Below are 252,746 nucleotides of genomic sequence, written 5' to 3' on the forward strand. Positions count from 1 at the left end.
TCAAGCTGTACAGCAAAAACAAAAAAGAATAATAAAAAATGACAATAGGTTAGGGGGATTCAGAGACACCATCAAGTGTAATAACATTCACATTATAGGGGTCCCAGAAAGAGAAGAGAGAGAAAAGGGGGCAGAAAATTTATTTTTAAGAAATAATAGCTAAAAATTTCCCAACAAAATCAACCCAAGGAGATCCACACCAAGACAGGTAATAATGAAAATGGCAAAAAGCAGTGATTAGGAGAAAAATTTTAAAGCAGGAAGAAAAAAGAAAACAGTTACATACAAGAGGAACCCCATAAGGCTATCAGCCGATTTTTCAGCAGAAATTTTGCAGGACAGAAGGGAGTGGCATGACATATTCAAAGTGCCTAGCATTGATAGCAAGCTTATTCAGAATAGAAGGAGAGATAAAGAGTTTCCCAGACAAATAAAAGTTAAAGGAATTCATCACCACTAAACCAATCTTACAAGAAACATTAAACAGAATTATTTTATTTATTTTGAGAGAGAGAGTGAGAGCAAGGGAGGAGCAGAGAGAGAGAGAGGGAGAGAGACCACAGAGCCTAACATGGGGCTCGAACTCACAAACCATGACATCATGATCTAAGCCAAAACCAAGAGTAGATGCTTAACTGCCTGAGCCACCCAGGCACCCCTAAATGGATTTTTTTTTAATTCCTTAAGTAATCACTATACTCAACATGGGGCTCTAACTCACTACCCTGAGATCAAGAGTTGCATGCCACCAGGCACCCCCAAATGGATTCTTTGAGTGGAAAGAAAAGGCCATAATGAGGAATAAGAAAATTATGAAATGAAAACATTTCACAGGAAACTACATACATAATAAAAGTAGCAGATCAATCACATATAAAACCACTACAGAGGTAAAAGGACAAAAACAGTAAAATCAATTATATCTATAAAAATTAGTCAAGGGATTCACAAAATAAAAGGATGTAAAGTGTGGTATCATACACATAAAATGGGTGAGGGGAGTAAAAATACAGTGCTTTTAGAATATGTTCAAATTTAAGTGACCATCAACTTAATATAGACTGCTATATACATAAGATGTTATATATGATCCTAATGATAACCACAAAGCAAAGAAATAAAGGGAAAGAAATCCAAGCACATCACTAAAGAAAGCCATCAAACCACAAGTGAAGAGAGCAAGAGAAGAAAGGAACAGAGAAGAACTGCAAAAATGACCACAAGACAAGTAACAAAATGGCAACAAGTACATATCTATTAATAACTACTTTGAATATAAATGGACTAAATGCTCCAATCAAAAGACATAGGGTGATGGAATGGATAAAAAAGCAAGGCTTATCTATATCTTGCCTATAAGAGACTTGCTTCACACCTAAAAAGACATGCAGATTGAAAGTGAGGGGATGGAGAGGTGCCTGGGTGGCTCAGTCGGTTAAGCATCCAACTTCGGCTCAGGTCATCATCTCACGATTGGTGGGTTTGAGCCCCATGTCAAGCTCTGCACTGGCAGAGCCTGCTTGGGATTCTGTCTCCCTCTCTCTCTGCCCCTCCCTGCTCTCTCTCAATCTCTCTCTCTCTCTCCCTCCCCCTCTCCCTCTCTACCCAAAATAAATAAATAAACTAAACATTTAGAAAAAAAAAGAAAGTGAAGGAATGGCAAAATATTTACCATGCAGATGGAGGTGAAAAGAAAGCTTGGTTAGTAATGCTTACATTGGACAAAACAAAAACTGTAACAAGAGACAAAGAAGGAGTGATGAAGGGAACAATCCAACAAAAGAATATAACAATTGTAAATATTTATGCACTCAATATGAAAGCACCTAAATACATAAAGCAACTATTAGCAGACATAAAGGAAGCAGACATAAAGGAAGAAATTGACAGTAATCCAATAATAGTTAGGGACTTTAACACCCCACTTACAGCAAGAGATAGGTCATCCAGATAGAGAATTAACAAGGAAACAGTGACTTTGAATGACATTTTGGACCACATGTACCTAACAGATACATTCAGAACATTCCATCCCAATACAGCAGAATACACATTCTTTTCAAGTGCACATGAAACATTCTTCAGAATAGATCACTTTTTAGGCCACAAAACAAATCTCAATAAATTTAAAAAGATTGAAATCATATCATGCATCTTTTCTGACCACAGTGATATTTAACTAGAAATCAATCACAAGAGGGGCACCTGAGTGGCTCATTTGGTTAAGCATCTGACTCTTGATCATAGCTCAGGTCTTGATCTCAGGATCATGAACGAACTCTGTGTTAGGCTCCACAGTGCACATGGAGCCTACTAAAAAAAAAAAAAAAAAAAAGCAATCCAAGAAAAAATCTGGAAAGAACACAAATACATGAAGACTAAATAACATGCTACTAAACAGTGAATGGGTCAATCAAGAAATCAAAGAGGAAATCAAGTCATGGAGACAAATGAAAGTAAAACCACAATTGTCCAAAATCTTTGAGATGCAGCAAAAGCTAAGAGGGAAGATTATAGCAATACAGGCGTACCTCAAGAAGCAAGGAAAATCTCAAATAAACAACCTAACCATATACCTAAAAGAGCTAGAAGAATAAGAATAAACAAAGTCCAAGGCCATTAAAATGAAGGATATAATAAAGATGAGAGCAGAAATAAATGAAATAAAGATTAAAAAAATAGAACAGGGGTGCCTGGGTGGCGCAGTTGGTTAAGCGTCCAACTTCAGCCAGGTCACGATCTCGCGGTCCGTGAGTTCGAGCCCCGCGTCGGGCTCTGGGCTGATGGCTCAGAGCCTGGAGCCTGTTTTGGATTCTGTGTCTCCCTCTCTCTCTGCCCCTCCCCCATTCATGCTCTGTCTCTCTCTGTCCCAAAAATAAATAAACGTTGAAAAAAAAAAAATAGAACAGACAAATGAAACCAGGAGCTGGTTCTTTGTTTGTTTGTTCGTTTTTAAGTAAGCTCTAGGCCCAATGTGGGGTTTAAACACATGACCTTGAGATCAAGAGTCACATGTTCTACTGACTGAGCCAGCTAGGCATCCCAGGAACTGGTTCTTTAAAAGATCAACAAAATTGATAAACCTTTAGCCAGACTCATCAAAAAGAAGAAAGAGGACTCAAATAAATAAAATCAGAAATAAAGGAGGAGAAATAACAACCAACACCACAGAATTATATTTATTATTTATAATATTCTCTTACAAAGTATTATAAGAGAATATTATAAAAAATTATATGCCAATAAATTGGACAACCTAGAAGAAATGGATAAATTCCTAGAAACATATAACCTCCCAAAACTGATTCAGGAGGAAATAGAAGATTTGAACAGATCAATTATTAGTATTGAAATTGAGTCAGTAATAAAAAAAAAACTCCCAAAACACAAAAGTCCAGGACCAGGTGGCTTCTCAGTTGAATTCTACCAAATCTTTAAAGAAGAGTTAATACCAATTATTCTCAAACTGTTCCAAAACATAGAGGAGGAAGGAAAGCTCCCATATTCATTTTATAAGGTCAGCATTACCCCCAATCATAAAACCACATAAAGATATTGCAAAAAAAGAAAATTACAGACCAATACCTCTAACGAACACAGGTGCAAAAATCCTCAACAAAATATTAGCAAATGGAATCCAAGAATACATTTAAAAAATCATTTGCCATGATCAAGTAGGATTTCTTCCAGGGATGTAGGGCTAGCTTGATATTCACAAATTAATAGATGTGATACATCACATTAACAAGAGAAAGGATAAAAAAATATGATCATCTCAGTAGATGCAGAAAAAGCATTTGGCACAGTAAAATATCCATTCGTGATGAAAACTCTCAACAAAGTAGGGTTAGAGGGAATGTATCTCAAGCTAATAAAGGCCATATATGAAAATCCCACTGCTAACATCACATTCAAAGGTGAAAAACTGAGAATTTTTCTCTAACATCAGGAACAAGACAAGGATGTCCAGTCTCACCACTTTTATTAAGCTTAGAAATGGAAATCCAAGCCACAGCAATCAGATAGGAAAAAGAAATTAAAAGGCATCCAAATTCATGAGGAAGAAGTAAAACTTTCACTATCTACAAATAGCATAATACCATATATACAGAAAACCCCAAAGACTCCACTAAAAAACTATTCAAATTAATAAATGGATTCAGCAAAGTTGCGGGACACAAAATATATGCAGACATTGGCTGCATTTCTATACCCTGATAATGAAGCAGCAGAAGTGAAATTAAGAAAGTATTCCCAATTACAAATGCACCAAAATGACAAGAAGAATAAACCTAACCAAAGAGGTGAAAGAATTATACTCTGAAAACTATAAAACATCGATGAAAGAAAGTGAAGATGACACTTCAACAAATGGTATTGGGAAAACTGGACAGCTACATGCAAAAGAATGAAACTGGATGATTCTCTCATCATACACAAAAATAAAGTCAAATGGATTAAAGACCTGAATGTGAGACCTGAAGCCATAAAAGTCCTAGAAGACAGCACAGGTAGTAATCTCTCTGCCATCAGCCATAACAACATTTTTTTAGATATGTCTCCTGAGGCAAGGGAAATAAAAGCAAAAATAAACTATTGGGACTACATCAAAATAAAAAGTTTCTGCACAGTGAAGGAAACAATCAACAAAACTTAAAGGCAACCTATTGAATGGGAGAAGAAAGACATATCCAATAATGTGTTAGTATCCAAAATATATAAAGAACTGATACAACTCAACACCCCCCAAACTCAAATAATCCAATTTAAAAAATGGACGGAAGGTATGAACAGACATTTCTCCGAAGAAGACATACAGACACATGAAAAGATGCTCAACATCACTCATCATCAGGGAAATGCAAATCAAAACCACAATGAGATATTACCTCACACCTGTCAGAATGGCTAAAATCAACAACATCAGAAACAACAGGTGCTGGTGAGAATGTGGAGAAAAAGGTACCCTACTACACTGTTGGTGGGAATGCAAACTGGAGCAGCCATTGTGGAAAACAGTATGAAGATTCCTCAAAAAGTTAAAAATAGACGGACCCTATGATCCAGCAATCACACTACTGGGTAGGTACCCAAAGAATACAAAAGCATTAATTCAAAGGGTTACATGCAAACCCTGTGCTTATTAAGCATTATTTATAATAGCCAAGATATGGAAGTAGCCCAAGTGTCCATCGATGGATGAATGGATAAAGAAGATGTGGTACATATATACAATGAATATTATTCAGCCATAAAAAAGAATGAAACTTTGCCATTTGCAACAACATGGATGTTGTTAAGTGAAATAAATCAGAAAGACAAATACCATATGATTTCCCTCGTATGTGAAATTTATGAAACAAAACAAATGAGCAAGAGGAAAAGAGAGAGAGAGCTAAACCAAGAAACAGACCCTTAACTATAGAGAACAAACTGATGGTTATTAGAGGGGAAGTTGGAGGAGGGGAGATGGATTAAATAGGTGATGGGGATTAAGAAGTGCACATGTGATGAGCACCAGGTGATGTATGACATTTTTGAATCGTTATATTGTACACCTGAAACTAATATAACACTGTATATTAACTAACTGGAATTAAAACATAAGCTTTGGGGTGGCTGGGTGTTCAGTCGGTTAAGTGTCTGACTTTGGCTCAGGTCATGATCTCATGATTCATGAGTTCAAGTCCTGTGATGGAGCATGGAGCCTGCTTCGGATTCTCTGTCTCCTTCTCTGTCTGTCCCTCCCCTGTTCATACATTCTCTCTGAAAAATAAATAAATACACATTAAAAAATAAACAAAAGCTAAAAAAAAAAAAAAAGAAAACAATCAAGGTCACCTGGGTGGCTCAATCAGTTAAGCATCTGACTCTTGATTTTGGTTCAGGTCATGATCTCATGGTTTGTGAGATCAATCTCCACATCAGGCTCTGTGCTGATAGTATGGAGCCTGCTTGGGATTCTCTCTGCCCCTCCCTGCTCTCTCTTTCTCTCTCAAAATAAATAAACATTAAAAAGAAAAGAAAAGAAAACAATCCCATTTCCAATTGCACCCAAAGGAATGAAATACCATAGAAAAAACATAACCCAAGGAGGTGAAATATTGTACTCCAAAAACTATAAAACACTGATGAAAGAAATTGAAGATGACCCAAACAAATGGAAATATATTCCATGCTCATGGACTGAAAGAATAAACATCATTAAAGTGTCCATCCTACCCAAAGCAATCTACAGACTTAATGCATTCCCTACCAAAGTACTAACAGCATTTTTCACAGAAGTAGAATAAATAATTCTAAAATTTGTATGGAACCACAAAAGATCATGAATAGCCAAAGCAATCTTGAAAAGGAGGAACAAAACTGAAGGTATCATGATCCCAGATTTCAAAGTATACTACAAAGTTGTAGTAGTCAAAACAGTATGGTATGGCACAAAAATAGACACATGGATCCATGGAACAGAATAGAAAACCCAGAAATAAACCCACATTTCTATCATCAATTCCTCTCTAGAGTGGGAATACAATAGGAAAGATATTATCTTCAACAAATGGCGTTGGGGAAACTGGACAGCTATATGCAAAAGAATGAAACTGGACCACTTTCTTACACCATATGCAAAAATAAACTCAAAATGGATTAAAGACCTAGATATAAGACCCAACACCATAAAATTCCTAGAAGATAACATAGGCAGTCATTCCTTCGTCACTGGCTATTGAAACGTTTTTCTAAATATTTCTCCTCAGGCAAATGAAACGAAAACAAAATTAAACTACTGGGACTAAACCAAAATAAAAAGCTTTTGCACAGTAAAAAGCAAGACAAAAAGCAACCTACTGAATGGTAGAACATATTTGCAAATGATCTACCTAATAAGGAGTTAATTTTCAAAACATATAAAGAACTGATACAACCCTGGGTGGCTCAGTCGGTTAAGCATCCAACTTTGGCTCAGGTCATGATCTCACAGTTCGTGAGTTAGAGCCCTGTGTTGGGCTCTGTGCTGACCTCTCAGAGCCTGGAGCCTGCTTCAGATTCTGTGTTTCCCTCTCTCTCTCTCTCTGCTCCTCTCCTACTTGCACTCTATCTCTCTCTCTCTCTCTCTCTCTCTCTCTCTCTCTCTCAAAAGTAAATAAATGTTAAAAAATTTTTTAAAAATAAATGCAATCATCTATACATTTAAAAAAAAGAAAGAACTGATACAACTCAACACTAAAGAAATAAATAACCTGATTAAAAAATAAGCAAAGGACAGCAAGAGACATTTTTCCAAAGAAGACAATGGCCAAGAGACACATCAAAAGATGCTCAACATCACTAATCATTAGGGAAATAGAAATCAAAACCACAATGAGATAAAACTTCACAACTGTCAGAATGGCTAGAATCACAAAGATGAGAAATAATAAGTGTTGGCGAGGATGTGGAGAAAAGGGAACCTTTGTGCACTGTTGGTGAGAACACAAATTGGTGCAGCCACTGTGGAAAACAGTATGGAGGTTCCTCAAAAAATTAACAACAGAATTATCATATGACCTAGTAATTCCACTACCTGGTATTTATGCAAAGAAAACAAAAATACTAATTCAAAAAGGTATATGCACCTTTAGCATTACTTACGATAGCCAAGATAGATACCAATATATATATATATATGTAATACAATGGAATATTATTCTTTGGTTTTAGTACCAGGGTAATACTAGTTTCAGAAAATGAATTGGTGAGGGTTACTATAATGCCCCCTGTCTCTGATAATTTTCTTTGCTTCAAAATCTACTTTATCTGATATTAATATAGCCACTCATTCTTTCTTTTTATTAACGTTTGTAGCATATATATCTTTCCATCCCTTTACTTTCAAACTGCTTATATTGTTAGTGAAGTGAGTTTCTTGTAGACAGCATAAGGCTGGATCATATTTTTAATCCACTCTGCCAATTTATGTGTTTTAAATGGTGTATTGAGATTTATTGAATTTAATTATTGATATGTTAGGGTTTAAGTGTGCCATCTTATTCTTTTTTCTATTTGGTTCTATTTTGTTTTGTTTTCATTTCTGTTTTCTCTTCTATGACTTTCTGTAGGTTGCTTGAACATTTTTTTTGAATTCCATTAAAATTTTTTTTAATGTCTATTTATTTTGAGAGAGAGAGTGTGTGTGTGTGTGTGTGTGTGTGTGTGTGTGTGTGTGTGTGTGTATGCTCACAAGCAGGGAAGGGTCAGAGAGGAGAGACAAAATCCCAAGCAGGCTCCATGTCATCTGCACAGAGCTTGATGTGGGGCTTGAACTCCCAAACCATGAGATCATGACCTGAGCCAAGATCAAGTCAGACACTTAACCGACTGTGCAACCCAGGGACCCCATTGAATTCCATTCTTATTTATCTATAGTGTTTTTTTTTTTATTTTTTTAAACGTTTACTTATTTTTGAGACAGAGAGAGACAGAGCATGAATGGGGGAGGGGCAGAGAGAGAGGGAGACACAGAATCTGAAACAGGCTCCAGGCTCTGAGCCATTAGCCCAGAGCCCGATGAGGGGCTGGAACTCACGGACCGTGAGATCGTGACCTGAGCTGAAGTCGGACCCTTAACCGACTGAGCCACCCAGGCGCCCCTATAGTGTTTTTAAGTGTATCAGTTTGTATAACTTGTTTTAGCTATTTCTCTAGCTATTACTACATATATATATATATTTTTTTTTCAGTCTACTAGTGTCATTTTACCAGTTCAAATGAAGTATAGAAACCTTACTTCCCTTTACTTTCCTCCTATTTTAAATATTACTTCTACATATATTTAGAACATTATAATTTTTGCTTCAACCACTATTTCAGAAACTCAAGAGAAGTCTATTGTTTTTACTCATATTTTCACTTACCATGTTACTTTTTCCCTTTCTGATGTTTCAGTTCCTTTTTAAAATGTCTTCCTTTCTGCTTAGAAAACTTTCTTCAGCTATTGTTTTAGGGTAGGTCTGCTAGCAACAAATGTTTCTAGTTTTCCTTCATCTGAGAATGTCTTAATTTTCTCTTAACGTCTCCTTAATTTTCTCTTAATAACTCTCACAAGCTATTTTCACTGGATTCTGATTTGACAGTTTTCTTTCAGCACTTGCAAAATGTGCGACTTCCTTTTGGCTTTCACAGTTTCTGATGAGAAATCTGGTGTCATTTGAATGGTTTCTTCTGCCAGTGAGGTGTCCTCTCTCATTCACTGCCCTCAAGAATTTTTGTAGTTTTTACAAGTTTGACTATAAAGTGTCTGGTGTGGATTTCTTTGGGCTTGTTGGGGTTCATTCAGTTCCTCCTTCACCTCCTTCTAATGTTAACTACTGCTTACTAAGCAAAGGCTGTATATCAGACATTGTGCTGGACATTTTATGTACACTCTTGCTAATTCCACCCACAAACTTGGGAGTTAGGTGTGTTAGATTAAACCACATGAAACTGTTATGGCTTCACTCAGCTTCTCGAATCTATAGGTTTATGTCTTCCGCCAAATTTAGTACATTTAAGATGTTATTTCTGTGGGTACTTTTTCAGCCTTCCCTTTCTCCGGTCCTTTTTTTTTTCTCCTCTCCTTCTGAGAGTCCCATGACATGAATGTTAAATCATCTATTATAGCCCCATAGGTCCTTGAGGCTGTTAATTTTTTTCTCGGTTAGATAGTACAGTTTCTATTGTTCTCTCTTCCAGTTCACTGCTTCTTTCCTCTAACATAACATAATTGTTTTGACATCTACCAATGATCTTTTCTCAGTTTAAGATCTTCCTGGCTCTTGGAATTGATTTTCAATTAAAACCTGGACATTCTGGAAATTATAAGGCTCTGCATCTTATTAGGATCTACTTTAGTTAGTTTAACCTGAAACCACTCCAGTAGAAGGCAAGGGTCATTGCCTTGATATTGCTAAATGGAGGCTGAAGTTCAGGTTCCCACTTAGCTACTGTTGTCACCCAAGGGTGTATCTTGTTACTGCTGAGTGCAAGTGGAAGTTCCAACTCCCCAGTAAGCCTCCACTGGTCCTTCCCCAGCTCCTAGGAGTGGCAATGTCTTATTACTGCCCACTACATGGCCTTCACTAATATAACAGGGAAGGGTGGCGTTTTTACCACTGGGTGGTGATGAAAGTCCTGACCTACCACTTGGCCTCTGACACCACCCCAGCGGAGAGGGAGGCACCTTGTTACTGCCAGATGGGCAGTTGGAAGTCCAGGCTCCCTGCATGGTCTCTGCTAACACAACGGTGAGTGGGGGAAGAGGGAAGGCCTGTTATGGCTGGGTGGCTTCCTACTCAGCCTTTTCTGACACTACCCTGGTAGTTGTGGTAGGGGACAATGTTAGGGTGCCCCATTACAGCCTGGCGAGGGTGTTAAGTCTAGGCTCCCCTCCTGACTTTTCCTGGCATGTGTAGAGATGGGGGGGGGGACCCACAATTTTTCTTTGTGGTATTTGGCTGGAGAGCATTTTTATTCTCTGAAAGTTTCATTTTGCTAGATTGTCTATTTCCTATTCCTTTGACTACAGAGTAGGTTTTTCTTGTTTTTCTTGTCTGAACTCATTGGTACTTTCAGATTGCTGGCTTCTTCAGCTACAAGCCTGAGACAACCCAGTACCATGTTGTCTTGGGTCCTGAGGTCCCTGGCTAGTCTTCCTCTCCCTCTTTTAGTCTTGTTTATTAGTTGTACTTAACTAAAGGAGTAAGAAAGAGTATGTCTACTCCATCTTTTCAGAAGTCAGTCTATATACTTACACTGTTTTTGATCAGTATCTCAAAACCTTAGGGATCTAGATGATTTTTCTGTTCTCACTTATATCATTTTCCTTATCTTAAAATTTTTTAGGTGGAGATTCTGAGGACCTAAATTAGAATTGCCTTCTTCAGAGAGAATTTGCATTTGCCTCTGCTGGAAGCCACTAATCTTACTAATTTAGGGATTTTAGTTGTCTTGAAGCATCCTAGTTTCATACAGAATTCTCAGGCTGTTTTCCTGTCCTGCAGCAGGATTGCTCAAGGGTTAGTAGTCAAACTCCAGGGCTATAATTGGCATTTGTATGCAAAGATGTCAGGTACAGTGCTAGAAAACAGTTTATCTTCTTTCTTTTTGTGGGAAAGGGATTGGTATGCCTTGAAGATTTTCCTTATTTTCTTGCAAGCCCAGAAATGCTTTTCAAAAACTGTTAATAGTTTATCCAGGAGTTGGTTGTATTGTAGATGGAGGGCCAAAATCACTGGTAGAAATGCAAATCCCTTGTTTACGACATTTGGTAGTACTTCTTTGAAAATGACTGGAAAAGCAATATTCCTCATGATTATCAGATTTTTGTCAAAAGGCCAGACATGAAGGTTTTATTGAGTTTCAAATTCCTTAATTAAAATTGCCATTTTAGGTGGGTGAAATAGATTACTAGAATAATCTATTTTTACATCAAAACTGACCCTTGCTCACTATATTACCATAACTGAGTTCCAGGTACTGACAAACTTGGTCTTCCTGGGAGGAGTTAAGAACTGGAGAAAACTAGAATATTGGAGGGTGTACTTGAAAGCAGTGAGGTGTAACAGCTATAAAACATGATCTAACCTGAAGTCTATGGTTCAGTTCCACTACAGCAGCTGTAGCTGAAAAGTTATTTTTTCTAAGAGAACAAACCAAATCTTGATGTTCCTGCAGCTAGCTCACTTCATTCCAATAACCTGTTTCAGAAGTCCAGCTCGCTGCATTCCAGAGATCTGATTTTTTAATAACCAGTGCTGTTTTATTCATGACTCTTCTTTCCTCCATTTGTTCAGTAAATAAATTTAAGAAGCCAAGAGTCAAACTGGAGCTTCCATAAAACGTGTTCCCTCATCATCTTGACTCTTCTACTTTAAAATACTGTTCCAAGGATGGCTCTGTATAAACTTAATTCTTTAATAAGAACATTAGTGATTTCTAATACTTATTATGCGTCAGCCTCTGTTTGAAGCTCATTACATATATTTACTTCTCAAAACAATCCTAAGACATAGGTGTTTCACCTGCCCTCACTCTATAGATGAGGAAACTGAGGCACAAAGTAAGAAAACCCAGTCTCCCAGCTAGAACGTGGTGGAACTGATAACTGATCCTAGGCTGTGTGGTTCTAGAGTCTATGCAATAATCCTCTAGTACGGACTGTGTAGAGCCAACGCCAGACCCAGTATGTGTGATGATATGAGTCTCTTAAAGTGAAATCTAGTACTTTAGTAGGGAATACAGGTTCAACCACAAATACATTTATTTCTCTAAGAACAGTATGCCACTTTTAAATTAAAAAAAAAAATTATCATCAGCTGTCTCTGCAGTTTGCTCGCTCTTTATTAAGCTGATAAAAAAAATCCCAGAGCAGAGCAATTCACCAGCACGATCATTAAATTGCAAATCTCTCCTTTGTCACAGAGCAAGGATACACTCAAATGCAGAAAATAACTTTGTTCATAGGAGTACCTGCATCCATTTGTCATGCATTCCAGTGCCTCCCGGCCCCCTTTTCAATCATCTAATTCCTAACCTAGTTTCTTTTTATAGTCTGAAAACAAGGAATCACCTTAGTAAGATATCCTTTCAGAGCACTGTTGAACACAGAGATACCTCAGATTCCTGTTCTAAACGTTAAAAATATATTAGCACATACAGAAAATATCTGTAGATCTATTCTGTTATGTTCTAGTGAGTTTTTGTTTCTCCCTTTTTGATAATGTCTTCAATTTCTTCTGAGACTTCTCCTTTGTAGTCATTTGGTTCTATTGCATTTAACTTCTTTTGATACTCCAGTGGCAAACCATTTTCTTTTGCACCTAGGCAAATGACCTAGAAATGGTTAAACAAAAAACCTTTTAGTTAGGAACATAATTTAATATACCACAGCTTCATGTGCTGTATCAAGTGTGAAATATTAGCTTTCAGATAACTCTAGAATAAATAATTATGGGACAAAATACAGACACAGAGTCATTCCCCTCAAAGTAAGCATGAATGTGCTGGGAGTTTTCAAAGTCACATGACACATCCTCATTGAATTTCAATTTTACTCAGTAACATGATTTAAAATGTTTTTAAAAGCTGAAGTATAATTAACATACAATGTTGTATTAGTTTCAGATACACAATATAATGATTCAATAGTTCTTTACATTACTTGGTGTTCATCATGATAAGTGTGCTCTTAATTCCCTTCACCTATTTCACCCATCACCTCATCCACCTCCATTCTGGCAAGCACCAGTTTGTTCTCTGTGTTTAAGAGTCTGGGTATTTTTTGTTTGTTCATTTGTTTTATTTCACAAATTCCACATATGAATGAAATCATGTGGTATTTGTCTTTCTGTCTGACTTATTTCACTTAGCATTATACCTTCTAGGTCCATCCATGCTGTTACAAATAGCAAGATCTTTTTTGCGGCCGAGTAATATTCCATTGTATATATATTGTGTACACATACATGTACACACACACACACACACACACACACACACACAATCTTATTTATCCATATTATTGACTATTGATGGACACCTGGGTAGCATCCATAATTTGGCTATTGTAAATAAATGCTGTGATAAACATAGGGGTGCATATATCTTTTCAAATTAATGTTTTCGTTTTCTTTGGGTAAAAACCCAGTAGTGGAATTCCTGGATCATATGATAGTTCTATTTAATTTTTTGAGGAACCTCCACACTGGTTTCCACAGTGGCTGCACCAATTTGCATTCCTGCAAGCAGTGCATCAGGGTTTCTTTTTCTCCACACCCTCACTAACATTTGTTATTTCTTATGTTTTTGATTCTAGTCATTCCAACGAATTTAAAATATTTTTATATTAAGACAAAAAATTATTGTATGAAGTTGGCATGATCTATTAAGAAAAAACATGATTCTTCAAAAAAAGTTATAGTTTGGGGCGCCTGGGTGGCTCAGTTGGTTGAATGTCTGACTTCAGCTCAGGTCATGATCCCATGGTTTGTGAGTTCGAGCCCCGCATCAGGCTCTGTGCAGACAGCTTGGAGCCTGGAACCTGCTTTGGATTCTGTGTCTCCCTCTCTCTCTGCCCCTCCCCTGCTCGTGCTCTGTTTCTCTCTCTCTCTCTCTCTCAAAAATAAACATTAAAAAAAAATTTTTAATTTATGGCTTATAGGGAGCAGTTTTAGTTTAATCCTGGAGCCTACTCTACCTCTAAATTACACATGAGGGAATAAATAGCAACTATGTTCAGTTGTACTTCCCAGATCCATACCAGGCTAATTCTAGACAATTCCAGATTAGGCCCAGGAACTGGGTCATCCACTCCAGGTTCTATGTCCTGATTAGGCCTTCCAATAGTACCTAAGTTTGGGTTTCTAAAAAGGGATGGTGGGGTTTCTATCCCACATTCTTTTTCTATGCTTGTGGGAGTGGTTTCTCTGATTTTGAAAGACAGTGTGACTTTTTTCCCTCCATCCAGGGATGGAAACATTTCAGTAGTAGGAAATATATTTTTTTCTCCATAAAAATAAATCTTGGTGCTATGAAATACTGGTTTGTGGAAGAAAAAAATGATTACAAAAGCCTATGTATAGAATAAATCTACCAAAAATTTACATATATGTGTTATTTTCTACTTTAGGAAAGAAAATACATGTCTAGAATTATGGCTCATGTATATTTCCAAAAGTTTTTTATTTTATTTATTTATTTATTTATTTATTTATTTATTTATTTATTTATTTATTTATTTAACGTTTTTATTTATTTTTGAGACAGAGAGAGACAGAGCATGAACGGGGGAGGGTCAGAGAGAGAGGGAGAGACAGAATCTGAAACAGGCTCCAGGCTCTGAGCGGTCAGCATAGAGCCCGACGCGGGGCTCGAACTCACGGACCGCGAGATCGTGACCTGAGCCGAAGTCGGCCGCTTAACCGACTGAGCCACCCAGGCGCCCCCTAAAAGTTTTTTAAAATAAATACATGTTAGGAACATGGTTCTATCGTTACAAATAAATCTGAACACTTTCGATTTGCATTTGATGTTAGGTAAATATCATATTTGCATTAAAAACATTTTGATTAAAATGAAGTGTTCATGTAGAATTTAACATACACAAAGTCTTATTAAAACAAGATATTTTTTAGCTTAGCTCAGTGAAAATTAAAGAGCAATCACCAAAAGTCTTTGTAAGTAGCTTACCTTTTTATACTGGGGAGATGGGGGAGCACTCTCATAATTTTTCATCTGATAACTTCGACAAGTTATTTCTTTTCCTTCTTGAGTATAAACATTAACTTCTATTGGGACATAGGTTCCACTTTTAACTCCTTCTTGCCTGAAACCAGAACAGCCAAATTTTAACATACATGACTTAGCCAAGTTAGTTTACTGAATTAAAAATTTAACTGTATATGGATATATGTCCTCCCTATGTATTTGGGGATATAGTAGAACATATTATAAAATTACCATATCAAAAGTAAACTTAGCATTCCAAGTAGAAAGCCTCAGCCTTACTATTACTTGGTATACTTCTAACAGATCTCTATATTTATTCTATTGGAAAACATGCTTGAATGTAGTTATTTCAATCTTTGTACCCCTAAACATTGTTCTCTAGGCTACTAAGCAAGAGAATATCCACTCAGAGAAAAGTAGAGAATGGTTCACTCTCATTCACCAGTGACATAAAGTATGAAGCATGTCAGATAATCTGTTCTTATCAAGTCCTACTCTATTCTGCCAGCTTTCTTTGTATACATGCTCTACCATAGAACTCTTGAGTCCTAGTTATAAAAAGTATCAAAGCATTTCTGATATGTTATCAAAGTTTTTACAAATTATTACTTTTTTACTGATTCAACTGCTACCTTAAAGAATTGTTTTTTAAAAACTGACTCTAATAAAAATTGAACTGCTTTGAAACCAATTAAGAAAATGCAATAATTACAAACATCTTTGTGACTTTTCACAATACGAAACTGCAAAGAGATTTTTTTATAAAAGATAAAAAGAACAAAAAAAATAAGGGCTTCCATTTTTTGCAGAAGAGATTATAAACATCCTCCCCAAATCTTAATCAGAACATGTGACCTCTGGGTGCCTGGATGGCTCAGTTGGTTAAGTGTTCAACTCTTGTTGATCTCAGCTCAGGTCTTGATCTCAGGGTTGTGAGTTCAAGCCCCCCATTGGGCTCTAGGCTGGGCATGAACCCTACTTAAAAACAAAAGAGTAGGGGCGCCTGGGTGGCTCAGTCGGTTAAGTGTCTGACTTCGACTCAGATCATGATCTCACTCACGGTCTGTGGGTTTGAGCCCCGCATCCGACTCTGCTGACAGCTCAGAGCCTGGAGCCTGTTTCAGATTCTGTGTCTCCCTCTCTCTCTGACCCTCCCCTGTTCATGCTCTCTCTCTGTCTCAAAAATAAATACACGTTAAAAAAAAAAAAAAAAAAAAGAGTGACCCTTCTAGGCCTTTTTTTTTTTTTTTTTTTTTAAATGTAAGCTCTATGCCCAACATGGGGCTTTAACTCACAATACTGAGATCAAGAACTGCACGCTCTATGGGCTGAGCCAGCCAGGCACCCCTAGCTTTTCTTTTTAGGAAATGCATAATATACCTTTATATTAACCCTAAAGTATAAAGAATATAGTATATGGTTTGAAAAACCAATACACATATACACATCTTTGCATATGATCCACTTTCTGAATTAGTTATTATTTAACTTATAATTAGAAGCCACCTACTCATCCAGAGAACTTAAATTGCTTTTGTTCATTTTCCATACTACTCCCCATACTTCATCGCCAGGACTTTGAAAAATGGTGGCTATACCTCCATGCCAAGTTTCACTTGTTTTGCCTTGGGAATTGCCAAAGTCAAGCTTAAAATCCTACAAAGGAAACCAAAAAGACAGGATCAATATCCACTGGAACCAAAATTTCCCTCCTCAAAATAAAAAAAAAATTTACCTTGAACTCCATGCAATTAAAACATAAACTTTGAGTTCCTTCTCTGCGTAAGAAACTGTAAAAAATACAAAGATAAACAAGGACCCAGATCTCGACTTTATTTTTTCATATTCTTCTTTAAAAATGAAACATACACTAAATATATTAGATGTATACATATCTTACCATAAACAGGTTTGAAGGTTTAAAAAAAAAACATAATCCCAATGCCTTAACACAACTATTTTCATTTTTGAAAATTACTTCCCAGTCTACCTACATACTCATAGATTTTAATTTAGAGGCAACCATAGTACACATAATTGTTGAAGATGAGTAGCTGTGTAGGGGTTATAACCTTTTCTCTACTTTTACGTATGTAGAGAGTATCCTAACAGCATATATCACTACGTCCTCAAGGAGCTGGCATTTTGAAGGTAATTTGGATACTTATTCATCTAACATTCATGAATTGTACTATTATAATAATCATAAGAGCAGTTAGCACTAGAACTTTACTAGGTTATATACACTGTGCTATGAGCTTTACATGGACTCTCATTTTTATCCTGCCAACAACTTTATTTTACTCATTCAACAGCAAAAAAACCCCTGTAGTTTATAAAGATCCAGTAACTTGTCCAAGATCTCACAACTAATAAGTAATGGAGCCAGGTTGCTAGTTTTGCTTATTCCCTGTTAGGGATGGGTAATCAGAGGAGATAATCCTGAGGAAGATTAAAAACCCTTCCTTGGTTGTTTGGTGTAGGAAAATTTCTTTCCATCTTTCCAGAGCTTAGTTTCCTTCATAATAAAATTAAAAAGGTTGGACTCGATATTAAATCTAAGGTTAATAATTAATCTTTATCACCTTATTTTCTTAAAAATGTCAGACATTCAGGAAAAAGGCTGCTTTGAGTGACCAGTACCTTTAGTTGGTATACTGGATGTTCTAGAACCAAGTAGCCCTGGCAGGACATCAGGAGAGCTGTTAACAAGTTACAACCACACTAGGTACTGGCTGTCTATTACTAAATCCAAGTTCCACTTTTCTGCTGCTTTTGACATAGTTAACCATCCTGTCTTGATCAGCCTCTTCCTGACTTTCAAACTGTTTCCTGCTCTCAATTCCCTTTGCTAATTCCTCCTCCATACCAGGTCTTTAAATGTTAGAGTTTCTAGGGCTCAGTTTAGGCCCCTTTCTCTGTTCATCAGCAATTTGCTCAAGATGATCTATCCCCTCCAATGACTTCAAATACCATCCAGTATTCCAATTCTCTTTTATTTTTTTTTTAATTTTTTTTTAACGTTTATTTATTTTTGAGACAGAGAGAGACAGAGCATGAACAGGGGAGGGGCAGAGAGAGAGAGAGAGAGAGACACAGAATCTGAAACAGGCTCCAGGCTCCGAGCTGTCAGCACAGAGCCCGACATGGGGCTCGAACTCACGGACCTCGAGATCATGACCTGAGCCAAAGTCGGACGCTTAACCGACCAAGCCACCCAGGCGCCCCTCGCTTTCCAATTCTCTTTTAATCCAGCCCAGATCTCTCTTCTAAACTTCAAGAGTGCTTAGAACAGGGCCTCCCAGACAGTGAATACTTAATCAATGATCACTAATATTTTTCTGCTCATTTGGATGTATAACCAGCATCTCAAACTCAGTATGTTCAAACTGAGCTTAACTTTCCCGCCAAAACTGATGCTCCTCTTCTCTTTACAAGCATCACCATCATCCACGCTATTGCAGCAAAAACCTTAGTCACCCGTTGCCTCCTCCTCCCTTCACAATCAGTCACCAAGGCTTAACAACTGTTATCTCCTAAATATCTCCCAAACCCATCTACCCTCGACTGCTACCACTCCAGTTCAAGGTGCCATTATCTTTAGCATGAATTGCTTCAGAGTCTTTCTAACCGGGCTTCCCACGTTCACTGTTGTCTCCCTCTTCCAATCCATTTCCCACTGCAACCAGAAAGGGCTTTCAAAGTTGTGAATCTGATCTCTCATTTGCTGAAATTCTGCAATAGGGCTTTTCATTGCTCTCAAGATAAAAACCAAAGTCTTCTGTGGTCCTATAACATGCGGCCCCTTTCCTACCTCTCTAGTCATCATTCTTTATCCTCCTCACACACTGAACTCCAGCCATAGTAGCTGGATGATCTAGCTTCTTCTTTCCTGAGGACATTTGTACATGCTGTCCCTTCTATTTTCTTTGCCTCCCCCTGCCCAACCATTCAGGTCTCAGGTTAAAAGTCGTATTTTCAGGAAGAGCTTTACTGAGCTCTTAGGTCGGGACTCCAAGTCATACATACACTTCCATAGCACCTAGTACATCCACCCTCCCCTGCCCTTTTTTAAAGCCTTCATTTTTTCTTTTTTCTTTTTTTTTAAAGATCGGTTTTAGGGGCGCCTGGGTGGCTTGGTCGGTTAAGCGTCCGACTTCGGCTCAGGTCATGATCTCGCGGTCCGTGAGTTCGAGCCCTGCGTGGGGCTCTGTGCTGACCGCTCAGAGCCTGGAGCCTGTTTCAGATTCAGTGTCTCCCTCTCTCTGACCCTCCCCCATTCATGCTCTGTCTCTCTCTGTCTCAAAAATAAATAAATGTTAAAAAAAAAATTGGTTTTAGGAAGGTAAAACTGAGAGGAAGGTACAACATGTCTCCTTTTTAAACTCACCGTATCTGTAAATGAATAATCATTTGCTTGATAGCTCTTCCATTGGTCCCAACTATAAGCATCTGAACTTCTTTTCCACATCTCGGCAATTCCCTACCTTCTGAGTCTGGGAGATGGGTAGAAAGTTCTATAGCCCACCTCCCATTTTTGAAGCTTCAAATGCCAACAGTTGGTTCTCCCAGCTTTGCTGGTAGTCAGGGCATACGCACTAGCCAAGAGTTAACCGGTCAGGACACCCATGTGGGGCTTTGAATCAGAAGCTGGTGCTAGTGCCCAAGGACGGCAGAAACTACACCCTGGAGGTGGTGGCCACATTTAGGTTTCAGGAACTGCAGGGGTGTAGTGGTGGCAACCCAGGCAAGGTCCAGAGCAGGTGGTGTCAGTGAAGCACGTTGCAGCGTCCATGTTTACCAAGGTCAGCAGTGCTGCACCAGCGGCCTCCTGGGCTGGGTCTGTCTGTGATACTGACTGTGTTATGGTGGCTGTGGTTTCCTTTATGCCTGCCTCTGTGTGTGTGTGTGTGTGTGTGTGTGTGTGTGTGTGTGTGTGTTTCTAAGTAGGCTCCACAACCCAAAGTGGGGCTTGAACTCACCACCCTGGGATCAAGAGTTGCATGCTCCACCTACCAGCCAGGCACCCCTATGCCTGCTTGTTTTCTCAGCTCTGTAGTCCTACCTTCCTGGTCATTCATGAGCCCTCCAACAGCCTTTCAACACATTCTTTTTTCTGCTGAAATCAGCCACTTTCTGTTGTTTGCAAATAAGAACCCCGACAACAACAGCAGAGACCATGCCTAATTCAACAATGTCTAAAGGTTTTGCACAATTTCCCTTCTTTCATTTCTTTCTTTTCTTTTCTTTCTTTTTTGCGTGTTACCTCCTATAGACCTAGAGGTCCTCAAAGTAGCCAACTTTACTCAATCACCTTTGTATCTGCAGGGAAGAACATCTACCAAATGAAGGAATGGACTGTAGTGAAGAGCAATGATTTTTACCAAGGTGGGTTATGGTTCATCCAGACACTGGACTTAGCTGAGCTCAGCACTCACTACGGATGAGACTCCCTCCCAGCTTTCAGAGCCTCTCCAATCAGGAGCAAAAGGCGGGTGAATGGAGTTTTACAACAGGTGACAAGTCCTGCAGCGAAGGTGTGGGAGGGAACAGAAAGGAACCGATTCTCTGCCCTGGGGTCGCAGAAGGCGTCTCAGGCACCAAGCGAATGGATACTGTGAGCGTGCCCATTCAGCGGGTGGGCACGAGAGGGGTGGCCGGACCTGGGCAGAACGAGCAGCCTAGGGAAAGTTAGGAGGGGACTCTAGGAGACCCAGACGGGCTTGCTCAGGAGGGCAGAACCCAGACGGCGAAGAGAGCCCCGACGTACTCTCATCAGCGAGAGGTGGATTCCCGGCCCTGAGGAAGCGACTTCTGGAAATCCTGCTCCCTCGTCCGAGGGGTGGGCACGACGCTGCAAGGGCCGCGGGCAGCACTGACCTGCAGGCGGGCCACGCAGCAGAACACGGCTGACGGGTTTCGGAGGTGGATCCGCTCGGTCAGCAGATTGCTACCGTAGGCGAAGTACAGAAAACTCTCCCCCTCCTGGCCCCGGAGGTCCTCACAGCCCGAATTCGCCATGCTCCACCCAGACACCTGCACCGCAGCGGAGTCGGCGGCAAGACAGTGAGAAGAGGACTGCGAGCGTCCCAACTTCAGTGGCAAACCGGCCGGCGACTCTAGGGTTAGGGGAAACGCGGGAAGCGTGGGCGCGGCGAGTCGGATGCGACCGCTCTTGCGATTGGCTGCCGGTCACAAATGTTGAGTCACCCCATCTGATTGGCCAAGCCCATCACCTCCTCTCAATTCTCCAGTAAGGATTCTGAAACACTCAGACCTGAGGCGACCGGGAGCCGACTCCTCATTGGACATGATCCTCTTGTTGTCCCGCCCCGGTGTTCAAGCCTCCCTCTGATTGGTGAGTGGGCCGGCACTACGCGAAGGTGGGTCAGGTCTGGAGGGTTCGGTTTAGGGGGCCGCTCGGCGAGCGTCCCAGCCTTGTTTTTTCAGCTTCAGGTGGCGCAAGCGTGCTTCCCTGGCTGTGGGTGCATTTTAGGTAGCTCTGGGCACCCCTGAAGCGAAACAGCTGCCCTGGCCGCGCCCCCGACGGTTCACTCACCTGGCAGCTCACTCCCGTACCGCCCTCCCGGTTTGGAGCAGTCGGTCACTACGGGTCTCTTCCCCCCACAGGCTGGTTCCGGCTTCCCCAGCCCTGATCATCTGCGTGGAGAAGCCCCTCCGAATGTCTGGGATTCCCTTCCCCAACGGAAGTAGCGAGTCGGGTTCAAATCCCGATGATGCCATTTACTGGCCACGTACGCTTGGGCAGCTCTCATCTGTTTCCTCCTTTTAAAATAGAGATTTTAATATAAATTATGATCACAGTTACATAACTTATGATCCCTTATCTCACAGGGTTGGTGTAAGTACTTAAAGAATAGTTTTGTTAATGTGATTAGGAGCAAAAACTCCAGTGTAAAATAAGATATAAAAGCCTAAGAACAATGAAATAAAACCTTGTATCCTTAAACTTTGAAATGAAAGTATTAATTTAAACTCAGGGGAATGGCTGGCTATCCTTGGTACCCAGATTTTGATTTCTAAATACCACTCTCCACCAAAAGGTATGAGGGATCGTCGGAGAAATTGTTTATGCCAGGTCAAAAGCTAGGAATGAGTAGGATCGGTTGGAACATCTTGTGACAGAAAGTCTGGAAGTATCCAAGAAAAATGAGGTCCTTTCAGAAGGACATGGGAGCCAGCTTGAAGGAATGCCCACTGGCCAAAAGTAGAACAATTTGAGTACCAAAAATAATGACTGCAATTGATTGAAAATGTCAGACAGAAAAGTCCCACCAAAAGAGTAAACCAAATATAAAAAGCAATTTTTAAAAACCTAATTTGCCATGGTGACTATTACAGCAAGTCTTTACTCTGAAAAGTGGTAATTTAAGAAAATTTAAACATTTATCCTGCCCTTCTACTTGCGGCTGTATTTCAGGGGTAACCAAATAGTCTCAGTTAATGAGGAAGCAGTTCTCTTTACAAAAGTGTGCCAGCTAAATAATGCAAAATGAATGATACAATGAGAAAATCACCATTTTGTAGCCCCTAATGAAATAATTGATTTATGCCAGGATCATCAATGAAACCATTTGGTGAAAGGGTGATGGGGAACAGAATACTCGTATCGGGCCAAATTATCCCCCAAGGATTACTCGCTGTAGTCAGAAGGAAAACATAACGACAATGAAGAAATCTGTTCCCTCCCACCGTGACCTAGATCAAACTTATAATCACGAAAAACGTACCAACCTGACATTACGTCTCTCCTGATGTGATACAATGGGAGGCTCCAGTATGGTCTATGAAGTATTGTTTCCCAAACTCTTTCACTTCTATACAATCAAGCATAAGCAGGAACTACAAGGATAGAAGAATAGAAATGACACCAAGAGGAAACAATCAGAAAAATCATGAACAAATGGTGGGGCATCCTGCAGAATAAATGAACAAATGGCTGTCTCTTAAATTAAGTCAGTGTAATTTAAAAAAAAAAAAAAAAGGCAGGACTGAGCACAGGCTGTTCTAGGTTAAAAGAAACTAAGAGACATGATAACTGCATGCAATGGCTTGTCCTTGGTTGTAGTTCAATAAACCAGATATAAAAGATATTTTGGAGACAATTAAATCTGAATACAAAGTAGGGGATGAGATGATATTAAAAACTGCTTTCTCTATTAGGTATGATAATAGCATTATGTTATGTGGAAAGATATCTCTATTTTTAGATATACATATTCATGTATTTAGGGGCAAAATGTTTGCTATCTATATTTATTTGAAAATAATTCAGAAAAATTGAAATGTGGAAAGTGTTAAATGTTCAATCAACTGATGTGGATACGGATGTTCATTTTATTATTCTAGCTATTCTTTTCTATATAGTTGAACATTTTCATGTTAAAAAGTCAAAAAGGGAAAATGGTGATATTTGTAAAGCACTGGGCAGACAGCACTCAGTAAGCAGTAACACTGTTGTTAGATAATCGGAAAATAGGAAGGTCGGTCCCCGTCCCCTCCCCCTCCCCCAAACATCAAGGTGGAACTTGAAATGCAGACTTGGGAACTTGCTGGCAAGATAGTGCTCTATTGCATCAGAATTCTCAAGGCCTCTGCTTCGGAGCATCCCCACTTAAAATGTCCTTCTGCATTTTAAATTGCTTTTAGACATTCTAAATGTATTTATTATTTAATGATTTTCTAAGTCTTTGACTTTTTTTCTCACCCTACATTTCTCACTAATTGCTTAATTTTATGGTTATTGATTTTTCTTAATACCCTTTTACAAAAATTTTCTGAAGCACCGCTGTTTCCTCAAACACTGAAAAATCTTTTAAGCCCAGGAAGCATTTTATTTAGCTTCCCCATGTAGATTGCTGTGTGCTGACCCCTGTTGGCCAAGGCAGTAGATAGCAAGCTTTTTTTGTTTTTCCAAATTTAACCAAAGCTTGGTTAATACTCGTTAACATTCATTGAACACTTATCAAATGCCAGGCACCAACCTAAATTCATATATATTAGCTGATTTAATCCTGAAAATAGCCCTATGCAGGAAGTGCTAATACTATTCTCATGTTACAGTGGAGGAAGCTGAGGTAAGTTAACTAATTTGCCCCAGGCTGTAGCTAGCAATGACTGACCAAGCACTCTGATTCTAGAGGCATTACAGGGTACTGCTTCCCAAATTTCTCAAGCTGAAAAGCCCTGGTGGTCTAGAAAAAACTGGTTATTAATAACCCTCTTTCAAGTACAATCTCTACCTTACCCATAAGGATATTATAAAATAATAATTCTAGCTTTCAATCACTTGATAATGGGTTAATGAGGTCAAATTTCTTTCAAGGGCCATTATTCAGTATAGTGGTGTTTAAAGTTTTTTTATTATTAAAGTTTTTTTATTGTATTATTAAGATTTTTGAACACACACACACAATGTATATGGTATACTACTTACAAAATGACAATTTAAAAATAACTATTTAATTGTCATGTTAATGCAAAACATACATTTAGGGTCAAGTTAATTACAAATAATAGTGGATAGAAATCCATATTTCAAATAGTCCTCTTGCAAAATTTTTTGGCTGACCGTGTCAGATCTTATCAGATCATCATTGTTTTTATACCATAATGTAGGTGATAAAGAGCTTGTACCAGAAGTCAAGAACGTGAGCTTGGTACCTTTCTTTTTTTACTTGTGCTTGCAATTTCAGTAAGAGCTTTAGTCCAGTTTTTTACAGAAATTGTTTTTTGTGTGAGAATTAGTTAGTTCTCTGTGAGTCCACTTAAGCAAACACCAGTGAGTTGCAGCAGGTCACAAGACACAGCAAGTGAATGAATGAGGGCCATGCCACCATTACCCCTCCTCGGGAAGACATTCCCACCTGTCCTCTAGGATACCGCACCTCTTATTAGATATAATAACTATCTGACTGACTCTGGGGTCTAGTGTCAGAGTAAAGCTAAATTCTTATATTAGGATATAAGCGTATATACTACATATAGTAAAATACAGTAAATCGAAATTATACTATTTTAGCTCACAAAATAGAACTTTGTTTTCACACCCAGTAGATCAACTTGCTCACCCACTTTGAATAATTGTTATCTTATTTATTTATTTTTGAGACAGAAAATGTGAGTGTGAGCAGGGGAGGGGCAGAGAGAGAGGGAGAGAGAGAGAATCTCAAACAGGCTCCACAAGATGTGGGGCTCGATCTCATGACCCAAGCCAAAATTAAGAGTTGGACGCTCAACTGACTGAGCCACCCAGGTGTCCCTAACATTTTATATATTTATTTACTTATTTATTTTAGAGAGAGAGTGTGAGCAGGGGAGAGGGGCAGAGGGAGAAAGAAAGAGAATCTTAAAGCAGGCTCCACTCTCTGTGTGGAGTCTGACCCGGAGCTAATCCCTCGATCCTGGGATCATGACAGGCACTCAACCGACTGAGCCACCCGGGCGCCCTTAGCATTATCATTTTAAAAAGAACACTTCAATGTCAAATATTTGCACATTATGGCAAGTTTGAAGAGTTGTATAGTAAGAAGACTATGTGTCTCCTGAGTAAGGCCAAGCTGGCTGCTTAGGCAAGGTCATTCAGGGCAGTTGTACTATAGTGGGACAGATAGGACTGGTTCTCATGAATCTGTTTCTTAGCTCTGTGGATTGGAAAATTCAGTCTTGGCTCTGGGAGCAGATGCACACTAACTAGACTTATAAGAGATAGATGTACACATCAGAATGCCAATTAGTTGAAATGTGATGAGAGCTGTAACAAATAAACCAGATTCGTGTGTTCACTGATCAATGCATTTTCTTCCATTAGGAAAATAAATAACACGAGAAGTCTCCAGACATGAGTTTAGCATGTTTTAGGAACTACAGGTCAGGTGGTTAAAGAGGAAGGAATACGAGGAGTGACAGGAGATGAGGCTGAGAGACAGGCAAGGGCAAGCTCACGTAACGCCTCGAAGGCCATGTTAAGGAATCTGGATTTTATTCTAAGAAATGAAAAGCTGTTTGGGCAGAGATACGATCTGACTTACTTTCCAATAGGATAATTCTAGATGCTGAGTGGAGAATCAATTCCAAGGGGATAAAGAGGATATTTAAGAGACACATAAAGAAGCTGTTGCAGAAGTTTTGACAAGAGTGGATGGTGGCCTTGGACTCCCTAAGGTAGTGGGAGGGAAGCGAGAGAAGAGGACTGATCTAGGGTGCCGTTTATGGTAGAGAAGATTAGACTTGCTGAAGACTGGAGGTGTGATTCCATGTCTACCAAACAACTTTCCAATTCTAGTCTGTGTCCTTAGTAGATTCTCCTTCTAGAAGGAAGCCTTGATCAGAGATCACAGGGACGTGATTTTCCTGCTAATTCCAATTTTCTTTCCTGAGAATTTGAACTTGAGTCTGGGAAGGGTTAGGTTACTTGCTGGGCGCTGAGACTGTAGCTTGTGATGCTCTGAGCTGGTGTCAGCCACATTTGCACAGATGGAATGGGAAGAGGAAGAAGGTGACCTAAGTGACAGAAAAGAAAGCAGACCGCACCTAAGGAGAGAATGGGGCCAGAGAAATCCAAGTCCTGAGCTCACTGAAGTGTCTGGATCCGGCTGTTGCCAGACCCAGCTGAGTTTCTCACTTTGTTTTTCCCAAGATAGTCTCATAAGCCTTATTCTCCACACTGGTAATTAAATGATTCTATTAAATGCACATAGATTATGAGGAATACAGCATATTTAATCCTGCCACAATTTTATTTTATTTTATTCTATTTTATTTTGAGAGAGAGAGAGAGAGAGAGAGAGAGAGAGAGAGAGAGATGAGAGCAGGAGAGAGGGGCAGAGGGAAAGACAGAATCCCAAGCAGGCTCCATGCTTAGCGTAGAGCCTGACATGGGGCTCGATCCCATGACTCCAGAATCATGACCTGAGCTGAAATCAAGAGTGGGATGCTTAATCAACTGAGCCACCCAGGCGCGCCCCCCCACAACAATTTTTTAGAGTGCATTTTGATGATTTCTAGCTCCCAAAGTATTTTGCTATGCCTGTATTATTTTAAATATATATTAGTGATCTAAAGTATAGAGAAATCATTATCATATGTGGTCCCAGGCTACACAGGCAGTATGAAATAAACATGAACCTCCAAAACTGCAAGGATGTGGAATAAACAGGTATGGAGAGAGAATTGCATTTGCTGCCTAAAACCTAAAATGAGTTACCTTTGACTCATCCCTTCCTTTCAAACCCTATATCCTATCAGTCAGTAAGATCTGCTGCCATCAGCTGTCCTCTGCATTCTCATACTTACCACCCTCTCCCTGGTGGCATCATCTCACACCTGGATTATGGCAACAGCTGCCTAGCTGTTCCTCCTGACTCTGCTTTTCTCTGGAGATGGGGTAAGGTTGGGGATCACGTGAGGGCAGCCCGGAAGGGGTTTGGAGAATGGTAAGTTGTTCAATTTCAGTAGAGCAAATAGGTTCATATCAGGGAGTGGGAGACAAGTCTGGAAGGAGACTAGCATAATTTGTGGGAGGGTCTTGAATTTTGAACTAAAAAGCTCAGACTATTTGGTGGTCAAAGGGGAGATCTTTTTGACTTTTGAGCAGACAGTAACCCTCCTGCACCTTTGGAAACTCATTTTTGTGGCTGTGTGTAGGATGGCCTGGGAGGGAGTAGGATGGGGAGATGGTTGAGTACTGGACACAAGTTCATTGCAATAGGCCAGGTCATAAAAGTCAGAGCTAGGGCAGTGATTACAGAATGGAAATGAAGGGATGGGAAGGAGTGAAGACCTATTCTTTTAATTTGCTTTTATGATATCACTCCTTTGTGTGGAAACCTTGTGAGGCTGTCTGTTGTCTATTACTTTATCAAGTTCAAGCTCTTGTGCAAGCTTTTTGTTATCTGATTCCATTCTGCCTGACCGGTCTGATTTCTCAGCTGATGGTAAAACCCTTTGGAGGCAAAGACCACACCTTATATTTCTGTACACCTACAGCGCTTATTACCACAGCATAGATGAATAATAAATATGTGCTGATTAATCAAGCCAGGGCCAAAATCTCCCCTAGCCTTTACACAGGCTCCCAAAGCCTTTTTTCTCTATGATTTTTTTTCCCCCCAGCTTTCCTTGACTTACTGGGAGGCATTTGTCCTTTACCTCTGATTTAAGATTTAAAAATTTATACTGATGCTTTAGCGTACAGGATTCTGCATACATTTTATTAGCCATAGTGGTATTTATATCTCCTCCCAGCTTATGGCCACATGACTGGGAAGCATGCCAGAATAGATGAAACCAGAAATGTTCTGGAGGATAAAAAGAGTAAAACTCGGGTAGGCAGTAATTTCTCAGGATGTCTGACAGATAATCTGTATTCTTGTTTTGAGATTAGCCCTGGGAAGTAGTTCCAATACAGTTTTTTAGTGCTCAGTAAATGGTCTCCTTTGTTATCTCTCTATTTATATGTATTTATGTCTATAACCATACACTGTGGAAAGGCACACACAAAACTGCTGACAGTGTTTACCCGTGGGAAGGGAAATGGAGTTGGAAGGGTGGGGAGTAGGGGAGAGGGTTGGACAAAAAGCTTTCATTGTTTCCATTCTGTATTCTTCAGTATTTTTTGCATCTTTGAGCATGTATTCTTATATTACTTTTATTATTTAAAAATACCTTATTGAGTTCATATCCTATGGAATTTTAAGTCCAGATCTAGAGATCTAGTGTCGGGAGGGTAGAAAGAGGGTGATGACTAAATTAGTTGTTCAAAATAAAAACAGATGCAGCAAACACATTTCCAGGTAGGTCTGCCTTTCGACACATCAGTTAATTAGGCCAGAGTAGGTCGGTCTTGCTCTGCGGAAGGAGGCCTCTGGGAGGCCCGCAGCTGCAGGAGCTCAGTGCGTCTACCGGGACGAGCGCTCTTGGCCTTGTGAGGTGCCAGTGGACACAAGACCCTGTATATTTCCCCAGTCTGGTTTAGGAGAAGGCCACACATATAGTCTAGGACAATGGCCTGCTATATCCTACTGCCAACCTTAAGTCACTTCCAGAAGGTTCTGGAAATATAGCAATTCAGCTATCTCCATGTCATTTACCACAGCTACATTAGATCGAGACATACCAATTCCAAGATTTACTACCATTAATGTTAAAGTCTGACAAACTGCTTCATAATTAATATGTACACCTCCTCATTGTATATGTCCACGTTATTTGTAACATCTTAAGTTCAACTGAAATTAAAATGTAAAGCAAGAATATTGCTGCATGTTTCTACTGCCAAGAATAGAGGGAATATAAGCAATAACACTTTAGAATGTAGATTTACTTAAGTGAGAATCCCAATGTTTCCCTTGGCGATAGACCTCATTCTTTTCTCCTAGAAGTTTATACTCAGTAAATTCTAACTATCATGTATAATAATTAGATAAGAGCCGAGGTTTTCTCAATGTCCCCATAGGAAGCATGGCTTTGGAATGAGGCCTAGTTTAAGCATTTGGAAGCATTTATGGAAAGTGAGAACTGTGCTTGAATTCTCTGCTTAATTAATGTGCTTGGATTTCATGTTTTCAGTCTACTCAACAATATTTAATCAACAATTAACACTTCTCAGACACATACACTCAAATGAAGCATTTTACTTGACTATAAAACAACTCTGGATGTTTGGAAATCTTTCCAGAATAGCTGATCTAGTGCTGGTGTCAACCTTTTTTCTTCTGCATTATTTTCTGCTTTCACACGAATACAACACATCCCAATAATAGAGCTCCCAAAAGGCATCTCTACTTATTGTCTTTGTTAAATGCTTATTGGCTGAGAAGACAACAGAAACTCTAGATAGCTGAGTAACAGAAACTCAGATAGCTCGCTGAAAATGACAGTCATTCATGGGAGAAATAGGTAGGTTTTGTGTGTGGAGAAGAAACTTCCTTCTGTAAGTCATTCTCTAAGGTTCCCGAGGGTAGTGCATTTTTTTAGGTGCCTTAAAAACTATGTCTCAAGCTAGCCAAATCATCTGAATTTTATTAGCATTCGTATATTTTAGAATTTTATTTCCATGATCCAACAATTCCACTCTTAGCTACATACCCAAACAAACTGAAAACAGGTACTCAAACAAATACTTGTGCATGAATATTCACAGCAGCACTATTCACAGCAGCTAAGAGGTGGAAATAGCCCAAAGTTCATCAGCTGATGAATGGATAAATAGAAGGTAGGATAACCGTACAATGGAATATTATTCAGCCATAAAAAAGAATGAAGGACTGATACTTGCTACATCATGGATAAACCTAAAAAAAAAAACCCACACACACTATGGAAACTGAAAGAAGCCAGACATAAAAGGTCACAGATAGTATGACTCCATCTATATGAAATATCCAGAACCAATAAACCTATAGAAACAGAAAATTGATGGGTGGTTACCAGGGGCTGGGGGAGGAGGAGTAAGTACTTCATGGGTACAGAGTTTTATTTTGGGGTGATGAAAAGATCTTGGAACTAGAAAAAGGTGGTGATTGCACAACATTGTGAATGTACTACACGATGCTTGGTTGTTCACTTTGACGTGGTTAATTTTAGGTTATGCGAATTTCACCTTAATAATTAAAAAAAAAAAAAAGCCAAAAAGCCCTTGTTTCCCAGGGATATCAAGTTCCTCTGATTTGAAGCGAGGGTGAGGAGTTTTACTGATTGGACATGTCTCCCTGAAGGTCACTCCCGTTCCTTATATACTACACTGGAGGAATGTGATGCCCTTACTATTTTTCAAGGGATGATGGCAGAACCTTTGCCTCCGGTAGGTGTTTGGTAGATGCTGTGGGAAGGGAAAATCAATCGTTACTAATATGCTGCTCCTTCTCTGGTGTGTCCCTATAGTGTTCGGTGCTCCATTAACAGGAGGGGGATGTTCAAGAATAGCAATTCTACTTGAACAGCAATATTTCTCAAGGTATGATTCTTGGGAGACATTGGCCCCACTAGATGGTCCTCCATCCAAAATCAGCTCTGTGGTCAAATGAACTGGAAAACAGTATATTCTGTATTTCCTCTTAGAGATTCACCATATCTATTACCACCGGAAGGAACTGAAGAATGCCTGTAGTGAAGAAAACTGGTGAGCTGTTTGTCCTGACTCTCCCAAACCTTTTTGGTTGTAGCACCCCTTTGATGTGGAAAGCATATTACTCAGAGTGTGGAAAATGCTGCTCTGTATTGATAGGCTAACCTTGACTTGTTTAGAATGACTGTTTAGTTCTTGAAGAATCCTATTAAATAAAACCCTAAATTATCTAGAAAATGGCAGACAAGCAATGGTGTGTTAGCTAGAAAGGGAGGATTCTAAATCTTTGTATTGTTCTGGTTTCCCGCTGCTTGACTTGGTGGGTGATAACCTTTTATCATGGATTGACCCATTGAAATGTTCCATGGCTTGGTTGGCTAAATACCTGATAACCAGAAACTGCAGAGTTATGTGTGAAAATAGCCATCAGCCATCAACTTCTATTAAATTGAATAATGGATGCTGGGGCGCCTGGGGGGCTCCGCCGGTTAAGTGGCGGACTTCAGCTCAGGTCATGATCTCACGGTCCGTGGGTTCGAGCCCCGCAATGGGCTCTGTGCTGACAGCTCAGAGCCTGGAGCCTGCTTCGGATTCTGTGTCTCCCTCTCTCTCTCTGCCCCTCCCCTGCTCATGCTCTGTCTCTCTGTGTCTCAAAAATAAATAAAAACATTAAAAAGATTAAAAAAATAAATTCAATAATGGATGCAAGCTGGTGAAAATAAGAATGTGATTGCAAGGCTGCAAGTCAAAGTGATAGAGTCCAAAATTATCAAACTGGGAAAGGATTTGGTTCCTTGGCTCAATTTCCTACCCTTCTCATTTTGCTCTTTCTCAGTTCCTTTAAGATTGTCAAAGAAGTTTACAGGCTTAATAAAACAGGTTAGACAACTTCATGGAAATGTACCTAATTACTATTGGTAACAGTGGCAGATCTTGTTAGGCCAGTAGCTTCTTGAAACAAAATGCTTGAGCTTACTCATTAAAACATTTTAGTAAGTGTCAGTATTGATTCATGTTTCCTGCTGCAAATTAGAGTTCTTTCTAAATTCCCATTTGGAGGAATCTGTGGGCTTAGCAAGTTCTACTCCCTAGTGTAATACGATTTTCCAAGCTGTCACGCAATTAAGAATTTTCTCAATATGTATAATCACTAATGAATTGATAATGACAAATTAGATTAACTGCATTTGGCTGTTGCAAGTCCTGCCAATCTGGTTTAGTGTGTTCAATATCTGATGTTCTTCAAAGTGAGCAAATAACAGTAAACAGGGGTGTGGCATGGAACAGGGGTGTTCCGTGGGTTCTCAGCCAGGTGTCAGGAAGGTTTTTGGAAGCAACAGGGAGACCATTTTTAAGAAGAATATCTTCCCTCTGGCTTAGAAATGAAGATATTTCTCAGGAAGAAACTTAGAATACATCCTTTTTTTCCTTGAATTAATTTCATCCACTCTGTCAAAATTAATCTCTTTTGTAGAACTGTTTTGAATCTTACTTTGCCAAGCTATCCTGCCTAGGGAACAAAAGCAAAAATAAACTCGAATGACTGAAACCCAGCAGAATATTGGTTAATATTTACATTAGCAAAGTAGGACTGGACTGGAGTGAAAGAATCCTGCTAAAAATAGGCCCTGCGGCACCTGGGTGGCTCATTGGCTTAAGCATCCAACTCTTGACTTCAGTTGAGGTCACGATCTCACGGTTCGTGGGTTCGAGGCCTGCATCAGGCTCTGTGCTGACAGTGCACATTTTCTCTCTCTCTGCCTTTCCCCAAATCTTGCTTCCTCTCTCTCTCTCTCTCTCTCTCTCTCAAAATAAATAAATAAACTTAAAAAAAAAATTCTGTGCACATAATTTCATCCTGCTTGCAAAGACTTGTCCTACTTTCCTGGAAAACTCTTATTTGTTCTTCAAGATCAAACTAATGTTGCCTCCTGTATCACACCATCCCTAACTTCTAGATAGATACAGTCTTCAATATTTATAATACTTGATTGATTCCTTTACTCTTGCATTAAAACCGTTTTAATTATTTGTTGACATGCTTCCTTCCCCTTCTAGACTAGATGCCCACAGAGGGCAAGAATCATTACTCGTTCAGCATACATTTATAGAGTGCTTAGTATGGGCCAGCAGGCCATTTTGCTATTCTTTAAAACCACAATAGTCATCTTTATTCCCAACACTTAATACATGCCTGTCTCATTATTGAGTAGGCACTCAGCAATGAGTTGCTAAATAATTAAATAACTGAGTGAGTGAAAGGATGAATGAATGAATGAATGAATGGACTCAATTATATAAGGTAGAAAAGGCACAATTTTTGCCAGGAAGTTTTAGTTTCCCAATTTGCAAACAGAATCAGTGCAGAGCGAAGTTAAGCTTCCAAGAAGAGCAGGACCTATCATTCTGCAAGGAGACCATGGACTCAATGCCTAGTGGACCTCAGAGGTTTAAAGACACCAGGGATATCAAGAGGTATGACTTTAGGAGGAAGCAGTCCTAGCCAGGTGTCTTCTACGTGCTATATCATTTCTGAGATAAGATGGAAGGCTGGCTAAATCAGCAGAATTCCTAGGGCTCCCCTGCAAATAGCCAGAATTGAGAGAAAGAGAAAGGCAGGGGCACTGGACTAAGGAGGAAAGAATAAGCACACACGACATTTAAAAGACTGTGAGTTTCTCCCCTTACTGCAACATGCTTGCTGCAGAATATGTAACGCTTGTTGATTTTTCTCTTACAATACTTCCTCTGATATTCTCTCTCTCTTCATAAATAATGTGCTTGGCCCTATATAGCTGCTGCAAATCATTTTTGACAGCAGGGAGTACTTTTCCAAGATGAGCCTGAGCGATTCTGAGCCTTGAACTTGCTCATCAGCAGCTTGCCCACATGGCAGTCTCTGGGGCTGGCCCAGACAGGCTACAATGCCTCTGAATTTCCCACTTGAGATGAAAGGTCATTACGTGGAGTCTGACCTAGTTGCAGTAGCCAGTGTGATTTCTGTGGCTGGGTTTGGCATAAAGGAAGACAAGCACAAAAGAAAACCATCAATCTTACGTGTGTTCCTAGTTAATTTCCTTTCTGGTTTTCTGCGTGGCTTTCAGCCTCCTGCCAGTCTTGTCAAGCCACTGTATGCTCAGGAAGTAGCACCCCTCATATTTTAATTTACAGAGAAAAAATAGACCATCAGCCATCTAGTTTCTTTCCTTTTCTGTGTCAGGCATGTCTTCACCTGTCATTCTCCAATTTCCTTCGGACTCAAAAAAAGAGGTGATAACAAACTTCTGTGTAACAATGACTGCGTAGAGCTTAAAAGAACAAAAATTATCTCATAGTTTCCACGAGTCAGGAATTTAGAAGCAGCTTAGTGGGGAGGCTCTGGCTTAGGTCTTTCACGAGGTTGCAGTCGCAATATCAGCTGTGGCTGCATTCATCTGAAAGCTTGACTGGGGCCGGAGGACCCACTTCCCAGATGAATCATTCACATGGCTGTTAGCAGGAGACCTCAGTCCCTGGCCACATGGGCCACATGCTTGCTTGCATGTTTTCATAAAATTTCAGCTGGATTCCCCCAGATTGAATGATCCAAGATAATGAGCATGGAAAATGCAGCAATGCCTTTTAAAACTTCTCAAAAGTTGCACATTTCCACTTCTACCTCATTTTATTAAGGTCATTAAGTACCACCTACATTCAAGAGGAGGAGGAATTAGCCTCCATCTTTTGAAGGAAGGAGTATCAAAGAATTTGTGGCCATCTTTTAGAAGCACCTCTTATCGAAGAGTGATTCCTATTCCTTTTCAGGGCTAATTCATCCACCTGTGAGCTTGATTCTATCATTTCCCATCTGGACTTGGCTAATCAATTATGCTCTCTCTCAATTTCTTAATAGTAGATCCCATTTATGGAGCATGTGATATGTCCTGGCTACTGTGCCAAGCACTTTATGTGGATAATCTCAATACATACAACCACGTGAGGTTGGGAACTGATTACCCCTCTTTATATGCATAAAAAAAGATTCATTTAATTATTTATTTATATATAGAGAAAAAGTATGCACAAGTGGGGAATGCACCGAGAGAAAGGGAGAGAGAAACAATCCCAAGCAGACTCCACACTGTCACTACAGAGCCCGATATGGGGCTCGAACTCACCAACCATGAGATCATGACCTGAGCTGTAGTTGGACACTTAACCGACTGAGCTACCCAGGTGCCCCTGATTACCCCACTTTTTACAAATGAGGAGATCCAAGCTCAGAAGGATTCAGTGAGATGTCCAATGTCAGATGGCTAGTAAGTAGAAAAGTTACCATTTAAACCCAGTCTGGACTGTCTCCATAGCTGTGCTTCCCTCCACTAATCTATTCTACACTGTCTTTCGTGGACTTCATTATTATTATTATTTATTTGTTTGCTTGTTTGTTTGTTTGTTCTTAGAGAGAGAGAATGAGCAGGAGAGGGACAGAGAGAGAGACAGAATCATAAGCAGGCCTATGCTCAGCACAGAACCTGACACAATGTTCAATCCCATGGCTCTGGGATCATGACCTGAGCCAAAATCAAGAGTTGGACACTCAACTAACTGAGCCACCCAGGTGCCCTTGCATGGATCTTTAATCTCTACTGCTCTGTCAGCTTCTCCTTAGTTTTTTTTTTTTAATTAAAAAAAAATATTTTACTTATTTTTGAGAGAGAGAGAGAGAGAGAAAGCTAGGAAGGGGCACAGAGAGAGGGAGTCACAGAATCTGAAGCAGGCTCCAGGCTCTGAGCTGTCAGCACAGAGCCTGACGTGGGGCTTGAACTCACAAACCGTGAGATCATGACTGACTGAGCCACCCAGGCGCCCCTTCTCCTTAGTTTTCCAACAGGCTCCATTCTTCTTCATACAAACATTGCCTTCCTTTAAACCCTGCCACATCTCCAGTCTCATCACATCTTCCCATCACCACAAATTTCTCAAAATAGTGGTCGGCATCCTGTCCCTACTTCCACAGCTCCCATTTGCCCCAGCTCATGGCCATCAGTTCTGCACTTACCAATTTCATGAAAGGGGTTTCTCTAAGTAAGGCCAATGCCTCCCTAATTTCCAAACCCAGTGCGCTCCTCTCAGCTCACATTCTGCTGTATTTCATCAATTCTACCCCACACAATTTTATTTCTGAAATCAGGATGTCTTAAAATCAATGGTACTTTGTATTTGGTAAATTCAATTTCTTTACGCTTCTATACATTTTATAGCATGCCTGTTCCCTTCTCCTGGAATTCTCTGCTCCTGTGCCATAGACATCCCTGTGAACAGGCTTCCCTCCTTCCCCTCTGATAGCTCTATGCAGTTTTCCTCATTGATTCCTCTTCCTCAGACAAACCCTTAGATGATGGTGTAGATAATTTGGTAGTGATCCACTCTTTTTCCTTCTGCATTGTGGGTAATCTACTTTAAAATATCTTCCATGCCACTTTTGTGTTACTAACTCCTAATTTCTGCTCCAACCTCCATCTTTCCCTTTAATTAATTACTTATTTCCTGTAGGTCTTACAAGTACTACAAACTCTGCATGTGCTAATCCTTAACCCCTTTCCAGACTATCTGCCCTGCTCTTTTTTTTTTTTTTTAATTTTTCAATTTGCATCCAAGTTAGTTAGCATATAGTGCAACAATGATTTCAGGAGTAGATTCCTTAGTGCCCCTTACCCATTTAGCCCATCCCTCCTCCCTCAACCCCTCCAGGAACCCTCTGTTTGTTCTCCATATTTAAGAGTCTTTTCTGTTTTGTCCCCCTCCCTGTTTTTATATTATTTTTGCTTCCCTTCCCTTCCCTTATGTTCATCTGTTTTGTCTCTTAAAGTCCTCATATGAGTGAAGTCATATGATATTTGTCTTTCTCCAAATGGCTAATTTCGCTTAGCATAATACCCTCTAGTTCTATCCACGTAGTTGCAAATGGCAAGATTTCATTCTTTTTGATTGCCGAGTAATACTCCATTGTATATATATACACCACATCTTTACCCATTCATCCATCGATGGACATTTAGTATCTGCCCTGCTCTTATTGCCTATCTTGGATGTTGACATCACCACTGTCAAAGCATATCTCACAGACATTTAGTTTGAAGCACAGCTGATGTTTACTCATATATAGGGGAGGTATAGTCATATATAGATTGTCACCAAAGAGGCAAAACAGGAACCCTTAGTTGGTGGGACAAGGACAAAGCTTTTTGTTTTGTTTTGAACTTCAGCACGCTAATCGGCTGAAAACTATCAAGGGAGCAATTTGTACCCAAGCAGACTGCATTATTGCCAATATAGACAATTTCAGTTATTTGTGAATTTTTCCCCCCAATTCCTATGATTTCAGCTGTGGAACAGATAGGAAGTATATTTATTTTTGGTATTGGCTGCTGATGTCCTGCCTTTGGTATCTATGTCATAGTTAATCTAGGACTGCCCCATTTCTCTCATTATAATTACTCACTCCCTTTTTGGGGTCAAACTCAGACCTAGGACTGTGGTTGACCGTGAAGACTTTAGTATCTTCCTGATGCAGTATCATCCACTAGATGTTGCCTTGAGATAATAGGTCATAGTAATATTTAAGTAGCTGGATAATCAGACAGTGGAAGAACTCACAAAGTATGAGAACAATCATAAATATAATAAAAAAACATTTGGAACCCCATTTGTCACCAAGTTTCCTAGTTGGCCTAGACCAAACCAGGAGAATAAGTCTTATATCTTTTTTTTTTTTTTTCCTATCCCTCATATTCCTTGAATTCCTTTGAGGCTTAGGTAGGTTTCAGTCAGAGCAGCTAGTGATTAAGAGGCCAAGGGTACAGTTAAGACATATAGATATATTAGGGAGTCTTATTAAAGGGGTCGAAAGCCATTGGCAAATCCATCCATTGGAAAAATTGGCAGCCATTGCAGTTGTCTGAGATCGGTGATTTAGGAAGTTCAAACCGTTTATGGGAAAGAAGGCAGCTGAGAGAAAGGCAAACAGGACTATGGCAGTCATTTTTACAATCTCATCCTTTGACTCACACAAAGAAAAATATATAAGTAATAAAAGGAAGAGACAAATCACAAAATATAAATCCTAACCACAGATCTTAATCTGAAAGTCTTAGGTAGAAATTGTTTACACCTGATAGCATCATTTTGATTCATACATCTTGGAGTAGCTCTCAATTTCCAGAGCTGCATGCTTCTAAAAGCTTTTTACTAAGCCTCAAGGTTGTATATCTCTGGTGGAACTGGATGTTCAGGTTGTAGAGCCCTTAGCATGCTTGCACTGGGAATCATGAATCCATGAGTACATCCCTAGAGTTTAACAGCAATATTGGCGGTTCAAAGTCTGTGATGTGACCTTTCCAAAGCTGATGTTTTCATGTCCTTCTTGGTATACCCAGTTTCCTGGTTTTATATCATGTAGGAATGTGTTTGATGTCACTTTCAAAGTGCAGCTTGCACCTGTTGGGCTTGTGACTGAGTACATGATATTAGTTTTGACAATACTTGACAAGATTGGAACGTAATAAGGTAAGGTCTGTTGGAGAAGGAGTTAATCTGAGCCTCATCAGTCTTCTCCTTTGTCATCTTTTTTTTTTTTTTTTAAGTGAACTATGCCCAACATAGGGCTCAAACTCACAACCAATCAAGAGTCACATGCTCTACTGAGCCATCCAGGTGCCCCCTCATTGGTTTTCTTATATGGATTTTCTGTGGTTAGAGTTTCAGATTTTGCGGTGTAAATCACATTATAATTGGGGCAAAGGGTAGACCATTAAGCCAAGAAAGGTTAGGCTCTTCTAGAAATTTGGACAGTTTCCATTTAAAAAAATTATTAGTTAGTTTTACCCTTCTAGAACTTTAGGGGAAAAATGGACCATAAAGTTTCTATTTTATGTGAAGATTCTACATAATTCCTTAACAATAGAAACTGAGCTCCTCCTTCCAGGTAGAGAAAACAAAACCCCAAGTTTGTTTTCTTAAATCATGTAAAGCATTATCCTTTTAGCAGAAGAAAGCTTTTGTTCCAATAAGAAAAACTGCAAAAAAAAAAAAAAAAAGTCTATTACTGAAACGCCTTTACAATTTTATCATTTAGGGGTGCCTGGGTGGCTCAGTCAGTTAAGTGACTGACTTTGGCTCAGGTCATGATCTCACAGTTCGTGGGTTCAAGCCCCTCACTGGGCTCTGTCAGAGCCTGAAGCCTGTTTCGGATTCTGTGTCTCCCTCTTCCTCTGTCCCTCCCCAACTTGCAGTCTGCCTCTCTCTCTCTCCCTCTCTCTCAAAAATAAACATTAAAAAAAAATTAAACTTTTATCATTTGGGCAATAGAATGAATCCACTTGTAAATGTTTAAATGAATCTTGAGGTGGGATTCTGAGCTTTGCCCTTTATAGTTTTTCCTGGATTTTGATACTTATACATAAAGGAAGTTTTAGTCACCAATTGGGCCTCAGGTAAAACTTCCCAACCATATTTTTGTATTTTGGATCTTTTCATCCTGGGCATCGCAGATGCTGGCCCGTAGCTAATGTAATAGAGGTTTGCAGGTGTACTTGGGAGCCGCCAGGTGGCCATCACGGGAAGTCCGAAACCCAATGCTCTGCATGAGAGTTTAGATACATGTATTTACTATCTTTTTCCCTCCTGTAGCGACAGATCATTATATTCAAATAAATCCTTCTAGATTGATGAAATCCTACTAAGTAACTCTCCTTATAATAACAGTTGTGGGAAGATCAGTAAGGACTGTGTGTTTTACACAGTAGATGTCTATAGCACTTCCTTTAGCTTCAAAAGTATTATTTGTATGCATTTATAGTAGTATTTAAGTAGTATTTTTGATAGCATTTAAAAAATATTTCTTTCAGGTGTTGTCTTGTCTCTAGTTAGGTTTTTATTTTTTTAATTTAGTTTTTAGAGAGAGGGTGTATGGGTGGGAAGGGCGTAGAGAGAGAGAGAGAGAGAGAGAGAGAGAGAGAGAGAATCTTAATCAGTCTCCATGTTTAGTGCAGACCCCAATGCAGGGCTTGATCCCATGACCCTGGGATCATGACCTGAACTGAAATGAAGAGTTGGATGCTTACCTGACTGAACCACCCAGGCACCCTTCTAGTTAGTCATTAATTCATTTTCCATTTTTGATTCAGGTACCCAAGGAATTTAGAAAACCCATTTGCTTTCAAAACATGCCAACATCTTGAATGATCCAAAAAAGCATATCTACTATCAGGGTGGGGATTTGAATTCTTACATCTTTAAAAAGACGGCATGTTCTTGTTAAGAGTCAGAGAGTTCTGAAGTTACAGTTTATGCAGCACAGAATGTACACTGATTATTTTTAAAATAAGAACCGTGAAAAGATAACACATCGGCGCTGGCCAAGGGAGTAACAGGACAGGAAATGCTGAGACTTTGAAGAGCTGTTCAGAAGTCATGGGGTTCACTTTTATCAAGAGGGGAAGTTGTTAGATTGGTTTCTTAGGTCGGATGACTGAGGTTAGAGTGGTGTTTGACAATTACATGGGAAATGGACAGTGAAAAAAAGTCACATGTGAAATGCAAATAACTATTGTGCATTGTTTGAAGCAATTAGGTTTGAACAACAAAATTTATGAGGGCAGTGGGTAAGAAGTGGAGCCAGAATAATTCCTGCTGTGGTTTAACTGTCTCAGCTACAGCAAGAAACATGGTACCGAAACCTATCCAAGGTAGGCCATAGGCTTGTGATGCGTTGTTAGCTTTTGCATAGCACTTTAATTTTTTTTTTTTTTAATGTTTATTTATTTTTGAGAGAGACAGAGACAGAATGGGAGTAGGTTGGGGCAGAGAGAGAGGGGGGCACAGAATCTGAAGGAGGCTCCAGGCTCCGAGCTGTCAGCACAGAGCCTGATGCGGGGCTCAAACCCACGAGCTGTGAGATCATGACCTGAGCCGAAGTCGGATACTCAACCGACTGAGCCACCCAGGCGCCCCTGCATAGCACTTTAAAAGCACAACTTACAGGGGCGCTCAGGTGGCTCAGTTGGTTAAGTGTAGATTCTTGGTTTCGCCTCAAGTCATGATCTCATGGTTCATGAGTTCAAGCCCCACATTGGGCTCTGACCTGATGGTGCAGAACCTGCCTGGGATTCTGTCTCTGTCTCTGTCTCTCTCTCTCTGTCCCTCTTGCTGTCTTTCTCTCTCTCTCAAAATAAATAAATAAACTTAAAAAAAAAAAAGCACAACTTGCCTTTTCAGTAGAAACAATGCAAAGCGTTTAGCATGATCAAGTTGCCTAAAGTCAGGAGTTGCTCTAATGTGGGCTCAGGAAAGGAAAAGGCCTATTTAACGTCTGACTCCCAGGAGAGGGGCTCTGGAACATTTAGGTAGCTCTTGTAGTGATTCAGCTAAGAGAAATATGGAAAAGCCAAACACGTCTAGTTATCTCTAGTATCTCTCCTTGAAAAGGTGAAGAGACGAAAGACGGTGCAACCCAGTAGCCACCTGAAGAGTGTCAAAGTCGCAAAAGGCATCTTAATGGTTTTGCTGTCTTGAGTTACAGCTTGAATATGGGAAATGACATAAAGGAATTATCAGATCAGATATGAACACACACAAGGAAAAGAGCATAAATAATAGGTGCCTAAAAGTAGGGAAAGTTATGACAATCTTTGTCAGATGGACAATTTAAAAGAAAAACAGTAAAAAGCAACAATAATTCCTAAGTATCCTAACTTTCTCAGAAGTGTTTTTGTTTAAAAGTGGTTCCAAAGCATGTCAAAAGCAAAATAAAGGATATTCAAAGATCATCCTTTTCAGAACTATTTTTCATCATTCACAAACTTTTTTTATTAATTCACAGGACTTGATATGTATGTGTTTAGACCTACACTTAAGTGATAAATTTATAGCTTTAGAAGATAAAACATATACCATATTGAATTTACCATCTTTGTTTTCTTAAATTTTTTTTTAATGTTTATTTATTTTTGAGAGAGAAAGAGAGACAGAGCATGTGCAGGGGAGGGGCAGAGAGAGAGGGAGACACAGAATCCGAAGCAGGTTCCTGGCTCTGAGCTGTCAGCACAGAGCCCAACGCGGGGCTCAAACCCACGAAGCATGAGACCATGACCTGAGCTGCTCAGCTGCTGTTAACAGACTGAGCCACCCAGATGCCCCTGAATTTACCATCTTAATAAAACTACAGCAATTTCCTTGAAAACCCAATAAAACATATCCACCACCTTACACATTTGTATCTCTTTGCAAATACTATTTAAGCACTCATTTTATTACAGCTTTTAACCAAAGAAACTAACTTTTGTTCCCTCTCAGTTGCAGAGAAAACTGGGAGGGGAAGTAACTGAACACTTTCTGCCCCACTTAAGTACCTTAGCCTACCAGCACTCCTCAAGGACGCCTGATTGTGTACTGTAAACACACATTCCACATTCATTCGTTCTGTATGTCTTTAGTGTGGAAAATGGTATCACGCATGTTAATATGACTCAAGTGCATTACTTACTAATCTACTAACTGATAGTCACTCTCTAAAGAATAAAAGTAGGAGGCAGATATAACTATGTTAGCTTGTTTTTATATTCTTGACCTTTTGGAATTTTAATCTGGTAAGAAATTGGGCATCCAAAAGTTATTTATTAATTAACTCAATTAGCCCAAGGTCTCAAAGTCAATTTAGGATCTTGGATTATGATTTAAGCTGAGACTATACAATAATGCAATCACTGTTGACATCAAAAATATTGTCAGGGAAGTGATATTATAAATTTTATGTAGAAGTGGAGTAACTGAGTCTAAATAGGTTTTAACACTGTTTTGAAATTCTTAAAGGTAAATCTTTTAAAAAGATATAATTATAACTCAGTGTAGTTGGACATATACATTTCTTAACATTTTTATGTTATTAAATAATTAGTAATGTAAGCTTATCTGAAGAGCAAGACTAGATTTAGGAACTTCAAAGATTTAGGAACTTCAGATTAGTAAGACTTTCAATGAATAAATAAATCCAAGTATTGCAAAAGCTAGGATATTAGTTACCATTATTTTTTTTCCTTGTTAAAAACAGAGAAAACATACTACTATTTTAATTTTTTTAATGTTTATTTATTTATTTTGAGACAGGGAGAGAGAGCATGTGTGTGTGAGTGGGAGAGGGGCAGAGAGAGAGGGGGAGAAAGAATCCCAAGCTGACAGGGCAAAGCCAGACGTGGGGTCAATCTCACAAACTGTAAGATCATGACCTGAGCTGAAGTCAAGAGTTGGATGCTTTGGGAATGCAAGCTGGTGCAGCCACTCTGGAAAACAGTATGGAGGTTCCTCAAAAATCTAAAAGTAGAACTACCCTACGACCCAGCAATTGCACTACTAGGCATTTATCCAAGGGATACAGGTGTGCTGTTTTGAAGGGACACATGCACCCCAATGTTTATAGCAGCACTATTGACAATAGCCAAAGTATGGAAAGAGCCCATGTGTCCATTCATGGATGAATGGATAAAGAAGTGGTATATATATACAATGGAGTATCACTTGGCAATCAAAAAGAATGAAATCTTGCCATTTGCAACTACATGGATGGAACTGGAGGGTATTACACTAAGCGAAATTAGTCAGAGAAAGACAAATATCATATGACTTCACTCATATGAGGACTTTAAGAGAGAAAACAGATGAACATAAGGGAAGGGAAACAAAAATAATATAAAAACAGGGAGGGGGACAAAACATAAGAGACACATAAATATGGAGAACAAAGAGAGGCTTACTGGAGGGGTTGTGGGAGGGGGGATGGGCTAAATGGGTAAGGGACACTAATGGGTAATCTACTCCTGAAATCATTGATGCACTATATGCTAACTAATTTGGATGTAAACTAAAAAAAAAATTAAATTAAAAAAAAAGCCTAGAAAGTAAAAAAAAAAAAAAAAAAAAAGTGCCTGAGCCACCCAGGCACCCCATATTACTGTTTTTAAATCAAAACAATCCAACCAGTAGATCTAAAGCATATAGAATTAAATATTTTTATTTTCTTGAATTCTTCTAAATTTACATGAAAAATTATCAGTTTCTGGTTCTATGCTTATAGAATGGAAGAACTGATAATGTTAAAATGTCTATACTACACAAAGCAATCTATACATTTAATGCAATCACTATCAAAATACCAACAGCATTTTTCACAGAACTAAAACAAGTAATCCTAACATTGGTATGGAATCACAAAAGACCCAAATGGCTAAAATAATCTTGAGAGAGAAGAACAAAACTGAAGGTATCACAAACCCAGATTTCAAGTTATACTACAAAGCCGTAGTAATCAAAACAGTATGGTACTGGCATAGAAATAGACACACAGATCAGTGGAACAGAATAGAGTCCAAAAATAAACCCACACTCATATGGTCAATTATCTATGACAAAGGAGGCAAGAACATACAATGGAGAAAAGACAGTGTCTTCAATAAATGATGCTGGGAAAACTTAACAGCTACATGCAAAATAATGAAACTGGAGCACTTCCTTATACCATAAACAAAGGTAAACTCAAAATGGATTAAAGACCTAAATGCTACAAGGAATCCCATAAAACTCCTACAAGAAAATATAGGCAGTAATTTCTCTGACATTGGCTATAGAAACATTTTTCTGGTTATGTCTCCTCAGGCAAGGGAAACAAGAGCAAAATTAAACTATTGGGACTACACCACAATAAGAAGCTTTTGCACAGCGCAGGAAACCATCAACAAATAAGAAGGCAACCTACTGAATGGGAGAAGACATTTGCAAATGAGATATCCAATAAGGGGTTAATATCCAAAATACATCAAGAACTTATAAATTTACCACCAAGAAAATAATCTGATATAAAAATGGGAAGAGGATCTAAATAGATGTACAAAGAAGACATACAAATAGGCAGCAGACCCATGAAAAGATGCTCAACATCACTGATCACCAGGGAAATATAAATCAAAACTTCAATGAGGTATCCCCTCACACCTGTCAGAATGGCTAGAATAAAAAGGACAAGAGATAACAAGCATTGGTGAGGATGTAGAGAAAAAGGAACCCTCTCACACTGTTGGTGGGACTGTAAGTTGGTGCGGCCACTGTGGAAAACAGTATGGAGGTTCCTCAAAAAATTAAAAATGGAGTTACCGTATGATGCAGTAATTCCGCTACTGGATATTTATTCAGAGAAAATCGAAATATTAATTTGAAAAGATATATGCACCCCTGTGTTTACTGCAGCATTTACAACAGTCAAGATATGGAAGCAACCCAAGTGTCCAATAGGGGAACAGATAAAGATGTGGTATATATATACAATGGAATATTACTCAGCCATAAAAAAAGAACGACATCTTGCCATTTGCAAAAATATGGATAGATCTGAAGGGTATTTTGCTAAATGAAATAGCTCAGACAGAGAAAGGCAAATACCATATGCTTCTCACATGTAGAACTTATGAAACAAAACAAAGAAAAAAAAGACAAACAAAAAAATCAGACTGTTAAATACAGAGAACAAACTGATGATTGCCAGAAGGGAGGTTGGTGGGGAGATGGGTGAACTAGATAAAGGGGATTAAGAGCATAATTATCAAAAGTGATGAACAATGAGTAATGTACAGAATTGCTGAATCATTATATTGCATACCTGAAACTAATATAACATGGTATATCAATTATACTTCAATAAAAAAAGATCATTAGTTTCTATAAGTCAATCAAAATAGAGGCATCTTCAATTTTAAGGTGTTTTATAATGAAATTTATAAATTTCTCTGGAGGCAGGCAAAAATACACCAATCCATTTGTTTAGAAATTATTTATACCCTGTATTCATTAGAGTTCTCCAGAGAAACAAACCAATGGGATGCATACATATAGAGAGAGACTTATTATAAGGAATTGGCTTACAATATTATGGAGGTTGGCAAGTCCAGATCTTCAGTGTGGACCAGAAGGCTTGATACCCAGGAGAGTCGATGTGCAGGTGAAATCCAAACACAGTCTGCAGGTGAATTCCTTCTTGCTCAGGGAGGTTGTTGGTGTTTTTGTCCTATTTGGTTCTTCAACTGAATGGAAAAGGCCCACCCACATTTGGGAGAGTAATCCAGATTTAAATATTAATTTCATCCCCAAATACCCTGTAAACTGATACGTGATGAACCATCACATACCCATACATTGAAAATACCTTATCAGATTGTTAGGAAAGCTAGGTAACACTATGGAGGAGTTTAGAGATGCATTTCTCTCTATTTTATTAGATGCTATTTTCTCTATACTTGCTGAGTTAGATTGAGTTGAACTAAGGGTTCAGCTTTAAGATTAACACCTTGCTGTTGGCTCAAAAGACTTCCCTTCTATCTTGACACTGCTCATTTGGATATATTTCTACTGAACTTCCCTATTTCTTTTAGTAGAGAATGGAAAAAGAAAAAGCCTTGTACGCAGAATCTTTATGATTTCTCAGGATGTCATGAAGTCTGACAAGCCAGAAGCAATCATTCCTACTCCATCTCCATTCCCCAAACACACATTCAGATATATTTAATTTGCTATCAATTAGAGTTCTTTATTTTTCAAGTCACGAAAAACCAGTTTCCATTGTTTCTTTTTTCTTTGTATACATTTCCCTCTCCTTTGATAGAAGGTATGCCTGTTTGAATTAGATATAACCTATGGGGTTCACAAATGACAAGAAAATCTTGTGGCTAATTAATTTCCAAAAATTAACAACAAAAAGAAAGCTGTCTGATGGAACTTCCGGAATGCTGGTGTGAGTGGCCAAAACAATTTGGAAAAAAAAAAAAAGAATAAAATTGGAAGATTCACACATCCTAACTTCAGAACTTACTACAAAGCAGTAAGACGGTGTGGTCGTGGCATAAAGAAAAACATACAGTTCAATAAATTGAGAGTCTGGAAACAAACCCTTGCATTTATAGTTAATTGATTTTCAACAAGGGTACAAGATAATTCAGGGAGGAAAAGAACAGGCTTTTCAGCAAATGGTGCTGGGACAACTTGATATCCACATGCAAAAGAATGAAGTTGGGCTCTTTTCTCATATCATACACAAAAAACACTCCAAAATGGTCATATACCTAAACATAAGGCCTAAAACTATAAAATTCTTAGATAGAAACATAGGAGTAAGTCTGTATTACCTTGGGGTAGGCAAAGTCTTGTGAAATGTGACATCCAACACACAAGTGAAAAAGAAAAAAAATAATAAATGGATTGCATCAAAACTAAAAACTTCTGTGTTTCAAAGGGCACCATCAGTGAAAAGTGAAAAGAAAATCCAGTGTTGCATCCACACGACTCCTGAAACAGAATGCTATGGGCACTGGTGACAGTCACAACAAAGTTTATTACAATGAGAGGCAAGGTCGACCAATCGGGACCAACATTCTTGATAGGTGTGTGGCCCCCGAACAGCCGGGGTACAGAGTTTTTATAGCTGATCACATTGTTGTTGTTTTTTTTTAATTTTTTTTCAATGTTTTTATTTATTTTTGGGACAGAGAGAGACAGAGCATGAACGGGGGAGGGGCAGAGAGAGAGGGAGACACAGAATTGGAAACAGGCTCCAGGCTCCGAGCCATCAGCCCAGAGCCTGACGCGGGGCTCGAACTCACGGACCGCGAGATCGTGACCTGGCTGAAGTCGGACGCTTAACCGACTGCGTCACCCAGGTGCCCCGATCACATTGTTTTATTATCAACTGGGAACAGAACAAAGAAATAGTTCCCAGATGAGTTAGACACAGTTTCCGGATGGGGTGATTATTTTAGACTTTCTGCCGTTAAGTTGCAACCAGTGGATCTCCTTGACCCTGCCTCTGAAGCTCTTTTCTTTGAACTTTTGTTTCCTTAATTGGTGAAGCCTAATTTCCTAATTTACAAGAGTATGAAGCGTAATTTACAAGAGTAAAGCAAGGCAGTTATCTCTTAACCTTCAGTGTCAGAACAAAGCTGTTACTTTACAAGCTAAGCGTTAGCCCTATACTACAATTTAACCCTTACAACAGAATGGGAGAAACTGCTTGCTAATCATATACCTGATCAACATAGATAGTCATCAGAGAAATGTCAAATACAATGAGATATCACTTCATACCACTTGGATATTATAATCAAAAAAAGATAGGGGCGCCTGGGTGGCGCAGTCGGTTAAGCGTCCGACTTCAGCCAGGTCACGATCTCGCGGTCCGTGAGTTCGAGCCCCGCGTCAGGCTCTGGGCTGATGGCTCAGAGCCTGGAGCCTGTTTCCCATTCTGTGTCTCCCTCTCTCTCTGCCCCTCCCCCGTTCATGCTCTGTCTCTCTCTGTCCCAAAAATAAATAAACGTTGAAAAAAAAATTAAAAAAAGACAGTAATAGGTGTTGGGGAGGATATGCAGAAATCGGAACCCTCATGTATTGCAGATGGAAATGCGAATGGTGCAGCCACTTTGGAAAACAGTCTGGCAGTTCCTCAAAAAAGTTAAACACAGAGTTAACCACATGACCCAGCAATTCCACTCCTTGGCATCTTCCCAAGAGAAATGAGAACATATGTCCACACAAAAATTTGTATACAAATGTTCATAGCGTTGTTATTCATGACAGCCCCAATGTGGAAAGCACCCAAATGTGTAGCAACTGATGAATGAGTAAACAAAATGTGGTATATCCATACAATGGAATACCATTTGGTTATAAAAAGAAATAAAGTACTGATAGGTGTTACAGTATGAATGAAGCCTGAAAACATTGTTAAGTGAAAGAAGTCAGGCACGAAATACCACATATTATATGATTCCATTTATATGAAATGTCCAGAATAGGTAAATCTCTCTATAGAGAAAGTAACGGTTGCCTAGGACTTGGGGTGGCGGTGGGGGCACAGCTACTGGGGAAAAAAGGGACTGGCTGCAAATGAGTCTGGGTTTTCTCTTTGGGGTGATCAACACATTCAAAAACTGTCATAGCTGCACAATTCCGTGGCTATACTAAAACCTACGATATTTTATGCTTTAAATGGATGAATTTCATTATATGTGGATTACCTCTCAATAAAGCTGCTTAAAAAGATTTCCACAAATATGGGGCCCCTGGGTGACTCAGGTGGTTAAGCGTCCAACTCCTGATCTCTGGATCTCAGCTTAGGTCTTGATCTCGGGGTCATGAGTTCAAGCTCTGTGTTGGGCTCTAGGCTGGGTATGAAGCCTAATTAAAAAAAAAGATTTCCTGGCACAAAAACAGACACATAGACCAATGGAATAGAATAGAAACCCCAGAACTAGACCCACAAACGTATGGCCAACTCATCTTTGACAAAGCAGGAAAGAACATCCAATGGAAAAAAGACAGCCTCTTTAACAAATGGTGCTGGGAGAACTGGACAGCAACATGCAGAAGGTTGAAACTAGACCACTTTCTCACACCATTCACAAAAATAAACTCCAAATGGATAAAGGACCTAAATGTGAGACAGGAAACCATCAAAACCTTAGAGGAGAAAGCAGGAAAAGACCTCTCTGACCTCAGCCGTAGCAATCTCTTACTCGACACATCCCCAAAAGCAAGGGAATTAAAAGCAAAAGTGAATTACTGGGACCTTATGAAGATAAAAAGCTTCTGCACAGCAAAGGAAACAACCAACAAAACTAAAAGGCAACCAACGGAATGGGAAAAGATATTCGCAAATGACATATCGGACAAAGGGCTAGTATCCAAAATCTATAAAGAGCTCACCAAACTCCACACCCGAAAAACAAATAACCCAGTGAAGAAATGGGCAGAAAACATGAATAGACACTTCTCTAAAGAAGACATCCGGATGGCCAACAGGCACATGAAAAGATGTTCAGCGTCGCTCCTTATCAGGGAAATACAAATCAAAACCACACTCAGGTATCACCTCACGCCAGTCAGAGTGGCCAAAATGAACAAATCAGGAGACTCTAGATGCTGGAGAGGATGTGGAGAAACGGGAACCCTCTTGCACTGTTGGTGGGAATGCAAATTGGTGCAGCCGCTCTGGAAAGCAGTGTGGAGGTTCCTCAGAAAATTAAAAATAGACCTACCCTATGACCCAGCAATAGCACTGCTAGGAATTTATCCAAGGGATACAGGAGTACTGATGCATAGGGCCACTTGTACCCCAATGTTCACAGCAGCACTCTCAACAATAGCCAAATTATGGAAAGAGCCTAAATGTCCATCAATTGATGAATGGATAAAGAAATTGTGGTTTATATACACAATGGAATATTACGTGGCAATGAGAAAAAATGAAATATGGCCTTTTGTAGCAACGTGGATGGAACTGGAGAGTGTGATGCTAAGTGAAATAAGCCATACAGAGAAAGACAGATACCATATGGTTTCACTCTTATGTGGACCCTGAGAAATTAACAGGAACCCATGGGGTAGGGGAAGGAAAAAAAAAACAGGTTAGAGTGGGAGAGAGCCAAAGCATAAGAGACTCTTAAAAACTGAGAACAAACTGAGGGTTGATGGGGGGTGGGAGGGAGAGGGTGGGTGATGGGTATTGAGGAGGGCACCTTTTGGGATGAGCACTGGGTGTTGTATGGAAACCAATTTGTCAACAAATTTCATATAAAAAAAAATAGAAAAGAAAAAAAAATTAAAAAAAAGATTTCCACAAATACAAAAGAAATATAATTATTAACAAACTGCTTAAAAGAGAAAATATTTTCTTAGTACTTCCTTCCTTTGCAAGGAGAGGCAAGGCTTTTTTCACTTATAGACCCTCAGAGAACTGGCAAAGGTAAATATAGAGCATAAGACAAAGAACACAAAGGATTCTATCAATACTTGAAAAATACAATAAATCAGCACTGTTAGATATGACATAACAATTTTTTTTAATGTTTTATTTATTTTTGAGACAGAGAGAGACAGAGCATGAGCAGCGGAGGGTCAGAGAGAGAGGGAGACACAGAATCGGAAACAGGCTCCAGGCTCTGAGCTGTCAGCACAGAGCCCGACGTGGGGCTTGAACTCACGAACTGTGAGATCATGACCTGAGCTGAAGTCGGACGCTTAACCGACTGAGCCACCCAGGTGCCCCGACATAACAATTCTCAATGTTACAGTTGAGGGTGGCGAGTTCCTGATTAAATCATTGTATTGTGATCTCAAGGCATACATACCGGCTTCCCAAATAGTAGAAGCTTAAAGAAAAGCAGGAACAAAAAAAAAAGACAGAGACACTAAGCTCCCAGTCTTTGCCACTTAACAGAGATCAGATAATCAAGGCCTAACAACCACCTTTTTCTCCACCAATGGAAAAAAAAAAAAAAAGGCTGCTGTTGAGACAAAACTGTTCAGGAGCCGGTTTCAGCATGCAAGAGTAACAATTTTTTTTTTTAAGTTTATTTATTTTTGAAAGAGAGAGGGAAAGGGAGAGAGGGAGAGAGAATCCCAAGCAGGCTGTCAGCACAGAACCCGATGTGGGGCTCAAACCGACAAACCATGAGATCATGACTTGAGCCAAAATCAAAAGCCAACTGACTGAGCCACTCAGGTGCCCCGAGTCACAAATCTTAATGGCCACTGAAAGAGTCCCACCAGAGGGGCCGAGGGAAGACGATTCAGAATTCAAGGTGTCCAGAAGAGATGCCACATATAAGCTCCAATGAGGGAACTAAGGTGCGCTGATCTCGATGGAGAGTCCAGAAATAACTATCGAAGAACAATTTTGAGACATTTATCACGGCTGATATTTACTCATATATGCGGGAGACCAATCAAGCACAGACTGTGGTAGAATAAAGGCAGGGCAAGGATTATAAATGCAAACACCACACAGTGTGTGAAACAGTGAGACTTCCCTTTTGTCTTTTGGCAAGCTGACTTCTTGAAAACCACCAAGGAGAGTGGTTTGCCCCAGGGAAGCAGAAGGGACTTTCGGTGATTTACAGATTTTTGGAGAAACCTTGTGATTTTGTCTATGGAGTGTATATAGTGTGCTCTCCTCTGTGTAATGGCCCCTGGTGCCCTTCCTTGGGCATTTCCATCGTAACCCAGGACTAAACCTGTCAATTATAATTCCTTACTGCAAATCCAGTTGTCTAAGCTAAAAGCCTAGCACCCCCAATTCTTCTGTTTCACTCCCTCCTGACATATGAGGTTCCCAAGTCCCACTAACTCTGCTTTCTTAATACCTCTTAAGCCCATCCTCTCCCTCCCAACCCACGACCCCCACCATTTGTCTAGTTCAGGTCCTTACAATCTGTGGTCTCTTAAACCGGGCGTCCCCATCCATCTGCCACATCGATGCCAAAATTATGATACAACACAGACGTTTGACATTCCTGTGCTTAGCAGCCTGCGTAGACTCCATGTTGCGACTAGAATGAAATCCAAATGCCTTATAAAAATGGCAAACAAGGCTTTTCACAATCTGGTCCCGGTGGACAGTGGCAGCTGCCTGTCCACCAGCCCTCCTCCACCCACCTGCGCTCCCCTAGATGCCATCACCTGGGCTACTGTGCATTCTGTCACATTCCGTCTGCCTGGATGTTTTACTCCTTCTCTGCAGACCTCCTTTCATCCTTCAAAACTTAACCTCTTTGGTGAAGCCAGATTTGCCAGTCAAAGCAAGTTACTTCCTTATTTGTGTTCCCAAGGCACTTTGTACTTACTTCCATTCCTTTACTTTGTATGTAAATGTATGTATGCATTTACTCGGCCGCTTTTCTCATACCCTGAGGCCAGCAGGCAGTCACAGCCACAACTTTGTGTCCTCCAGCACCCATCTTCTGCTTTGTCAGGAAAGCTCTTCTCAGTAAGTACTGGGGAGAACGAACGTGTCACCCTTCACAGAGATGCAGATCAGCCAGTGTTGTTTCATTGCCAGTACCTGCCCTGCAGGTGATAAAAAAAAGTCTGTTGGAGGTTAAGAGAAGTCAGTATGAATACAATAAACTCTACAGCAATTTAAAAGCCATAGGAGAATCATAAACCAAAGGTATGGGCTCAGGTGGGGGAGAATGATTCTCAGAGACCATTTTAAAGATTTCTAGTTAAAACTGATGGTAGGAGAAGGGCAGCAAAGAAGCTGTTTACAAATGTGATGCTAGGACATGTTGACTGACATCATTTTCAAGGCAAACTCTACTTCTGAAATAAATACTCAGGGATATTGGGGATTTCATCAAAGGGCTGTGCTCTCGGGGAATTCCTTATCTTACACAGTGTAACTGGAGCGCTTCCTTCAGCCATCAAGATAACCCTCCTCTTAAATATTTGGAAAAGGGGTTCTCACTGTGACTACTGAGCGGGTCCATACTGCGGCAGTGGCTTCCCTGTTGTTATCTGCCTCTCCTCATTTTCAGCTTTGGTAGTGGCTGTTATGCCCAGAATTCGTGATCCCCAAATACCGCCAGGGAGCCGAGTCCGATGCAAAAGCAAAAGAGCCTTTATTCAAGTTAGCTCGAGCTCAATCCCCTACCTGCACCGACTCGGTGGTGAGATACTAGGGAGAGAGAGCGAGTTTCAAAAGGACAAAGGTTTTATTGGGGCCCAGGGGCAGTTGGTGAGGTAATGGCTATGGCCTCAGCCGATTGGCTGGGGAAGGGTCCTAGTCCTGTTAGGCAGGTTGGGGGGGGAGGTTACTCAAGTGGAGGAGGTGTGGTCAAGGTGAAGGGCACAGAACAAAGATGGAGTCAGCCGGCATAGGCCCGCCCTTTCAGTGGCCTCATCTGGAACTTCTGGACCATTGTCCCCCTTGATCTGACATTGCTATTGCCACACAGGCCTGAGCAGAGGGGGAGCAAAGAAAGCTGACCTTCCCTTGGATGCGCATCTTTTTAGACTCCTGCAATCCACCCTCTCTAGACTTTCAGGCTGAAACACTTCAAGGTTTGGTAGTGAGAGACTAACTACACAAATGGACAATGACCAGACCACATATACACACTGAACTCTAGCCTACACTCTGACGCAACCACGGGAGCCGATCTACTCTCTGTTAGAAGTGTAGGAAGTTGGACCTCCATCTCTACCCATCAGTCCAGGAAGTCAAGCAATAACTCGTGTAACAGTCAGACCCCAATGGTCAGCCCTTTATTAATAACTGACCATCTCCCTAACTCTTGCCCCTATTTTTTCCATAGAAAGGAAATATGCACTCCTCATCAACCCCGTACAATACCCCACTTCTAGTTGGCCAGCCTACAGTTTACACACGCCAACAGCCTCCAATCAGGGCAAGGCCACAGCCTTCCCTTCTTTCCATGGTGAAGCTTTTCCACTCCTCTGCCTGCTTCTGAGACTCTGCCAAAATGTGTGTTGGTGGCTGACTCCTTTGCTATAGCAAACCCTGAATAAATGATCTCATTTGGTTGATCTTTGTTGATTTTCACAGCAGAAAACGTTTCTTAAAACTGGATGCTAAATATGGTTCCTGGAGTCAAAAGGAGAAAATGTTAAATACTGTATAAGAGTCCTCTTGTGGGCATAATGAGTTCTTGCCTCACTTTGGGTTTCTTAAATTTAACCCTCCTCTTGGATTCTGTAGGCTGTACAGGGAAGCATACAGAGCCTGGGATCTGTACCACTACCCTGAACAGTGCAGTGGAACACAGTAAACCCCAGAAATCCCTTTCCTTGAGGGTGAGTTTTGTTTAGAATCCTGTCACCAAAGAGCTGCTACAGAGGAGCCCAATGGGCACTGCTCCCCATTTCCCAGACTGCGAGCTCTCTCCCCCAGGGCAAGGTGATGTCACCTTCTCCCTTTCCCCTGTGATTCTCCAGCTCCCCGGAGGGTGACTCTTGGACAGAAGCCCACAAAGCAGCTCACATGATAGACACTCCTCAGAGACAGCACAGTGGGGATCCATGTCAACGAAGAACATTCTCCTACAGCAGTATAAATGGAAATCACATCCTCTTCCTTCTACCTTACTCGGCAGAGAAGTTTTACTTCCACCGTTTTCTTCTTCCTCTGTGGGGCCCCGCCCCAGGTTGTCCCAACTGTAACGGAGTCCTTGCTGGCTTCCTTCTGGACAGCTGAGTCCCTCACTCCGGACACCTGCACTGACCACACGGAGAATTAGCAGGAGCTTGCCAAGTTTTTCTTTTCCAGTTAGTTCATGTTCTTAGGCCCAGTGGGGTCTTCCCACCAGGCCAGATTAAGAAGAAAGGAAGATGATAAGATTTGCTCTCCCAGTATCCACAGCAAGCCCCAGGGCTGGGGCAGGAGGAAGTCTGAGGGGGGACTTTTTCTTGTCAAATGTGTGTACAAAGGTATACTTTGAACTATTTTACTTAAATATTCCTGCTTTAGAAATGTTTTTAAACTGCGGTTAACGTACAAATAAAATTTACCATCCTAACCATTTTTAAGTGTACAGTTCAGTGATCTATTTTTTAATTTATTATCTTTTAATGTTTATTTATTATTTTCGAGAGACAGAGACAGAGCGCCAGTGGGGGAAGGGCAGAGAGAGAGGGAGACACAGAGTCCGAAGCAGGCTCCGGGCTCTGAGCTGTCAGCACAGAGCCTCATGTGGGGCTCAAACTCATGAACTGTGAGATCATGGCCTGAGCCAAAGTTGGACACTTAACCAACTGAGCCACCCAGGCGCCTCCAGTTCAGTGGTGTTCAACATGTTGTTGTGCGACTAACCTTCAGAACTCTTTTCGTCTTACAAAACTGAAACCCCAAGCCCGTTGAACAATTCCCCACTCTCTCCTCCCTCCAGCCTACTTTCTGTCCCTATGAATTTGGCTACCCTAAGTCCCTCGTGTAATTGTGGAGTCGTATAGCATGTGTCCTTTTGTGGTTGGCTTTTTTCACTTAGCATGGTTTCCTCAAGGTTCATCCATGTTGTAGCATGTGTCAATTTCCTTCCTTTTTAAGGCTGAGCAGTATTCTATCAATGTACACATCACATTCTGCTTATCCATTCACCTGTCAGCGGACGCTTAGGTTGTTTCCACCTTTTGGTTACTGTGAATAATGCTGCTCTGAAATACAGATGTTGCTTTTCTCTATTCCCTTGTTAGTGGCTCTGGTCTAGCCGGAGATGCTGACAAAACCAGAGTAGGGTTACTAGTGTGAAATTAATCGACGCTAAGGAATTAAATGGAATTATTTTACTCTGAATTATTCCAAATTAATTATTCTGACATTCACTTTGAGAGGAAGGTCTGAAGACAGCAGATCCCCAAGTTTATGCTAAAACAACAGATTTTGATAGAAAACAGGACAGAACTTCTTGGCTCGGGCTGTCCTGGGGAACATCGAAAAAGTACCCAGTCCTACACCCTTCAGAGTCTGAAATAATTGATCTGGGCCTGCTGGAGTCACCTGCAAGCTTTTAGTTTAGTTTAATTTTTTTTTTTTTTTAAGTAGGCTTCATGCCCAGCACGGGGCTTGCAGCCATGACCCCTGAGATCAAGACCTGAGCTGAGATCAAGAGTCAGACACTGAACTGACTGAGCCACACAGGCACCTCTCACTTGAGAATTTTTAAAGAGGAGCAATGCCAATAGCACCAAGCTTCACCCGAGACCCATTAAATTAGAACTTCTAGGGGTGAGGCCCAGACACTGATGTATTTCAAAGGTTCCCCAGGTGAGTTTATTGCTAGCTGGGACTCTGAACCATCGGCATAGCTCACAACTCCACCCCCAGAGGGACTAAAGATGGGTCACCTGAACTGGAGAGGAGTAGGGAGATGGCTGGGGCATAAGCCTACATAAAGGGGGTCACCTTGATGGGGTCCAGGTGGAGGGAAGCCATACCCTGAACCTGTTCACACTTTTTTTTTTAATTTTTTTAAACGTTTATTTATTTTTGAGACAGAGAGAGACAGAGCATGAATGGGGGAGGGTCAGAGAGAGGGAGACACAGAATCTGAAACAGGCTCCAGGCTCTGAGCTGTCAGCACATAGCCCGATGCGGGGCTCGAACTCACGGAGTGCGAGATCATGACCTGAGCCGAAGTCGGCCGCTTAACCGACTGAGCCACCCAGGCGCCCCTGTTCACACTTCTATAAATGGTCCTTTCGTTAAATTCTCCTCAGTTACCTTGTTTGAGTGAGTCACTTTCCTGCCAGATCCTGACCTACGTAGCTGTCCTCACCTAGATAAGGTTGCTAGGTTAAGCACCTGGTTGCAGAAATCAGAGATGTTTGGTTTGCCCCGAGCAGATGCCATAAGGCTACATCAGAACAAGACCTTTTTTGAGACTGGCTTATTTCACTTGGCATGATGTCCTTAAGGCTCATTCTCATTATAGCAAGTGACGGGACTTTCTTTTTTTTTTAAGGCTGAATAATATTCCACTGTATTCAAATTTTTTAAATGTGAAATTTAAATTCAATGAAATGAAAAAAAATCTTAAGTGCATATCCACTAAGTTTTGACAAATGTATCACCCCCAAGTCACCCCCAAATGTTGATTCTTTCCCAGAAAATCCCCACCCTCACCCCTTTCTCCCAAGGGCAACCATTCTTCTGATTTTCTGGTGTAGATTAAATTTGCTTTTTTCTAGGACTTCATTTAAACCCAATAATCCTTAAGTGGTTTTTTTTTTTTTTTCATTAGATGTATGGGAGTTTGGAAAGCAAAAAAATGAAAAATGCTAAATGAGAAGTGTCTGCTAATTGCTTATCAATCAGAAATTCAGTTGGAAAGGAAAGACACAGGGGCTCCTAATTTTAGATTTAATTTAAATCAACAGGAAATCTTAGTAGGTCATCCAGGTTCATTTTAAACACAACTTTCTGGCAAAATCCTCTTTAAGGATATTAGTTACCTTTTCACATATCAATTCAATGATTCACAGGATTATACAGAGACAGTAATTTTCAAACTGAGCTCCTTGGAGCCCCTAGGGCTTTCAAATTTAAATCAAATGGTTGGAGTGGCCCAAGGGAATCTTCAGAAACCTAGGAGGGGGTTTAAAGCTAAAAAAGTTTGAAAGCCATTCTCCTAAATCACTGAATTTTAATAATGCAAAAGAGCTTAAACATTATACCATCAAATGCTTTTACTACTCAGATAAGGAAAATAAGAAGCTGGGCCATTAAGTACCCAAAGCCACCAAGCTTTTATGGGCAGAGCCAAACTCAAGGGGGCCCCCTTATTATTGCCCAGGGCCTTTTTACACAGACTCTAGTTAGCTTTAGCTTGGTCTGCAGGTCTATAGGAGAGAAGGATGAAAGTCCCCCTGATCAGCATCATCACTTATTTATTTAAAGCTAATAATTTTCATAATAATTCCTAACGGTAACATTTTCAGACAAATCCCATTTTGCTGACTATTCCAGGGGGTATGTAGACTCCTAGAAGTCTGGCCCTGAACTGGAGATTAAGTGCTCGTGTTCAATGGCATATATCTAGCCCCATAAACATCCTGCACAGGACTCTTCATCTGTCTTTTTTTAAGTAGGCTTCGCCCAGTGCGGAGCCTGATACGGAGCTTGAACTCAACGACCCCAAGATCATGACCTTAGCGGAGATCAAGAGTCTGATGCTCAACCTACTGAGTCACCCAGGCTCCCCTTCATCTGTCTTTGCCAGAGGATCAAGATAGCCAAAACTTTTTGGGTTTGGACATACATCTCTTTATTTCAAACTTATTTTGTCTAGTGAACAGAGATGTACAACAATGATCATAACCTTCCAAGTTATGCTAGAAAAGGGAATAAAAGGACAAGTGAGTCAGGTAGTCAATACAAATGGGTGCTTGGGCAGGAGGGTGTTTTGCTGCCTTTAGTACCGCAATGATTGACAGCCTCTCATCCTAGGCAGAGTGAAACAGACAAACCCAACAGATGGCACTTGTTTTGTTTTTTTTTAATTTTAAACGTTTTATTTTTATGTTTTTATTTTGGAGTAAGAGAGAGGGAGAGAGCGAGCAGGGGAGAGGGGCAGAGGGAGAGAGAAAGAATGCTATGCAGGCTCCATGCTCAGCACAGAGCCTGACTCAGGGCTCAATCCCATGGCGCTGGGATCACAATCTGAGCTGAAATCAAGAGTTGCATGCTCCACTGACCCAGCCACCCAGGAGCCCCTGTTTTTTTGTTTTACCAAACATGGGGCTCAAATTCACACCCTAGATCAAGAGTCACATGCTCTACCTACCAAATGAGCCAGCCAGGCATCCCTACATGGCATTTTTTGATCATTTACTCTGTGCCCTGTTCATTAGATACCAAACAACCCCTGAAAATGACCTAGGAGATCTACTAAGTATTTAAGGTGTGTGAACATCAGAAGTAATTTCATTATAATAAAGTAAGAAAAAACCATTTTTTTATGATTATAGGAAAATATACATAATCTGAATTTCTTCAAGCCTTATCAGGATACGGGGAGAGTTGAGGGTGACATCGGCAGTTATAACTCTTGTCCCTACCCGCTAATGCAGAACTCCAACATGTAAATTTCTTTCCAAATATTTCTTTTGCCAGGGAGGGAGTGTTTCAGAGCCCGTCTTATGTTCTGTACAACCAATTCCACCAGGTGGCAGCATTTCATTTGCAGACACAGCCATTTCGATTCATGGCGCTCTCCTCCCAGAGTGTGACAAAGAATTCTTTTCTGCTCCTTACATTATTACTAAAGAGTTCCCAAAGAGACTTTGTTTTGCTTTATTTTCATTTTTAGAGAGTACAGCTAGTTCAGCCCTTGTCTCTTCATAGGAACTGGGCATTAGTCCCCTGAAAGTTCCATCTGAGTTGCAGCCATGGGGCTGTATTCAGAATTGCCTTGCCCCTCTGATGACAAACGCTTGACTGGTGCATCCATCTGGTCCCTGGGCTGCTTGAGAGCTTGAGAATAAGACAAGTGAGTCTTGGATTATTTCTACTTCTGCCAATTCCTAGCCATGAAAATTTGAGCAGATTAACTTCAAAACCTGTTTCCTCATTAGTAAAATGATGGTACCCACTTCATAGGGCCAATGATGAAATGAGATTCCAACATATGGAATGCATTTAATCAATGTCAGTGATTATAAGCACACATAGCTACAAAAACATTAACTGATTATTGCTGCTGGCAGCATCACAGAAAAATTTTAATTTCTTCTTTGTTTTCCCAATTCTCTTTAATAAGCATGCATTGTTTTTATAATCAGGGGGAAAAAGGCAATTTAAATATAATAGATTGTTGATCCCAGTTCCTGATGATTCCTGCAGAAACATTCAAATACTTTTACTGCTCGATGAGCTCTGGAGGGCTGGGCGTAGGTCTTACCTATTTTAGTACCATTAGCATGAAATACGTCATTTGGCACCCAGTAGGTAGTCGATACTCATTTCCCGAACCAAAAACCTCAGTGGTAATTGCTTCAGGTTTTAATTTCTCTGTGTAATCAAATAGCTTTTTCTTTTCCATGAATTCCTTTTTCTTACGTAGGTCCAATTTCTAAACCTTTTATCAATTTAATTGAATCTTCCCCAAATTGAGTCCCCTTCAAATTCTCCCCATCAGAATTCCTCTTAGATTGTGAAGTTGGCTTTAGGCAGGTTTTCAGAAAGCATTTCACCTGACCTCCACACGACTCATGCCAATAGGGGATATGGATGGGACTGAGTTGAGGTAGAATCTTTTTAGCAGCGAAATGAAGATGGACCCCGGTAACATAGATTACATAAAGATTGTAAAAGGAAACAGACATTTCCAAAGAGGTGTCATATTTTAAGTTGAAACCCATAGTGAAGAGAGTGGTTGGTTGGTTTTTTACCGATGGTAAAGGGGACAGGGTTATTGATGATTAAGTCTGCCTGTTGCTATTCCCTTGGTTCCTTTGATCTTAAATGAATAAATGAAATGGTCAGGAGGATCTCTAGGGAGGACAGGCTCAAGCAGGATACTGCGCTGGTGTTTCTTCTATAAAAGCAAAAGCAAAAAATACATTAATCCTTGGCAGCTGATCTATTTTAGTTCTTTTCTCACATTATCGATACACATAAAACTCTCTGTCCGGGAATTTGAATCTGAAGGGAAGTCCAAAGTTGATTACAGCTGAGCCACCTGAGGCAGGGCCCCTGACAGGCATGGGAACTCCAGAGGGCCCCATCTATACAGAAGCTGATATTTAATTCCTCCTTTGATCTTTCAATCTTTAATAGATTCTTCTTTGATTAAGATGTCCAGACATTTAGACTCCTAACTGGGTCTTAAAAGGTTCTAGGCCAAGCTTGGGTCCAGAGCCAGGAGGTGGCCAGGGGGGCAAGATGTGGGGAAGGTGGTCCTACCGTTGATGGTGGCACTGGGCACAGAAGGTGGAAGTAGGTGGAAGGAGAATGGAAAGCTGGCTGCTTGCACACATTGTTTGGGCTGGCTTCTGTCCTCTGTAACCTAAGGTTTCAGTTGACGTGATGCCAAAGCAGGGCTGTGTTCCTCTTGGCCCCTGCTCCTGGCAGGAGTGGGGAGAAGCTCTTGCCCTTTCTGTCATGCTGTGGTCTCTGATGTGAGCGTCAGGGCCCGAAGAAGAGCTCTGTCTTCTCCAAACTGCTCAAACCTGGTCCTTGTGAGGCTGACTGCAGACACTGTCTTTCTACCTTCTCTCTGCCCCCAGGCACTGGGACATAAGCTTCCAATCTCATCATTCAGGCAACAAATGAATAAATAAATGAAAATCAAATCATGTAAGTCTCCTTGGCAGAGGCCAGGAGAAAGAAATTGGACGTAGGTCCAATTTCTTACATGGGTTGTCACACTTGCCCAGATTTGCCTAAGCTGAGAAGTGAAGGTTGATCAGGCTCACGTGTAAACCCTGGGTCATCAGGAAAATTCCGGCCAACAGGGAACATTGTTTTGAAGCCTCCCACATGACACTCCCAAAAAGAGTTGGTCCAGGAAAAACTCCACCTGTTCAAAGATGAATCATCAAAGAGGAAAAGGCAAAGGATCTCTCCATGCATAGGAAAGGGACAGGAAAAGCAAGTGGCAGATGTGGAACCCTTACCAGGAAAATGCTGCCATAGAGCAGACAAAAGCTATAACCAGTTGTCAGGCGTTTAGAAAACTTAATGAAGGGACTGCCTCTAAGAAGAAAGAGTGCAGGGATAAGATGGTAAGACATCAGGGGGCAAAACAGGAGCTCAGGAAAAAAGTGGAAAAAGAAAATAAAGGAAAACAGAAAAGAGTCCAAGGGAGAAAACAAACAAACAAACCACAAACCCAACACTACTGAAAATATTAAGGACACAGGAGGCAGGAATGACAAAAACTCAGCAAAATAAAATAGAAGTAAAAGAGTTTAAAAGAATTAGACAGGCCAAGAAGTCCAGTGACTATAAATTTATTGAGCACCTGTGATGTGCCAGGCACTGTTGTAGGCACTAGGACTTACAGCAGCTCCATAGCCAACATGCACCCTATGGCCCTGGAAACAAAACTGCATTTTTCTTCAGCTTCCCATACCACCTACAGTGGACGATGCAAAGGCCACCGAAGAAAGGGCCCCTTGTCAAGGTCTATCATGGACTTGACATGTTCTCCACCTGCAGGCAAGTGGCATTATCCAGCAGTGGAATCGTCTCCTCCAAACTTAACCTATAAGACATCTACGTTTATCTCTGTCACCTCCTCCTTAGCTGGGTTACTGTTATGGGCTGAATTGTGTACCCCACCCCCCAACTCATAGGTTGAAACCCTAACCGCCAAGTGACTGCATTAGGGGATAGGCCTTTAGGGGTAATTAAGGTTAAATGAGGTCATTTGTGTGGGGCCCTGATCCAACAGAACTGGTATCCTTAAAAGAAGAGGAAGAGACTCTAGGCCATGGATAATACCAAAGGCTGTGTGAGCACATGGTGAGAGGGTGGTCCCCTCTAAGCCAGGAAGAGGGCTCTTATCAGAGCATGAATTTGCCAGCATCTTGATCGTGGGCTTCTAGCCTCCAGAAGGGTGAGGAAGTGAATGTCTATTGGCATTTACTTGACCCAGGGTTTATACGTTTAAGGCACTCGGCCTGTGGTATTTTGTTATGTTGGCTCTAGGTGACTAACACAGTCAATGAATGTGCCATGCCTAGCATGGGGTCATCTCTCCTTGGTGCTTCCTGAGTAATGATCAGGACAAAAGGGATGACGAGCTATATAAGCCTATTTTGAAAATTCGGGATTTACCCCGACCATTCCTGGCCATGATGCTCTTTTCTTTCTCCTACAAGCAAAAAAGTGACCCAAACATGGGCCTAAAATGGTTTGTGCCGATTTTGTGCTGGTAGAGAGAGAGCAATAACTCCAGCATCTCTGGAGGACAGGGGAGAGACAAACCCTGGAGGTGCTGAACTGTGAGGGCAAGTGTACAATTATTGCATTCCTTGTCCATTGAAGCTCAGTGCAGTCATGGTCTGCTGGCTTGGGTGACAGCTATTTCTACAACTTTCCCTTCTATGGGGTTTGTCATCCTTTCCTACATACTATGGAAATAAGAAAACTCATGAGCTCATGGCCATTTCTGAAGTACGCCTCTGTGCCTGATGCTCCAATAGTACCCCCAAACGTGCCTCCGAACATCCCCTCACACCGTTCAAACACCCGACCGGTTCAACCTTGTTTCTACCACCTGACTGATACAATTTCACCTGCTTCTCCCGGTGCCCAAGTGGTCTTGGGTGAGGCTATGTATGGCAATCGGAGATCTGTTCATGTTCCCTAAGCAAACTGACATAACGGTGATCCAAATCCAAGTCAACAACAAAGCCCAAACTCGAGTGACCCGTGCCCCTTTAAACTGTACCTTTGTGTGTGAGGGAGAAAGGACACAGAATGTCTCTCCAGCGAGTTCTGAATCTCAGTGGTGGGAAGGCCTTTCCCAGGTTGGTTTCTTCCGTGGGTATTCTGTTTCAGTGCTAGGGTTAGTGTCAGCTACTAAATCCACTATGCCTGTATACTTTTTAAAATTGGGGTAAAATCTACATAAATAAAATTTATCTTTTAAACCATTTTTAAGTGTATAATTCAGTGGCATTAAGTACACTCACAATGTTGGATAACCATCACCACTATCTACTTCTAGAACTTCTCTATCATCCCAAACTGAAACTCCATGCCCATTAAACAGTAAGTCCCCATTCCCTGTCCCCAGCTCCGGGTAACCTCTATTCTATTTTCTGTCTCCATGAACTTGCCCTTCCCAAGTACCTCATGTAAGTGAGGGCTACAGTATTTGTCCCTTTGTATCTTTCTTATTTCACTTAGCATACTGTTTTCAAAGTTCATCCATGTCACGGCATTTCAGAATTTCCTTCCTTTTATGGTGGAATAACATTCTGCAGTATGTCTATACCACATTTTGTTCATCCATTCATTTGTTCCTGTATTTTGGGGGGCTTTCTTTATCCTTGTGTGGTTAAGCCTCTGTTATCATTAATAATCATTTATATTCAACTCTATCAACACCGTGTAGTTTCTGTCTCCTGGCTGGAGCCCTAACTGCCTTTGAAAGCTGCCTTTCTCTCTACGGGGCGCCTGGGTGGCGCAGTCGGTTAAGCGTCCGACTTCAGCCAGGTCACGATCTCGCGGTCCGTGAGTTCGAGCCCCGCGTCGGGCTCTGGGCTGATGGCTCAGAGCCTGGAGCCTGTTTCCGATTCTGTGTCTCCCTCTCTCTCTGCCCCTCCCCCGTTCATGCTCTGTCTCTCTCTGTCCCAAAAATAAATAAACGTTGAAAAAAAAAAAAGAAAGCTGCCTTTCTCTCATTCCATGTGACTTTGATGGGGCCAAGCACTGAACCTCATTTCCCTCATCATAAGCCATACTGCCATACTATTATACTGATAATACTATCATTATAGTGATGGGTCCTAGGGCAGGCAAGTGATGCAACCAATGCCAATCAGAGTCATTCTCCAGCATCAATAGATGGAATGGGGGAAATGCCTTTCCATGGGGTTTGCCACACTGGGGTTCTTGCAGACACATTGCAGACACGTATAAAAAGCTAATCTTGTGGTAGGAGAAACTGAGACCAACATGCAAAAAGAAAGAGAGATGGAAAGGAGAGATTTCTAAAATATCCAGAGGTAGCGTAACCTGAGAAGGTCAGAATTTAAGGAAGTGAGGGAAGAAATAAGAAGAGTGAGAAAGGGCAGCCAGAACCGCAGAAGAAACATCAGGAGAAGGTGGTGTCATGCTTTCGTGATCATTGTGATATCAAGAGGATTGCTTTTCATTTTTTCAATGCTTTATTCATTTTCTGAGAGAGAGAGAGAGAGAGAGAGAGAGAGGCAGAGAGAGAGTGAGAGGCAGAGAGAGAGGCAGAGAGAGAGAGAGAGAGAGAGAGAGAGAGAGAGAGAATACGAAGCAGGCTCCACGGCCAGGAGCCTGATGTGGGGCTCAAACTCAGGAACCGTGAGATCATGACCTGAGCTATAGTCAGACATTTAACTGACTGAGCCACCCAGGCGCCCCAAGAGAGGATTGTTTTTAAGTTAATATTTATTTTTGAGAGAGACAGAGAGAGTAGGGGAGGGGCAGAGAAACAGAGAGAATCCCAAGCAGGCTCTGTGCTGTCAGCATGGAGCCTGATGCGGGCTTGGAACTCACGAACTGTGAGATCATGACCTGAACCCAAATCAAGAGTTGGATGCTTAACCGACTGAGCCACCCAGGTGCCCCAAGAGAGGCTTTTTCTTTTTAAAGTTTATTTATTTATTTGGGGGAGGGGGACAGCGGGGGAGGGATAGAGCGAGGGGGACAGAGGATCCAAGTGGGCTCTGTGCTCACAGGAGTTGTTGGGCTCAAACTCATGAACCGTGAGATCATTATCTGAGCCGAAGTCGGACACCTAACCAACTGAGCCACCCAGGTACAGCCCAAGAGAGGAGATCTTAAAAGAAGGGAGGAGGTAGGAAGATAATGGGCTGGAAAATGGCCCTGGATTGGGCACTGGATTGTGGCTGACCGGAGTGAGAGCGATGGCAGCAGAGTGCTCTGCTTTAGCACCTGTGCGCCTCTCCTGGTCCGTCTCCCGCACCCTCAAGAGCCCTGGGCTCAGGCCATGCTTGCCGTTCCTCAAAGGTGCCACAGCTGGCAAGCTGCCCCAGCTCATGCTCTTGAACAACTCTGACTTGACTCTGCAAAACTCAAGGCAAGCTCAGCTCTTCAGAGAAGCCCAGCAGGTCAGTTCCTGGATCCCAGGGAGGAGCAGCCACTCCCGTAGCACTTGCTGTGTCCTTTCCTCGCATTACTTTAGTAGCTGCTGGCTGTGCACATCTGTCTCCCTGCCAGCCTGTGGAGCCCCTTTCAAGCAGGGGCTTCGGTTTATGCATCTTTGCATTCCAACCTCTCAGCCCAGGGCCTGGCCTTGAAAGGAGCTTACCGCACGATAATAAGGGATCAGTGCCTGCAGGGATGCACTTGCCAATTCTCCTGCTACAGGGCAACGGAATCTGGTTGCCATGGTGCTGAGAGAGTGATTCCTCCACCTGCTGTTTTCAGGAGGAACAAATCACAGTGAGCTGAATGCATGTTGGCATCTGGCCAGCAGGACGGATGCTGGGCCAACCCTGACATGGCAGAGACACCTTTCCAGCAAAACAGACCTTTTCACCCTTTTCTTCCAGGCAGCTAAGGCTGTTGAGTAACATCAGGGTTTCCTTGCTTCTGTCGCTGGGAGATTTAAAGGGCTCCTCTTTTGCCAGTATCCTCCTCTGCTCTCATGCTAGTTTTCTCTCCTCCTCTCCTGCCTCCCAACGCTGTACTTTCTATCTCCTTGTCTGAAGCTAAGACAGGTTCCCAAACTAAAGCCTGTTGGCCAAATGCTCAGAGGACCTCAGTCTTTTTCTAAAGGCCTTTAATGGATTGGGTGAGCTGTACCCACATTATGGAGGTTTGCTTTACTGATCTACTGACTGCAATGTTAATCTCATCCAAAAACTCCCTTTACAGCAACATCCAGATGTGTTTGACCAAGTATCTGAATACTGTGGCCTAGCCAAGGTGACACATAAAATGAGCCCATCAGAGTGTATTGTAATGCCCGAAGTTCCGAAACCTCCCACAAAAGTCCACCAGAGTTGTAAGTCAAAGCCAAGCGGCAAGGGTCGTTTATTGCAGGTTCGAACCTGGTCCTCTGCGCACTCGTCGCCGGTGACGCAAGAGGCCACGATCAGGGTGGGTACAGCGTTTTTATAGACAGAGACAAATAGCACAGGGGAGGTTTCAAATTATGAGGGGCCTGATTAGTTGATTTTAAAGTAAGGACATTTGTTGTTCTCTGATTGGGCGTCCTTTGTCTGTCCTTTGGCGGGAAGGCTTTGTCCATTACTTGTGGCGAGAGGAAAAAGGGGGAAGGGGGTAGGGTAGGTGAGGAATGTGCTAAGCAAGCAGGTTTACAGAAGCGAGAAATGCCGGTTAGTTTATGTACAATCACTCATTCCATTACATATCAGACTACATTTAGGAAGGTTTACAACCCATTCTACTACACAGCGGGTTACATTCAGGAAAGGCCTCACAATGCTCGTAGCAAACAGCAAGCAAAACAGACTTCTCAGCAATTGTATTTCTTATCAAAGATCCATAATAAGCAGAAAAGAGAACCTAGCTTTAAACTAAGGCAGGGCTGTCATTTGGATTGTTCCTTTCAGTATGACCCAGTTCTTGTCAATGAGATGTCACAAGTTGTTGCGTGTGGCTTCTGGAAGGGCTCCTAAGGAGAGAGACAGCTGTGCTGGCCCACGTCTTGGTCCCTCTTCCTTATCCTTTCTGCCTAAGAGGTGGGCCTAATGCTGGACACTTCATCAACCGTCAGAGAAGTCAGCTGCAACATCTTCAAGCCTTGAGCCTGCCCTGGGCTTCTCATCTTTGTGCTTCTTTTTAGATGGCAGAAAAATAGAGTGCTGTTGTGCAGTTCTACATCTGTTTTTTCACGTCTCTGTGAATTGCAGTTAAATGCAACTCCTAATACACCAGCCTCTGCTTCTTGGCCATTCAAAGCTGTTTCATTTCTGAGCCTGCCCTCGAGGCCCCTGCTGACCCTGTGAGCCATCTTGCTGTCCCTTAATACATGTTTTATCATTTGGGCTAGCCTGAATGGGATCTTATTTATAACCAAGAACCCTCCCCAGTGTAAGGCATATGCTAGGTGGGAGGGACTGAGGAAATTAGGGGTGTGAGGCCAAAGGCAAATGACTACTCTTCTTGAAAAGTTAGTAAGGCTGGATCACAGAGCGCGTGTGGAGTGAGGGTGGGAGGCAGGCCTTGGTGAGACTGGACTTTATCATGAAAACAGGGGGGTTGGTGGGTAGGCTTTGTGTAGGTCACATGATCACACTTTCAAATCAGGAATCTCACTGTAAGTGTAGCAAGGAGAAAAGATTGCTGGGAGTTAGTATGGAGACAGGGGAACTTGGTGTAGGGATCCAGATAAGAGATGATGGGGCAGTGGAGGAAGAAGAAACAGACTTTAGAAAGACTGAGAGATAAATAAAAGGCAAGAACTGTATTTGACAAGTAACGGGGAGAAAGAGGTCAAGTTCAGAAGCAAGAATTCTGGCTTGAGCGCCTGGATGGACACCATCCTTTCCTCTGGCAGGCAGTTTATCATCCTCGCACCATAACCCCATACCTGTAGAAGTGTTGGTGGACACAGAACCTGTCATCTCTCATCCCCCTCCTGAAATCATAATAGCTACAGTCTTTCAGGTGGTCTTAGGCTGCATCATCAAAGGTACTGAGTTCAGAACCAGGGAGGTGATGCTCTTGTCCCCTTGACTCTGGTTAGAACATACACCAGGTAGATCATGTCTAATCTTAGTCCCTAAACTACAAGGTGGAGTTTAACAACTAGAACTGCCTAGGTAAGAGGGTCATCAGGAAACCACACCAATGAGGAAGTCCTAAGGGATCTGGGACTGGACCATTTTTAAGGGTATAATGCTCCTGTGTGCAAAAGTTTAAAGGCAGAGGGTACAGAGTGCTCCTTGTGGCCCTAGAGTACACAACAAGAACTGATGGACTGAAGCTATAGGGAGGCATATTTTTGTCCAACATAAAGAACCTTCTCTGGATCAGGGTTGCCCTGTGTCGATAGGAAGCCCAGGGAGGGAAGGAACAGCCCATCTGAGAGGTACGTGGGAGGAGGCTGAGGGGTTCTTCCTCCCAATCCACCCCAAGGAAAGATGGAGTAGGGACCACAGCTCAAGTAGCCACAGGAGTCAGGTGAGGCATTAGTGGGAGCAGTCCAGCTAACGGTGCACAAACTCGAAATTAAAACCAACAGCAGCAACAAATGGTGTGCAGTCCAACAAATCCTGCTGCAGACGTGGGGTGGGGTCAGTGCACAACTTCTGCCATGGAAGGTGGGGAGCGGAGTGTGCTGGTTGGCCGGGGCTGGTCTAACAAAGTACCCCAAACTGGGTGACTTAACAGAAATTTATTGTCTCACAAGTGTTCGCAGGGCCGAGCTCCTTCTGAAACTTCTAGGGGAGATTCTTCCGGCTTCTGGCGGCTCTCGGTGTTACCCGGCTGCTGGCAGCATGATTCCCATCTCTGCTTCCATCCTCACGTGGCCATCTCCCCTCTGTGTCTGTGTCCAGGTTTCCCTCATTTTATGAGGACACCAGTCATGTTGGATTAAGGGTCCACTCTCCTCCTATACGAACTCAACTGATTCTATCTGCACGGACCCCAGTCCAAATAAGGGCACATCGTGAGGTGGCCTGATCTTTTGCAGGGGCACAATTCGAACCACACCCCCAAGTCTGAAGTCCCATTCACCTGGAGGCTTGTCAATCCAGGAGTCACACGTAGCTTGGGTGAGCCTTTTGTCTGTTTATGCCTGTCTTGTCTTTCTAGCTTAGGGAAGGAAGCTTCTTCCTTCCCATCAAACTGGCAAAGCCAGAGCCCCACGAATGTTCAGTGACTGACCCACCCTCTCTCTGCAGGAGAGGCATAGCGGATGCCTCTCACGGCATAGCTGGATGACTTCTCATGGGGCTGAGAAGGGCTTGGAGAGCTTCCGTGTGCTCACAGTCTTGGGGCAGGGTCTCTAGTGGTCTCAGCTCCGGTGCAGAGGCTACTTTCTGCTCTGACAACCTCGGAAGGCCAAGCCTGCATGTGCCTGACACAGCCCGCTCTCTGCCTAGGTGCTGGTTTGTGGGGAACTGCTCCCCTCTGCTGGACAGAGGGAAACCTGCTCTCCTTCCGTTTCTCAGGATTTGTTCCCCTAAGTCACAAGTTCATAAATCCATAGTAAGAATGGGAAGGGGCCAGAGGTCAGCAGGGCCAGTCTCCTTCACCGTTCAGAGAGGGAGACCGAGGCCAGAAAGGGGAAAGGCCTTGTTGAAGGCCACAGAGAGAGTTAGAGGAGGGGCTGGGATTAGACATGAACCCCCTCCCTCCACACCCCAGTCTGGGAAGCATCCCTGAGGATCCTAGCGGCATGGGCTGGAAGAAAACCAAGGGGCTCTTGGGAATCCTGCACATACATTAGACTGGAGGACAAATGGTAGAAGAAGGCAAAAGAGAAGGAGGGGGTAGTTCACCTCAAGTAGGGGCATCAGAAAGCTGGAGAGATACTGGCCCAAGGAAGTGTACCAGGACCATCAGTCCATCAGTCCACTTACTCCAGATAATTCCCCATCATCAGCCTGTGTGAGTGATCTGAGCACAGCCTAACTCCATACTCCTAAAAAGTCACGTATCCACACAACTTCTGTCAATCAAATGCTCTTTTACTCTCTCCCTCCTTCTCCTGTGTCCCGATATCCTTTCCATCTTTCTCATACCTGGCCCACCTAGAACTTGCTATTGCAAGCTTACCGCGCTCATAAGTACACCAGAAGGTATCACCACTCAAATGCAACAGAAATTTACATTTTGCTCATGTCAACAGTTCAAAGAGCTTATCAGAAAAAGGTGGAGCAACAGGCTCTGTTCACACAGTCACTCAGGGACCAGGCTCTGCCATAACGCATGGACATCAACAGCCAGCCAGCAGAAAGGGAAGGGCACAGAGGATGGCACACGGGAGTTCGAGGCTGGGCTGGGAAGTAGTGTGCAGCAAATTCAATTACGTTCCATCGGCTGGAACTCAAAGGATCCAGAAGGGACGAGACAAAACTAAACCTAAAGCTGGGTTAAATGTTGATCGGATGGGAGGTGCAGCACCATGAGAACATGCCTCAAAGAGCTCCTACACCACGCCCAGGACCCCAGCTGCTGCCCCTTGAAATTCATGACAGCGCTGGTGCTGAGGCACGCCTCCTGCAGGCTGCTCCCTGCCACTGAATGAGTGTAGTCCACACACTATGGCAGATGGTTCCTCTGAGTACTGGGGACTCTTGTGTTGTCAGCTTTGGTTCCAGAACTCCCCAATGGCTTTACTGAACCTTCCTGAGACTATGTGGCAGGCTAGGAGGCTTCACCCAGCTGTTGCTTGCTCTCCTTCACTCGGTGGTCAGACTTGCATCGTGGGCTGGTGGTTCTCCTGGCCTCCCTGCTTCTTCTCAACTTCCTTTCACATAGGTGTTTCTCCTAATAATAAACTTGCACACATAGTCCTGACTGGTGTCTCCATCTTGGAGGACCCAGTCTAACACAGGAGCCAACTCCCTGGTATTAACTACTCCAATTCCATTGGGGTCATTTAGTGCAGGTGGTGAAGACAGACAAGACTTGCTGAACAAATGATGCTCTGGGTACACCTAGAACTTGCTAGCTGCATAAAGAGGTACCAGGGTGTTAAGATCACAACATGCTTTTTTATGGGGCCATGATTTGACCCATAAAATTCTCCAGGCTCAGCTGGGTGACCCCTTTCCACATTTCCCCAGCGGTATTGCTCTTTAGTTCTTCACAAGGGTTTTATAACCCTCCCCAACATCACAGCCATGCAATGTTTCCCCTCACATTCAACAAATGGCTGTCCCCCCTTCACAGAAAACCAAACCCTGACAGAAGGGAAGTCCCTTAAGTGCATGCAGCATCTGCCTCTGCTTTATCCACCTTCTTCTCCTGCCCTCCATCATCATATTCTTCCTTGAGTCTAATCTATATCCTGTTTAAGGGTCCCTTTGCTCTGATACAGGGATCCTGCCTCTCCCCAGTTTTCTCCATTCCAGGAAGTGACACCACGATCTACTGATTTGCTCAGGCTAACAATATCCACAAGTCCATCTTTATGCTTTTCTCTTCCTGACTCTCCTTCTTCCTTTTACAGGACCAATCCATCGGCATGTCTGATCTGCTTTACTTTCAAAGTATTTTCCTAAACCAGCCCATCTCAGCATCTCTACTGTTACTCCTCTGATCCAGGAAATCTAAGTGGCAGTTACAAAAACCTCTTAACTGGTTTCCCCATATCCATTCTTGTTTCATTCCAGCCCATTCTCCAAACACAGCCAGAATGATCATCTTAAAACAGACGTCAGACCATTTACTCCCCTGCTTAAAATGCTTCAGCAACTCCCCATTGCAGATGAAAATAAACAACATTTTTTTTATCATGGCCTACAAGATCTATATGACCTGGACTTTGCTGACCTCTGTGATCTTATTTCATATCCCTCTCCTTTTCATTTACAACATTCTAGACACGTGGATTTTCTTACTATTCTTTACAAAGGCCAAGTAGGTTGCTACCCCAGAGCCTTTGCATATGCTATTACTCAGAACTTCTCTTGGTTGATTCCTTGTCATCTCTATATCCTAGATCAAATGTTGCCTCCTTGGAGAGGCCTGACCACCTGTCTAAAGATGACCCTCATCCCATAAGCACATTCTATCAAAATTTCCTGCTTTGTTAATTTTAGAGTTTTTATCGTTATCTGAAGCTATTTATTAACCAACTTATTTTTATGTTGCACACATGGTCCCAAATAATATAAGCTCCTGGGGCACATGGGTGGCTCAGTTGGTTAAGCATCTGACTTGATTTTGGCTCAGGTAATGATCTCATTGTTCATGAGTTAGAGCCCTGAGTCAGGCTCTGCACTGACAGTACGGAGCTGCTTGGGATTTTCTCTCTCCCTTTCTCTCTGGCCCTTCCCCACCAGTCCCTAGAACAATGCTTGACACATGGTATGTGCTTGGTAAATGCTTACTGGATGGCTGTGTGACAGGTGCCAGGGCCCTTAGGCAGCACAGAAGTTCCAGAGAGGACACTATCTCACCACTGTGACATTCCCAAATCCTAAAAGGGGTCTTGAAGGCCAAAGGTTTGGTCACCTGTGTGCCAAGCTGGAACACAGGAATCCTTTCAAAGGCTAGGAGTCCTAGCACTTGGATCCAGCCTCCCTAGGGTGCTGCATTAACCACCTCTCAATGAGACCCTGGCACTGTGACCAGATGGTGTTTGGGGACAGTTGCTGGTCTCCATTTCTTTCTTTCTTTCTTTTTTTTTTAATTTTTTTAACATTTGTTCATTTTCAAGAGACAGAGAAACAAAGCACAAGCTGGGGAGGGGCAGAGAGAGACAGAGACACAGAATCAGAAACAGGCTCCAGGCTCTGAGCTGTCAGCACAGAGTCCGACGCGGGGCTCGAACTCACAAACTGGGAGATCATGACCTGAGCCGAAGTCAGATACTCAACCGACTGAGCCACCCAGGTACCCCCTGGTCTCCGTTTCTTCTGGATCCATAGACCTCTATTCCTCATCTTAGAGAATATCTTGCTACTCTAGCCACTTGTGCTTCTCGCTTTACAAGCCCCTGAGTAGGGATCTCCCCCTGACTCTTAATTTAAGTTTTAGACGATAAAATCTTTTGTTACCTATGCTGTGGGAATCAAGGAGGGAAGGGAAGAGAAGCAGTTCTCTTTCTTCTTGATGCTTCTACACCAGTAAAATCAAAACAGAAATTAATCTTACATTAAATTACCCTGCCTCAGCCACTGATATTATCGTTAAGGTTTCAAGGGACCTTACCTTGTTGTTTTTGGAGGACGGAGTCTGAAACAAATATTTGCTAAGGGAGGCTGGAAATTGAGGCAAAATGTTGTTAATGGTTCAGGGGCCAGAAAGGAAAGTCACTGAGAGAAAATTAGGGAAGCCAGATCATCCGGACCACAGGCCAGGTTCATGCACCCTGTATTCACAAGCTTCTTCAGGGCACCTCTCTGCTTTAGCCTCTGCTGTAGCTGCCTGCACCCAAGGGGAAAAGAAGCTCAAAATCAAGCCTTGGAATTTTCTGCTTCTTAAGTAAAGGGCTAAAGGTTTATTGAATATGACAGGTAGCTGGCGTTTCTGTAGTAAGGAGATCCAGGGAGGACATTTTTTTCACTGCAGTGACAATCACAAAGGTCTCTTGAGGGCCAATAGTTTGGTCACTCGCATCTCAAGAAAAGGGATTGTACAGCCAGTTCAGGGAAGAATCCATCACTGTGTACCAAATTACCCTCAAACCTAGGAGCTTAAAAGGCCACAAAAATTTATTATCTCATTGCTTCTGTAGTTCAGAAATCTGGGAGCAGCCCAGGAGGTGGATCTGGATTGGCACCTTCCATCAAGTTAGATGCAAGAAGTTTTGACTAGGCCTGTAGTCATCTGAGGGTGGACTGCGGCTGGAAGGCATGACTCCTAGATGATGCGCTCACGGGGCTTATGGCAGGAGGACTCAGCTTCTCATTGGCTGTTGGCACTGATCATAAAAAAGCTTGAGTGGCTATATTAATATGAGACTAAGAAGATTTAAGATGAAGATGAATATGAATATGAATATTGCATAAAATAACAAAAGCGTCATTCAGCCAAAAGATGTAACAATTATAAATGTGTCTATGCCTAATAAAGTCAAAATGCATGAAGCAAACATGACAGAATGAAGGGAGAAATAGACAAATTCACAATCACAGAGATTTTTTTAAAAAAAATTTAATGTTTATTAATTCTTTGAGAGATCAGAGAGACAGAGTGCGAGCAAGGGAGGAGCAGAGAGAGAGAGAGGGAGACGGAATCTGAAGCAGGCTCCAGGCTCTGAGCTGTCAGCACAGAGCCCGGTGAGCAGCTTCAACCCACAAAAACCATGAGATCATGACCTGAGCCGAAGTCAGATACTCAACTGACTGAGCCACCCAGGCACCCCACACAGTTAGAGACTTTTTCAAAAATTTATTTATTTTGAGAGAGAGAGAGAGAGAGTGTGAGTGAGTGGGGGAGAAGCAGAGCAAGAAGGAGAGAGAACATTCCAAGCAGGCTTCACACTCAGTGCAGAGCCCAATGTGGTGCTTGATTCCACGACCACGAGATCACAACCTGAACCGATATCAAGAGTCAGACGCTTAACCAACTGAGCCACTCAGGCACCCCAGTTAGAGATTTTAATATCCTCTCTCAGTTATTGATAGAACAACAACAACAACAACAACAAAAAGTAGTAATGACACAGAAGATCTGAACACTATCAACCACCCTGTCTAACTGACCTTTATAAAACACTACTCACAACGACTACAAAATGCACCTTTTTTTTTTTAAGTGTACATGGAGCATTCACCATGGTATTGCCATATGCTGGGTCACAAAATGTACTGAAGTTGATAAACTTCAAATGTTTTTCTCACACCATGTGGGAATTAAAGTAGAAAACAACAATAAAAATAATAGTATATGTTTAAAAGCCTCAAATATTTGGAAGTTAAACAACACTCTTCTTGATAACTAATGGGTCAAAGAAGACATCATAAGGGAAATTAGAAAGCATTTTAAACTAAATGAAAATGAAAACGCAATGTATCAAAAACTTTGGGATTCAACTAAAGCAGTACTTAGAGGCAAATCTGTAATTTTAAATGTTTATTTAAGAAAAGAAAAAAGGCTTACAATAAATTAAGCTGCTACCTTGAGGAGCTAGAAAAAGAAGAGCAATTTAAACCCAAATTAAGTAAAAGAAAATAATTATAAAGTAGAAATCAATGGAATAGGACATGTACAAAACAATAAAGAATGTTAACAAACCCAAAGGTTAGATGTTTGAAAAATTGATAAATTGGTAAACATTTAGCAAGACTGATCGAGAAAAAAAATAGAAGAAGAAAAAAAACCCTAATTACTTATATCAGGAATGAAATAGGGGATGGGGTTTTACTCTAGACCTTACATGAATTTAAAGGATAATATTGGAATGTTATGAGCAACTTTATGCCAATAAACCTGACAACTTGTATGAAACAGATAGATTTCCTGAAAAACAAAATTTACCAAAAAAAGACAAAAGAGGAAATAGAAGATACGGATAACTTTCATTTCTATCAAAGGACCTATTCACAAATTCACTGGTAAACTCTACCAAACAGCTATGGGAGAAATAATACCAATCCTACAAAGATGGGTATTTTAGAAAGAGGAGAAACTCTTCCCAAGTCATTTTATAAAGCCAGCATAACCTTGATAGAAAGACTTCACAAAAATATTGCAAGAAAAGAAAATTATAGGCTAAATTTGCTCATGAACATAGAGGCAAACATCCTTATCAACATATCAAATCCAAAAAATGTAAGAAGGATAAAACCAAGTGGGGTTCCTTCCAGCAATGCAAAGTTGATAGAACATTTGAAAAATTCAACAATGTAGTTTAATTATATTAAGAGAATCAAGGAGAAACATCCTCTCAGTAGAAGCATAAAGAGCATTTTACAGAATTCAGCACCTATCCATGACAAAATCTTAAGCAAAGTAGGAATAGGCATGAACTTCATTAAAATGATAAAGGCATCTACTAAAAATTCTACATCTAACATGATACTCAAAGAAACAATGAACATTTTGCCTCTAAGATCAGAGGCACATTTTTCCCTTTAAGCACTTTGAATATATCATGCCACTCTCTTCTGGCCTGCAGAATTTCTGCTAAAAAATCCGCTGATAGCCTTATGGGGTTTTCCTTATAAATAACTGCCTTTTCTCTTGCTACTTAAAAATTTTTTTCTTTATCACTAGTTTTTGCCATTTTTACTATGTGTCTTGGTGTGGACCTCCTTGGGTTGAATTTTGGGAAGATCTCTCTCTGTCTCCTAGATCTGGATATCTGTTTCCTTCCCCAGATACAAGGAAGGATGTTCCCCTAGCAAGGCAATATGTTCATCCTCACCACTTCTTTTCAATACTGTACAAGATGACCTAGATATACAACCAGGCAAGTATAAAAAAAAAAAAAAAAGCATAAAGATCAGAAAGAAGTAAATCTGATTCTATATATAAATGACATGATTATTAATGTAGAAAATCCCTAGAAACCTATAAAAAACGCTAAAAAACAAAAAACCCCATTACTGAAATTAGTAAATGAAAGATCACTATATAAAATCCATTACGTTTTTATACATTAGCGACAAACCATTGGAAAACAAAATCATGCTCAGCATGACCTAGTAAAACACTTAAAAATAAATTTAACAAAAGACATCCAAAGCCTGTATTGCTAAGCTGTCAATTCTCCCGAAATTGACCTATGGATTCACAATCCCAGCAAGTATTTATTTTTTTTAATTGACAAGTCAATTCTAAAATTTATATGGAAATGGAAAGGATGTGGAATAGTCAAAAAATATTTTGAAAAGGAAGGAAAGGTGGAAAATGTACACTATTTGACTTCAAGACTTACTAGAAAGCAACAGTAATCAAGAAAGTGTGATATTGGCATAAAGGTTGATAGACAGATGGAACACTAGAACAGAATAGGAATCACAGAAATAGACTCACACTTATATAGTCAATTTATTTTTGACAAAGACACCATATCTGATCAGTGGTGTAATAAATTTTGTGAGCTTTTTTTTCTTTTAACAATTGGTGTTTGGAAAGATGGTGGAGTAGGAGGACCCTAAGCTTGCCTTGTCCCAGGGATCTAACTAGGTAACACTCACAGCACCGTAAATAACCCAGAAAATAATGTGAAAACTGGCAGAACAAATTCCACCATTAAAGACTGAGAAGAGGCCACATCGAAGAAGGTAGGAAGGCTGGAGATGCAGTCTGGGAACAAAATAGACCATGGCCATCTGTGGTGGGGAGGGAACCGGTGGCATGGAAAAGGGCAGAAAACAGACTGTCACACCAGAAAGCCCACAAATGGGGAGGATGAATCCCCATCATACTTCCCTTTGAAAGCCAAAGGGGCCAATTTCATGAGTTCTTATGAGGAGCAGGATTTAAAGCCTGAAATATTAAAAATCTGTGGGCTCAGTTCTGGGAGAGTCTGGGTTAGGAAGTGGAGTCCTTGTCCTTAGATAGCATGACAAACAGCCTATGCAGATATGGCACAGAACCGAAAGGTTTGAAAAATGCCAGGGGCAGAAGAGAGGGAGAGTGACTTGCTTATCTCAGAGTGACTGGGATCATGGGGAGACCCCTCTAGGAACAAAGGAGCTGGCAGGCACCATTTCCCTCCCCCAGCCCCAGCATAAACAATGGCTACCTGTAGGAAGCAGCACTTCAGTAAAACTCATTACCTAACTTGCTTGCACCAAGCCCTGCTCCCTACTTTGCAGATCCAGCCTTTCCAGTCATGCTCAACTTAGTGCTGCTGCTGGGGGACCCTCCCCCCGCCCCCGCAAGAAGACATGTGCAAATCCTGCCAGCACCACATTTCTTGCACTTGTGCATTTTACAGGACCTCAGTTCCAGCACCATTGGGGCAGGTCTCATTTCAGAAGCTGACCACTGCACACCTTGTTAAAATGTACCCCACCCCTGCTGGGGATCAAACACAGCCCACAATAGGTAAAGAGAGCCTCTACAAACAACCGGACTGAAGGAAAATGAAGACTCAACAGCAGAGCACATGCAACACTCATAGGAGACACTCTCTGAAGCACCAGGCCCTGGAGAAAAGGGAACACTGCACTTCAGGGTGCTATAGGACTTCTTCTTCATAAGGCTGTATTGTTAAGAGCAAGAGAAGTAGCTGAATTTCCCAACACACAGAAACAGACACAGAAGGTCAGACAAAATGAGGAGACAGAGAAATATCTCCCACATGAAAGAACAGGACCAAACCACAGCAAGAGACCAAAGCTAAATGGATATAAGTAATATGACTGATAGAGATTTTACATTTTTTTTTTAACGTTTATTTATTTTTGAGACAGAGAGAGACAGAGCATGAATGGGGGAGGGTCAGAGAGAGAGGGAGACACAGAATCTGAAACAGGCCGCGGGCTCTGAGCTGTCAGTGCAGAGCCTGATGCGGGGCTCGAACTCACAGACTGTGAGATCATGACCCGAGCTGAAGTTGGACATTCAACCGACTGAGCCACCCAGGCGTCCCTGACTGATAGAGATTTTAAAGCAATGATCATAATAAAGATAATCACTGGACTTGAGAAAAAAGTGAGAGACATCAGCGAGACCCTTAACACAGAGATAAAACAAGAACCAACCAGAGATCAAGAACACAATAAGTGAAATTAAAAAGACACTTGATGGAATAAATAGCAGGCTAGATGAAACAGAGGAACGAATTAATGAACTGGAAAACAGAGTAATGGAAAGTAACCAAGCTGAGCAAAGGAAAGAAAATCATGCAAATTGGGAATAGTCTTAGGGAACTTGGTGATTCCATCAAGACTAATAACATTCACATTACAGGGATCTCAGAAGAAGACAAGAGAGAAAAGGGGCAGAAAATGTATTTGAAGAAATAATGTCTGAAAACGTTCCTAATCTGGGGAAGGAAATAGATATCCAGATCCAGGAGACACAGAGATCCTCCCAAAATTCAACCCAAGGAGGTCCACACCAAGACATATAGTAAAAATGGCAAAAAGTAGTAATAAAGAAAAAAAATTAAAAGCAGCAAGAGAAAAGGCAATTACTTATAAGGAAAACCCCATAAGGCTATCAGTGGATTTTTTAGCAGAAACTCTGTAGGTCAGAAGGGAGTGGCATGATATATTCAAAGTGCTGAAAGGGAAAGATGTCCAGTCAAGAATACTCTACCCAGCAAGGCTATCATCCAGAATAGAAGGAGAGATAAAGAGTTTCTCAGACAAACAAAAACTAAAAGAGTTCATGACCATTAAACCAGCCCTACAAGAAATATTAAAGGGATTCTTTGAGTGGAAAGGAAAGAGCATACGTGAGAGTATGAAAAGTAAGAAACACAAAAGCAGTAAAAATAAATATTTTTGTAAAAATCAGTCAAGGGAATCATAAAATAAAAGGATGTAAAATATGACACCTTATACCTAAAACATAGGGAGCAGAGGAGTAAAGAATGGGTTTAAACTTAAGCAACCATCCACTTAATATCGATTGCTATAAGCAGAAGATGTTATATACAAACCTAATGGTAACCGCAAATCAAAAACCAGTAATAGATATGCAAAGACTAAGGAGAAAGAAACCCAAATATATCACTAAAGAAAGCCAAGAAACCATGAAGTAGAGCAACAGAAGAAAGGATCAGAGAAAATCTATAGCAACAACAACAAAACAAATTATAATATGGCAATAAATACATATCTGTTGACAATTACTTTGGATGTAAATGGACTACACATTCCAATCAAAAGACATAGGGTGACAGAATAGATAAAAAAATCAAGACCCATCCATGTGTTACCTATAAGAGACTCATTTCAGACAAGACACCTGCAGATTGAAAGTGAGGGGATGGACAAACATCATAAAAATGGATGTCAAAAGAAAGCCAGGGTAGCAATACTTCTATCAGACAAAGTAGACTTTACCTTTTTTTTTTTTTAAGTTTATTTATTTATTTTGAGAGAGAGAGGGAAAGAGAGAGAGGGAGGGGTAGAGAGAGAGATGGGGAGAAAGAGAATCCCAAGCAGACTCCATGCTGTTAGCACAGAGCCTGACATGGGCCTCGAACCCACAAATTGTGAGATCATGACCTGAGCTGAAGTCAAAAGTCAGGTGCTTAACTGACTGAGCCACCCAGGTGCCCAGACAAAATAGACTTTAAAACAAAGACTATAACAAAGACTGTAACAAGAGACAAAGAAGAACACTATATAGTAATAAAGGGGACTATACAAGAGGATATAACAGTAAATATTTATGCACCCAAGATGGAAGCACCTAAATACATAAAACATTTAAAAACAAACATAAGGAAATAATCGACAGTAATACAACAGTAGGGAACATTAACACCCCTCTTACCTCAAGGGACAGGTCATCCAAACAGAAAATCAAGGAAACGGTGGCTTTGAATGACACACTGGACTAGATGGATTTAACAGACATGTTCAGAACATTCTATACTAAAACAGTAGAATACACATTCTTTTTAAATGCACATGGAACATTATCCAGGATAGATCACATATGAGGCCACAAAAAAAGTTCTCAACAAATTTAAAAAAATTGAAGTCTACCACACATCTTTTCTGATCACAGTGCTATCAAACTAGAAATCAACAACAAGAAAAAATCTGGAAAGAGCAGAAATACATGGAAGTTAAATAACATGCTACTAAACAATGAATGGGTCAACCGGGAAATCAAGGAAGATATCAAAATTACATGGAAACAGATGAAAACACAGTGGTCCAAAATCTTTGGGATAAAGCAAAAGTTCTAACAGGGAAGTTTATAGCAATACAGACCTGCCTCGAGAAGCAAGAAAAATCTCAAATAAACAACCTAATTTTACACCCAAAAGGAGCTAGAAAAAGAAGAACGAAACCTAAACCCAGCAAAAAGAAGGAAATAATAAAGATCAGAACAAAAATAAGTGACAAAGAAACTTAAAAAATAATAGAACAGATCAATGAGACAAGGGGCTGGTTCTTTGAAAAGATCAACAAAATTGATAAATCTCTACCAAGACTCATAAGAAAAAAAAAGAGCAGACCCAAATAAACATAATCACTAATGAAAGAGAAATAACAACTGATACCACAAAAATACAGTTACAGACAGTTGTAACAGAGTACTATGAAAACCTACATGCCAAAAAATTGGATAACCTAGAAGAAATGGATAAATTCCTAGATACAAATAACCAACCAAAACGAAAGCAGGAATTAATAGAAAATTTGAATAGACCAATTACCAGCAATGAAATTGAATCAGTAATAAAAAAAAACTCCCAATAAACAAAAGTCCAAGACCAGATGGTTTCACAGGTGAATTCTACCAAACATTTAAAGAAGAGTTAATACCTATTCTTCTCAAACTATTCCAAGCAATACAAATTAATTCTATGAGGCCAGTATCACTCTTATGCCCAAACTAGATAAAGACACCACAAAAAAGAGAACTAGAGGCCAATATCTCTCATGAATATGGATGCAAAAATCCTCAACAAAATATTAGCAAACTAAATCTAACAATACATTAAAAAATCATACATCATAATCAAGTGGGATTTATTCCTGGGATGCAAGCGTGGTTTAATATTTGCAAAACAACGTGACACATTACATCAATAAAGAAAGAATAAAAACTATATAATCATTTCAATGGATGCAGAGAGAGCATTTGACAAAGTACAACATCCATTTGTGATAAAAATCCTTTGCAAATTAGGTCTGGAGGGAACATATCTCAACATAATAAATTCTTACATGAAAAACCCACAGCGAACATCATATTTAATAGTGAAAAACTAAGAGCTTTTCCCTTAAGGTCAGGTCAGGAACAAGACAACGATGTCCACTCTTACCACTTTGATTTAACATGGCATTGGAAGTCCTAGCCACAGCAATAAGACAACATAAATAAAAGGGATCCAATAAAGAAGAAGTAAAATTCTCAGTTGCAGATGAGATGATACTGTATATAGGAAACCTAAAGACTCTACAGAAAAACTACTAAAACTGATAAATTAATTCAGTAAAGTTGCAGAATATAAAATCAATGTACAGATATCTGTTGCGTTCCTATACACTAATAATGAAACAGCAGAAAGTGAAATCAAGACAACAATCTCATTTACAACTTCACCAAAACCAAGAAAATATCTAGGAGTAAACTTAACCAAAGAGGTGAAAGAACTGTACACTGAAAACTATAAAACACTGATTGATAAAAGAAATTCAAGACAATGCAAAGTGGAAAGATAGTCCATGCTAATGGGTTGGAAGAACAAATACTGTGAAAATGTCCACAATGCCCAGAGCAATATACACATTTAATGCAATCCTTTCAAAATACCAACAGCGTTTTTCACATAACTAGAATAAACAATCCTAAAATTTGTATGGAACCAAAAAACAAACAAACAAAAAAAACAAAAAAAAAACCCCAAAACCCAAAACCCAAAACAACAACAAAAAGAAACCAAACCCAAATAGCCAAAACAATCTTGAAAAAGAAAAGCAAAGCTGGAGGCATCATAATTTTGGACTTCAAATTATATTATAAAGTGGTGGTAATCAAAACAGTATGGTACTGGCATAAAAATAAACATATAAATCAATGGAGTAGAATAGAAAACCCAGACATAAACCCACAATTGTATTGGTCAATTAATCTTTGACAAAGTAGAAATGAATATACAATGGGAAAAAGATAGTCTTTTCAACAAATGGTATTAGGAAAACTGGACAGCTACAGGCAAAAGAATGAAACTGGACCACTTTGTTCCACAATACACAAAAATAAACTCAAAATAGATTTCAATGTGAGACCTGAAACCATAAAAATCCTAGAAGAGAGCACAGGCAGTAATCTCTTATTGCTCATTGGCATATTGCTCATTGGCATCGGCCGTAGCAACCTCTTTGTAGATGTATCTCCTCAGGCAAGGGAAATAAATGCAAGAAATAAAGTATTGGGACTACATCAAAATAAAAAGTTTCTGCACAGTGAAGGAAACAATCAGCAAAACTAAAAGGCAACCTACTGAATGGGAAAAGATATTTGCAAATGACATATCCAATAAAAGGTTAGTATCCAAAATATATAAAGAATTGATATAACTTAGTACCTAAAGCCCAAATAATCCAATTTAAGAAATGAGCAAAAGACAAACAGACATTTCTCCAAAGAACACATACAGATGGCCAACAGACACATGAAAAGATGCTCAACATCATCACTCATCATCAGGGAAATGCAAATCAAAACCATAATGAGATATATCACCTCGTACCAGCCAGGATGGCTAAAATAAAAAACACAAGAAACTACAGGTGTTGGCAAAAAGAAAAAGAAACCGTCTTGCACTGTTGGTGGGGATGCAAATTGGTGCAACCACTGTGGAATAGGGTATAGAAATTCCTCAAAAAGTTAAAAACAGAACTACCCTATGATTCAGTAATCACGCTATTGGGTATTTACCCAAAAAACACAAAAACACTAATTCAAAGGTGTACGTGCACCCCTGTGTTTATTGCATTATTTACAAAAGCTAAATCATGGAAGCAGCCCAAGTGTCCATCAATAGATGAATGGATAAGGAAGAGGTGATATATATATACACAATGGAACGTTATTTAGCCACAAAAAAGAATGAAATCTTGCCATTTGCAGCAACATGGATGGAACTAGAGAATACAATGCTAAGTAAAATAAGCCAATCAGAGAAAGACAAATACCATTTAATCTCACCTGTATTTGTAAGTTAAGAAACAATACAAATGAGCAAAGGAAAAAAAGGGACAAACCGAGCTTCATTAAGTTATGTGGTAAAACTGCCTCTCCTCCTAACTCACATTCTGGCCCTCCACTCAGTAGTGTGACCAGAGACAAGTTGTTTATATCTTAGTGTCCTGAACCCTGAACCCATAAAATGGGAATTATTATGGAGTCCATCTCACTGGGCCGTGAATAAAATGCAGGAGATACTTAAAATGCTAACTGGTATGTAGTAAGCCTTCAATGAATATAATCTATTATTATTGTCTTGTAGATACAGTTTTTTAAGGGAAACCCTTAGGAAATTCTACTAAGGGCCATGTGGACCTATTGAAGATGCACAGTTTTGCCTTTTAGGGATAATTACTGAGGCAGCAGTGGGGAGGATGAACCAGAGTGGGGAAAAAGGGATTTGGAGACTAAAGCTGAGATTGTCAATGAGACATTATTCATCTAAAGAATTAAAGATATACATATATATATATATATATATATATATATATATTCTGTATACTTTGGAAACAATTATATATATATATATAATTGTTTCCAAAGTATACAGAATTTGAACTTTTCATAAAAATTCAAATAAAAATATATGTAAAAATTAGAATTGTTTTTCATTACAAATATTAAGCTAAATCCAAAATTACCTATTAAAGGGAAGCCAACTACAACTGTAATTAATGAGTGTCAAATCTTGAAATAAAAGTTTTTAAAACACAAATTGCTTAATATTGCAGAAGCTTCTTCTGCACTTGACCTGCTTATGCTAAACTGTCAGTACTTTTCCAGAACCACGTATTGGAACGGGAAGAAGAGAATATGGATTTCCATAGTAGTGGGAAAGGCAACTTCATTTTGGTGAGTCTGTCTACTCTCCTAAACTCCTGGGGTGGAACTGTGGGTCACAGGGAAGGTGTGTGTGGCTGGCTTTAGCAGGAAACCCCAGACAGTTCTTTAACGTGGCTGAACCAGTTGACACTCCTCTCAGCAGTGTGGGACAGTCCCAGAGCCTTAGTTGGCATTTTCCATAATTTTCATTTGGACATTCTGGTGGGTGTGCCCAATGCTTTTTCTATAACCAACACTTTTATCTTTAACGCAATATAATTAATATCCATTCTCTCTGGAAAGGGAATCCAGCTTTGCCAGCCCACCCACCTTTGGGGCAGAGGGGAGGGAGGGAGTCATCTCCAGAAGGTCCTCAGCGGGGGCCCAAGCACAAGAGGGCAGATGGGCTGCGGCAAGGCCATGCAGAGGGATTCTCAGCTCCACTCCCCTGCATTACCTTGTTTCCTAGTCTTTCCTCCTCTCTCTGCTTCTCGCTTTTCCACATCTCTGCTGGGTCAAACCCTGCTCGCTCTGCAAAGGTTGCTCAGAACTGACCTTCTCCAAATAGCCCCTCACCTCTCCGCAGCTATTTTCTTGAGGTCGACAAGGCAAGGGCGTGGTAAAACGGGCAAATCATTAACCAAGTCTTTTGTTTCCTCGTGTGAGGAACAGGAGAGCCTGAGCAACATTGAGTCTGCGTCCTAGAGTCGATGTTTTATGAACCTTTAAGGCACTGGGAGCGCAAGAACACAAACAGAACTGTGTATTCCCGTGGGTGAGCCCCAGTGCGGTGCCCAAAGCCTATGCTTTGAAGGTCCTCGGGCGTCTCTGTCTGCAGGTCTCGGATGCGTCTGCGTCTTGGACTGTCCACTCTATTGGGGGGTGGCCTGACGCATCTTTGTGCAAGTCTGTTGGCGGGGTGTTACCTGAGATCCCGCAGCCCTCCCAGGCGCCGGAGGTGGAACGAGCCCTCTCCAGGCTCCGAAGGATTGCGGGTTCTGTGTCGAATCTGCTGGCGGTCGCCCACCCGGCGCGGCGTCACGGGGTTGGGAAATGTGCGCCTGCGCGCGCGCCGCGGCGTTTACGCGGCGATTTCATCATGCTCCGGGCCGGGCCGCGCGCGCCGCTTCCGCCGCCGCCCGCCCCGGACCGCCCAGGCCCGCCGGCTCATGCCCTCTCTGCGCCCAGCGCTGCTTAGAGCCGCTCGCGCCGTGCTGCTGCTGTCGCTGCCGTCCCGGCTCCCGGCCCAGCCTCTGCTCCGGCCCTGCCGGCGCCTCAGCACGCCCGCCCGCGCCCCGACCTCATTCCCCGCCGCAGCCTCCCGGAGCAGCATGGACGGCACCGGGGCTGAGGAGGTGCTCGCCCCTCTCAGGCTCGCAGTGCGCCAGCAGGTACCGGCATTCTGCGTCTCCCCTCGGCCCCGGGCTCTTCTCCCTCTGGTCTGCTCCGCGTCATCCTCTGTCCCCCTCGGGCACCCGTCCACCTCGCGAGTTGCTCCTCTCCTTCATCCGCTGGAAGCCCTTGGTTTCCTGGCATCTTCCTCGTCTCCCCCGATTCGGACTCAAGTCCCCGCGTGCGTCGGCCACCTTCCGTGTCGTGGACACGCGTCCTAGCCTCTGCTTGGGTGCCTCCCTCGGATCCCCTTCGACATCCTGAGTCCCTCTGCTCGCGATCTGCTCTCCTTCCCCAATCCTTGTTAATGTCTGCGCCTTTCCTCTCTCCCATGGGGCTGGGATCTGTGACCTTTGGTACTTCTCCTGGCCTAGCTCAATAACCTCAACTTCAGTTTTCCAATCTCTGCGGTGTTCTTTGTGCCACCCGGGTGGTGAGGTTCCCAGTTCTTTCCCGGTCAGAGGAGAAGCTGTCTGTTTTGTCTTAAGACCGGGCTCTTTTTTTTTTTTTTTTTTTTTTTTTTGTAAATCTTCAGGATGCTTTGAACAATGTTTCCTCCTTGACACCTTCCTTCATTTAGTGCTTGATTTTGCCGGATGATCGGCTGAGAAATAAGTTGAAGCGTGGATGTGAGGAGGTGTTGAACTTCTTTTTCTAATCATGATGTGAGTTCATCATCCTTAGCTCATCGTCCTTCGCTCCTGTCATCTTCTCTGGGTTCTTAATAGTCTTTTAGACTACTCGGAGTGAGTGAGCTTTCAGATCGTAAACCTGGGAAACTAAATATTGTTGGGTTCCTGGGTGAAGTCAGCCATCCTCTGTATGGAACACTGAAATTTGATTTTGCGGAAAGGAGGGAAGTTTCATGGACTGGAGTGCTTGGTAATTTAATACAGGCCTCCTTTTCCTAGGGTACTGCATGAATATTAGAATTTAGAAAGGACAAGGAAAAGATTAGTTCAAGTGGATTCCTACATCAAGTCAGGCAGAGCCAAAAGCTTGGAATAGGACCCCAGAATTGATGACCTAGGAGTAAATACCAAATAGGTTTCTCCTGCACGGGTGCCTGATGCAATAACTTCCCTTAGCTACGGAGGGTGGAACCCTCTGTCTCTCGGAAATAATTCATTGGGGCACAGTTGCCAAAAATTCAGCAAATTTTGCCACTTTGTAATGTCCGCTTCTCTCTAGTTTGAGGGTGACTGATTCAATAGTATTTTGTTTTGAAATTTCACTATAGGCTTAATTTCTTCTTATTCTTGGGGTCAGAAGGCTGTGTATGCTTATTCTCCATCTCCCTCCACCCACCCTACCCAAATAAATTAGGTGTGGTTCCTTTGTCTTTCCTGTAAGTCACAATTTTTTTTCCATATCTTTTACTTGAAGAAGGAGAATACATCTAATTTGGGAAAACACACCCCCAAACCCCTCCCTCTGCCACGTTTGCCTGAAACTGCTGTGCAGATTATCCATGTGTAGTAAGACTATGGGACTAGTGTAACAGAAGTCAACTTTGATCATGGAACAACTTTCCGATGCAGTTACTATTAGTGTATTGTTTATGTTAGCTTGGGGTTTTGTTTTGTTTTGTTTTTCTGTTTTTGTTTTTGGGACTTTAAGATTTTTTTCTGAAGATGTAAGTTAGTTGATGTCAGTTAGTTCGAGTTCTTTTTCCATTTCTCTAGGACCACACATGTATCAGTTAGCTACCTGGAACTTTGAATCACACAGATTCCAGTGTCAGCTGGAAGGGAATTTAAAGATCACTTACTTAAAGCCTTTTTTTTTTTTTTTTTTTTTTTTTTTTTTTTTTTTTTTTGCTTATGAGGAGATGAGACACTATCACATCTATCCATTTGACATACTTCCATTGGGAAGTTTGTGCAGTTGAAGACATTCTTGGAGTGGGATTTTTAAGGCACTTAACAACTGGTCTTGTTAGTGGCATGTGTTTGTTTTTTTTTTTTTTAATTTTTGAAAAAATTTATTTATTTTTGATAGAGACAGAGCACAAGAGGGGGAGGGGCAGAGAGAGAAGGAGACACAGAATCCAAAGCAGGCTCCAGGCTCTGAGCTATCAGCACAGAACCCGCCCTGGGGCTTGAACTCACAGACAGTGAGATCATGACCTGTCTTTGAGATCATGACCTGAGGTGAAGTTAGCCGACCGAGCCACCCAGGTGCCCGTCATGTGTTTTATATAAATTTGCTAATCTTCTAGACTACATGGATGCTGCTGCTTTTTCATTTGTTGATTGACTGAAATGTATTTTCCTATGGCATATTCTTAGTCATTTCCTGGAGAATTAGTTATGGAACTTGTTGGAGGGCTTCAGAGTATCTAGAAAACGCATTAGTTGTTTGATCAAGGGCACCCTAAGGCAGTTGAAGTTTATTAGTATTATTATTTTTAGTAATCTCTACTCCCAAGTTTGGGCTCAAATTCACATGCTCCCTGAGCTGAGCCAGCCAGGCAGCCCAGGGCAATTGAGTTTTAAAAAAAGGTGGGTATAAGCACAGTATGGCCAACCTTCGTTTTGCCAAATAAGAGTAATTAAAAAATTTGTGTAATCCTCAGACCACCATCTGCTTTTCCCTTTCATTTTATAAAAGAAAGTATATTTTAATACAGAAAAGCACATTATAACTAAAAGAACAGTCTTTTTTTTTTTTTTTAAGGCTTTATTTTTTAAGTAATCTCTATACTCAGGGTGGGGCTCGAACTCACAACCTGGAGATCAAAAGTCATATGATCTACCAACAGAGTCAGTCAGGCACCCCGTTTTAAAAATTTAATTATTTATTTGTTTTTAATATTTTAGTTAGTTAATATACAGTGCAATATTGGTTTCAGAAGTAGAATTCAGTGATTCATCCCTTACATACAACACCCCCATCACAACAGGTGCTCTTTCTTAGTTACCCCTCACCCATCACCCATCCAGCCCATCTCCCACCCATGTCCCTCCATCAACCCTCAGTGTTTTCTTTATTGTTAAGAGTCTCTTGTAGTTTGTTTCCCTTTATTCTTTACCCCCCTCCCCGTATGTTCATCTGTTTTATATCTGAAATTCCACATATGAGTGAAATCATATATTTGTCTTTTTCTGATTGACTTATTTAGCTTAGCATAATACACTCTAGTTCCATCCACGTTGCAGATAGCAAGATTTTGTTCTTTTTGATGGCTGAGTAGTATCCCATTGTGTGTATATATACTACATCTGTATCCATTCATCAGTTGGTGGACATTTGGGCTCTCTCCATAGTTTGGCTATTGTTGATAATGCTGCTATAAACATGGGGGTGCATGTACCCCTTCAAATCTGTATTTTTGTATCCTCTGGGTAAATACCTAATAGTGCAATTGCTGGATTGTAGGGTAGTTCTATTTTTAGTTTTTTGAGGAACCTCCATACTGTTCTCTAGAGTGGCTGCACCAGTTTGCATTCCCACCAGCAGTGCAAGAGGGCTCCCCTTTCTCTGTATCCCCGTTTTTAAGCAGCCTTTTATATTTATTATTTATTAATTAATTTTTTTTTATATTTAATAGGTTTAGGTTTGAAAAAAAGATCTAATGCATTGTCCCTTTTAATTTTTTTTTCCTTTTTACTGTGTGTTGGAAAAACCTCTGTCTTGGAGTGTCTTGTTTGGGAACTATTGCTCTATGGCAGTGGTTCTCTGCTCTGCAAACCCTTGGTGGTCCTTAAGGTCAAAGTCAGTTTCATAATAAAACTGAGATGTTATTTTCGTTTTTTACTGTGTTGTTATTTGCACTGAAAACGCAAAAGCAGTGGTGAATATAACTGCCTGCCCTTACTGCTAATCAAATGAGGACACCAAACCAAGTCCTATTGTCTGTCATACTCTGACAGTTAAAAAAAAAAAAAAAAAAAGAAGTCAGTTTTGCTTTAGAGTGTCCTTGATGGAGCAGTAAAAATTATTAATTTTATTAAATCCAGGCCTTTGTTCGTACATCTTCTTAATGTTCTGTATGACAAAATGGGAAATACACATAAAGCATACTGAAATACGATAATTGTCTCAGGAAGAACACTCGTGTGATTGAGTTGCAAGCTGACCTATCTGCTTATTTTCACAGAACACTATTTGTAAAATTCAGTTTGAGCATTCATTTCCTGGAAAATGAGTGACGTGAGTCTGTCATTTCAAGGAAACAACTGATGGTATATGTAGCCAATAATAACATCAGGTTTTCGGTTAATTTTAGAGTTTTGGAAAACTTACCTGCTGCATAAGCTTGACAGACTTTTCTGATGGGATGAGTGGTGATATTAACAAATGTACTTGTTTTGATACAGTGTGATAAACAGGTCAGTATTTAGAAGTTCTACATAACTGGGTTAACATTTTCCAAATGACCAATACATGTTGTTATGGAATCAAATATTGGTAAGAGATTTATTCAGAGTCTAAGATACATTAATGAATTTAATGTAACAGAGTATAAAAAGTTCCTTGTTATAGTTTCCAATTCCACATTGCTACTAACCTTTAAGAAACTACGACTTGTCAGAATTTTGGCATAGTCTAAAGAAGAATATTCACAATTATTTGAAAAGACTTTTAAAATTCTCCCTTATGATATTCTTTGTATACTTTACCATTAAATGTTATTTTGCAAGATGGGCAGATACACACATCTAACTGTCTTCTATTAAGCTAGAAATTAAGGGATTTGCAAAATTACAAAACTGTCACTGTTTTTCATTTTGTTTTGGCAAATACAGTCATTTTTACAAAAATGTTATTTTTATTCACATTAGCACATATTGAGCTTTTATTTTTACTTTAAAAGAATTAATAAATATTTTTAAATTTGCATTAAAAATTTTTTTTTGAATCGAGCCCCGCTCAGCTTTTGAGTTTTTTTTTTTTTTAATTTTATTTAAATCCAAGTTAGTTAACATGTAGCGTAATAATGGTTTTAGGAGTAGAATTTAGTGATTCACCACTTCCGTGTAACACCCAGTGCTCATCCCAACAAGTGCCCTCCTTAATGCCCATCACCCATTTAGCCCATCATGCATTTTAATTTCTAATATAGCACAAATAGGTAGAAATAACCCACAATAACAAAAGCTGTTTGGGATCCTCGGTATTTTTTTTTTAAGTTTATTGATTTATTTTGCGAGGGGGGGTGGGGAGAGAGAGAGAGAGAGAGAGAGAGAGAGAGAGAGAGAGAGAGAATGAGAATCACAAGTAGGCTCTGCACTATCAGTGCAGAACCCGATGTAGGGCTCGAACTCATGAACTGTGAGATGGTGACTTGAGCTGAAACCAAGAGCTGGTTGCTTAACCGTGTCACCCAGGCACCCTGGGATCCTCAGTAATTTTTAACAGTAGAAAGGGGTTCTAAGACCAAGAAGGTGTAGAACTGATGTGTTAGGGGAATGTAAAGGGCTCAGAATGCTGCCCACAGTGCCTAGTATACTCTTGGTAAATGTTAAGTATTGTTCTGAAAGGATTGTGGCTTGTTAGAGCACTAGTGTTACCAAACAAACCATTGCTGGCATGGAGCTCACATTTTCTTGGGGTTGCCAGTTTGGTAACATTTTGCACCTTTACAAGAGGATTGATGTCTTCTGAATTTGGTGAGATAGGATGATAGAGGAACCTTTTTAGTGCTTACTTGGGAGGTCTTTAATAATGATTTACTGTCTGAACCTCTTACATGTCTAATGGTGGGAATAGACATGTGAATAACATTACTTGTGTTTCAGTATTTCACATTTTCTTTTGCTGTGATGGGGAAGATACAGGTGAAACTCTCATCTTGGTAGCAGTAAGAAGTCTTAGGGTTAAGAGCCCTGGATTTTTCTCTGCTTTGATTTTTCTGGACTGTGAGTGTACATTAAAGCTCTTGCTTAATCCAAAGGGCAAGTGAAAAGTTTATGAAGTTTTGTCAAGGATTATAATACACTTGGGAATCTGAGATGAACTCAACAAGAGTCCTCTACCCACGTATGTGTAAAGGCAGCATCTTACAAGGCCAGAAAATGTTTTCTTGTTGGGTTTTCTTGGCCAACTGAATATGCACCATGATATATATGAAGGATCCATTAAGAAGATCCCTTGGAATGATTTCTCATCTAATAGCTACCCTGCTTTATAATCAGAGGCTTTTAGTTATTAATATATGTCTTAATGGTAGGAATTTACCCAGGAACTAAGCTTCTCAAGGATAATTTAGAGATGTTGATGATATTTCATGTCAGTTTCATTCAGTACACACATAACATGCACGGAAGCACAACCCAAAATATAATTGATTGGTGAACAAAGAAGAAAGAAAAATAGTTAGAAGTTAGGACTTCTTAAGTACCTTCATTCCATGTTTAGATCACCTCCAGTTCTTTTGTTTTCAGGATTGGATCATTATAAATCACGGTTTAATTATTCTATTATTCAGAATAAACACGATTATTTCCTTTCTTCACTGCATTCTACAGATGACTAACCCAGTGGGGGAATCCTCACTCACATACTGCTTCTTTTTAATAGCTGCACTTTCTTTGATGTATGTATTCTATGCCTGAACCTTAAAAGACCAAAAAAAAGTGCTTCAAGGGAATTTATTTTAAGTTCTTCCTGTGTCTACCTTTACGTGTGGCTTTGCTTGCTAGTGTTCTATGAGAAGCTCCAAAAGAAAAAGTGTATGAAATATGTGGGAGTGCTAATACTTGACATATAGGGGATAGGTATTCAGAAGAACTACTTGCTTACTTACTCAGTCATTCATGAAGAACCACCATTTGCCAACCTCTTTTCAAAACAGAGGTTTTCACAGAGTTCTTATCCTCATCAAAAAGCAGTTAGTGAACATTTATGAGATAGGTGCTCTTGGTAGGTAGAGGAAAGGAAAAGAACCACTGAGTAAAGAATAAGTCAGTAGATATTGACTGAACACTAAGTGCTTTGTACTGTGCTAGGTTTAGTTTGTGATATCAATCAACAAATATTTGAGTGCCGGAATTGACATGCCAGAATGCCCATCTTAAAAGGGCCTACTTTATACTGACAGGGACAAATAAAATGTGTGTAAATAAGCAAGGCCCTGGATTGATAGGGTGACTTCAGTTATTGTAAGTGAAATGAAGAAGCTAAAGTTAGAAGATGACTGAGGAAGTTGCTTTAGCTGGAGAGGCCAGTACAACAGTATAAAGACTGCTAGTGTATAATCATACCAGACTCATTTGCATATGATAAAATAAGAGGAATAACTAATTCAGTGGCTCTCAACTTTCAGACCCAGTGTCCCTTTTTACACCAGGTATTTTGGAATCCCCCATTACGATCTGATAATGAAATTCATAGAAAATATCTATAAAATCTAATTAAAGTATGTGTACACATTATGTTTTAAGTGTAATACAAAGAAATAATCTATAATAAAATAATTTGTATTTCTTTTTTTAAATGTTTGTTTATTTTGAGAGAGCATGCGGCGTCCTGGGGAGGGCCGGAGAGGTAGGGGGAGAGAGAATCCCAAGCAGGCTCTGTGCTGTCAGCGCAGAGCCCTATTTGGAGCTCAGTCCCACGAATCGTGGGGTCATGACCTGGGCCAAAATCAAGAGTCGGATACTTAACCGATTGAGCCACCCAGGTGCCCTTAAAATAACGTGTATTTCATTGTGTAAATTCTTGGGTATGAATCCACTGGAAGTTATGCAGAAGTAAGCGAATGCTTATACCTGTACATGGATTTACAGTGAGTGTGGTTGTAATGGATACACATTGATAAAGGTGTATCCTATTGGTTGCCCAGATACCACGACAACATTGCCATTGGTTACATGTTGTTGTTTGTTTCAAATAATAACTCTTTGTAAAATTGTGAACAAAACGGTGTATAGTTTAGTCTTCTTTTAAATTATATTTTCCTGGCATTCCTGGAAAACTCAGTGGATGTTAAAACTGGGAGAATACTTCTTATTATATGTAAGCAGAGTTAGGTTCTAGGTTCAGGTAATTATAAACATCTTTGTCACCTCCTGACCAGGACATTCTAAAGTAGAGTGAATTGCAGAGAGGGAAACTGTCACTGAAAGAGGGGAGGAAGTAAGTGGGAGCTTAGAAGATGTCAGCAACAAGAGGAAAGGGTAATGATGGGCACTTCAAAGGAGCTTGTGTTTTAGAAGGAGGAAAGAGAAATCAGTTTGAAAGTGCAGAGAGGAGTAAGGAAGACATGATCCCATTTCCAGCCTCTGAGGATCAAAGGGCTGGGATAGAAAACTCACCCTGTAGTTGAAACAGCGTCAAGAGGGGGAACTATTGTAATGCTGGAGTATTTGGGAAATGAGTTTCATTAAGTGAAGGAAGATGCTTTTGGATAAGAGGATGAACATTATTGAAAGCATGGGGGTAGGAACAGTCACCAAACTAAGAATGCTATGTGTTTGTGAGAAGTTTACAAAGGTGGGAGAGAAATGACATGAATTAGGGTGGTTTGGGGTGAGTGTATCTCAGTGCAGACACCTTTGGATGAGAACCAAACTGGTCATCTCTTCTAGCAATCTAGTTTGTGAGGTGTGAAAGGGGGAGTGTAGATTGAAATTTGAAACTGACCACATATTGGAGGTAAAGAAGGATAACTTGATGTTTCTTGTTTGGAAAGTGGTAGATGTTGTTAACAAATAGCAATACATAGGAGAAGGAACAAGTTTAGGACAGAGAACAATAATAATTCAGTCATAAACAAGTTGTGTTTGAAGTATTTGAAAATAACTCAGCCACAACCAAGTGCGGGTGTTTTATAGCATGATAACAGCTATCAGTTTTTGTGTGTCTGATGTTTGTTAGGTACTGTTGAAAATATTCTACTTAAATTGTTTCATTTACTCTTTATAGCAATTCAGTGAGGTATTATCATCCTGATTTTATAGTTGAGGAAACGAGCTCAAAGAGGTTTCAGCTTGTTCAAGGTTTCACAGTTACCTGATCAGGGATGAAAAATCCACGTCTTTAATCCCTCATAAATACCATATTTTACAGACTTGTCTAGATGTGGATTTTTGTTTTGCATGTTGTTTGAATTTCATTGTGCTTCCTAAATCTGAGAATTCCTGTCTTTGAGCAATTATAGAAAAATTCATAGTCATTATCTTTTCTTTTTTTTTTTTTAATTTTTTTTTTTAACATTTATTTATTTTTGAGAGACAGAGTATGAGCAGGGGAGGGGCAGAGAGAGAGGGAGACACAGAATTCGAAGCAGGCTTCGGGCTCCGAGCTGTCAGCACAGAGCCCGACGCGGGGCCCGAACCCACACACTGCGAGATCATGACCCGAGCCGAAGTCGGACACTCAACCGACTGAGCCACCCAGGCGCCCTAGTCATTATCTTTTCAAATGGAACCTCTTACAGATTTTCTTTACTTTCTTTCAGAATTCTGGCTGGATAAACGTTAGACTCTCTTTTTTTCTGTGTCTCATTACCCTGTTTATATTTTTAACTCTTTGTCTCGCTGCTCCATTCCATGGATTACCCATGGCTAATTTTTTTAGGTCTATACTCTTAAGTCACTAATTCTCTCTTCTACTTTGATCTGCTATTTAACGTGTCCAGTGAGTTTTTAATTTCTGTGATTCATTTCTAGATGATCGATGTGGTTCTTTTTTCCCCTTTTTTATTGTTTATATTGAAGTATATCTGACACACAGTGTTAACATAGGTGTACAACATAGTGATTTGACAGGTTTGTACATTATGTTGTGCTCACCACAAGAATAACTACCACCTGTCACCATACAACACTATTACGGTATCATTGACTATATTCTCTGTGCTGTACCTTTTATCCTCATGACTTATTCATTCCATAATTAGAAGCCTGTGTCTCCCACTCCTCTTCACTCATTTCCCCCAGTCCTCACTCTCTCCCCCTGTCATCTCATGGGACCTGAACCTGTGTGGTTCTTTTTCAGGTTTCCTGATGGTTTTTGATAGTCTCTTATTTATTGCTCATGTTTTTGACTCCTTTCATTATTTTTTTTTAAACCGTCTTAAGCGTTTACAAAGTGTATTTGATCATTCTAATACTTTGGAGGCTCTAATTCTGTTATTTGTCATTTCTGTTGAGTCTCATCTATGGTGGCTTGTTTCCTCATGGGTTTTTAAATTTTGAGTTGAGTGCTTATTATTTTGGTGACCTTGATCTGTGAAAATCCTAAAAAGCCTATGTGGAAGGTCTAGAGAGCAGTTACTTCTGCTGGAAACCCAAAGGCTCTATCAAGTTGACAACTTTAATTTCTCAGCTTGAAGTTTCCCAGACCATGTAAGTAATGTTTGTTTGCTTTCTCAGATTACTTACTCCACCACATTACCTTAAGTGTTGGGATCAGTGTACAGGTGGTAGGTTGTTGGAAGTGAACAAGATATTCCAGAGAAATCAGTGAGGAAAAATTCTAACAATTAAGAAAAGGGCAGAGGCGGGGGATGCCTGAGTGGCTCAGTCGGTTAAACGTCCGACTTTGGCTCTGGTCACGATCTTGCAGTTTGAGTTTGAGCCCCACATCCGGCTCTGTGCTGACAGCTCAGAGCCTGGAACCTGCTTCGAATTTTGTGTCTCCCTCTCTCTCTGCCCCTCCCCCATTCATGCTCTGTCTCTCCCTCTCTCTCTCTCTCTCTCTCTCTCTCAATAATTAAAAAAACAAAAAAGTTAAAAAAAAATAGAAAAGGGCAGAGGAATATGAGTCAGTAGTGACCCAGAAGAAATGGGGTGTCTGGGTGGCTCAGTCGGTTAGGCTTCTGACTTTGGCTCAGGTCATGATCTTACGGTTCTTGGGTTTCAGCCCTGTGTCTGGCTCTGTGCTGACGATGCGGAGCCTGCTTGGGATTCTCTCTCTTTCCCTCTCTCTCTGCCCCTCCCCAACTCACGCTCTTTCTTTCTCTCTCAAAAATGAAATAAACTTAAAAAAAAGAGAAATGGCCAGAGAAGTAGGTGGGAAAGCAATATAGTCTGTTTTTTGTAAATAGGGGAGAGATTCAAGGGGAGGGTGGTTGATTTATTGGCTCTTCGTGTTCTCATTACTAACCTGTTCTTTCATACTTTTTATCAATGCTTTTCTCTCCTCCTTTTCCATTTGTCCCCTCTCCCAAAAGGAAAAAGAAAGCACACTAGTACTTACCCCTTAGAAAATAGTTATTTGTATAGTAATCTGGGTTTTTGTGTTTTGCTGAGGGCACAGACCTTCAGTTATTTATGACCTCTCACGTAATAAACATTTGAATTGCCTTATTCTTACACAGATGCTTTTTAAAAGGCATGCTTAAAAACACATTCAAAACTTTTCTTGACTTCTGAAACCAGTCCTGACTATACATTCTCTTTGTTGGACAGGGAGATCTTGTACGAAAACTGAAAGAAGATAAAGCACCCCAAGTAGATGTAGACAAAGCCGTAGCAGAGCTCAAAGCTCGGAAGAGGGTCCTGGAAGCAAAGGTGAGTCTTGGGATCCTAAAATAGGAACGTAAATTGGTCTAGGATTGTTAATCTGTCAGGGTGGGAAAGACCTAGAAGAGTGTCTGAACAAGTATCATTTGCTTTATCTCTATTTATCCAGAATGCCTTCTCCTCCCCCGCTACCCAGCAGACTTCTCATCCTTTCAAATTGCATCTCAACATGTCACCTTTTCTATGAAGCCTCCCTGACTTCTGACCTCCCCCTCCCCCAAATGCTAGACTCAGTATGCTCCATGAGTTTCCCTGGAAGGCATTGTGCTCACTCTTCTTTATGAATTCTTCCATGCCTGTAAATAGTGGTTTTGTGTTAAATTTTTTCTTTTAAGGAAAAGGTATATCCATCTAATACTTGCTCCCATCCCATCACCAAATTGAAATCGTGTGGAATTCTAATTCATGATCTTACTACTGTAATCCACTAAAAATTCAGACATTGCTTATCAGTATCTGCATCTAAGTAAGCTTAGTCTTGTAATCTTGGAAATGATCATATACTTTGCTAAATAATTAAGTAAAGGTACCTTTTCTGTAACTCGAAGGGGGAAAAAAACCCTAAGGTTTCTATTTTTTTAAGGTATCAAAATCTTGTCTGATAAATTTTATATTGAATTTTGTTGAGGAATAAACTGAATTCACATATATAAATTCATATTTCCACTCACCCCTCCAGTCACATGTTTTCTATTTAAAAATCCCTTACAGGAGCTAGCATTACAGCCCAAAGATGACATTGTGGACAGAGCAAAAATGGAAGATACCCTGAAGAGGAGATTTTTCTACGATCAAGCTTTTGCTATTTATGGAGGTAGGGGATTAATGATAGAGCAGTTATGTTGTTGGTGGCTTTAATATGTGTTTAAATCAAAAACATGGCTTTTCAATTGATACCTAATTGTATCAAGTCACGTAAAACAGGATATTTTGCTTTTGTTCCTTTAAAGTTGACCATTTGGTGTAAAATCTGTTTATGTCTTTCCACCCTACTTATTCTTTTTTTTTTTTTTTTTAATTTTTTTTTTCAACGTTTATTTATTTTTGGGACAGAGAGAGACAGAGCATGAACAGGGGAGGGGCAGAGAGAGAGGGAGACACAGAATCGGAAACAGGCTCCAGGCTTTGAGCCATCATCAGCCCAGAGCCCGACGCGGGGCTCGAACTCCCGGACCGCGAGATCGTGACCTGGCTGAAGTCGGACGCTTAACCGACTGCGCCACCCAGGCGCCCCTACCCTACTTATTCTTAAAGACTGCATTTTTCCATTAGGATGTAGGGAATTGGTAGGGGCCCAGGTATTAAGCACTTAATATGTCCATGTACCTATCAGATAGACTCTTCTTTGGAGCACTCGAGGGCCATTGTAACATTGGCCGGCTGTACTGTGCACCTCCACACAAGGGCAGTGATAAGCCAGGGTCCCCCAGATTATTCTTTATGGCAACTGCCAAGAGAAAACGTTCTTCACAGGTATGTAGATAAATCTCTATAATTTTATTTGCCTATCTGCCTATCTGTAGGCAAATATAATTACTGATTAAATGTGTAGTGGTATTTTTCAGTTAGCGGAGATCATTGCAGTAGTATTAGACTTTTAGTACTTTGCCACTGAAACTTGATTCAGGTTTGGCTAAGCAGATCTCTAAATGTTTAACTTCTTAAGGTTTAAATATAGTGGCTCATATACCCAAGATTAAGTATAGTGGCTCATATACCCAAGAATAATTTAGAGAATTGGGTGCTAAAATATTAGGTCATTGCTACCAGCTGCCGCAACAAGTTATATCTATGGCACAAAACTGTAATCTGCTTTTTCATTCTGTTTCTCACATATGGAAGACCATCATTTGCTTTTAGTATTTTTCTAAACCTACTTGGAATTCTTAATGTGTAAATATAATAAATGGAGTATGAGCTTTTAAATGTTACATCTGTTAGCTAGCTGGAAGTAAGACTCTTCAGTATTGAGGGATTCGAATTGCCGACTTTTTAATACCTTTTTAGGGAGTATGTGAAGTCTTACAGTTTCTTGTGTCTTTTTGCTTTCATTTGCTTAGAGTGACAAGTTAAAGTCCACGTTTTACTCATTCATATTTTATAGGCGTTAGTGGTCTGTATGATTTTGGGCCAGTTGGATGTGCTTTGAAGAACAATATTATTCAGACCTGGAGGCAGCACTTTATCCAAGAGGAGCAGATCCTAGAGATTGATTGTACCATGCTTACTCCTGAACCAGTTTTAAAGTAAGATCTCTACTTTGGGGGCTGAAATTCTTTAGTAATGCATATTTAAGTAACTTCTCCTGATTACAAAAACTACCCATATTCAGTATAAAAATCTGGAAAATAAAGACAAACAAAATACATACCTAATGTCCATAGACAGCCATGTTAAAATTACTGTATTTATTCTTACTGTGTTCTGTCTCTGGAAGTCCCTGTATATACATCAACATTAGCAGCGCACTGCTTTTTTCATGTGACGTAGGTGAACGTTTACTTACATCGCTAAAAGTTCTTCTAAAGCGTTTTTAATGACAGCATAGTATTCTCTTGTGGATGTGCCGTAATTTATTTAGTTAGTGCCATATTGTAGGCATTTAAATCGTTCCTCATTTTTGAGTCTGCTGAACATCTGATAGTTGGGTTTTTGCAAATATATATGATTATTTCCTTTGAGTTTTTAGAAGTTCTTGGCCAAGATGTGTATGCATTTAGAATTGAATACTGCTATTTGTGTTGAAGTTTTAAGATTCAGGATCCATACTGAGTATCATGAATTCTTGCCTAGTTACATTCCCTATGGTTTCAGCCTTTGCTTAGATCGTTAATAATGGGATAGGCATGGATTGATTGATTCTGCAAAGTAGCACATGCTTTATGGCAACTTGTGGAAAAGTATAATCTAGTTGATGTCTTTTCCCTATGGGAAGAAAGAATTTAGGGAAAGGGTGAGGATATATTTGAAGAAGAATGTTCTCGGCATACATTATTATCTACCATGGATACATCATTATATACATACGGGAGCTTCCACCTCTCAGATGCATAGATATAAGCTTAATATACTCCATATAGCAGGAAGATTGTCTTATAAGGTAAAGTCTATGTTTTAATTTGTATGAAAGTGACAGGTTGGCTTGGCATTTGTTAACTTAGGACCTCTGGCCACGTAGATAAATTTGCTGACTTCATGGTGAAAGATGTAAAAAATGGAGAGTGTTTTCGCGCTGACCATCTGTTAAAAGGTATGGTTTTTCATCTCAGATACTCTTCCAGGTTGAATTCATCAAAACAAAGGGTTTAGATTAAAGTTTTCTCATATTTTTTCTCTTAAAAATTTTTTGGCGCACCCGAAACCAATTTTACCATATATGTTAACTACAGTTTAAATAAAAATTTGAAATAAAATTGGGGGGCATAACATACAAAGATTAAAGTGCGCAGATCTTACATATACAGGCATACCTCACTTTATTGCATTCCACCTTATTGTGCTTGGCAGATACTGCATTTTTTTACAAATGGAAGGTTTGTGGCAACCCTGTATCAGGCAAGTCTATCAGCACTGTTTTTCCAACTGCTTTTGCTCACTTTGTCTCTGTCACATTTTGGTAATTCTTGAAATATTTTAAACTTTTTCATAATTATTGTATTTGTTATGGTGATCAGTGATTAGGACTTCCTGAGAGCTCAAATGATAGCGTTTTAGCAATAAAATATTGTTAAATAAGGTATGTACTTTTTTAGATATAATGCTGTTGCATATTTAACAGAGTACAGTATGATGCAGACATAACTTTTATATGTACTGGGAAACCAAAACATTCATTTGACTTGCTTTATTGCAATATTTGTTATATTGTGGTTTGGAACCGAACCCACAATATATCTGAGGTGTGCCTGTATGGATCAAGTCCCTTATTTAACAAGAAGTTTTTATACATGATAAGTAGAAACTCTAAGTCCTACAAAAGAATCAAGACAGTGTTATGGTTCTCCCTGTAAAATCAACCATGGAGTTTATATAAAGTAAGAACACTATCCTTGGATTCATTTTCTTACCACTTCAGCACTGAATCTCAAAGTGCATTTTCCTTTTTCCCATTGATTGAAATTGACATGTACCAACACTGTTCTTGTAGCTCATTTACAGAAATTGATGTCTGATAAGAAGTGCTCTGCTGAGAAGAAATCAGAGATGGAAAGTGTCTTGGCTCAGGTGAGTACTTTAGAGATGTTATCACAGTAACTCAGGAAGGTGCTGTCTTTCTTTCAGTGTTTGGTGACTGTTGAATTTCACATTGCGCTGACCCTGGCCACAATTGTAAAGAAGTAGAGTTTACCTTCTGTCTCTCTTTGCATTTTTATTTTCTTCTTTCACTGCCTTTTGTGGCTAATACTTTATGTTAGCCCAAACTAGCAATTCAGTGTAAATAGGCATGAAATTTGTTCTATCTCCTTCGAAACCAGTTTTCTGGATTCAATAGCAAAAACCAGACAAGTGGCTGAAGATGAATGTTGTTCAGTCTTGCTGTAGAGATTTTGGGGAAGATACCTTCATGAGCACTGTCTCATCAGCCACTTGATCTACTTGTGGTTGCACCGTCCCTGACTCCATGCTGTTATTGTTAAAACCCAATGAGCAGGCCCCTGCTTTCCCTATAGACTAAAAGTTTTATAATTTCTGTCTAAGTTGGCAAAGTTTAGGGAAGACAAAAGAGACCATAGAGATAATCGATTCTTTTACCAAGTGCAGGAATACCTTCTATATCAGAAATAGTTCTTATCCTCCTTTTGGGTCACAGATCACTTTAAGAATATTATGAAAACTGCACCTCTTTGCCCCAGGAATATGCACATGCCCATGTACATATGTTGCTGATTTCTCATGTCGTGTATTCATTTAAGCAAAGTACATTTCTCCAACACCATGTTTGATCATGAGGTCCATCAAAGCTTACCTCTTAAATTTTATGTACTTCCTTGGGTAAAAATACACACACACACACACACACACACACACACACACACACACACACACACCACTGCTATATTTATACATCTTTTCTTTATATTGGTATATATATATGTGAGGCTGAATGTAGGAATCCCTACCTCTTTGCTTTTTACTCATGAGAATTTATTAGATACTTTTCCACTGTTGCCTTATTTTCTACAAATATGCTGATTTTTCCCTGTGATATCTAGCTTTCTAACGGTAGAGAAATTTTTTCCTTCCTCGTTTAAATTGAAAGAAAATCTCAATTTGGCTGTTGACTAATCTGCCAATTGATTTTAGTCCTTGTGAGGTATATTTTATCCTTTGCTTAAAGCTCATTACTTTAGTATTGTTGTTCATGGTTTAGTAAATCAGTTCTTGAGTTTTGACAGTTGTAGTTACACATTCATTTCTCATTTCCTTTTCCAAAGGCATGACCTTTAATAGAAGGAAGAAATGAAAAGCACTTCTAATTACCCCTAAATTACTGTTTCCCATTTAGTATGTTAGACCCACTAAGTTTCTGTGAGTATGTATCTTTGATCTTAGCAGTTTCATTCATTTCCGAGTCAAGTGTCAGACCAGGAAGTAATTAGCTGATTTGTTAAGTCATAATTTATAGTTTGAAATCTGACTCTGTTTCATCTCATATGCATGGTCTTAGGAGAGCAGTCTGTTTTTTGATTTGCCATATCAGATACACATACAAGCTGTCAATGTAATGTTCAGTGAAAAGTTGGGGACTGTGGTCTAGTACTCAGAAATGGCCCTGGTGGATTCACAGCCAAAGGCCCATCTGTTTACTTGAGTGAGTAATAATATTTTCTCCACCTGTTAGTGCCTTTGATTCGTTTTCAGCTGTATGAAGCATGATAGCTTCTTTAAAAGCACTGATTCACCGTCTGAGTTAGGATGAGCTTTATTCCTGTTATGTGGATCCAGTAGCTCAGAATTAATTGTTTTTCTTCTGTATCCATTTTTGCTGACCTATTTCTGAATGTACCAGTTTTTAAAGTCATTTTTTAACTTTCATTTAAAAAATTGGTAATATATTTTTAAATGTATATTTATTTTTGAGAGAGAGCGAGCATGAGCGGGAGATGTGCAGAGAGAGGGGGGGACAGAGGATCCAAAGCGGGCTCCACAATGACAGTAGAGAGCCTGATGCGGGGCTCAGACTCAAACTGCTAGATCATTATCTGAGCTGAAGTCTGATGCTCAACCGACTGAGCCACCCAGGTGCCCCTAAAAAATTATTTTTTAAAGTTGAATCATTTGTTCCTTAGTGTTTCCTACTATCTGGATTTGGCTGACTGTATCATTTTAGTGATATTTTACATGTTCCTCCGTTTCTATATTTCTTGTAATTTGGTAGTCAGATCTAGAGGCCCGATCAGATATCTTTGTCAAGACACTTAGTAAGTAGTATAATGTATGCTATGTGCCAGGCCCTGTGCTAAGTACTTTACAAAATCTTTTTTTTTTTTTAAGTTTATTTATTTTGAGAGAGAGAGAGAGAGCACAAGGAGGGGAGGGGCAGAGAAGGAGAGAGAGGGAGAGAGAGGGAATCCCAAGCAGGCTCCACACTGTCAGCACAGAGTCTGACAACGGGGCTCGAACTCACGAACTGCAAGATCATGACCTGAGCCGAAATCAAGAGTTAGACACTTAACTGACTGAGCCACCCAGGTGCCCCTACGTAGTTAATATTCATAGTAGCCCTTCATAGTGAAGTAGGTTCTGTTTTCCCGTTTCACAGAGAAGCAAAATGAGGCTCTGAGAGGTTAGGTAAGAACTTATTTTAAGTCACATAACCCATTAGTGGTAGAGTTGGGCAGTTTATCTAGCGTTTTCTGACTCCAGAGCCTCAGTTCTTATGGCCATGAGTTGATTTATCTAATTATTTTGTTTCTCTTGGGAGATTTTTTTTTTTTTTAAGTTTTGAATATTCTTCAGTATTAGATGGTTTGTCATAGTCATTTGAAATTTTTGAATTGGAGGGTCATACATTATTTTAGAGTTTGGCATTGATTATCGATGTGTAAAATGTGCAATAAATTGGAACAAGCAGACGTGAATAAGAAACAGCTTCTGCCTTCAAGATCTTAATATCTAGTGGGAAAGAAAAGGTATATGCACATTTAATGAATAGACAGGGAAGTGAACCTAACTGAAATATGCACAGAGTGGTAAAATTCAACTTGGAACACTTACTTACATGATTTCAGATGCTTGCCAGTCAGTAACTATTATAACTGAACCAGAGATACTTTTGCTTTATCTTTCATTGTGAGATGGTGAATGTGTGAGTTTTAGGTCAGTCCCAGAAAGATACTCCATTTTTCTAGAATGGTAAATGGTAAATTGATAAATGGTAAATTGATAAATTGATAAACTGGTTATGGTTTTAATTTGGATATCTTGGGGATTAGGTTAATTCTGATGTTCTTGTTTTGGGTGACTTTTAATGATGGCTGGGTTTTATATATAATACTCTTATCTTATGCCCTGTTTTTTTCCTCAGTCTTTTACATTAATTATTTTCTTGACCTATCCTTTAGCTTGATAACTATGGACAGCAAGAACTTGGGGATCTTTTTGTGAACTATAATGTAAAATCCCCCATTACTGGAAATGATCTGTCCCCTCCAGTATCTTTTAACTTAATGTTCAAGACCTTCATTGGGCCTGGAGGAAACATGCCTGGGTATGTATCACTTATTCTTTATGTAATGAAGGTATTAAAATTTCTCATAATAAAAAGTAGACATCATTATCAGCCATGAAGGAAAACTTTTGATAAGTGATATGTAGAAAGTGCAGATAAATATATTAAGGAGAAATAATGACAGACATATTAGTAAGGATATTCCTTCTAATTCTTTCTGAATGTAATTTTTTTAGTGTATGTGATAATTTTTTTTTGTCACAAAATAAAAGTCTGTGATCATCATGTCTTCTAATTATAGCTGTATAGGGCAAAAGAGGTAGTTGAAGAATGATTTTGGAAGTCATTGAATTTATTGCTGAAGGACACTTAGGGAAGAATTTTGTCTAGATCAGCACTTTGCAATAGAACTTTCTGCAGTGGGGGAAATGTTCTATAATCTGTGCTGTCCAGTATGGTGGGCATCAGCCACATGTGGCTTTTGAGCACTTGAAATGGCATTAGTGCTTCTGAGAGGAACTGAATTTTAAAATATATTTAATTTTAATTAATTTAAATAGGCATTCGACTAGTGGCCTACCATACTGAATAACATAGGTTTAGCTTGTTATTTTACAAGATGTGGTTTTCACAGTAAGGAAAGCTGAACAGCTTACAATATGATCCAGAGCTGGAATCTGTATTCTCCATGTTAACACACTTAGCCAAAGTATTACACTTCATAGCTTCAGATATTTTTCTTACGGTCTCATTGTAGAATAATGGAGTGTAGGCATTGGCTGAAGCTAGACAGATCATGTTTCCTGGAGTAGAAACTAAAGAACAATGAAAAGTAATTGTGACAGAATGTATTACTGGAATTGTTTTAGTCACACACTGTGTTGATTTGGGATATTTTATGGAGAGAGGCCAAAGGCAAGCCTTTCATTTTGACAGTACATACAGAGAGTCATTAAATGGGCCAAACCCTCTGACCTATCATCCCACTCCTGGGAATTTATCTGAGGAAATAATTCAAAAGGAAAGGAAGCTATATTTATCAAGAGTACATAAATTAAAAGTAGAAATGATCTATTTAATAATTTGAGATGGTTAAGTAAATTATAGTAAAGTAGTTCATTTTAGTAAAATACTCTGCAACTGCTAAATATGTTATATTTTTATGATTATTCAGAAAATGGAAAAATAATGAATACATCATTTTACACATTCTACTTATAAATAATGCATATAGGGGCGTCTGGCTGGCTCAGTTAATAGAGAATGTGACTCTTGATCTCGGGGTTGTGAGTTTGAGCCCCATGTTGGGTGTGGAGCTTATCTAAAAATAAATAAACAAACAGACTTACAGTTTTAAAAAAAATGCATATAAACTGTAGTTCTGCTTCTATGTGTATCAAAACTGGAAAGCACCACCAAGATGAGGAGTTGGTGTGTTAGAGTGAGAGGAGGGTGAAATTATAATTTAATTTTTCTTTGTTGTTTTGTTTTCAAGTTTGTTTATTTTTGAGAGAGAGAGGGTGAGTGTCAGGAGGGGCAGAGAGAGAGGGAGACAGAGGGTCTGAAACAGGCTCTGTACTGATATTAGAGAGCCCGATGCGGGGCTTGATCCCATGAACTATGAGATCATGACCTGAGCCGAAGTTGGATGCTTACCTACTGAGCCACTCAGGTGCCCCCTTTTTTTGTTTTAAAGTTCTTTTCACAAAATATTTATTTTGAAGCAGGCTGTTGGGAAAGCTTTCTTAGTTGGTGCTTTTGCACAGAATACTTTCTATAAAATAGAGGACAGTGGATATCTTGGAGTAGTTGCTTGGCTGTATCTTTAAAACGTGGAGGAAAAGAGAAGAAGCCTCTGGCTGGAAATGTAGAACACCACAGAAAAGAAAATGACAGGGAGGATCCGGAAAATTGCCTGGCTTGTTGTAATGATCGTGATGAGTGAGCTCTAATGTCAAGTGTTAGCCCATAATGGATTCTTTTGAGCCATCCGCAGCACTCTCCTGGGTGGGTTCGTAGAGGTACACTTACGCAGGGTCTTATTTTCGGAAGGATCCAAAACTGTTGTCTGCCTCCGTGTAAATGATTAACCAGGTTTTAGGGACATTGAGAGGTGCTATTTGGCTCACTAGGGAGATCAAATAAAATCACATTTCTAGTAGTAGTATTACCATACCAACTGCTTGATACATTCTCTAACACGTGCTTGAGAATGCTTGCCACCAAGAAAAATGTGTATTCCTAAAACTTTTCTTTAGGGCACGTATGTACAGTTTTGTGCAAAAATAGTATAGTATTTAGGACTTTGAGGATTTGTATCTAGAGTTTCAGATTTTTGGAAAACAATTTCTTTCCTTCTAACCAACTGATTTATTTAAACTCTAGGTACCTGAGACCAGAAACTGCACAGGGGATTTTCCTGAATTTTAAGAGACTTTTGGAATTCAACCAAGGAAAGTTGCCTTTTGCTGCTGCCCAGATTGGAAATTCTTTTAGAAATGAGATCTCCCCTCGATCTGGACTGATCAGAGTCAGGTACTGCCCATATTATTCTGCTGGTAAAAATCGTGAATGACCTTGGCATTGGATGGGAAAGGAAATCTTGCTATGTTGAAACAATTCTGCTTCATTTTTACGTGGGTCAGAATTTATTTTTGTCCCCCAAAAGATTATGTTTTACATTTGTAATCTCTGGGACATCAGGTTAGGGACATCAGGTTTTGAGTGACTAATGTGAACTGAAGGGAAAGGAAGGGAGGTGAAGGATAGGTCACATTTCTCACCTCCAAAATAATCTTTCCCCCTTGTTCATCATATGTTTAGAGAATGGCAAGATCTTGACTGTCTAAACAAGGGCATTTTCTGGCAGTGGTGATATATATAAGTATAGGGTGAGGTGGGGATGAGGTGATGCTTATGAGAGGGAGTCCTCAGTGTCCAGGGCAAACAACAGTGCTGGACTTGGGCTGAGAGTGCTTCCATAACCAGTTGACATTCTTCCAGATACTTGAGGCGTCTGTATGACAGAAAGGCCAGCTAACAGGCTTACTTTTATCTAGCCTACTCACTCGCTTCTGTTCTAATAACCTCCCTTTGCCAGATGTATCCAGGAATATGTAGGATGGCATATTAGCACTTAGTTAACATTTTTCTTTAGAAACATACTGTGACTTAGCTGTTTGTGACTTAAGCTTTTTGTGGTTTCTATACATTTTTCTTACTAATATCATCTCTTGGGGTAATAAAGTCCATATAAAAATAAGATGTAGGTAAACCTAACTATCTTAGACTCCAAATGATTTTCCACAGCCCCACCACCCCATCCTTCTCCTCTCTCCTTACTCACTGTAATTACAGACTTTAGTAATAGCATGTCCCAGCCACTGACTCTACATCAAAGCACCCAAACCACCTGCCTAATCTTGTTAGTCCATGACCCCCACTGAGGAAACACTCCTGTGATTGACCAAACCGTATCTTCAGGCCTATGATTCCTTCAGCCTTCTGGTCTAGAAAGGGGAGACTGCACAGAGGAAGGGCTTCAAGACTTAGAAAAACAGGTGGGAGAAAAAAGAGGCGCAGAAAAAAAGAGGTGGTCAGAAACTTTATCCAGCTATGATAACAGTGCAAAACTTGTCAGGTTTGAGTCTTTTGTTTTTCTGTTTTTTTCTGTCCTTTTTTTTTTCCTTTTGTTTTTTGGCTTTCTGTCTGCTCCAGTAGTGTCTGCAGGCATGCTTTCAAAATACTGAGGAAGCTGGGTAAGACTAACTTTGTCTAAAGCCGGTGTTTTAGAGAGGGTTTACATCATGTAGAGTAGCTCTTGGAAGTTATAAAGGATCACAAAGTAAGGCCTTTGGAATAAAAAGTGGTAAATCGGAAAACCAACTCAGAACTGAGGAGTGATTCTAGGAGTTAACTGGTGAAAGGCTGTGGGACTTCATGACATTTTATTCCTTGGTCATTTTCACTTTATTATTATTATTTAAATTTTTTTCAATGTTTATTTTTGAGAGAGAGAGCACAAGCAAGGGAGGGGCAGAGAGAAAGGGAGACCCAGAATCCAAAACAGGCTCCAGGCTCTGAGCTGTCAGCACAGAACCTGATGTGGGGCTCAAACCATGAACTCATGACCTGAGCTGAAGTCAGAGCTTAACTGACTGAACCACTGAGGCACCCCGGTCATTTTCACTTTAAAGCATCCTGTCTGGATTCTGGCTAGTTTTTGGTATATGCCCCTGTAAGATCCTGACTTAGAAGGCTGTTCATTCTTCCATGAGCCAGTAACCCCGTGTTTTTTGTTACATGGGTTGGGTAGGGCTAGGATTTGTTTAGTGTTATGATTTCCTCTTGATGACATAGAGTTATTAGGTCTTTGCCTGGCTGTGATTTCTTTAGGTTGGGAGTATTGGAGTGTTCGTATGAAATTTTTAAAATTAATTAATTATTAATTTATATTTATTTATTTATTTATTTTTGAAAGACAGAAAGAGAGAGGGAATCCCAAGCAGGTTCCACGCTCTGTGCCGAGCCTGATGTGGGCCTCAGTCCCACCACCCTGGGATCATGACCTGAGCTGAAATCGAGTTGGATTTTTTTTTTTAAGTTTATTTATTTATTTTGAGAGACAGCAAGAGCGAGCATGGGTGAGAGAGGGGAGAGAGAGAGGGAGACAGAGAATCCCAAGCAAGCTCCACGCTGACAGCTTGGAACTGTGAGATCGTGACCTGAGCCAAAATCAAGAGTCAGAAGACGCTTAACCAACTGAGCCACCCAGGAGCCCCTAAAAATTTATTTTTACTTTGATTGGCTGGTTCTGTCTTCTAGACCTGTATGTGTTTTTGTTCTCCGCAGTTCCAGGTACAGTCTCTGAATTTAAAGACAGGAGACTGCTGGTAAAATCCGTGTTTAGTTTTGATTTCCACCTCCTGTCTGTGAGCTGACAGATGGAAAGGCTTTGGCAGCAGATTATTTTGGGATTCTGGGCCGGGCCCTTATTTTGATATGCCCTGCATTTTAGATGTTCTGTTCCTAACAGCCCAGCTCTAAGCTATGTAAGGACAGACATTGTGCTTCTCTGTCATGTTTCAATGCACACAGATGTTTGATAGTGGTCAGAAGACAAGATATAGGTGCTGTGGGGCCAAGTAAATACCATTAAAAAATAAAATTTAAAAATCAGAGCTCTTTTGCAATGCATTTCATGTATTTTTAAAACCCATTTAAGCAATTTTTCTTTGAAACATCTGAAATAATCATGAAAGTGCAGTAGTAAATGTGTGTGTGGGGGGGGGGAGTTTGTTTAAAGAAGAGAGATTTGATTTTCACTCATAGTTTAAACCACTTTTCCCTCAATAGCTACTTAATTGCCATTCAGAGAAATCTCTTTGGGAAACCATTACTATATGCATATTTATTTCAACATTATGCAGTTAGCTTAGTGTTAGCCTGTTCAATTTATACCTTATGTCCTCAACCTTGAATAACACTTTATTCAAGAAGCTGTTACTCTAAAGAAGCCAGCCGTATGGTGCCATTATCTGTCATTTACTTGTTCAGAGCAAGAAAAAGGAAGAAACCAAACTGCCATAAAAGCTAAAGAACAGTTTCACTTCACTTTTAATTTCACATTGGAACTCATTTAGTGTATATTTATAAAGACTTGCTAGTGCTTTAAGGAAAACCATTTTATTTGGAAGTCACTATTAAATATCTCATTTCTTTTTTGCATCTGACTTTGGCTTAAGTTTTCCTAATATTGAAAACTGTATCAATCTGTTCTTTAAAAATTATTTTCCATTGAAAGTAAGAATCTTTTGTTGTTGTGGTTAGTATCAAAGGAAAAACAGAGATGGACAGTAATGAAAGTGGTAGAAACAGATTTTATTCAAGATTATTATGGTAGGGGAAAAGGATCTCAGTATAGAACAGGGCCCAATTTTGAATATATCATGGGTAAGAGGGGATTTATAGCCAAGGAGCATGGTGGGGGTCAGTAGTTAGAAAATTACTAAAAGGGAATATCAGGGGAAAGGGGGATTCTGACTAAACCAGCCTAACAGGATCTTGCCAAAGGCAGGCCAGGGTGATCAGATACCATGTGGGGGATGGTGGAGGATGACAAACCCTAAAAGATACCAGAAGTGATCACATGTAGCAAGCGGGGGAGGGGTTCTGGTTAAATTGACTTAGCAGGGTGCTTGCTAAAATTGGATTCTATAAGGAAGTGTACAGATGGGCCTAGGAGGAGGTTCAGGAGACTGATTAAAGTTTGGCCAAGCAAAGAATCTTTGTCATTAGATAGAAGGAGTTAATATTTGAGAGAAATTTGACTGTTCTTTAAAATACTATTTAAGCAAGTAGTGAAGTTTTCATTAATGTGTTTAAAAATAACAACTACCGGGGCGCCTGGGTGGCGCAGTCGGTTGGGCGTCCGACTTCAGCCAGGTCACGATCTCGCGGTCCGTGAGTTCGAGCCCCGCGTCAGGCTCTGGGCTGATGGCTCGGAGCCTGGAGCCTGTTTCCGATTCTGTGTCTCCCTCTCTCTCTGCCCCTCCCCCGTTATTGCTCTGTCTCTCTCTGTCCCAAAAATAAATAAACGTTGAAAAAAAAAAAATAACTACCTACACAAACTTAATCAGACTTTTTTTTTTTTCATGCCATTCCCTTAGGAAACAATTTTCTTGTGTAGTGATAAAAGATTCCTGTCGTGTGAGGGGTTATATCATTGTAGAATAAAGTTGAAAATAAGGGCCTCATTTATTTTTTCTAGTTAAGCATGCCACTTTTATGTTTTTGCTTCCAGAGAATTCACAATGGCAGAAATTGAGCACTTTGTAGATCCCAGTGAGAAGGACCATCCCAAGTTCCAGAATGTCGCAGACCTCCACCTTTATTTGTATTCAGCAAAAGCCCAGGTCAGCGGACAGTCTGCTAGGAAAATGCGCCTAGGAGATGCTGTTGAACAGGTAAGATTCTGTCGGTAACTTCCTTTAGGTTATTCCTCTTCAGGGACCCCAGCACTTAACAAATTCTGTGTACTGAATGATAAAATATTTATTTTAGCAGTCATTGTATTATTTTATTATTTTTTAATGTTTATTTATTTTTGAGAGAGACAGAGAGCATGAGCAGGGGAAGGGCAGAGAGAGGCGGGGACAGAGGATCCAAAGAGGGCTTGTGCTGACAGGAGAGAGCCCGATGCAGGGCTTAAACTCAAGAACTGTGAGATCATGACCTGAGCTGAAGTCAGGTGCTTAACTGACCGAGCCACCTGGACAACCCGGTCATTTTATTTTTTATATAGTGTTTGTTTTTATATAGTATTTATTCTATACTATTGTTATAATGGGAGGAAATTACGTGAACATGCCGATTTGTGGGCCATGGGGTCTAACGTGAAAAACATATTTAGCAGAGCACTTGGAAAAAAGATCTTGGTTTGAACTCTGCATTATCAATCCAACTTTTTTCAATATGTGCTACTTTTGGGGAGACATTGTGACTCACAGAAAGCAAGCCCTCGGGATTTTAATCTCTTCTGTATTGGGATAAAGTCTTGCGTAGAATAAAATTTCTCCAATCATTTGTCTGGAGAAATGAGTGAGTGAAAACTTTCTTATAGTAGCTGTGGCCTGATAGTGGAGTGAATTGCTTCAGGAAACAATGAACTTCCTGCCCCTGAAAATACTCCACTGGAGGCTGGGTGATAACTTGGCAGCTATTTTGTAGAGAAGAGCCCAGCAGCAGGTTGGAGATGGGGGCTAGATGATTTCTAAGATCCTTCTGGTACTGTAATAGTAAGATGACACAATGTGGGGTGTACAAACTTCAGTGCATAAGGATACGTTAAAATCCCCTCAACGTGTCTTATTACTTCTGTTAATTCAGAAGAAATCTATCTTCCAATCCATAGGGTCATTATTATGAATGTCATTTTTAATACTGTAGTTATAGAGGGTGTGAGGTATTGGGCTGAATTTTATGCTGACCCGGTGAGTATGGCAGAAAGATTTTGAATCACTCCCATTATTATCAGCTTGTTAACTTGACGTTAACCCCATTAAAAATAGCCACAGTCACATTCTGGGTATTTGAGATTGTTCTGAAAGCTGGATAAATTAGCTTACTTTGTGTTTCGAATGTTTTTCAGTAGATTATGAATAGATTGAAAACGGTATGTTGGCCTTTGAAAGAATGTGCATGTTTTTTTCCTTCCTCTGTGCTTGCTTGCATGTTTGCTTGCTTATTTATTTACTTGTTTATTCATTAATTTTTTTAGGGTGTGATTAACAACTCAGTATTAGGCTACTTCATTGGCCGCATCTACCTCTACCTCACGAAGGTTGGAGTATCTCCAGATAAACTCCGCTTCCGACAGCACATGGAGAATGAGATGGCCCACTATGCCTGTGACTGTTGGGATGCCGAATCTAAAACGTCCTATGTAAGGAGAATGGGAGGGTTGTTAGCATGTGACCGTCACGCTGTTAACTTAGGAGCATGAATATCAAAATTGCCTTTTATGTGCTTTATGTCAGAGTGGAACAAGGAGAAAAGGTTTTTTTTTTCTGAAGCAAAATGGAAAAGGCAATTGCCTCGTGCCCCCTTATAAGGAAGGGGTTACTCTCGTGTCCCAAGAGCCCTTCGTAGACTTAGACGGCTTTAATGGAGACAGAGAGTAAGAGAGAGACACAGGGAGAGATGGAGAGAGAGTGAAAGTCTAATGGGGCAGTGCTGGTGTGTACATTCTTGGGGTGGCCAGTATTTTTGGTAATATCCCTGGGTGCGCCTAAGATGGGGTGGCCTCCTTCCTGACAAGGACCCCAGAAAGTGTTGGGAATGGTGGTAGGGCCGAGTAAAGAAAGACATGGTGCTCTTTGTTTAGAGAGCTATTTGGTAGGTTTTGGCAATAGACAAGTAGATTATGATCTCTTGTTTAGGAACTACCTTTCTTCAAATTCTGTGTATTTAACGGTTATTCAGAGAAGACCTCCAGGTTACTGCTTCACTGTACCACCCCATCCCCACCTCCCAAACATGAACATTCGTACTGGAGCTTAGAAGTGACAAACATTTGGGCATAGGAGGGGCACCTGGCTGTCTCTGTCAAAAGAGCATGTGACTCTTGACCTCTGGGTCATAAGTTGGAGTCCCACAATGGACGTAGACATTACTAAAAATAAACGTTTAAAAAAAAAAGTCATTTGGATATAGGTGATGCTTTCTGCTCTGGTGGCAGTGAGAACAAGGTGGCATCCAGAACAAGGAGGTGGAGAGCCTTCTGGCATTTCCCTTATTTGGTGCTGGAGAGGCGTCTCAGTGACTTTTTTTTTTTTTTTAATTTTTTTTTTTCAACGTTTATTTATTTTTTGGGGGACAGAGAGAGACAGAGCATGAACGGGGGAGGGGCAGAGAGAGAGGGAGACACAGAATCGGAAACAGGCTTCAGGCTCCGAGCCATCAGCCCAGAGCCCGACGCGGGGCTCGAACTCACGGACCGCGAGATCGTGACCTGGCTGAAGTCGGACGCTTAACCGACTGCGCCACCCAGGCGCCCCGCGTCTCAGTGACTTTTGACAGTCATTGGTTCCCATATGCCCTTCACTCTTTACTTTTCAAAATGACTTTCTTTTAATAGGTTCATTTTTAAGAATTAAAAAAAAAAAATGAGTCATTAAAAAAAAGACTCATTTTTGTAAAACGAAAAACAAAAAGTAATTCTGAAGAATATTATGTAGAAAGCGAAACTTCCAGTTGTATATATCTCCCCAAAAGTGGTTCACGTCTCTTCTAGATGAGGGATCAGCAAGCATTTTCTATGGTAAATGTAAAAATATTTTAGGCTTTGTGGATTTCTGTTGCATTTTTTCTTTGCTGTTGTTTTTTGTCTTTTATTCTTTTTTTTTTTTTTAATGTTTATTTATTTTTGAGAGAGAGAGAGAGACAGAGCACGAGCAGGGGAGGGGCAGATGAGGGGGAGAGACACAGAATCAGAAGCAGGCTCCAGGATCCGAGCTGTCAGCACAAAGCCCAATGCGGGGCTTGAACTTCTGAGCCGTGAGATCATCATTTGAGCCAAAGTTGGACACTTCGGCTGAGCCACCCGACTGAGCCACCCAGGCGCCCCTTATTCTTTTTTTAATAACCTTAAAAAATGTAAAAACCATTCTTAGCCCCATAGGTTTTTCCAGCCACTGTGTTAGATGACTTTACATGCATCGCAGACATACACACATGTATATACGTATAATGGTATACAAATACGTGTAGCGGCTGTCACCGATGTTTTAAAATATTCTTTTTCTTTTGTGAATTTAGGAAAGAATTTCTGTAATCTGTTAAGATTTTCTTATTACATTCTTTTCCTCGTAGGTTTGCATGACAGACGTATGCCAAAATGATAGTAGTCATTATTTTTGGATTATAGGTGAATGCTCACTTCTTTACGTGTTTTAGATATTCTGGAATTCCTTATTTACAGATCAAACCAACAAAATATTTCCTGTTTTGTGTGAGAGAAGATTATTTCTTTTAAGTTCCCTTTCTTAATTTGCTCTGACTCTTAATTTCACTAAAGCAGATATAGATTCTTGTCTTGCAGCCTCAATTTAAATTCTGGATGTGGCCTGGATTACATTTTATTTATTCCATTTGTTTATTCATTTGACATGTATATTTGGCAAGGGCCGTGTACCATTCTAAGTGCTTCATATGTATTATTTTATGTAATCCTCCTCATAGGTTCTATTTCTGAGGAGGCTGAAGCACTGAGAAGTAATATGCTTGAGCCACACAGGTAGTGAGTGGGAGAGCTGGGACACGAACCAGGGCGGTCTCACTCAGGCCCGTGCCCTTAACCATTGTGCCGCATTGCTTTAATAAAGCCTGCTACTTCATGCTCCTCCTTTTCCGAGGGCCCCTGCGAGCCGTGGCCAAGCCGTCAAGTATTGGGAATGAGAAAATGTGGGCTTCAGTACGGGAGAGGTGACGAACAGCATGGTGACTGTGGTTAATAACGCTGTTTTATATATTTGAAAGTTGCTGAGAGAATAAATCCTACAAGTTCTGTAAGCATGTGTGGTGCCGGATGTTAACTGGACTTCCTGGGCACTCAGTTTGCAGTGTGTATGAATACTGAATCAATACATTGCACACCTGAAACTAACACAATGCTGCATGTCCATTGTACCTCGATTTTTTTTTTTACAAATAAAGAAAATATTTTAAAAAAGGGTATGTGGGCTCAGCATTGAGATTAGGGTGCAACATTTTACGGAAGGTCATTGGAAAGCTAAACAAAACCAGAAGCCTAAAAGTACCAGGCACTTCTAAGGGGAGGGGAGAACTCCTTTAAAGATTTTTTTTATTGTTTTAAGTCCTCACAGTAGTGATTTTATTAAATTAGCTGCTTTATAAAATGTCATAGTTGTTAACAGTTTACCAAACTGTAGTGACCTGGTGCAATTTGCTGAGCATGTTGTAGAAAGGAAAGGAAATGCCAAAACCCTATTCAAGTTGATCCATTGCAGCCTAGAACAAAGGAGAGTTGTTTCTCCCTTACTCAAATCAGGGAAATGAAACAGGTAAAGAGCTTCCCTTTCCATCTGAAGCCTCTGTCAGTACAGCAGTCCGCTCAGTAGAAACTAGATGGTCTATGCATTCAAGAAAAGACTTTAACAGTTTATTTTTATGTACTTCATATTTTATTTTTTTCAATTAAAAAAAAAAAAGTTGCTGAGACCTCTAATGCTTCACCCTTTTCTTCTCCTTCCTCAGAGGTAAGCACTAGCCCAGAATTGTTGCTTGCCATCCTCAGACATGTTTTTGTAATGTTACCTTTTAGTGTGTAAATATGTTGACATCTTCCGTGAATGTCAGATGATCAAGTTACGTGCTTTTAGGCTTTGTTCTTCTCTTTAATTCCTGTTTTGTTGTTGTGGTTATGTATTGGGGCTTCTGAGCTTACGAGGTTTATATTTGCCCTCTTTAGTCCACACACCCCGTGTGGTAACATGTGCTTGGAAAGCTTATGGTTGCGATGGTTGCATTTTTCCATTCTCTTTGGATCAAAGGCCAAAAACTACATACGAGAAGGACTAACTAGATATCTACTAAAACAAGCCTTTTACTTCTTTAGATCTTACAGGTTATTAAGGGTCTTTGAAAACAATGTAGATTGTGCTTTTGAAAAGTATCATAGATATTAACAGGAAATGACCCTGACATCTCTGTGGTGGTAATGCTGTGAAGTTTTAGTCTATGACTTCAATGTTACCTGCTCTTTACCGAGATTTCCTTTGTTGGGTAGGAAACTGAATTGAACATTAATGCCCATGCTCATGGCCAGCCGAGGTGTGTGTTTAGCACAGCCACATGATGCCAAGCTGTGACAGCAAGTAGACACTTCATCCTCAGAGAGTAGTGGTTTTTGCCAGATTCATTTGGAATCACGGTCACAAATTTGAAACCCATCTACTGGTTTTGTCTGAGTTCACATTTTATTTCCATAAATAAATCCTAGAATATATTAGTTTACCCCACATTCACAATATGGCAAAATAAATCTGTCCAAAAAACAAGACAGTTTTGCGTATATGTGTGAATTATATTTTATAGGGTTGTTAGCTGCCTGATATATAAAACTATTCCCATTCCAAATATTTATAAAAGTTGAATGAAGATGCTATAATTGAATTATCTTTGGGTATGTGAAAGAGTTATAATATGCATGCATCTGTGAATGAGCTCAGCGTAAGTAATAAGTGTTTTTTATCTGTTATGTCTTCTTAGGGCTGGATTGAGATTGTCGGATGTGCTGATCGTTCCTGTTATGACCTTTCTTGTCATGCTCGAGCCACCAAAGTCCCACTTGTAGCTGAGAAACCTCTGAAAGAGCCTATATCCTTTCTGGTCACTTTAACAACTCTGGACTCAAGTGTAAACATCCTGAAAATGGCTAAGTCCATTTCTGTACACTCTATGGATAAACTGACATGTTTTGGATGTTGTGGCAATATCTACCCTTGTCATTGCTTCTTTCCTGTTCTCATTTTTCTAATCAAACACACCCATCCGATGTTTGGTCTTTAAAAGAAGCATATTCAGAAAAATGCTCTGAACATCTTTCACAGTATTGGCCAGTTTTTGTCAGCTGTTTCCAAAATGCATTTCCCCACACCTGCACCCACCTACATGCTCTTTAAATAAAGGGCACCTGGTGAGTACTACTTCTATTAAAAGATGAGTGCCATTTAATGGTAGGTGAAATAATAATTTAGTTCACTTGATCTGTAAATCCGTAAAGTAGAACTTTCCATTCTTTACCAGGCAGTGAGTTTATGAGCTTACCTCAGGGCTAGGCCAGTGACAGGAAATAGATCCTGTTGTGTTTGAGACATTTCAGAAGTCCGTTAAATGGTTAGCAGAGGTTATTCTGTGTATCAGGGTGTGTTGCTGATTAGATAATATCCCTTTCACGTCACTATAACTTTGTAAAAATCTCTGTTGACAGCGTTTACCTGTTTTGAGTGAGGATTTGTTTGAATGATTTTGAGGGTAGTTATTTCATTTTGCATTTGACGTCAGTATAAACAGTGTCTAGGATGCCAATAGAGAACTGGTCGTTGTTTTATGTCGACGATGGATTGATCTCAAGATTATTCCCATAGTATGGCAGTTCTGTGTTTTTGGATTCCTTGACTACTTCATACAAAACAGTCAATGTTGTTCAGTTTGAACCCAATAAGGGAGCCATTGGGAAGGCATATAAGAAGGATGCAAAGCTGGTGCTGGAATACCTTACCATTTGTGAGGAGTGCTACATTACAGAGATGGAAAAACTACTGAATGAGAAAGGGTAAGATTTAAGATGTGTACTCTTTTTTTTTTTTAATTGGGGAGAGAGAGAGAGAGTGTATGCATGGGCAGAGGAAGAGAGAGAGAATCTTAATCAGGCTCCATGCTGAGTGTGGAGCCCAGTGTGGGGCCCAGTCCCATGACTGGTATCGTGACCTGAGCCAAAATCAAGAACTGACTGAGCTACCCCAGGCGTCCCTAAGATGTGTACTTTTATCTGCTTCAGTTAGAGATGTTCTCTCTGCAGGTTCTGAAAGGGTGAGCTCAGTTTCTTTAGAAATTTTTTGCAGGTAAGTATTATCTCTTGGCTATATTTATAGAACTGTCATTCCTGAGATTTTGGCATTATAGCCTGGAAATAGATTTGAAATGAACTATAAAGATCTTTTTTCCCCCCAATAGCTTTCTTAGAGGAGGAGACTTGTCCAAGGAAGTGACTGAGGAATAATTAGAAATGACATATGCCTCTCAGTCATTGCTCTTTTTTTGAGCTTTGGAGTGGTCTCTGTAATTGTTTTAAGCATGAATATAAAAACAGTAGAGACAAATCTGTAAAGGAATATGACAAAATCCAGCACTAAACGATATAAAATGTACCATGTTTGACAAGCAAATTTGTAAACACATGAAAAAGCATGAAAACATAGCCCATATTGAGGAGGTCAGTCAAAAGAAATACCTAGAAGTGACAAACATGATGAATAAATACATAAGGATGTTAAAACAGTAATAAATATGCTTCATGTGCTCACAGATGTAAGGGAAAACATGAACATCTGAGGTGAGAAATGGAAATACATATATAAAAAGAGACAGTGGACATCTAGAGGCAGTTTTGCAAATGAAAATTCACCAAATGGGATTAACAGTAGATTAAACATCGCAGAAGGAAGATCATTGAACTCAAAGACATAGCAATAGAAACTATCCAAAAAGAAGCTATAGAAAAAAAGAAAGACTGGGGAAAAAATGTCCTTTGGATTAATATGAGGCTAACATATCTGTAATTGGGAGTCCCAGAGACGGTATACAGAGAAAATAGCTGAAGATACATACAGTTGCTCAGAAATTTCCAAATTTGTTACAAACAGAAAACCCAGATTTAAAAAGTTCAGACTCAAGCAAAATAAACACAAAACCACATGAAGGTACATTAGAATCAAATTGCTGAAAACCAGTCATGAGGAGAAATGTCCTTAAAGTAGCCAGGGGAACAAAGGCTCATTACATTAAAAGGAGGAAAGATAAGAATGCAAACCACAGCACAATAGAATAAAATCTCTTAAGGTGCTTAACAACCAAAAATCCTCTGCCAAGCAAAATACTTTCTTACAAACAAAAGCTGAGGGAATACATTGCCAGCAGACCTATACTAGGTGAAGTGTTAGAGGAAGCTCTTCAGGCAGAAGTGTGGAAATTAGCTACCAAAGAAATAAAGAGCTCTAGAAACAATTCACAATATGGGTAAGATAAAGGACATTTTATTTAATTTCTTAAAAAGATAATGTGCTGTTTAAAGCAAAAACAATAACGTATTGTGAAATTTACAACATATAGAAGTAAAATGTGTGCCGTCAGTAACTCAAAGGATGAGAGCAAAGAATTGGGACTATGCTGTTGTAAGGTGCGTACGTTATATGTGAAATGGCGTAATACTATTTGAGAGTAGACTATGATAAGTTTGAAAAAATACATATGGTGAACTCTAAAGCAATTACCTGGAAAAATACAAAAACCAAAGGAATGTAACTAATAAACCAATAAGGGAGATAAAATAGAATAATAAAAAATACCCCAGAAGAAGACAAGAGGAGAAAAACAAAGAAAAGATGGGACAAATAGAAAGTAACTCATGAGATGGTAGCTTCAAATTCAGCAGTATCAGTAATTATAATAAATGTAGTTATCTAAACACTTGAATTAATAGCCATCAATTGTCAGACTAGCTAAAGAAATCAAGACCCAATTAAGTGCTATTTACAGGAAATTTGCTGATTATAATACACAAATAGGCTTAGAAGTAAAAGAATAAAAAGTATTTCCCATACAAACATTAATCATTAAGTTAGAAGTGGCTGAGTTAACATCAAAGTCAATTCAGAACAAGGGAAGTTAGTACGGAAAGAGTTACATTTCATAATGTTAAAGGGATCAGTTCATCAAGAAGGCATATTCTAACTGTATACAACTAAAAACAACCTCAAAATAATGTAAAACAAACCTGATAGAACTAGAAGGAAAAATAGACAAATCCACAATTATAGTCAGATTTCTATTCCCTTCTCTCAATATTTGGTAGAGTAAGCAGACAAAACAAAAATCAGAGTTTAAAACAAACCAAAAACAATAGGAGTTTAAAGGTATAAACACTTAACTTAATTGCCATTTATAGAATACTTAATAACCAAAGAATACAGGTTTAAAAAAATTTTTTTTTTTATTGAGGGGTGCAGAGGATGAAAGGGACCGAGGATCTGAAGCAGGCTCTGTGCTGACAGCAGGGCTTGAACTCATGAACCATGAGATCATGACCTTAAGTCAGACGCTTAACCGACCAAGCCACCCAGGCACCCAAGAGTACAGTTTTTTAAGTGCACTTGAAAAATCTTTTACATTTTTTTTGTACAGCCCTCCAACTAAGAATGAGTTTTGCATTTTCAAGGAGTTACTTAAAAAAACAGAGTACGAGAGATTGCATATGGCCTGCAAACCCTGATATATTTCATACTTGACCCTAGACAATAGGCTAAGTGAAAGAAATCTGACACAAATATGCAAAACCCTGGGAAAAGTGAAACTAGTATATAGTGATAGAAAGCATGTCACTTGCTGATTGTTGTGGAGGGGATTGAAATGGAGCCATGGAGCCTTGGGGTGATTGATGGTGGTTGCACGTGTACATACGTTTAGTCAAAAGAACTATCATACAGGGCACCTGGGTGGCTTGGTTGGTTAAGCGTCTGACTGGATTTTGGCTCAGGTCATGATCGTACGATTCACGAGTTCGAGCCCCACATCCGGCTCCACGCTGACAGCACAGAGCCTGCTTGGGATTCTGTCTCTTCCCCTCTCTCTTTGCACTTTCCTTGCTTGTGCTCTCTCTCTCTTTCAAAATAAATAAACTTAAAAAAAAAAAAAAAAAACTGTCGTAAGATGAATGCTTATAACAAGTTGAAGATATGATCGTCCATTTCAGTAGGAAAATTTTAAAACATTCTGGTCTCCCAGAATTAACATTGCTTATGCTAAAACAACATCAAATCCCATTAAAGTGGACAAGTTAGAGCACTAGTTAGATACCATTATTTGTCACAAACATGACCACTTCCTTTATTAATTATTCTTACGTAATGAGTATCTTTTTGCTAATTTCAGCTTTTGTATAACTGTTACCTACTCTGCACTTAGACTGTACTCACAGAGAGAATATTTGATAATGTTTATGTAATGGAATTTTAATGCACTTAACAAACTTCAGACAAAATGGTAAAAATGAAGGAAATCAGTGAAAACCACTCAAAAAATGCATGAGATTATCAGTGCTACAGACTAGCAAAAACACAGTGCAACATGTGCCAAGTATACAGCTCCAAAGACAACCACACGAGGGCTCTCTTTTCCTGGCACGAGCTGCTTGTGAGCCAGGATGAATCCAGACCAGTTATAATGTGAGAAATACCTCCTAAGCGGAAATATAGGTACTGCAGTGAAGTGCTTTGTAAAGGTAAATTGTTATAACCTGAAATGGAACGGGCAGATCTCAGGACCTGAACACAGTGCAAGTCAGTGATTTTTGGAGGGATATCAGACAGAATCATTAAACTTCTTGAAGCTGATCTTCACCAACAGAAGTGTCAAAGTTTATTTTGGAATAGTGTGGAGGTTTTAAAATTACTTCCTATGAGATGACAACCTTGTCACTTTTACATTAGTTGGAACAATAATGAGAACAGTGGTCTTTTTGCCAGCAGGCCTGTTTCTGACAAATTCATTGTAATTATTGTAAAACTGAATTTAAAAAAAAATTGGTTTGGGCTTTATTTTCATCTCAAAACGAAAGGAATTAGTCATTGGGTCACTTGTGGAATTTTATAAGACAAGTCATATTTTTGGGTGCTTCCTACAATATTATTTGGTGCCATTGTTAATATAATACTTAGTTTGGTATTCCTTATGAAATATTTTAAATTTGGCTTTACCTATTTCACCTGGAGAGTTGACCAAGCTGTATTACACTTAAAATGAAAACAGTAAAGCAGTTGGTACAACTCCTTTAAATTAAGGCATAAGGATGCATGATGTCACTAATGCAAGATGTGTTTTGTTTGTAGGGAATTCACTATTGAAACTGAGGGGAAAACATTTCAGTTAACAAAAGACATGGTCAACGTGAAGAGATTCCAGAAAACACTACATGGTAAATTTCTTAAAATAATTAAACACGGAGCGCCTGGGTGGCGTAGTTAGTTAAGCGTCCGACTCTTGTTGGCTCAGGTCATGATCTCAGGGTTCGTCAGTTCCAGTCCCATGTTGGGCTCTTCTGTCAGATTCTCTCTCTGCCCCTTCCCCCCGTTTCACGAGCATTCTCTCTCTCTCTCGAAATAAATAAATAAATAAACTTAAAATCATCACAATCCCTGAAGTTTTTTTTCTTTAAGTTTTATGACATAACCATTTTACAGAAAATTTGAAGAGGAAAAATAGATCTTTAATGCCACAACCCTAAATCTGATGAATATGTTTAAGGCATTATCTTTTGCCTTTTTAAAAAATTTAATTGTGTCAATATTGAAAAATAGTTTATAATGCCACCTTTATATTTCCTATGGCCTGAGATGCATATGAAGAATATCTCTTTGATGAAAACCATCTTTTTTTTTTTTTCCTTCATTTTAAGGAAAAGTCCTTTTGTTTCTTAAGCAAAGGAGAGAACTCACCCCTCCTGTCTTTTGTGGCAAAATTAATCTGTTAAAAGTCATCTAGATTAATGATCTTTCCTGCTTTAAAAGACAAGGAGATGATTATTTTTATAGAACAAATTATATGAATTGGGATATGAGTGTTTTGGAGAATATACAAAGGATGCTTATGGTTAATTGTGGCTGAGTAGAAGTTTCTGGAAACTGAGAGTAGTAGGTGGGTATTGGAGAAGGGACCGCTCATGGAGAGAGTAGGCCTACTTTTCCATTTGTGTTTGGCCTGCCCTATAGCCAGGCTTCCGTGAGCTGTAAAAGCAGTCTGAGCAGTGATGGGAGTAAGCAGGGGATACTTCTTGCTTTGGGGCTTTTTAGCCACCACTCTGGCGGCCGGTTCAGAACTGCACTTTACTGTTGCTTGGATGACCCAGAAGGATGGGCAGAAAATACCTTGGTCATATTTCTACCATGTTACTCTTACTCTTTATCACAGACAAAAGAAACAGCCTCCCTTTTCCTCCACATATGTGAATTTTTGGTTCTACTTATCTCCTTTCCCTTGAAACAAATTCTCTAAGGTTAAGCTCAGTTACCTTAGACCCAGTGCTTAGCAGTGTTTTCTTTGTGAGTAGTAAGTAATGAATACATTTCCTATGTGTACCACGGGTATAGCCTCACCCATGTGGGGTCTCTGGTAAATGTCTTTGATTGAGAACAGATTCCTGCGCAAACTTCTCTGAAGGCCTCTTGACCCCAGAACCTTGGAAATACAATGGCAGTAACTTGGCTTTCTTAAAGAGTTCTCATCAAGATAGCAAGATAAAAACACAAAAGCATGTGATACTTGTGTGTAGGAATTGTTTTTGTTAGTTTTGTCAGCTGTGGTGGTAGATCTTTGGTTCTAGCAAAGTCTTATAAAAAGCTCGAGAGTTTTAATGTTTTCTGCAAGGCAAGGCAGATGATGGAGTAGCTGCTGTTGATCGTAGCTTACCAACTGTGGTATACTGTGGAAGGAATACTCTGGTACCTTGTGTCATTTTCACTGCCATATAAACAACTAAATTTGGTGAAAAACTTTTCACTCCACTTTCACTCTTTAAAGGCATCATGTTTCCTATCAGCAAATAGTTTTAAGGAATGTTCTGCTTTTGTTCTGATGTACGGGAGCAGTCAAATCCATCCAGAATAGATATTTTTAGTGCTAATAAGACTTGTTTAGAGAGGAGCTGCAATGCATTACGCAGGGTTTGAGAGAATGTTACTGGATTTCTATCTTGTTCGCAGTGGAAGAAGTTGTTCCGAATGTAATCGAACCCTCCTTTGGCCTGGGCAGGATCATGTATACGGTATTTGAACATACATTCCATGTACGTGAGGGAGATGAACAGAGAACGGTAAGTTGTCTTGTACAGTGCACTATTCTCTTACAGTGTCAGAGAATGTAATTTCCTGAAGTACATTATTAAGAAGACTCTGGATGATTGATTAATTACTAAATGTTTTAGTGATGTTAACATTCCTCTTTGCTTAACTCTTTACAAAGCAAAAAACTTTCTTATGTAGCTCACTTGAGCTTTAGGATGTGCAGGTTATTCTAGATGCCATTGTGTTAGTTGCCTGGTGCTCTTTATTCTGAGACAGAACATATTACTTTGGGGGAACTATCTGTGTTGCATCAATGGAAGATACTGGTACACGTTTTCAGAAAATTGGGAAGAAGGGGACGGCTCAGAGAATTTAGCCAAGCCGCTTAACTGTATCTGTGCACTAAGTGTTAAAGAGAACTTTCTCAAACAGCATAAAATTGGGGGATCTGGGGGGTAAAGGTTCTCCTCCAGAGATACTGATTCACAGACCTGAGACCTAGGGATCTGTATTTTTTTTTTTATAAGAACCCCAAGCGATTCTAGTGTGGGAGATTGACAGGTAGTAAATTGGGCAGTAACGTCCGCGGTACAGCCCTCCTAGCATTCCAGCTCTGCTAAGGATAAATGTTTCTAAGAAGTCTTCATTAACTCCCACAAGCTTTCTTTTGACCCTGATGCTTCTGAATCACTGCTCCATGCCTTCCACTTTATCTCTTCATTCTGCCTCCCTTCACCTTTCTTCCCTCGCTACTGCCTGCAGAAATTACACTCCTTTAATTTATAGGCACAGATTTCCAGGAAATCAATCAGAAGACTGGCTAGAGTGGAGAGACCGTGTGTATCAAATTAACTGAATGAAACAGTCTTACCTGCATGGCCATTCTGCAGCTGAGTGTACGTGACGTTAGACGTCAACTCTCTAGTTCTTTTTAGGACATTTAACCTTGAAGAATAGACTGATAAGTTCTTGGTGCCAGTATTTTAAAAAGTCTGATATACTCTTGGTAATAAGGCAGCTAATAAACTTACTATTTTGTTCTCTGCCCTCATTGCGTCTTCATTTCCTGACATTTGAGGAACAGCTTTTCGTTCATTCAACAGAACCTAGTCTAGACACCAGATGTATAAATATAAGGCACGGTTATTCTTGAGGCATGGCAGCATACGGAAAGTGTTCTTTTTAGATACCAAGTTTGCCGCAAGCCTTTTCTGTGTATTTTTCTAATAAAAGGATTAAAAAAATCGCTTAGCTGTTCCTTTGAATATAACAATACGGATATAAGTAGGATTTTAGTAGAAATTTCATAAGGGCTAAGCAAGAATAAATTAGTGACATGTTTTATGAATGGCATAGAGAGTACCCTCATGAAGAGAAATTTCAGTAGGTTCTGGGAAGCCAAAAATGTTTCTAAACTATTATCACATAGTCCCTTAATCAATTTTCCTACAAGTTTGGTATAAAAACATTGCCAGTGAGATTTAAAAAATTATTTTTCTATAAAGGCAGGTCCTCGCTTCTCTCTCACATTAAATAGAATTATCACAAGATAGAGGAGAGGAGGGGTGCCTGGGTGGCTCAGTGGTTAAGCATCCGACTCTTGATTTTGGCCCAAGTCATGATCTCACGGTCGTGAGAGCAAGCCCCACATCAGGCTTCACACTGAGCTCGGAGCCTGCTTGGGATTCTCTCTCTCCCTCTCTTTCTCTGCCCCTCCTTTGCTCTATCTCTCTCTCTCTCAAAATAAATCAATAAACATTAAAAAGAGAGAGAGAGATTGAGAAGAGGGGCACCTGGGTGGCTCAGTTGGTTAAACATCTGACTTCAGCTTAGGTCATGATCTCACAGTTTGTGAGTTCTAGCCCTGCTTCTCTCTCTCTTCCTCTCTCTCTGCCCTTCGTGTGAGTCTCTCTCTACTCCTCTCTCTCTCTGCTCCTCAATCACTTCTGCCCTCTCTCTCTTTCAGAAAAAAAAAAAAAAAAGAAGAGGAATGCGAATGTTCTAGGATTTGGGCAGCCATGGAGTCTAGGGTTTACTTACAGCGGGATAGTCACAGTTGCTTAGCATTTAAATAGGCTTTTGAGGGACTTAGCTGGAACCCACGTCATTTATTTTTGTGGAACCTATTCATTCTGCGTTCCATATTCTTGCTTTGCCATGGACCTTTTATACAAATATTATTGAAAAACTGGTCAGCTCTTATTTCCAACTCAACATGGTAGACTAGTTTGCCTTCCACAAAATATCTTTGCTTTCTTTATTTCTGAGTAACTCTGAAGCCTATTTCAGGAGCAGTTTAGGAGGGTTGTGCTTTTTATTATAGGTATACAAAACATCTCTTTTTGTTTTATACTGTTTCTTTTGGATATACAGTTGTGAGGTAATTAAGCTTGTCTGTTTTACCTGGTCACTAAGACTCATAGATCCTTTGGCTATGCTGAATTTTTTAAAGGACAGAATTGGATCTTGTGTTTTGGCACTATTTACTATTTGATGATTTAGAGGGAAGTTCCACAGAAAGAAGTAAGGCTTTTATGTGGTACCAAAAAATAACCATCTTATATAGTAGCTTTCTGTTTTTTATTTTATTTTTTAATTTTGAGAGAGAGAGAGAGCATGCATGCGCATGAGGGGAGGAGGGGCAGAGAGAGAGGGAGAGAGAATGTTCCAGCAGGCTCTGCACTGATGTGGGGCTTGAACTTAGGAACCGTGAGATCATGACCTGAGCCAAAATCCAGAGTCAGATGCTTAACTGACTGAGCCCCCCAGGCGCCCCTATGGTAGCTTTCTGAGTGCTTCACGTCATTCAGCTTTTTATAACAGACCTATGAAGTAAGCAGAGCAGATGGTCGATATGTGCTTTTTAGATGAAGAAACCAAGATCCAGAGCTCACTAAGGCGGTTCGAATTCAGAGCTGCAAACCAGATCCTTCTGGTTCTATCTTGTCTTCTGTCTTTTGTCACACTGCTTTTCGTGTCATGTTTTCTGGTATTTTGATAATGAAGTTTGGACAGTAATGTTTATAAACTAATGTATTTGGATGTTCTTCTTTTTAAACCATGTAGTTCTTCAGTTTCCCTGCTGTCGTAGCTCCATTCAAATGTTCGGTCCTGCCACTGAGCCAAAACCAGGAGTTCATGCCATTTGTCAAGGAATTATGTAAGCAAATCTGATCGGGTAATCTCCAGGAGAACACTGTCAAGTAGACTCAGTTTTAGGAAGTGTATCTTTTTTTCAGTAAAAATACATGTCGAATAAAGAACACATCTAAGTGATTTTAGCCTCTGCTCTTCCTTCTAAGAGATGCATGCTTGTTCAGGATGTTTTCTCCTAGCATTTGAGTTAGGGTAGGACCCAAGTGTCAGATTTGAAATATCCTTGCTTCTCTTCTTGACCTCAGTGCTGCTCCCTCCATCAGGGGCTCCTAAGTGAGTGTTAACAACCCGAGGGGGTCTGCATCCACTGGACCCACAGTACTGAAAGGGCTCCTCCTGGTCCTCTGGCGGTCCACTTATTTCAGAGTTGGGAAATGGGAAGAGTTCACTGAGTTGCTTGGGGTCGTGCAAGTAGAGGTGGTGGAGTCTGGACGGGGCCCCCCGGCCTTGGCTTTTGATTGGATACTTGTTGCCCTGCAGCTGTGTGAGATGTAGGTAGGACTGAGGGGTTGGGCTCCAGCAAGCCACGTAGGAAACTTTGGGGATTTTTCTTTCTTTTGCAACTATTACTTATTGCTCTCTTGTCTCGGTTCCTTTTATAAGTTTCCTGAGCTTGTATGACGACATTTAGTTGATATTGGGACTTTCTCCATTTTTTATCTTTAATTTACTGTATTTTGGACAGCGGAAGCCCTGACCAGGAACAGCGTCTCTCACAAAGTAGACGACTCCTCTGGGTCTATTGGAAGACGTTATGCCAGGACTGATGAGATTGGTGTGGCTTTTGGCATCACCATCGACTTCGATACGGTGAACAAGACCCCTCACACGGCAACTCTGCGGGACCGAGACTCCATGCGGCAGATTAGAGCAGAGGTGGCTGGCGTTCTCTTTGGCTTTTTTTTTTTTTTTAATTTTTTTAATGTTTACTTATTTTTGAGAGAGACACACAGAGTGTGAGTGGAGGAGGGGCAGAGAGGGAAGGAGACACAGAATCTGAAGCAGTCTCCAGGCTCTGAGCTGTCAGCCCAGAGCCCAATGCAGGTGTCAAACCCATGAACCGTGAGATCATGACTTGGGTTGAAGTCGGACACTTAACTGACTCAGCCACCCAAGCGCCCAGGCATTTTAATCTTAGAAATGTGTACTGGTGCCTTCTGATTTGAGCTGGATTTTGTTGTATTTATGCTCCCCCCCCTCTTTTCTTTCATTTGAATTTTAATCATAGGCTTATATCAGAGCACAGATTCACAAATCCCCTTGGTTTAATTATGAAAATACCGTTAACAGTTATCTAATATTTTATAACCATTTGGCTCACTCTGGGCTCATTCTCCAGCAGTTTGCTTTTATGTAGCTGTTTGTTTATTTGGGCAAGAGAAGTATGATCCCAAGTGGTTGCTTCCATAGTTTTATTGGCAGGCTTGGGTGGGGGGGGGGGGGCTTAGACATTTTATCTTTAGATCTCTTTTTAAATGTATACATGTGCATGTCTAAACTTTTCCTGTTAACCTATTCAAAACAGCCAATAATGGTTCAGTAATTTTACTTAATGAGAAGGGATGATAGGGATAATAGGAAAAGTATGAAAGGGGAAGAAAAGAAGAGCCACTTTGACAACTGCCTGACTCCTTTATTAATTTTTAGCAGAGGTTTTATTTAGAGTACGTATTGTGTGCTCAGCTTGCTACAGAGAGTTAATTGGGGAAAACAAAAGTAAAAGACTGCTTTTTTCCACAGGAGTTTATAGTCTAAGTTGTAAGTCCTGCATTTCTGGTTTGTCTTTTTACAAAACCAGTTCTGGCTACTCTGGACCTACATTCCCATCTGATAGTGATTCTCAGAATGGGGTCCTGGACCAGCAGCCTTCACATCACCTGGGATTTTGTTAAATAAGCAAAATCTTCACCCCAGACCCACTGAAACAGAAGGGTGGGCTGGGAGGTTGGAGATGGATAGAGGGTGGGCACGACTGTTCCAACGGTCTGGATGATTCTGATGCACGTTCAGTTTAGGAACTTCTGCCGTGTGGTAGCCAGTGTTTGGTTATGGCTGAAGAACAGCTGGCCCCCTTGGTTGGGGCTCTCCAGTTTGCCAGTCTCCGCTCATTCGTGTTCCTTGACGAGCTCCTCTTCTTAGGGTTAAATTTAACACCTGGAGTAGCTTCAGGTGACACAAATTTAGAATGATTAGGAAGGGCTCTGGGGGAGGATTGAGTTATCCAGGGGGAGCCGGTAGACATTCCGGGCTAGGAGGAAAAGCATGAACGCAGGCCCGGCAGAGAAGTCAGTATAGTTAAGGAGGCTTCCGTGAGAGCGACGAAAAACATTCTGTGGGGACCAGTTTGTAGAGGGACCTTGTCATTAGTTAGACACTGATTTGGCTCTCCTGAGTTCAGGGTGAATTTTCTTTCTGACAGTCTAATCAAGTCGGTTGATTCTTGGAATTCTCCTTCCTGTTACTGCAGGTCTCTGAACTGCCCAGTGTGGTCTGCGATCTGGCCAATGGCAGCATCACGTGGGCCGATGTGGAGGCCAGGTATCCTGTCTTTGAAGGGCAAGAGACTGGTAAAAAAGAAACAATCGAGGAATGACGACAGTTTTGGCGACTTCTGACCTCTTGCCCTAATTGGAAAAAAAAAAAAAAAAAAAGCTCTTCTCATGTCCACTTGACAAACAGCATCGCATTTGCTCCCGGGGACTGCATTTTATCCTCAGTGGCTGCCTGACCTTACCCCACAATTAAAGTCGAAGGAATTCTGAACAAACTTGTAATCCATTTGCTCATGTGTCTGCACTTTCAGTAGAGCTGTTTTTCTCACCGTTGGGTAGACACGCTCATGCTTAATGTTAAACACAGTTGATACATGTTTTTCAATTAACGGCCATATTGGGGTAAAAGTTACATACCATAAAACGCACCAGTTTTAAGTGTCCAATTCAGTGACGTTTATTTAGTGTATTTTAGAGTTGTGCAGCCATCGCTGCAATCCAGTTTTAGAACATCTCCATCACTCCAGAAAGAAGTTACATGTGCACTTAGCATCACAGTTCATTCCCAGCCCCAAGCAACCACTTGTCTACTTTCTGTCTCTCTGGATTTGCTGTTCCTACTCTTTCTCTTTTTCTGAGAAAGCGATGCATTGCGCTAGAGAGGCAGCATTCCCTAAGCAGCTGGAACAACGACGAGGAGAAGCCGAGGTGGGGAGGGGCGGCAGGGGCGGTGGGGGGAGGCACCTGCTGCTGTGGGGGTGCAGGGTGCCAACCATGATGCTCTGCGGACAGAAGATGACGCTCTGCTAGGTCTCCGGGAGGGAACACGTTGGCAGAAACCTGCTATTTTAAGGCGTGCTTGTGCTTGGCTTCTCGTCGAACCCCTGATGCTGAAGGAGCCCCACCCCTCGTGCCTGACTTGGCATTCTTCACCATCCCGGTGATGATTCCAGCTGGGTGGTTTGGGCTCAGCTTTTGAGGGACTTTACTCATGTTATGTTTTTGCATAGAACACTCAAAACACGTATATTTATTTGTCAGGAAGATATTCAAGGATGTGTGAATTTGAACAACTCTTCCCAGGGTTAGGACTTTGTCTAGTGTCTCAGCCTCTTCTCAGACAGTATAGGGCGGGGGCGGGGTGATCTCCAGAATGTTGCCTTGGCCTTGGGTGTGAAGAACAATTGAAGTAGTGGATCTCTCCCCCCCCCTTTCCCCCCCCCCGGGGATTCTCTCATTTTTCTCTCCTCTCCGATGATGCCTACCGCAGCACTGTGCGTAGTAGGTATTCAGTGAATAGACTTTGGATGAGTCTTGAATTTTTAAGCAAACCTCTTGGGAAGAGAGCCTTTTACTGAAGCTTATTTCTCTCCTGCCTGCTGCTTTCATTAAGCATCAAGGAACTAGATTTTGAATAAACTGAGTATCATTTTCTAGGGATTTCTTTCACCTCATACTCTTATAGCTCTTGACTTGGTGCATATTCTTACGTTGGGACTGGGGGTTGTCTTTCCTTTTTCTCACGGACTTCTTTTACAGCGAGTACCTCCATAGTCAGTCGGTCATCACCACCTCAGACGTTGTTACGAGCTCATTAATAGTAAAGATACATGTAATCCATAGTGGGATCTGCCTACTTTGGATCATAAAGGGATTAGAAGTAAAGCTCTTTTCACTTTTCATTGGCAGATACATCTGTCATGAGTTCAGCTGCTGGATACTAATTCTGGGAACCCTCCCTTTCTCTGTACCCGCTCCCCCCCCCCCCCAGGGCAGTGCATGATTTCTCCTGAGAGAACACACGCGGTCCCTGAAGTGACTGACGACCTGAGTGGGGCCGGTGGGCCAGTGGCAGAGCTCGCTGGTTCTGTTTGGGCCATATATACTTGATTCTGAGCACAAGCAGAAGGGGCTCTTCACACATGAGAGTTTCGTGTGTGCACACGCACGTGACATACCCCTCTTCGGTTCCGGCTCAATGTGTGTTTAAAGCCTGTTCTTTCCGGGTGGCTGTGCTGTGAGGCCTTTTCATTATATATTTATATGTATTAGACTGTGGGCTAGTTCGACAAATCTAGATCAATAGTACCGTCTCCCAGAGAAGTTACTCTTGCTCATCACTTTCTCCAAAAACAGTGATGGAGAAGAAGGGTCAGATTTGGACTGTTTTTCACGGAATGTACATAAGAATGCAGTAGTTTCTTTGAAACAGATTGGATTTGAGGGCATTCGAATACAATGAGTTAAGTCCGGAGAAGTGGCCTGTGCCCGACTTCTGCAGGAGCCCAGAGCCTTAATACGGCTTAACAGCTCATAATAGTAAAATACGGAATACAGATGGATGTTCCGGAAAAGGAATTCATTGCCACGTCATAAAAATACAGAAATGATCTTACTAATTGGGTGAGATGGTGCTAGAGATGTCAAATGGCTTTCTGTGACAACAGCTTGGAAAATTATCTTGTTCAATAAATCACTTGAAATAGATTCATTTGGGCCCTTTAATATGTTTCCCTGAACCAGTATAAACTTAGGGGAATGGTACCAACTGTCTTAGCCAATGGAATCTATTCATGAGAGAACTGGATGCCCTGGAAGTAAATCCAAATTCTCTCTGGATACAGTTGCACTTAACCTTCTGTCACCAGGAAAAACGATTACTCTGTATCTCTTGGTTGGGGCTACGATGGAGAGGTTTTGATAGCATCGCTCACATTAAAGAAACTTGCACCGGTATCTTTGCTGGTATCTGTTTAACGGCCGCTTGTAATTTGGCATTGGGCCAACACCGTGAAGAAATTTAGTTGATTCAGTAAGTGAACGGGTGAATAATTTTGCTGGGCCTCAAAATTCACCTTATTGCCTCTTCAATAATTCTTGCTTATTGGGCTGCTTCTGAGCAGTAATTGTGTTAAGATCATGTGGATGGAATTAAGTTCTCTTCCGGAAATTGGGATACAATCTGGGAGCTTCGACAAGAATTGCTGGAGAGAAGCAGCCTGTGGCCCTGCCCTCTTGTGTTTGTGACATGCTGTTCTCCCAGCTGGATGGTGTATCTTCCTAGCCATGGTAAAGGACATCTTTTTAAATCTGTTGCACCGATGAAAGGTGTTAACCCCGACTGCACATTAGAATCACAGGAGCTTTAAAAAAAATACCCATGTCTCTGTCCCCTTCAAACCAACTTAATAAGTTTCTCCAGGGTGGGGCCTACATACCAATATTATTTTGAAATCATCTTAGGGGAGCCACTGCTGTAACGTATGCTTCAGCTTAAGCCATAAAGAGCCTGAGAACTCCCGCCTCCAAACCTGGGAGGTCTTCTGAATGAAGAGTTTCTTCTGACAATAGGGGTCAAGTCAACACCAAAGTTTCCAGAAAAGATGAATTCCATGGGTGTTGTTTTTTCCCACTCCACTGAGGTGTCTCTAAATGTGCTGTCACAAACCCCGAGCATCTTGTGTGGGGGGCTGAACTCCCCCCTTCTGTCCCATTTGCCCGCCTGCTCTGATTCTGTCCAGAGACTTCTGTGAACTTGTAACAGGATTTCTAGAGGGAAAGCACTTTTGTAGGGTACCTACCATGTGCCAGGCGGTGTTCAAAGAGGGTCCTGTGTGTTCGGTCTCATCCATATAATAATTTAAGTATTATTAATGTCCTTTCACATAAAAGGAAAAGAAAGCTAAACCTTTTCAGGCTCATTCAGCTAACTGAGGGCAGAACCAATTTTGAACCTAGTTCAACGTACGTGATCGTGTCACACTATGCTGCCACCTGGGTTTTGCTACTTTCTATCGTGACTACAGATGAAGATCACTTGAAAAAGAGTGTCTTGAAGTGTCTAAGAAAATCTCGCCTTTAAAGAAATGTTTCAGGATATTCAACCTCAGTGAGGAAATCCACATGTTCTCCGACAGCAGCAGGAACACGGGGAGGCTCAGGGGTAAATGCAGTCAAAGTGGCTGATCTTGAGCTGAGAGCCAGCTCGATCAGGGTCTTAGAATCCTGGAGTTGGTTTTGTGGCTCACTGGATGGGCTTGCACGTCTGTGAGGGACAGGGCTTCTGGAGAAGCCTACGAACTTTCCTTCCTGTCCCGGCCACTCTCCTAACTGTACCGGAGCCGTAGTCAGTCACTTATTACAACGTTTAAATAGTTTATTGCTCTCAGAACATGCTTACTTGCATATAACCTTGCCCTAGAACTCAAGACCTTTCCTTCCAGTGCCACACTTTGGAGTTGGTGAAAGATTCTTCCAGCCAGGTTAAGTCTATTCTATCAGTCATGACTTAACCTTAAGAGAACTGTCTGTAGGTCTTGCCTGGAGGAAGGTGTTGCTTACACTAGAGAAGAAGATGAGAGAAGGTGCGAGAAGACTATTCGTAGGCTCGCTGTGTGCTACAGAACCGCTATTTCCTGTGTCCGTGCACCTCACTTTCCGTCCTCAACCGCTGACCGCTTAATGCTCTAGCTAGAGAATTTCTTCCCCATCTGTCCTTCCCTCCCTTCCTCTCCCTTCCCCCTCCCCCCCCTCCTCTCCCCGCTCCTCTTCTTCCCCTTTCTTCTCTCTCTGGTCTGGCACTTGCTCGTCTTCCTGCTTTTACCTCTTGTTTGCTGTTCAACATTAGCCCGTTCGGGGATATTTGCCCAAAAGAACATACAGTTTTTACTTGGCATCAGGAACTTCTTTCAGAACACTCCTGTTTGCTTCGATACCTGGATTTACCCACACCATTTAGGTACCATTTGGGAAACTGTTTAAGATTGTTTTGCTTGGGTCAGGGCTCATGTCAGAACTGAGTCAGTGGCCCAGGCAGTTAGCAAGGGCACAGACCTGTGCACAGCTGTGTGACGCACAGTGCTGTGACGGGTGCTGAGGGAAGTATTATAAAAGGAACCATGAAGTAGGGCCCTTGTTTGGAGAGCGGAGAGGTCAGTTGTCACTTGAGTCACTTGGTCCTTTTGCTGCTGTCCTCGGGGGTTATTTCCTTTTCTGGAAGCCGGTTGAGCAGAATGAGTCAGTTTTTACTTAGCCTGCTCATGAGACAGCCGAATGTGTGTCTCTCCCTCCCCCTCACTCCTTGAAGTTTGCCATCAGAGCTGGTTGAGGGGAAAGTTCCTGTCCTGGGCCTGAATTCTCACCCCCACGTGGGAATCGGGCTCTCACCCTGCACACAGGTAGTGTTACCTTGGGCGGTTTGTATAATCTAAAGCTGACAAGCCTTCACCATTACAGATACTTCATGTCCTCATTTAAAAAAAAGGAAGCAGCCCTCCGCCAGCAGAGCTTTAGGTAGAGATGAACCTGTGTTGGGCCCAGTGGGGTGGCTGGCTCTCGTGTTTGGTGAAGAAGGCCAATGAGAGCCATTTCTGGCTTGAGTTTTAAATCTAAGGCCCCTCCAACCTGGCTAGAGAGGAGATCACAGAATGACAGCCAGGACTGGCTTGAGACGCATCCGTCCTGGTCATGTGCATTTGGATTTCACAGAGAAAGGGGTCTGTTTAAATTGGCAAACGTCCGTCTACCCTGAGGGAGCCCAGACTCTGTAATGGGTGTGTTCGGAGCAGGGACAATGTAGTCAAGATGAGCGTTTTGGAACCCCTCAGAGGGGATTGTGCTTCCTTTTGGTGTTTACCCGACCATCTATCATTGTGAACTCTCTTACCATGTGAACGCTGGACCCATTGCTCCTCCGAAAGGGCTTTCTTTTGAGAAGGTGAATTTATAAGGACCTTGCACCCAATGAGACAATTAGACAAGCGGGGCCGGGTAGGGGGCAAGCGTGCTGTGGGTTTTCAGTTTCCCTGAGTGATCCCATGGAGCCACAGGCTTGCAGGATGCGGGGGGGGGGGGGGGGGGGGGGGGGGTGGGGCTGTACTGGACACAGTGCATTCTAGTCCCGACCCTTCCAGAATCTAGCTGTGATGACCCTCTATGCCTCTGTTCCAAGCCACAGCCTGAGCCCGAACCTAACCGAAGCTTCATGAGCATGAGGCTGGGAAGAGAGAGCCCTTCCGACTTTGGGAGCCAAAGGTGTCTGCTTCCTCTTGTAATATTCTGGACTTGGTGCAGAAGTGGCCCATGTAGTGAAAGAGCAGACCTAGGCCGGCTGACTAGTGTCTACGTCCCCGACATGGCCGCAGAAAGAAGTTCCCGCTCAAACCTCAGACCACGCATCCTCCCCTTGAGTAACTTATGTTTTCTAAGAAAGCAGGCTACCGATTGATGCATACTTCCGAAGTCTGAGGTGGGAGGAAGGCGAGTGTGAGAGGTGTGGAAAGTGTGAGTAGAAGAGGGAGGGCTTCTCTCAGGTAGGGGCCAGAGGCAGGAGCCCTCAACCCTGTCCAGGCTTAGAATGACCTGGGAGCATTTTAATAACTGACCCCTCCCCAAACCAATTAAATCAGAGTCTCTGGGGATGGTGTTTGGTGCTAGGTATTTATATAGCACAGCAAGGCTGACAGCCAATGGTTAATAGGTGACCAGTGAGAAACGTTCTGTATACACTGAGGCCAAATATGTTAACCTCAGACACAGTGGTTCTTAAACTTCAGGTGCATCAGAATCTCCTGGAAGACTTGTTCAAACACGGATTGCTGAGCCCCACCCCCAGAGTTTCTGATTCAGTGGGTCTGTGACCACCAAGCCCAACATTTGCATTTTTAACAAGTTCCAGGTGATGCTGATAATTGCTGATCTGGGACCACACTTTGGCAGCCAATCGGCTGAGGCCACGACCCTTCCCCAGCCAATCGGCTAAGGCCATGATCCCTATAAAACCTCTGTGCTTTTGCAACTTTTTTTTTTTTTTTTTTTTGGGACAGAGAGAGACAGAGCATGAACGGGGGAGGGGCAGAGAGAGAGGGAGACAGAGAATCGGAAACAGGCTACAGGCTCTGAGCCATCAGCCCAGAGCCCGACGCGGGGCTCGAACTCACGGACCTCGAGATCGTGACCTGGCTGAAGTCAGACGCTTAACCGACTGCGCCACCCAGGCGCCCCTGTGCTTTTGAAACTCGCTCTCTCTCTCCGGTATCTCACCGCTGCTTTGGTGCAGGTAGGCGATTGAGCTCGAGCTAGCTCGAATAAAGGCTCTTTGCTTTTTGCATCGGACTCGGCTCCCTGGTGGTCTTTGGGGATCACGAATTCTGGGCATAACAGTAGAATTTTTCCAGACGGTATCTGCATTTGTTATGTCTTAAAACTCAATCACCAACAATTAATGCAAAAGCAGTTATGCTACCTAAAATAACTTAGGCTAATTAAAGCCTTTTTTTGGTCATCAAAACCCACTGTTCTACATCTGAGTGCAAGTTAATTGATAGATGAAACACAGCGAGATTGTAGGAAAGGAAAAAAAACACTGACAAGCTTTAAAAAAAAATCCTTATTAGCATTCTTTTAAAGATCAAGACCTGGGGCTTCTGGGTGGCTCAGTCAGTTAAGTGTCTGACTCTTGAGTTCAGCTCAGGTCACGATCTCACAGTTCGTGAGTTTGAGTCCTGCATCGGGCTCTGTGCTGATAGCACACAGATTGCGTGGGATTCTCTGTCTCCCTCTTCTCTGCACCTCTCCCTCTCATGCTCTCTGTGTCTCTCTCTTTAAAAAATAAATAAAAATATATATAAACAAATCGAGACCAGACTTTCCATTTTCTTTTTTTTTTTATTTTTTTTTTTATTTATTTTTGGGACAGAGAGAGACAGAGCATGAACGGGGGAGGGGCAGAGAGAGAGGGAGACACAGAATCAGAAACAGGCTCCAGGCTCTGAGCCATCAGCCCAGAGCCCGACGCGGGGCTCGAACTCACGGACCGAGAGATCGTGACCTGGCTGAAGTCGGACGCTTAACCGACTGCGCCACCCAGGCGCCCCAAGACTTTCCATTTTCTGAAAAGAATTCCTAAGTAGGCTTGTGAACCTGACCTCTCGGTTAGTAACTGCTCTTCAATGCCAGTCCTGACTGCTCCTTCTCTTACATGCCTCTTCCAGGCCATCAACTCCGTCCTTACTGGTATTCTGAATCTGACCACCACCATCTCCCCACTGGTTTAATGCAAGACTCTCATCTGCACTCTACCTCACAATCTATTTTCTTTTTTTTAAATTTTAATTATTTATTTTGAGAGAAACAGAGTGTGACTTGGGGGAGGGGCAGAGAGAGGGGGAGAATTCCAAGCAGGCTCTGTGAGGTCAGTGCACAGGGCTCGCACACACGAAGCCATGAGATCATGACCTGAGCCAAAATCAAGAGTTGGACACTTAACCGACTGAGCCACCCAGGCGCCCCTTGCAGTGTATTTTCTACACAGCAGCTGAAGTGACCCCATTCATCCTAAAAGTTCAAATTCAGTGGCTTTTCTTCTCAAGAATAACACCTGCATGATCTCCCCCATCTTCCTTCCCATCACACACACACACACACACACACACACACACACACACACACACACCTCTTTCCTGTTGCCCCAACACACCCAGAAGCAGGACCTTGGCATTCACTTTTCCGCCTGTCTACAATGCTTCCCTCCAGGACCCAGATGCTCATGAGTACCTCCCAACCTTCAAGACTATTCAGCAGTCACCCCAGCAAGGCCTCCCTAGCCATTTCACTGACAGTTTCAACCTCCAGCCAAACCCTCCTCCCTTCACGTTCAGACCCAAGCACACTTTATATCCCCTTCCCTGTCTTCTTTTTCCTCCGTAGTGATTAACACTTTATAGCACATTTTACTTCCTTCTCTTGTTTAATTTTCCCTCTCCTGGTCAGAAAGTAAGTTCTGTGAGTTCTGGGATCTGGGTCTGTTTTCTTCATGGCTATATGCCCGTTATGCCCAGAGGAGAGCCTAGCATTGGGTGGCTGCTCAAAAAATATTTGAATGGTTGATGAATGAATATTCTTCAGGGCAGCTCCCACATTCAGTATTTTTTTTCTTTTTTTTTTTCTTTTTTTAATTTTTAACGTTTTATTTATTTTTGAGACAGAGAGCATGAACAGGGGAGGGTCAGCGAGAGGGAGACACAGAATCTGAAACAGGCTCCAGGCTCTGAGCTGTCAGCACAGAGCCCGACGCAAGGCTCAAACTCACGGACCGCGAGATCATGACCTGAGCCAAAGTCGGCCGCTTAACCAACTGAGCCACCCAGGCGCCCCCACATTCAGTATTTTGATGTCAAAACTGGCTAACTTCAGAATGTCTACCCCCTAACGTACATACATAACTCTTGTCTCAGAACATACATCCACACTTTGTAAGAGCCCTGCAGTCACGGAGTAGTTAGTACCAAGTCAGGGTCACAAAGTTAGTGTGTTATAGTGATTTTTGTAGCGGGAACAAAATCTCAACCCCCCCCAAGGCATACATTAGGGAATCCCTGGTTCGAGGAACTTCAGCTAATGTTTTGTTTTGTTGTAAGTAGGGTTTATGCTCAGCACGGAACCCAATGTGGGGCTTGAACTCACGACCCGGAGATCAAGACCTGGGCTGAGATCCCGGAGTTGGATGCTTAACGGACTGAGCCACCCAAGGGCCCCCAGTGTTTTGTGCTATTAACCTGTCTTTCAACTGACACCGTGAAAAGAGCGTTTTAAGGTAAAATATTCTTTTAAGATGATTACTAAATTTGTAAGTGTATCACTCGCTTTTTAAGGTTATAACTAAAATGAAAGCAGTAGATTAAAAAATTCTTGTACAACTTGTAGACTCTGAGAAGAGGTTCCAGGTAGAAAAACTGTAAGGCTTCAAGATCTTTTAGGGACAAGAGTTCCAGGCCCGGGTTAGACTCTCTGAAAGGAACTGGTAGCTCATAGTAGCTAGCATTTTTTTTTTCTTTGTAAGATGAGTTTTTCAATATTGCAGGATTTTAAAAGATTAAGTGAGAAAGTACCTGGAAAAACATTTAGTCCAGTCTGCCATGCAGAGAGGCAGGTGGTGGTCACTTCTTTCCTTTCTCCCTCCAAATTCAGCGCACTGATACATCTGGACCTGCTACTTGTACTAATTTGTGTACTGTCTAGTTTGATTCCACTGAGCTTTGGTAGAAGTTGCCTCCAGCAATCTCACTTTAGAAAACTACTTCCTATCCTGGGCACCACGAGTTGAGAGTCCAAGGGACGAGGATTGTGGAAATTCAGTGGTTTTCAGATGTGTGCCTTTGGAACCCTTTGTTCAAATGAAGTCTCTCTTGGAACGCTGACATTTCCTGGCTCCTGGCAATTCAGGGCTGGGGCAGACAAGGCCCTGCCCTCGTGCCCATCATGACCTACTGGAGACCCAACCTTCGTACAGGGGGTGGGGCAGGAAAGGCAGAGCCGTGCTTCGCAGGGGTGAGGTGGTCACGGTGGGAGACACAGGGAGCCAAGGGTCTTGTGTGCCAGGGAGGGAACGGGGGAGGGAGAAGGGCCTTGTGGGCTGGTGGCTCCCAGGGCCTTTCTGTGTGAGAAGCGCTCCTGGAGCCTGTTAAAAGTGTGAATTCACACCTCCTGGGGTCATGTTCCAGGACGTCTGGAGTGGGCTCAGAAACCTGTGTGACGCAGAACGCCCCGTGCTTCTAACACACAGGCAGGTTTGAGCACCGCCGATGTAGCAAACTCTTCAATTAGCTACATGAGAGCGTTTTTATTTTATCTTGAGGTCGCGGGCATTTAAACATGGGTCTGTGGTTCCTTTGAGGATTTCTGTAGACATTTTGTGCACTATTTAATGCACAGTATTTGTACATTTTATACGTTTATATTTTTCTTTTTAATTTTTTCAAGTTTATGTATTTTGAGAGAGACAGAGCGAGTGGGGAAAGGGCAGAGAGAGGGAGAGAGAGAATCCCAAGTGGGCCCCACACTGTCAGCACAGATCCCGACGCGGGCCTCGAACTCACAAACCACGAGTTCATGACCTGAGGTGAAACCAAAAGTCCGACGCTTAACCGACTGAGCCACCCAGGTGCCCCTATTTTTTCTAGGTAGGAAAAATAATCCATTACAATTCCAAGGAAGGGCCTTTTCCCCCTCATTCCTTCAGTTGTAAATGTTGAGAAAAACAAAGGCGGGAAAAATATGACTAACAATAAATCATCTTAAAACTTGTGGCCCACTGTTGCACATCTGAGACACGCAGAACATGACATTCTTAAAGGGTCTCATGACTAACGTCTAGATTTACCAGTTAATGAAGGGTAACCTTATCTTGACAATAGCCAGACCTTCAAGGTCCTGTAGACCTCACCTTCAACATACACGAATTCCTTAGAGACTCACTTATCCATCACCCCCGCTAACTAAAAAGAGTAGAATCAGTCACTCCTTGTAATCACAAGTGCAGTGTGGCCCCGTAGGTCCTGTCCCGGTGCTATAATAAAAGCACCTTTTTTCACTGGGAAATGTTTCAAGAATTCTTTCTGGACCTTCACACTCCACACTCCTGCATTATTTTTTTTTTTAATTTTTATTTTTTTTAACATTTATTTATTTTTGAGACAGAGAGAGACAGAGCATGAGCAGGGGAGGGTCAGAGAGAGAGGGAGACCCAGAATCCGAAACAGGCTCCAGGCTCCGAGCTGTCGGCACAGAGCCCGACGCGGGGCTCGAACTCACGGACCTCGAGATCGTGACCTGAGCCGAAGTCGGATGCCCAACCGACTGAGCCACCCAGGCACTCCACACTCCTGCATTATAAAGACCTTAGCATTTAGGTGTGCAACGTTAAGGGGGTGGGGGCAGCCAAGAATCTGTTTCAAACTGAGGACTGAGATAGATTTGGAGCCACAGGGCCGGGGGAGGAACAGAGAGGAATGAGAGGCACAGACTCCATAGTGCATTCTTTGGAAAGCCCCGAAAGGGTAAGATATTCAGGCCAAGCAGGAAGAATAAGGAAAGGAGGCATCTGCAGGGCTCCTCAATAGGTCCACCACCAGTCTTCTCCAGGGGACGTGGAGACCAGAACTGGGGAGAAGCAGGAAGAAAAGACAAGTCTTAGGATTTCCCTGTCTTCTTGGGCAGAGGGGCCTCCGTGGGGATGCGTGATGCTGGCCTGTTTATTGCACGCGGTTGGGCCTCAGTGAGCCAGAGGAGGCCTTGCTCGGTGCCCCGCAGATCTGATTACGAAGCACAATTGACTACTGTCTTGTTTTCACAGCAGAAGCAGAGTCCATTTTCTTCCAGAGCTAGGATCAGCTCCCCCTGCCCCTTCCTGCTCACTCACGTGGCCAGCAAGACCAGATATGGGGCTTTGCCTTGGAAGGGCCCTTTGCGCGGTTTGTTTTTCCAAAGTGCAGTAGCTAACATTCCGGACTTTCTGTGGCCCTGGCTTTCTTCCTTCATTTCTCCAGGCAACATGTGTGGCCCGTGCTGCGTACTCAGACCAATGTGGGGTTTCAGCAGAGCGATCGTACAGTTAATCCTCTAAGCCAGGACGTGTGCTTGGGAGAGCTGCTTCGATTCCTCCAGCACAGGACAGCAGGCACAGGCCTAGACGGGTGGGGCACAGGTCTGGTCAGCCCAACTCTACCCTGTAGGAAGTCAGGGCCCATCAAGGCCTGGGGGCCCCTCAGCCTGAGACTGATGGATGGACACCTGCAGGCGAGTCTTGGAAGGATGTGGGGGTGCTCTTCCAATTTCCTGCCTGCATGCGGAGAGGGGGATGCCCGCAGGCTGGGCCTGGCCCCCCCCGGTTCTGGTGGTGAGGGGAGATATGGAGCCGGAGAATGGATTTTCTCCCCCTTTCAAAGCTCATAGGTCTCTGGGATTCTTTGTGTCTTTGGTCTGTCCTGCTGGCACTGAACGCTGGCCTGTGAGTTACTAGCAAATACGAAAGGCCAGTTTATTCAATGAATATTTCTAGAGCTCCTCCTGTGTGCAGAGTTCTTGCCGTGGGCGTAAGTAATGGCACATGCCTTGAGCAGTTCCCAGCCTGGTGGCGGAGCCTGGCAAGGATTGCCCTGGGAGCTCCTAGAGGGGCCTTGTCTGTCACTGGTAGGACGGCTTCCTGGAAGGGAGGCTCTTCGGGCTGAGTCCTGTAGGATGGACGGGATTTGCCAGATGGAGTCCACCGTGGTGGTTCTGTGGTGGGGGAAGCATGCTCCAGCTCTGTGGGAGGGCCTCAAGCTCTGAGCAAAGAAATCCCTGCCGACAAAATCTGGGGAAACTCAGTCAACACGGGGCAGTGATCTCAGGGGCGCTCTCCGCCCATTCCCCCTGCTAACTGACTTCTCTAGGTGGGGTGGCTCCCTCAGGAGATTTAGCGGCATCTCAGGGGGCAAAGCCTGGAAATCATACTAAGCATATTGACGGGAAAATGTGCGTGTTCCGTACCTGCTTCTCTCCCTCCTGCTACAACTGCCTTCCCCTAGAGGCTTCCAGAAAGGCAGGCGAGGTCACTCACCTTTCCAAAGTGGTACATGTGTGCGTGTTGGAAAAAGGAGACGAGACGTTTCCTTGTTCCACGGCGCCCACGCCAGACAGCAACAGAAACGCCTGGGGGGCTTGTTAACGTGCAGATTCCCAGATGCCACCCCGTCTGGAAATAGAGGTTCCCAAAGTCTCTTCTCAAAGAGCAACCCAGTCGGTTCCCTTGAGCCACCCAGGCGTGTTCTCAGAGCTGTGGGCCCCTGGCCAGCCTCTTTTCCACAGACTTCTCCCTGACCCCGGCTGAAGCGTCACGCTAGGAAAGGACTCCCTTGGGCCTTGCAGCCCCAGACATACCCCGCGTCAGCCTCAGACACGTGAAGGGGAACCTATTGTGCGACAGCCCCCTTCCCACCCAGCTGCCTCACTGCCGGCCGTGGCAGTCCCGGGTTCCCCGGACACTGGGAGAAGGGAAAGGAGTAGGGGAGGGCATCCGAGGTTCTTGTGTCCCCCAAACCTTGTCTGGCTTGGGGCCACCATGGGTGTGGGCTCAGAGAGATGGAAAAAACAGGAAGCTGAGGAAAGGGCCGGCCGCAGAACCTGACTTGTTTTCGGTCCTCGGACCCGACCCTCTTCTCCCCTCACCACAACACATGGACGTGGACACCAGGGATCCAGCCAGGCGGGGACACAGAGCACATCCTTTCTTCTGCTTTTTACCTTGTACCGTTTGGGAGCTGTTTCTTCCCAACTAGATTCTGAGTTTCTTGAAGCAGGAACCTCGCGTTATTAGTGGTGTTATTTCCATACGTGGCACAGGGTGGTGTCCAGGAAATGGGGAGTGACCGACGGATGGGCGCGTGTGTATCTAGTGTCTGGGTGCACCCGTGCGTGTCTCCAGGGGTCTCTCCGGGTCCCCCTGGGCCTCCCCGTGTGGCCCCAGGAGTGTTTGCCTCCACATCTGTGCACCTCTGTGTGTCTCTGGCTACAGACCTCCACATGTTGGTGGTCAGTTTCTGTGAGCCTTCATTCCGCTCTGTCCCTTTTCTTTCCTACTGCTAGTTAGCTTCCTCCACGGGAAACCGGGGGTCTGGAGGCTTCGGCCCGCGGGTAGCACCTCCCCCACAGACCCTCCCAGCAGGAAAATGTCAGCTCACCTTCCACCTCCCACCCCACAGATGCTCCACACCTGCCACGCCTGCCGGCATCATTGCCGTCTACAGGCTCATAACCCCAACAGGCACTTCGTGGCCCCACTTTGCTGCATAGCACTCAGGTGCGTTGGCCAGCGGTTAACCTCTCCTGGCTCAGCCCAAGGGCCAAGCAGCTCCCAGGTGCCCCTGCGTAGCCAAGCCCTTGGGGAAGGCTGATGGTTTTCATTTTTTTTTTTTAGCCAGATTTAAAGAGGACCTAATCAAGTGGCTGACACATAATTTTTGATGATAGATCGCGATGCAGTTTTTGGCATCCATCTGGGGAGTTCAGAGAAGTGCGTGACCTCTACTTATTTATGTGCAAAGGCTTCTCGGCGTGTGGGGATATAAAAATGAAGAAAAGAGAAAAGAAAAGAAACGATGCTGAGTCCTGATTCGTTCTGGCAATAAATATTCACCCACGGCTTCATGAACGATGAAATGCCTATCCATTCCATTAAGATGTGTTTCCAATACATTTCCCTTTTGAGGTTTAACATCGACTTACAAAAACGTTTAGTGTCTGTGTTGTGTGATTCAATTGTATACTACATCTTATATGAAAAATAGTGGTAACAACTCAATCTGGAAGACGTTTTCAAAAAACTTACAGATTTCGATCGCAGAAAATTAAATATTTCTATTTCAATTTATAAATATATTTTGTGGCAGAGAAGTATGATAAGGTGAGCAAAGGAATACTTTCAACCGTAAAAATACTGCATTACTAGAAAATTCCATAGGGGAAATGGAATGAAGATACAAGTTCAAAGTGAAAAGGAACAATGTAAAATTTTTTGCTGTTGAGGGAGAGTTAGCTGGTTAGCATGTTTTTTTGAACAGGTGAGGGTGGTTATTAAATCACTGTTGTGTTGGGATTCTGAACGATGTATTTTAAAGTGTTGTGGCAGGTTTGTGTTAAAATGTGAATATTTGCCGAATGCCAGATATCACTCTCTCTTGCAGATTTAAAAATGTATGTAGAAAATATTAGATGTCAACTTAAAAACATGCAAGATGGGATACCGGATTACAAAAAAAAATGTTTTGGGGGTATTCCTAGAGCAAAAGCCCTTTTGAATCCTGGCCTGATGGCTCCTCAGTCCCTTCCACTCCCACCGTCTCCTGGAAACTCCCTCATGGTTGTTCACGGAGACCGTTGGGGCCTTGTCTACACTTGCCTCTGGATTTCAGGACACTGGCCTTTGGGACGGGCTGCGGCCTGCTGTGTGAATTGCACCCGTCCTCTGTGCTGAATTAAACTGCCCTTGGTTGGGGAGGAGGGGCAGACACTGTCCCGGGGAATGATAATGGACAGACCTGCAGACACACAGGTCAGAGATGGAGAACCAGCCCTAGGCCAGGGCCATGGGCTCTGCAAACGAGAATGGATCCAGCCCCCCATCCTTGGCCACAGCACCCCTTCGCATGCCTGGTTGACTTGACCTGAGGGGAGGCTGTTTCCACAGAGGCATGGTTTATTTCGCAGAGAGCAGAGACGTGGTTTCTGAAGGGGAGGCTGAAATGAAGCCCAGTCTGAGGTGGGGGTTGGGAGATTGATTCTAATCATCAAAGACCCACTTTGGTTTCTGATATTCCAGTCCTACTCCTTGCCCCTCGGGGGAGCGGGGGGCAGCCTCCTCCTCCCTTGTCCTGCACTACACCTTCTGGTTGGCCTAACAGTGTATGGCTGCCCTAACTGTGTCTTCCTCCCCACAAGTCCCTCCCCAAGGTCCCGAGCCTGTGGAGAAGAGGTCTCCCAAGACAGGAAGCAGCATCCTTCCTAGGACCCCAGGGACAGGAGCATGGCTGGGGAGGGGCAGAGAGATGACCTGGTCTGGGGTGGGGGGTAGGTGAGAGCCCCTGGGATGAAGCCAAATTAATCCTTTACTTCCTATTGCTGTGACCACCACCCTCAACCGCAGAGGGCAGCACTGAGTACGGAGGCAGAAGGCAAGGAGAACCAACCGCATTGAAGGGGGCAGTGGGGACCCCCGGCTCTGCTGAGAACTAGCTGTAGGACTTGGGCAGGCCCCTGCTGGCTCAGGGCTTCAGTTTCCTCATCTGTGAATGGGGCTACGGTGAGGATACAGTGAGAGGCTGGTGTGGGCAAATGCCTGAAGACTTGTAAACTGCTCCTCTGGGTGGGGGGGGGCTGGTCCCTGTGACTCCCCTCTGCTCCCTCTGCACTGACACTTCTGGCCCAGCCGGCCCTGGCTCCTGAGAGCCTCTCACGCTGCCTGCTGCACAGCCTCTCTCTGGCTGACCGGGCTGGTCTCTTCCCTCCCTTCCGCCCCCACCAGGGCCTGTGCAACAAGGTGAACCCAGAGACAGGCGCCAGACAAGGATGGGGAAGCTGTCCCTAAGGTAGAGTGATGGGCGAGTGGGGTGGCAGAGGGGTCACACAGCGGCCGTCTGCTTGATGCTGTGGAAGCTGATCCGTGTGGGCGACGTGGGGATGGACGTGGCCCGGGCCACGGGCACTCGGAGGGAGTGGTGGTCCTGCCAGCGGTGCCACCTCTTTCTCACGGCCGAGCGCACCTGTGGGAGAGGCAGAGGCTCAGCCGGGCCTGGGGGGCCAGTCCTGGGACCCAGAGTCTTCTCCCCTGCCCCCTGCTCCTCGCAGGGCCCTTCAAGGGAGGTGGGGCGCCCTTCTGACCGCCACCCTCACACCCAGGCACTGGCTGGTTCCAAAGGCAGGTCCTCCCCCTGAAGCCCCTGTTGGCCTTGGAATCTCAGCCTTGGCGCCTCTCCCCTCCTCTTCACTGACCAGGGCCCTCTGGCCTCATCCCTCTCCTGGAGAAGCTCCCAGCCCCCACTCTTCCTTGGGACACCCTGCCTTCCCTGCCCCATCCCTCTGCCACCTCATCGCTATGGTGGGACCACAGCAGCTTCTCAGATCTGCCTCTCGCTCTCCTGGGGCATCTGCCGAACTGTGAGTTCCTCGTGCATACTCAGCATCGCTCTCCCTCCTGAAAGTCCTTCCTCCAACCTCCTCCACCTGCTGACAGACCCTGCCTCACTGGCCACAGCATGTGCTGCTGAGATGGAGAGCCAACGGTTCTATTCGTTTCAAAACCTGACTGTCGCTGATGCCGCATTATTCTCATTTGCATGGTAAGAATTTTTCTGCACAATGGATCATGTTCCCCATATGCTAGCTTAGCACACGGCTGGACAGAAGAAATGCCCCAGAGACATTCACTGTTTGTTTGACCGAGACCTAAGCGAGCAGAGACACCCCACCGTCATCCCCTGCGTCGGCAGGTGACGTGCCTCAGGATGGCACTGGCCCTCCTCCTGTTTGGAAGCTCTCAGTACCTGGGGACTGTGTCTACTCTTTGCCCCTTAACCCACCGTGTATCCTCAACCACCACCGGCCTATGTGAGCGTCTCTCCCAAGCTGGTCACACTAAGATTCTGGGCTTTGCGAGCTAACCAACCAGGCTGCCCCCGGTGCCTCGCTCCCTGGAGCTGGCCTGAGGGTGTATGGTCCTCCCTGTCGTGGGGGAATGTGCTGGTGTCTTTCCTGCTCCCTGGGTCCATAAAGGCCTGGCTGCGCGGCTCACACCTGACTCGCTCCCGGACTGCTTTCCCCTGTCACGCCCGTGTTCTGCTTCCCTCTCCTATGGGACCCCTGCAGCCCGGGCTCCTCTACTCATTGCTCGTCCAGCTCTCCGAGTGCACTTGTGAAGCGCTGGCGTGTTGTTTCTGGCCGGCACGGCTGGCCGTCTACACTGGTTTGAGGCCCTCAGGCAGGATTCCCGTTTCCCGAAGTCGGGTGGTAGAGCTCGGCAGAGCCAGGGACCCAGGCACTTCCAAAAGGCTGGGCCACTCCACCGGAGTGGGAACTGAGGACGAACCCGGAGCCTGGTCTCCTACCTCTCCATTGAAGAAGCAGTAGAAGACAGACACAAAGAAACCCTGGAAAGGAAGGAGGGAGGCGTCAGTGACTCGCTTGGCGAGCCGTGCGGCAGGGCTGGCCCGGAACACTCTGCCCCCGAGGACCCCAGAGGCTGAGAGCTGCGGGGAGCCCACCCCTCACGGCGCGGGTGTACTGGGGTCCACTGCAAGCGACAGGCTGCCACGAATCCTCAGAACAGGTGCCGGACCTTCGGTAGGTGCAGGCTAGGGTGACTGAGACCCAGTCAGGAGGGGAGCCCACCCTGGGGTGGGGGTGCCAGGGGCCGGGGCTCGGGATTAGTGTGTGCATGCATTCGTATTGCAGTGTGCACATATATACACCAGTCCTGGGGGAAGTCTCTGTGAGGGCACTGGTGCCCGAGCGTTCTAGGGCAGGAAGGAGTCCCCATCAGGTCACACGCCCCACCTGGAATGACTGCAGGAAGGAGTTGAAGTAGACGAACACGATCTGTGACAGGTCGTCCTCCCCAGGGTTGACGAAGAAGAGCATGTAGGTGATGCCCAGGAGGGGCAGGAGAACCAGGGTGGCCTTCACTGCCTTCCTGGGGGGCGGGGGTGAGAGGGTGACAGGACTGGTCTGAGACCACACTGCAGGCAGGGCCCCACTCAGGTGCTGTTTCTCCTGGGACCCCTCAGCAAGCTCCCCGGCTGAGGACCAAGAGGACTAAGAGGGCCCGGCCAGGGGCAGGCTCCCCTCGGGGGGCTAAGGCGCCCACGCTCACCGGTACTGGATTGTTTCCGATGTGGTGGATGCTCGCAATTTCGTCATTAGGATCCTGACGATGTTGAAGAGAAATACAAAGTTGATCTGGAGGGGGAGGCAGGGAAAAAGGAAGGCCCGTGAGGTGGGGAAAGAACCGACAGGCAGCCACTGACGCCCTGGAGCCCACCGAGACGCATGCCCCATGCACACATCCATCCTACTGGTCACCCCCGCCCCCGCCTGGGGGCCCGAGGCCTCTGTTTCTCCTGCACCAGGACAGGCAGGCACTTTGCTCAATTCCTTGTCACCCGAGGGCTCCAAAGCCTGCTTCTCCACCTCCAGAGCCAAGAGGAAAAGCAGCCTTAGAAAGCAGTGAACAAGGGCACAAAGGCCACTTCTCCTGAGCCGCAGCTCCTCAGAGAGTCCCCAAGCCCCTGCCCCTGCCTTGTTGATTGAGGGTTCCCCTGAGGCCCTTCGACCCTTGGAGCAGACCTGTCCAGGAGTGACTAATCTCTCCGCATCCGTCCCCTGCATCCAGGAAAACTCTAGAACTGTCACAGACACATCTGAGGCCACGGAGATGAACGATCTGCTGGGCTGACTCCCAGGCTCCTGGAAGGACCTCATTTATCTTCATCCTGAGCCTCTTCCTCAGCATCAGAGCCCGCGCACGCAGCCTCTTCCTGGGACCGGCCCGTGGGGCCTCCTGAGTCATCCTCACGCTGTGTACGGTCCACCGTGGGCCACAAGCGTCCCGTCCATCTGCGTCAGCTCGTCTGTGCGACTGGTCTGGGGCGGGCCGAACCTTCCGGTGGGTCTGTTCTCCGTGCCTGTGTATGTTTGCCTCAGAGAGTGTGTGTTCGTGTGTGAGCGTGTATCTGGGGGCGTGGGCAATGCCAGTGTTTCTCTCTATCCATCTCCGAGTGTGAGCAGACAGGAAAGTGAGACTCCCTTTCTTGGGAATCTCTCCCGAGAAAGTGCACACGAGTCAGAGGGTGTCTGCTGGCTCATGCAGATGCACACACACGAGTACATATGTGTGCACACGCATACACACAAATTCCTCCCGTGTCTCTGTCCTGAGAATCCGTCACTTCTTAAGCCCTCCTAAGTTCTGGGTGTATACCAGGCTGGGAGTTGGGCTATACGGCAGACACGATCAACCACAGCCGGCTGCTCTCGTGCCCATGGCGGTATGGCCAGGGTATGGGGTGGGAGGGATGCCTTCAGCCAGCAGCCTGCTGCGCTCTGTTTCTTTTTCAGGCTCATCTCATTTCTAGCCCCTGCGTTTCTGGTATATTTCCTTGGATCACAAGAGCACCATAACACATAGGTCAATCCTAATTTTCTCGTACAAGTGATACAAAATACTTGACCTTTTCTGATTCTTTCTCACTTCTCTGAGAGTAGAGGCAATATATTCTCATTTCTGCCACACTCCCTGCATTATATCCATTTACCCATCATCTATCAACCCTCTACCAATTCATTCAATTATCCATCCATCATCCATCCAAGTATCTACTCAACAATCCATTCATCAGTTTATCTACTCACCTGTCCACCCACCCACACACCCATCCATTCTGTCAGTGAGTTGCAGAGCACGCAGGCTGCAGGGTCCTGTCTCATGTGCTGAGGCAAAAGCAGGGACAGGGTCTAGTGTGGAGGATCTGGGAGATAAGGCCTTATCCTCTCTACTCCGTGAGGCAGGCAGTTAGTGATGCTGCCCCTGCCGCATCACAGCCTGGGTCTGTGCAGCCCGGAAGTCACTCTTCCCTTGTGAGCGTGGTTCCCAGCCTCCCCCTCCACCACATCTTCTCCACCTCACCCTCTCACAGGCACCTTCCCCCTCCTCCAGGGAGCCTCTCACCATCCAGCCCACACGGAGCTTTCCCTTCCTGGCCTCCCAGCCCTGCCCCAAATCCCAGCTCTTCAGTGAGCACTGCTTACTGTCCCATAGCCTTGACCAGCCTAGTCTCTTCATTCATTCATTCATTCATTCATTCATTCATCTAACTGACTTGCTATGTGTCAGGCCCCTGCTCCCAGAAGTCTTGTGGTCTGGAGGGAGGGGGGGCATGCGTCTTTCCTAAGGGGTCAGAAAGGCCTAGAGAAATGGCACTGAAGGAAGGTGGGGGATTGTGTCCCAAGCAGAGAAAGGGCCAGGGGAGAAAGCCTTGGGGTGGGGGAGATAGGCCGGCTGGGGCCACCGCAGTGAGTCCAGACAGTGGAATCTATCTACCTCCTTCTACAACAGCAGCTGCAGGGCCCTCCCGGCCTGGGATGTTCCCAGGGCAGCCTGCATGGCATGAGCTCTGGGAATGTTGAGGGGAGAGGGTGCAGGATGAGAGGGCAAGGCCAGACCCTGTGGAAAAACTCCCCCAGAGAAGTCCAGCCTCGCATCCTCCTGCCCCGTGTGTCCGGAAGCTCTGATGCCGGCAGCTTGGGTTCCCACTGGCACGTTAGGTCCTCGTGAGGCGCTACAGGAAGAATGCCCCAGGCTGGTCAGAGCTCTGGCAGGTGGTGGGTGTCAGGCCCAAGCTGGGGGTCTGGACATCACGGTTGCTACCAGGACCGACACGGGAGGTTCGGTGTTCCCTAACGTGGCCCAGGACTCACACCATTCCAGGTTTTGTTTTAAGCACTACACAGCTACTCCTCAAGCAGCAGCTGTGATCATTATTCCTATTTTACAGATGGACAAACTGAGGCTCAGATAGGCTACATCACTTGCCCCTGCCACAGACGTAGAAGGCATTGGTGTCAGGATTCGAACTGAGGCAGCTGGCCTCGGCATCCTTCTCCTCACTCCCACATCATGCTGCTGCTCCTGAAGGGGTTAATGAAATCTGGGCCAGACGGAAGGAACTAGAGTGAAGGCCCTCAGCACATGGCCGGGGAGGGGTGATCAGAGCTCAGGATAGCACCGCATGGCCCGTCAGCACAGGATCCAAACTTGTGGTTCCAGGGGCTGGGCAGTGCCCCTGTGTTCCCGGGCCGCTGGTCCTCACGGTGACCCCATGAAGCAGGGACTGGCATCCTCGTGTTACAGGTAAGAAACTGAGGCTCCGAGCAAAGAGCTCCCTCGGGATCACCCCGCAAATCCCAGGCGGCTGCCGCCAGTGCTTGTTCAGGATGCCACAGAGCATATCGCCTCCCACCAAGGCAGGGACGATGAACAGACGCAGCTCACTGGCTCTTAACCTCCAGCGCATGAGTCCCATGGACCCTCTCCACCCCTGCGAGGGGGAGGGTGCTTGCTGACTCCTGATGCTCATGGGAGACCCTCCTCCAACTTCACTGTCACACATGCAGTGGCAGGGAGGGAGGGAGAAGGAAAGGGGATGACATTTCTGCCTCCTGCCTTCAGACACGGTTCCCAGCCTTGGGGATGTCCTCTGCTCCCTCCAGTTCGGGTATCCAGTGGGCTTACTGGGGTGCTGCGAGGCTCCTCCTCTCACCGCTCCACGGTTCTCAGCCTCCTGTACTGCACATGCACCCGGGCAGTTAAACACGGCCAGCCTGCCTGAGCCCCGTGCATCCGTGGAGCCTGGTAACTTGTCAAGATGGAATTGGGGGTGCCCTCAAAACCTGGAGACCAGTCTGTTTCACGGCCCCTGGGGGCCTGGTCCTCACTGGATGCCTCTGTTTTCTCCTCCTGTTGGCATTTTCTAGGCAGGTGAAGCCTTAAAGGCCTACGTCCTGAATCCTATGATGCGCGGGGTCCTGGCTGGGCCATAGAGAACCAGACAACACACATCCCTGCTTGGCAGGGCCCCGGACACTGTGGTTCTCCAACTAGAGTGTGTGCATCAAAGGCACTTGGGGCCATTGGTCCAAATGCAGATCTGGCCCCCTGCCCCAGACATTCCCAGTGGTGGGTGAGGGGCCTGGAATTTCTATTTGGAACAGGGAATTTTAGGACATTGCTGGGGGGAGCACCGAGCGAGGAGACTTTAGTCAGACCCGATGTGGCACACCCTGTAGGCATGCGGGGTTCCGGGGACCTGCGTTCACCAGCAGCTGCAGGGGACGTTTCTCGGCCTCAGGCTTCCTCTGGGGCGGGGGAGCTAGTTCAGCCTCAAAGCAGAGGACCTGGAAATATGGGGGTCTCCTGTCCACAGAGCAACCTCCACTGATGGGGCATGAAATGTGTAGATACGTAACCTAGCTTCCAAACCTTCCACGGGGAGCAGTTCTGAGACTCTTCTGCGTGGTTGCCTCCATGGAAGCCAGCTCGTCACCTCACCCTTTGTTGGTTTCCTTCCTTCCTTGTCTTCCACTCCCCCCTCCCTCGCTGTACTTCCTTGGACCACCTCTCACTTGAACGCCTGGCACACGATCTTGTCACATGGCGCTAATTCTGGCTGTTCAACTGGCATTCGTGTGGCCCTGGGCAAGTTGCTTAATTAACCTCCCTAGCTTCTGCTTCCTCACCGGTCCAAAAGGGAAACCACAGAGCCTGTCTGAGAAGGTCGGCACAGGTTAAAATACTCATGGAGAGCACTGAGCCTCGGGCCTGGTCCAGAGCGGAACCCAAGAAGTGCCACATGCCTTTCCCATGACAACAGCCTCCTACAAACTGAACCAGCCAATTCACTTCCCGGAACCCAGAAATAAGCTCGTTCATGTCTTTCAGCAGCAGGAATGCAGCTGTGAACCATTGGGGGAGGGCAGAGCACTGAGCACGTATCCAATGCAGAGGACAGGCAGGTGGTGGGTGACCGGCCCCGAGTCTCAGCTCAGCAGGCAGTTTCATCTCAGTTCCTTCATCTGTAAAATGGGCATCATAATTCCCGTTTCCAGGCAGTGACGATATGAGATTTGGAAGTAATGAAGACGGGGCTTCTGGACGGGCTCAGTCTGGAACCTGGAAGCCTTTTACATGTGATGGCTGGCCGTGTGCTAGGCCCAAAGGGAGAAGCAAAGGGCTCTTGGACCGAGAGGTGAGGGCAGAAGCAGAGAAAAAGGCGTGGAACAACAGGTGAGGAGTGGGGGCTGGCACGGAGCCCTCCGTGCCTTTCTCCCCTTTTCCATTTCCTTACTGCTGCCCAACATCCTTGCAGCCGGGAGTCCCTCCCCACTCTTGCTGACCATCCCCCTCCCCCCTCCCCCCCGCCCCCCAGGCCAGCCTTCCTTGGCAGGATCCCAGATTCACAAAAAGCCCTGTCCCTCCACGATGGGCTCTCAGCAGCTGGCTGGGAGGGGACGGGTCTCAAGGGGTTTCCGTTCACACTGGGGGTAGGGATGAGTGACTCATTGCAGCTGGGACTCCAAGGACACTCACTACTTCTGCCTTTGAAATGAGGTGGAATTTCTGATGGTGGAATTTCAGGCAGTGGGTAGAAACCTCCCTAGTCATCTCTAGTGCATATACATCAAGGACACTCCAAAGATGGGGGTCATATGAATCCCAGAAGTCACAAAAAGGAGGAGAGTCAGGAAATGAAAGAGAGAAACACTCATTGTCTCCAAGGTAGACCAAAGAACCCCCGTTAGGCACCTGCTGTGTACAAGAGGAGGATGGCGATTGTATCCCACAAGGAGCGGGTGGCCCTTTAAGGAAGCTGGTGCATACAGGAGCCCGAAATTACCAAGCCTGAAATAAGTCTTACGTAAATGCCAATTTCTTATGGGGCTTTTTTGCATGTCTCTTTTTTAAAATGTGTGATATATAGTGGGTTCGCTTTTGCAGAACGCAGCCTCTACTTAAACTCTACCTTAATTAAAGCTCGTTATGGATTAAAGACGTGGCGCAATTATACCTTAGATGTGAATACATTTGGCAAGGGGCGGGGAGCTGGACAAGGAACAATTGCTCATTACGCTTCATTCTGGTACCACTGCTCCAGGCTGGGGGCGGTGGGCTGGGCCCCGGAGGGGGGCGCTGGGGGCTGAGGAGGATGTTGGTCTGAGCTGAACAGAAGTCCACACCCCCTTCTCTTGCCACCGGCTGCCCCCTCACCTGGCTGTCTCAGGACCTGGCAAGGGGACGTCAGATATGGGAAGCGCTAGGATTCTGCCGGTCAGAACCATTCTCTGCCCAGAGAGAGAACCCAAGGGCCAGAGGTGACGGGGCTGCGCCAGGGCATGAAGCTGGAGAAGGGATAGCGGGAGGGGGTTGCCGGGAAGTGGGCTGGCGAGTACGGAGTGTGTGCAGGGGCCATTCCAGGCCATGTCTTCCCCGGCATCCCTGCTGGGTAGGTCCTCTGCTGTCCTCCTGGTGCCCTCCCCATCCCAGTCCCCACTGAGGACCTACCAGGAGCACGAGAATGATGGGGCCTTGGTAGATATAGTCCACCAGGTCACCAGGCTCCTTGCCAAACCAGCACCTGCAAAGATGGGGTGGCTGTGAGTGGCCTGCTGAGCGGTAGTCTGGGCACCACAGAAGACCTGGGCCCAGGGTTCTCCGGCTTGACCCTTCCTGAGACCCAGTCTCTAGGGCTGTGCCTTCCCCGAAACCGTGGGACCTTCTTGGCTCACCCCCGGGCTGCCTTTTACCTTCCATGGAGGGCCTGGTCTCCCCAGCTGGAGACCTGGGTCTCCTCCTCCTCCTCCCTCCCCTCCTCATTCCAGACTGCTGGGCCCAGGGCGGGCCATGCAGGAGGCTCGTGAGTGATGGGACAGCCAGTCCCCACCTCGCTGGCCCAGGGCCCAACCCCCCTGTACCACCTGTTTCTGCATCGCCTGGAACCTGCCGCCCCACGTGCCAGGTACTCGGCTGCACAAAGCAACAGATGTAGAGGCGGGAGCGGTCTCCGGGCCTGAACTCTGGCCCTTCTCTGAGCTGAGCCTCATTCACCCAGTGAGAGGAGCCCACTGCTCCCAGAGGCTTGGTTATTCTCTGGGGATGCCGGCGGGTGGAGAAGCTCGAGTCCAGGGGAAGGGTGGGCCCGGGACACAGTCTGGCTCTGTCAACAACTCCTGAGGCACCTCAGGAAGGTCCACGTGAACTTTGGGCAATTCTGGTTGTGTCCTCGGAAACCTTAGAGGTCACCCAGTGCACACGGCCTTAGACAGGAATCTGCCCCGGTACCTGCCAGCACTGAGGTTTCTGATCTTTGCTTCAACACCCCCTTGGACGGGAACCTCACTACCTTACAAGGCGGCCTTCTTACTCTTGGGTAGTTTTTATCATCAGGAGCTCTTCCTGATGTTGAGCTCTCGGAGCCCACCCAACTCTGCCCCTTGCTCCCAAATCCCATCTGCTTTCTCTCGCCTCGGAGACCCCTTGAAGATTTTTATCCAGAGACTGACATTCCCCTGTCCCCTCTATTTTCAGCTGGAGGTACCCAACTTCCCAGCCACTTCTTGGCTGACACGTGGCTAGAACTGCCATCATCTGGGTGTGGCTTCTATATCAGCATCTCTGGTGCAGGGAGGGTCCCAAGATGGGACAATGTACCCTCGGCAGAGACTGGGAGGCCTGAATAAAACAAGCATCCACTGCCCTGGTCCAGGGGTCTGTGAAAAAGGCTCAGTGACACAGCCTTGGATGTGCTCTAGGCTGAAAGCCTCCTGTATATACCCTTGGCCAGACCTGCCACTCCGAGGGGGAGGCCTTACCAAAGGCCAAAGGCCTTAACAAAGGGGGTCAAGCGTTAGGGCACTTAAAGGAGCCATGGCTCCTAACTCAGATCAACAAAGTTGACTTGGCATCTACCACATGAGTACGCCTGGGTGCCAGGGATTTTTTTTTTTTTTTTTCAATTTTTAAGACAATGGGAAAATAAATCTGTCCTGGAAGGACTTCATTTCCTGCCCCATGGCTTGGCTGGAGCCCTTGGCTGACCTTTTCTAACACCCCGTGGACCCCTGTGACAGGTCAGTCCTACTTACTGTTCATTTTCATAGTAGAGTTTGCCAATGGCCCAGGCAATGATGATGGGGCAGGGGATGCCTGAAAGAAGGACACACACAGGCTACAGCGGACAGACAGATGGACAAGGACCCTCCTGTAGAACACAGGGTGAGGGGACCACAGGGGCCTGGAACCAATCGCCAAGCGCATGGCCATCCATGGTCCCAGGAGGGGTTTGCCCTAGACCCTGACCGCACCCTTCCCCCTCTCAGCATCCCCCTGCTAAACAGGTCAGACAGATGAGGGGATGGCACGGTTTTCTGAGATTGTTGGATAGAGAAGTGATGCTGGCTGCCTTCTCTTTCCTGGATTGGCCTTTCCAGGCAGAGAGAGGAGGGCTACTTGTAAAATGTTCTTTTGGAGGGACAATTTGCTCCTTCCTCACCAGCAATGGAAGGGAGTGTGCATCCTCAGACTGTCCTGGGGACAGCAGGCAGGGCTGTGGACCTGTCCTTGGACCCAAGATGAAGGGAGGTGACCTTGTCAGCAGTGCCCCCTCCCCACCAGGCCCTGCGGCCTCCCCGGGAACCTCACACCATCCGATGAAGAGGAAGAGCCACTTGCGCAGGCGCTCGGTGGAGTAGGTCATGACAATGGCCGTGTGCAGGTAGCAGCCCTCCACGAACATCCAGAAGAAGTTGGTCACCACGAAGTAGTTGAAGATGGTGGTGATGCAGCGGCACCAGACCTGCACGGGGCAGGCGGCGGTCAGGGGCCGCCTGGGGCCGGGGCCCAAGTGCGCCACGGGCGCCCGTCTGAGTCGTCTAGTGGACACGGTGTTAAATACCCTCGAATCTCGCTCTGGGAAGCTTCAGCCGCCGCCATTTCTCTTTCATGGTTTTGGAACCAGTTAAGGCGCCGGTCTGCCCTGGTTCCTTCTTTGGCGTCTCCCCAGCACTTTCTAATCTCCCTTTTTAACAGAGAAAGAGGGACCCTGGCTCTGAGCTTTTCTTTCCAGGCAGGGGCTGGAACTGAACAACACTGTGGTGTTTTCGTGGTCATTTTTCTGAGAGTCACCTTCAATCCCCAGCAAGCCAGACTGGTGTCCACTCAATATGAAATTGCATGTAGGAAAAAAGGAGGGGGTCAATGAAAAGAAAGTTGTTGTGTAAATAACAGAACGGGGTTCATGAAGGGGAGCTGTAGCTATGGAGGGGTTCTGTAGAATCTCCCGTTTGGGAAGATTCTGGGCTTAGTATGATCACTGCTGGCTACGGAGGGAGACTCACCAACGCCGGGCGAGTCGACACATCCCTCTGAGCCTCAGTGGGACATGGAGAAAGTAAGAATGCCATCTTACAGGGCAGTTGAAGAAGATGAGAGTGGCTAAGGCAGGCACCAAGAAATGAAGGTTACGTTGCCATCTGCCTTCCTGGCAGAGGGAAGGGGATTGGTCCTTGTCCCTTTGAGCAGGGCTACTTTCCTGATACCCTGCAGACTGAAGGTGGGCATGCAGACAGACAGCAAGCCATGGCCAGGCCTCAGGCCTCCAGGCCAGAGCTCTACTCAGCAGACCCTCTCTGGCCATCTTTCCCCAGGCTTCGTCCCCCAGGCATACTCAGAGCCGAGGCTGAGATAAGGGAATGGTGCTCAGAGGAGCTCAAGTTTTCTGCCCCGCCCCGTGGACAGCGCATCCCCTCTCTGGCTGGCTCTGACAGCTGTCAGACGGGCCTGTGCTGCTCTGGCCTCTGCCTCTGCAGCTTTCCCCCATGGTCCCAGCCCTGATCTTGGGCCCCATGTGGTTGTCTGTCTCCTCTTCTCAAAAAGTCCTGCCGAGGGGGAAAGCTAAAGATCCCCTCCTCCCAGCCTTGCTTTTTCTCCAAGTTAAGCGACAGTTTATAGGCTCAAACTAACATCGGGCTGCAGCATACCCAAAATGGGGTTTAACTCAGTTAGCACTGAGGCAGGGCTTAATGTGGGGCCAAGTTAAGGGTCAAGCCAGGCCGCATGTCGGCGCAGGCCCGCTGTCCAAAGAAAATGTATTGAGAAGTCTCTGATGGTGTGCCACAGAACTCTGTGCTTGGCCTCATTAGTCTGAGTGGCCTGGACATACATAGTACAGTGGCAGTTGACGCAAATCCAGGGGCACATAGCAAACACATGGGATGGCCTGGTCAAGATCCTGCTGGCTCAGATGTAGAGGCATCAGTAAAGACTCACATAACCTGGGGCGCCTGGGTGGCTCAGTCGGTTAAGTGGCCGACTTCGGCTCAGGTCATGATCTCACGGTCCGTGAGTTCGAGCCCCGCGTCGGGCTCTGTGCTGACAGCTCGGAGCCTGGAGCTTGTTTCGGATTCTGTGTCTCCCTCTCTCTCTGACCCTCCCCCGTTCATGCTCTGTCTCTCTCTGTCTCAAAAATAAATAAACATTTAAAAAAAAAAAAAGACTCATATAACCTCCCTGAGCCTCAGTTTCCATGTCTGTGTCATGGGGAAAATAATCCCTACAGGCGTCTCATTGGAATTAAGCGACATAAAGCTCAACAGAGCCGACTTCCAGCCTCTTCTTCTCTAAAGGGTCTTTGGGAGGCCCTGAATTCAGAAGGTGGGGCGTGGGACAGGATCAACCAGTCTCGCGTGAGTTTAGTGCTGCTTCCAAGACCCGGGCCTGGCAGTGCCTCCCTGCCCCCACCCCTACCCAGCCCTGACTGGCCCCAGCTCTGGAGGGATAACGACTGGGGCAGAGGTGAGCTCAGGCCAGGCCTACACCTGAGGACTGGGCCCGAGAGGGTGCCGCCAGAGCCCGGACCCCGCCCCCCCCCCCCTCCAGCCCCAAGCCTCAGCCCAGTGACCTCGTTGCTCTCATGCACTTCGTGGTCGATGAGCTGCAGCAGGAACCACATGATATTTCGCAGGATAAAGGTGGTGACGAGATTCCAGTGAATCACGTTCCGAAGACAGCGGATACTCCTGTGGGAGGCCCAGGTCAGGGGTCAGCCGGGGACGGGGAGTCGGCGGCGATGGGCTCTGCCTGGGGTCAGGGACCAGCGGGAATGGCACCTCCCAAGGCCAGGTAGAGACTCCACCGGGGGTGAAGGCAGGTCTGCACCAGGAGCCACATTCCCGCCCGTGGCGGCCATGGCTGGGTCGCTCAGTTCCCCTTTTGCATCCTGCAGGCCTGCCACAGGTTGGTGGCCTGGCACCTCCCCCGCGCTCCTGTCCACTGGCTTCAGGGCCCTCAGAGTGGAGGCGAGAATGTCTGGGAGGGGTGAAGGGGGTGCTGTGGGGGGAGGGGCAGGGAGAAGCGGCCGTGGGTAGGGATGGACTCACCGCAGAGCCAGGAAAAGCAGGAAAGCGGCCACCAGGGCTGCCACGGAGACGCAGTGGCCCAGGTAGTTGACAACGAGGGCGACGTGGTAGTGTATGTCGTACTTCCTTTGCTGGACAGACAGACACGTACACAGGCAGACGGAGGCACGGGGCGCATGAAGGTTTGGCTGGGCACTCTAGCTATGGCCACCCTGCGTGTCCTGACCTTGGAGGCAGAAGTGGCTTCAAGTGTCATCATCACACCTGGCTCCCAGGGCTCACGCCTGTTGGCCATGAGGCTTTTGGTATAAACGGCTGGAATCAGGCCTCCCGACATGCAATCTGGGGGCAGGCTTGGACACAAGGCATTCTGAGATATGCCCTGGGTGTGGCTCCCTAGATTTTACGGTCTCTTTAACTCTGGACTCGGAGTTGCCACACCTGTGTTTCACCTCAGCTCAGACCCTTGCTGGCTGAGTGACTGTGAGTTGATTTCTATCTCTGGGCCTCGGTTTTGACATCTGTACAGCGGGCCAAAATGCCCTCCTGTCCCAGAAGCAGCAAGCCCTGGGAAGTCTGGGGGAAGCCTTGGGATCAGTCTGTCCCGGATGTAGCAGGGAGGGGGTGCAACGTCTGTAGAGAAGTTAAGAACAATATCAAAACCAAATAGAAGCCAGTCTCCTTGTACTGACCCCCATGTGCCGGCAATTGTAAACAGAAACAGTGATAAAATGCTCCTTCCTGCCAGGGCAGGCTGTCCCCCACCCCGTGCCCACTGTGGTCTGCCGCTGCTCAGAGGGGCCGTGAGGTGGGGAGGGGAGGACAGAGGTCTGGCAGGAACCTCCTTCTTTCCTTTATGACCTGTCCCACTAGCCATTCCTGTGGCCCCACTGCAGACCCCCTTTGGCTCACATTTTGTAGAATCACTTTCTCAGGGTAGATAAATGTTTTTCCTTGGAACTTGAACTTCTTTGGGGGGGGGGCAAGTTCCAGCCTCACTGGGGGCTGTAATGGGTGAAGGAAGAGGGGGATGAAGGGGGCACGTATCATTTTGGGTCAGGAGGGAGGTGTAGCTTCAAAGGAGAGGAGGCTGGCACCGTAAGCGGCAGGGGGTCTGGTTCCTGAGCAAGGGGGCTGGTGAGGTCTGAGCAGGACCAGCTTCTCATGGGGCTCACCCTTCTGGGGGCTGTGCTTATCTCCCTGCGGAGTCACAGAATCAGAATGCCAGATGGGTTGGGGCGCCTGGGAGGCTCAGTTGGGTAAGCATCCGACTTCGGCTCAGGTCACGATCTCGTGGTTCGTGAGTTCGAGCCCCGCATGGGCTGTGTGCTGACAGCTCAGAGTCTGGAGCCTGCTTAGGATTCTGTGTTTCCCTCTCTCTCTGCCCCTCCCCTGTTCTCTCTTTCTCAAAAATAAATAAATGTTAAAAAAAAAATTTTTTTTTAAAGAATGACAGATGGGGAGACTGAAGCCCAGGGGAGGAAGGAAGTCACACAGCCTATTAGATGTTGGGACACTGATCACACCGTCATTCCTTTCTTATGTCACGTGCCATCTTGGTTGTGTCTTCTGCTAGCTGGAGCTCTCCCAAAGGTGGGGGTCCCTGTCCCCCTTCTCTACTATAGTGTCACTAAGCAGGGGACAGGACATGGGGGCAGGAGAAGCAAGTGCAAAAAGGTGTGGTTGGATTGCACAAGGACCGATTCTGTCACCCTTGGGATCCTCTATGCTCAACCTGAGTCCTGATGCTTATACGAGGACCGGGGTTGGGGCTGGTGGGAGCCACTCACCTTGTCATCCAAAATGGGCTCGCACTGTGAGTAGTTGATCCGTGAAGCCCACGTCCCATTCTCCAAGCACTCTCTGTAGGCGTTCCCTACAAAAGATGCCAACCACCAAGGGGCAGGTCCCTCCTCTCCTCAAGAACACTCCCTGGCTCCCTGGGGCCCACAGGATGAGGGCCATACTTCTCAGCCTCTCTAAGCCAGGAAACACAACGCCCGTCTAAAAGTTCACGTGAAAGTCATTTATGTGAAGGTTGTGCAAAAGGCTTCCCACACGTGGCAGCTAAAAGGCATGATAAAACCCGTTTCTGACACAATCTGTGACTAGCATTGTGTATACTTTCTTCAATTGTATTTGAAACGGAACCTGACTGTGAGCCCTGGGTTGTGGCTGAAGATTCGCTGCTTTCAGCACACCACATAATTTCCATTCGTCTCTCGTTTTATACTTATGAGATCTGTCCACCAGTACCAGCACTTCTGTTTTCGTAACTCTGGGGCGCCTGGGTGGCTCAGTCTGGCACGTGTCTGACTCTTGATTTTGGCTCAGGATTATGGTCTCATGGTTGGTGAGATCGAGCCCCACATTGGGTTCTGCGCTGACACTGTGGAGCCTGCTTGGAAGTCTCTCTCTCTCTCTCTCTCTCTCTCTCTCTCTCTCTCTCTCTCTCCCTTTCCCCCCACTGTGCTTTCTTCTCTCTCTAAAATGAATGAGTGAATGAATGAATGAATAACAGCTACCATTCACATAGGCGTTTACCACAGACCAGAACCTCTTTTAACCGCTTTGGGTACGCTTGTCCATTCAGTCCTCCCAGCAGCCCCATGAGTAACATAAACCCATTTTACAGAGGAGGAAACTGAGGCACAAAGAGATTAACCTGCTTGTCAAGGATATAAAAATGAGAAGAGGTAGAGCCAGGCTTCAAATGCAGAAGGTCTAGCTTCGGGTTGCCTGTTCTTAACCCCTAGGCTGCTGAGCAGGGGTACACGGGAATGAGGCACGTTTGGGGAAACAGGACTGTGTTGCCAGACTTGAGCTGCCACTGCCTGGGAGAGCACCCCCCCCCCCATGTGAGATCTCCCAGTGTCTGACAACCGGCCTCCCTGTTAAAACCGGAACGTGATACGTGAAAAGACATTTCAGAGCACCGATGTCTGAGATATGCGAGTGCAGGTTTCGTCAGCGGGGAATGTAGGAAGGCCAGAGAATGCTTAGACTTACTTTCCTTGAAATCCTAGCTTGACCGTCAGTCCTAGCTCTTAAGCCACCTCCTCCAGGGAGCCCACCCTCAACTACCAAGCCACAAGGAACCCTCCCACCTGAGAACTCCAAAGCCCTTTGCCAGCCTCTGCTTTGCATCATTAGAGTGTATCTGACCTCCCCCACTTCGTTAGGAATCCTGAACGATCCATTGTTTGGGAGTGACCCGTACTAGGGTTTTCTGCTCTCTGGCTAATGGGCAGTTGTTTGTAGATTTTTCTTTTGGGTTGATGTTAGATATATGACATAAAGCTAATTAAAATAAATAGGTCACAGAGCACAGAGTCACAGAGTTGGAGGGGGAAACTTGGGTTGTTTTTGGAAGCAGTGAGTTCTAAAATAATTAAGGTACTTAAAAAAAACCCACTTCTGTTGAGCTTACAGTTAAAAGCAATGGAATTATTGAGGGAGCACTTGCTAAGGAGCAGAAACAATGGGGGAGATTCTACTAGCTTAATTGTTTTTTAATTTGGTGCTCAGAGCTCCTGGAGTTTTCAAATTCAGGGTCATTACTGGCCTGTTCCTGCCTCCTGGGCCTGTCAGCTAGAGGCTGCCTTGGGCAGGGCTCTGGCCCTGGTGGGAGTCAAGGCGGTTCTGACCCCAATGTGAGGACACCACCTCCTCGCCCCTCACCTGGGCACCCACATCCACTCTTGGCACCCTTGGGTTTTCTCATTCCTCAGGGTTGTTTTGCTACAGAAAGGTTGTGTGTTAAGAGAATTTGATGCACAGGGTTAGTGATGTTACTGAACTAAAGGACAGAGTGTGGAGTGAGTCAAAAGGACCCACGTAGAGGTGTCCCAGGAGGACAGATCCTTTTGTAAGATGAACAATCCCTTTAGAGTCCCTCTCAACAGGCCTGTTTAAAGCGCAGAACATTTATCTTCCGGGGATGTGTTCATAGATGTTATCCAGCTTTCCTGAAGTTCAGTGCTAAGCCCCTTCTTCCAGGAAGGCCTCTGTGATTGCTCCCATCTCACAGATTTCTCTTCCCTAAGCCCCCCCTCCCCCGCCCCCGCCCCCCCACCTCACCCCAGAGTCCTCATAGCCTGAGCCTCACGCCTCATCCCTGGCTCATTACCTGGCCTGAGTTGTTCAGGTGTCTGAGTCTGGTCTTGCTGATCAGTGTGGGGCTAACCAAAGACGGGAACTCAAGAATACTTTCCCGAGTATGATAGCTCTTGATGGCACTGACTACAGGGTGGGCTTGAGGGTGGGAGGGAGTCAGGATAGAGATGCTGCAAATCCGAGACCATTCTGGTCCCTCACCTCAATGTTCCCCCGGGGTACCAGGTTTTATGAATTCTGTCTCCTGGTTTTCTTTCTCTGGAACCCACCCCCCTTCCTGCCACCTCTCCACATGGCACTTATCACTTGCCCTCGCAGGTCTGGCACACAGCTGGATCTACGCTGAGCCACCCCTTGAAACACACTCTTTGCTGCTCTCACCCATGGCTCACTGACAAACGCCTACCCCAGCTCAAATGCCATCTCCTCCTGAAGGCTTCCCCAACACCCTAGGCATTTAAGGAGTCACTTCTTCTTTTCCCTCTAAAAGCCTTCTCTAGGTCTTGCCATCTCTCGAAACATAGGCCTTCACATTCTACTGTGCTTGAACCACAGCAGTGTATCTATTTTACGTCAAAATCCCGTACTCACCCCTCCACCCCGCCTCACACACACCCCCTGCATTGGTGGGTCCCGTTTCACAAAGCAAAATTTATCTTGACCACAGCTATAATACTTCTCTTCCTATTCTGTTCTAATGAGTTCTATTTATTTTATGTACAAATGCTGGTCATGACTCACTAAATTGACTTCATAATCCACTATTGTGCTATAACCCATAGTTTGAAAACCAAAAAGCTATTTTAGACGATTTGCGATAATTCACTACGGATTTCATCTTTTTGGACCTGATTCTTTTTTTTTTTTTTTTCCCTTTGCTGCTGAAGTCAAGCTCCCTGGGGTAGTAGGCAGAGACCATATGGGAGTCTCTGGACCCCCCCTTAGGAATCAGCCATCAAATACACCTTTTCAGCATCAAACAAACTCAGATGTGCCAAAACCTTGGAAAGCAGGGTCTGAGATGTGGGATGTGCTGGTGGAAAGGGGCTGCCCTCTTGGGGCCCCGTTGTGCCTGGGGATGAGGTTCTGGCTACAGACACCAGGTACCAGAGGACTGGAAGACGAATGTGCCCAGTTCTCCAGGGGAGCCGGCTAATGAGGACACTGTGCCCTCAAGCACAGCTTTGGACGGGAGAGACTAAAACAGGAGTCCCCTGCCCCCTACACCTGGGAATTATGGGAGGATGAGCACGGAAAGTCTGAGGGCAGGTGGCCAGACAAGAATCGCAGGGATGGATGCAGCGAGGTGGGTGCCTGTTACCACAGCAACACAAGCGCCCCTGCCGAAGATCAATGCTGATGGTGTGCGGCATGGCCTGCCAGGGGCATTAGGGTCTGGGTGATGCAAGCAAGATGCTCTCTTCCAGGGCTCTGTGGCCTGGGAATCCTGGTCCCTATTGCCAGCAGCGTGCTGCTGATGGTGTGGCCCTGGTCTGCCGAAAGCTCCCATTATAACAGCCTTTCCCTCTTTCAGATGCCGACCCCTTTTGGATAAGAGTTCCTCGTTCAGACGGTCACCTGCGTGGTTCAGAAGCCAGGCTGGGAGAAGATGAGGGCTTATATGCTAGCTGTGGTTTTGTCTCTGGCTGGTTGGCTAAGTGACCTTAGCTAAGTCCCCTCCCTCTTGGCCTCGGTTTCTCCTCTCAGTAGAAGTAATGTACATCATCTAGAGGATGTTATTTACTGGCATGTCGGGTAGGTCAGGTATCTGTTGTGTGGGACTTTTCAATCCACTAAATGCCAGTGGAGCCATTATGGCAACCCCAAACACCCCTATGTCACTTTCAAGTGCTCTGTAGACTGGCATTTCTATCTCTGATAGTCTAGCTGACAAGGCATGGGGGACAGGGACTACAGGGACTGTTTTGGGTGCGAGTTATGGGGGAGTGGGTGCCAGAGACAGGCTGGGCATGGGGAGTGAATGGGACTGGTGGAAGGGCCGCAACATGGTCATTGGATATCTGGAAAGAAAATGACAGGAAGTTAGGGCAAGAAGGTGCTGGCAGGGAGGTGGGAAGGGCCAGAAGCAATATTTACCGAAGGAATGGGGCCACTGTGCACGGCAGGACCTTTCAGCACTGCGGACAGCAGAATGACACCACTCTCCGCTCCCCACTAAGGCCTGTGTGAGACACTGGAAAGCTCCTGGGACACAGCCCTGCCACCCTGCATTCACCCTGCGTCCCTGGGCCCAGCCCAAGAAGATCACACTAATTCAGGCCCTGTCTCAAGGCCCGGCTTCAGCCCCAGCTCCTCTAGGTGCTTCCAAGGCTGCTCCGGCCCCTCGAGGGTTCCACTACTCACTTCTCCCAGCCCACTCTGGGTCAGGATTGCTCTTTCCCAGCTAGTGGGGCAAGGCCAAGGTTGCCCTCCCCTCCGGCCCTCTCTTAAGAGCTACATAGAATCGAGTGCACGGGATGGACCGAGATGGTGCTGTTGTCTATGTGACTCTGGATGAAGACAAGAGACTCACTTGGAGTGGGCCGAGAAGACCGCTGGCCACCTCGGGGGCCCAGGCTCTGGAAGCTGCACTTTGTAAATGCAAGACAGTCACACATGCGGCAGGCATCTCAGGTCTCATACACATGCCACAGGTGGGCTGAGCACGCCTGCCAGCGCTGCGGACACCGTCAGGACAACCCCACGAGGGGTAGGAATGGCAGTCCAAAATCGCAAAGCTGCTGTCAGGCATCCTCCAGATTCTAGGCAAGAAAGCCTCGACCATTCCCAGGAAAGCACGCTGGAAACGGAGTCAGCAGGCACCCCGTCTTGGGAATTTAAGAGGGGGAGCCAGTTTCTCTCTCATTTGGTCTGGAGGGGCCCGGAGAGGGACAATGACATGTTGGGGGTCGCCGAGCAACTGTGTTCCAGAAGATGCGGCAACTTGTGCCTCTACGGCGGTGTCTTAGCTACTTCATGTCCAGATCGCCAGTGCGGGAGATGCCTGCAGGACATGCCCGACGTCCCATCCTCAGTCCCCTTACTGACCTTCCCTGGGAGTTGGGCTACTCCAGACGTGGCCATATCCTTCCCGTCTGGCTTGGGGCCTTGCTGGGAAACCGTGGCCCTTCACCTTGGTCACCTTTCTTATCTCTTAATCTCTATTGCCTGAACGAGGCAGTGATGCTGTGGGGCATGACGAACAGTTTTCTTGCCTCCAGTTAAGACACCCTTTCGGGAAGCGAGGCAAGGTCATGGCACCAGCGGTGAGTTCCCCTGATCTTCCCAAACACAGGGCTTCTCCCTGAGTTAACACTCTTGCATCGCTGAAATGCTGCTGCGGCTGACCAGGGCCGGCCTGCTCTGGGGCCTGGCTTCAGCGTGTCCTGTGTTGGTCTGATCGCAGCCCGCTGGTGGCGGGGGCTGCAGTGGTGACGCTCCTCTAAGCTCAACCAGCGTGACCTGGGTCGCAACACTGGGAATCTGCCATCGTCCACACGGTCATCAGGTTGGGAAGGGCCTCCCCAGGGCCATCTGCTCAGGATATGTGGGACGAGAGACAGGGAACTGCTATTCCATTTCTTCAGTGTCGTGTGGACACTGCACCTGGGGCCCCAGCTGTCCGTCTGGACCTCCGAAAAATCCTCAGCTCCTTATCTCCAAAGGCCTTTTCACTAATGATGTCTTTCCCTCCTTGAGTACGCATGGCACGGGTAAGTGTCTAAACTTAGAGCAGACGGGGGGGTGGAAACTGAGTCAGGGAGGCACAGAGCAGTTTAATGGAGACCACACTGGGCCCATGAAACAGGGAAGAGGTATGACTGGAAGGCAGCTCACGGTGTGAGGTCACTGCCCTCCCCAGGGTGGGTGCAAGTGGGAGGAGGTGCCTACCCCCTGCTCTCGCCTCTACTGTGCAAGGCTTGCTCCTTGTAGACTTCCCTAGCAACACTCAATGGGCTTGTCACCATGACGCCAGTCTGTGGCCTGCAGGGGGAAATAGGGAAGAGAAGGCGAGCAGGGGACCCCTTGAGGCAGAGGCTGCTGTGTGGCACAGAGGAACATCAGGGTTTGGGGACCATGAGAGCTTGTCAAGCTCACCCCCCGCCTAATACAGAGACGCGAAGCCTCAAAGAGGATAAAGTATAGCCCAAAGGGGAGACAAGCAGGCCGTGGCCTGGCCGGAATCAGAACAGGCCTTCAGGGGCGCCTGGGGGACTCAGTCGGTTAAGCGTCCGACTTCAGCTCAGGTCACGATCTCGCGGTTTGTGAGTTCGGGCCCTGTGCCGGGCTCTGTGCTGACAGTTCAGAGCCTGGAGCCTGCTTCAGATTCTGTGTCTCCCTCTCTCTCTGCCCCTCCCCTGCTCACCCTCTGTCTCTCTCAAAAATAAATAAACATTAAAAAATTTTTTTTAATAAAAAAATTAAAAAGAACAGGATTTTAACTTGAGTTTCTGTGAGGTAATGTGGAGTCAAGACATCCTTGTCTGGCAGAATCCTATGTCCTCCCTTTACCAACAATGGCATTTCTCTGGAGGGCCAAGGATCTGCCTCTCTCCAGAGGCCTTTGGGGATCAGGCCTCCGAGTGTAGGTGGACTGCTCCCTCCCACAACACCATCCAGGGGCCACAGACTTGTGGTGGCTCTCGGAGATGACCGAGGCCACATCCCCCAGAACGAGGACAACCATCCTTGGCATGAACAGGACCCTCAAGGACATGATCCCAAGGATACAACTGCCCCTTGGTCTGGGCCCCATACGCCCCCTCTACTCCTCCGGCTGACAACACTCCAGCTGTCCTCAGGAACCCCAAACAGCATGATCTCCCCAGTTTTGACAGGGCCTCACAAGGTCAGCATGTTTTCTGTCCCTGTCACACAGATGATGACACTGAGACTTGGATGAGGGGGACCTCCCTGTCACTCAGTGACACTCAGGGCATAGCCAGGGTTTAGATCTGCCCTCCTGAATCTGGGCCTGGGTTCCTCCTGGTCTCCTTCACCTCAGCCTCCACCCCTGCAGGTGCTAGGAAAGGAACTTCTCACCAGACTCTGGAGTGCCTGATTTCGGGTGGGTGGACTGCACTTGGGGCCTTTGGGAGGATGGTCCCTGGGAGTCAGTGGGGTTGGGGCTTTGCTGTGGGGTTCCAGACTCAGCAGGTGGTTGCTTAGCGCGTAGAGGGGGGGGGTTCTCAAAGTTCTCAACCAGCCTGGATTTAGATTTCAAAGGTACATCCTGAAAATCAAGCAGTGTCCCACCAGAATATTCTGTTCCTGCACCATGGGGCTATGAACAAGCATCTGGAAGCACTACCACTAGCGGAATCGAGGCCCACACCCTGGTTTGGCATTCAAAGCCTCCATGACCCTGTTCCCTTCACCCACGTCTCCTCTCCATCTATTCCCACTCTCCCTTCCAGCTGGCACAACACTGGCCCGATTTTTCAAGGCCCCATCCAACAACACTTCCTCTGTGAAGTCTTCCCGGCTTGCTTTCTCTTCCTTTTGGAATCGACCTCCTCCCATGTGCTCCTACAATCTTGACTTCACTAAACAGTAAATATCAAAAAGTTCTCTTCAAGAGTCTCTCTGGGGAATCCCTGGAAGGCAGGCTCAGGTCTTATGCACGTTTGAAAACCTTGTTTACAGTGAGAAGAGGCCAATACTCCCACGAAGCCAATGAGAGGTGAGCCTGGGCAGGAAAAGGGCCTGTAAGCAGCTGGAGAGGTCCTGGGGAGGGAGGGAGAGGAGATCGGGAGTGGCTGTGCCTTTGGTCCTCTCTGAGATGAAGGGTCCTCAGGCAGGGAACACCTGAGATTCCCCCAGCACACTTCTTGGCCACCCGGGCCCCATGCATGCAGAGGTGGAAAAACGCCAGTGCCAAGAGCTCTCACAGCCAGCAGATGCCGTTCAGGAACCTGGCTTTCTGCGAGACCCTGGGCAAGTGTCTTTTCCTCTCTGGGCCAGTCGTTTCCCACCCTTAAGTAGCAGGGGAGGAGAGGCCTGGACCGGAACAGGCTCCTGGCCTCAGGGGTCAGGGTGTGAACAGATCTCCCTGGGGACTAAGAATGCAGACCTGAGTTTCTGGATTCTACTTCCTCAACCCAGAGGGGAGACTGTTTAGAGCCCTCCCTGAGGCTCATACCCTTGCCTCATGGGCCAATAGGTGCGACATCTCCACCATCAAGAAGCACTCCCACCTCCTCAAGGAAGCTTTCCAGGAATGCTCCAGTGCCCACCGCTCGCTCGAGCCCCCCTTTCCAATCCCTGACTGCTGGCTTGTGTGAGCCTGGCCTTGAGGCAGCCTGGGGTTCTCTGAGGGCCGGGCTCAGCACTGATCACCGCATGCCCTCAGGGCCGAAGAGGCGATTTCTACAGAAGCAGGCGGTCCCAACAGTTGATGTGTTTCCCACGCAAGCAGTGTTTCAGCATGTCTCTAGAGTGGGGTTCTGCCCACAGTCCTCTCCGTGGGGTTAGGTTAGGTGGCGTGTCTGTTTTCCCCTTGTCCTGGCAGATGCCTCAGTACACACGGGCCCAAAAGTTCCTAATAGGTTATGGAGGGAGTCTGAGGTCAAGGAGACTGAGGCTGAGCTGTGCTGGGTTTAGCAAGTCTGCAGGAGGAAAATGAAAATGAACCCCATCCAGGGGGCAGCAGGACCCTCCTCTGCAGCTACAAGGGCCACAGAAACAGGCAGGAGGAGGTATGGGACCACGGCAGATAAAATGAGGGATGGGAGGAGGGAGAGGCAGAGGATTGAGCAGGGGGTGGAGAGGGGGAGGGAGGGAAAGAGGGAGTAAGGGAGCTGGAAAGGGAGAGTGGAGGGTGGGAAGGAGGGAAAGAGAAGGAAGCAGGGATAGAAAACGAGAGAAACCGGGAAAGACAGAGACATACACATAGAAAGAAATAGAAAATATACCCACAGACAAAGACAGAGCCACACACAGGCAGGAACAGAAACAGAGACAGGGAGACATACAGACATGCACACACAGACATAGGCTCAGACTCTGCACAGGATGGTGGGAGGTGGGAGGGAAGGGAGTATATTGCCTGCTTCTGGCCAACCCACTGGGGCTAATCAATTTCCTTTCTCCTTGCAGACAGGGAGACTGAGGCCCCGGAAGGGTTTTAGAATTGCACCGGCTTATACTACGTACAGACATTATGGAATTTGGGTGGCCCAGGACTTGAACCTGCATGCTGTATGGGCTCCGGGAAACCTGTGGGGGGCCAGAGGCCACTTCCTGCCACAGAGCTGAAATGCCAGGTTCTCACCTTCCAGGCTTCCCCGTAGTCAGAGCTGGAGTGTGGGACCTAGAGCCTCCCATATTCCCCCACCCCACCCCACCAGATGCACCTGCTCCAAGGGAATTATGGAGCTGGGGGTCCACAAAACAGAAACGGAGAAGGCCTCCCTGCGGCCACTGCAGAAAGCTTAAGCATCACAGGCGGGGGTGGTAGCAGGAGTGTGGCCTATCTGGTGGCCGGTCTTACTCAGAGAGAGTAAAGTTCCCTCACTGGGCCAGCTCTGCCCTGAGCTCTTGGCTGGGGGCCTCAGCCCACCCAGTGATTCCACAAGCTCCTTGATATTCTTTTACGCAATCCCTTCTCTGTTTAAACCGGCACAGTTGCTTTCCGAGAGGCAGCAGAGCCCGAGTTGGAATCCTTACTCTTTTATAAGCTGTGTGACTATCATCAAGTCAATTAACTTCTCTGTGTCTCCGTTTCCCCATGTGTAATATGAGGATAATATTACACCTCATCAAAGGGTCAATGTAAAGATTAACGAGTTAACAAAGGTCAAATGACAACACAGACACGTGGACCCTGGGCCACGGAAGTGTGGGTGGTGGGCAGAACCCTAGAGGGAACTCAGACACACAGACCCTTAACTTGGCTCTGCAGGGACAGCATTTGTGACCATGGACAAGTCCCATCCCTTCCTTTGGTCCTGCTGCAGCTGGAGATAGTCTCTGGGTGAAAATCATTAAGGCTCTGCATGGGCCTCCTGCATTGCCCCCTGCAGCAGTTAGCTAACCACACATCCAAGAACTCTCAATGCCTTGCTTCTAGCAGGAAGTGCTCTCCTGGGCTTTCCTCTTCCGGCCGACTGCATTCTGGATGGACACCTGCACTCAGATGTCTCTCCAGCACCTGAGGGACTATGTGTCTCCAACTATGCTCAGCATTTTCCTGGTGTCATCCCTGACTCCTCCCGCGTCCCCGTCCCACCCCAGTCCTGTACACGACAAGTGCCCAAAGCCTCCTGCACCCATCCCCTCCTCTGCTCCCGCAGCCTCCATTAGCCTTGGGCCAGCTGCAGTAGCTTCGTAACCCCTCCTCTTGTCTCTAGAGGCTCCGTGCCCCAAAGCTGAGCTCCTCTGCCCCAGGTTCCCTCCTGCACCTGACAGTGAAGTCCTCTGCAATGCCCTGCATCATCTGACCAACATCCACCCATCTGCTCTTGTCTGTTTCTGTCTCCTCCGACCTGTGCTCCACACAACACTCGCCAGTCCCGAGGCACAAAGCATGGTCCCATCTCCTCCGGTATACCTGTTACACTGTCACCTGCTCAAATCCCACTGGTCCTTAGAAGTCCAGCCCAGGGGGCTAAGCCCGCCCAGATCTTCCAGGGTAGAAGCAGCAGCCCTTTTTCCGCCTCCTCAAGAACTTTTTTGGAGGCAGTACTGCCCCAAAGAGAGCGAGGGCTGCGGATTCCTCTGCCTGCACTGGCGCATAGGAGGGGATTATATAACTCTGAAAAGTCACTTCGTGTCTCTAAGCCTCAGTTTTCCTGTCTGCAACATGGGCGTAAAAGCAGTACATAACTCAGGGGGCCTTCGGGAGGTGGGCATCGGTGGGATCACGTGTGCAAAGCTCTCTCAGGGGTAGGTGGTGCCTGGAAACTGATCCACTCTTGGCACTTTGTGGCAGACTCTCTGTGCTCAGCTGAGTGGAAGAAAGTTCATGGGGACTAAAGGCTAAGCTGCTGTCTTACCCTGGGAATGCTGGCCCTCTAAAGAATGAGGCGTCAGTGGGGGGTTGACTATAGCATAGCAGAACTGGGCAGGAAGAGGAACCAGGTCCTTGCTCCTTTTCCTCAAGGCTTCTCATAGGAGTTCATTTCCTCCCTGCATCCTTTGTAAAGGAAAGATCCCATTGAGAAGGGAAAACAGCGTCCAGGAGGCAGGGCAGGGGAGAAATCAATCACATTTCCATTGCCATTAGCTTCCTCGCTCTTCCCACCTCAGCCGGCCGCTCTGGTTAATGGCAATGCTCCCAGCACCCCATGCTCCTGTTCCCCAGCAGCTGTAGTGTGGGCAGCACTTTGGTCCAAACGAGGAAAATTGCTCATTAGGTACCAGGAGCTAATTGGCACTCCATTTGCCAACGTCGGTGGTGCCCTGACCGTTTTTCAGCCTCTCACTTGATGTGACATGAGTGGTCTGGTATGTGCTCCAGCATCTCCTTTGGGAAGTCTTCCCTGCCTTGTCTGTACCCTTCCCCCCATCCTACAGTCCCCTTGCTCTGTTCCATCAGGGCATTTATCACTGTATTCCTTTGTCTGTTGCAATTGTGAGAGAGGGTGTCAATGATAGTGCAGTGGCTCGCATATAGTAGCTGATTAGTAAAAGGATTGACTCAGGACCGTGCTCAGCTCTGAAGAAGAGACCCAGGCCCTGCCCTCAAGGAGCTCCAGGCTGGCTGGGGAGAGCAGGGGACAGCCCAGGCTGAGGTAGGAACCAGAGTGGAGCTCCCTTAAGGCCACAGACCATGAGGTTGAGATGCCTCATCACCTCACTTGGCCCTTTGCCTCAGGCCCAGTCTGAACTAGAGACCCTATGATCCTGTGATCTGAAAGTACAGTTTTACAATCTCAGGACTGGAAAGGAGCATAAAAGCCACTCCTTCTGCTTGCATACTTCCTGGGTCGGGGAACTCACTTCCTCCCAGAGAGGTCGTTTTTTTATCACGGCTGGGAAGCACGTCCTTAGATAATGCAGAAATCTTCCTCAGCGGCTCGACTACCTCTACCACGGGCTTCCTTGGGAACACCTCTCCCGATGGGCTCCTCAGAGCGCAGCCCCTCCCTGGGCCCACCAGAGCCCTCTGTTGGGGCAGACAGGGAGTGCTGCTTAGCATCAGAGGCAGGCGAGGCTGGCTTGCTCTCTAGCCATCTCCTCAGCCCCTAAGAGTCTGGACAGGTGTGTGTAAGTCGGGGGCGGCGGGGGCAGCGGGGAGGGGGGGGCATACACATGTGCCAAGTGTGAGGCAACAGGGGGGGCTATACTACTGTTCAGGCACAGACATACAGAGAGAGGTTGCTACAACGTTTCCAGGTTCAGGGGCTTCAGATAAACAACCCAGCTTCCCTGAAGGTCTGAGAAGGACCTCTCTCTGCTGGTGGGCTGGGGCTGGAGATGTGAGTGGCCGGTCTGGGTGGCCAGTGATGCTGTGTCCCACAGCCTCACAAGACACTCCCACTTGGCACCCGTGAGGCCTTCCCCAGGGCACAGATTCTGGTCCCCTCACTCCCAGTGCCCATGCTGCATCACCCCACCTGGGTGCTCTGTGACTCCAGCAGCTTCCGCTGCCGTCTTCCCCAGAGTGTCAAGCCAGCCAGTGACTTGCCAGGAGGAAGGAGGGCACAGGCTGTTCTCCCTGGGAGATGGGGGGTGGTCCTGATTCAGACACCACACATTACCTGGGCAGTAGGAGTAACGCTGCCCAGGAGCCCTGACTCACTGCCCAGAGGGCCACTCTCGGACATCCAGGTAGGGATGAGGTCACACCCACACACTCCAGCCCAGAAGTGCCTGTGCTCTGTCCCCACCCAACACAAGCGCACACTCCGTCTTTCCTGCCTCATGGCCCTCCTGCCTCTCTGGCAGGAAAGAGTCTGACCACCCCACTCACCCTGGGGTCTGGAAACCTAGCATATGCGACCCCTCCTCCCTGGAGTGGATAGCATTGACTAAACAAAGAGGGGGAACTTCAGGCACTCAGAGTATATGTTGTGAGAGGCAGGCCTGCCCTCAAAAGGGAGGAAGAATTTCCTCCTTCCCTTCCTGGGCTCTGGGCAAATCACTGTCTTACTGAGGTCTGAAGCTACCGTGGGGTAGGGCCAGGGGGAGAGCCCCCGACATTACAAGGGGCTCAGCGTTACGACGCTGCCACCGCCTCAGCAGGTCTCCGACGCTAGGTCCGGAGCCGTCCCTACTCCCTAAACCGCTCTTCTGGGCGGCGGGCGCAGAGCCCGCGGCGGAGGATCAGGCGTGGGAGGGGGGGGGGGGGGGAGGGCAACTCACGGGTCGTGTTGTACTTGACGCCGTTGAAGTACTCAGGGCACGGCCTCTCCACCAGGGCTCCGGCGGCGCTCCGGGGCCAGCACGTCCCGATCTGGTCCAAGGTGGTGTTGCAGTAGGAGTCGGGACCTGGAGACGGGAGAGAGAGGAGAGGGGCTCGGGTAGGTGGCCGGCAGCGCGGGGCGCTCAGAGCGCGGGGCCTGGGGCGCACTCAGCACGCCGGGGAAGGAGCCCCGCGCCGCCCGCTCCGCTCGCCTCCGCCTACCCTCGGGGTCCAGGGGCAGCCCCCAGCCGTCCAAGAGCAGCTCTTCGGCCAGCGCCAGGCTGCAGTTGGCCTCCAGCAGGCTGTAGAGCAGCGCCGCGTCCATCGCGCCCGGGAGCCGCGCGCCGACAGGCAGTGTGAGTGCGCGCCCGGCGTGGCTGCGAGGGACTGGGTGCCAGAGTGAGCGGTCCCGAGAGCGCCGGGTCCCGGCCCCTGCCCGCCCAGCCCCGACCTGCCGGGCAGCCTCGGAGCGCTGCGCCCCGCCGCCCGTCGCTGCCAAGTCGGGACCCTGGCGGAGAGGAGCCGCGGAGCGCGCGGAGCCGCGGGTCCACCCGCTCGGTCGCGGCCAATGGCGGCGCCAGGGGGCGGGGCCGGATGGCTCCTGTCGGCCGGGCCCAGCCTCCAGCCCCCCGGCCACCAGTCCCCCCCGGTCCCCGGCCCTGCCCCGAGTCCGCCTTCTCAGGCGCGGGCGCCGTCCAGACGAGGGCGGCGGGGATGGACCAGGTGGGCCTGGGGTGGTGGAATGGCCCGTCCGAGGACCGCAGGCCCCGGGGCTGCACGGGGCAGCAAAGCGCGCTCGCCCCCGCGCCGGGGAGCCCCCCGCGGCATCCCTCACCGAGAGCCAGGACTGGGCGGCTTGACGCTTGAGTTTCCTCTCCTAGAGCCAGGGCACTGGAGACGGGAGGCGGGGGAGAGCGGAGAGTCCACGTGCAAGTCTGTGCTCTAGAAGAGCCCCGGTGGCCGATGGGAAGGAAGTGGACTGGAGGGGCTTTGAGGGCAGCAGGGAGGCCACGGAACAGTCTAGCGAGATCTAGTGGGCTGAACGGGGGAACAGTTGCCCCAGGCGGTGAGGCTGGGATGGAGCGGTATTTCAGAGTACGGCTTGCTCTGGTGAAGACGGGGATTGGAGAGAGGGGCGGGTGAGTGGGTTCCAGCAGGAGCCAGGAAGGCAGGGATAGCACCACGTCTTCCCCTTGGGTGACTGGGGAGGGGACAGTGTTGCCATTTAATGAGATGGGCAAGTCCAGGGGAGAAATTGGCTGAAATTATCTGGAGGACTTCAAACACCCTGGTCTTACTCTCCCGGGCTCCAGAGAGAATAAAGTGAGACGTGAAAACCTCTCTCTGTTCTTGGCTTTGGGCAGGGCCACCTGAAACTACTTTCCATATGTGTGTGTGTGTGTGTGTGTGTGTGTGTGTGCGCGCGCGCGCCCACGCATGTGCGTGTAGTACCTAAACACCTTTATATGGAATTTGCCCGTAATGTGTTCTGATTTCACTGTCAGAGTGCGCAAGGTGGGCCGGCTGCTCACGCCTGCTGACCGGGGGGATCCTGGCTCAGGAGGCAGGGCCTGGGTGTGGTACGCGTCAGCTCAGGCTGGATTCTGGTTTTGCCTCTCTCTATTCTCCCTGCATATTACCCCAGTTCCTGCCCTCCCTTTTGGGGCTGTTTCTCCATAAGGGAAAGATTCTCTGAGGCCCCTCCCATCCCTGAGAGTCTCTGGTTCTGAGTTTTGAGATGCAAAGGCAGAGGGAGATGTGCATGTGTGTGTGTGTGAGTGTGTGTTGAGTGTTTCTATCTTTAGACGGCAGGGAGAGCTGGGACCCAGTCCCAGCTGGGCTGGAGGTCTCAGAGGAACTAGTCTTGTCCTCCCCCTTGCCGGTCTCCTCTGGGGACAAAGCTGCCAGAGAAGGTCAATAGCACCCTGAACCAGCACTATGCCCTAAGCAGAGAGAGGGGGAAGAGGCAGGCTGGGCTGCCTTTATGTGCTCCGGTTTCAGCAGCCTCCGTATTAATGCTTCCGTCACTGCCCCGGCAGAGCCAGAGAGCACTGAGACCAGGGATGAGCACTGGACTCTCTCCAGGGCTTGCTGATTGGCAAGTATAAGGTGCAGATCAGCCAGCCAGCCTGTCCTCTGCCTCTTGAATGGACAGTTAGAGCCCTTGGCTCAGCTCTGGGCATCTGCAGAGGCAAAGATCCCTTGGTGTTCATAACAACCATTGCCAGGAGCAGGGGAGGATAGGTTGAGTCCCAACCCCAGCCTAAGATCTGAGTCTCAAACCCAACCCTAGGCAGAGCACTGTCCCCAGTCCCGGGCTAAGCCCTACCCCACAGGGTCCCACATAGGCCAGAATGTGGCAGGCAGGGTCAGCCCACGTCTTCACTGGGAAATAGTCTCATTCATGCACAAAGGAGGGCGCTCCACACGTGGATCGCAGTACAGAGGGAAAGGGAGACATCAAGCTTATGAATGTGCTTGTCACCAGAGCCACCACGCAGGGGAGTTAGCTATCTTGGGGTGTGGGGAGTGCCCAGCGACAAGAGGCCAAGACTTCTTGCCCCACGTGCAACTTTCTGCAGAGCAGAATGGCCTGGGACACTTGGATCGCTCTTCACTGGGAGAGCACATGTAATAGAGATTCCTCTGGGAAGTGACTATTTTAGCAGTAGAGCCAAAAGATGTTCTGCATCCTGATGGACAGTCAGGGCCCGAGCACAGACCCATGGACCCAAGGTGCCCTGGCTTCCAGGATGAGGGGCATTTCTTCATGGACCTTTTTACAAGCACAATTGTTTGTTACCCTAGATGTGACAGAGAGGAAACAGCTTTGGAACGAGTTGGCTTTTATAGCTCACTTGAGTGTTTGAAAATAGGTGAATGAGGAAGAAATTGTAGAGAGCTAAAAATTTCCTCAATTAGGTTACATCCAACTGCAAATAAAGTCTGAGCCTTTTTGCTAACTGAGGAAGCAGAGGCAGAGGGGAGGCCCCTGGGACGGAGAGGGGCTCTCAGGCTGGGCACTGGGGGAGAGGTATTGGGATGGTTGTGTGCCCCCAGGCTGGTGAGACAGGTTGCAGGTAAGTTCAGGGAAGTGTGACACCTGCGTGTCAGGAGCAGTATGGGGTGAGGTAGGAGCTCCTGGCCCACTCTGATGTCAGCTGCAGTGGCAGGGGACAGTTTCAGACATCCTGGTCCTCCAGAGGGCACAGCCTAACAGGCAGGCAGAGCGCACTGGAAACACGCACAGCATCTCACGGTCATTGCCTCCACAGAATCACCCACTCCCTCCCATTCATCCCACCATCCATCACATGTCAGCTGGAAAACAGGGTTTGAGGAGATAGTCTGTCTCTGCCTCTCTGAGGGGCGATGCCTGGTCAGACGGAATACACAAGGAGTGGGCAGGTCCGGGTCAACGCTGTGGGGTTTTCTGGGCGTTTTCATGGGTCTGCTCAGGGCATGGAGTCTTGGGAGAGGCCAGAAGGTGCCTTACGCTTGTCTGGTGGCACTGAAGATCGTGGCCCCAGGGCAGACGCTTCTCCCCTACACACCCTACGCCATCCTGGCAGAGGAGGGTGGCCAAGGGGAGATGATATCTTCAAGTCCAACCATGGGCCAGGCTGTGGGAGCAGGAAGGGCCCTCAGACACTTTCCAGTCCCACATTCTCATTTATAGGTGGACAAAGGGAATTTCTCCCTCCGACCTCTCCTGGGCCATCTTCAACTCTGCAGCAGCCAGACGGGGCTCCCTGTTTCTTCCACTGGGCAGATGAAGTGATTTTTCTACAATTAAGGTCATGGCATTCCTCCTAAGAGTGGCTCCCCATTGCCCTCAGGATGGAGCCCAGCTTCTTTGGCAGTGCAAAGAACACTCTTCAAGATTGTCTATCCTTCCTGCTCTCCCTCCTGCCAACCTTGAGATGCTTTTTGGAACAACTTGTCATTCCCTGGAACCATTGTATACCCCCACACCTTTGCATGTGCTGTTCCCTCTGCCGGGATGCCCTTACCGCTCTATACTCCAATTAGCCTAGCTGACTCCTGCTTGCCCTTCAAACATTCAGCTTGGCTCTCCCCTTCTTGGTCTTGTCTGGGTTGGGTGGCCCTCCTCATTGCCTCTATCTCTTGGGGCTGATCTATATCACGCCAAGGTTGTTAGTTTTTTACTGTCTCCTCTATCAACCCATGGCTCCCCGAGGGCAGGGCTGGTCATGTTCACTGACTGGTCCCCAACACCCATCAGAATGCTCTAGGTCTGTCTCCCTGACCAAGACTCTTTTCCCATTTGACCAGCCTTCATGTGTGTGCGTGTGTGTGTGTGTGCACACATGTTGGATTGGGGAGTTGCTTTATTTCAGGGGATCCATGAATCCATTGGGATCCTTATGTTGCCTAAAGACCGAATAAATAATATGCCATACAGTCTATGCCCTAATAGTTGCCTCTGTGATGAACAAAACAAATAATCCATTTAAAGCCTGTCTGAAGTCTCTTGTGGTTATGTGTGGTTTTCCTTTATTTGCACCTCAGAGGCATACAATTTAACTGGTCATAGCCTTTGATTTATGACCACCTGTCATCGTTAGCCCACACATGGCCCAAATTTATTTTATTTTAATTTTTTCTTTTATGGAAGTTTGGGTACAGTGGTAAATACACGGAATCTATCACCGAATCCAAAACTAGATCGTTGCCAGTCACTTCCATATTTATCTAAATACTCCTTCCCCGGAGGGAACATTCTCTTGGACACTTCATTGATCATTCCCTTGCTCTTAGTTTTTCGGTTTTATCATATGTACGTATGTCTAAAGAACAGATTGGTTTTACTTGTGTCCACACTTTATGTTAGTCATGGTCCATTTTCTCAATCGGTGGAGATCACTGAAATCATGAAAGGAGATCATTTTCCTGTGGGAACCTCAGGTTGAAGGGCATCTTATCTGTCTGAGTCCCAACCTAAGGGCATGGTGAGTGAAGGAAGGTGAGTCCCACCACCGCTGCTAGGAAGCATCATCAGTGATATGGTGGAGGCCTATTTCATGACATGGGAAAGCGCTCACCCTGAGTTATAAGACCAAAAAAGCAGGTTACAGAATTGTGGACACAGGATCATCCCAGTTTGGTGAAAAAACATGAGGCTCTCTAGACCGATAGACTCCTGGGGGATATAATAATAAAAATTCCCAGATGGTGGGATAATGAGCCCTCGTGGTGTTCTTTGATTTGTAAAAACATTCCCCCCCCAAATTTATATTAATGTAATGTACCCCTTTTACAAATGGATGAATGATATTATCCATTACGTAGGGGAGGCCTATTTGGAAAAGTTGAACCCCTCCCCACTAGACTCAGACCCGCATCCACCAGGGGTCAGGGGAAAGTGAGGATCTGTGCCATGTACTGGAGAACGCAGGGGGGTTGTTGATAAACCAGTGTTTCCTTCCTGACAGCAGAGAGCTCTGGTCGGGGACCCCCTGAAATAGGGGTCTTTCATTGCCTGGCTCATGGAGCATGCTGGGTGTCTCCGTGACCTTTCGTTCAAACTCCAGAGTAAGCCTCTGAGCCTGACTTAGATCTGTTCCTAACAGATGAGGAAACTGAGGCTTAGACGGTCTTATGGGCTGAATGGCTGAATTATGTTCCCCCCAAATCTATATGTTAAAGTCCTAACCCCCAATAACTCAGAATGTGACCTTATTTGGAGACAGGTAATGAAATTAAGATGAGGTCGTCAGTGTCGGACCTCATCCAAATGTGACTGGGGTCCTTGCAAGAAAAGGAATCGAGAGGTGCCTGGGTGGCTCAGTGGCTTAAACGCCGACTTGGTTTCAGCTCAGGTCATGATCTCACAGTTCGTGAGTTTGAGCCTCACGTGGCAGAGTGCAGAGCCTGCTTGGGATTCGTTCTCTCCTCTCTCTCTCTCTCTCTCTCTCTCTCTGCCCCTACCCTGCTTGTGCTCTCTCTCTCTCCAAATAAATAAATAAACTTAACAAAATTAAAAATGAGTAAAATCAACAAAATTTTAAAAACAAACAAGAAGAAGAACCAAGGACCCAGACATGCACAAAAGAAAGAGCACGTGAGGACAAAAGGGAGGAGACGGCCACTGCAAGCCAAGGACAGAGGCCTCAGAAGAAACCACCTCTGCTGACACCTTGATCTTGGACTTCTAGCCTCCAGAATCGTGAGAAAATACATGTCCCCTGTTTAAGCCACCCGGTCTGTGGTATGTTACATCAGCCCTCGCAAACTAATACAGATGGCTTAGGTGACTCAGCCATTGCTTCTAGGTGGAGAAGGTGGGACCCAGACTTGGGTCTGTCTGACCCCTGCACTGAAAGGCAGGCTGGTAACAGGGCCGTTCTCCTGGACAGCTGACCCAGGCTGCGTGCGGGGCTGGGCCCCATTGCTGGGCAGCACCCTTACCTCCTTGTTGCCTTGCCAGCAACTTCAGATCCTGGGGCCCTCCCCAGGCCTCCTCCTTCCTGCAGCTACCGTGGGTGCAGACCTGAGACCGCCACGACACCGGGCAGGGCTTGGGGACTGCTCTCCAGAGCCCGTGAGAGCCCAAGGCTTTTCTGAGCTCTGCAGGTGGCTGACCCTGACCCCAAGTCGGCGGTGGGGGGAGGGGGGGGGACTCTGAGGAGTCAGAATTCAGAGGCCCAGCTGCTGTCTTGCAAGTCCTTACCAGGAGGTGACACCTGTAGCCACGGCAACCAGAGAATGTGGTTGACATCTTCTGCCGGTCTTGCTCAAGTTTATAAACAGAGGGTTACCCCCTCCTTGGGCTCTCGAATGCCAGCCCGGCTAGCTTCCGTTACGTGCGGGGAGCTGGGAGCTGAGGGCTGGAGGAGGATGTCCAGCCAAGTCCTTCATCATCAGTGAAGGGCCGGAGCCCCAAACGGGGAAGGGCCCTGCTCAAGGACAGAAGCCGGCATCCGCCACCCCACATGGCTTGGGCTGGTCCAGGAGAGCGGCCTCCTCCCTCCTGGCCCTGAGGCTCACCGTTCTCTCTTGGGGTCTGCCCCAGGGTGGTGGCGGTGGGCTTACCTGAGAGGTTGGCGAGAGTCATCACTGCCCGGCAGTATTGCTCCAGCATTGCCCACAGGGGCTGGTCTGTGGGCGCCTGGCTTGGCCCGGCAGCCTAGGGGATAGGACGGATGAGGGTCAGAGGTCAGGCTCTGGCTAGCCCCTGTAGCACCTGTCTGCTTCCCTTACCCGGTTCTGTCACTCATGCATGCAGCGGAATGGCAGCCTGGCCAGGCCAGGAACCCCAGAAAGGTCTCAGAAGTGTTCCAGTGCAGCTTGACCTCGGAGGCAGGGATCTGTGCTTTCTAGCCCCTGGCGTCCAAAGCTCTCCTCCTCAGGACGGGATGTGCCCCATGTCCTTCGGTCAGCAAAGCCAGGTGGGGAGTCCATCAGCTGTTTGTTTACCTAACAAATATTTGTAGAATGCCTGCTATGTGTCTGGCCCTAGTTGGAAGACCCAATGGCTGTCCTTGGGGTAGTCCCAGGCCAGGCAGGGATCCCCTAAACTTAGAAGGTACAGAAGGGAGGGGAGGAGAGGAGACAGTGTAACTTTGTTTCCCTCTCACACAGGGAAACAGGCAGTTACAACAAAAGGTGTGTCCCCGTGGAAGAGATTTCCCTGGATTTGGGAAAGCAGGGAAGGCTTCCTGGAAGAGGTAGCACTTTGGGCCTGGAAGAGGTAGCACTTTGGGGGCAAGCAGAAGAATGAGTAGGGGAAAAGGAAGGGACCACTGTGCCAATGTGGACACTCACCAGGGAATAGACATGGTTGTTGCTACCATGGCAATTCCATCCAAAAGATAAAAACCATCCAGGATCCCATCTTCTGAAAACACCATGAGAATCAGTGCTGGGCACGGAGGAATAAAGTAAAGGTGGTTATCTCTGCCCCTGAGGAGCCCATCTTCTGGCGGGAAAGAGGGATGGGTGACCAGGTTGCTACAGCATCGATAACTTGCTGAGGTGGAATGGGGTAGCATCTCGGAGAAGGTCATGCTGATGTGGGCTTTGAAGGCTGAGTAGGAGTTTGCCCAGCTGATAAGGATGGTGCCGGGAAGAGCATCCTAGGTAGAGAGCACAGCATGTGCAAAGGCAGAGAGGCTGGGAAATGGCGTGAGACTGAACGAGAGTAATGGACTCTAGAATTCTAACTCTTGCGCGCTATTTCTTCCAAGGGCACCACTTTTCCAACTCTGTGGCCTGTGTGTGTGTGTGTGTGTGTGTGTGTGTGTACGTGCACTTGTGTCCCCGTACGTATGTGCGTGTATATGCAAAATGACTTCTGTGCCTCTCCCAACCCTGACATTCCTGATTCCAAGATTGTAGAAGGCACTGCCCACCAGTGGGCAGCCCCTCCCCTTTCCCTGGCCAGTCATATGTTCTCTCCATGACAGCTGGGTCAATGTTTGCCCCGGGATGTCCCCAGAGCTAGAGCCCAACAGCCCTCAAACATCACGTTCCCCACATCTGGCTCGATCCATTTCCTGTGCCGGGGCTGGAGGCTGCACGTTTAGCCTCAACAGGCTGGCCTGGAGCTCCTAATAAATGATCCCACCTGGCCAGATGGGTTTACACTGCCTGCTGATTCTCGGAGAGCCGAGGGCAGCGGGGACGCCATTCATAGGGAGTCACTGCACCTGGGACCAGCCACCTCTCTCCGAGGAGGCTGGGTACAGAAGGAGGTGCTGGGGAGCAGAGACATGTGTGTGTTAAGGTGTATGTGTGTGGGTGTGTATTATGTCTGTGTAGCACCTGTGGTTGTGTGAGTAGTATATGTGTAGGGTGCATTGTGGTTGTGTGTGTGTGTGTGTGTGTGTCTGTAAGGGGCTCTCTGGGCCATGAACTGGGAGCTCTGGTCTCTCGGCTTGCAGGACAGACACTGGGGGCCACGGCCTTGCTGTTCACATATCCCGGAGGCTACTGGGAGCTTTCAGCATCAGCTTCTTGGGCATCAGGAAAGCCTCGCTGCCCAGTGAGTCCCTGCCAGCGGTGAGGTGGGCTAGGAAGGAGAGGGGACACTCTTTGTCTTGGGATCTCCAGAAGAATTCTGAGGCCCCACACTCAGCTGGATCTGGGGAGATTGTGGGCTCTAGGCCTGACCCATCATACACTTCCCAGCCCCCTTCTTGTTTGAGAAGCAGCTAGTAATGCCCTCCCCGGGGGGGGGGGGGACAGAAGTTCCAGGGAGTCAGCCTCATCTGGAGGTCATGACAGAGGCAGTGCTCCACCCAGAGGTGCGAGGTGTTGCTGGTGGACCTCCAGGCCGATCAGATTTTGTGTCTTAGATGCAAGCTCCTTCTCTCAGAGCCCCCCAACTGCCATGTTTTGACCGCATCCCTCAGCTGTCACATGTTCACCTTTGGGCGGGCAGTCTGAATCCCTGGCTCTGAGCCCACAGACGGAGGGGCGGGGTCAAGGCATCCTCACTCGGGCAATGCGGGGCTGTCCCTGCATCAGACGCTATGGTCTCAGGCTGCGGCTGGGTCCCCTTGCTGCGCAGAGCACTGGGGCGCAGGTGACCGTGCTCAGTATTGACGTGTGCCCTTCAGGCGTGGGCAGCATGGGCGAGCAGATCAAAAGAGGTTTTGGAATGACTCCCAGATCTGGGTTCCATCTTCTGTAACTTCTCCACCGGTCCAATAAGCTGGCACAGCTAAAGATGTTCTTTCTCTTCAAGGGGGCTGGCTGGGTGGATCTGACTCAGTTCAAACCCATGACATCCCCTGCTGCTGGCGGCAGTGGTGGGCGGGCAGCGAGGAGGGAGAAGAGGCCGCCGCTCTCTGGAAGCACACAGTGGCCCCGGGAAAGCAGAGACACGGCCATGAACAGTTACACCTCAAGGCCTGGGCCGTGGGCTCTTGGAGCAGCTAGGCTGTAAACACCCCCATGTTCAGGGCTCCGGGCATGGTGCTTGTTAGCCCTGTGGCCTTGGCCAAGTGACTTAACTTCTCTGAGCCTCGCTCTCCTCATCTGTAAAACGGAGACAATACAGAGCCCCTAGGGCTTTGGAGTACATTAAACAAATGACTGTACGTCACGAGCCTGGCATATAGAAGGCATGTGTCAAATGGTGGCCCCTGTCAAGGACTTGAGGAGGGGTCCAGTTAGAGAGCTCAGAGATAGGGGGTGGGGGTTCAAGCCCCACTGTGGGGAGTTCCGAGGCCCAATTCAAATCCTTCTCCAGAAAAGCTTCCTAGAACCGTGTGTCCCTCCTTCCCCACCTCTCTCGCCAGCACAGATACCCCTCAGCTTTCAGGACCCCTCCCAGCACTGGGCCCTGGCAATGCAGCCTGAAGCCCCCTCATTGGGCACACCGTTCAGCAGTGCCCAGTCAACGCTGGCTGGGGAAACTCAGGGCTCCGTGGAGGGCTGGGCACTGGAGCTCAGTCCAAAAGCATGGAACCAGGGTCCAAGGTGGGGGGAAGGATAAGAAGAGCAGAAAGAGATCCCCGAGGCAGGAGCCGAGCAAAGGCTTGGAGGCAGGAAGGCACAGGGCCTGCTCAGGAAGCAGCCGGCCTCTGGTTTGAGGATGCCATTCACAGGGCAGAGGGAGACAGGAGAGAAGGAGAGGCTTCTTTAACCTGAAATCAGCACTCGCAGTGTGCCGCACACAGCCCTCAGGGCTTCACGACAGCTCATTTGAGCCTCACAACAGCCTCTGAGGTAGCTATAGATAACCCCATTGTACAGATGAGGCAACTGAGGCCCAGAGAGGTAAAGTCATCTCCCAAGGCCGTGCAGCAAGCAGGTAAGGGGCGGAGGCGGGACTGGACAGCCAGTCTGGTAGGCTGTGGCCTGGTCAGATACACAGAGAGCCGTTGGTCCTGGGTGGGGAATTAAAGGAAGGCCTGTGGTCCACAGATGCCGAGAGTATCACACAGTCCCAAACAGGGTGGCTGTGGGGCTTAGGAGGCCACTCAAGTTAAGAAGCTGTTGTCACCTGTGCGGTGGGGCCTATAGGCAGAAAGCTGGGTCACAGGAGGAGTGTGGGCGGACCCAGCCAGCCGGGCAGGACCTTGCACATGAAGAGGTTTGGGCTCTATAACTTATTCTGAGCTCCCTGAAGACCCATTATTTTCTCTTCTGCAGAGAACACTTGAGGCTTCTGTACCCAGCTCTTGGGTGTCCTAGGGGCAGAGAGCCACCCTCCACCCCTCACCTCTACCCAGTGAGACCATAGGTGGCCCACATCTGCCTGGTTCGCATCTGTGTCCCCAGTTCTCAGTCCAGAGCCTGGCACATGGCAGGTGCTCAACAACTGTTTGCTTGGACGGACGGACGAATGCGACCACAGTCCCGTCAGCCAGGTGGAGCTGCACCCCTACCCCCAGTTCTGGGAAGCTCAGGTTCTGGGCTCTCTTCCTGCTTGTCGGATTCCTTCTCTCTCACTTTTCACTTTGAGGCCAGCCAGTTCCTGGTTCCAGCCTCTGCGTGTCTGGAATTGGAAGCCTTCGTGTTACAAAGGGCAGGGGAGAGGCCCCGGCAGGAGGAGGCAGCAGGTCAGAGCCAAGATGCCAGCTGCTCTTCTTCCACCTTGGGCCCTGTCCAGGCAGAACCTGTGCTCCAGGGACCAGGCAGGCCTCAAAGGTGTCACCTCCCTGGAGCCACGGTGTCGGCCCAGCCTGGTGCTGCCTCCTGTTCTGGCTACAAAGCTTCGTCTAAATTTAGCCCCTAGTCTAAGCCTGGGAGATTTACGGACCACAGGTCCCGTGGCCAGGCTGCCAGTCGCCAGAGAGGAATGGGGTGAGCTCCCTTCCTGCCTCCTCCCTCTCTGCCCAAGGTCAGGGAGGACTCCTCTGGGAGGGAGAGGATCCCTCCCCACTGTTTTCTCTCATTCACTGGTTTCACTGAGCCTGAGTTAGGGCTAGAGGAGGAAGAAACTCAGCCCTGAGAGAAAGAGGAGAGGAGGATGCTGGAGATGGGGAGAAGGGATAGGGGAAGGGGGGAGGAGGGGGAAAAGGAGGTGCTGGGGGGATGGCAGGAAGGTGAGAAGGAGGGAGACCCTGGGCGCTGAGCAGACCCACAGGAGGCGGTACTGGAGCTGAGGCTGGTTGAGGCAGAGGGGAAGGGACCGGAGGTCATAAGAAGGAAGTAGGCCATTATTTTCTGGAGTATCTGGGCAGGCTTCCTGGGAGGGGAGACTAGATACTCAGTTCTAACTTACCAGGTGCTACACTTCAAGTGAGGACCTCAAAAGCCCCAGCAGCTTCCTGTGGGTCCTCCCATCCCTGAGGGGTCCAGCAGGTGACTCTTCTTAAGATGCCCACTCTCCCATCCGGTTCTAACAGCCAACAACTCCCCTGGAGAAACTTCTAGGCCTCTTTTTACCATGTGCTCTCTGACAGCCTGTGACTCTCTCTTCTCCATACCTCTCCCCTTCCTATGCCAAGCTCAGGGCCCTCACGCAGATGTCTGAGGATGGGGGGACGTGTAGGATGGGGAGGCCCACTAAAGGGGGAGGCAGCTGGCCAGCAGGAGGCCCTAGAACAGGTCACTAGGCCTCAAATGATCTCCTTACTTATCAACTCATCTAATGTCCAGTTGACCTAAAAGTCACTCCATTCTGATTTGTTTTAGTTTCTGAGTGTCCTAATTAAATTCTTGGAGAGGGAAGATAATCTGGAGTCAGGCTGCTCGGTTTGAATCCTGACCCTGCCACTACCAGAAGAGTGACCTTGGGCACGTGACGTCACCTCAGCTCCCTCATCCATAAAATGGGAGTATTGATGGTCTTCTCCTCTAGGGATTTTACAAAGCTTAAAACAGGCAATGGGTACCAGGACTTAGGACAGTGCTGAGCATGTGCTGAGCCCAGTGTAGATGCTAAATAGAATAAACAAAATAAGCTTATTGGATAATCTATCCTTCCCTCTGGTGGGTTTGAAATGACATTTTTAAAAAAATTAGAATTTTGAAGAAAGCGACTTTAGACAAATTGGCTGAGGATTCCTAATAATGGCTAAAATCAGATAAAAGTAGAAAATGGCAGCTAAGAGGATACAGAGTAGTCCTGTAATTCGTAAAGTGCTGCAAATTTAAGACTTACCAGGAATACAAAATTCAGTAAGCAGTGCTCTCAGACAAATTGGTTTTTTAAAAAGTACATAAACATCAACAAAGTGGCAAGAAAAAAAAAAAACCCAGAAAGATTAAATTAGATGATTGGCTTAGTCAACTACTCCGAGAGTAGTTGAATTTTAGGGAAAGGTTATTACGATTTAGCTCCTGGCAAATGGCCCTTGAGCCCCCTGCCCACACCCTGCAGACCCTGGGTGTGTAGGAGAGGTGTGCAGGGCCCCGGCCTTAGTCTTGGGGAGGGCTGTGCAGCTCAGGGAGGGTCCAGGCCTCTGGAGCCAGGGACTTTTCTTGTTGCTGAGCCTCCTCGGGCCAGGGCCCCCCACCAGAAAGCAGGACCTGGAGTAAGAGGCCACAGAAGCGCTGTTCTGAGACCTTGGGGGTGCTACCCAAAGGTCCAAGAGGCTGAACCCAGCCAAGAGGAACTGATAGACTCCTGGGATCTTCACAGAGGGTACGTCAACTACCTCAAGAGGTTAGAATCAAGAGTTTCAGAATCCAGCGGCCATAGTACTTAGCCTCACTCAACCTCGGTTTCCACCTTCCGCCCTTAGCCCAGCCTGGTGCACGAGATAGGCTTCATGATTCCATGCTGCCACCTGAAGCCGCCTCCCAAAGGCCTCGCAGGGCAACCAGGAACACCAAGGTCAAGGCTCGGCTCCTCTGGGCTTTTGCAGTGTGGGCTGGGTCCAGGGGTGTGCCCCACTAAACTGCCAGTTGGAACTTCCACAAGGGCAAATCAGGGCAGCCCCCCTCCCCTACTCAGGAAGCTTCCAGAGCTCCCCAAGCTTTTAGGACAGAAATCTGATCCCACCAGGGCCCAGCAGACCCCAAAAGCCTGGTGCCATCTCTTCTCAGGGTTGGGGCTTGTCCGGGGCCCTCACCCATTACTTGCTTTCCCCTTGGCCATCTTCCAGGGCTGCCCCATCCCTACCCCTGCTGTCCCATCCACCTCCACCAGACTTTATCATAACCCCCACACACTTTTCTTAGTTCCAAAGACCAGAGTTTATAATGGGACACTTATTCCTAGCCAATATTTTCTTCCTGCCGGTGCCTCTGGCTGGGCCATCAACTCCGGAGGGCAGGAGCCCTGGGCGGGTGTTTTCACCTCCTTGTCCCTACCACGCATCATCCTCCTTAAATGCCAGTTCAGTAAACGAGAGGGCTGGAGACCTGGCTCCTCCTGCATCACCTTCCTTCCCTACCGCCTGCTCTGGGTCCCATGTTCTCTTTTCACAGTGAGCAGAAATCTCAGAATAGTTGGACGAGGACCCAGAAATAAATTCTGTTACCACAAGAAAGCCTGCACTTTAGGGCCAGAGAGATCACAGTTCGGTTCCTCTCCAGGAGGTTATGTGCTGAGCAACTTTGGCCAAATGACTAATCTTCAGCCTCAGGCTGAGGTCTCCCTGGGAGGGTCTGGTTGACTCTAAGGGGCTACAGACTGTTGCCTCTGAGCTTCTCAGTTCTGACACCCCCAGAACCCAGGGGACCCTCCCACAGACTCCCTCCGCATTGGCCTGGCTCTGGGGCAGGGACCAGAAAGCTCTCCTTGGCTCACCAGCTTATGCAATTGGCATCATGGCCCCCAGAGGGGAGGGTCAAGGGGCAGCCCTGGGCCTAACATCCGGCTCTCTTGGAAGGCGTGTATCTTGAGAACACGTGGCAGGAGGCAAAAAAGAGCTTAAAACTCAGGGGATGTGGGGTGGGGGAAGCAGGTGATAGTGAACCCATCCCACAGCCTCTACTCATCCCAAGTATAGACTTCAATGTCGTTAAAAGAACCTGGCAGATTTCAGGACCATCTGCCCATGGGGGGCACTGACCCCCCCCTCTCCTGCACCTGACTGGACCCACCGGGAGGGCAGGGCCCTTAGTGGCATCATGCCTTATCTATAGTGCCTGGCACAAAACCATAGCTGAATTTACTGAGGGCTTACTCTGTGCCAGGCACGGTGCTAAGAGCTTTACTCTATTATCTAATATAACCTAATATTATCTCAACTATTCCTCATGACAACTCTATCCAGTAGGCCCTGATATCACCTTCCTTTTACCCATGAGGAAACTGAGGCTTGGAAAATTAGAGTAACCTGTCCGAGGTTACACACTAAGCGGCAAAGCAGGGATTTGAATCAGGTGTGTTGGCAAAGCCACTTTGCCACAGTGGATGCCCACTCTCTCTCTGTTGAATGAGCGTTGAACAAATGAGTCCTCTGTGTATATACGGGACATGGCGACCCAGGCAGTCCCAGAGGCTGGAGTGTGGTACAGGAGGGACAAGACCAGGTTTTCTGACTTCTAGCCTGGTTCTTCTCCCCTGCACTGTGTGGCCCCGGGGCCCCTCTTGCCTCTTCGAACCCCTTTAATGTCTTGGCTCTTCATGAGAAGTGTGACTTAGGACAGGTGTCCCTCCTTCTCTGAGCTTTGGTTTCCCCATCTGTAAAATGGGGAGAGGGTTAGAGGTGGACTCCTCCTGCATCTGTTTCTGGGAACCATTCCGTCCCAGCCTCACCTCCACTTCTTCAGCTCTTTCTGTATAGTCCCATCCCCCCTCCACCCCTGTACCCACCTGTACACCCTGCCTCTGGCCACAGGCAGGGGTGGGGGGTGTGCCCACAGTTTTCAGAAACCCTTGGCTAGATTGGTCCTCCCGGTGCCTCCTCTGCCTCATTGCTCAACGGGGAATGGGGGTTGCTGCTTTAAGGCACTGAGAGGAGGGTAGGCAAAGGGTGGCAGAAGATGGGGGGCACAGCTCTGGTGGGAAGGGCCAGAACTGAGGCGGGGTGAGGAAGGGTGTGATGGGAAGATGGAGAGGGACCCGCGGGGGAGGGTACAAAATGGACAGGGGATAGGGAATGCCTGGACCTGAGGACGAATTTTTGTCCTAGAAATGAGTGTCACCCGGAACACTCTGCCCATCCGTAAGGGTTTCCATGTCCCATCCTAGTTGATGTTAGTTTCATCTCCCCTCCACCTGCCCCCCATCCCCGCAGGAGATCTATCTCCACCCCCTCATCCCATACAGGGATCCCCAACCTCAACCCGGCCACCAAGTCCTGAGATCTCCCCAACCCAGCTCCTAACTGGGCTGAGTGAAACCCGGACCAGTAACTAACTGAGCAATGAGACCCGCCTCCCACCCCGGAGCTCCGCGCTCCCGGGCGCCCCCACCCAGAGCCGGATCCCCATCTCCCTGCACTTACTTTGAGCAGCGGCGGGAGGAGGCAGAGCAGGCAGAGGAGGGGGTGTCCGGCGTGGACGAGGCGTGGGGGCCCCTTGGGACCCCCCATGCTCTCGGTGGCTCGGGAAAGGAGCGCACCTCCCCTGCGCGACGGTCCCGCCCAGCTTGCCCCTCCCCTCTCCCCCCTCTCCCCCAGCCGGAGCCCAGTTGGCCACCTCCTTCCCTACCCGCATGCGTTGGCCCAGGTAAGGCCCTGGGCCCAGGGACCATTCTCCCCACCCCCACCCCCACCCCAGGGCGGCGTGACACCTCCCCACAGCCTGCCCCTCCGGGTTATTTATAGCGGGTGCCGGGCAGCGGCTCCTGCCTCCGCAGCCAGGGGCCAAGCTCTGCGTACAGCCTGCACCCAAAGGGTTAATGCCTTTTATCAGCCCGCCCCTTTTGCTAGGGCTGTAGCTTCCCAACTTGGGGAGAGAGGAACTGAGAAAGGAAGGAGGGGGCCTTGGGCTGTGGTGGCCGCCACAGCACAGAGTGGCTTAGGCGAGTCGCATCCCCACCAGGCTTCCTGAGGGCATCTTCTGATTATCTGGGGAGCTTTACCAGGCTCCAGTGCCTATTGGGATAATTGAATTTGAATGTGGCAGCGAAATTAAATAATAGTACTGTATCAATGTTCAACTTCCTGGTTTTGATAACGACACTGTGGGTAAGAGAATGTTCTTGCCTTTACAAAGTACACATTTAGGGATAAAGGGGCACCACGTTTCTAAGTTACTTTCAGATGGTGGGGAAATACACACACACATGCACACAGAACAACAAAGCAAAATGTTGATAATTGGTAAATGTGGGCAATGGGTATATGGTATAGATTTGATCATTCTTCCAACTTTTCTGTAAATATGAAATAAAATCCTAAATTAAAAAAACAAACACACAAACCCAGGGGCTCCTGGGTGGTTCAGTCTGGTAAGCATTGGACTCTTGATTTTGGCTCAGGTCATGATCTTGAGGTTTGTGAGTTCAAGGCCCACGTGGGGCTGTGTGCTGATAGCTTGGAGCCTGCTTGTGATTCTGTCTCCCTCTCTCTCTGCCCCTCCCCTGCTCAAGCTCTCTCTCTCTCTCTCAAAGAGAAATAAACATTAAAAAAAAACAAGAACGACAACAAAAAAACCAAACAACAATGACAACAAATGCATCAATGCCAGACCCCCCACCCTTGGGGATTTTGATTATAGGTGGTGATGGTCAGGGACTCAGGCACTGGTATGTTTCAGAATTGCTCAAGGATCCTAATGTCAAGGCAAGGCTAAGCAGTATTGGCCTTGGGTGGTGACGGGCCTGGGTCAGGGTTCAGGAGGTGAGGCCTGCTCTCTGGGAGCCACTGAAGCCGCCCTTGCAATTGTTCTAAAGGCGGGCCTCGTGTAGGGACTTTAACAGCTTAAACAGAAGTTCCAGCGTCTTAAAATGTGAGGTGAAAGCATTTGAGGAATGTGATTAGTGGGGCATTTAGCTTTTCCTGGAGGTGGCAGACAAGGTGGGGACAGGCCCTGGAGAACTCAGCCTGAATTCAAGAAACTTAGACACTCTGTGTTTACTCTGGTCTCTCTGCCTGGGACACTCTTCTGTCCCTCCGCTCCTCCTCCCCTCCACCTGCTTCCTCCAGGCAGCCTTACTGGACTGCACCAGCTGTGGAGTGTGACCGTCCCCTGAAATCTCACAGACCAGAGTCAACCCCTGGCTCTTCCTCAATGTGGACTGTTCTCTGTCCCTGGGGTGGTTGAGGCCAGCCTCCAGCCAGCTTGGGGGAGGAGGCAGGAATCACTTCCTGAGGGCAGACCCCCCCAACCCCCCCCCATCTCCCCTCCTCTGTTTATTTCTTCTCCCCTCCCTCCTCTGTTGCACAGAGCCTAGCCCCAGTGGTGGTGGGTGGGGCGGGGGGACTCTTTATGGAAACGCTGAGGAAAAGTTGACCAGATCTCTCCATTCATTTGAAGGTAACAGGGTACAAACCCCCTTCCAAGTCTTGGGACAGGATATGGCTTGCTGGACTTAGTCAGATGGGCTTCCGGGCTCCTGGCAGGACATGATCGCTTGGCAGGACTCAGAAGGGTGGGCAGACTCAGAAAGAGAGCTGATGGGTCGGCGTGAGGTGCACCAGTGCTCTTCAGCACCTGTCACTGAGCATCTCCATGGCTGGTCTCACCATGATCCTGTTCAACAGACAGCAGAGGCTCTGACCTCAAGGCTGATCTCCTAGCCTGGGGAGTGTGAGGAGTATGCCAGAAGAGGGAAGGGATGTGGAGCCCATGAGGTGTGTGCATAAATAACAGAGATGGGAGCTGAGAGATGGTACAAGGTGTGGGGCAGCTCAGGGAGTGACGGACAGGACGTCAGGGGGAGGTGCTGCAGAAGCACCTTGACTGGTTTAAACAGATGGAGAAGGGCACGTCTTTACTCCAGATGTAGGAGTCAGGGTGGGCAGAAGCAGGGAGCTGGGCAAGTGCAGGCATGCTGGGCCGGGGGCCTGGCTGGGTGGGGACAGGGTAGGGCCAGGGAATGGGGGGCAGGCTGGAAGGAAGCTAGATCCACTCTGGTTCTCGGGGGATCTGTAGAGCAGGCACATAGGTGCTCGGCCGCAGTCCTCCCTAGCAGGGCATTCCTTGTTGGAAAACTAGAACTGTATTTTGTATGAGGTGGGGATCCCCAGGCATCCAGAGTTTACATCCCCCCATGCTCAAAGGCATGCGTAACCCTTGACTGCCTGGTGCTCCTTTGGCCAGAGGTGGGTGAACGCCAGGTGTAACTAACACGTGGGGCTCCTGTGGGGTCAGGGGAGGCTGGCACTCGGCGTGGCATCTCACTGCGGTGGGACTTCTTTGCTTTCTCTGTCCTGCTTTGCCCCTTCTCTTCCAATCTCACCTGGGAGCACTTCCCTCATCACTGCTTGTGAATTCTTATCTCACCCCTAGGGACCTAGGGGAGCCTAGAAGGTCATGGAAGTCTGAACTGGACCTCTCTAAATGTAATGGGTTAAAAACAAACTACAACATCAATAAGACACCGAACAAAAACGGCTGAGCCTCTGGGGTGTCCTCTGAATAGCGCTTCTTGACTTTCAGAGGCTGTGCTGGTGGAAGAAACCCAGCTTACAACTGTGATCTGAGCAAGCGAATACAAAATTGTCATGAATACAACATTGTCGTTCCTGAGCTTTGTGTTCCTGAGGGCAGACTCCAGGGCGGAGAAGCCTTTTTATTTTTGAAATGCCTTCAAGGCTCTTTTTGACTATGAAAGACGAACTCAGGGTGGTCTGGAAGGAAGGTGGGTGGTTTGCTTTGTAAAAATCAAACAGTGGAAATTCTTACAGTGAGCTTGGCATCCAAGATGGTGAAGGGGAGCAGGCGTAGGATCAGGGCGGGGGATTCTTCCACGGACTCAGAGGGAAAAGCCGGCACCAGGACTGGTGGGGCTGACCAGGTGCAAGATGGGCGGGCAGGCCTTCCCCGTGGTGTGAGTGGTCACTGAACGTTAGTAATGGGGCTGTGATGAGCCTCCCTGGTCTCCGTCTTCAGGAGAAGTGCACACCAGCGTGTGTCACGGTGCTTGGGGGGAGGGGGAGGTGCTGCAGGAAGCGGGAGGGGGACTGGACATTTGTGTGTTTTGTCCGGAATGCTCCTGTCCTTCTGAGATGTGCCCATCCTCAACTCCGGTGTTGCTCAATGTTGCTTCTTTTCATGATCACCACCTTCCTGCCCCGAAAGAAGCCTTTTTAGGTATTTTCCTTAATTGCCCTCCGCACTATGAAATTTTAGTACTATGGACATACTGTGTGTCTGGTTATGTACTGTGGTTCTCTGGAGGGCCACCAACCTTGTCACACCCAAGATCGTTCTGCCCTCTGAGAACTGCTTTCACCTTTTGGGGGGGCGCTGTTGCCCACTTTGAGAGTGCATGCTCTACTCCCACACGTGATTTAATTTTTTTTTAATTTTTATTTTATATTTGAGAGAGACAGAGCGCAAGCGGGGGAGGGGCAGAGAGACGGAGACAGAATCTGAAACAGGTTCCAGGCTCTCGGCTGTCAGCACAGAGCCCAACATGGGACTCGAACTGACGAACTGCTAGATCATGACCCGAGCCGAAGTCGGACGCTTAACCGACTGAGCCACCCAGGGGCCCCGCACACCATGTGATATGATTGGCAGCGGCCACTGTGGACTGGCCCAGTGCACTCGAGCAGGCAGGGTACATGGGAGGCCTTCCTGCACTGACCACAGCTGGTTGGTACAGGAATGGACAGCTGATCTGAACTGACTCGATCACAGTCTTTCCCTGGGACTTAAAAAACTTTGCATCAAAGAGGGACTATTCCTCTTGGAAACAGTGAGAGCGGCCACATGCAGCAGCTACGTGGCTGTGGGCTGCTGTTAGGAGAAGGCCAAACTAAGAGGATGAGCATCCACACACAGGGAGCAGGGAAGAGAGGGGGAGAGGAGGTCCTGGTGGCCTTCCGGCCTCTGGTTCCAGTTCAGTGGGAAGCCCGCTTTGCCGCTGCCCCCAGTAAGGGAGCTCTCCAACAATTCTTCCCTGATGCTTGAGCTACTTTGAGGGGTCTCTGCCGCTCACTACTCTAGGCATTCTGACCAACACAGAAGGGAACAGAAAATGAACAGGAGTAGCATTCAGAGTGAAAGGTGACGAGGAAAATGTGTGGGAACGACAAGAGGTGAAGGGGGTCCAGAGTTTTCTGTAAATCTGATGGGCTGGGGGCAGGCGAGTCATCGTGTGTGGCGATGCAAGGAAAGGGTGACTTTGGAGGACTGGAGTTTTAGAGGGACTTGAGTTGAGCAGGGGAGGGACGGGATTGGGTCTGCGTTCTAGGAGGCTTGCTTGAGCAGCGGGGTGGTCTTGGGTTGGAGACAGCAAGCCTAGAGCTAAGGAGAGAGCAGGGCAAAGGGTACAGCCGTCCAGGCAAGACATACGATGGTATCTCAGTCCAGAGCGGGGTCTGTGGGGGAAGAGGCAGGGCCTGCACCACGCAGAGGCCATCAGCCAGACTCCCTGTCCTACCTTTTGGGGCCCCACGCTGACCCTCTCTCTTGTCTGGGGCTGAGCCTTGCCAGACCAGGCACCATAACAGATGAGGGGGTGCTCTCCCCCATCTTGTCCCCCAGGCTCATGATGCCTTTTATTTTAGCTGTGGTCACACTGATTTAGCCTCAGACTGAAGAGTCTGCTTTTGCAATGCAATTTCAGGATACAATTTTATAACCTTGGTAGAAGAACAGGCATTGATTTTGCTCATGTTTTTATTTTTATTTTTTTCTGTGGGTTCTGTGGGATTTTACTTTGATTTCTCTCTCTCCCTCTCTCTTTTTTTCCTCCTTAATCCTGCTTCAGGAAGGCCAGGTCCAAGCATGAGTTCTGATCCGCTATTGTTGTCACTCGACTCTAAAGAAAAACAAGTTACTGTGTTGATTAGTAGGGATTAAATCTGCTCTGGCAGAGTTTCTACCTGCCCATGAAGGAGGAGCCTTGAACTTTGTGCCTGGAGAACAGCTGTGGGGCTAGTGTTTTCCGGAATAGTTTGGGTTCCAGTGTCGAGTGGCACTCGGGGCGTGGCTCCTGCTTGTCATGTCTGTGGTTTCAGGGTCCTCTGTCTCCTGTGCAGGCTCCTCCCAGGAGCAGGCGCCATGGGCTGGGCTGGGCTGGGCAGCAACCCATGGAGGGGATCCCAAGGGCAGTGAGGAACAGGCTGATGCTGTCCCCTGGGAATAGTCTATGGGTCCCACCTCCGCCCCCGCTCCAGCATTTGCTGTGACCCCTGTGACGCACATCTTGCTCCCTTCACCTTTTCTCCTGAATTCCTCCACTGCAAAATGAAATAATAACACCTGCCACGGAGGGCCATACCATTTTGAGGACTGGGTGGGAAAACCACTCCCTAGGAATGTGAGGACATACCATTACTGTCACTGTTTCTTCCAGACACTGAGGGGCGCCCGGGTGGCCCAGTCGGTTAAGCATCTGACTTCGGCTCAGGTCATGATCTCGTGGTTTGCAGGTTTGAGCCCTGTGTTGGGCTCTGTGCTGACAGCTCAGAGCCCGGAGCCTGCTTCGGGATCCTGTGTCTCCTGCTCTCTGCCCCTCCCTTGCTCACACTCTGTCTCTCTCTAAAAAATAAATAAAACATTTTTTAAAAATTAAAAAAAAAGTCAGCAGACATTGAGGACCCACTAGGCACAAGATCCTGTGCAAGGCATTACTACAGATGCCTAAAACGGAATAGATTCTGAACGAATGTTTGTCAAGTGAATGAGGATGACCATGGGGGTCGCAGGGCAAGAGGTTTGGAATGTCAGGGACAGAGGGATTTGAGAAGCCCTGACACAGTGGGCAGAATCTGGCTGTTTTCACCCAGGTCTGTTTCCTGGACTCCTACAAGAGCACCAGGCTGGAAGACAGAAGACTGTCCTCAGTATGAGGTCCACATACATTTAGTGAGCACCTGTTAAGTGCAGGGTGCAGGGGGAGAAGACATAGTGGCTGTCACAGCATGGGGGGGGGGGACACAGACCAGTAAATAGGCAAGGGCTATGAGGGCCAGCGAGTATGGGGTCACCAATCCAGCCACCAGGATCGTGGAGGATGAGCAGAGCTCAACTGGGTGAGGGTGAAGGTGTGGAGGCCAGTGGAAGTCGTGGTCAAGGTGGAAGGAGGGACTCCCAGAGGATGAGACAGGCTCAGGGACATGTGGAGGTTTGTGGGGGTGGAGTCCATCGTAGATGGTAGTGGGGACTACCTTGGTGACCCTGAGCAGTGGACAGAGCCCCGGCCAGGGGGTGTCGGGGCTGGGCAGGGCCGCCACTGGAGGAATCAATCATGGAGGCGACATGGTCACATGGGCATTGTAGAAAAAACTGGGTGGAGAATGGCTTGGCTGAGATAGGAGAGAGGCAGGAGTCCGGTCAGGAGGCTCTGCAGGTAAGAAGTAGTGGGGGCCTGAGTTCTGGTTCTGATTCCGGTCCCCAGAGAACCTTGGAGCCAGAAGGGACCTTAACAGTCACACAGTTCACATTCCTATTTCATAGATAAGAAACTGAGGCCCAGTGAAGCCTGATGGCCTTGCCCCTGCAGGAAGGCCATATCCCGGAAGGCTTCTCCTCGGCTGCTGTGCTGGCTCACCTCCCTGTCCCACTCTGTCTGCAGAGTGAGATGAGACAAGGACACATGTCCCTTGCTCTTCTTCTGGATCAGGTTGCCTCGGTTTTGGGGTGACTTGTGGGCAGAAGCCTAAGACATAAGTTAAAAACAGGTGAGTGGTCTGTGAGGCTCGTAGGGCCTGGATTCAGCCTTTTGCTGGTCAGAGGTCAGGGCTAGTACCTGGGTGGCTTGGGGGGCATCTGATTGAACCTCGGAATATGACCAAATGTGTGGCGAAGGCCAAGGCTGGTGGTACCAGACCGGCAAGGCGAGGAGGTGGCCTTTGCTAATGGAGCTCCCTGGGGCCACAGAAGGACAAAGGAGCAAGCCAGAGGAAACCAGAGATCGACACCCCATCTACTCCAGACTGTCCTCCCGGTGGCCAGTGGGACAGGCTGGGAGAGTGTGGTAGCAAGGCCAGTGGCCTGGAAGTCTTGTCCTCTGCCTTGCTCACTTGGCCCCACGCCCGGCCTGGGAGTGAGGGTTCTGGTCCTGCTGTATCACTTACCAGCTGTCCACCCTTGGAAGCAAACATCCCTCTCGGGGCCTCAGGCTTCTCATCTGTTGAGTGGGGATAAGGATCATCTGTGAGGCTGGGCTGCCTTACATTACCCTCAGGTCATGGAAGAAGCCAGAGAAGTTCAGATTCCCGGGGCTGTGGGCTCCCTGTTGGGGCCCCTGTTCTCTGCTTGGCCACTCTCCATGCTGGCCTCTCGGGCAGATGCTGTGATAGCCTTCCTGGGCTAGTGGTGGGTGGAAAGTCCGCTTTGCTCCCTCAGCCTCAGCCAGCCCATCAGTAACGTGGGATGAAATCCACTTCCTTCCACCCCGATCTCTTCTCCGTGGTCCTCAGCTGTTCCTGCAACAAGAAGAGGCCCTGAAAAGGACAGATTAGGCCCTGAGAAGGACAGCGGAGAGTAGGCCCTCCTGATTCACCCCCCTCCCACCTTCCCAAGATACACAAAAGTCTCCAACAGGGCTGAAGGCTAGAAATAAACCAGAAACAAGGAGGCATTTAACTAATCAAAATCCAAGAAAGGCCTGAAGCAGGACACTGGACCCCTTCTATGCCCTGCCTTCCTGCCAGCATGCTTTGGCCCGTGGAGAAGAGGGAAGCCGGGTCCCAAACTCTGTGAGGGCTGCTGTCTCCTCAGCTGTGCCCATCCATATCTCTTTCCATGCGATGACAGCTGTCCTTTGAGATTTAACTCAAGTCGGCGCAAGCACGCTATCCTGCATCCCAGGGGAGGCTCCGTGACCTCCCTGGGCGGTTATGTATTCCAGGGAGCTCAAGTTCTCATGGTTGCCTCTGGGCAGGGTCCCGCTTTCCGCTGGTTGCTTGATCTAGCTCTCGTCTCTTCTCTCTGGCTTGCACAGACTCATGCGTGGATGTCCCCTGAGCCCCTGACCGTGGAGCAGGGTGCAGCCACTCCTGCCACACGGAAACGCTGCTGCAAGACCGGCTTCCACCTCGAGGGGCCGGAGACCCTGCCGCTCCAGACCGGCTGCGCTGGGATCTGCTGCCTCTAACTTGGCGTCTGCCACGCGTTGGCCCCACTCGCTCTTGCCTGGGGACAGCACATGGCTGACCGTGTGGGCCCCTGACGTCCCTGCAGCCTGCTGGGAGATAGGGAGGGAGAATAGTCTCCTCCTCTGGTGTTTCTCTGTTTGGGATCCCACAGCAGGCTGCTGTGGTGGGGATGGTTCAAATGACAGTCACTGGGACACACTGAGGCCATTCTTTTTCTCTGGCCTCTGGCCTGCCATGTCTCCCCCTTGAGGGTCTCAGAGCAGCTCTGCCATTTCACCTTTGCTTATGTTAGGGTTCTCCCGAAGAACAAAACCAGTAGGATATGTATACAGAGAGATTAAAAAAAACTTTTTTTAACGTTTATTCATTTTTGAGAGACAGAGAGAGACAAAGCGCAAGCAGGGGAGGGGCAGAGAGAGAGGGAGACACAGAATCGGAAGCAGGCTCCAGGCTCTGAGCCGTCAGCCCAGAACTCGGTGTGGGGCTCAAACTCACGGACTGTGAAATCATGACTTGAGCCGAAATCAGATGCTCAGCCGACTGAGCCACCCAGGCGACCCCAGAGAGATTTTTTTGGTAAGTTTATTTTATTTATTTTGAGAGAGAGAGAGAGAAAGAGGGAGAAAGAGAGAGCGTGCGTGCATGTGAGTGGGGGAGAAGCAGAGAGTGAGGGGGAGAGACAGAATCCCAAGCAGGCTCCATGCTGTCCCTGCAAAGCCTGACGGGGGAGGTGGGGGCTCGAGCTCACATACCGTAAGATCATGACCTGAGCCGAAATCAAGAGTCAGACGCTTAACCAACTGAGCCACCCAGGAGCCCCTGTAGTGAGATTTATTTTAAGGAACTGCCTCATACGGTTGTAGGGGCTGGCAAGTCTGAAATCCAGAGGTAAGCCGGCAGGTTGGCAATTGAGGTGAGAGTTGATGTCGCAGTCTGGGGTCTGAAATCTGTAGGTCAGGCCAGGCAGTCTGGAAACTCAGGCAGGGCTTTTATGTGGCCATTGTTTGTTTGTTTTTTTAACTGAAGTATAGTTGACTGATGATGTACATTGGTTTCAGGTGTACAACATGGTGATTTGGCAAGTCTGAACATCATGCTGTGCTCCTCACAAGGGCACCGACCCTCTGTCCCCGGACAGCGCTATTCCCGTTGACGACACCCACGGGGCAGACCTGAGGCTCAGTTCCTTCATCTTTGGGAAAACCTTACTCCTTGTTCTTAAGAACTTCCGCTGATTGGCTGAAGCCCATCCACATTGCAGAGGGTAATCTGCTTTACTTAAGATCTGCTGGCTTAGGGGCGCCTGGGTGGCTCAGTCGGTTGAGCGTCCGACTTCGGCTCAGGTCATGATCTCACAGTTTGTGGGTTCCAGCCCCGCATCAGGCTCTATGCGGACAGCTCAGGGCCTGGAGCCTGCTTCGGATTCTGTGTCTCCCTCTCTCTACCCCTCTTCTGCTCGCATTCTGTCTCTCTCTCTCAAAAATAAATAAGCATTAAAAAAAAAAAAAAAGATCTGCTGGCTTAACTGTTAGTCACATCTGAAAAATACCTCCCTGGCAACACCTGGATAGGAGTTTGACCAAGTAACTGGGTGCCGTAGCTAGCCAAGTTGGCACATAACATGAACCATGGCACAGCCCTACACCTGTTTATGTTATAGTCCTGTGTGGGTGAACCCTGAATGTGGTGAGCTCGGCTTTGATTTTTCCTGGGAGCCCCGTAGACCACCTGTCAACATCCAATGCTGCCAGTTGAGTGTAGAGGCCTAACTCCTTTCCTTGGATATTGCTGAAGCTTGTGCATCTAATATCATCTATTATGAGAGGATAGAACCATGTTGTCAGATAATTCCAGATCATGGGAATATCAATGATTTATTGTGTGTGTGTGTGTGTGTATGTGTGTGTGTGTGTGCTTTTTAGTATTTTCCAAACATTTGCAAGGATATATATTACTTTTAATAGTAAGAAAAAAGTATTTAAAATGGAAGGGATTGGCCTTTAGCAGGGGAGATAGGTTATGGCTTACTCTGTGGGATGGAAAGGGTTTCCTTCAGCCCTCTACTTGGGTGGGTTAGTCGGGGCATTTGAGCAAGGGTACCATGGAGTAGACCACAGACCTCCTGACCCCTGGGCCTGAGCTGCCCCCACCTCACTGCACAGCCTCACGGTTCCCAGTTCCAGTTGGAGACTTGGAGGCTAGAGGGTGCAGCGAGAGTGAGGCCATTTGGGTTAATCCAGGGCCTGGAGCCTGGGGATCTGGGGATCCCTCACGTACAAGCCTGCAGGGTGTGGTGGGGGATCTGTTTCTGGGTCAGACTGGGGCAAAGTGCAAAAATTAAACCCCACAGGCTTTTGAAAATCCTAGAAGGCATCAGAGAGTAGGCCAGGCCTTTTAGGCTGGTGGAAGCCATACTCTGTAGATGGCTTTGCGGATTAGTTGTGGCCAGAGTCACCCTAGAATGTCTTCAGAGCAACCTTGTTGCCTGTGGTCAGTTGGTATGATTAGCCCTTCTCCTGATCCTTTCTGTGGGCCTAGCCCTGTCTCAGCTCTCCTCAGGGAGGATGAGAAGAGGTGGCCCAGGCTGATCCAGAGGACAAGAAGCAGGGGAGGAGAAGCAGAGGAAAACCCAGGCCCCCTTCTCAGCCTGACTCCCCCACCACTGGAGAAGAACCCAGGCTGGGGTGTACAAGGCAGCCAAGGAGAGGCCGTGGGAACCCAAGGATGGGTACAGTTGGACAGTGGAAGGAAGAAGGGAAAGATGGACATTCTTGTTGCTTTGCATTCAGGGAAGGCCGTCACACTGTTCTTAGAAGGAAGCATATTTAACGAGAAAGTGGAATCCCACACTTAAACTCTCGCACTTCCAAATAGTGGACTTTGTGAGTTACCCGGAACTGAAATAATAACACTGATGCATATACTGAATGGAATTCTATATTCAGAAACCTTACTGGAGTCCATTTTGGGGATGAAGAAACTGAAACAGAAGAGAGATTAGATAATGGGCCCAAGGTCACAGATCCAATAAGTGGTAGGCCCAGGAGTTGAACCCAGGCAGTTTGGGTTAGGAGGCCATGCTCTTAACCACTATGCTAGGGTATCTTTCTGCAGGAAGGGTTCCCTCGGGTCTGCAGGTCCTTAGAGAAGCCACTCTTGTTTTCTCAGAGTTTGCTATGAAATCTCCCACCCAGTTCTTGTGACAAAGTTCAGAGCCAAGGGGGTCATCACCCATCTGCTCCCCTAGCTGCCCCCCTAGCCAGTCTTACCAGGAGGCTGTTTGTGAAGGAAGAATTGGAATTTCACTCAAAAACTTTTTCTTCCCCTAAGAAAGATAGTGCTCTCCAACTTAGCACTGAAGCCACTGATTCAGTGACAGTAAAGATGTATTTGTGCGGAGAACTGCATCTCCCTGCACAATCTGCTAATGTTCTCTTTGGCATGTAGATAGAATATTTACAGGAGAAATCCCAATTGTCCTGCATTTCCCCTGGCTGCTCGGGAAGAAGGAGCAATTGTTTTTTAACAAAGCAAAAATAGCATCAGAGATGTCCCCGAATATTGATTCTGTGCAGGGGCTTATATCATATGCACATAGTAGGGGCTCAACAGCAATTGATTGAAGCCAGACTGCCTGGTTAGAATTGTGTCTGTTGCATTCTAGTGGCATGATGTTGGGGGAGTTCCTTCAGTTTTTTGGGTCATAATTCCCCATGTAAAGTGGAGCTCAGCAGGGTACCTTTTATAATCCCTACCTCCTCTGAGGATAATGGGGTAATCATAGCAGAGTGGTTAGTTCAATGATAGGCCCATCACACACTCTCAACCCATCTAGCTGCTGCTGTGACAGGTTTTATATGGGAAAGTGAGTGGAGAATGTGGCCAAGATGGAGGAGATCACCCTGGCTACCCTGTTCCCGATGGTCTAGGCCAGAAGTGATATTGATCTTTTACGGATGTTTCTGTTGTGATGGAAGTCTAACAATAATTGGCAAATTAATATAGAGTTTTCAAGTGACTTTAGAGAGCATCTAACTTAATTACCCTCATTGTAGATGTGGAAATAGAGGCCCAGAGAAGGGAAGTTCTAGAGTTGGGACTTAAGTCCCACTAGGGTGCATTGCTTTCCAGATTTGTTTCTCTATCCATGACTTTGATCTGATCATAGGTCTGAATGTCAAAGAATCAAGAACTCGCCTTTAGGAAAAGGCAAACACAACTCATGGTAGCAAGTTGGCACTGAGGTGGTGCCAGGATCTACCTACGGAGGGACAGCAGCCATCAGTTTAATCATCAGACCTCTTAGGCTCAGTCGGTTAAGTGACTGAGTTTTGATTTCAGCTCAGGTCATGATCTTGTGGTTCACGAGATTGAGCCCTGTGTTAGGCTCATGCTGAAAGTGCAGAGTCTGCTTGGGATTCTCTCTTCTCTCTCTGCCTGTCTTTCTGCCACTCCCCAACTTGTGTGCATGCTCTCTCTCTCAAAATAAATAAATAAATAGATAGATAGATAGATTAAAAAATAATCAGACCTCTTAGTTCTGTGACTAGTTAGCCAGGGAATTCTTTGAGAGGATCTCACCATGATTTCCATCCCAGCCATTGATGACCGAATCTATGGGGTGATAGGCATTTTCCAGATCACCAGACACCATTGCAGGATCCAGAGACACCTTTCTGCCCAGTTCATAGGGAAGGAAAAATGACACCCAGGGAAATATTATTTGCCTCTTAGCTAGTGAGTGATAGACTTAAAACCAGAACCCAGAATTGCTGACTTCACAACCAGGAATCTAACTGCAAGAAAACAGTTCTTGCCGCAAATCTCCTCTTACTGATTTTCCTAGTAGTGATGTTTTTGAGAGGTATTTCAGAAAATACCCCAATTCTGGCCCTTATAAGGATGGACCCTATGGATATGGGAAAGAGGATCTGATGCTCATCCAGATTTGAGAATGGTAGACATGACTCCAGGAGCAAGTTAGGCTTTGGTCATCTTTGTCTGGCTTTGACCGACCCTGAGAGTAAGAGGTCTAGCCTAGCGCTGCTCAAAGCAGGTGTCCACAGATGCTGTCAGTTTGTAAACTTTTGACTACCAGTCTGCAGTAATTACAGAAATTGAGAAGAAGCATATGGAAACTTTTATGGCAATTGACAGAGCAGTTTTATGCTTGCTGAATCTAAGAATTAAAATGTGACCGTATGTTTGTGCAACTTTATTGTTTATTTCATTTTTTCTAGGTGTCTCTTGTGTGTGTGTGCATTTCTCGAAAGTGCTGCTCTACAACTGATTGACAATAATGGACAAGTAGCGGTCCTTCACCTTAGATGAAGTCTGAGAAGCTCTGCTGCCTGAGTCTCTTCTCCAGAGATTCTGATGTAATTGGTCAAGGAAGCAATCCAGGCACTGGGTGGTTTCAAAGCCTCCCCCCAGGGAATTCTGACCGGGAGTAGGACTGCGAACCACTGCTGTTCCGGATCAGCAGCATCAGCATTACCTGGGCACTTGTTAGAAATGCAGAGTCTCTGCTTCACCCCACACCTACTGGATCAGCAATTCTCTGGATGGGGCGCAACAATCCTCCAGGCTGTTCTGATGCAGTCGACTACTGCCTTTGACTGAATTCCTTAAGGTCAAGGTCTGGTCATCTCCCAACATTGCTCAGGGCCTAGCCCCGTAGGCACAGGCACACGTGTACTCATCTGGTGAACAGCTAGATCTGAAGCCCAAACATACCCTCCAAGGCCTGGAGCCTTTCCCCTCCCCAGCCCCACTCCTGCAGGCACACGAGGAGAGCAGAAATCTTCTCTTTATACCTGTAGAGAAGAAAGCCTCTCTCTCTCTCTCTTCTCCTTTTTCTCTGATGAGAAAGCCAGCATTGCCTAATTTTTACTTAATCATTACTCATCTATTCGTTTATTCCATCATTTGTTGAACCAAGCGTTTTGATCTCTTTCTATACGTAAGTGCAACGTGGGGGCTGGGAGAGTTGCAGGGAAGATGCAGATGAATGAGAGATTGGCAGGTGGGGTGGGGTGGGGTGGGGTGGGGTGGATGGGGCAGGGCACCTTCCTCATCCTGGTTCTGGCCCGCCTCTCTGTGCACCCCGGGCAAGCCATGCTCCTGCTGGTATCTATAAAATGGGTGAAGTTTGGACTAGATGAACTCTGAGGGCCCTTCCAGCTCTAGTGACTTTGGCCGCTAAAGGATGGCAGATGGCTGACGCAGAGTACTGGGTCCATAGGCACACAGGTGGGAAATGAATGTATGATTTAATAAAGAATATGCAAATGAACAGATGAGCCAACAAAGAGACACGTGGATGAATGTGAAGGGGCAGGAGAGGTGGCGTGTGTGTGCGTGCATGTGAGTGGTCTTGTGGCTTAAGCAATGGGGACATGTCAAGCCCTGCATCTCTGCTGTCCTGCACCCTGGTCCCCAGCATCATGGGCAGAGTGACCAGGACTTCCCAGGAGCCCGAGAAATCAGAGCACAGGAGAGGCTGGGCCAGGATCAACTCTATGAGGTTTCCTAGCCCTATTTCCTGTCTGGGCTGGAAGCTCCCTATGCAGCTTCGCAGGGGCTGGGCACCCAGCTTCTGCTGGGGCAACTCGTCCTCCTCAGCCACTCAGATCTCACCAGCCTTTGGGGGATCCCTCCTCCAGGCTGCTTTCCTTGACCGTTCCAGCCCACAGTGACCTCCCACTCCTGTGCTCCCCCAGTCCCAAGTCTGAGCCTCATACTCCATTTTATTTATTTGTTTGTTTATTTATTTATATTTTCTATTTAATTTTTATTTTTATTTATTTTATTTATTTATTTTTTTTTTTTAGCGTTTATTTATTTTTGAGACAGAGAGGCAAAGCATGAACGGGGGAGGGCCAGAGAGAGGGAGACACAGAATCTGAAACAGGCTCCAGGCTCTGAGCTGTCAGCACAGAGCCTGACGCAGGGCTTGAACTCACAGACCACGAGATCGTGACCTGGGCCGAAGTCGGCCGCTTAACCGACTGAGCCACCCAGGCGCCACTCTATTTATTTTTTATCTTTTAAAATTTTTATATTTTATTTTTAAATTTTATTTATTTATTTATTTGTTTGTTTTATTTTTAAAATTTACATCCAAAGTAGTTAGCATATAGTGCAACAATGATTTCAGTAGATTCCTTAGTGTCCCTTACCCATTTAGCCCATCCCCCCTCCCACAACCCCTCCAGGAACCCTCTGTTTGTTCTCCATATTTAAGAGTCTCTTCTGTTTTGTTGCCCTCCCTGTTTTTATATTATTTTTGCTTCCCTTCCTTTGTGTTCATCTGTTCTGTGTCTTAAAGTCCTCATATGAGTGAAGTCATATGATATTTGTCTTTCTCTGATGACTAATTTCGCTTAGCATAATACCCTCCAGTTCCATCCACGTAGTTGCAAATGGCAAGATTTCATTCTTTTTGATTGGTGAGAAATACTCCATTGTGTGTGTGTATATATATATATATATATATATATATACATATATATGTATACACATGTGTGTATATATATATATATGTATACATATATATATGTATACATATATATATGTATACATATGTATATATATATATACATATATATATATGTATACATATATATGTATACATATGTATATATATATATATACATATATATATATATACCACTTCTTCTTTATCCATTCATCCATCGGTGCACATTTGGGCTCTTTCCATACTTTGGCTATTGTTGATAGTCCTGCTATAAACATTGGGGTGCATGTGTTCTTTTGAAACAGCACACCTGTATCCCTTGGATAAATACGTAGTAGTGCATTTGCTGGGTCGTAGGGTAGTCCTATCTTTAATTTTTTGAGGCACCTCCATACTGTTTTCCAGAGTGGCTGCACCAGCTTGCAGTCCCACCAGCAATGCAAAAGAGATCCTCTTTCTCCACATCCTTGCCAACATCTGTAGTTGCCTGAGTTGTTCATGTTAGCCATTCTGACAGGTATAAGGTGGTATCTCATTGTGGTTTTGATTTGTATTTCCCTGATGATGAGTGGCGTGGAGCATTTTTTCATGTGTCAGTTGACCATCTGGATGTCTTCTTTGGAGAAGTGTCTATTCATGTCTTTTGCCCATTTATTCACTGGATTATTTGTTTTTTGGGTGTTGAGTTTGATAAGTTCTTTATAGATTTTAGATATGAACCCTTTATCTGACATGTTGTTTGCAAATATCTTCTCCCATTCTGTCGGTTGTCCTTTAGTTTTGCTTATTGTTTTTTTCGCTGTGCAGAAGTTTTTTATTCTGATGACGTCCCAATAGTTCATTTTTGCTTTTGTTTCCCTTGCCTCCAGAGATGTTAAGTTGTTGCGGCCAAGATCAAAGAGGTTTTTGCCTGCTTTCTCCTTGAGGATTTTGATAGCTTCCTGTCTCATATTAGGTCTTTCATCCATTTTGAGTTTATTTTTGTGTATGGTGTAAGAAAGTGGTCCAGGTTCATACTTCTACATGTCGCTGTCAGTTTTCCCAGCACCACTTGCTGAAGAGACTGTCTTTATTCCATTGGATATTCTTTCCCACTTTGTCAAAGATTAGTTGGTCATATGTTTGTGGGTCCATTTCTGGATTCTCTGTTCTGTTCCATTGATCTGAGTGTCTGTTTTTGTGCCAGTACCATACTGTCTTGAGGATTACAGCTTTGTGGTACAGCTTGAAGTCCGGGATTGTGATGCCTCCTGCTTTGGTTTTCTTTTTCAAGATTGCTTTGGCTATTCGGGGTCTTTTCTGGTTCCGTACAAATTGTAGGATTATTTGTTCTAGCTCTGTGAAGAATGCTGGTGTTAGTTTGATAGGGATTGTATTGAATATGTAGATTGCTTTGGGTAGTATCAACATTTTAACAATATTTTTCTTCCTATCAGGAGCATGGAATCTTTTTCCATTTTTTTTTGTGTCTTCTTCAATTTCTTTCATAAGCTTTCTATAGTTTTCATTGTATAGATTTTTCACCTCTTTGGTTAGATTTATTCCTAGGTATTTTATGGTTTTTGGTGCAATTGTAAGTGGGATCAATTCCTTGATTTCTCTTTCTGTTGCTTCATTATTGGTGTATAGGAATGCAACCGATTTCTGTGCATTGATTTTATGTCCTGCAAGTTTGCTGAATTCATGGATCAGTTCTAGCAGTTTTTTGGTGGAATCTTTTGGGTTTTCTGTATAGAGTATCATGTCATCTGCAACGAGTGAAAGTTTGACCTCCTGGCCAATTTGGATGCCTTTTATGTCTTTGTGTTGTCTGATTGCAGAGGCTAAGACTTCCAATACTATGTTGAATAACAGTGGTGAGAGTGGACATCCCTGTCTTGTTCCTGACCTTAGAGGGAAAGCTCTCAGTTTTCCCCCTTGAGGATGATATTAGCGTTGAGTCTTTCATGGCTTCTATCATCTTGAGGCATGATCCTTCTATCCCTACTTTCTTGAGGGTTTTTATCAAGAAAGGATGCTGTATTTTGTCAAATGCTTTCTCTGAATCTATTGAGAGGATCATATGGTTCTTGTCCTTTCTTTTATTGATGTGATGAATCACACTGATTGTTTTGTGGATATTGAACCAGCCCTGCGTCCCAAGTATAAATCCCACTTGGTCGTGGTGAATAATTTTTTAATGTATTGTTGGATCTGGTTGGCTAATATCTTGTTGAGGATTTTTGCATCCATGTTCATCAGGGAAATTGGTCTATAGTTCTTTTTAGTGGGGTCTCTGTCTGGTTTTGGAATCAAGGTAATGATGGCTTCAGAGAAAGAGTTTGGAAGTTTTCCTTCCATTTCTATTTTTTGGAACAGCTGCAAGAGAGTAGGTGTTAACTCTTTTTTAAATGTTTGGTAGAATTCCCCTGGAAAGCCATCTGGCCCTGGACTCTTGTTTTTTTTTTTTTTTTTTATTAAAAAAATTTTTTTTTTCAACGTTTATTTATTTTTGGGACAGAGAGAGACAGAGCATGAACGGGGGAGGGGCAGAGAGAGAGGGAGACACAGAATCAGAAACAGGCTCCAGGCTCTGAGCCATCAGCCCAGAGCCTGACGCAGGGCTCGAACTCACGGACCGCGAGATCATGACCTGGCTGAAGTCAGACGCTTAACCGACTGCGCCACCCAGGCGCCCCTGGACTCTTGTTTTTTGGGAGACTTTTGATTACTAATTCGATTTCTTTACTGGTTATGGGTCTGTTTCTATTTCTTCCTGTTCCAGTTTTGGTAGTGTATATGTTTCTAGGAATTTGTCCATTTCTTTCAGATTGCCCATTTTATTGGCATATAATTGATCATAATATTCTCTTATTATTGTTTGTATTTCTGCTGTGTTGTTTGTGATCTCTCCCTTTCATTCTTGATTTTATTTATTTAGGTCCTTTCCTTTTTTTTTTTTTTTTTTTTTTTTTTATCAACCTGGTTAGTGGTTTATCAATTTTGTTAATCCTTTCAAACGAGCTTCTGGTTTCATTGATCTGTTCTACTGTTTTTTTGGTTTCAATAGCACTAATTTCTGCTCTAATCTTTATTATTACCTGTCTTCCGCTGCTTTGGGGTTTTATTTGCTGTTCTTTTCCCAGCTCTTTAAGGAGTAAGGTTAAGTTGTGTATCTGAGATCTTTCTTCCTTCTTTAGGAAGGCTTGGATTGCTATATACTTTCTTCATATGACTGCCTTTCCTGTGTCCCAGAGGTTTTGGGGTGTGGTGTTATCATTTTCATTGGCTTCCATGAGCTTTTTAATTTCCTCTTTAACTTCTTGGTTCTCCCATTCATTCTTTAGTAGGATGTGCTTTAGTCTCTGAGTATTTGTTACCTTTCCAAATTTTTTCTTGTGGTTGATTTCGAGTTTCATAGTGTTGTGGTCTGAAAATATGCACAATATGATCTCGATCTTTTTCTACTTGCTGAGGGCTGATTTGTGTCCCAGCATGTGGTCTATTCTGGAGAACGTTCCATGTGCACTGGAGAAGAATGTATATTCCACTGCTTTAGGATGAAATATATGTTAAGTCCATATATGTTATATTATATGTTAAGTCCATATAATATATGTTAAATCTGAATATATCTGGTAAGTCCATCTGGTCCAGTGTGTCATTCAAAGCCATTGTTTGCTTGTTGATTTTTCGTTTTACCTTGTTGATTTTTTGATTAGATGATCTGTCCATTGCTGTGAGTGGGGTGTTGAAGTCCCCTATTATTATGGTATTACTATCAATGAGTTTCTTTATGTTTGTGATTAATTGATTTATATATTTGGGCACTCCCACATTTAGCGCATAAATGTTTACAATTGTTAGGTCTTCTTGGTGGATAGACCCCTTAATTATGATATAATGTCCTTCTTCATCTTTTGATACAGTCTTTATTTTAAAGTGTAGATTGTCTGATATAACTATGGCTACTCTGTCTTTCTTTTGTTGACCATTAGCATGATGGTTCTCCATCCCTTTCAATCTCCAGGGTCTCCAGACCCTTTCAATCTGAAGGTGTCCTTAGGTCTAAAGTGGGTCTCTTGTAAACAGCATATAGATGGATCTTGTTTTCTTATCCATTCTTTTACCCTATGTCTTTTGACTGGAGCACTTAGTCCATTGACGTTTAGAGTGAGTACTGAAAGATACTCACTGTATTTTTTGCCATATGTTGCTTGTAGAGTTGGAGTTTCTGGAGGTGTTCTCGGTCCTTTCTATTGTTGTTGCTTTTGGTGTTTATTTATTTATTTATTTATTTTTCATCTTTTCTCCCATCAGAGAGTCCCCCTTAAAATTTCTTGCAGGGCTAGTTTAGTGGTCACAAACTCCTTTAATTTTTGTCTGGAAAACTTTTTATCTCTCCTATTTTGAATGACAGTCTTGCTGGATAAAGACTTCTTGGCTGCATATTTTTCTCATTCAGTACATTGAATATATCCTGCCACTCCTTTCTGGCCTGCCAAATTTCTGTGGATAGGTCTGCTGCAAACCTGATCTGTCTTCCCTTGTAGGTTAAGGACTTTTTTTCTCTTGCTGCTTTCATGATTCTCTCTTTGTCTGAGTATTTTGTGAATTTGACTATGATATGCCTGTTGATGGTTGGTTTTTGTTGAATCTAATGGGAGTCCTCTGTGCTTCCTGGATTTTGATATCTGTGTCTTTCCCCAGATTAGGAATATTTTCCGCTAAGATTTGCTCACATAACCCTTCTACCCCTATTTCTCTCTCTTCCTCTTCTGGGACCCCTATGATTCTGATGTTGTTCCTTTTTAATGAGTCACTGATTTCTCTAATTCTTAAATCATGCTCTTTTGCCTTAATCTCCCTCTTTTTTCCTGCTTCATTATTCTCCATAAATTTGTCCTCTATATCGCCGAGTTGCTGCTCTGCCTCATCCATCCTTACTCCCGTGGCATCTATTTGAGATTGCAGCTCAGTTATAACATTTTTTATTTCACGGTGACTAGCTTTTACTTCTTTTATCTCTGCAGAAAGGGATTCTAATCTATTTTCGACTCCAGCTAGTATTCTTATTATTGTGATTCTAAATTCTGGTTCAGACATCTTGCTTGTATCTGTGTTGGTTAAATCCCTGACTGTCATTTCTTCACGCTCTTTGTTTTGGGGTGAATTCCTTCATTTTGTCATTTTGAAGGGAGAAAAGGAATTAATGAGGTAGAAATATTAAAATTAAAAAATATTAAAATTAAAAACATTAAAATTTAAAAATATTAAAATTAAAAAATTAAAAACACATACACACAAATCGAATAAATGATGTTAGATTCTAGGTGTGCTTTGGTCTGGGTGTTGAAAGGGGCTTGATGGATTAGAGAGAAAAGGGGAAAGAAAAAAAGATAAAAAAAGGAAATCGTTTGAAAATTTGAAAAAAATGAATACACTGAAGTAGACTAAAATGAAATGATGGAAGTAAAATAGAATTTGAAAAAATTTACACAAAAGTAAAAAATATAGTAGAAAAAAATTAAAGAAAAATATTTTTAATAAAATTTGAAAATAACAATGAATTTTTTCTTTCTATATTCAAGAAAAAGAAAAGACATGAAAAAGAAAAAAGAAAAAAAGAAATAAAATTGAATAGATGGACTGGCAAATAGACTGATAAATGACTGAAATTACTTCGTTTTCCCCTATAAGTCAAACTATGAAGCACTTTATAGTCCATAAACTAAGCAGGCGGAGAGACTTGTGTTTCTGAAGAGTGAGGTTGGCCCAGCTGGGTGAGGCTCTGTTTGTGTAATGGCTCAGCGTAATGGCTCTGTTCTCCACTAGATGGCGCTGCTAGCCTACTGGGGTAGATCGTTGTGGCGCTTGGTGCATATGCGCATGCGTGGGAGCGGTGAAAATGGCGTCACCCAGCTACCCAGTCTCTAGTGTCGGAACTGTGTTCTCCCAGATCAGCAATCGCGCACCCGTCCTTTGTCTCTGGCTTCATCCACTCCCCGCTTTTACACAGTCTGTGACCAAGCCCCAGGCAGCACCTCCCTCCTGAGTTTTGTCTCCGATGTGGCTGTTTTTCCTGACCCCTTACTTCTGAGGGACTATGGCTTTGACCTGTTATGCCCCTCTACAGAGGGTCTCACTGAGCAATGGCCATGTGCCGGCCGCACCCAGGAATGTTTGCGGGTCTGTGCTGCTGCCAATGTCCAGAGACTGTGGCCAGGTGCCAGCCCGCCCCAGAAAAAGTTCATGAAACAGTGTAGCAGCAGCGTTTCGGGGATTATGGAAAATCACAACGCATGTCTGGCATCAGGCTTCACCCACAACGACCCTGTTCCAGCACCAGCGAATGTGGTTGTTCTCTGGGGTCTGCTGGGACTGGGCGGCCACAGTCTCCACCAGATGTCCTCCCAGCAAGGGAACCGCCTGTCCCATGTGGCCCGAGGACCGGCCGGACCCCACAGTGCTCCTGGGGATTCACCCTTCCCACCAGAGCACCGCCAGGTATGGAGCTGCAGTGTTTCAGACTCTGCCCTCCCTGTTTACAGTCTTAATGGAAGTTAAACCTCTCCTTTCTCCTTTCTTCCTTTTTAGTTCGGTCCCAGAGGCTGTTTCCACTTTTCCACTTTCTCTCCAGATGCTTTTGGGCGGGGAGGATGCTTTTCCCAAACATCCCCCCCCCCCATCTCTGTCCTCTCTCTGCAAGCAAAATCAGCTCCCTGCCCTCCGCGGCTTCTCTCTCCCCCAGTTCACCTCTATGCACTGCATACCTGCCGAATTCTGTGTTTCAGGTTGTGCAGATTGTTGTGTAAATCCTGAGATCAGTTTTCTAGGTGTGCAGGATGGTTTAATGTTGGTCTGGCTGTATTTCATGGGCACGAGACACACACAAAACTTCCATGCTGTTCTGCCATCTTGGCTCCTCCTCCCTCATACTCCAGTTCTTTCTTCAGCCTGGATCCCGGCAACTGCCCCCAATAACCTAGAAGCACCCATAAGTATTCATAAATGCTTACTTTGAGAATTGTGTTCAGAGGCATCTGGGTGGCTCAGCCGATTAAGCATCTGACTCTTGATTTTAGTTCAGATCCTGATCTCACACTTTGTAAGATTGAACCCCACATCTGGCTCTGTGCTGACAGCCAGCCAGGAGTCTGCTTGGGATTCTCTCTCACTCTCTCTCTCTCTCTCTCTCTCAAAATAAATAAACTTAAAAAAAGTTATGTTTAAAAACATAATATGCACAAATACGTTATCATTGTTAAAAAAATAAAAATAAGACAAACATTTCCCCTGATGCTCCCAATACCATCAGTCTCCCCAAATACTTTTTATGCTCGCAGAGTTCCTTTCCATGCCTTAAACTTTTGCTTTTCCAGTTAAGTTTTTGTATTTCTATTTTTCATGAGCTTGTTTACACAGATGCCCTACTGGAAAGACGCCCTTTCACTTGACAATATGTCTTAGAGACCTTTCAGCGCCAGCCCTTCTGTGCTATGTGTCACACATGCGTGTCATCTATGTGTATCATCTATGTTATGGCATGAATGTGGCCTGGAATACCACTTACGGCAATGGCTGCCTCGTGTACCAGAGAAGGATACACTGCTCTTGTCAATGGAGGTGCGGTACGTTTCCAGAATTCCACAGTTACTGACCATGCTGCAGAGAACACTTTTGCACATGCTTGTTTGTCTAACATGTGCAAGTATTTCCCTGGGGTACAAACTCAGAAGTGGGATTACCAAATTGGAAGATTTGGACATTTTGTATTTTAATATATGCCGCTAAACTGCCTTGCAGATTGCTTGCTTGTCAGCACCCGGGACCCCTGATATGCCCCACTCCTGTCTGTAGCAGCTATGATCAATCTTGATTTTGCCAACCTGATAAACAGGAGGGTGAATCTCATTCTTGCTTTAATTTGCATTTCCCTGATTATTCATGAGGCTGAGTATATCTTCATATGGTTATGGACCATTTGTAGAGGAAATGCTCATTGAATGAATTAGGTGCTTCGTAAAGGGACTGCTAAAGGAGGAGAAGAGTAAGGGGCATGGTTCAAGGAAGATTTTTCTGTAAGGTTCCAGTTCGCTGGGCTGGTCCAGGAGCAGTACTCATGGGACCTGGGTGGGGTGTAGGGTGAGGAAGGCGGTTCTGACACTGAGGACAATAGAATCATACAGCCAATCAGAGACAAGGCTGGGACGTGAACTCAGAGCCTCCTGAGCTCATGGGGTCTCACCCTAACTGTGTGTCTCTCACTATCAGAATCGTTGCTATCCAAACTCAGGAACCCCATAGTTGGGAGTAGTGAGGATTATAGTTTTTAGCTGCAATTTGTTTCCGTGATCTATTATTGAAGTGTAATGGTTAGAACAACAACAACATTTGTTTTCCCAGGCTTCTGCAATTTGGGGAGGGCTCAATGAGGGACAGCTCGGTTGTCAATGGCCAGCTCTATGAGTTGTCTGCTGAGGCTGGAACGTTCAAGAAGGCTTCTTCATTCACATGTCTGGAGGCTGGCCTGGGCTGGGCTGGGCATCTTTCTGGGGGCCTCTCCAAGTGGCTTAGCTCAGGCTTCCTCACAGCACTGTGGCTTCTGGGAAGTGAGAGTTTTTACCTGGCAGCTGGCTGCCCCCAGAATGCAAAAGTGGAAGCTGTCAGATCTTCTTAATGCTGGTGCCTGGAAGCCCCAGAGTTTTATTGACCCCTCATGCCATTGACTAAACCAGTCAGGGGGCCTGGAGGAGAAACAGACATCACCCCTTGGATGGGGGCGTGGCCAGGCCCCACCGCAAGAGTAAATGGGCTGGGAGAGATGGTTGTGGTCTCTCGAAACACAATCTGCCACACAATTGAAATCGTCTCAAACCAGATTGAGGAAAGGAGAATGGATTATAAGCAGAGATCTTAGAGAGGTGTCTCAGAGAGCCCAAGGCCAGGACGTGCGTCAGAGGGAAGATCTGGATTGGGAGAACCATCTAAAACTTAGGCTGCATCCCTCTGACCTCCCCAGGGCACCATAGTTTCCCCAGCACACCTACTTTCTCTGTTTGTCCGTGTTCATAGACTCTGTGAGGCTGCTCCAGGAAAGCACCCCCAGCCTCCCGCTTCAACTACCCCCAGTTTTGGTGGATCCCAGTTGCAAACTCCAGAGTGTCAGGGCAGGCCAGCCTCGGGCAGGTTTTCCCCAGATGTGGAAAATGGGACTCAGAGACTTAGAAGGTATGGCCCAACACTGGTAAGTGGCAGAGCCAGGTCCTGAACCTGGAACGTCCATCTGACTCGAGAGCCAAAGCTCATTCCAGCTGCCCTTGAACGTTCATTTGTCCACCCCCAGTGCCGGTGGCCCTTGCCAAGCTCTGACCTGTGGGAACTGAGTGAGGCTGGATCCAACAGCCAAGCCTCTTCCTGATCAGCGGCCTCCTCTGGTTCCTGCTTGGAGGGGGTAGCATTGTGCCATGCAGGGTGGATGGGGTGGGGGGGCTGCTTAGAGGTGTAATTCACCTAGAGTGAAGGGCTGCAATCACCCCAGTGGGTTTTCTGCCTTCCCACCTGAGCTCCAGCGTGGGCTGAGAATGTATAGTTTTTGAGGCAAGGTGCAGAACGGGCCAGGCAGTAATGTTCACTTCTGAGCCTTCTTTGTGAGGGCAATCCATCCTTCCGGCAGCTCTGATGAGAAGGCTCATTATATCTCCCTGGGGTCTGGCTGCCTGACTGGGATGGGACTCCCCAGGGCTGCCTCTGACCTACACCCTCTCCTATAGTCTAGGCAAAAACGTGATTTGTGGCCCCAGGGTCAACTGCACCACTTTCCTGGCCCTGCCCAGGGGCTGGCCTGTTAGGGGACCTCTGTGCCTTCTTCCTCTTCTCTGCAGGGCCTTGGCTGATATCAGCCCACAGCTTGGAATGCCCCCCTCCCCTGCTCGACCTGAGTGTATCCTCCCCACCCTCCAAGGTGTGGTGCAAAGGCCATCTCCTTCACGATGTCTCCTCTAGGTCCCTGAGAAGCATTTCTACCTCCATTTGGACATCTGTCTCCCTTCAACTTGGATCACTGGACTTTGGGGCACAGGATGTAAGGCTTGGCATATGCTCATAACACATTACTTTCTTATTCAACAACTGTTCATTGAGTGCCTACTATGTGCCAGGGCACTAGGATAGCACTGGGGAACAGAAGGGGTGAAAATCACTGTCCTCAAGGGTCTGAGATTCTGTTGTGGGGGGGCAGGTGATAAACAAGTTGATACATTCAAGCACATAGTAAGTCACGAGGAGGTAGGTGCTATGGGGTGAAATGAAGCAGGGGAGGGAGATTGGAGTGCCCCTGGGTGGGGTAGGATGGTACAGTTTTAAAAGGGGTGAGGGGTCACTGAGAAGGAGACATTTGAGCAGACGTGAAGCAGGTGAGGGAGTGAGCTATGGAGCTTTTGGGGAAAGAGCCTGGCAGAGAACAGGTGCCAAGGACCTGGGGCAGGAGTGTATCTGGCGTGTCTGAGACACAATGCAACAAGTGCATTTTGATCAAGGGGGAGGCAGGTAGAAGATGGGGCCAGTGAAGAAACCAGGCAAGGTCAGGTGAAGTCCTACGGGCTATCAAAAGGCCATTGGCTTTCACACTGAGATGGGGCTACTGAAGGGTGTCATTATTATCTTACTATTATTAATCAAAGTGCATGACAAGTGACCATGAAATTAACAGCATATAATAACTAGTGCTATTATTTAGTTCTTCCTATGTGCCAAGCACTGTGCTAGTACTTCACATAAATGACCCCATTTAATCCTTGTGATCACCCCGTGAGTTGGTACTCTCATCATCTGCATTTTACAAATGAGAAAACTGAGTCTCGGGAAGCTGTAATAAATTTCCCAACATCACACAGCGAGCAAGTCCTAGAACAGATATGTCAATCCAGGCTGACTCCTGAGGCCATACGTGGGACTACTTCTTACACTACCTTAAATTCCGTATTCACGGAATCCCTCCTAGCTCTTATGCAGTTCTGGTCAGTTTCAAGATGAGAGGATATAGTCATGCCCTGATCTTACTCTTTTAGATGAATGCCCATCACCCACCCATCTACTCATCCATCTGCCCATCCATCCATTCATCCGTCCATTCATCCATCTGGCCATCCATCTGGCCATCCACCCTTCTCTGCTTCCCTCCCTTCTGTCTATTTACCCATCCACTCATTCACCCATTCAGCAGTCATTGAGGCTTCCTATGAGTCTAGGCCATGCTAGGCCAGGGTCCTCAGCTGTTCCCTGTTGACATTTTCTTTTTTTTTTTTTATGTTTATTTTATGTTAGTATGTATATTTATTTTATGTTTATGTTTATTTTGAGAGAGAGTAAGCAGGGTAGGGACAGAGAGAGACACACACACACAGAATCTGAAGCAGGCTCCAGACTCTGAGCTGTCTGCACAGAGCCTGATGCAGGGCTCAAACTCACGAGCCGCGAGATCATGACTTGAGCCCAAGTTGGGCGCTTAACCGACTGAGCCCCCCAGGCGCCCCTGCACTTTCTTATTCAGTGGAGAAAGGCAGCAGGAATTGGAAGGGAGCCTCAGATTTCACCCAGCTCTATCCTAACCAGCCCTGTGACCTCTCTGAGCTTGATGTCTCTGCCTGGTTCCAGAGGGGCTTAGCCTGTGCATGGCAGCCCACTCCGAGCTTTCCTGGCTGTTGTATGCGCTCTTCTGTGGCAGGTGAGCTGTCCCCATGCTGCTTCTGCTGCCTGCAAGTGGGTGTGGGGAGGACACGTGTTGCGTGTTTGGTTCAGGAGGCCCAGGTTGGGGGTGGCCTTTTTGTTGTGCTCAACAAAGAGCTTTGTGTTCTGCCCTTTGCATGGGGTGCCATGAGCCTGTTCCCTGCCACCTTCGCTTTGAGTGAGCCCTGGGTGGGACCACCATCCCAGGGCCATAGAAACCAGGCTCATTTCCACCCCCTCCCCCGCCCCCATTCCTGCTGCAGGAGGCTGCCCACCTAGGCAGAGATGGGACCCTGGAGTAGCAAGGGGCTTCCTTTAGCCAAAGTGGGGGTCCCCCCTACTGGGGACAGAATGATGGATTTGTGGAGAATGGCCTGATCCCACAGACTGGCTCGCTGCCCCGTCCTGCCCTTCAAAACTCTGCTCACATTTAACCTTCATGGAAACTCCTATATGAGACAGCCAGAGGGTAACAAAGGATTATGCCCACACTGTTAGGAACTGAGTGTGTTCCCCCCAAATTCATATGTGAATGCTCTAACTCATGTGATGGTATTAGGTGGGGGGGGGTTGGGAAGGGATCCCCATCATGGGGTTAGTGTCCTATGGCTGTGGAGGACAATACATTTGGGACTTGAGGAGGTTTCTCAGCTATACAAAAGCAGGGCTCAGCCTGGTTTCTGCTGATATTTTTAGGTTGCATAATGTAATTCTACCTTGAATTTGCATTGCCAATTTTTTTTTCTTTTCGAAGCGCTGTCACATCAACCCCTTCAACGCCAGTACCTCTTGCCACAGTGTAGATCAGTCATAAGGCTTCTTCCCATTCCCCTAAAGCAAACTGAGGCTTCCTGAGGCCACCCAGCAGGTCCCAGGAGCTCGAGACCCGCTGAGAGCCCATGCTGACAGCTCCCACCTCTGACAGAAACATGACTCAGTGATGAACAGAGGCTTCATTATCCCCGATCCTCAACTGTGTGGACAGTGCTCTGGGTCCCAGTGTGAGAGCAGAGGGTGGAGAGAGCCTAGACTCTGGAAGGGAAGACACCCGCTCCCCTACTCCCAGGACTGCACCTGGAGCATAACCACCCTCTGATCCACAGCATCTTCAAGGACCTGGCAGCTTCCAGGCAGCCTGGGGGGCTGGAGTCATGCAAATTGCTGGGTTTGGTTTTAATTTATTTGCAGATGAATATCCCTCCCCGGAGGCAGGAGGAGGGGGAGTGAACAGTCTCTTTTTAATTATTCTGGGCATTATTTATAAAGCCCTCTGAGCTGAGGGCATGCTTGAGTGTGATTCTGGTCTCCAGTGAGGCTCCTCCCGACTGTTCTTCCAATAACACACCCAAGAAATTGTCCAGGGTGCAGGAGGAGCCCGACGGCTTCTTTCTCTGCTGCTTCCCCAGCCCCATCTCTTTGCATCCCCTGGCTTGGCGCCTCTGCTCACGGGGCTTTGGAAAGCACTGCCGAGCCCAGTCCTAAGCACCGGCACGGGTGGTGCTAGGGCTGGAACCAGAGGCCCAGGCAGAGGCGTGAGGTCCCCAGGGAGCTGCTTTCACACTCACCTCCTTACCTGGGCCTTGAAGATTAAGTCTGATCATGTTCCTCCTCTGCTCAAGTGCCTCCAATGACTTGTACCTTGCTCGGAGTGAGAGCCTGGGCCTTACAGTGGCCCACAAGGCCCTCCACACACATAGGCATGCGTGTGCATGCACATGCACGCACACGGGCCCACACGGACAACACAGGTGCCACTGGCAGACACACCTGCCGGCACACGTGTACCCTGTGCACATGTACCCGGATCCTTGCGCGAACCACACACACACGTGCCTGAAGACTTGTACGTCCCGTGCCCCCCCACCACATGGCTGTATGAACAACAAACACACACACGCACATACACACCATTCCTGGAACTTGCCAGGCAAGTTTCTTTAGGCTGGTACACATGGCCCAGGTGTTTGCCCTTGCAGGCAGGAGAGCTGCCTGGCCTAGAACATTCCTCCACCTCTCCCCTTCCACCTGCCCTGGGGGACCAGGCTGAAGCCCCAGGCTTGCCCCCCCCTTCTGCCTGCACGGCTCCTCTTCCCTCTGTACACCATGTGCCAAATCCTCACGACAGGCTCTGCTCCAGGGGACTGGGCAGAAGACACGCTATTTAGAATCGCAATCCCCATCGCTCACCTACATCCTCTCCATTCTTTGCTGGACTCTCTGCTTTATTGTTCCTAACTAGCAGCCTTCTAATAAAGAATTTTAGTTGTTTCTCTTGTTTTCTGCTTTTTTTTTTCCCTACAAACTTAGAAGGTAAAGTCCTACTTAGAAGGCAGGGATTTTATCGGTTTTGTTCTCTCTGTTCACTGCCTACAAATAATAGGTGCTCAATAAACAGCTATTGAGTGAATGAACACGTGGAATAGGTACCACTGTATCTGTGAGGGCCGTGGGCAGTCAGAGGAAGGTGTTCCTGCCTAGGGCTGGGCCCAGGGATGGCTTCTGGAGTGGACGAGCTCTTTTGCCAATGGCATTACTGCTAATGGCATCCCCCACCCCTTCCCAGTCCTTCCTCAGACCTAAGGCAATCCCGGGCAGGAGAGCTACCCCTCAGCCAGGTCTCCCTGGCTCCACACCTCCAAGCATTTCATCCTCACACAACCCAAGGGGAAGATTTTATGATCACCCACACTTTATAGATGCAGAACCCAAAAGCTCACTCATGGCGCCTGTAGAGCAGAGCTGGGATTCAAATGCAGATCTGTCTGTCTGTCTGTGGAGTTATGCAGACTCTGGAAACTGCCTTCCTGGCCCCTCTGCCCTGGTGTACAGAGCATCCTCTGGGCACCGAGCACCTGAGTCACCTGCCTCACCATCCCCCCCACCCATCCCACTTTGTAGGTGTGATGGCACAGTGAGGGTAGAGTGCCAGCCTGCCACTCACTTACTGTGTGGCCCTAGGCAGGTTACTTAACTTCTCTGAGCCTCAGCTCCCACATCTATAAAATGGGGCTACTTTGAATCACTGGGTGGTTGTTTACCGAGCACTAAGTACGTGCCAGGTGTTGGGGATAGACACAGTTTGTGGTGCGTGTGGACGAATGGGGAAGGCTGATGTGGAGCAAATAATTCTAGGTACCTAAAGAATCACTGGGGCTTAACAGAGCTCCTCACACAGCCTTGTTTGTGAATGGCACGGCTGAGGGGGGAGGTGAGCCCACCTCTGCATGCAGACCTCAGTGTGAGTTAGGCGCCTTCTCCCTCGTAAATCTGCCCCTTGAAACAGTGGAGCTAAAAGGTGCATGAAGGAAGGAGCGGAGGGCCAGCTGTAGAACGAGGAACCCCCACGCAGCAAATAGGGGGCTGGGGAGAGCTCCAGGGGGACAGCTGCTCCAGCCCAACTGGACACTGGATAGCCTGCCTCTGACGCCCCATTTCGGACCAAGTCCAGATGCCTTTGTTTTCTGGCTTCGGGCCTATAGCCTTAATGCTTTGGTGTGAATGGGGAAACTGAGTCAAGGAAAGAACCTACGACCTAATGAGGGTACCCGGCCCTCCTGCCCACCTCTGCACTTGCCCCCTCTCCTGCCCCGAGCCTTGGAAGAGAGTGAAGACTTCCTCCGTGTGGGAGAAGCGCTGAGATGGGCAGAAGGCCTGGGGTCCTCAGAGGTGCGCTGTGCAACACCGGTCTCGTATTCCCTGCATATCAGGGAAGGCATGACCTGCCCAAGCTGATGTGCTGTGCAGCCAGCCTGGGATCCAGGGCACATAGTTAGCGCCGAGCATCGAGCCCTTTCTGGGAGCCCCAGTTTTCCCATTCGTCAATCGGGTGGTTGACTCCACGGTCTTCAGGAGTTCTCCCGGTGCTGGGGCTCCCCTTTCTTGCCAGCTCTGGGGAAGGGCGGACAGTGGGCGGGCTCCATCCATGGTACCCCTCTCTCAGCCACTCTGGGGTTGCTGGCACACCTTTCCACTCCCCGCCGCCATGGCCACGCAAGAGCGAGGGGGTTTATCCGGCTGTCTGAAAGCCAGACGGCTGGCTCTCTTAATGGACTTCCAGAAGTTTTCCGCAGTAGAAAAGAGTTCCTTTCTCTGCGGTATTGAAGGAAAAACAAGCAGTTATGCCTTTTGAGGTCTAAAATGGGCACCATAACTCGAGGGGAGTGGCAGACTGGTATTTTGCCGGCCAGCAGAAATGACAGCTGACACCTGTCTCAGATCCAGAAGTTATCATTACAAAGAAAAACACCCTGCTTTCTTTCCAGTGCGTTGGGTAGTCTAACAGCAGTGGGAAATGGATTTCTCACTTAATTACAGATGTGCACTCGCTCTGCCTGCAGCCCCACGGGCCTTGTAGGGGCTCAGCTGGGCTGGCCTCTCCAGCAGCAGGAGCAGCCGCGGTTAGTATTTCCAGGCCACGTGTCCTCCTGGAAGGCCCCACGCCCCGCTTCCCGCTGCACGCGCGTCTTGCCTCCCCACCCAGGCTCAGGCTAATGGCTGCCACCTCCACCGGAAAGTCCTCCACGTTCCCAAGAACATGTCCCTCGCTTCTCCACAGCCACAGAGAAGCATCGCACCCTCCTTTGCTCCTGGCCCTCCCCTGCCCAAGGAAGAGGCGCCAAGAGTCCTGACACGAGGGCCCCTGTGGTTCAGACCCATCGTGCTTCTCCAGTCTCTATCTGCCGAGCCCGTGTGCACCAGCTGCCCAGCCTTCCTGGTGCAGGCTCGTGGCAACAGCCCACTTCCCACTGCCTTCGACCACACCGGTCCCTCTGCAGGGACTATCAGCCCCTCCCCCTGCCCCTCTAAGGCCACAGCGGCTGCAGGAGCCTTCGCTGAGGGTCCCAGCGGGTCACGCTCCTTACCCTCTCTTCTGCTTCTTGCCCTGGCTGTGCCCCCCACCCCCGCCCCGAGGCGGCCAGCCACACCCGTGTCACACCCTGACCCTTGGCCTGAGTGGCTGCTCTCCGTCAGAATAAAGGGAAGCCCGGAAGTTACTTCTCTAGACCAGCTTCCCTCCGTGTGCTGGGCTGCAGGACCCCCTCTTCGGCATCCTGTGGGAGCTCTCAGACTCTTGCTTGCACACCCCACAGTGATGGAGAACTCACTCTCTCCCTTCCACATGTATGCACCCACTCCCCCACCAGTCTCCCCCGTGGATGACTGCTATCCTTCCATCACCCGCCCCCAGGGGAGACTCCTGCCATCTAAGTCCCTCCTGCCCTCTCAGGCGTTCCGACCCCTGCAGGAGAGCAAGCTGGGCATGACATGACAGCCAGGTCAGGGGGTTCTGAGTGGATCTTCGCTCCAGTCGTGCAATGTGGTCTGGGCTGCCCCAACTTGCCCTGAGCTGGCTCTCTGAGGTGGAGCTCAGGACCCACCAGCAGATGGAGAGATTCACTCAGCATGTCTTTTTTAAATTTTATTTATTTATTTATTTATTTATTTATTTTTATTTTAGAGAGAGAAAGAGTGTGAGCAGGGGAGAGGGGCATGCTTAGCATGCAGCCCTAAACGGGGCCCGATCCCATGACCCTGGGATCATGACCTGAGCTGAGATCAAGAGTCGGAGGCTTAACTGACTGAGCCACCCAGGGGCCCCTCACTCAGCATGTCTTGAAGAGCCCACCCACCATCATCCAGGTGTATGGGGAGGGCAGGGCTTTAGAGCCCATCCGCACCCAGGCTCCCGCTCTCCTCAGAAGAATCTGAAAGCTCGACCAGGTTCTTACCACAAAGGTGAAATTGGGGTCAGCCTTAAGTACCCCTGTCTTCTAGAAGTTCCTAGAATCCTCAGCTTCTGTAGACCTGCAGGTTGGATTCTAAGACTCTAGTCAAGTATTCCATGAACACATATTCCATGAATACACTCCCAGGTTCAATAATTCCCAGAGCAAAGAACCATTGTTCTTTGGTGTTTGGCAAGTGGGGTGGAGGCAGGGTGCTGGGCCCCACCTCCCATACGCTGTGTGTTTCCCTGACAGATGGTGATGGCCACAGCGAGGCTGTGACCAGGGACGCTGCTGAAGCAGAAGCCGGGAGCTGCCTGCATGGTGCTGGCCACCACATCCGTACCCCGACGGGCCCATCTTGTCTGTCCAACCAGATGTCCTGCCTCTGTGTTCTCTCCCATTGTCTCACCAGGACCCCCACCCCCGTACTTTCCTCCTTCTTTGTCACTCTGTCATTCTGGAAACCTCCGCCAGGGTCAAGCATCTGTGCTCTCCCCTGGCCTTCAGAGGGGCACCCTCCATCCCCACTGACCTCCTCGGGGCTCACCAAGTCCCCACTGACCTCCTCGGGGCTCACCAAGTCCCCACTGACCTCCTCAGGGGCCTCACAGCTCTGAGGGTGGGAGCCCATGCTCCGGCCCTACCTCTGACTGAGCCACTGCACGACCCCTGGATGCCCAGCAGGGTGGGGCTCCTCCTCTGTGTTCAATGGATGTGTTCTGGATTAAAGAGCAAGGAGTCCTAACAATAGCCAATGCTTCCTAGCACTCACCGTGGGCCAGGCGCAGTGCTGAGTATTTACCATATACGAACTCCTTTCGTCTCCACCACCATCCTCATTATAGATAACAAAACAGAGGCAGAGAGAGCTGAAGTAACTCACCTAGGTTCGTATACCTGAGTGTCAGGGTCAAGCTGGAAACCCAGCCAGTGATGCCTTTGATCTCTACTCTCTACTGCCCCCTGTGCTGTAACGATGGAAAGGACTGTTGAGGTCTGGGGTCTCCAGGGATGCTTCCTGGAGCAGGGGCCCTGTGACCGGGAACAATTTGCTGATGACACAATGGCTAGTTAAGGATCACGCTCATTGTGCGGATTCCCATGTTGTTACTGCCATGTTCAGAAGTACTTAAGACCTGTCCCCGACTCGGTGAAGCTCACGGGCTGATGGGCGAACAAGTCAACATGTCAGCAGGGCCTTTCCAAGCCATGTAGCGCCATGTGGGTGGTAAAGGGGGAAGGGAAGACGGCTCCAGGTGGAGCTGATAGACTACCTGGGTTTAGAAGGAAGGGGAGGATCTATCAAGTGTGGCCACAGCCAAGGCCAAGGGCATGAACCGTAGCGCAAGCAGTAACGCAAAGATCCTGCGGCAGGAAGGGCTGAGGTTTGGGGAACGGTAACGTCAGCGTGGCTGGAGTGTTTGGGGCACACGTGTGGGGTGACCCCTGAGGAAGTTTGGAGGAATCCCTGTTATCTGCCTGTCTGTGGTGCAGGGCAGAAGTGGAGGTCCCTTTCTTTCCTGAATTCCAGCCTCCTTACCTAAAGCTTGCATTTTCCTTTCCTGAATCTCCTGATTTCCTGCCATTTTAAACTCCGATTGCCTCCAGCAAGACAGAATCTGTTCCTTGTGGATGCCAAGGCCAAGAGGGGGGTAGCCACCTCCAAAGGAGGTCTTGGGAGGGATGGGCTAGCTCTCTGTTGGAGAACCAGCTCAGGGCCCAGCACATGGGGCATGCCTCCAGAGCCAGGAGCGTGAGGAACCGAGAGGCACTCAGGCAGCTGAGCCTGGTCTGGGAGAAGCGTACACGGGAAGGGCTGTCCTTGAAGTTCTGGCTCCAGCTCAGGGTGAGATGAGTCCCTAGATTGGAGGGGTCGGGGCCTGGGGTGGGGAGCAGAGACTGACGGTGGAGCAGGTGGGTCACTGGGTGAGAGAGAGAAGGGGTGGGGGAGAGAGAGACCTACAGAGGTGAAGAGACAGAGAGCAAGAGGCAACGGGGAAAAGGTAGAGATGGAGAGACGGAGACAGTCATGGGAGGGAGAGAGAGAGAGAGACAGAGAGAGACATGGAGGGCAAGAGAGACACACAGGAACCCAAGAGAGATACACAGCAACAGAGTGAGGGAGAAACACGACCCCAGTTAACCTAGCTAATGGGTAGTGAGCTCTTGGCGTGTGCTAGGCATTCAATGCTTTGCACGTGTGAACTCACTTTATGGGGAGCTGGAGAAGATTGAGGCAGACAGAGGAAACACTGAAAGTACGTAAGGACCCAGAGAGACCCATAGGGGACAGATAAGAGCAGAGATGTGTGTGTGTGTGTGTGTGTGTGTGATGTTTGTGATGTATGTTTATGTGGGGGCATGTATGATATGTGTAGACGTGTATGTGGTGTGTGTGTGTGTGGAGTATGTATATATAGTATGCATATACATGGTGTGTGTGCAGGTATAATGTTTATGATATATATTTACACGGGGACGTGTGTAGAATGCATAGGCGTGGGTGTGTGTAGGTAGTGTGTGATTATGTGTATGTGTGTGGGTGTATACGTGTTCCGCAGGCAGCGTGTGTATGATCCGTGTTTGTGTGTGTGTGTTTGTGATGTGTGTGTATATAATGCACATGTAAAATGGTGTATGTGTGTGATGTAGTACGTAATGTGTGTGTGTGCCTGCACGTGTGGGTGTCAGGGTGGGAGCTGGTGTCCCCGGAAGTCAGGGAGAGAGAAGGCTGCCTGGGGCTGAGAGCTGTTACTTCTGACAGGCTCTGGGACACGAGGGTGTCGGTCTCGAGAAGAGAGAAGCAGGCAGCCTTGACCTGGGGCTGGAGGCAGCAAAGAGTCAGCAGGCGCTTGGGTCTGCGAACGGAAGGGTGCCATCCACGCAGCCACACTAAGTGAGGGCACAAGTCTCACACACACGTGGGATGAGGCTCCGAGGGGAAATGACTTGCCTGAGGTCATGCTGGGGTCACGGGTGGACTCAGGATCAGCATGGTGCCTCTTGATGCCCAGGCCAGGCCTCTGTCTCAGGGGCACCTCTTCCAGGAGCAGGGGCCAACTGTTTCCCCGGAGCGAACCTGCCCTGGGTGTGCAGTGGGAGCCCCTCTCCTCAGATCTCACTGCCTGCCTGGAGGCGCTTTCCGGCCATGTGGAGGCGCTTTCCTGCCATGTGGAGGTGCTTTCCTGCCGTGTAGAGGACCCTGTTTGCAATGCTGTTGCAAACTGTTTCCTTTTGCAATGCTGTTTCCTCCTCGTTCACTTGGAGGATGGGCATTTATCCACAGGTCTCTTCTCCCGCCATTGGAGAATCACCCTGGCGTGTTGATGCCCCCCTCCCACTCCTGGGCTGAGCCTGCAGCGGGTGGCTTGGTGGCTGCGGCAGTTTTGGAAAATGCCTCGAGGCAGAAAAGTGGAGAGACAGGGGCAGTCTCTGACTTGAGGTGGGACACAGCTGGACTATCCGTGGGCATGGGACTGCTTCCCCCACTGTAGCTGAGGTGGCGAGGGATGTGATGTGGGGGCCAGCTCCAGCCCGGGCATGCTGTTACATGCACGCAACATCTTCTCTCTCTGCAGGGGATATTGATGTTTAAAAACAAACAAACAAACAAACAAACAAACAAACATGTATTCTTCTCTCAGGATGCCTGGGTGGCTCAGTCAGTTGTAGCTGAGGTGGCGAGGGATGTGATGTGGGGGCCAGCTCCAGCCCGGGCATGCTGTTACATGCATGCAACATCTTCTCTCTCTGCAGGGGATATTGATGTTTAAAAAAAAACCAAAAACCAAACATGTATTCTTCTCTCAGGATGCCTGGGTGGCTCAGTCAGTTAAGCGTCCAACTTCGGCTCAGGTCATGATCTCACAGTCTGTGAGTTCGAGCCCCATGTTGGACTCCATGCTGACAGCTCGGAGCCTGGAGGCTGTTTCAGATTCTGTGCCCCTAACCCCCACAAAATAAAAACATTAGAAAAAAAACCCAGTATTCTCTACACAATCTGACTTTTTCATGTTGCTTTTTTCCCTGTTTCTTTGGTTTTCCACCTGGGCTTTTCTCATATATATGGTGATCCTTAGCTGTCTGCTCATGGAGTGGGGAGCTACAGAGATTAGAAGCTCTGTACTTAGAGGGGGGGCATTCTGGCTGAGCTATTTGTTAGGGGACACTCGATGTCAATTTCTTGGGCTGGTCAGATTCTCTAGAGAAAACTTGCCTAAGCCTCCTGCCGGAGGATGAAACCCCTAGTGGCCAGCGATCTGAGAGCCGAGTGAGAGGCAGGAAGGCTGGGGAAGGGGATGGCCTTGATATTCAGTCTATAAATGTTTATGATCCTTTTATTTTCAGTACAGAGCTTCCAGCACCCACTGTGCCTCTCAGTCCTTGGTCCAGACACCCTCTGTTTTGCCTTCTCTAAGGAACGAATCCTTGGGTCCGGCTGGGTGGGGTAAGGAGCTTCAGCCACGTTGTGGTGGTGGGCAGGGCATGGGAACCTGGCCTCCTGCCACACAGCGTTCAGCAGGCCTCCTGTTGTGAACCCATAACCAGCCACCCTTTCCAGAAGCAGCCAATCCAGTCTTTCCAGAAAAGAGCCAGTCCAGTCTCGGAGCTTTCCTAAGGCAAATCAAGTTCCACCACCGTGGGCTTACGCCGCTGCTCTCTTGGATCTGCTGAGTTAGTGAACGCTCATCAGTCTGCTCCCAGCTCTCACAATCTGGTTGCTGCTGTCTCTTCTCCCGTTGAGGCTTATGGCTTTAGTGCCATTGGAGTGGGGCTACAGCAGAGACAGATCTCCCACATGTGTCCAATCTGCCAATTTTAACTGAAGAGCCTATGTTTCAAAGGATCCCCAAATTAGAGGCTCAAAACAATAAGCGTCAATTCCTTCTCACGATCCTGTGAATTGGCTGGGCAGTCCTGCTGCTCAGGGCTGGTTTGGCTCCTCTCTGCAGTCAGCTGGCATCTTGGCTGGACTGATGGTCTGGGATGCCCTCACTCCCATGTCCGGCAGTTGGCTTGATGTCACCTGGGGCACTACGCATGACGTGGCTGTCAGCATCCAACAGACCCCCTGGGCTTTTCCATATGCTAGGGGTCACAGGGTTCCCAAGAGCATCAAGAAAAGGAACAATCTCCAGTGTTCAAGCACTTTAAAAAAAAAAAATAAACTGTTTAAAGAGCAGTGTTAGGTTCACAGAGAAACTGTCATGTACAGAGAGTTCCCGTTTACCCCGAGCACCCATACAGGCTCCCTGACTATCAGCATCCCCCACCAGAGGGCTACATTTGTTGCCATCAATGAAGTTACACTGACACATCATTACCGCTCCAAGTCCACAGTTTACATTATGGTTCGCTCGTGGTACGTTCTAGGTTGGACAAATATATATTTTGACATGGATCCAATATGATTGTATCACAGACTAGTTTCACGACCCTAAAAATCCTCTGTGCTCACCGTATTCATCCATCCCGTCCCCCAGCCCTTGCAAACATTGATCCTTTTACTGATTCCACAGTTTTGCCTTTTCTACAGTGTCATATAGTCGGAATCTTACGTTACGTAGCCTTTTCATATCGTCTTCTTTCACTTAGTGACGTGCATTTAAAGTGCCTCCATGTCTGTCCCGGCTTGAGCAATCATTGTTTTTTAGTGTTGAACAATATTCCATTGTTGAGATGTATCACAGTTTATCGACTCACCTGCTGAAGGACATTGGATTGCTTCTAAGTTTTGGCAATCATGAATAAAGCTGGTATAGATGTCTGTGTGCAGAATTTTGTGTGCAAATAAGTTTTCAAGTCATTTGAGTAAATACCAAGGGGCGAGGGATGGAACAAGGCCCAGTGTGCAAGCACTCTTCAAGCCCCTGCCGGCATGGCTTTTGCCAATGTCGTACCGGGACAAATAAGTCACAAGGCCAAGCCCAAACTCTACATATCTATGGGAGGAGCAGCAAAGAAACGTGTCTCCCGGAGCGGAAAGGATTTATGGTCATTTCTTCAATCTATTGCACTCAGTACACACTTTTTTGCAATTCTTGACGCTCTGCCTGAAGCACAAGTTGATTGATCAAGGCACATTTGAAATGTAAAGATGAAACAAAGCCATTGGATTAGATGGCTCCGGAGGCTTTGAAGCTGAAAGGGTGAAGCTTGCAGCAGCAAGAAGTCCACTGTGTTAAGTTGCACGTATTGGACTTGCATACTCAGCAAATACTTGCTGAGTGCCTACTGTGTGCCCTATAAGCACTGGGGGTGCAGCTCAAAGTAGAGAGAATGTCACCTCCAGTGAGGGGTGTGGGGATGGAGGCAGAAAATGGAGTATGTCCGGAGATGAAGGAAAGGAAGGGGTGCTCTGGTAGCGACAAGGGAGTAAGGAGGGAGAATCGACTCTGTCTGAACGTAGAGACAGGCAACAACCGAGGTGGGGTAAGTGCTGATCCTTCTCAGGCCCAGGAATTCTGGGTTCAGGGAAGGGCATGAACTGGAGGTGAGAAAAGAGGGAATAATAGGGCCTGATCTCTGGGCGCCTGGGTGGCTTAGTTGGTTGAGCATCCGACTTCGGCTCAGGTCATGATCTCACGGTTTGTGGGTTCGAGCCCCGCATCGGACTCTGTGCTGACAGCTCAGAGCCTGGAGCCTGCTTCGGATTCTTTGTTTCCCTCTCTCTCTGCCCCTCCCCTGCTTGTGCTCGGTCTCTGTCTCTCAAAAATGAATAAACGTTAACAAATTTTTTAAAAAGGGTCTAATCTCAATTGACCTGTCACCCTTGTGCTCAGGAGAGTGGCATGGTCGTTCTTTCCTGGGACCCTCAGGCGTCCCACCTGGCCCCTGGGGGAGGGGTAAAGGGGGAGAGTGTCACACTAGCCTCACAGGGACCTCAAAGCTGGTATTTAAGGATCACTGTATGGATACAGTGTCAGATGAGGACAGAGAGGCCAGGGAGGAGGAAGGGCTCACCCAAGATCAGTGAGCGAGTGAACAGAACCTACACTGGACACTGGAAACTCCCGGTTCGCTCCTCCCTGCAGACGGCATTTATCAAACACCTACTGTGTGGTAGCCTCACACATGGTGAAGACCCACTATGCTCCAAGGAGTTCATCGGCAGGTGAAGATGGAGACAGACACAAAATGGCGGACATGGATGTTGGGGACCGGGTCAGGAAACCACCACGGCATTGATGCGAAGGTAACAGAACCAAATCAGGGCAGTGACAGGGCAGTGTGAGCAGTCGGTGGACTTGAGACTGTTCAGGAGGTAACATGAAGAGGCCTGGGTGAGCCAGGGAGGGGACGGAGGAGGGGAGAGGAAGGAGGCTGGGATGGGTGCAGTCAAGGGTGAAGGTGTCCTCACTGGGATGGAAGCATGGGAGGAGGAGCAGGTGTGGGGAGTTTGCTTTTGGAGCCGCTAAGTTGGAGGGGCCACGGGCCAGGAAAGGGAGGCGTTCGGACACTGTGGTCGGGAGGGCAGGAGAGCAAGCGGGGCTGAAATACAGACAGATGCTCTATAGATGAACTTCTGGAAGACATGAGTGATTCTTGGATGATCCCAATGACATATTAATAGAGGCAGTGCTGATGATTCAGAAGGTCCCAGGTCCTGAAGGATGTGGTCATCAAGGGCCATTAGTCTACACATGGGCCCCTGTATTGTGTTCCCCAGGCCCCCTCCCCCAACTAGTGTGGCACCCAGGCCGGGGGAGGGGAAGGGGGAGGTGGAGAGGAGGCAGCCCTCTCTCACTCCTCTTGTTACCCAGACTTGTTCTTGGAACAGTAGCGGCAGCAGCATCTGGAAAGATGTTAGAAATGCAAATTCTCAGCCCACCTCAGCCCTACCGACGCAGAATCTGAATTTAAATAGACTCCAAGTGGTTTTTCTGCAAAATGACATTTCAGAAGCAATGGTGCAGACCAATAGTTCTCAGTCTCTGCTACCTGGAGATGGGGTTCCCCCCCATCCCCACCCCAGAGCTTTCGATCCAGTTGGTCTGGGGTGAGGCCCAACGGACTAGGTGATTCTACTGCATACGTAGGTGAAAACCCCAGCCCCAGCCCCTCTCTGATGGACTAGAGCCAGGATGTTGAAGGCCACTTTACATCTTTGGGTCTCAAGATGGAAGTCTGCAACGAAAGCCACCCTGTCCCCTCTGCCAGGTAGCAGCCGGGCAGGTGCTGTGGGAGGGCTCCAAGGCCACGAAGAGCTGGCGGGCAGGTGTCTAGTTGTTTGAAATATACACCAAGCTCAGCTGCCCCTCACCTCCCCAGGTACCTACTTTATGCCAGGCCAGACAGGGAACTGCTGAGCTGAGGAGTCCTCACCTGCTCCTCACCTTGGAGGAGGTCCATCAGGTAGAGAACTGTCAGAGACAGAGAGAGGAGAGCCCACCACGTCCAGGCTAAGAGAAAGGGAGTGGGGGGCGTTTTTTTGGCGGGATGCTGGGCCCTCCTCCTCCTCTCACCTGGAGATAGGATCCAGAGAAGTTACATGTATCAACTCCAAGGTCTGCCCAGGAATCCCATCATCTTAGGGAAAAGTCAGAATTCGAACATTTCTCACTGCCTTGCTACTCCAAGTATGGCCCTTGGACAGCATCAACATCACTTGGAAGCTTACTGGGAATGCAGAATCTTGGGCACTACTGGATCAGACCTACTGGGTCAGAATTCATAGTTTAACCAGCTCCCAGGGTGACTCACATGCATGTTAGTTTGGAAAGCCTTAGTCTCCTGGGCCCTAGCTGAAATGCGGGTTCCAGTAGCCACAGAGACAGGATGTTGGAGGTTTTCAGGCTCCTCTGGATGGGCTGGCTCATGGCTTCTCTGCTGGGTGAGGACCGGTAGAACCTCAATGGGCCGAAAGGTGGCCCCAAGTATGGTCTTCTTTCCTAAGGAATATCGTGACATCCTTCCTCCCTGCACCTTAGCCGGCAGCTTTCTGTCCTGCACTGCCCTCTGGTGGCCCTGGAGTGCCATTGCCATGTCACATTGCCTCCTGTCTGGTCAGGATCCCAAGACCGAGACGAGGTGAAAGGAAGACTTGCCTGTTGCTGATCTCTGACATAAGGCTCAGAGACCCTCAAGAATACCATGGAGGCAGTTTGGAAAACACTGGGCTTTAGCAGCAGGACAGCAAATGGAGGCTTCTCTTTTCCCTGGCGAGGGGTCCTGGCTCAACTCTTCTCCCCATCACTCCTCACACCCTGTTGTAAAGAGGACATTCACACAGGTGGGAAGTCGCTGGACTGGTTCAGGGAGACTCAGTCAAGCTGAGTTTTCTTTGGAAGGCTGCTCGGTGGAGGATGGACTGGGTGGGGACGTTGGGAGCTGACAGTCCGGGAAGGGGCCCATGCCACAGTTCAGAGGATGTTAGTGGCTTCGTGTGAGCCAGGCTTGGGTGGAGAAAGGCCGACACCCCTCCCACATCCCAGACAGAACATGTCAGCCAGCGTTGGGAGCTCACTGGAACATGAGCTGACTGACTGCGTGGGCAAGGGGCGTTTGGGGAGACACAGGGCCTTGCGAAATTTTTCTAGGGACATGACCCTAGGCCTTCCCAAAAGCTTGAGAGCCCCTGTTCTTGGCCATATGGATGGAGCGGCCTGACTCCCTGTGCTGGCCGGCCTGGTTCAGCTGACTCCTCCCTGAGGCTCTGTTGCTACCAGGTCCATGGTCACCTAGACTCACAGGTGCTCTGGGGGAGCTCTGTAGCAGCCTCTGGTTCTCCTCCTAAGCCTGGGGAGGCTGGGCCCTTGGGGTGACCTTAGCAGGGAAGAATGAGGGGCACGGAGTCCACAGGCTGTGTGCAGGCCCCTGCCTCCCCCTGGCGCCTTCCAGGCCCCACTCTGCACCCTGCTTCCTGGCAGCTCCTAATCCCCCAGGTCCATCATAACCTGGACCCAGGCTCTAATTCCGGCCCTGCAGCTGACTCACTGAGCCATCAGGAGCCATTCACCTCTCCTCCCAGACCTCAGGTTCCTTACCAGAGGAGGAGCAGGCATCTGGCCTAGAAGTCATCTAGTTCCTGCAGATGCCTTTGGGCTTTGAGAACCTGAGGTCATGTTCCTCCAGCAGAAGGGCCAGTCTTCCCAGAATGGTCCCCAGACAATGGGGCAGCTGTGTCTGCTGCAGTGCTCTTGGAGCCTCTTCCCGGTCCCCTTGGCCCACTGGCCCACCTTCCAGCGGCTGGCACCCGCGAGCCTTTGAACTTCGTCCCCCGCTGCCCGCTCACAGGCAGGCCAAAAATGCTGGCCAGGTAATGTCCTTGGGGCACCCTCAGCCAGGACTGTGAAGCTCGACAAATGCACCAGCTCCCTCGGGTGGGGTAACTCCGAGGCACCTGCCTGTCTCCCAAGGCTCCCGCACAGCTGAGAGCTCCAGTCACCCACAGCGGTAGTGGATTTGATGACACAACCTCTTGTCGCCTGCCCGCCTCATTTTCTTTTCCATGCTCCTGCTGGTGTTTCCTGAAATTGGCACTCAAAATTTGTCTCAAGGTCTGCTTCTGGGGGAACCCAAATGAAGACAATATCCAGCTGAGCCATTTTATTTGCCTGATCTTTGGTTCAGGATGAACAAGAAAGGGGAATAGGAGACAGATCCCTAGGCTGGGTGTGGGAGTGAGTGGAGAAGGACACCCTTGCTGTTCACCTGTGGCCTTGGGACAAAGTATAGGAGTGAAGGGATAGATCTCAGGCTGGATCTGCCTTAGGGGGCTGTGGAGTGAGTCTCCTGAGATGCTGGGCCTGACTTCACCTCTGGGGCAGGCCCCCCCGCTCTGCCAGGCAGACCTCAGGCCCTGGGGACCTCGTGGGTGACCACAAAGCAGATACCCTCATTTAGGCCTCTGAGTAGCTGATGAGGCCACAGTCCCACCTCAGCACCTGGTGGTCGGTCTCCTGCACTGCCTTCTCTGCTGTCTCCTCCTCCAGGTACAGCCCAAAGAACTTCTTGGAGACTGTCATGTAGTGCCAGGCGTCTAGGGCCAGGACAGTGGCCACCTGGCCGGCCTGGCTTCAGCAGCTCAGCCGGGCCCTGCGTGGCCGCCCAGTAGGTGTTCACGTCCACAGCGCAGGTGGTCTCCAGGGCCAGTGAGGCCAGTGTGCAGTCAGCCGGAGGCACTTGGGCCCGCCCCTGTGGCTGTAACTTGGTCACGTCACACTTCAGCCATATGACTGTCCTTCGGAGCCCGCTTCCTTCTCCTGCCGCCTGCTCTTTTGGGGGGGGGCGGGGGGTCACAGACGGATGATGCACATTATGAAAACAGCCCCCCACCCTCACTGCCATCTAGGTTGCTTCTTATCAGCGAGGCCTGTGTTTTAACCCATTCAGCGACGCTTTGAGGGAGATATTATTTCCCTCGTGGTATAGATGAAGAAATTGAGGCCCAGAGAGGTTGCGTGATTTCACAAGGCTACACAGCTGGTAGGGGACAGCAGATTTGATTTTTTTTTTTTTTTTGGGATTTGGTGTTTGATTCCTCCTTCCTCCTCTTCTTCCTCTGCCTCCTCCTTCTTTTTAATAATTCAAAATAATCCAATTTTTGGTATATGATTAACTTTTAAGTTGTTAAATATATATAACAAAAAATTTGCCATTTAGATCATTTTTAAGTGTACAATTCAGTGGCCCTAACTGCATTTACAACGTCGTGCAACCCTCACCACTGTCTACTTCCAACATTGTTTTTATCAGCCCACATAGCAATAACTATACCCGTTAAGCAATAACTCCCTGCTCCCCTTCCAGCAGCCCTGTCTCTTTCAACACGCAGGCGTTAACATGTCACTTCCTCCTCTGGTGGCCGCGAGACTCACAATACAGTCCCTACTGCTTATCATGGCTTCCCCTGGAGGGTGGCCGTGGCCACCCTCCCCGATGCTGCACTGTCCTGTTCGCTCTGCTTCATGCGTACCCTTCTTCCTGGTCCTCAGACACCAGCCAGCTCTCTCCCCTCATAGGCCTCAGTCCTTGCTCTCCCCTCTGCCCGACACTCTCCTTCCCTACATCTTCCTGCTGCTCTGAGGGCATCTCTTTGGAGATGCCTTCTCTTACTCCACTATGGACCACATATGTTTCCCCAGATTCCTATGTTGAAGCCCTAACCCCAGTATGATGGTATTTGGAGAGGGTTCAGGGGAGGTGATTGGGGTTAGATGAGGTCTCAGGGGCTGGGGCCCTCGTGATGGGATTTGTGCCTTTTTAAAATTAATTTATTAGTTTATTGATTCATTTCTGTCTCTTCTTAAAATTTTATATTTTTTATTTTGAGAGAGAGAGAATACGCAGCAGGGGTGGGGCAGAGGAAGAGGGAGGAAGAGAATCTTTTCTTTTTTCTTTTTTAATTTTTTAATGTTTATTTTTGAGAAAGAGAGAGAGTATGTGTGGGAGTGGGGGCAGAGAGAGAGAGAGAGGGAGACACAGAATCTGAAGCAGGCTCCATCCTGTGAGCTGTCAGCACAGAGCCTGAGGTGGGGCTTGATCCCATGACCCTGGGATCATGACCTGAACTGAAATCAAGAGTCAGACGCTCAATGGACGGAGCCACCCAGGTGCCCCCGGGATTCATGCCTTTTGAAAGAAGAGACACTAGAGAGCTCGCTCTCTGTCCTTGTCCTCCGTGTGAGGACACAGACAGAAGGTGGCCCTCTGCGAGCCAGGAAGAGGGTCCTTCCCAGACCCTGACCATGCTGGCGCCCTGATTTTGGACTTCCAGCTTCCAGAACCGTGAGAAGTGAATGTGTGTCGCTTAAGTCCCCCGGCCGGTGGTACTTTGTTTTGGCAGCCCAAGCTGACACAGGCACGGCACCCCTGTCTCTCTCTAGGCCCCTACCCAGCTGAAGCTTTATCTCTCGACCACTTATTGTTTAAAAAAATTTTTTTAATGTTTATTTTTGAGAGAGAGAGACAGACAGACAGAGCGTGAGCAGGGGAGGGGCGGAGAGAAGGGGAGACACAGAATCCGAAGCAGGCTCCAGGCTCTGAGCTGTCAGCACAGAGCCCGATGAGGGGCTTGAACTTGTGAACCGCGAGGTTATGACCTGAACTGAAGTCTGAAGCTCAAACGACTGAGGCACCCACGCGCCCCTCTGGGCCATTTACCGTTATCTGAATCTCCATCTAGTTTGGTTGTAGATGTGTTCCCTACTAGAATATGAACTCCGTGGGGATGAGACTTTGTCTTGTTCCCTGCATATCCCCAGTACCTAGAAGAGGGCCTGACCCTCAGAAGGCGCTGCAGAAAGGGTAACGGGAATGAATGAAGCCCAGGCTGGGTTGCTGTGGAGGCCCCTGTGCTCAGAGACCCTCCAACCCTGTCCCATTGCAGGCTGCCCCACCTGTGACTGGGGTCAGGTGCCCGTGGCCCAAGGTTAGGGCAGGAATCTGAAAGTCTGGTCTTTGTCCTGGCTCTAACGTGGCTTTGAGGTCACTCTCCAGGTCTGGGCTTCAGTTTGCTCAGCTGTGGAATCTGGGCCAGAATCCTGCCTATTCCCCCGAGGCTCCCGTAGATGTGTTCACTCTCTGTGAACCAGGTGGGGAGGGTGCCTGGAGGGGCCGGTGCTGTTGGCCTGGGGGGCGTGGCAACAGTGCTGTGTCCAGCCCGTCTCTGGTCGTAGTAACTCTTGCGGCAGCAAGGGGCACTTGATGTGTCCCAGGCTGGGACCCACCCTCCAGCCGTCGACCACGTGAGCCCCAGGTGTGTGAGTTCAGGACCCTCACACGGCCTGAGGGCCACCCAAAGGCTGGGTGTAGGGGTGGCACTCACTCAAAGGGAGGGGGCTCGGCACCCCAAGTGGGTCAAGGCAAAAGGGCAGGGAGATGGGTGTGAAGTAGGTGGGGGGGCTCACACGCTATCTGGTGGGGGATGGGGAGGACCTCATCTGAGAAGCATGGTAGCCCGCGGGGACCCGTCTCCCTACATACTGCATGGCACCCACCAGGTCTGTGGTGGGAGGACATCCCAACTCCATGCCCAGCTAAGTAGTTGGAAAAGAACCAACCACAGGCTGTTTGTCGTTGGGGAAGGGTGCCATACAGGAGATTGGACTCTGCCTTTGGTGGAGGGAGCGAGGCTGTGTGGGGATATACCAGACTCACACACCTGGGGCTCCAGTCAGGTTGGGGGGGGCGCAGCCTGCACATATCACACCCCCCTTGCTGCCCCAACAGTTGCTACCAGGGACTGGGCAGGAAAAGTTCTGCGCTTCTGGGCAGGCTTCAGAAAGGCTCCCCAGTAGCAACTGGTTTATTTTCAGCAGGGTCTGACTCTAGGTTTAAAACACGGGGGACAGTGAAATACTCTGCTGCAGAGGACAGAGGCTCTGATAAGGGTTGAGACCTGAGCCAGTGGGTTTGTATCTGGCTTAGCCAATCAGGGGAGGCGAGAAGCTTTGGTGACGAGTTAGCAGGGAAGAGATATTTGCCTCAGAGTGGCCCTCAGTGCACTGCCCCCTTCTGGCTGCTTTCTCCCTCTTCCGTTAAAACTCACCTGCCCATTTCTCAAGGCCTAGTGCCAATGTCCTTGCTCCAGGAAGTCTCCTCAGATTTCTCTGTGGGCATTAAGATTTATTTCCTCTGTATTCCTGTGGACATTGCTTGATATGCCTTTCTTGGAAGTGATTACATGATTAGGGAAAGTTTGTTGAGTGATTGACTAACGCCTAGAGTTGAGCAGTATACTCCCTGCCCAGCCGTGCATGGCAAACCTAAATTAACTGATCTTTACCTTTGCTGTTGCCATTGACTGCCTGTCTGACCTGGGCTGCCCACCCCTCTCTCTCCCGCCTCAGTTTCCCCTCGTGTGCACCGAGGAACCTGGACAACAATTTCTGTCAGCTTACCCAGTTCTGATGCCCCAGAGTAGGGGTTTATAAACTGAGCCTGTAGTTCGGCTTTGGATATCAACGAACTCTCTCAACTTCATGTAAAAACTTATGGGTGTGTGTATATATGTGTGTGTTGCAAGAGCTTTCATTATATTTTCAGAGGGATTTGTGAGCCTAGAGAGGTTACATAACCCAGCTTTAAGGCCACTGCAGGGGATGCGGGAGGAGATGGTCAGAGGCAGGTAGTGTGCTCGTGTGTATTCTGTCAATTCCTCACCCAGTGTGAGCCTATGAGCCTCCCCCCTTCAGGACAATCGTCCCTCCTTACAGTAAAGAAACAGAGGCTTCCTGTCATAGACCTGAGCCCAGCTCTTTGGCCTCCACAGCCACTGCTTTGGCCCTACCAGGCTGCCACCTAAGTGGAGGCCCTCGTGGACTCACAGCCTGGATGCCTTTGCAGCATCCTTGGAGAGCAGTGGCCCCGAGGACCGGTGTCCTCCTGCCACCCAGCAGCTCTCTGCCGGGTGCAGTCCTGTACTCCCCACCTCCCAAGGTGGATACCAGCCACTCGCCCGAAGAGAAGGTCTGGAAGAGGTTTTCCACATTACATTTTAGGATTTGTTTTCGGCATAGGTGTTGCGGCGCCTAGGTGGCTCAGTGGATTGAGTGTCTGACTCTTGGTTTCAGCTCAGGTCATGATCTTGCGGCTTGTGAGTTCAAGCCCTGCATCGGGCTCTGTGCTGGCAGCACGGAGCCTGCTTGGGATTCTCTCTCTCTCCCTCTGTCTCTGCCCTCCCCTGCTCGCTCTCCCTCTCAAAGTAAATAAACTTAGGGGAAAAAAAGGCATAGCAGGACTACCTAGGTAGTCTGAGGGTCGCCCTCTTTCTCATAGTCCTCTGTCCCTGTGCACAGCTTGCCGGCCCTTCCGGCTGCGGCTCCCTCCGCGTCTCCTTGCTCCTGCAGTTCTGTTGCATCTGTGTTTGGTCTCCCAGCCTCTTCCCAGGAAGAGCTTCCTGATCTCAGACTGGGCCCTCCTCTCAGGGAGCAGCAGAGTCCACACACAGGGAGCCAGGCCACAGTGTTAGCTTCTCCGGTTGGAATTTATCTGGAATTTATCAAGAGCATGGAAATGTTTTCTGGCTCTTGGCTTCCGAGAGGCGATATTTTGAGTATAGGTGCTGCTTGTGGGGGGAGGGGAGACGGGGACAATGTAACAGAGGGACAGAGACAGAGAGACAGAGAGAGACAGGCAGCAAAGGGATAGAGACAAAGACGCAGAAAGAGGGGTGTCTGGCTGGCTCAGTCCGTGGAGCATGTGATTCTTGATCTCAGGGTTGTGAGTTTGAGTTGCGTGTTGGGTGTAGAGATTGCTTAAAAATAAAATCTTAAACACACAAAAAACAAAGGCACAGAGAGAGACTAGGTGTCTGCAATAGGTCAAGGATGCTTTCCTCTTTGGGTCTGGAGGGAAAACAAGAACCGGAGTGGAAAGACCCCTAAGGGGGAGGGAACAGGAATCAGAGATGGCTAAGATTTCGCTGGCCCATGACAGTGAGCTTACTGTTGAACGCAGCTTGTCCTGAACGTGGTTACATATTTCTCCCTGACTTCAGTGCTGTTTATTCTACTTGCTTAGTCAATCCTTTCTTTTTTGTGTAGGCTAGAAGTAAACAGCCAGGACCTCTGAAAATCTTAGGAATCCTATGTTTGGATAAACCATTAAAAAGCGTTGCCAGGGGCGCCTGGGTGGCTCAGTTGGTTAAGCGTCTGACTTCAGCTCAGGTCATGATCTCGCGGTCTGTGAGTTTCGAGCCCCGCGTCGGGTTCTGTGGTGACAGCTCAGAGCCTGGAGCCGATTTGAGATTCTGTGTCTCCCTCTCTCTCTGCTCCTCCCCTGCTCGCACTCTCTTTCTCTCTCAAAAATAAATAAACATTAAAAAGCATTGCCATGTCTAAACAGAACATGTGATAAAATTGCACAGAACTTAACACACACACACACACACACACCAGCAAACTGGAGAAATCTGAATAAAATCAGGGGATTGTATCAATAACAACATCTTGATTGTGATATTTTACTACTATTTTGAAACATATTACCATTGAGGGAAATTGATCTTATTTATTTATCATTTATCTCAGGTCTTATTTCTTTTGCCTGCCCTTATCACTCTTGGTCACCTCTCTCCCTCCCTCAGGGGACATGCTCATTGACCTCAGCCCAGGTCCTACCATCTATCAAGTGCTCACCGCCTGTGTGTCCTTCAGAGACATCACTCCCTCTGACTTCTCTGCCAGTGTGATTTACCTGTGAGCTGGAAGGGAACGCATAGGACACAGGGGTTGGGGAGAGGGTTCCCCAGGGGACTGGATGTCAATCCTCCTTCTCAGAGGACTCTCTGCTCTCTCTGTTGTCCCTGGCATTCTCAGGACAGTAGGTCCCTCCAGGATGGGACCAGTGCTTTGGGTGGGACAGTGGATGGGACCCCCAGTTACAGGATTATAGCACTTTGGGGAGCAAGTTTCTGATCACAGGACTGCACTGAGATGTGATATAGCCAGGTATGATCACTGAAGACCAGATAGAAGGATCTTTCCTTCCTCCTTCCTCCCTCCCTCCTTCCTTCCATCCTCTATCCTTCCTCTATCCATCCATTCTAGCTTTCCTTCCTTTCTCTCTCTCTCTCTCTCTCTTTCTCTCATCTATCGTTCCTTTCTTCCCTCTATTGTCTTTATCTGTTGTAACTATTATCTATCTATCCATCCTTCCATCCATCTATCCATTTGCCCATCCTTCCGTCTATCCATCTTTCCTTCTTCCCTCTATTGTCTACATTTGCTGTGACTATATTGCCTGTAGGAGTGTGAACCCACACTCATGCTGAACACACAGATATGACATTTACATGTGCTTCTCCCCTACTCCTTGCCCCTTGCCTTCCCCCGCCTGACATAATCACTAATGTGAAGTTTACATTTATCCTTCTTTTGCTTTTTCTTTTTTTTTAAATTTTTTAATGTTTATTTATTTTTGAGACAGAGAGAGACACAGCATGAGCAGGGAAGGGGCAGAGAGGGAGGGAGACACAGAATGTGAAGCAGGCTCCAGGCTCTGAGCTGTCAGCACAGAGCCCGACGCGGGGCTTGAACTTACCAACCGTGAGATCATGACCTGAGCCGAAGTCGGACGCTTAACCGACTGAGCCACCCAGGCGCCCCCCTTCTTTTGCTTTTTAAAAATAAATTTCATCACATATTTACGCACATCTAAACAAAGTATGTCCCCCAGTTGCATGGGACATACTTACCCTAAACAACTATTTATTGCTTTTCTGAAATTCAAATTTAACTTATCTGGTCATTCAGCCCGGAGGGGAAGAGGCACAGGCTGGGAGTCAGGGCTGTTGTGAGCATGTAAGATGCCTTTGCGTGAATTAGGAAAAGATGCACGGACAAATTATAGAAAGATGCCCTCTGGGCTATTCCCTTTCCCTCTGGAAGGACGATAAGAACAAGGTGCCCCTTTGGGGCAGACCGATTAGGGAAAGGTGCCCTTTCCTTAAGGCTCACTTGGCCCCCTCCCTTTGTGCAGGGTATAATCACCAGACCTGGACACAGCATCCCTGGTAAGAGTCAGAAGACCTGAACTCTAGTCTCGGCTCTGCCGCTCATTGGCTGGGTGACCTTGGGTGAGTCTTTTTCTTTCTTATATTTCCTTTCTGTGAAGTAGGGGAAACGGGATCCAATCTAATAATCTACAAGAAAATTCTAGGAGCAGGAAATCACGGATGTGAAAGAACTTTGACAAGTAAAATATTTCGCACAAATGAGTGTTGACACTATTTCCCCATAGGAGATCTGAAATTACCTGGTCCAATGCTTTTGTTCTATAGTCCAGGAAGCTGAGGTCCTGAGAGGGTATGGGACTTACCCAGAGACACACAGCAAGCTGATGACAGTTGGAGTGAGAACTCCTGGTCCAGTGTACCCTCTCTTCCACTAGGTGTCCCCACAGGCTTGGAAGGGTGCAGAAACCCTTCCCTCCCCTTGGGCCTCTCCTAGCACTGGCTTCGTCAGCAACAGCGGCTTCAGCCCTTCCCTTGGTGTGTATCTATCCGAGTAGACCCCTCTCCGGACTTGTCTGGAGAGTCATCATATACGGGAAGGTTTGAGGAATGCTTGTGGCAGGATGATCATCAGGCAGAAGGAGGGGGGGCGCCCAGCAGACCTAGAGATCCTGCAAACCCGTGTCCAGGAACAGGGATGGGGTAGGGGCTAAGATGAGGTCTAGCAGAGAAAACGGAGCTTGGCAAATAGGATGTTTTGAGCTGCTGGGGCAGCTAAAAGGGGGATGGTTTCTGCCAAGGTGAGGACGGACAATGCCCAGGAGTGGAGATAGCTAAGGAAAGGAAGCTAATCAAATGCGTCCCTTCTTACAATGCCAGGACCTCCAGGAGAGTGTAATCTGGCCCAGACAGAGCCTAAAGAAGAGAGCATCCAAACTGGGGCCCTCGCTCCTTGGGCGTTTCGGGATGTAGAGCTGCTGGCTGCCTTGGGGATGAGGCGGGGCAGGGTTTGAGGGGACCCACAAGGGCTTGTGAAAGCTGCCTAATACCTTACATGAGGCCATGCGGGTTGAGTGACTATGCTACGTACCCACCATTTGTCTTCCTGAAGATAGTCTGTACTCTCTACATACTTCAATAAAACATTTTGTTCTCCTCTATCCAGCGGGCAGAACTTGTCAACACTGGTAAGGGTCTTTGAAGAAGAAAGGGGCCCCTGGGTGGCTCAGTCAGTTAAGTGCCTGGCTTCAGCTCAGGTCATGATCTCGTGGTTCATGAGTTCGAACCCCGCGTCAGGCTCTGTGCTGACAGCTCAGAGCCTGGAGCCTGCTTCAGATTCTGTGTCTCCCTCTCTCTCTGTCTCTACCCCACTCACACACACTCTCTCTCTCTCAAAAATAAAATAAACATTAAAAAGAATTTAAAGAAGAAAGCCCTGTTGTGGCTGGAGAAAGTAGTCTTCTATTTGGGGACAGGGAAGGTGGACTTATGGACCAAGGCTCCTTTTGTGTAGTAACTCACTAAACTGTGATCTAGGGTGATGGGCTAAGTCTCCTGTTGTATCACGAGTACAAATAATAAAAAACCCAATCGCGGTGGCTTCATACATTTTTTTTTAACTTCTTGTGTAACAGCTTGAGATATTGGTTCAGTGACTCAGTAGTAATGCAGCTGGTATGTCTGTGACTAACTTATTTCCTCATGGTCACAAGGTGGCTGCTATAGCTCCAGGCATTCTAGGTTCAAGGCAAGAAAATGGAGGAAAAGGAGACTTCATCAGTCTCTGGCCCTCTTACTAGGGAAGCACAAACCACTGCCGAAGCCTTCCAGTAGACTTCAGTTGTCTCATGTAGCTCTCTCCTAGCTGCAAAGTAGGCAAGGAGAGAAAGTATGTCACTTTTAGTCTCTGTGGTGGAGGCAGGCTGGGGAGAAGTAGGTTGGCAGGGGATAGGTTAGCCAGCAACCAGCCTCTGACACATCCTTTTTGGGTTAAGCATAGCCAGCCCCAGCCATTGTTTCTTGGTTGTCCGGAGCTCTTTCCCTCCTCCATTCCATTCTCCATGGCAGCTACAGGACAGCTGTGGGCTTGGCAGGGAGAGGAAAGCAAGGGACTACTGGGTCAATACATGCACCTCGTAGTGGATGAGTCACCCCTCCAATATGAGATCCCTGGGTGGGAGGCAGTACCCTCATCTCTAGACAAAGCCTATGCATGGCCAACTGTGCATGTGCTAGTGGGTCCTGCTGGGATTCAATTGGACACGAGAGCGGTCACCCTGCACCCATCCTCATACCTCAAACCTCTTTCACCTGTTCCTCCGTGGGCTCTGCTGGGAGCAGGGTGAGACCCTGTCCTTAGAGGTCAGTGCCTCAGTCTCCCATCTCCACATGACAGCTGCTTCTGACACCAGTGCGGGAAGACTGGAAAAGGATGTGCCCAGCATGATGATTGCAGGCACCGATCCCGAGGCCGGAGGAGGAAGGGCTCCCAGCTCTCCTGTGCCCTCCTGGTGCTGTGAACAGTCTATCTCACGTCCTGCTCACCAGGCTTATCCTGGGCGAGTTTTATTCCCCGCCACTCCTCCTTCGGGGGAAGTCTCTGTTTGGGATTTTCCCTGCCTTGTCCTATACCCTTCTTCCCCTAACAATTCGACCTATCCCTATGAGATATTCTGCATGAGATTCAGCCCTCCTCCTGCCCTTTCTGGAGTGCTCATTATATTGGGGCTGAACTGCTTCAGTGCTCACCCAGGAGGAGAGGGAGAGGCAACAAACACCTAGATCATGTGCTAATATTAATAGCTGGCCCCTTCATAGCATTTATTAAGTGCTAGCCCCCTTTAAAAATACTCATTTTTCAAGACGCCTGGGTGGCTCAGTCGGTTGAGAATCCGACTTCGGCTTAGGTCATGATCTCGCGGTTTGTGAGTTCGAGCCCCGCAGAGGGCTCTGTGCTGATGGCTTAGAGCCTGGAGCATGCTTCAGATTCTGTGTCCCCCTCTCTCTCTGCCTCACCCCTGCTTGTGCTCTCTCTCTCTCTGTCTTTCAAAAATAAATGAATAAACATTAAAAAAATTTTTTAAATATTCATTTAAAAAATTATGCTAAAATACACATAACATAGAATTTGCCATCTGAACCATTTTAAGTGCATAGCTGAGTGGCCTTAAGTACATTCACATAGTTGTGCAACCATCACCACCATCCGTCTCCAGAACACTTTCAACTCCCCAAACTGAAACTCCATACCCATTAAAAAACAACTCCCCATTTCTCCCTCCCTCTTGCCCCTGGCAACCACCATTCTCCTTTCAATGTGTATGAATTTGACTACTCGAGGTACCATATGTAAGCGGAGTATGCAGTATTTGTCTTCTTGTGACATGTTTATTTCACCAAGCCTGTCTTTCAAGGTTCATCTATGTTGTAGCGTGTCTCAGAATTGCCTTCCTTTTTCAGGCTGAATAATACTCTATTGTACGTGTGTACCACGTTTTGTTTATTCACGCCTCCATCAACGGGCACATAGATGATTTTCGCCTTTGGGCTATTGTGAATAACACTGCTGTGAGGCCGGCCACTTTAAAAAAACATGTAGGGGCGCCTGGGTGGCGCAGTCGGTTAAGCGTCCGACTTCAGCCAGGTCACGATCTCGCGGTCCGTGAGTTCGAGCCCCGTGTCGGGCTCTGGGCTGATGGCTCAGAGCCTGGAGCCTGTTTCCGATTCTGTGTCTCCCTCTCTCTCTGCCCCTCCCCCGTTCATGCTCTGTCTCTCTCTGTCCCAAAAATAAATAAACGTTGAAAAAAAAATTAAAAAAAAAATAAAAATAAAAAAAACATGTAAAACACTCATCTATTTCTCACAACAGCCCCATGTGGAAGGTATTGCTTTTAATTCTCATTTTATGGGTGGGGAAACTGAGGCATAGAGGTGAAAAGACTGGCTCAAATTACACAGCTGCAAAGAAGCTGGACCAGGCTTGTGAATCCAGGAAGTGCAGCTCAGGAGCTTAAGAGCTTCACCTGTAGCCCACACTGTTATCTCACAGAGTGTCAGGGGAGCGTGGAGCTGGGCCTGGGGGAATTCCGGGAAGGCTTCTTTCTCCGTGGAGGTGACCTTTGAGCTGGGTTTTAAGAGTGAGTCGTTCACTAATGTCTAACAGAGAGGAGAAAGGCTAGCCACTTCTGGCAGAGGATAAACCTTGTGTGATGTGACTATTAATACAAGGACCCAGGCCCACTTCACAGGCATGGCCCCTGGGGTCCTGCGGTGGCGCAGATAAGAAAACAGAAGACTCTGGCTGGCGGCTACAGAATCTCAGGAGATTCCCCTCTCCCCACGCCTCCACCCTACCATATTATGGGAATAAAGCACCGTCCTAGGGCAAGCCAGACTTGGACAGAAGCTTCCACGAAGACTCTATAGGCTCTAAAAAGCATGTCAACTTTCCAATCTCTCCCACCCCAAGACTGTAACACCCCACATCCTCGTAGGGGTGGAGCAGGAGGTGACGGGTGGAATGGGGACAAGGAAGAAAAAAACACAGTGATGAGAGAGCTGTGGCTGTTGCCCTTTTTGCCCTTAAATGTAGACCTATCTTGCCCTAGTGCTTTCCGGGCAAGAGGTGATCGTTAGGCTCCATCAGAAACACTGACCGGTACAGCCATCTTGCCATTCCATGCTTATTTCAAAAACCCCAAGTCTCCTTTTTTCTCCCCAGAGGTCTGAAGAAGCCCAAGTCAAGAGAAACAGTTGTTTACCACACGTATTTTAATTTGCTGATTGATGCAGGAAGGAGCAAAGGTTGGACATTCTGATCATCTTGGCTTAAATCAGCTTCAGGGTCAGCACTGTGGCCATGGGGGAGTTTCCACAGGCTACAGACTTTCCTTATAGGAAATGATATTGAGACTTAAAGTTGTCCACAGGCACAGAGGCGGAATTGGCCGGGGGGTGCTTGGGGGTCAAGGTCTGCAGAGTATGGGCTCTGAGCAGTGTGCACATCTGGGCACATGGATGGATGTGTTGTGTGTAGGGTAAGTGAGGTGGAGAGAGTGTCATGATTTGAGATCCTAAGAAAAAGAACCAGGGGGCAGAAATATGCTATTTTGAAACAGAACAACACTAGTGTGCTAAAGATTGTTAGTGGTCCTCCCGGGTCCACTGTACCCACCATTCCTTTCGTATAATAGTGGTTTTTGGCCGGGCACATGGCTGCCACATCAAAGACTACATTTCCCAACTTCCGTTGCAGCTAGACATGATCAAGCACGTGAATTATCGCCCTAGGGATGTAAGTTGAGTATTCTGCGCCAGCTTCTGGAAACCTTCTCTAAGATGTGGTACATGTGGACTCTTTGCTTTTTATTCTTACATCCTTTACCTGGAACATGGAAGCTGCCATCTGGGGCTATGAGGTCAAGGCCATACACAGAAAGAAACTGGGAACCTAATCATATGCGGCACCACATGAGCCCTGGACTTCTGTGAGAGACAAATAGCATTTGATTTTAAGTCTCTGATGTTGTTGTTGTTCTTCTTATTATTATTTTGGCAGGAATACCACAGAAGTGGTGTTGTATCTCTTTCAGTGCATAAAGGGGTACATGATGTCCCATTTTGTCCCATTGCTGGTGATGGCGACTCTGATCACTTGGACGGTGTTGTGTCAGCCAACTTTCTTTACTGTAACGTGACCATTTTCCCCTTTGTGATTCACTAATATCTTATGGAGAGTCACTTTGAGATTATCAAACTTTTACCCAGTAGTTTTAGCATTCATGATGATTCTTGCCTGAATGATTATGCTAGTTGTCAAATATTGCTTTGCTAATTCCATCATTCTTTCTACACTTATTAGTTGACATTCAAATGTGAGGAAGATATTCCTTCCTTCCTTCCTTCCTTCCTTCCTTCCTTCCTTCCTTCCTTCCTTCCTTCCTTCCTTCCTTCCTTCCTTCCTCCTTCCCTCCCTGCCTTTTGTCTTCTGCCTGGATGGCCCTGCTGCATGGACCTGGACAGAAGACAAGACCCTCATCTCTGGCAGTGAGGAGGCCTGGCACATTTGGGGCTGAGTGAAAGGCCAAATCTCACCAGGGTTGTGGCTGTCCCACTTCATCTTGCTGGGGCCTGGTTGGGACTGGGTCTTCCCTCCATCTCCAGTCTCATGTTGGTGGCCATGTGAAGTAGAAATTGGGAGGTTAGCCAATGAGGTGGGGGTGTGTGGAGAGTGTATGGATGTACTCCTCCTTCATGTTGTCAAGGACAATGACGTATGCTGGACTCCTTGTCCTGATCTCTGGGAATGGTGGCCAGACAGCTGAGAAGGACTGAGGATCACGTCATTAGAAGGACTTTGGGGTGCCTGGGTGGCTCAGTCAGTTAAGCATATGACTCTTGGTATTGGCTCAGGTCACGATCTTGTGGTTTGTGGGATCAAGCCCTGCATCGGACTCCTTACTCACAGAGTGGAGCCTGCTTGGGATTCTCTTTCCTTCTCTCTCCCTCTCTCTGCCCTGCCTCCCCCCTGCTCCCCCGCTCTCACGTGTGTGTGCTCTCTCTCAAAATAAATAAACATTTAAAAATAAAAAGGACTTTCACAATGTCCTTCCAAACCAGCTGGTCCAGACATGTTGCGCCTGGTCGGATTCATGCCCCACCTCTGTTCTCTGGA

The 252,746-nt window shown here is 45.9% G+C and overlaps 3 protein-coding genes and 3 long non-coding RNA genes across 9 annotated transcripts; 3 read left to right on the forward strand and 3 right to left on the reverse strand.

The window, feature by feature from the left end:
- Window positions 1–9,743: 9,743 nt before the first annotated feature.
- LOC123383927 lies at window positions 9,744–22,210 on the forward strand. The gene is made up of 2 exons (XR_006594352.1): window positions 9,744–10,259; window positions 20,569–22,210. It is a non-coding gene; the product is annotated as an uncharacterized LOC123383927 (long non-coding RNA).
- On the reverse strand, window positions 12,251–21,261 carry GGCT (gamma-glutamylcyclotransferase). The gene is made up of 4 exons (XM_003982905.6): window positions 21,121–21,261; window positions 16,751–16,896; window positions 15,202–15,337; window positions 12,251–12,846 (listed from the first exon to the last, which is right to left on the reverse strand). The coding sequence occupies exons 1-4, from the start codon at window positions 21,259–21,261 to the stop codon at window positions 12,703–12,705; spliced, it is 567 nt and encodes a 188-aa protein (XP_003982954.1). The 3' UTR covers window positions 12,251–12,702.
- A 27,303-nt stretch (window positions 22,211–49,513) lies between the features above and the next one.
- LOC123383926 lies at window positions 49,514–86,789 on the reverse strand. Of its 3 annotated transcripts, none has more exons than XR_006594350.1 (5): window positions 86,600–86,789; window positions 55,179–55,409; window positions 53,082–53,242; window positions 51,944–52,057; window positions 49,514–49,573 (listed from the first exon to the last, which is right to left on the reverse strand). It is a non-coding gene; the product is annotated as an uncharacterized LOC123383926 (long non-coding RNA). The 3 variants fall into 3 exon arrangements; XR_006594351.1 differs by having other exon boundaries at window positions 53,020–53,242; XR_006594349.1 differs by having other exon boundaries at window positions 52,605–53,242.
- A 2-nt stretch (window positions 86,790–86,791) lies between these two features.
- GARS1 (glycyl-tRNA synthetase 1) lies at window positions 86,792–132,269 on the forward strand. Its single transcript, XM_003982939.6, has 17 exons — window positions 86,792–87,064; window positions 98,426–98,527; window positions 99,251–99,353; window positions 100,644–100,785; window positions 101,701–101,789; window positions 102,687–102,763; window positions 106,105–106,250; window positions 108,597–108,746; window positions 113,014–113,176; window positions 114,490–114,654; window positions 119,001–119,108; window positions 119,921–120,066; window positions 124,397–124,482; window positions 126,266–126,375; window positions 129,413–129,506; window positions 130,188–130,378; window positions 131,970–132,269. Exons 1-17 carry the CDS (start codon window positions 86,843–86,845, stop codon window positions 132,093–132,095), a joined length of 2,220 nt encoding a protein of 739 aa, XP_003982988.4. The 5' UTR covers window positions 86,792–86,842; the 3' UTR covers window positions 132,096–132,269.
- Window positions 132,270–139,033: 6,764 nt separating this feature from the next.
- LOC123383929 lies at window positions 139,034–146,890 on the forward strand. The gene is made up of 3 exons (XR_006594355.1): window positions 139,034–139,051; window positions 141,414–141,586; window positions 146,726–146,890. It is a non-coding gene; the product is annotated as an uncharacterized LOC123383929 (long non-coding RNA).
- A 1,095-nt stretch (window positions 146,891–147,985) lies between these two features.
- CRHR2 (corticotropin releasing hormone receptor 2) lies at window positions 147,986–194,199 on the reverse strand. Of its 2 annotated transcripts, XM_023250469.2 has the most exons (13): window positions 194,047–194,199; window positions 184,784–184,877; window positions 177,688–177,813; window positions 164,055–164,140; window positions 162,286–162,395; window positions 161,808–161,925; window positions 159,551–159,704; window positions 158,995–159,055; window positions 157,415–157,487; window positions 151,172–151,257; window positions 150,856–150,991; window positions 150,408–150,449; window positions 147,986–149,066 (listed from the first exon to the last, which is right to left on the reverse strand). In XM_023250469.2, exons 1-13 carry the CDS (start codon window positions 194,131–194,133, stop codon window positions 148,926–148,928), a joined length of 1,314 nt encoding a protein of 437 aa, XP_023106237.2. In that variant the 5' UTR covers window positions 194,134–194,199; the 3' UTR covers window positions 147,986–148,925. The 2 variants fall into 2 exon arrangements, with proteins under 2 accessions (XP_023106237.2, XP_023106238.2); XM_023250470.2 differs by lacking the exons at window positions 184,784–184,877; window positions 194,047–194,199 and adding an exon at window positions 177,950–178,299.
- Window positions 194,200–252,746: the final 58,547 nt, after the last annotated feature.

Source organism: Felis catus, chromosome A2, assembly GCF_018350175.1.
Source record: "Felis catus isolate Fca126 chromosome A2, F.catus_Fca126_mat1.0, whole genome shotgun sequence".
Lineage (NCBI taxonomy): Eukaryota > Metazoa > Chordata > Mammalia > Carnivora > Felidae > Felis > Felis catus.

Coding starts and splice junctions, on each gene's coding strand:
- GGCT (XM_003982905.6), bottom strand. CDS start 21,261: ATGGCGAATTCGGGCTGTGAGGACCTCCGGGGCCAGGAGGGGGAGAGT. Junction 15,338..16,750: donor AATTTAAGTTCTCTGGATGA/GTAGGTGGCTTC, acceptor TTCTGGTTTCAG/GCAAGAAGGAGTTAAAAGTG. Junction 12,847..15,201: donor CATCTCCCCAGTATAAAAAG/GTAAGCTACTTA, acceptor AACCATTTCTAG/GTCATTTGCCTAGGTGCAAA.
- GARS1 (XM_003982939.6), top strand. CDS start 86,843: ATGCCCTCTCTGCGCCCAGCGCTGCTTAGAGCCGCTCGCGCCGTGCTG. Junction 113,177..114,489: donor TAGGAGATGCTGTTGAACAG/GTAAGATTCTGT, acceptor TAATTTTTTTAG/GGTGTGATTAACAACTCAGT. Junction 114,655..119,000: donor CCGAATCTAAAACGTCCTAT/GTAAGGAGAATG, acceptor ATGTCTTCTTAG/GGCTGGATTGAGATTGTCGG.
- CRHR2 (XM_023250469.2), bottom strand. CDS start 194,133: ATGGGGGGTCCCAAGGGGCCCCCACGCCTCGTCCACGCCGGACACCCC. Junction 162,396..164,054: donor AGCCCATTTTGGATGACAAG/GTGAGTGGCTCC, acceptor CTGTCTGTCCAG/CAAAGGAAGTACGACATACA. Junction 150,992..151,171: donor TCGGAAACAATCCAGTACCG/GTGAGCGTGGGC, acceptor CCCGCCCCCCAG/GAAGGCAGTGAAGGCCACCC.